This window comes from Cibotium barometz, chromosome 43 (assembly GCF_041138505.1).
Source record: "Cibotium barometz isolate CiBa-2024 chromosome 43, ASM4113850v1, whole genome shotgun sequence".
Taxonomy (NCBI): Eukaryota; Viridiplantae; Streptophyta; class Polypodiopsida; order Cyatheales; family Cibotiaceae; genus Cibotium; species Cibotium barometz.
The window spans coordinates 6,694,434-6,944,497 of NC_141088.1; the positions used below are offsets into that span (position 1 = coordinate 6,694,434).

Genomic DNA, 250,064 nt, shown 5'->3' on the forward strand with positions numbered 1-250,064 from the left:
ACTACTTAGGGTTGACCTAGAAAATAATTTCAAAATCAAAAGCTTTTTAGTTCAAATGAAATTTCTTGATCCTTTGAAGCCATGTATTCTCCTTGATGGTATCTTAAACGAGTCCAAACTGAATTTGGGTTTTGTGATTCTGTAAAACCCAAATTTGATCGCTCTTCCCAATGGTCTAATCAATTAACTCTTTGGCTCTATTGGAAGCTTGTAGTGAGTACTTCCCAATGTTGTATTTCCCTTGGTTGACCACTAAATCTTTTGTGATTGAATTCAGGGTTTAGTTGGCACAGCCATCAATGAACCTTGACAAAAATTCGGCACCATCTCCTTTATATTTGGTGTAAAATCTCAACTATTCAATCAATAACCAAACTTTATCCCATGGCAAGCGTTAAGGCCAAGTCTTCATATCCAAGTACCTAATCCCTCTCCATACCACTTTCCCAAAGCAATCAATGGCATACAAAGTTTAAAACATGCTCTCCCTTGGTCTCTCCTCTGATGCCAAGGATACCCTCACATATATTTGTAGATTCTATGAATTGGAAATGTGAGGTGCAAGGTGAGGTGATATGTGAAAGGATTTAAATAGATGGAATGAAGCCACTTACAAGTCAAGCATGACTCATGCTTTTACAACATATGGAATATACTCATGGCTCATCCATCATATTTAGAGCATGATCCCATGTAATGTGTAGCTTCTCCAATCCAATCACACTAACAATAACACAACACCAATCACACTAACAATAACACAACACCAAAAATATGCCCAAACCATGGCATACATGAGCATGACCAAATCAAAAGTCTTCAAATAAGCTTAAGTATATGCATATGGCCTTGATAAAATTTATGGAACCCTAATCAATGGCTATGGGAGCTAACCCTACTTGCCTTGATAAAGTTATTCTAATCCTATGGAGGATGAAGCCTAATTATAAACATAATGATGAGCTATTTAACTAATCAAGCTTGACTCCAAGTTCAGTTAGGTTCAGGTAGGTTACAATATGGAAACTTGTACTCATAGAAAGACTCGAGAGTAGCTTATGCTCATTGCTTGAAAATGACCCCTTTTATATGAGGGATGTACACCTCTTACAAATGTGCTCACATGGGATAATGTCCAAGTGTGATGTCACTGCATGCTCCAAATCCTAGTCCTTTACTCATGCCTTATCCTTACCCTGTGTGCTGAATGGCACCACAAATCTAAACCCCCCCTTGGTGCCATGATGTATAGGCTACTGCAAGGTGGTGGTTGGATGTAAGTTACAAAAGATCCATCACTCCCCCTTAGTGCAACAATATGTCATCACCCCCTTGGGTGAAAAAGTTGCTACTCTCAGGTGGTCAGGTGCTATAAAAAACAAAAGACTAGTGATGAGTAGATGACATTTTACAATCATGCACTAAGGTGGTGAGGCTTGTCGATGTAGCTTTGGTTTTAGAAGAGATACTCGTAAGGGATCTTCTCTTTTCTTGATGAAGACTCCATGTACTTGGCTTTCTGATTCTTTAGTTTGCATTCCTCTTCTTTGTGCTCGAGTTTGTTGCAATGTCCATATTTTGGCTTGTGTTTGAGTCTATACTCGCTTTTGAAGTGTCCTTTTCTTCCCATAGTAGTGGTAGCATTATTTTGTGCCCTTGTTGTTGTAGCGTGCTTGTTCCCTTGTGATACCTTGTGTTCCATTCTTTAACCGCTTCTCTTCTTCAAATAGAGATGAAATACAACCCTCAAATGTTGGTTCAGGTAAATTCTTTAGAGTGGTCACTAGTGCACCATATTCCTTATGCATAGTTTTTAGAAGTATGGCAAGTGCATCCTTTTCACCTATCTTTAAATTAATGCCATCTAACTGGTTCATGATGCTTTTTATTTTGCTTATGAATTGTGCTAGTGACTCATGAATTGTGCTAGAAGTATGGCAAGTGCATCCTTTTCACCTATCTTTAAATTAATGCCATCTAACTTGGTCATGATGCTTTTTATTTTGCTTATGAATTGTGCTAGTGACTCATGAATTGTGCTAGAAGTATGGCAAGTGCATCCTTTTCACCTATCTTTAAATTAATGCCATTTAACTGGGTCATGATGCTTTTTATTTTGCTTATGAATTGTGCTAGTGACTCATAAAAATTTCATCTCTAAGACAATTCTATTTTCAAATGTATTTCCTGATTCTTGGCCTTAGAATCAAATATTAAATCGCACTCATCCCATGCTTTTTTTGCCCTGGTTTTGGAATTAATGTGATGAATAAGGTTGGTGTCCAAGTGAAATCCAATTAATGACAGTGCTTATTTATCTTTTTCATTCCAATCCTCAATAGTTAGATTAGTGGGGTGCATTCTCCTTAATTAATTTTCATAGCTTCTTGTGCATGAGAAGATACTTCATTTATGTGGCTAGGTGTGAAATCCTTCCCCATAGGACTTCTCAACATTTGTGATAATGCGTGATGCCATGACAAAGGTCTTACTAGAGTTTGACTCTCTCATCAGTATCTAATTGCTTTTATAAATTGGCAATGCAATGAAGTTTTAAGTGCAAACACACATAATGATATGATTTGAATGTATGTGAGTGTTTATAAGTGTCAAATGTCACCTCCACTCATAAGTTATAGCATCAATGTTTACTTTGAACTATTAATTACACTAATTAAGCCTTAATCCTTGATTAATAGTCGCTAAATTTGGAGGATCAAATTGAGCATGTATAAGATAAATTTTATGGGGACTTTAGCATAGCTATGTTACCTTTGGTTGAGTGAAAGTCTACAAGCTCAACAATCCCTCCAATGGTAGCTCAAATCGGTGCAAATAGGCGATTTTCAATAATTTATCTTTTGCTGACTGTGATCAATCCAATGGATGAACCGGGCCAACATTTAGTTTGTAGGAACCTTGTACCAATGCTAAGCTAGCCCTAATACCTAATTCAAACGAGGGACGATGAATGAAGCAAATAAGCCAAGTCATCTAGGTGTGGGGGAGGTCCTCCTAAAGTTTGAGAGCCAATGGGAGCATGTGCAATCAGAATTGAGCCTGACAAGTTTAAGCCACAAAGGGGATGAGAGGATAAAATTAGGATTAGTGATTTAATGACATAATTAGTGTAGATGATGCTAGAGAGATACTAATGAAAAGCTCAAGGAGAGAGGGAAGGCTCTGATACCATGATGAAATTTATGAAACCCTAATTAATAACAATGGGAGCCAACCCTAATCACACTAATTAAGTTAATCTAATCCTATGGAGGATGAAGCCTAATTATAAATATAATGATGAGTTAATTTAACTAATCAAGCTTGACTCAAGTTCAGTTAGGTTTGAGAGCAGCTTATGTTCATTGCTTGACATCCCCACATACATAACCAAAGGCTTGCGAGAGAGAGAGAGAGAGAGAGAGAGAGAGAGAGAGAGAGAGACTGAAGAAATCACTCTTATATTTTTGCATGAATGGCGAGAACGAGAATAGTACATGAAGATTTGGCTTTTATACTTCATATTCCTTTTTTTACTAGGACACCCAAGAGTAAGTGACTTGAGGCCATTTTCTATTGCTAATTTTAGCTCTTTTACATAGTATGGCCTTATTTGTTGATGGTTTCCTCATCATATAAACCTAATGCCTAGGATGTATAGACATCCTTCAAATTCTTACTACAATACAAATATTCTTTAAGAATACGACTATGATGTAATGAAGATGTCTTTAACAAAATCATACCAAACACTATGAATATGTGATTGTTGATTGTAGATTTGTGTCAGCATAGTGCTTCATTTTAACAAAAGTGGTTGACATACCCTCCTTCCTAAATTTAATTACATCCTTATGGTTGGTAGGATGGTACATGTGGGAAGTTGATGATGATGTAGTTAAAAAGATGTTGCAACAAGAGAAGTTATGGCACAGGTTACCATTGTCCCATACAAAGAGATGGAGTGGAGATATTAGTGGTAAAAGAGATTATCATTTTCCCATAGAAAGATATGGAGTGGAGATATTAGTGGTAAAATAAAAAGTTAGTGTGAAAAGAGGTTAGCAATTACTAATGAGAGATTCCTCACAAGTTACTCTACTTGAAGGAAGGCAACGATTGAGAAAATCATGATGCTTTATGCCTCCTAAACACTCGTTTTATTGGAGAATATCTTCCTCTTCCCAAAATTGCTTTTTTCTCTTTGTGCTTTGCTATGCTTTATTATTATTCTGTTAAGCTTTTTAAAGGGCTTTTAAGTATCACATATTCTAATTTTTGTTATCCATCACTAGTGTTCAAGATTCATTTTTTAATTTTAAAAATCTGGGTTAACAAGAAATGTGATTGAATGTGAGGTCAGAAATGTTAAAAAGAAAAAAATTAGTAAAGGAGTGATTGTAGTTGTGAGGTAGTCGTTGTGAGGTAGTCGTTGGTCGGTTGGGGGAGGATTTTGAAGTAGAGGGTTTTGGTAGGCAATGAATTTGAATTTTCCTTGAAGAGGTTTGGTCTAGCTCATTTTTTAACATTTTCTACAACTCATCAATATTTTCTTTTTTCTTTCTTTTTCTTGAGTTCCTCCAACACTTTCATCTTTGTTTAACTCTTTAGCTATTTTCTTCAACATTTTTCTTTACAAGGACAAGTGCTTACCTAACCATGATGTAGAATTGACACGTTGGTGGGTTATGTAATGGTGATGAATCACCTTAAATTGTGTAGAAAATCCACAACCTCATCAACTAATGGAAGATCCTATATGTCAAAGCTTACAATAACGATGTTGTTAAATCTTTTTTTGGCTCTAGGCAAAATCCTAGAAGGGGACTTGGGGTTGAGGTTGCCAATGAAACCATAACGTTGCCCTCATGTGAGATGGATTCTTGTGGTGCTATATCTTTATCACATATAGATTCTTATTATGTAAGAGAAGAAGTTGAGGGTTTGTTTGAAGAAGTGAACTCCACTTTAAGGAGTCATGGGTAAATCTATCTTTTGTTTGCCCTTATCATTCACCTTGCAAGCAGGTGTGTATTTTTTGATTGGTGGAAAAATATTTTCTTTCACCATCACACCATTTGACTTATATAAGAAGATTCCTTGGAGTGTTCATGTGATTGTGATGGTGATGGTGTTGGGGCCATATTTTTAGGGACCTAGATGATGGAGTTTCCATCATAGAAGAATTGAGCTTATAAAAGGTTTTTAGGCAACATATTAATGTTGAGCGATGGGGGTTAATTGTTGACAAAGGCAAAGGTAAAAGTTTTGAGTAAAACTTATGTATATTTAAAAAAGGGACAAGTCATGTAAATCACATAGATAGACCAATAGTTATGACAAGGAAGGATAAGGATTAGAATAAATGCAATCAATTTTAAAGATAATGTTGTAAGCCTATACATGTGATGTACTTGCAAGGGATATGTGTGTATCTTTTTATGTTTTATCAATCAATGGAAGTTATACCCTCTTGAAAATTATATTATGTTTATGTTTATGTTTAAGAACTTTTCTACTTACTTTATCTTCATCCTCCATAGGTCTTGAGAATTATTTTTTGTTCATGAATGGGCCAATCCAACACCATAAACAATGACCAACTATGAATGTGAACTAGTCATGTGGCCACCCCACAAGGCTCTAAGACTTTATATAGAGACACTAACCTTTGTAAAATAGAACCATGCACATAGCTAGGAATCTCTATGAAATAGGATAATTAGGTAATATATTAAATTCCATGAAGAAGGAGCTATCCTAACTCAATATTATCCTGGGCTAAATAGAGTTTCTTGCACATAGCTAGAAAGCTCTATGAAATGGGACAATTAGGCACTATATTAAATCACATGAAGAAGTAGCTATCCTAACTCAATATTATCCTAAGCTAAATGGAAAAAACTTCTCTAGAAAAATTACTTCCAAAAAAATATTTCTAAGGATTTTAGAAAACGAGCTAATAATTTATTATGAAGCTTACTAGGATAAAAAATTACACTCAAGACTTTTCACGTTTAGAATAGCATCTAAAAAAAGCTACACAAAGCACCCCATTAACTAGTCTTTTGTTTAGAATAGCATCTAAAAAAGCTACACAGAGCACTCCATTCCAAAAGTTTTTTATTTAGAAACAATAGTACCCATAGAATTTATCATTTGATATAGTCTTTAAAAGAGCAATTTTAGGAGGAATCTTTAAAAAACATATAGAAAAATTTTTAAAATTAGAGAAAATTAGATTGAGTGATCTATGGAAATCTAATTCTATTTAGATGTCATACATTTTGGTAAGACATAAATGATATATTTTGAATATGTAAAGTAGGTTATGTATTAATTATTTTCAGTTCAAAATTGGGGTCACAGCTAAGAAATTCAACACTTAAATGTTTTTTTCGTACAAGATAGCTAACAAGGTTTATAAAGAAACATTTTGATTATTATTGTTATATGAAATTATTTTGCCCAAGTATATTATAGACTTCACTTAAAATATTAAAATGGATTACCTATATAAAAATGTTGGAAAACTTGTCTAAAAAGTGTTGATATTTACAATGGTTGATTAAACTCACCTTAGACCCCAATTGGATGGTTGTCTCAGCCAAATGACAATTTAAGACCCATAATCCATTAGCTACATCACACAAATTATTTCATGTGCACCTTACTACAACAAGCCTTTGCACTTTTTTGTGAAATCGAATCTTTAGGGAAAAAATACATGGAAACCTTGAAATTGCAAAAAATATCTCCACATCCACCCTATTTTTATAAAGGAGTGCAACATAAGTGTGTAAATCCCCTATGATCAAAATAACTTTTTAATTAAAAGTGCCCATATAATGATAAAGCATAGTTGTTGAGGCAAAGGCAATGACTATATTTTATGATGGGAAGGAAAAGCTCATGACAAATGATGATGAAAGTAACCACGTTAAGGAAAAATCTACTCGTGATGATAAGAATTTTCATGGTGAATCATGTAACTTTAAGAGTGAAAAAAGATAAATAAGAAAAAAAAGGGCGAAGACATGGCACATTTCTCTCCTTAAGTTTATAAACAAAGGGAAATTTGCACTTTCCCCCAATTCAAAAATCACTTTCAGTATTGAAAGTATAGGGAATGGATTTTTTTTTTCACAATGTCGCATGGCATAGAACGTTGTTGTTGTTGGTGTTTGGTGGGGGATGGCGGCTCCTCTCTATACATGAGTGCCAAGCTACTTTCAAGGAGAGGAGAGTTAGAAGACAACGGCATAACAACCAACATTGTCCACCTTTTCAAGCGCTTGTATACCAACATTGTCCACCCTTTGAAGCACTTGTTCACCCTTATAACCACTATTCATCCTTTTAACCATGCGGCTTTGGCCCTTTTAGTAGTTGTCTACACTTATAACCACCCTTCATTGAAAAGGGTCGCCATAAGTTTGCCCTTTTGACAACCCCTTTTTCAAAAGGTTGACATAATTTTGTGGTTCTTTAAGCTTACCCTTTTGAGCCTTGTCTGCTCTTTTTGCCACCCATCTACCATTTTTACCACCCCTTGTCTAAAAGGGTGAACACATAACCCTTGTCTGTCCTCTCTGAAACAAGTGAAAGGGCGACCCCCAAATGCGTCCACCCTTTCTATCTTACCCCCTTACCATTTTTCCATGAACATCGATCCATCACACACATACATAGACATAGATTCTCTCTCTCTCTCTCTCTCTCTCTCTCTCTCTCTCTCTCTCTCTCTCTCTCTCTCTCTCTCTCTCTCTCTCTCTCTCTCTCTCTCTCTCTCTCTCTCTCTCTCTCTCTCTCTCTAACACACACACCTACAATGAAAATTTTACACATAAGATTTTACAAACGGATCTAATTTGTTCATTCAGTGTGCCATAGCCAACCAATTTACATTGGTCCATAACTGCTTAGAATGCTATGCACCTTATTCTAGGACCTCATATTTACTTTAAAACATCCTTTGTCTCACACCTTTGAAGTTTTGTAATAAACCTTAGTAATACCTTACTAATCCTACCAGCTGAACCATTGCATGTGAGGTAATGTTACAAATACAAGTGGTCGCTAGTAGAAACATGCCCAAGCTAATGTGCAAACTATATTTTATTATGCTTTCTATTGAATGGACATGTGATCCTTAGGCTTGAAAATTATGCAGAGATAGTCCAAGGGCTAGAATATCCATTAAAGAGAATTTAGATTATGTTATAACCTTGGGGGTAATTATCCTAGGTAAAACTATATTTAAACTATAGTCTAGAAAAAAGATTTTTAATTTTCTTTTTAGACTAAGGTTGGTTGCACATTAAATTGAGTAGCTACAATATGCTAGAATATTAAAATTGAGCTAAATAAGGGCATAGTTTGATTTTTTATCTTGGGACACCTAGTACTAAGAAGATTATTCTTAGTAGGGATGTTGTTTTTACAAAGGATTTTGTCTATCCATTGATGGAATTTAATAAACATGCCTATGTAAATTCCAAACATGTTTAATGGTTTATTTCCCATGCCAGTTTCTAATGATTCTCAATAGATTTTACATATGTTAATCCTTGTTAGTTATAAGGGGGAAATGCTCAAGGAATTGATGCACCAACTATAGATTGGCTGGAAGATCTAGTAAATGCTAAAGACTAATAATCTATGAATCTAGCAATTATGCCATGATAGTAAATTATTTGCTTCTTTAAAGAGTAGAACCAAATCTGGTGCTCAAACCAATTCTTCAATAGATATTGCTCGGTTTGTATTTCTTACTTCTCTACATGTAGATGAACCCGAGTCTTTTGAAGATGCTCAAGAAGATCCAAATTGCATGAAAGCCATGCCATGTAGGAGGAAATTTATTCCATTCAAAAAAATGGTACTTGGGATTTAGTGAATCTACCACTTGGCAAGAAAAGTATTGATACTAAGTGGGTTTTCAAAGTCAAGAGAAAGATCCAAATTGGGTGAAAGCCATGCCATGTAGGAGGAAATTTATTCTATTCAAAAAAATGGTACTTGGGATTTAGTGAATCTACCACTTGACAAGAAAGGTATTGATACTAAGTGGGTTTTCAATTAATAGATTCAAAGCTAGACTTGTTTGCAAAAGGTTATGCGTAGTAGAAAGCGATTAATTACGATGAAACTTTTACTCCCACTTCTCATATGACTACTATCCTATTTGTTATTGCTTTAGTAGTCCATCATGGTTGGAAAGTTCACCAATTGGACATAAAAACAACGTTCTTAAATGGTGATTTGCAAAAAGAAGAAGTTTATGTAAGTAAAATAGCTAGATGTGAGTAAAACAGCTGGATTTGCCCAACCGGGCCAAGAACATAAGTATGTAAGCTTGATAAAGCTTTATATGGTTTGAAACAGGCTCCCAAAGCTTAGTACCAAAAAATCCATTCCTATTATGGCTCACCCTAACCCCCCTTGAAACACATCCCAACAAGAGATTATCTAGTGAACTGCAACTGTCGTGAGGATCTTTCCAATGGCCGAGCTCGTAACCCTTGAGGTCTCCAAGCTCTACAACTCCTTGAGAAGCAATTCCACCATGTCTCCCATGAGCATTGTCACACCATCACGTTGCACTACGTGTACTCGTCCCTCCTCTCACCTCACATCACTCACTCACACTCTCTAGCATACATTAGAGAGAGAGATTAGCAAGAGCATGACTCTATTGCAAAATGGGAGAGTTCTCTGTATTATGAGAGATATTCACTTATATACATGGCCATAAGTGTTTACACTCACTTAAACTATGGCTGACCAGGCACTTTAGGCTCATAAGAGGCCTAATGCTATTACAGTGACTACTCTCATAATATATCTATGAAGAACATCACTTGGGACTTCATCCTAACTTACTACGACACGTTCTTGAAGCAAAAATTGCCACAAGTATCACATAGGACCATTACAGGCGCCCGTCCACGTTGTAGATTTGGACACCATTGCTTTATATCTTAAATGTATGACCTTTTAGTGTATCTACCTTGACTCCTTGATATAAGATAATGATAGTAGTTCTTGTTAACCCTAGGAATGGGTCAGCATTTCCCCCTTCTAGATACCAATCATGTCCTTGTGTGATCGTGTTGAAGATGTGTGTGGAGAGAATTAGCAAGCTTTGTCGATGGCCTTTGATGTTGAGTGATGGTCAATGGTCTTTGTTTCTTTGGAAGGAATAAGAAAGGCTAGCTAGTAAATGAAAAGGTTAGTGGTTTATTGGGAATTCCTAAAGGGTGGGTGGGGCTTTTTGCCAGTGATTACATTTTTATATTTTTGTGAATTTATTGGGAATTCCTAATGGGGTGGGGGGTGAAGTTTTTTGCTAGTGATTGCATTTCTATATTTTTGTGAGCTGTTTTTTTGGGTATTTTTTCCTCACGTTGTTTTTAGCAATCATAAGTAGAGTTACAAGGAATTTATGTTACTTGGGAAACTAAGAGATGTTAATAATGGGGGAGAAGAGAAAGAGGATCCAGAGAAACGTTTACAAAATCATTAGAACAAGATTGTGATTCTCAATTCCTCATTTGATTCATTGAGGCGACATTCATCATTTAAATAAATTGGCCTTCAATAAAGTCCCTTTTTGTGGGCAGGATTCTTGCCAAATGTTGTTGAGTAGGACCTAATCCTGCATGCTTCTTCCCATGTGCTTTTTATGATTTTATGTATATTTAAGTGCTCTTATGAAGCAAATATACATTAAGTACAAGAATTAAGACACATAGACTCTTATTGAGCTGCTGTTGTTGAAGTAGCCACTTGTTTAGTGAGGCATGAAAGAATTATGTCGACTTGCGAGGCTAATAAAGATATCTTCACACTAAGAATTAGAGATCTATGTGTTGTGAAGATTCTAGCTTTGTTTGGAGAGGTTTGGAATTTAAAGGAAAATTCCAAGCGATGGGTTGTACCATTGACCAGGCTTTTACCCACCATGGGTCCAGAGACGTAACTAGAAGGTTGTCGATGGTGAGGCGTTGGTGCAAATGTCCTCCAGTGCATGAGTATAGATATATACTCATTGAACAGTTGCTGGCTACATTAACTTAGCCAAAAGAATAGTAAGCCATAAGCTTAACAAAAATGTATTGGCTATTGAAGATCGTTGTTGGGAGTTGCTTGTGATATTCTACCATTTTTAGGTATTCCATATGTGTGACTCCCTTATGTTTGTGTCTCTTTTCTTTTCTTTTTTTTTCTTTTTTTCCTTTTTTTTAAACTACCACCTTGAGAAGTAACAAGTTCTTGTGTCTACCTCCTATTTTAGAGAATAGGTTTTTATATAGCTTTGGCACTTATGCTTATGCTTCTCATCTAGAGGGGTGAAAAGAGCATTGTGCGTTTGTCTTTGATGAACTCATAAGTCTCCGTTTTGCAGATGTGGGAATTGAATCTTGAATTTTTGGCTCGTGTTGTTGAGGCTTCTGGTTGGTTTCCAATGGGTTTGAATGCCATGTAAGCTCTTGTGTATTTATTGATTGGCTTGGTTGGTGTTGCTTGGGTTTCCATTCTTATCGAACTTTAGGTAAAACTGCTGGGATTGAAGGTGTTGGTGGTGAAGCGTTCCTTTCTTTGTTAGATCTTGGCAACCATATGATGGGATTACCATCATAGTATCCTTATTGTTGAATCACATGCACACGCACCCATCGTTGTGATGAACATTATAAATTGGTGTGGCTGATGCTTTTGGTGCTGACGTTTCTTTCTTTGTGCAGGCTTAGGGGAATTTTTGATGGGTTTGGGAATCCAAGCTTTAGTATTTCCTTGGTAGTACCCTTATGCTTGCAGTAATCTTTTTGGTACCCACACTTGTTGAGATGTTGGAGTTTTTTGTTAAGGAACTTGCATAGGCTTTTGTGGACAGTGTTGTGGAGTACTTTTATTTTTCCTTGGCCTATGAGTGCTGCATTGAGGAAGAGGCTTTAATGATTGAGGCACCCAAATTGGATTAGTGCCTTCATAGTAGCCTTGGGCTACAAGTAGCTGCTTCTACACCCACATTTTGATACCATTAAGATACCTTGATTTTGTCTGTCTTGGTAGAGTTTTCTTTTTGGTTACAGTGGAAGGTTTGGGGCCCTCCGTCACACATTGGTTGGCACACTGAGATTGCGGGTTTGAGATGCATAGCCGTTTTACGATGACGCTAGAGTCTCTTGTGGAGTGGCTATCAATGATAAGTTTTTTTAGCATGCGGCCATCTCCGTTGGTGAGGTTGGTCAATGAAGAGGCATTAGCTTTGGAGATTTTCCCTTAAGTTCCTTGTTAGAGATAGATGCTTGCGCTTGGAAAACTTCTTCAGGAATAGATGTGGATTGCGAGGTTGTGGTATTGGACTTTGTTGGTGAGGATGGAGTTGAGGGGGTAGATGCTTTATCAAAGTTAGTCATTGATGCAGATGGTAGGTCATTATGTAGAGGGGCTTCCAAGGAAGAGGCTTGTAACCTTTTGCGTTCAGCATCATAGAAATCCATTAGAGTTAGATCCTCTTCTCCTAGAAGTATGGTATTGTCAACTTTGTGTCATTGACCATCATGATGACCCTATCGCGCTAGCAAAGCACAGTGGTTCTTGGGCAGTAATAGTCCAATTATGCCCCAAGATCAAATTTGCTTCCAACACATAATCAACCAAAACTTGTAAGGGGGTTATTTTCAATATATATTGTATGTTCAAAGTACCCCAAACATGGCATGTTCAAGTCTTGTGTGAATGGAATTCTATCAGGACGAGCCGTGAGTGTTGGTTGACCTAACAAATCCCATAACTCGAGGGTCATGAGATTGTGCTCTTGTTATGGATAAAGCTGTGCTTGAAGTGTGGTGAGTTTAGTGGAAAGTTCTAATCCAACCATAATTCTTGGGATATTCTCAGTAAGATAATCTCCTCTCTAAGGACTCATCCTCCTATAATAGCCATTTAACAATGCATACAAGAGTGTTCAAGGTAGCTATTTGCATGGATTCATCAATTGAATACGAGTCACTTACCCAAGTTCCACCAAGGATGGCATCATACTCAAGGGAATCTGGGATTACATGGAATCTAAATTCCACATTTCCACTAATTGTTTGAGTAGCATAGCTAAAGAAACCTGAAACTTCAAAGTTTTGTCCATTGGCACCTCTTGCAGATGATTGTCTTTAGGGATGATTTTAGGTTGTCCCAATGACACCCAAGTGTCTATTTTCATGATGTTATAACCAACTCCAGAGTTAATCAATGTGTGTTTGCACTTAACATCATTTCCCGTAAAGGAAATCTAACCATACCATGATAGAATCTTCAAGTGGAACCATGGATGTTTCAGTCTTTGTTTCAGCTTCAAATCTCATTTCGGTTTCATATTCCCATTCACTTTCATCCTCTGTTTGGCTTTCAACTTCTTCCGTAGTACCCAATGTGTACAATGGCACACTCAATCCTTTGACAACTTTAAGTGAGATCTGTTTGGAAACTTATGAATCCTTACAGTCTTGTTTTATGTAGCTCTTTATGTCTTGGTATAACTCATATTTAGTCTTTAATGGTGCAAGTGATGACGCTACACTGGCTTCACCACCATGAGAGAAGAGCACTCCTTCAAATGAGGATATGAGAGACTGCTTTAATTTTGTTATGGATTCATCGAATTCCTCGCGTGCTTTTTTAACCACATAATTTGTGCAATCTACCTCTAATGGCTCTCTTCTTAGCTTAATGAGTTCATTTGTGTAGGGAGTGTGTCTTCCTCTTGAAAGGAGAAGCGATACTCCTCTGGTTTTTGTATTTGGGTAGCTTTTTTAGGTTTGACATTATGAGGTTCAATCACAACCGATGATCCTGTATGACACTCAACAATGCTAAGCATGCTCTCCGCATATGTCATGTGATTATGATTTTCAATTTAGGGTGGTTGGGCGGGTTCTAGTTTCTTGATTGTTCTATGAGGTGTACTGAGTGTGACGGATCAAAACTTGTTTCATCCTCACTAAGTGACGCACTAGAACTTGTTTCATCTTTGTCCATCACTTAAAGAGGCATTAAGGATGATTGGTTTCGAGGGGACTCATCCTCTTCTCTTGGAGATTCTGGTTCAAGCCTTTTAAGCAAGGCTGCATAGAATTCCAAGAATGACAATTCCAAGTTCATTTTTTCTTTAGCCATTGCTTCACATGGTTCAGATGAGGAACATCTCATGTCATGATCATCCTCCATTATGTTGTCATCTAAACATATTGCTTCTTTACAACATTGAACGAATGTTTCCGGATTGGATACAATGATCAAGTTGTGTAAGTTGTTATTCTTAATGCCCGTCTCATAAAACATCTCTTCAATTGAGCATCATTTAGTTTCTCCCATGGCTTACATCGTGAGTCCAAGATTTTTATCCGAAGGATAAAATCCCTAATGGTTTTGTTTTGTTTCCGCTCAATTGAATAGAGTTATTTTGTTGCACTCCACCGATCACCTTGTCTTGAAAAGCCGTGGATAAAGGTTGTTCTCAAGGTCCTAAAATTTGTTTTAATTGCTGGCATCAATGTGATGAACCATCGACTAGTCTTTTCCACTAAGCATAGGTTCAACGCATGTACCTTGGTGAGACAGTTTGGATTTCCAAGGGCTTTACATCGTTGTTCAAATGAATTGAATAGGATCAGTCCTTCCATCGTATTTGCCCATGATTTTGGAAATCTATGCGGCCGTGTTTTTGTATGAGTCACTGAGACCGTGTGTGGGTGCTAATGTGGGTAGGGGCTCACTTAGTCCTTGGGCAACCCCCCTTTATAGATTAGTCAATACGTCCAAGATGTGGGTATCTAGGGGTTGCAAAGGGTTGGTACCTAGCATGTCTAAAGACTTAGAACTTGTGATAGTGCTAGGCAAGGGGCCAAATCCTAGAGGGATTGATGTGACAGGGGGTGTAAAACCTGATGCCACGCTTGTTGTAGACAGGGCAAATGCATTGTATTGGGAGATGCATTTGGGGCATGGACCTCAATGGCTCAAAGATATCAACCATTAGGTGGTTTAGTCTAGGTGTGAGCCCACATAATCCCTTTATCGTTGCCATGTATTGACTTTGTCAATTGCTCCTTTAATGAGCAAGCATAATTTATTTATTTATTTTGCTTTTTTAGGTTTTCTTACAGCCCATTTATAGCCTCGGGAAGCCTAGCGTACCCTTCGCTAGGTCAAACGGGTGTTCGTTTACCCTAATTAGCTTAGTAGAATCATTAATTTTTGTATGGATTATGCATTTTTTGTTTGATTTGTATGCATTAGAGTGGTAGCAAGCATTAGGATTAGCTTAATCCTTTAAAAAATTTCTCAAAATCATAAAAAACCCTTGAAATCAACTAATCTTCCTTAATTGACTGGTTTTTTGTCATTAAGGGAAATTAATCCACTTCAAAAGGCAAAAAGATTAGAAAATGTGTTTTTTGGGATCGAAATTGATCATGTAAGAGGTCGAAATTAGTATTTTTGAGTGTTTTGAGAGCATCTAAATGCATTAAAACACCTGATTACATCAATTTCTTCATCAATTGGAGGAATTTCTCTCTCTTTTACGCATAAAGAGAAGAGACTAAAAATAAGAGTTTAATTAATCCCAATTATAGATTAATTTACACATTAATTAATCTTAATTATAGATTAATTTACACATAGCTTAGTAATTTCATGCTCTATCTAATGATGTGCTCAATGGTGTGAATTAATTAGTGATCAGTGGTTAATTAAAGCCCTTTATAAGTAAAAAAAGAGGAATGATTAATCTTTGATTAATTCTTAAGCACTTTTTTACATAACTCATTAAGGCTAATAAGCATTGAATGAAAAGATATCAATGAGTTATCAAATTGTCCATTTTGGAAGTCATTTATGAAAGGGTGTAGGAGGGTGTCATAAAAGGGTTGACTTTTTTTAATTCCCACTTGCCTTTTTGGAAAAATGCCCATATCTCCACAATTTAAAATTCAAAAAACTTTTTTCAAACAAGGAAATTTGAATTTCCCTCTAGACTCCAAATATATATATATATATATACATATATACATATATACATATATATATATATATATTGGACGTTTCATGCCTTAAGGTCTCACGCCCAAACCAAAAAAAAAAATGAACGTTTCACGTGTTAAGGTTTCATGCCAAAAAATAATAATTATATATAAAATTCGTGAAGTCCACTTCACATTGTGAAAGGGTGTCCGTCGGCCTTAGAAAAAAGTGTCTGGAAAACAGCCATGTTTAGAGGCTCATATCTCCTAAAGTGTGAATCCGATGAATCTGCTCTAGTGCTTATCGAAAAGCCAGCATCAAGCTCTTGGACATTCATATGAGCGTCCGAGGGTAAAATTCACCATTTTGGCTTCCACCAACAACCAGTAGCCTCAAAATTCAATCCAAAAATCGAGGTAAAAAATGGCCCTTAAAGCACTAAAATTTGCCCAAAACAACTCGAAAACGATCGCGAACTATATTTGGACTACTTTTTGAGTGTCTAAACGACAAAAAAACCAAAAACAAAAAAACAGAGAGACAAAGTTGTAGTACTCCAAACATACTACAACTCTCTTATACAAAGTTTTTTCAAACTCCTTTTGGAACACATTAAAAAATGGGCTGCGAAACAGAAAAAGTCTTTCCAGAAAAAAATTCATCTTGAGATAGAAGTTTTGAGACCTCCTCTTCCATCTGGGATGCTGCTAGCATGCATTTTTTTCGGAAAAATATTTATAAGAGGTCGTTCAAGTGCGTGTAGCGCAATCTATATTTAACTCAAAAGAGAGCCAAAAATCACTAAAAATTTCATTATATTGTATTGTTTGATGGCAATGGATGAAAACTAAACCTAACACACACTATGTGTACACTTAACAAACATTAAAAATTGAATTTAAACTAACAAAACAACACATTTAAGCTAAAAAATCATTCTTTCAAAAAACAAAAAAGAGAGCTATTTCTCCCCAAATCACACAAATCACCGTCAAACCACATCTTTTTCATGGGAAACCATTAATCAAGACAATGGGAAATGGGTAATGCGTAGATTAGAGATAAACAATGGAAAAAGCCAAGGGATGACTCCACGGCAGCGGCATCAAAAATGTTATAGCTCAACTCCTAACCCCCCTTGAAACATATCCTACAAGAGATTACCTAGTGAAACGCAACTGTAGTGAGGATCTTTCCAATGTCCAAGCTCATAACCCTTGAGGTCTCCAAGCTCTACAAACTCCTTGAGAAGCGATTCCACCACATCTCCCACGAGCGTTGTCACACCGCCGCGTTGCACTACGTATACTCGTCCCTCCTCTCACCTCACTCGCACACTCACTAGCATACATTAGAGAGAGAGATTAGCAAGAGTAAGACTCTATTACACAATGGGATATTTCTCTGTATTATGAGAGATATTCACTTATATACATGGCCATAAGTGTTCACAGCCTTAATTTATGCTTTAATCCTAGCCTTAATTTATGGGTGGACACTCTATTTTGAGCATAAGAGAGTGTCGTGCAAGGAAAAGCATACTTTTTGTATGTGCAATATATGCAAAATATTTATTGAACTTCCTATAGTAGCTACACAAACCAAGAAAAGATCAAAGTTCGTGAATATCACGAGGTTTGGGCTAGTTAGCAATGCTTTCGATCTTTTTAGGGTCTACTCGAATACCATCAAAACGATGTAATATATCCTAAATATTCAATTTCCTCTTGAAAGAAATTGCTATCAAAATCTGATTCTCTCGAAGAAGTGAGACCACTTTTTTCCAAATGTTGTTCATGCTCTTGACGATTCTTACTGAAAACTAAGATATCATCAAAAAACACTACAACAAAATTTTGATGTCTCAAGAATATTCTATTTATCATTCTGTTGAAAGTAATTAGGGTATTGGTCAAACTAAATGACATAAAAGCAGTTTTGAAAATGTCTCCTTCATCCATACGAATCTGATGGTATAATCGGACTTGAGGTCAATTTTGCTAAAAACTTGTGCTTCCTTAAGCTTGTCTAGCAAGTCATCCACTTGTGGTATCGGATATTGGTTCTTCACAGTAATCTTGTTTAACGCACGATAATTGATACACATTTGATATGTCCCATTCTTTTTTAAAAAAATCAAGGAGAACTGGAGCACCAAATGGAGAATTGCTGGGTCTAATCAGTCCTTTGTTTAACAATTCTTCTACTCGTTTCTGAATCTCTTTCTTCTACTCAAGCATGTTAACTCAATACAGAGCTTTAGACGGCAGAGAGCTTCCAGGGATTATCTCAATTTTATGATCTGTTGGATAAGGTTTAGGTAAACCAGGAGGTAGGTCTTCTATAAAGTAGTTAGAGAACTTAGAAATAAAAGGATCACGAGACGTGTTTGGTTTAGAGTTAGCCTAAGCACTAAGCTCGTTTTTGACAAGAATAAAAAATATCTTCTTCTTTCTTATAGCTCTTTTAGCTTGAGTATGAGTTAGCCTAAGCACTAAGCTCGTTTTTGACAAGAATAAAAAATATCTTCTTCTTCTTCTTTCTTATAGCTCTTTTAGCTTGAGTATGAGTTAAAAGAGGACCTAAATCACCCTTAGTCTGACACTCAAGTTAAATTTCTTTATCATCTTTCATTAACCATATTGTATGGGTGTCATAATTAATCTAAGGGTTATGTTCATGTCTCCATGGCATTCCTAAAATGACATCAACACCTTGCAAAGGAGCAACTAAAAATGTTATCTTTTTTTTTTCAATAAGTCCATTTCCAACTCTAGATTCTTAACCTCTTTAGTGCAATTGTACTTGGTTACTTGAAATGTAGCTTTCACTTTATAGTTAGAGTACAATGCATCTAGGTTAAGTGCTTTTAATCCCTTTTCGGGGAAACGAAATCATGAGAACTACCATCGTCATGCAAAATAGAAATTTATTTTCTTTTTATTTTTCCTTGAATTCTTAACAAAGCATGAATATGAATCTTACCTTTATCCAAATAATCAAGACCGGAATTACCCTCTTGCTTGAATGAATCATCATCGTCATCTTCAACCATGTTAACACGAGCCATATGTATGCGGCTCTTTTTTTGCCCCTCCTTGTGATATTTGTAACACCTGACAATAGGATTCTTCAACTGGCCATTTGAGGGTTTGTTTTATTAGTATATTTTCTAACATCTCCTTCTACATCTTTACCCTTATGTATCCTAGATTTATCAAAATTGCTCGAAGGAAAAGATGGTTTAAATGACTTTGCATAAGACTTTTCCTACATTCTAGATCCCTAGAAATAGAAGTTTTTGCGTTCAAAATCGAGAGCAAGATCCATAGCAGAATTGAGATTACGAGGATGAAACATATTAACGTCTACCCTAATAGTAAGCTTGTAAATTTTATTCTTTGCTCTCTTTCTTTGACCTTCTTGATCACCTAAACTTGCAAATAAAAAATCCCATAATTTATCAATGTATGCTTGGACATTTTCTTGCTTGACTTGGCACGTAAAGTATCCCATCGTTGACGAGCTTTAGCATTGTATTACGAAGGAAGAAAATGTTTTTTAAACAGTTTATGGAATTCCTTTCGTGTAGTAGGTTGATGCTTGCTCTACTTAAGCACATTTCACCATAAAGCAGCACTTTCAATCAAGTGGTTCCAACAAACACATTTAATCTTGTCTTTTTTGATAACTTTTTACCTGAAAATAATCATCCAGCTAACTGAGCCATGCAATAAGAACTCAAGCGTCTTTCTTCCCACCATAGTTCTGGAAAGTGAATGCCTTTCAGCTAATCCGTGAGTCTTTTTTGCTGAGAACTCGCATGCAAAGTAGCCTTAATAGTGCACCTAACATGATCACTTTCCTCCTTGTTAGAGTTGGAAGAGTCACGCTTCATATATCGTTCTAGCTCACTCTGGTATTTACAATTTGCTCTTGAAGTGCGGCGATTTTCTCTTGCATAGTGGCTTGTGCGGGTAAATTGGCTATTGCAAATAAATAAATAAAGAAAATGTAAATTTATAATGCGGATAAATAACAACCTACCGTTGTCAGGGCACGTGTGTGTGTGTGTGTGTGTGTGTGTGAGAGAGAGAGAGAGAGAGAGAGAGAGAGAGAGAGAGAGAGAGAGAGAGAGAGAGAGAGAGAGAGAAATTCGCCCACACCCGAATTCGTAAATCACCCTCGCCGATTTGTGGAAGGAGAAGCAAATAAAATTTTAAATCTTCTTCTTTGAAAGCTTGAAAATCAAGCTTAATTAATCTTTAATCAAAAGATTAATAGCATGCAAAGAAAAAGAGACTTTCTCTTCTTTTTCCCAAAATTGATTTGAGAGCCCACTATAGCCATCCATTATACAATTCTGACACCTCCACTAGTTTAACAATTTGATAATTTAGCCCATGTCTCCTTCAATTATTTATTCCATCCATACGGTTGGATCATGGAGATGTTAAGAGTTGGGAAAAACCAATTTTCATGAAGAAGGGTAGTTTTTGGTTTATGCAGTGTGGTTTACCACCTTCTCTTAAGAGCCTTGTGGTCGTTCTTCCTAGATCCATAGCTCTGATACCACTGTCATGGATCCACTTCTAGGAAAATAGAGAAAATAGCGACTTGCAAGAAATATATTATTCAACCCAAATAACACATCAAAAACCACAAGTTCAACATATTCAATAATTGAATAAATAACTTGCAAAAATACTTAGCGCATGAAAGCAACACAACAATGGGTATAATGTTCCCCCCTCATGTGTGTGGCCTCTCCCCACACATGAGTATTTACATAATTTTCATTCCAAGAATAGGCCATAGCCTCCAAAAATATTTACATTTCAACCATAATGCACTCACTGCCAATGCAATAATACACCTAATTGTAGTCATAATCTATGTCCTTCGCCTAAGCATAACCCTTTGCAAGCCTTGCCTTGTAGAGATCACACTCTACCATCAACTTTATGCTTAAGCTTCTAAACACGCTTCGTACCAATGGCCTTTTTACCATAAGGCAAATCATCTAAATACCAAGTGTCTTTTTGAGGATTGAATCGTACTCATCTTGCATGGTCTACATCCAATGATCGTTTTCCTATGCTTCTTCAAAGGAAACAAGTTTTTCTTCATTGCATATATTGGCAAAAATGAGACAAAAGAATAAGATGTATGATGAGAACTTGCACGTGTCCTGCTAGGTAATGGAGTAGCTATACTTACACGTATCTTGCAATGTCTACCACACGACATACTCTTGGACACATGTATCCATCATCACTGCATCATCTACAATTGCCTCATCAATAGGCATCAGATCTATGGGTTGAAATTCAACCTGATTTTCAACCATTATGGGTTAATTTGTAGCACCTTTTTAATTCGCTACACATATGGCTGCTCGGCATTGTACAAAGGTAAGAGTGTATCAAAGATGTCCTGTGAGTATACATTTTGTTGTTTTTGCATAAAAGCATGGGTTGAACTGAGTTCTCAACAAATTTTTGTGGCTGGATGGTAGTCTATAACCTTTGCTTTCTAAGCTATATATCCCACAAAAATACATTTCACTACCTCATCATCCAACTTATTTTGCTGTTGCTTAAGCCACAAGAGTATAGCAAGACAACCAAAAACACACAAATGAGCCAAAGAGGGATTCTTGCCACTCCAAGCTTCATAAGGAGTAATTGTATGAAGGCCTTAGTCGGACATCTATTTAGCACGTAAGTGGCACACATAACTGCCTCTAATCCAAAAACATAGGGAATCTATTTAGCACATAAGTGTCTCACACAACTACCTGTGTTAGGACCTTTATAAACACTTGGAGAAGGAATTCTAATTCTCAATCACAAAAATTAGAGCATAACATATATTTGCACAACTTAAAGGCATAATCCTTAATAAACAAAGAGTGGTGACCGTTGACACAAGGTTGGGTTATCTTCATGGGAGGTTTGTTCTTCCTCTTAGCCACACCATTCGGTTAAGGTGTATAAGGTACCGTCCATTGATGTTTTATGGCTCTTTCAACTACATATACATGAAACTCCTTTGACATATACTCCCCTCCTTTGATCTATACGAAGGGTGCCAACTTTACATGTAGACACATTTTCAGTCATAGAAACAATGTATCTAAAGTATGTAAAAACCTCTGACTTTCAATGGATATGCCCAGGTGTGCATGGAGTAGTCATCAATAAAAGTCACAAAGTAGAGGTATCTCCCGATCGATGGTGTCATCATGAGACCACATACATAAGTATAGCTGTAATTTCAAGACAACCCTAACTGATCCATCTTTCTGGAATGATGTCTCTTGCATCTTGCCCAAAATACACCCTTCACATACATGTTTGACACGGGCCTCGAGCTTAAAGTATTAGACATGCTGATCTATCTCACTGACATGCGTACATCATGGACATAAGGGTCATAGTTGTAGTGCACAACACTAAATACCTAATTATCCTGTGCATAGTACACTAATTCTTTCTTTTCAGCACTTGGTGCTAATGTATCAACCATAGCCATGCATGACTCTTTCTTCTTCTCCTTCTCTAGCCCTTTTCTCCATTTATTGATTTAATGGCCTAGCTTATTTACCTTTCTTCTTAGTCTTATCACCCCCCTTCTCGGCATTCTTTCCAGAAGACTAGGATAATTCTACCTTCGACTTATAGCTGCCTTGAGAAAAGGCTTTACCTTTACCCTTATGGACTGGCAAAACAAATACGTGATCTCCCACACAAATGCTTACCTAGATTGCTCTTCTTGCAAGAGCACTGCAACCAACTCATCAAAAGTAAGAGCATTGGGGTTACCCTTCATCGTGAGCCAACACACACATCAATATTTAAAGATTGTTAGCCAACACACACATCAATATTTAAAGATTGTGACATAGCTGCATAGGCCAAGAGCACCTTTGATGTTTAGAAATAATAGTATCACAATGCAAACGACTTTTGTATAAATTTATCGTGAGAGATATAAAAAAGGAGAGCTCAAGTAGCCTTGTCCATGATATGCTGCTATATTAAACTTGGGGTCTTTCTATTCCATTGAGAAACCAAGGCTTCCTCTCTCATGATACAAGGCATATAAAGTCTTTAGAGGCAATGTGTTAGAAAAGAGAACATAGTCTTGGAGGTGTATCACACAAAGGTAGCTCATGGATCTTAGGAGGCATTATGTTGGAGAAGAGAACATAGCCTTGGAGTGGATATCTTTTCCCCTTAAGCCTCTGTTTCTATACCTCCATTCCTTCTTCACACCTTTAGTCCATAAAAAATCCTTATTCAAAATAATCTCTCTCTCTCTCTCTCTCTCTCTCTCTCTCTCTCTCTCTCTCTCTCTCATTTTAGGATACCTTATTACCTTAAGCCTTTGTTTCTATACCTCCATCCTTTCTTCACACCTTCAATTCATAAAAAATCCTGATTCAAAATAAGCCCTCTCTCCCCCCTCCCTCCCTCCCTCTCCCTCTCTCTCTCTCTCTCTCTCTCTCTCTCTCTCTCTCTCTTCACACCTTGTTACCATACCTTATACCCTTAAGCCTCTGTTTTTATACATCCCATCCCTTCTTCACATCTTTAGTCCATAAAAATTCCTCATTCAAAATAACCTCTCTCTCTCTCTCTCTCTCTCTCTCTCTCATATTTATCTACTATTAGCTACAATTCATAACTCCCTCCCTCTCTCTCTTTTCTTGTATTCATCTACTATAAAGAAATTTTTGCTATAGCTCATAACTCTCTCTCTCTCTCTCTCTCTCTCTCTCTCTCTCTCTCTCTCTCTCTCTCTCTAAGGCACACATAAACACAAGAAATCACGAAGTTAGCAAGATATTTTCTCCGTTTGTGTTGCTCACTACTTCCAACTCTTTGTGTGCCCCTTCATTCCTACTTGTGTAATGACATGTTGAGAGGCTTGTGTGTGTGAGAGAGAGAGAGAGAGAGAGAGAGAGAGAGAGAGAGAGTCCCAGAGACTCTCTGGGACTCTCTCTCTCTCTCTCTCTCTCTCTCTCTCTATATATATATATATATATATATATACATATATCGTGTGTGTCTCGGTAAAGTATTTATGCATGCCAAGTTGCCTCTTACATGTAAGAGAAAGGGAAGGGTAGGTATGATTGCCCTTTGACGCAGTAGGCTACCAAGAAAGTGTATTGTTTACATGCATTTAAGCTATTAGTACTGATAGATTATAAGAGAATTGATTTATTACTTAAAAATATATTTCAAATATTATTTATCTAATCTAATCTAATATTGCTAGTATTATTTGAATAATAAATAAATAAATATGTAATAACTCTCACTGTATTCATATAGATATTTATATTCAAGAATCTTTAATAGATTTCTAATTTATATATTCTCCTTAATTATTATTTTAAAAAATATATTTGAAATACTATACATCGAATGCTGTTTGTCTTTTATTAATAGATATATTGGATTATCTCATATATTTTAAAGGTTTTTCTTTATTCTATTGTATGATAAAGTGCCCATTTTTAATACATACCTTTAAGAGATCCCATTACTCTTTAAATTTCAGTCTATGATCTCTAAAGCGATGCACTTTACTTTGTCAATCATGCCTATTTTTTAAATCTAAATTACCAGATTGGCTAAAAAAAGTATCTTACTTTTAACTGGCTGTTTGTTTTATACATTTTGATTGCGAACATACATAGCATAGTATTAGTATCCTGAATAATGGAAAAGAATATGCCTGATTTGTCACTCGTTAAATCAGGCAACCCTTTATTCGAACTCTCTCTCTCTCTCTCTCTCTCTCTCTCACTGTCGCGCGCGCCCACCCATAGATTAAAGGCTCGACTACTGGCTGTTGTCGACGAGGCGGAAGATCTCGAGGAACAATTACCACAGCGCCATGGCAAGTACGGTGGGCCTGGTGCCCATTACCCGCGCGTACCTTGCCAAGTTCTACGACAGGTACCCCTACTCGCCGGCCTGCCAAGACGTCGTCTCCCTCTCCACCTCCCTCCACCACTACTACAAGCGCATGGAGGCTCAGCTACTCCAAAACTCAGGTCTTCCCTTTCTCCCTCCTTCCAAGAAGAAAATGATGTAGACGAGATATGGGATCTACAACTGATTTGGTCAATCGATTCTCCCTTTGATGTGATTTCCCTACAAAGGAAACTAACCGGAGCGATCTACCCCACATGCCATGGGTGGTGTAATTGTAATGTAAATTTGAGCTTCAACATGGGATTAGCGAACTTGCTTGCCAGAGAATACCTTTACATTTTCGTTTTGTGAACATGCAGCAGGGGATGAGGTTGAGTTGGTAGCTGGCCTAGAATTTCTTCCCCCTCACAAGATAGATGAGAACCTTTGGAAAAACCGTGAACAAATTGAAGAAGTATTGGACCTTTTGAAAGAGGCGAACTGGCCTGCTGCTGTAAGCTTATATTCACATGAGCTTGCGTTTATCAAATTGTAATTACCATGCTTTCTTTATGCTAATGCTTTTCTTGGTTATCTCAGTTGCACCATCTTGTGGATCCAAGGCTGCAGGATTTCCAAAGTGTGCTCATTGAGGTTGCCGCAGCATTGATGTCCTTATTGAAGGAAATTGAGGAGTACCAATTTAGAAGTTCTGAAAAAGTCTTTAACATGGGTGAGTGAGCCCTTTACAAGATTTTCTTAGCATTGGTATCACAATGCAGTTTTGGAAAATCAAAACTAAAATGACAGACCTTATTCAATTACACTTTTAAAATGATTGATGTGGATGAGAGCTCTGTTAGGGTTAGCAGGGCAGTTGCTATGGGGGCCTAAAAGGATACATGATGATGAGAGTAGTAAAGAGTGAGTGAGAGATGTGACAAACTGAAATGAGAGGGGCTCAGTTATTGCATGACTCAATAGTACTTTGATTGATAATTGTAAAGCTTCAAAGAGTACAATGCTTTATAGGCTTTTAGAGAGCCTTACCTTTTGACACACCACACATTGAGGCAATGACACATGGCAAGTGCCCATGACATCACTCCTTATCACATAACACCGGCTACAAGAGGTGGTTCACATACTCACATACTCACATACTCACATAACACCGGCTACAAGAGGTGGTTCACATACTCACATACTCACATACTCACATAAGTGAGTGTTTACACACACATATAAGGGTTGTTCACACACGGACACAAGCGGATACACAAACAGGGGTATATGTAAATGATGGATACACACACAAAGACTCCGAATACCCAACAATCCCCCCTTCAGAGAGGTGAAAATAGTGTGACCCTTATGCAAGAAAGGATGCTGCCACCTACCCCATCCACACTGCCTAAGAACTAGACTCACCGTGTGCACCTCTCTTGCCGTGGTCAGGGAGTCTCTTACATAAAAGAAAGAAGGCTCAAAAAGCCCAAGCATAGGACTAGTGCTATTGTTGCGGCAAGATGGGGAGACTAGTGCTATTGTTGCGCTAATCTTGCTGATGTCGTCATTGGGTTCTTCTTCAGTTGTATCGTCCTTTGTAACAAGATTGATACGGTACTTGCTTGCTCTTTCTCCATCTTCTTGAAACAGTTGGTTTCTTTATGTCCTAGCCGATTGCAATATTTGCACCTTAGCCTCTTATTATTTACCTTCCAATTTTGAACTCCTAAAAAAACCTTATCTTACTCAAGGTTGCTGTCGGATGACTCTCTTTCTTTAATCCTCCAATCTTTTTCAATCAACAAAAGCTACCATGTCTTCAAATGTTGTTGAAGCTAAATGTAGGACTTCAAGTGACTGCTGGCCTAGTTTCTTACGCCAGTAGGTGATTCCCCAAGGGTAGGAACAAACACGGAATTCAAGTCATAGACACAAAGAACGTAACACATTTATAGAAGTTTGCTTCCTTATTGGATAGCTTCTTTTGCCAACAAAATTGACAAGTTTTTTCTTGAAAAGACACCCTCACACAATGTTCAACACTTGAGACACACACACGATATTATTTTATTCAATTTTGGGAGACAGCTCGGGCAGAGAACTGTATGCCACACGCATAAAAACATAACACAAAGTTTTATTTTTGGAAGTTTTAAATAGCTTCCTGTCGAGCATGTGTTGATGAAGAACACTCTCTTCAAGCGATGCTTCCAAGGCATTGTGACTTGGAGCCCAAGCATGGATGATGATGATGTTGAACCATTGTATGTCCAAGGCGGTGTTGTGGAAACATTTGATGAAGCATAAAAGTGTGTGAAATCCAAACATGCTTTCTGTCAAATCCCCACGGATCCCCTCGTGATCGATCTCGGTTCGAAACTCGAATCCTGCAAACAAACGAACAAACAAACAACAAGGGGGTGCAGGCTTGACTCACCTCCCAACCATGACAGCCGTGGGTGAGCCCACAGTCTTGGCTGTCCCCACCGAGCCACGAGCTGAGCTAACTAGGTTGACGTACCGACCAATCTCCTCCTCGCGACGTCCCATACCGCCACGAAGCTGCCCTCGTCGCGGGCCTCGAGATTGCTGCCGGCCTCGACTGCATAAAGCAGGTGCATGTCTGCACTAGATCTGGGCTCCAAGACCATAGAGCTCTCACAAACTCGCGAGACTCTCTATAATCCAATAACTAACGTTGGCCACCCTTTTATAGGCTCTTGGCCGGTCATCGGGCGTTCACACTTGGGTGCTCGCCCGTCCATACTTGGATGCGCGCCCGTTAGTATATCCCTAACTCAGCTCGTCAATCAGCCTGCCTAGTTCCAAGCTTCCCCAAGCCTCGAAACTAGTCTTGCATGCGTATAGCACACGATAGATACCCACTGTGCACATGACATACTCCCCTTCCTCTAAGAGCTCACTCCTGAGCTCACTAAAAAGCCAATGTCTCCCATGTAGCGTCCTCCTCAACACGATCCTTCCACTTGATCTTTGTATTCCGTAAGCGTATGACGCAATCTTCGTTCACGAAAGCCAAGAATCTTTTCAGGTTCGTGCGGAACAAATGTCATGTCTTGGACATCTATAATTTCTTGAGGAGTAACTAACTGATCTGCTCCACCCAGTACTTCCTTAAGTCTACTGACATGAAATACAGGATGAACTTTCACATGAGAAGGCAAATCCAATTCATATGCAACTGAACCAATCCGTCGTGTAACACGAAATGGTCCACAGTATCTAGGGGATAATTTCGGAGATCTACCTGTCCGTAAAGTCTCGGAATCTTTCGGAACTCGCAAATACACCATCGTTCCTTCAGAGAACTCTCTAGGTGAACGATGTCTATTAGAATAAAACCTGTCTCGGTCTTGAGCACTTCTAATAGATTCCTTTGCAACTTGTAACATTTCTTGCATATCTTGCAAAAAATTATGTGCTGCATCATGCTGAAGTCCTGAGAATCCTACTGTAACAGGTGATCTTAGTTGAAAACCATACATAAGCATGAAAGGACTAAAACCTGTATTCGTATGCTTAGTACTGTTATATGCAAATTCTAACATAGCAAGATAATCCTCCCATGAACTCTGTCTTTTGGATACATATGCTCGAAGCATATCCTCCAAAATCTGATTCACTCTTTCAGTCTGGCCATCAGATTGAGGATGATCTGAGGAACTCAAATTCAAAGTTGTTTCCAACCTTTCAAAAACAAGTTTTCAAAAATCACTCGTAAACTTAGAGTCCCTATCACTGACTATGTCCTGCGGTAACCCGTACAGTCTAAACAATTGCTTGATAAACTGCCGAGCTAATTGCGTAGCTGTAATAGTCTTCCGGGTCGGTAAAAATCTAGCCATCTTTGTCAAGTGATCTACCACAACCCAAATAGAATCGTGGCCTTAATGTGTTCTTGGCAATCCGGTAATAAAATCCATGGAAATACTTTCCCATTTATTACCTGGGATTTGCAAAGGATGCAACAACCCAGCCTCTCTAAAGCGTTCAGCTTTATTTGCCTGACAAATCTGACACTTGAGAACATAATCTTCTACATACCCTTTCATCTTCGGCCAATAAAAAGTGTGTTTCACTAATGATAGTGCCCTGTGTACCCCAGGGTGTCCAGCAGAAGGGGCGTCCTGACACTCCCTCAGAATCTTGGACCTAATGTCCGGGATCTGTGGTACACAAATTTTGTCATTACGGAATAGCAAACCATTCCGAATCATCCACTGGCCTCCTGCAGCCTGAATGGTAGACTGCTCAGTCACCGAGTCTTGGTCAATCAATGAGCTCCCGTCCTGGATCTTCTGCCAAAATGGACCAAAATAACTATCAGTCTTGCAAAGCCCTCTCAATGACTGAAATAAGTCAGTAGAAATCTCGGTGAACGACAAAGTATTCACCTCTCTAATCCGACTAAGCGCATCTGCAATATTATTCATGGACCCTTTCCGATAACGGATCTCAAAATCAAAATCTTGCATTAACTCTGCCCAACGAGCTTTCCTTCCTCTCAAATCATCCGCATCACACACATACTTGATTGACTGATGATCAGTCAATACCACAAACTTGGAGCCATATAAATAATGTCTCCAAACCTTGAGAGTATGAATCACAGCATAAAGCTCCTTCTCAAGGGTTGGCCAACGAGATTGAGTGTCGTCTAGCTTTTTACTTTCAAAAGCAACCGGTCTACCATCTTGAAATAAAGCAGCCCCGATAGCATAGTCACTGGCATCAGTTTCAAGAACATAAGGCCCAGGCAATGCTAAAATAGGTGCTTCCTTGACGTTATCTTTCAAAAGTCTGAAGGCCATATCCAAATCGTTATTCGAAGTGATAGGCTGATTTGACTTTCGTCCACGACCTTTCAATAAGTCAGTCATCGGTAGTGTGAGCTGAGAGTACTCCCGTACAGATTTTCGAAGAAAAACAACAAAACCGAGAAAAGAACGAAGTTGTTTCACTGTTCGTGGTATAGGCCAGTCCAAAACCTTTTGAACTCGGTCATAGTCAATGCTCAATCACTCTCTAGTGATCTTGTGTCCCAAGTAAATGATGTCGGTCATAAAGAACTCACATTTACTCAATTTAGCATATAGTCGATTCTGTCTTAAAATAGATAAGACAATGAGGTGTCTGACATGATCCTCAAGAGTACGACTATAAATCAAAATATCATCCAGGAACACCACCACAAATTTTTCCAAATGTTCACGAAAAAGATCGTTCATCATTTGTTGGAAAGTGGCTGGAGCATTGGTTAACCCAAAAGGTAATACGAGAAACTCGTAATGGCCATACCTAGTCCGAAAGGCGGTTCTTTCGACATGCCTTTCATGAATACGTATCTGGTGATAGCCAGTACGTAAATCTATCTTCGTGAAATATTTCGCTCCTGCTAACCGGTCAATCAGGTCATCGGATCTAGGGAGAGGATAACGGTTCTTAATTGTCAGCTTGTTCAATCTTTTGTAATCGATACACAGTCTCCAAGTATTGTCCTTCTTTCTCCTAAGCAACACAGGTGCACCCCAAGGTGATTTACTTGGACGGATCTGGCCCATCCTCAAATAATCTTCGAGTTGTTTAGCCAACTCATCTTCCTCGGCTTGGCTCATCCTATAAGGTGGAATACTGACAGGATGAGCACCAGGGATCAAGTCAATACGATGATCTACTGCCCGTTCAGGTGGTAAACCCGATGGCAGTTCCTTAGGAAATACATCTTGAAACGAATCAAGTATCTTCTGTAATTCTTTGCTTTCAAACACACTTAATTCATTCACATCCAAGGAAGGGATGAGAAAAGAAGAAAGTGGAATCAATACACAATGGAAAGCGGTGTACAAAGAAGAATCCATTATATTTCCAAAATCAATTGTATTTACAAGAGGTCCCTGAGAGGGATGAATACAATCACCTAAAATACTATACTTGGTGTCCCTATGCTGGTTATGCGAACTGCCAGGGTCTAACAGAATGTGAATCTTATGGCCATTCACTTCTCCATAAACTCGGAGAAGATCGTGCAAGCCAAAGACTTTAGAATTGAACAGACAATCAGAACAAGTACTAGGGCGAGAAAGTACAGTAATTGACGTACCTGTCAAAGACAACTGGTTAGCTGCCTTTGGCTTGGGTCCTGCGTTTGACTTGGTACCCTTTTGCTTTGGGCACTCGTTACGCATGTGTCCTTTTTCTTCGCAGATAAAACAACGTCCTTCCTTCTTGAGCTTCAAAGTCCGAAGGAGTCGTTTCTTCTTCGCTGGTGTCGAACTTGAATTCTTCGAAGGTTGGTCCGAAGACTTGCCTTCAGTTGTGTTAGCCATAGGTGCGGAGAACTTTCTTTTATGCTTGTTCCCTTGCTCGGTAACGGGTTTCGACTTGGAAGAGACCATCGTATCATCATAGATACGAGTTGAATGGATGGCCTCGTCCAAAGTTTTACATTTGTTATTTTTAACCTGTAATCGGTACGAGTCTGGTAAACCAGCTACGAAAAACCCCAAAAGAGTAGTGGGATCCATCTTTGTAGCTTTTATCTGCAAGTCACGAAACTTCTGGAGGTAGACCTCATAAGTGAGGTGCTGCGAGGTCATGGTCAAAGCTGAAAACCGGGCAACAACATCGTAGTCATCCTCTTTCTTGAGGAATTCTTTCTTGAAAATATCTTCAAATTGTGCCCAAGTCGTTGGCTTAGGGTTCAGTTCCTTCCACCAAAGCAAAGCTTTGCCGGACAGGAAACCTGCTGCTAACTAGATCTTCTTTCCATCATCATATGGATGCAACTGAAAGTGAACTTGCCACTTGTGTAGCCACGTGTCCACGATCTCCTTGGTGCGCTGCTTTTGCTCGCGCCCGAATGGTTCCGGAGTAATATTGGGGCCTAAAGCTGAAGCCAAGGTATCCATTCCCGAGAAAGTAGAGAGGGTAGTGGTCAATAGAGCGATGGAGTTCTGCAAAGCCTGCATCTGGGCTGCGATTTGTGCATGACGTTCCGTCGAAGAAGCTTCGAGAGCTACTTTGAACTCTTGGAAATCTGATTTTGACACAAAATCGTCAAAAAGATCGGCATCGGTACCTTCCGTAGCCGGCAAGCCTTCGCGTTCCACGAGAGGCTCCAACTCTGATTCTTGGGTCGACATCGTGAAGAGGGTACGTAGAGAGAAAATTCGATCTTTGCACAATGAAAGTGCGAGCGAACTTGAGAGCTTGAGAGCTTGAAAACTTGAGAACTTGAGAGATGTGTGGCAAGAAGCCCACTTGAGGGGTTTATAAAGGTTTCCCAAAAGCCAAAAAAAACTCGAAAAGCTAGGCTTAGCTTTTGCTTTAGCTTTTGTGTTTTTTTTTGGAATATATATATATATATATATATATATATATATATATATGGATATATATATTCTCTTTTCTTAAAAAAAATAAAACACCTTGGAAACCTTAGGTTCTTTTAAAACTTTGAAAATTTTAAACTCTAAAAAAACCAAAAGCTAATAAAAACGTAAGCTTTCTTAGTTTTTTTTTTCTTTTCCCCTGGATTCACCCGTCGGGCTGCCATCGTTGACTGTTGACGTCAATACCTCGGCTGCTTTCTTGCCGTCGCCTGCACGCCTGTTGTCGGATGCTGAAATCGGCGTCTTCTGCGCCTACGACAGCCTATGCAAGCATGGCTATATGGCCACGTGGGCCTGGGCGCTGCCTGGGTTGGCTGTGCAGGCCTGGCCTGGGCACCAGCCCGCCTGGGCTAGCCTAAGCGCTGGCCTGCTTGACGTGAGCGCGGGCCTGCCTGGCGTGAGCGCTGGCCTACCCGACTACGCAGGCCTACACGGCCTTAGGCGCCTTCGCATGCTTGGTCAGCTGCAAGTCTAGCTGCTTGCAACACGTCAACCAAAAGCTTATACAACACCTCCCATACTTTGCTCTCTCTCACTCGTTCGTTTAACGAAAAGCATCATGCTTTTTTTTTCTTTTTTTTTTCTGTTTTCTCTCACTGCAGGTTATGCGACTGCACAACATCTTTCCTCTTCTTTGCAAAAGCATTCAACCCTATTACACTACCATCTCCCATCAACATGGGGTTCTTTGATGAAGAAAAAACACATACCAAATCTGAAAACTGCAGTATGCACAGAAAAAACAGCAAGCTTTTTTAACACATACCGTTCTTTGACCTCTTCTTCTCTACCCACCGACTTGCTCGTTCACGAGGTATGCTCTGATACCACTGTCAAATCCCCACGGATCCCCTCGTGATCGATCTCGGTTCGAAACTTGAATCGTGCAAACAAACGAACAAACAAACAACAAGGGGGTGCAGGCTTGACTCACCTCCCAACCATGACAGCCGTGGGCGAGCCCACAGTCTTGGCTGTCCCCACCGAGCCACGAGCTGAGCTAACTAGGTTGACGTTCCGACCAATCTCCTCCTCGCGACGTCCCATACCGCCACGAAGCTGCCCTCGCGGGCCTCGAGATTGCTGCCGGCCTCGGCTGCATAAAGCAGGTGCACGTTTGCACTAGATCCGGGCTCCAAGACCATAGAGCTCTCACAAACTCGCGAGACTCTCTATAATCCAATAACTAACCTTGGCCACCCTTTTATAGGCTCTTGGCCGGTCATCGGGCGTCCACACTTGGGTGCCCGCCCGTCCATACTTGGGTGCCCGTCTGTTAGTATATCCCTAACTCAGCTCGTCAATCAGCCTGCCTAGTTCCAAGCTTCCCCAAGCCTCGAAACTAGTCTTGCATGCGTATGGCACACGATAGATACCCACTGTGCACATGACATACGAGCCCACAGTCTTGGCTGTCCCCACCGAGCCACGAGCTGAGCTAACTAGGTTGACGTACCGACCAATCTCCTCCTCGCGACGTCCCATACCGCCACGAAGCTGCCCTCGCGGGCCTCGAGATTGCTGCCGGCCTCGGTTGCATAAAGCAGGTGCACGTCTGCGCTAGATCCGGGCTCCAAGACCATAGAGCTCTCACAAACTCGCGAGACTCTCTATAATCCAATAACTAACCTTGGCCACCCTTTTATAGGCTCTTGGCCGGTCATCGGGCGTCCACACTTGGGTGCCCGCCCGTCCATACTTGGGTGCCCGCCCGTTAGTATATCCCTAACTCAGCTCGTCAATCAGCCTGCCTAGTTCCAAGCTTTCCCAAGCCTCGAAACTAGTCTTGCATGTGTGTAGCACACGATAGATACCCACTGTGCACATGACACTTTCCCCATGTAAACAACCTCTGTTAGAGTCTTCACTGTTACGACCCTGTGTTTTTTCCTCTGGACAACAAGCAGGTGGGCACGAGCACGGGATGGACAGTGTGAACAGGCATCAGTTGGATATGAAAAGGAAACTCATATGTGTGGCCAGCCCAAGTGTGAAAGGGGACAAAAGGGAGTTTTTAAGTTCATAAGGTTTTTAAAACCTTTGATGACTTAAAAATATTATTTTTGAAGTATGCGTTTTTGCTATGTTGCTTTTGGCGTTTTTGAGAAAGCGAATCGCCTCTTTATAAAGCAAAGGGTGGCGGAGCTGAAGGAGCGTTGGTCGATGTGTGGAGTCGTCAGGCAAGTCGCCGGGAGAGTCAACGTGTGGCACAAGCGGGTGCATCACCTTGCGTAGGGCTGCGAGCAACCAGTTGACTGTACATGAGGAGGTCCAGGCGGCTGTGCAGCCAAGGGTGACTAGGCGGCGACTGTAGCCAGTCGGACAGCCAGGCGGGTGCAGGCGAGCTGCATGTGTGGAAGCAACCAGCGCAGGTCTCTCTCTCTCTTTTTTGGAAAGGGGCGGCCACAGAACGTTTGACTCTTGGAAGGAGGCGAGCTGAAGGAGGCGCCGAGGGGCTAACAGCCGAGAGGTTTCTCTGAAGAGGGCTTATCTTGCTCAGTTAGAGAGGGATTTGTACCAGTTGTTTATGAGTCAGGACTCAGGCGAGGCATGGAGACTATTCCATGAGCATTCACCATCACCAGCCATTACCTCCACATGGATTTGGGGTGAGTATGCAGCATCCCTGTACACAGCACCAGGACAGCCGCCCCTGCCAGACCCATCGGAGCCATGCCCAGAGACGTGTGCTTTCTTTACTGCTGAGATGGTAAGGAAAGCTATTGATAGGATGAGGACTGGGAGAGCATATGATCATGATGGTTTGGTAGCAGAGCACTTTATTCATGCCAGAGATATGCTTGCAGAGCTTATTGCTATGATGTTTAACCGAGCCATGTGTGAGGGTTTTCCTGAGACTTGGAATATGTCCACGATTGTGCCTATCTTCAAGTCAGGGGATCCCATGCTTCCTGGGAATTATCGTACCATCATGATTGGTCACACATTGGCTAGATTATATACATCTATTCTTGAGCAGGAGTTGAGTAGATGGGCAGAGAGAGAGGGCATACGTGCATCAGGGCAGGCAGGGTTCAGGAGAGGTTTCTCCACTCTTGACTATATCTTGACACTCAGAGCTATTATTGAGGAGGGCAGATTATATGGCAGGAGGATTTATTGTTGCTTTGTGGATTTCCGCAAAGCTTTTGACATAGTACCGAGAGCCAGACTGATGCGCAGACTACAGGAGATGGGAGTGCCCACAGAGCTGATTTGGGGAATCATGGCTTTATACAGGACAGTTGTGGGGCAAGTACGTACTACCCAAGGTATATCTGAGATGGTTCACTCCACTATTGGGGTGAAACAGGGCTGCCCCCTTTCCCCCACCTTATTTGGGATGTATGTGGATGAGGTTTCGGACTATGTAGAGCGGGAGGGTGACAGAGGAGCACACATGGATTCCGCTGTTATTGTATGCTGATGATATTGTGCTGATCTCAGATTCTCCAGAGGGGATGCAGCGTCATTTGGATGCATTGCACATGTTTGCAGAGGACAGTGGATTGTCTGTTAACCTCGGTAAAACCAAGGTGATGGTGTTTAACACCACAGCACAGTGGGTTAGGAGGTCAATGCCTACCTTTACATATGGTCAGGAGACAATGGAGTATACAGATGCATATACTTACCTTGGTGTGGTTTTTAGTGGCCCACTATTTTCCTTGAGGAGAGCAGATTGACCAGAGCTTATGCAGCATTGGAGTATACAGATGCATATACTTACCTTGGTGTGGTTTTTAGTGGCCCACTATTTTCCTTGAGGAGAGCAGCGGAGACCAGATTGACCAGAGCTTATGCAGCATTGGGGAGACTAGAGAGGATGTGTTCTCGCAGGTTCAGTTTCAGGAACCTCGAACAAAGCTCTGGCTCTTTGACACTTTGGTCACTTCAGCCATGCTATATGGAGTGGAGATATGGGGACCCTCAGTGGATCACCACAGCCGAGCTGGTAGCACTGATGGATGGAGACGTATGGAGAGGTCCTTGGTTTCTATGATTTCCCGGATGATTAGGGCCAAGGCCTCCGTACCACATGATATTATCCGTGCAGAGATGGCTGCCCCCCCATTGGTAGTAGAGGCACTCACTCGATCAGTCTCCTTTATACATAGCACTTGGGCTCTCCCTAGAGACAGATATGCTCGCTTAGCCCTGGAGTCTTCACGACAGTTGGCATCATAGGGAGACGGATCATGTTGGTATGCACAGATGACAGCTTGGTTCCAATTGCATGGCTTTAGTATGGACAGGCTACCTCCATTTCAGTACTCCCTGGATGCACCCTCCCTCTCTCTCACACGGGCAGAGATTACCAAAGACTTGACTCAGCTGGACACTAGGAGGACATGGATACAGCCGACACACGAGCTTGGTATGAAGATGGCTTTCTATAGAGATCATCTTCTCTAGCTCACGGAGGATGGGTTTGTGATTAGACCCAGCTACATGGATACTTATCTTTCTCATGGGGTACGGTGTGCTATTGGTCAGATGCGCACATCCTCACACCAGCTAGAGATTGAGACTGGCAGATTCAGAGGAGTACCAGCTGAGGCCAGGATTTGTCAGCTGTGCCAGATGGGGCCAGAGACAGAGTTACATTACATATGTCACTGTCCAGTATATTATGAGATACGAGGCCGTTTTCACTGCCTGTTCAGAGAGGGCTTTGGACCACTTTCTAGAGTCATGAGATACCAAGATCAGAGATGCCTCGGATTGTACTTGCTGGAGCTGCGTAGACATAGAGAGGGTCTCCTGAGAGGGAGGGAATCAGAGAGGGAGAGACACCTACAGAGGCAGATTACAGACTTCTTTCGACCAGAGATTGAGCAGTCAGGTCAGCAGGCATTGTAGCTAGCCCCAGAGTACAGCCGCACCAGAGGTACACTGATTGATCGGGCTATAGAGCTGGGGCGGTCCAGGCGCCCCAAGATGAGAGGCCCATCTCGACACCGGCGGAGACTACAACAGAGGATCAGGACCATACTAGCACGGCATGGGAGACGTCCAGTCAGAGTACTCACCATGGAGGACATCTTTGGATAGTGATGTGTATGATGCTTACCTTTGTTGCTGGAGTTTTCCTCCCAGATGTTATCCATTAGGAGCTCTTGGTACCGTACTTTTCCTCATAGTTGTTTCAGTTTCAGTTAGTTGTTTAGTTGTTTTTAGCTTTCCTTACACAGACATTGTATCAGATCCACCAATTGTTGTAACCTTTTTGGTCTCATAGGTCATTTTGGCCTTTTGAAGATGTTAATATATCATTTCATTTCATTTCATTTTCTCTCTCTCTCTCTCTCTCTCTCTCTCTCTCTCTCGGCGAGTAAGAGGGACTATAGGTGACACCAAATTGAGAGTGAAGTATCTTCTCTTCGCGAGTAGAGGAGTATGATGGAAGCAGGGGTGGAGACTAGAGATCAGTTTCTCTCTCTCTCTCTCTCTCTCTCTCTCTCTCTCTCTCTCTCTCAGTGGATTATAGGCCTTGGTGCGTGGATTTTGTTCTCTCTCTCATCGTGGACTGTAGGCCTTGTTTACGAGATTGGGAAACAGAGGATCAAGTTAAGATGCACAGCATGATGTTCTTGGAAGAGATGTGTGTTGCTCTTCATCTTGGACTTATGTGTATTCAAGGATTGCTTGACACGTCCTCTATCTTTCTCTGTCTCTAGGTTTTGGCAATCGTGATTTGATGGTATAACTGTCATGGAAAACAGGACATTGGTTTTTCAAGAGGAAACAGGACTTTTGTATTGAGGAAACAGGCCTATGGTTTATGGATATAGGTCTTTGGTTTCATGTGGAATGCATGTCTTTGGATTCATGTGAAGAGGTTATAGTTTTCTCGAGGTTACATGCAAGTTGTGGCTACAGGGAAGGATATATGGTATGGTACATCCCTACTGCTGTTTGGGAAAGGGTTTGAGGGATCCATGGTAGCGATGGAGAAGACCTTTTCAAGCAGGGAGGTGTTGTACAGGTGTGCCTTCTCTATGGAATGCTTTGCTGTAATAACGAGAGTTCTCTTTTGAAAGTCTTGGGTGAAACTATAAGGGATCCTATTGGTGGAGGATTCTACAAGTGGTACTTTGTACTCAAATTTAATCACGTAAAGAAATACCACAAGGGGCGCCACTGCGTTTTGGGGCCAACCGGTGTCCTTGTATTATTTGCAGGAGGACTCTAGTACCCCTTGTTTGTTTTCTTTTCCAGGTCCCCATGGGTGATGAAGTGTTTTTTGTGTGAGTGTTTGTTTCACCGCCCATCAAGTTTATGAAGGCCGGTTTCATGGTTCCATTGCCGGGATATCGTTGACTTTCTCAAGGAGGCGAGCCCGTGGTTGTCACATCAAAAGCTTCAACATGTGGAAACTGGAAAGGAAGTACAGGAGACACTGCAGGATTGTGTGTATTTGCTTGTATGAGGAGAAGAGCAAAAGCTAAAGATGAAGCTAAGGAGAAAAGACACCAAGGACAGGAAGTAGTCAGCCAGGAACAAGAAAGCAGTTGAAGTGTTATGGTGCAAGAGATGGGTTGAAGGCTATGGCTTTTGACACCTTGTCATTGGTGGTATCTTCACAGAGGCTTCATGGGTTCGGAAGGCAGCTTCTTTCTATGTTTAGTAGTGGTGATCTACTATGCTTCATTGGGGACTTGTGCTTACCGCTTGCGTGGAGTGCAAGCAGATTTTTGGGTGCCTGTGGATGTATTAGATGAGGCTTAGATGGAAGTTGATGTAACACGCGGAAGCTCTGGGTAGTCTTCTTTCAGCCCTAAACACTCTTGGAAACCTTCTGATGCCAAAAACGCACCATCTGATGCAAAAACGCAGGTAGAGAGAGAGTAGAGAGAGAGAGAGTAAGACGTGCTGGAATTTCAGTATATACTATGGTACAAAAAGGTACATTTCTTTGCAGCCCTTGGCTGCCTCCTTGAAAAAGGTGATAACACACCAAAACTGCCCTAGACTAGGACTCCTAATGACTCATACCCCTAGTGTTTAAATATTCATTAAAATCTTGGATGCTTGCAGCCGCCTTTTCCAGGTACAGCCGACTCCATTTGTTCAGCCGACAGTCCCCTTATCTTGCAGCCGACATCCTTCTGGTCTTCAGTTCGCTCTCCACGCCTGTCTCCAGTCTACACTGCCCAAGGTGCTCTGTGCTCTGTGCTCCATCTTCCTGGTTCTTCTACTGGGTTCATACTCTTTATCTAGTTGCCTCTTCTGGATCTAGCCTTGAGAAGGTCCATGGCATTGCTGATGCACATGACAGTTGAGGAACTTGATGAGGTTCTTATTCCAGAGCAGATACTGGCACATAAGGAAAGAAAGGTACAAGGTAAAGTTTCCTGTCTCTATCTTGTGAAGTTTAAAGAACTATTCACCGATGGATGCGAAGTGGATGGAGGAGGGTGACTTAGCAGATTCACCTCAGGTATTGGAGCTTTATCTTGATGCCTTTGAGTTGGAGCCGACTCTTGCGACGGCTAATTCAGGTTCAGCAGAGCATGGGTCTGGAGCATTGCCTGATGCTCAAGAGGGGGGTAGCACCTTCGCTCCCTTGTTATAGACAGGCTTACTTGTCATCTAGGAGTCGCTTGGTGACATCTTTGTATTCACTCGAAGGTACTGAGGCTGACAGTACATCTGCTTATGGGACTTCTATGATATTGTGTACTAGTCACATGAGATGGTAAAGTTGGGTTTGGTTCATAGTCGGCCGCACCATGAACTATAAGTGCAACTATGGATGGTTTTTGCCTTTGGAACTAAGGTATGACTGAGGAAGATTGGGACATTGATCTTTGTCATATGGTTCTGGCTGTTCTTGACCATAGGATCGGTCAATTGGATATTGAGATGATGCTATTTGTGGAGTTGGTCTCCTTTGGAATGGCATAGTTTGGTTGAGCTCAAAGGCTGCGGCAACCTTAGCTAACACTTCGAGACTCTATGGAGAGCATAAATCTTGCGAGCAGTCCTAGAGTTGGTTTGGTTCATATACGGATTGAACTCTATCTGTGCATGCATTTATACACTTTTTGAGGTATTATTGTATTCTGGTACCCATTGAGAATACATGGGTAATACTTTGGATGTGTCAGGATGAGATGCATGTATATTGGTATGATACATCAGTACTTTATTATGTTCATGGATGCATCACTGAGTGTGGCTCCTATGTGATGGCCATAAGTAGAGTGGGTAAAGCATCAAGAGGGACATATGTGGGAAGTACTTAGTGGATGTATAGTTTAGATGCATTGAGTGCTTTCATATGCTCATCTTGTACCTCCAGTCGTGGATCCTGCAGGGATATCCATGGGTGTAAGGCTTGCGATCAACCCTGAGACTGTTATTTTGGAGTAGGTAGAGCATCTTCAGGAGCATATTGTTTGCGAATGCATATATGTGTCATGCATATGTTTGTCATATGTAGAATGATGCATGGTTTTGTTTTTGGCTAACTGTAACATGCGGAAGCTTCGGGGGCGATCGGTAACTTAAATTGCGACGGAATTAACGCACAAAACTGAATGAAGATAGCGAGAGAGGGAGAGGAGAGGACACAGTATTGGGTCCTAAATACCCTCTGTAGGGCCCCCACCACGAATGGTGTATTTGCTTTATTAGAATGATGTAAATCTGAAAAGAAAATATAGAAATCTTGACCTTTCTTGGCTGAGAAATCTCTACCCTTTGTTGGGTTTTATGCTGTGTATGCACCCAGAGGAGTGCTAGTGATCATCAGTAGGTTACTGGGGCACTTTTTACTTCAGTTAGTGAAGGTTTTTTCCCCCAGTTTAGTTCAGTTTCACTTATATGCAGTTTATAAGTGTTTTGGTCCACCCGGCACATTTATGGCCGGACATGTGAACACTTATCCTTTAGGGGTCACTATCATGTGGCTTGTACTTCACTTTTTCTATCATTGAGATATACAGCAGTCGTGTTCACTCCCTCTCCTTGGTTTTGCACGCCTGTTTGCTTTCTGTAAACCCTAACCCTAACCCTGTTTAGTCTTCATTTGGTATCAGAGCTTTGAAGCTCTACACTACCTGCCCGTACACATTCTGCGCCGCCTTCAGCAGAGCATTGAAGCTCTGTATAGCTGCTGCCCGTACAGTAAACGCAGCCTTCAAGTACTGTACCTGCCCGTACAGTAAGCGCTGCCTTCAGTACCCCGTACTGTACCTGCATATAGTTGACAGCAGCTGGCGTGTACCTGCTCGCCCAGCACCGTACAGGCGACCTGCAGTATTTGGCATTCTGTACTTGTCCGTACCAGTTCGCCGCCTTCAGCCCCACTGTGCGCCGCCTTCAGCAACACTTCTGCGCCACCTGCCCGTGTCGAGTCGCCTCCAGTTGGCCTTCAGCCCGTACACCTGTGCGCCGTCAGATATACTCTGCGTATGCTGCCGGTACCTGGTTGCCCTCAGTCGGGTACTGCATTTGTCAGTCGTCGCCTACAACTATTGTGAGCGCCACCTTCAGCGCCGACTGTACCTTCACAGTACTGTGGTCGCCTCAGTATCCGTACTGTACCTGCTTGCTTACAGAGGACTGGTTTCGTATAGTACCTGCACAGTACAACAGTCTACGAGTACAACAATCAACTCACATCTCAGCTGGTAAGCATTACAGGTTTTGAGTTTTTGGGCATTTTTATTTTCTCTGTGAAAATATACAGGCACAACAGGCAGATTTTCTAGCAAAGAAAATATACAGGTTTTTTGCACAGTTTGGGTGCAGCAAATTTGGGCATTTTTGGGGCATTTTGGCATTGTGTACGCCATTTGCTGCTCTACTCAGTCATTGGTGCATTGAGCTGCACATTCAGAGGATTGAGAGTGCAGGCAGATTTGGGTGAACTGTATTCAGTGGAGTACAGTTGTTATCAGGGTTTTTTGCTATTGGGTTTTTTGGTAAACAGGTACAACATTGTGCGTAAAGCATAATGGCAAATCAACAGCAAAGTGATGTATTCACATATTTGTCTAAGGAAGACAAATTGGATGGCACGAACTACTCCTTGTGGAGTTTTATGCTGAAAAATGTGCTTGTGGCAAAAGGTCTTTGGGATTTTGTTAGTGGTGATGAACCACGTCCAGGTCCATTGGCTCCAGAGACTCCTCCCCAAGGGGGTGCTCGTGGACGAGGACAACAGGTACAGGCTCCAGGACAACCAATGCCTGTTCAGAGAACAAATGCTCAAAAGACATGGGATGCCAGGGATGCACAAGCTTTGTCACTCATTGCATTGTCAGTTCAGAGGTCTATTATACCTCATATCTGTTCATCAGCTGGCTCTTCTCAGAATGCATGGGTGACTTTGGAGCAGATGTATGCTGCTCGTAATGAGGCTAGGATCTCATTTTTTAAAAGAGAGCTGGAAAATCAGAAAATGAACGAAGGAGATGATATGTCTAGCCACTTAAACAAGCTGCAGGATTTGAGAGAGCAACTCATCAATGTGGATGAGATTATTCCTGAGACACAGCTTGTGTCCACCATCTTGCACTCTTTGCCAAGATCTTACTTGGCTTTCCATACCTCTTTGAACCTCAGCATGAGGAATGCTGTTGAACCCCTCAAGTATCAGGAACTTGTTGCTCTCTTACTACAAGAGGAGCAAATGAGGAAGAATATGAATATGAACACAAATGCTGAACAAGCATTTACTACAGGTCAAAAGGGGAAAGGAAAAACTCAGCCAAAGAGTGCAAATCAAAACTCAGGTGATGGTGGTTCTTCACAGGATACCAAGAAAGGTGATGGACAGCCCAAGAAGAAGGGCAAATGTCATTACTGTAAGAAGCCAGGTCACTACATCACGGAATGTAGGAAGAGGATTGCCAAAGAGAAGGCAAAGGAAGCTGGGATGTCAGTTAATGATACTCCTAAAGCTCCTCCAGAGACTGCTTCTTTTGTTGAGGACAGGGATTACTGTTTTTTTACATGCAGCTATGATGCCTCTTGGTCTTCACAGGCACTCAGTTTGACAGAACATGCATGTACTTGGTATTTTGATAGTGGTGCCTCAAAACATATCACATCTCGCAGGGATTTGTTTAGTCATGTTGGCCCTGCCCCTGTTGGCAAAACTGTTCAGTGTGCCAACAATGCTTCATATCCAGTTTGTGGCATTGGGGAGATTCAGCTTACAACCATTGATGGCTCCATTCTCCGCCTTACAGATGCCTTATATGTACCAGGGATAAAGAAGAATTTGTTGTCCATTTCTTCTTTGGCACATTGTGGAATGCAAGTCCACTTTGATGATGATAAATGCATGGTCAGAGACAAAGCAAATGCCTTGACCTTGATGCTTACTGGTACATTATGTCATGGACTTTATGAGTTGGATGCATTTCAGCCAGTGGATCAGTCTGCTTATCATGCATTCACTCTTACTCCAGCTATGGTTGATGCGGAGTTATGGCATGCTCGTATGGGGCATGTAAATTTTGGTAGTCTTATGCTTATGCAGCGACATAATATGTTTACAGATCTACCTCTCATGGAGAAGCCTCCAGATCACATTTGTGAAGGATGTATTTTGGGAAAAATGCACAGGTTTTCCTTTCCACGTGATCAGGCTCTAAGAGCAACTGCAAAGTTGCAACTTATACATAGTGATCTTTGTGGTCCCATGCAGACGAAGTCATTAGGTGGTTGCTTTTATTTTGCAACATTTATTGATGACTTCTCTCGTATATGCTGGGTCTATGCTTTGACACAGAAATCACAGGTATATGATGCATTTTTGGCCTTTGTAGCACTTGCTGAGACAGAGTCAGGATGCAAGGTGAAGACTCTCCGTTCTGACCGAGGGGGGGAATATATGTCACATGTGCTGAATTCCTTTCTTGGGAGTAGAGGTATAAAACATCAATATACTACTCCTTACACTCCACAGCAGAATGGGGTTGCAGAAAGGAAAAATCGGTCACTCATGGAGATGGCCAGATGTATGCTAAAGGCAAAAAGACTACCACATATCTTTTGGGTGGAAGCAGTAATGTGTGCTTGTCATATTTTGAATCGATGTCCCACAAAGGCATTGGTTTCTATTACTCCTTTTGAGGCTTGGCATGGCCGCAAGCCTTCTGTATCGCATTTTCGTATCTTTGGGTGTCTTGCATATGCACACATACCCAAAGAGTTGAGGAGGAAGCTTGATGATAAAGCCACAAAATGCATTTTTGTTGGGTATAGCCGTGAGAGCAAGGGCTACAGGTTATATGACCCACTATCCAGGAAGATATTCATCAGTCGGGATGTAATTTTTGATGAAAAATCAGAAATATCCATGGCTGGTTATGAGGCAAATCAGGCTGTAAATGATGTGTTTGAAGGTCTACTACCCATGGAGTTTCATTCCACAGTTGGTGATCCAACTCATGAGGGTACTGGACAGCCAACAAATGATGTAAATGGTGCAGAAATTCAGCAGCCAAATGAGCCAGAAGCTGAACCAAATTTGGGACAGCAGGCACCACAGGTCAGACATATACCTAGATGGTATTTGAGGACATTACAGGACAGCCATTTAGAGGGTCCTCTTGCTGGTCGTACTCGTAGGGAGACAAGGACCAATGAGCATGCACACATCATGGATTTGAATCTGGTTATGGCAGCCAGTTTACAGGATGATGATGAGCCTGATTCGTATGTGGATGCACGAGATAATGTGCATTGGAACAAAGCCATGCAGGATGAGATTGATTCTATTAAAAAGAATCAAACATGGGATTTGGTTGATCTGCCCAAAGGCAAGAAAGCCATTGGTACTAAATGGGTCTACAAGTTGAAAAGACATGCAGATGGATCCATTGACAGGTACAAAGCCCGTCTAGTTGCAAAGGGCTATGCACAGAAGAAGGGCATTGATTATGAGGAGGCATTTGCTCCTACATCCCGTATGTCGACACTTAGGTGTGTCATTGCATTGGCTGCACATCGTGGTTGGGTTGTTCATCAGTTGGACATAAAGACTGCATTCCTACATGGGGTCCTCGAGGAGGAAGTTTATGTATTTCAGCCCATGGGATTTGCAGAACATGGTCATGAGGGGAAAGTATGCAGGCTGAAAAAGGCCTTGTATGGTTTGAAACAAGCTCCACGAGCTTGGTATGCAAAAATAGATGCTTTTCTCCTCACTCAGGGATTTGTGAACAGTCCATCAGAGGCCACTTTGTATGTGAAGAAAGAAGAGAAATATCTGCTGGTCATCAGTCTATATGTGGATGATCTCTTGCTCATGGGATCAAATGATGACAAAATTGCAGCTTTTAAGGAGATACTGCAACAGACATTTGACATGTCTGACTTGGGCCTTGTACATTACTATTTGGGCATACAGTTTGTGCAGGATAACAGAGGCATTGGGTTGTTGCAATCACGTTATGTTGCTAAACTTCTGGAGAAGTTTAAATTTCAGGATTGCAAGCCTATTAGTACTCCTATGGAGCCTGGGATGAAACTGTCACTACAAGATGACAGTGTTTCCTTTGATGCCACTACATATGCTCAGGCTGTTGGGTGTCTCATTTACTTGTGTAATACAAGGCCAGATATTCAGTATGCAGTCTCTCAGTTGAGCAGATTCATGCACAGCCCACGGTTGTCACATTGGCAAGCTGTGAAGCGTGTATTCCGTTATTTGCAGGGTACCTCGTCTCTTGGGTTACTTTATCCTGAGGGGGGTGACATGCAGTTACATGCTTACAGTGATTCAGATTGGGCTGGTGATTTTGATACCAGACATTCCACTAGTGGGAATTGTTTCTTCCTTGGCGCTTCATGCATTTCTTGGCTAAGCAAGAAACAGACCACAGTGGCCACTTCGTCTTGTGAGGCAGAGTACAGAGCAGCCTACACTACTACTGTTGAGTGTGTTTGGCTGCGTCGTCTTATGACTGATATGGATATTTCAGTGGAGGAGCCTACACCTATCTATACTGATAGTCAGAGTGCCATTGCTGTGGCCAGGAATCCTGTGTTTCATGCTCGCACGAAACACATTGAGATTCACTATCATTTTGTTCGGGAGAGACTCCAGGCAGGAGATATCAGTCTGATCTACTGTCCTACAGATCAGAATGTGGCAGACATCTTCACCAAGGCATTACCACGTCCGAAATTTGAAGCATTCCGCAATGCTTTGAATTTGTTTCCTTTTGGTGGATGATGTACAGTGATCACATATCACTCCAGGGGGGTTTGTTGGGTTTTATGCTGTGTATGCACCCAGAGGAGTGCTAGTGATCATCAGTAGGTTACTGGGGCACTTTTTACTTCAGTTAGTGGAGGTTTTTTCCCCCAGTTTAGTTCAGTTTCACTTATATGCAGTTTATAAGTGTTTTGGTCCACCCGGCACATTTATGGCCGGACATGTGAACACTTATCCTTTAGGGGTCACTATCATGTGGCTTGTACTTCACTTTTTCTATCATTGAGATATACAGCAGTCGTGTTCACTCCCTCTCCTTGGTTTTGCACGCCTGTTTGCTTTCTGTAAACCCTAACCCTAACCCTGTTTAGTCTTCACCCTTGACCTGCAGTCCTCCACCCCTTTGCTTTCGCAACTTCTTGGCTGTCCTAGCCCTGTTTTGCTTCAGCACTTGGTGAATTGTGAGATAACACAAATGATCTATGGCTCACCTAATTATACTTCTTCCCAACAGCAATCGGCCAGTATATAACCAGGCGGCCAGCTTCAGTCCTTGTCCACGACTATTAAATCAGCATTAAATGCTGAAAAAAACACATAAAAGTCTCTGCCTTTTTCCCTTGTAGGCTGGGCATCATGCGCCTGAATTCCAAGAGGCTGGACACTGAATATATGCTGTTTTGGGGACTGGGCAGCCTGTATGGGCTGCCCCAACGTTGCCCTACAGCCCTCATAACACTAGATGTGTTGTTGGCTGCCCCTGGCATGCCCCTAGGGCTGTCCTACAGCCTCTCCATGGCTGGTGGGTTCAGCCAGGGCCTTCGTGGCCCTTATGGGGGTGGTTTCACACTATCCCCATGCCCACACAGACCCGGGGTAGCCCTATGGGCTGGCCCCTTTTCCTAAAAGCAAACCCTAACTACCTACTCAATGATCTGGCATCCAGTACCATACCAGATACACAGAATCACTGACATTATTCTAGAGGGAGACTCACAACGTGGACTGGCACTGTTTCATGTGCAGGACAGTGCACACCTGACCTTGGACTCCTGTGCAGGACAATGCACACCTGACCTCGGACGATTGGGATGGATCTCTGGCTGACTCCTCCCGGACTGGGCTCACATGGGACCAGTTTACCATCCCAGGTCTTGCACCTTCTGTACAGATATGTCTACGTGGCATCCAAGTGCGGGATGCACGTGACATCCCCTTCTGCTTAACTCGACGGAAGCTGCATAGCCTCCAAATAATCCATCAATAACGCCGGATAGGCTTCGAAAAACTCTTTGTCGAGCCATACCGCTTCGTGGGTCCCTCGGTCCTGAAACTTCGTGAGGAACTGTCTTTGTCTTCGGTCAGAGCCATGCTTGAAACGGTGCAGAAGGATCTGTTCTGGAACCATTACTTCTGCTTCATCAATAATATTTGGTTCCGCTTCGTCTTTGACTTCTGAAGGGATTGGACCTGCATATGGCTTTAACCAACTGACGTGAAATACATCGTGCATAGTCCAACTCGGAGGTAGCTTATATCTTTGTCTGGTCGTCCGTCTGTGGGTGAAATGCATTGGAAAAATTCAATTTTGTACCGAAGTTATTAAACAATGCCCTCCAAAAATGATTGGTAAACTTGGCATCTCGGTCTGACACTATGGTCCTAGGAATCCCGCCAATCGGGTACCAATGTCAAATGAACAACTGGGCAATATCCTCGGCGGTCACATTGGCCCTACAAGGAATAAGCATAACAAATTTGCTAAATCTATCAATAATAGTTAAGCAATGCGTATTACGCTTACTTGGACTGGGAGGCATATTTGTGACAAAGTCCATTGAAATATCTTGGAAAGGACCCTCAAGAATTTACAAGGGCTGTAACAACCCTATCTTCTTTCCTCGAGGAGCTTTCACCTTTTGACAAATATCACAGCGTTGTACATATGTAAACACATCTCCCTTGATCTTTGGCCAATAATATTGCCGTTCCAATTTCTCCAGAGTCGAATTCATGCCCCCTATGACCACCAGTAATGGCGTCATGTGCATCATGGAGAAGAACTGCCTTGAACGACTTCATGACACAGTCGGCCTTTGTAAAAAAGCCAACCATCGCGTATTAGAAAGTGGCACGGTCCTGTGGCATCCAATGCCTACCGAATTCCTCGGAATCCGCGTACGTGTGCTTCATGTCATCTAGTCCTGTACCAACAAGATCGAGTCTAGTGGTTTGAATTGAAGTCACTTGTCCCTTCCTGCTCAAAGCATCGGCCACAAGATTGGCCTTTCCTGGAAGGTACTCAATCATATCACCGAATTGCTGGAATATCTGGCTCCAGCGGTGTTGTCGATCACTCCACTGTGCACTTGGCATTGTCTGAATGCAGCGTAATGCATGATGCACAGTGGAGTGATCGACAACACCGCTGGAGTCAGATATTCCAGCAGTTTGGTGGCATGATTGAGTACCTTCCAGGAAAGGCCAATCCAGTGGCCGATGCTTTGAGCAGGAAGGGACAAGTATCTGCGATTCAGACCACTAGACTAGACCTTGTTGGTACTGGACTAGAAAACATGAAGCACACGTACGCGGATTCCGAGGAATTCGGTACACAGTGGGAACAGGCATTGGATGCCACAGGACCATGCCATTTTCTGATACGCGATGGTTGGCTTTACTACAAAGGCCGACTGTGTGTCATGAAATCATTCCGGGCAGCTCTTCTCCATGATGCCCATGACGCCATTACAGGTGGTCATAGGGGCATGAATTCAACTCTGGAGAAATTAGAACGGCAATTCTATTGGCCAAAGATGAGGCGTGATGTGTTTACATATGTACAACGCTGTGACATTTGTCAAAAGGTGAAAGCTCCTCGTGGAAAGAAGATAGGGTTGTTACAGCCTTTGCCAATTCCTGAGGGTCCTTTCCAAGACATTTCGATGGACTTTGTCACAAATCTGCCTCCCAGTCCGAGTAAGCGTAATACACAGTGTTTGACTATTGTTGACAGGTTCAGCAAATTTGTGATGCTTATTCCTTGCAGGGCCAATGTGACCGCCGAGGATGTTGCCCAGTTATTCATTCGGCATTGGTACCCGATTGGTGGGATTCCTAGGACCATAGTGTCAGACCGAGATGCCAAGTTTACTAGTCATTTTTGGAGGGCATTGTTTGATAATTTTGGTACTAAGTTGAATTTTTCGAGTGCATTCCACCCACAGACAGATGGCCAGACAGAGATATACAACCAGTTGGCCTTTGATGTGCTGAAGTGTTATGTCCACGATCAGCAAGGTAAGTGGGAATCGTTTTTGCCTTTAGTTCAAGCTGTTCTGAATGACTCTTTTTCTTCAGCTATTGGCAGGACTCCATATGAGGCAGCGTTTGGAAGGCCTTTCCAGTCGTTGTTAACCAGGACTTCGTCTTCAGTACCGGAGGCGAACAGAGTGACGGAGTCTTACCAGGAGATCCTAGAGTCCGTTAAAGACAGATTGGCAAAAGCGCAAGAGGCCTACACTCGACAGGCCAATAAAGACCGAAGGGACATGAAGTTTTCGGAAGGAGATTGGGTATATCTTCGGATTATGAAGCAAAGATTGAAGCAGGTGGGCAAGCGATGCCCAAAGTTGTCTTTCAGGAGCTTCGGACCATTCCCCATCCGGAAAAAGATTAATGAGGTGTCTATGCAGTTAAAGCTACCTCCGAGTTGGACTATGCACGATGTATTTCACGTCAGTTGGTTAAAGCCATATGCAGGTCCACCCCCTTCAGAGGACCGAGGAACTCATGAAGCGGTATGGCTCGACAAAGATTTTTTCGAAGACTATCCGGCATTATTGACGGATTATTTGGAGGCTATGCAGCTTCCGTCAAGTTAAGCAGAAGGGGATGTCACGTGCATCCCGCACTTGGATGCCACGTAGACATTTCTGTACAGAAGGTGCAGGACCTGAGATGGTGAACTGGTCCCATGTGAGCCCAGTCCGGGACGAGTCAGCCAGGGACCCATCTCAGTCGTCCAAGGTCAGGTGTGCATTGTCCTGCACATGAAGCAGTGCCAGTCCGCGCTGTGAGTCTCCCTCTGGAATGATGTCAGATGTGCTGTGTATCTGGTTTGCAACTGGATGCCAGGCCTCTGTAGGCATGTAGTTTGCATGTAGAGATGGGGCCAGCAAGGTTTTGCATTGGCATACTTGGTATAGGCATGGGGGAGGTATAGAACCACCCCCAAGGGCCCAAGATATTGCCCACCAGCCAAGGCAAGGGCTGGAGGGGCAGTCGGCCAGCTCCAGAGCCTCTGGACAGGCAGCCGACAGAGGGTAAAACCCTAGAACAGCAGGCGGCCAGGTGTGGGGGGCAGTCCCACACCTCTGCGCAGCATGTCCAGCAGCCAGGGTGCTGCCCAGAGTCATGCGCAGGCTGGACAGGGCCTAAACAAGTGTGAAAACACTTTATTAAAGTGTGAACACAAGTTAATGATGAAACTCAGTCGTGGGTGCTTCCTGAAACCAGCCGACTGCATGAAGGGAGGGGTATAAATACCCCAGCCCATAATCCCATTATTCATCTCATAATTCACCAAGAGCCTCAAGCATTCAAGGGCCAGGACAGCCAAGGGTTTGCTAAAGCTAAGGGGTGAAGGACTGAAGGTCAAGGGCAGGTTTTCCAGCCAAGAAAAGGTCAAGTACTCTTGTATTTGTTTCAGATTTACATCATTCAAATAAAGCAAATACACCATCCGTGGTGGGGGCCCTACAGAGGGTATTTGGGACCCAATACTGTGTCCTCTCCATCTCCCCCTTCTCTCTCTATTTTTCTGCACATTGTCTTTCAGTTGTGCATTAATTCCGTCGCGAAAAGATTGCTGTTTTCTGAGTTTTGAAGCACCGATTCCTTCTCCGAAGCTTCCGCATATTACAGTGGTATCAGAGCCTACTTCAAGGACAAAGATTCAGCAAAGAAAACCAGAAAATTTTTCGCTCGTGTGGTTGGTTTTTAGACGTCGGTGGACTACCCCTGTCGGAGTGACTCCTGTCCCTCGAAGGACGGTTGGTTTTTAGCCTCCGGAAGCCTCCGGAAGTCTCCCACACAGATAGTGGATGGTCAGATTGCGTTCCGGAAAGGAATTGCATTTTCCCGCTATGGCGAACTTTGGCGACGAGAGAGAACCAGAACCATGGGACCAGAGTGCACCAGGCAGCCCAGCGAGGGCACCCGGCTTGAGTGTACAAGACATGTTCCAGCAGATGATGCGAGCAATCGCAGACCAGACAACCAAGTTGGATGAGCAGAAGGCGCGGATTTTGGCTCTGGAGGAGCGTTCTCGCTCGCCAGCGTCGCGTTTTCCATCTCCTCCTCCCTCTCCTTCCGTATCCCAGATACCAGATCCTCGTCACAGGGACCCTCTCGCAGGGTCACAGCCACAGCCAAGCTCCTTGCTTGAGATGCAGATGCGTGCATTGGAGATTCGACAACGAGAAGACGACGCCATGCGACGAGTGGAACACGAGCGTTACCTTCGAGCTTTGGACGCCAGATTGACACCGGCGGCGCCCTCGAATCATTTTCCCGAGAAAATGAATTTCAGTAAGTATAATGGTAAACTCGATCCCACTACTCTGTATTCATGGTTACATCAATTTGAAGCTTACTTTGCCGCAGTTAGGAAATCAGATACTGACAAAGTGATCTTAGCCAGTTGGTACTTGGAAGGTGAGGCCATTCCTTGGTGGACTCAGTGGGCTCATGCCCACACCAGATTAGGTATGGCAGCTTATGGGTGGGACGAGTTCGTCCGTGACCTTAAGCAGCGGTTTTTACCGCCCCACTACCTTGAGCGACTCGAAGACGAGTTCAGGGGAGCGCGTCAAAACGCGCAACCAGTCCTTCAGTTTGCCAATAGAATTTCGACCTTGTGTCTACAATTAGGCTTATCTGATTCGGACAAGAAAGGGCAGTTTTTGTATGGCCTGGACACGCAAATCCAATGGGAGGTGCGTATGTTTAGGCCAGCCACCTTTGAGGACGCACTCTCGCTTGCGCAGAGTGCAGAAATGAAACACAATGGTGGCAAGCCCAAGACTTCCCAGCCGGCTTCTCCCAAGGCTAACACCTCGGGGGGCAAAAGCCAGAACCAGACGGGGTCTTCCCCAGGACAGAACCAGGGAGCCTCTGGCTCCAAGAACTCGACCAATGCGTCCAAGCTTACTCCAGACCAGAAAGCGGAGGCAGGCAAGACAGGTGGCAAGTTGAGTGCTGAGGAGCTTGCTCAGTACAGGAAGGAGGGTAGATGTTACTTTTGTCACACAAAAGGACATACTTCTCGGGATTGTCCGAAGAAGCCTCCAAAGGCCGCCGCCGCCTCCACAGCTTCCGTGGTGAGCACAGCTCCCACACAGACCCCAGCGGCTACCCCTAGTTCTTCAAACCCCGGTGCTTCAGTAGGAGCAATTATTAGCCGGGAGCTCGAAGATAAGCAGAAGGGCGCCCATGACCAGGAGTATGAGCGCAACGAATTGCTCAAGTCCTTTGGCTACATAGGTGGCCAGAGAGTCGTTGTCTTGTTTGACAGCGGCAGTACGGAGGATGTGGTCACGGAACAGGCTGCTAGGCGTGCCCGTTTCGAGCTGACTCCGGTGGACAAACAGGTTGAGGGATTTAGCACAGGTATGACAACGAGCGTCAAGTATGAAGCTCTAGGTGCTAAGTTAGTAATTCAGGGCATAGAGTTTGTGCGTGACTTTATGGTTGCCCCTCTTGTAGGAGCAGACATAATTTTAGGTATCCAGTGGTTTCACAAGTTCCTTCCTGATGTCAAATGGGACAAGCACACGTTCCAAATCGATCGGAATGTGTCAAACACTCCCGTGACTATTAAGTGTGAGCCAGGTATACCAAACTTTCCGCTCATAAGCCACTTGCAGGCTAAGCGAGCAGTCAGGAAAGGCGCACAGTGTGCGATGATTTACATCCAGACAGCCCAGACGGGGGCCAGTGCTTCCGAAAAGTACTCGGTTCTCCATGAAAAGTTCCAGAAGATTTTTCTTCGGGACAGTCTCCCTCCCCAGCTTCCCCCGTCCAGACCGGAGGATCACAAGATAGACCTCCTCCCAGGCTCGGAACCCCCGAGCAAGTTTCCGTATCGCCTTTCTAAGGCAATGGAATCGGAGTTGGACCGCCAACTCCAAGAATTGTTGCAAGCTGGCTTCATCCGCCCCAGCGTGTCGCCGTTTGCAGCACCGATCTTATTTGTCAAGAAGAAAGATGGGTCTTCTCGGTTGTGTGTCGATTATCGGGCACTCAACAAGCTGACTATCAAGAGCAGATTCTCGATGCCTCGAATTGATTATATTCTCGAGAGGCTGAATGGAGCTAAGGTGTTCTCGAAATTGGATTTAAAGAGTGGGTACCACCAGGTTCGGATTGTTGAGGGGGACATCCCCAAGACAGCCAGGTTCTGTGGGGCCTGGTATAGACCCTCTCCATATGTGTGCCATGTCTGCTGGTCTGCAATAGGTGTCGGGGTCCGGGGCTCTCTGAGGACATTATGGGGACCACTTACTAGAGTTGGGAGCCAGGCATGGTCTCGTTATTTATAACGGGATGTTACAGTGGCCGGGATCAGGAGGGCTGACATGCTTTCCACATGGGGGTCATACACGGACCGGAGGCACGGTGGTAGACTACATTATGGGGTCTGTGGAGGCATCACAGCTTGTCACCTCATTCTCCATTCCACCTCGTCCTATTGGGGCAGATCATACATACTTGGCATTTTCACTAGCCGGATCACCAGTATCACCAGTCCCCCACATACCGACGCCACACACTACCATCTACTTCACACATGACATGGCAGACATATACACTGGCAGAGTAGAGGATGGACTCCTACTCATGGATCCCCTGGCACCTATGGATACCATTACAGCCCAACTGGCATCACTCCTACACACGGCTGCATTACAGAGCTTCCCACATCGTGTACACTCAGGAGAGCCTGCGAGACCTGGGACTATGCCCCAGAACAGATGGTATGATGACGAGTGCAGAGCCCTATACTCACAGCTCCGCATACAGAGAGCATTGGGAGCCATCACAGAGTAGGAGTCGAGGAGAGAGATGAGGAGACTTACTCGCCGCAAAAGGCGGGCCTTCGCAGAGATACAGGAGCTAGAGATCTTTCATTTCTTCATGAGTAGAGATAGCCCTGTCTCATGGGAGGAGACAGTATTGGGTCCCAAATACCCTCTGTAGGGCCCCCACCACAAATGGTGTATTTGCTTTATTAGAATGATGTAAATCTGAAAAGAAAATATAGAAATCTTGACCTTTCTTGGCTGAGAAATCTCTACCCTTGACCTGCAGTCTTCCACCCCTTTGCTTTAGCAACTTCTTGGCTGTCCTAGCCTTGTTTTGCTTTAGCACTTGGTGAATTGTGAGATAACACAAATGATCTATGGCTCACCTATTTATACTTCTTGCCAACAGCAGTCGGCCAGTATATAACCAGGCGGCCAGCTTCAGTCCTTGTCCACGACTATTAAATCAGCATTAAATGCTGAAAAAAACACATAAAAGTCTGCGCCTTTTTCCCTTGTAGGCTGGGCATCATGCACCTGAATTCCAAGAGGCTGGACACTGAATATATGCTGTTTTGGGGACTGGGCAGCCCATACGGGCTGCCCCAACTTTGCCCTACAGCCCTCATAACACTAGATGTGTTGTTGGCTGCCCTTGGCATGCCCCCAGGGCTGTCCTACAGCCTCTCCATGGATGGTGGGTTCAGCCAGGGCCTTCCTGGCCCTCATGGGGGTGGTTTCACACTATCCCCATGCCCACACAAAGACCTGGCCAGGGTAGCCACCCTATGGGCTGGCCCGTTTTTCTAAAAGCAAACCCTAATTACCTACTCAATGATCTGGCATCCAGTACCATACCAGATACACAGAATCACTGACATTATTCTAGAGGGAGACTCACAGCGCAGACTGGCATTGTTTCATGTGCAGGACAGTGTACACCTGACCTTGGACTCCTGTGCAGGACAATGCACACCTGACCTCGGACGACTGGGATGGATCTCTGGCTGACTCGTCCTGGACTGGGCTTACATGGGACCAGTTCACCATCCTAGGTCTTGCACCTTCTGTACAGATATGTCTACGTGGCTTCCAAGTGCGGGATGCACGTGACACTAACACAGGTTATGTTTTTCCACTTGGTTTTAGACTTTTGTTTTGTAGGTTCTGAAGGAACAAGCAAGAGTTGTATGTCACTTTGATGTGACAGTGTGGCCTTATTGTCGAGGATGATTGTTTCATCACCCTGATACACTTGAGGGGCATTGCTTTGGTCATATGAGGACTCATTCTTCATTGGATGCTTACTGTGTTATTGAGTGCAATCGAGGACGCTTGCTATTTTTCAAGAGGGAGGTATGTTACGAGTCACCGTACGGTACGAATCGTATGTACGGCCTGATCCGTACGACGTACGGAACTAAGCATGGTTACGACCTTGTGTTTTTCCCTCTAGATAACAAGCAGGTGGGCATGGGCATGGGCACGGGCACGGGCACGGGCATGGGCACGGGATGGACAGTGTGAACAGGCATCAGTTGGATATGAAAAGGAAACTCATGTGTGGTCAGCCCAAGTGTGGAAGGGGACAAAAGAGAGTTTTTAAGTTTATAAGGTTTTTAAAACCTTTGATGACTTAAAAATATTATTTTTGAAGTATGCGTTTTTGCTATGTTGCTTTTGGCGTTTTTTTTGGCGTTTTTGAGAGAATCCTCTCTTTATAAAGCAAAGGGTGGCGGAGCTGAAGGAGCGCTGGCCGCCGTGTGGAGTCGTCGGGCAAGTGGCCGGGAGAGTCGTGTGGCACAAGCGGGCGCATCACCTTGCGTAGGGTTGCGAGCAGCTAGGCGACTGTACGTGAGGAGGTCTAGGCGGAGGAAACAAGCCTATGGTTTATGGATATAGGTCTTTGGTTTATCGGATACAAGTCTTTGGTTTCATGTGGAAAGCATGTCTTTGGATTCATGTGAACAGGTTATAGTTTTCTGGAGGTTACATGCAAGCTGTGTTGTACAGGTGTGCTTTCTCTATGGAATGCTTTGCTGTAATAACGAGAGTTCTCTTTTGGAAGTCTTGGTGGGTGAAACTATAAGGGATCCTATTGGTGGAGGATTCTACAAGTGGTACTTTTTTGTACTCAAATTTAATCAAGTAAAGAAATACCGCAAGGGGCGCTGTTGCGTTTTGGGTCCAACCGATGTCCTTGTATTATTTGCAGGAGCACTCTTGCTTCCCTTGTTTGTTTTCTTTTCCAGGTCCCCATGGGTGATGAAGTGTTTTGTGTGCGAGTGTTTGTTTCACCAGTTTCTGAAGGCCGGTTTCACTTCACACTAGCCCCTTTTTTTAAAAGAAAAATTGCCTAGGGTTAAGAACCTTAGGGTTTTGCAGCCACAAAAAAAGAGAGATTTTATCTTTTCTTATTGCTTGGTTGTGGGTGGCCCTTCTCTCTGGTTTTTTTGCTACTTGGCGCAAGAAAGGAGCATGAGCTACCGAATATGCCAATATGAAGATGCATGCCTTCTCTCTTACTCCCTCTTGCTCCAACTACTAGTGACTCAAGGGACCGCTGCTCGCTGAGTTGAAGTTAACTCCAAAGAAGAAAGTGTGACAACCTGTTGATGAAGCCACGAAGTCTCTGTGCTGATCCCGTGTGAGGTGGTCGCCATGGCTGGAGGAGGTGCAAGGTTGCACTGTTGCTAAAGCTATTGGAAGCGAGCAGTAGTACGCTCGAGGGTTGGGTAGCAGTAAGTTGGAGGGCGGTGATTGCTTAGGCAGTCGTGTACACAGGTGGTGACGGTGGCTAGCAGAGGTTTGCGTAGGAGCAACATATCAATAAGCGTAGCAGTAGTGGCAACAGAATGTCAGGCAGCAGTAATAGAATGCTAGGCGGCAAGAAGAAGGCCGCTTGGGTTGGAAGTGAGCCCTATGAAGATTGCGGGTTGGAGAGTCTCGATGTGGCAGCTGCGGAAGTGGCGAAGATGAGCTCGTTTGGTGAGCCGTCCAAAATGATGAAGGAACCATCAAGGAAAATTGGGGGGCTCGTTGAGATTCTTCTTGGCTACCACTCCTTGCTGCAAGCTTCCCTTTCAGCTTCCGTTGTGGCGATGCACAAAAATCAACTCTAATACCAAATGTCGAAAACATAGTGCTAGGGTTGCAGCTATGGAGGGTCGAAGATGACAGCCATTGCTATTGTGACCCCTCCATGAGGTGGTTCACACACAAAACACACACAAACACACACAAACATTTAAGTGAGTGTTTACTCCTTTTTAGAGGAGTTACACATTTACCACATATTTATCTAGGCTTAGAAGCCTTTCACATACACATGACTTTGCCACAACCTTGCAATTGCGCATATTCCAACACCCCCTCAATTGTGAGTTGGGGCACACATACATAGACATAGCAAGACCTTGATTCCAACAATAACCCGGCTATTGTTAGCCCTTGCTTTATTTATTAGCTTTCTTGCTTTATTTATAAGCTTTTAGCAACTATCAGCCCTAGGCTATTAATTATAAGCTCTTAGCGAATCTAGACCTCATCTTGCTAGCATCCTTAGCCCACGTGTGAATCCTCTACGTCCCTACGCCCCCAGCTATGCCTTAAAACACTAAATCTTGGGTTGACCCTAACCATAATCTTGGGTTAGCACACGTCCCTAGCCCGAATCCTAGGCTTGTCGGGACGTATAACAACTAAGTGCCATGTGATACACTAGCTAAAACATAATTAGTACCTTTTTTAAGATTATTTGTTGTACGCCGTGACCCCATTGTGAGCCCTAGTCAAGTCAGGCACGAGCTACGTAGGTCTTTCCAAGCCTTAGATGTCAGAGTTCGTCACTTAACTTACTTGGAGAACAGTTAGTTCATGTAGGTTACCCTAGCATAGCAAGCACATAGAAGCATATAGAAACTTTGATTAGCAATGGGATTCAAGGCTCTATGGCCAGCCCTATGAGCCTTGCATGTGGGCCACCAAAAGGGGCATACCAGTGTCCTATACCCAATCCGAAGCCCTACAAAGGCTTAGACAACCAGTTGGCAGCATGCAGGACAGCCCCTAATTACATGCGTGAAACGGTGATTAGAAAATAACATTTTCAGCAGTCATGGGCATAATAAAATAGGCGACAGCAATAAGAATAACCGACCAGCAGCATATGAGCATATATAAGCAGCCCCTCATACCCTCATTGTAACATGTGGAAGCTTAAAGACAGGATTATATTTCGGATAATGAATATTCAGCATTTTGGTTCTTGACGATTTGCACAATGGAGAGAGAGAAATGAAACGAAATGTTATATTAACGTCTTCAAAAGGCCAAAGTGACCTATGAGACCAAAGTTACAACCATGTGACATCTGATACACTGTCTGGAACAGAAAAGAAAGAACTAAGTATCTAGCCCCACAATACATCAGTAGGGGGGGCATTCGGAAGCAGCAACTAGAGAGAGAGAGAGAGAGAGAGAGAGAGAGAGAGAGAGGGAGAGAGAGTAAAGGTAAAGTACACCCGATTGGGTCCCAAATACCCTTTGTAGGGCCCCCACAAAGGATGGTGTATTTGCTTTATTGAATGATGAGAAAGAGACTCAAATCTGTAGATCTTCACTGGGCTGTAAACCTTTCAACCTGCAGATGATATGGTTCTTGACCTTCAATCTTCACCTTTGGCTGTCCTGGCCCTTGGACTTCTTCGGCACTTTGTGAATTATGAGATGTCTTGACTCTTGACTAAGCCATGCTTTTATAGTATTCTTATATGCTGGTTAGTGGATGCTAAAGGCTGTCGGCCTGTTGATTTATCCTTCCATGACCTCTTTTCCTGCCCATTAAATAGGCGCCTTTTGTCTAACTGCTGGCCGCCTTTGCTCTGCTGTCCAGGCTGTCTAGGCTGCCCATGAGGCTGGCCGACTGGCTTGTCAAGGCCATAAGGCCTGGTTGACTGGCCCTAGCCGTGCTAGGCCTGGCCGACAGCATGCCCAGCCATATGGTGGCTGTTGGGCTTGGCCATGGGCCTCCTTGGCCCCTAGGGTGGCCCACAAGGTTGCCCCTTCTACCTACATGCAACTTATTCCTTAGGTGCCTGGTATGTGGCTATAAGCCGAACACCCGGAACACCTCTCACATTCCAAAGGGTGTGTGGGACTTGCACACCTGACCAAGATCATGTATGGGACTTGTACACCAGACCTTGGACGCTTAGAGTGGAACCTTGGCTAACTCACCCGAGACTTGGGCTCACAAGGGACCAGATTTCACTCTAGGTCTTGCACTTGCTTGTACAGATTTGTCCACATGGCATCCAAGTGCAGGATGCACATGACATCTCCTTTTGCTTAACTTGACGGAAGCCGCAAAGCCTCCAAATAGTGGTATCAGAATTAGTGCTAGAAAATCTTTATAGAAGGTCTTGTCAAACCACACCGCTTTGTGTGTCCCTCGGTCTTCGTGAGGAACTATCTTTCTTTTTGGTTGGAGCTGTGTTGAACCGATGTAGAAGGATCTGTTCTGGAACTATAGCTTCTGTTTCGTCCACTATGTCTGGTCGTGGACATGGGAGAGAGGAGGTCCAATATAAGGCTTCAACCAACTAGCATGGAACACATCATGCATGGCCCAACTGGGAGGTAGCTTCAGCTTCGTGGAAACCTCATTGATCTTCTTTAAAATGGGGAAGGGTCCGAAGCTCCGAAACGACAACTTTGGGCATCGCTTGCCCATTTGTTTCAACCTTTGCTTCATTATACTGAGATATGCCCAATCTCCTTCCGAGAAGATCAGATCTCTTCTGTTCTTGTTGGCGTGTCGAGTGTAGGACTCTTGCGCTTTAGCCAATCTATCTTTCATAGACTCCAAGATCTCTTGGTAAGACTTTGCGAATCATTTAGCTTTAGGCACTGAGGATGACGTCTTGGTCAACAAAGACTGGAACGGTCTTCCAAATGCTGCCTCGTATGGAGTCCTGCCACTAGTTGAAGAAAAAGAGTCATTCAACACAACTTGAACTAAAGGCAAATACTGTTCCCACTGACCTTGCTGGTTGTGAACATAACACTTCTGATGGCTAATGTCAATAGTTTAGCCACACAAAAGTGAGGAGAAGAGGGAGAGATGATAATTAACAAGATGATCACCACAAGATTAAGGGATTTGTGGGAGTACAAGATGTAGTGGAAAGCATGAATTCATTATACAAGTAGGTCCTTTTTATAGGAGAGACCTCATTACATATTCTAAGCATATGCTAGATGTGATAGCACCACATATGCTAAATAAGATTTCACCACATATTCTAAGTATGATGCCACCACATATGCCAAACATATTCTAAGTATGATGCGACCACATATGCCTTTTAAGAGGCTGCTCCTACACAAGAGACTTATACAAACTAGCGGTTCACACACATTGGAACCGCTTTATTTAAGGCTTACATTCAGTGCTAGTTTACACAACCACCTAGCACTTGTTTATTCCCACATTAATCACTATTAGTATTTAACATTCCCTCCCATAGTGATAATGTGGCTAGAAGGCCCAGTCATCTTGGATTAGGTTTACTTTATCTTTTGGCTGCGGCGGAGGCAGGAGCTGGCGTAGGCGCTACTAAGATTGGTGGTAGGCATAGGTGGCAAGAGCCATGCAGAGGTTGTAACATGCGGAAGCTTTGGAGAACAATCGATAACTTCAATACTTAGAATTCAGTACTCTTTTCGCGACAGAAATTAACACACAAACTGAAAGGAGATGTGCAGAAAATAGAGAGAGAGAGAGAGGGAGAGATGGAAAGGACACAGTATTGGGTCCCAATTACTCTTTGTAGGGCCCCAACCACGGATGGTGTATTTGCTTTATTAGAATGATGTGAATCTGAAAAAGAAAATACAGAATTCTTGACCTTTCTTGGCTGGGAAATCCCCGCCCTTGACCTTCAGTTCTCCACCCCTTTGCTTAGCAACTCCCTTGGCTTGTCTAGCCCTTGATTTGCTTGAGCTCTTGGTGAATAATGAGATGAATGAATGGGAATATGGGCTCTCCCTTTTATACTAGCCCAACTACAGCAGTCGGCCAGCATAAAAGTCCCACGACTTGTGAAAATACAGCAATAAATGCTGAAAATAATCACCTAAAATGCTGCGTTTTTCCCTACAGGCTGAGAAGGTGATGCGCCTGCTTCCACAGTACTGGGCACAGCCTTTGCCCACAATCCAAGAGCTGGGGCAGCCTGTATGGGCTGCCCCATACTTGCCTTACAGCCATGTAAAAGCTGTAAACTCCCGGAATTTGCCTTATTCTTGCCCTAGCCCCTCCATGGCTGGTGGTTTCAGCCTGGGCCTTCCTGGCCCTCATGGGGGTGGTTCTACACCATTCCCATGCCCACACTAAGATCCGGGGTAGCCCTATAGGCTAGCCCCTTGTCCTAAACGCTAACTACTCAGTGATCTCGCATGCGGTACCATACCAGATACACAGAATCACTGATAGCATTCTAGAGGGAGACTCACAGCACGGACCGGCACTGTTTCATGTGCAGGAGAGTGCACACGTGACCTTAGACTCCTGTGCAGGACAATGCACACCTGGCCTCGGACATGTGAGATGGATCCCTGGTTGACTCGTCCCGGACTGGGCTCACATGGGACCAGTTCACCATCCCAGGTCCTGCACCTTCTGTACAGAAATGTCTACGTTGCATCCAAGTGCGGGATGCACGTGACATCCCCTTCTGCTTAACTTGACGGAGGCTGCATAGCCTCCAAATAATCCGTCAATAACTGCGGATAGTCTTCGAAAAATTCTTTGTCGAGCCATACCGCTTCATGAGTTCCTCGGTCCTGAAACTTTGTGAGGAACTGTCGTAGTCTTCGGCCTCAGCCATGCTTGAAACGGTGCAGAAGGACTTGTTCTGGAACCATAACTTTTGCTTCATCCACAATGTCTGGTTCCGCTTCGTCTTTGACCTCTGAAGGGGTTGGACCTGCATATGGCTTTAACCAACTGACATGAAATACATCGTGCATAGTCCAACTCGGAGGTAGCTTTAATTGCAGAGACACCTCATTAATCTTTTTCCTGATGGGAAAAGGTCCGAAGCTCCTGAAAGACAACTTTGGGCATCGCTTGCCCACGTGTTTCAATCTTTGCTTCATAATCCGAAGATAAACCCAATCTCCTTTCGAAAACTTCATATTCCTTCGGTCTTTATTGGCCTGTCGAGTGTAGGCCTCTTGCGCTTTAGCCAATCTGTTTTTTACTGACTCTAAGATCTCCTGGTAAGACTCTGTCACTCTGTTCGCCTCCGGTATTGAAGACGAGGTCCTGGCCAGCAATGACTGGAAAGGTCTTCCAAATGTTGCCTCATATGGAGTCCTGCCAATAGCTGAAGAAAAAGAGTCATTCAAAACAGCTTGAACTAAAGGCAAATGCACTGGAAAAATTCAACTTAGTACCAAAATTATCAAACAGTGCCCTCCAAAAATGACTGGTAAACTTGGCATCTCGGTCTGACACTATGGTGCTAGGAATCCCGCCAATCGGGTACCAATGCCGAATGAACAACTGGGCAACATCCTCAGCGCGGTCACCTTGGCCCTGCAAGGAATAAGCATAACAAATTTGCTAAATCTATCAACAATAGTTAAGCACTGCGTGTTACGCTTACTCGGAATGGGAGGTAGATTCATGACAAAGTTCATGGAAATGTCTTGGAAAGGACCCTCAGGAATTGGCAAGGGCTGTAACAACCCTATCTTCTTTCCACGAGGAGCTTTCACCTTTTGACAAATGTACATCACGCCTCATCTTTGGCCAATACTATTGCCGTTCCAATTTCTCCAGAGTCGAATTCATGCCCCTATGACCACCTGTAATGGTGTCATGGGCATCATGGAGAAGAGCTTTCCTGAACGACTTCATGACACACAGTCAGCCTTTGTAGAAAAGCCAACCATCGCGTATCAGAAAGTGGCATGGTCCTGTGGCATCCAATGCCTGTTCGCATTGTGAAGCGAATTCCTCGGAATCCGCGTAGGTGTGCTTCATGTCCTTTAGTCCTATACCAACAAGATCAATTCTAGTGGTCTGAATCGTAGACACTTGTCCCTTCTTGCTCAAAGCGTAGGCCACTGGATTGGCCTTTCCTGGAAGGTACTCAATCATACCACCGAACTGTTGGAATATCTGACTCGAGCGGTGTTGTCGATCACTCCACTGTGCACTTGGCATTATCTGAATCCAGCGTAATGCCTGATGGTCAGCGCGAACCTCGAAGTCACGGCCATACAGGAAATGTTTCCAATGTTTCAAGGCCTGTATCACTACTAGGAGTTCACGATCATAAATTGAGTAGTTCTTCTCGGCGGGCAGTAACTTACGAGACATGTAAGCTACTGGATGACCTATCTGTTGCAATACACCTCCAATAGCGATGTTACTCACATGGGTGATCACTTGAAATGGGTCGTTCCATGAGGCAAGAGCTAAACAAGGCGCTTGTGATAAAGCTACCTTGAGGTTCTGGAATGCCTCCAACGCTCGTGGAGTCATTCGAAATATTGCCTTCTTGTTTTCACTCCCTTTAGCAGATCTGTGAGATTTGCCGAGAGGTTAGAAAACTTGTTGATGCGGGTGGAATATGCCTGGCATATACCCACAAATGATCTGATGTCATAGGCTGTCTGAGGTACTTCCGAGTTGACAATCTTGGCCACTTTAGCCGGATCAAGTCGAATGCCTTCAGCACTAATTATATATCCCAAGTAACGCATTTGGAACAGATAAAATTCTGACTTCTTTTCATTGACATAGAGCTCGTTGCTTTCCAGCAACTTAAGGACTTTCTCCACATCAATGTCATGTTACTCAACCGTAGCTGAATATACTAGTATGTCGTCCAAAAATATGAACACACACTTTCCAATCAAATCCCGGAAAACACGCATCATCATGCGGTTAAATGTAGCTGGGGCGTTCGTCAAGCCAAATGGCATGACCACACTCACTCTTTAAATCCAGTTTTGAGAACACCTTTGCTCCATTCAGCCTCTCGAGAATATAATCAATTCGAGGCATCGGGAATTTGCTCTTGATAGTCAGCTTGTTGAGTGCACGATAATCGACACACAAACGGGAAGACCCATCTTTCTTCTTGACAAATAAAATCGATGCTGCAAATGGCGACACGCTGGGGCGGATGAAGCCAGATTGCAACAATTCTTGGAGTTGGCGGTCCAACTCCGATTCCATTGCCTTGGAAAGGCAATACGAAAACTTGCTCGGGGGTTCCGAGCCTGGGAGGAGGTCAATCTTGTGGTCCTTCGGTTTGGACGGGGAAAGCTGGGGAGGGAGGCCGTCCCGAATAAACATCTTTTGGAACTTTTCATGGAGAACCGAGTACTTCTCGAAAGCACTGGTCACCGTCTGGGCTGTCCGGGCTGTCTGGATGTAAATCATCGCACACTGTGCACCTTTCCTGACTGCTCGCTTAGCCTGTAAGTGGCTTATGAGCGGAAAGTTCGGAATTCCTGGCTCACACTTAATGGTCACTGGGGCGTTTGACACATTTCGATTGATCTGGAACGTGTGCTTGTCCCACTTGACATTAGGAAGAAACTTGTGAAACCACTGAATACCCAAAATTATGTCTGCTCCTACAAGAGGGGCAACCATAAAATCACGCACAAACTCTATGCCTTGAATCACTAACTTAGCACCCAGAGCTTCATACTTGACGCTCGTTGTCATGCCTGTGCTAAAACCCTCGACCTGTTTGTCCACCGAAGTCAGCTCGAAACGGGCACGCCTAGCGGCCTGTTCCGTGACCACATCCTCTGTGTTGTCGCCGTCAAACAGAACGACTACTCTCTGGCCACCTATGTAGCCAAAGGACTTGAGCAATTCGTTGCGCTCATACTCCTGGTCATGGGCGCCCTTCTGCTTATCTTCGAGCTCCCGACTATGCCTCCATCCCATTGATGAGGGCAATAATTGCATTTACAGGTGAATTGCCCTTTCCCAAGGGCCTTTACTTGGGTCACATATTGCCACTCCGGACGCTTGGATCGACCCATCTGTAAAAAGGGTGATTTAGACAGAACTTCGTTAGATGTTGAAGAGGCCGACATTGGGCACAAAATTCACATTTGAACAAACTTGACTCTTGAACTTTGAAGTATGAACTTTGGAGAGGGCTTAGGTGGAAGGCACACAGTGCATAGTGCACACTTGTAACTTTGTAAGTTGTAGCTTTGTATTATGTAAGTTCAAAGTTGTGATTCTGTGAACTTGTAAGTTGTCACTGCACATGCATGATGCCAGCAGCCACACACAGTGCAATGGTGCACACTGCACATGCCAATGGCCTAGCAGCCTGCAGGCAGCAGCACTGCTTGCAGCTCAAGTCTCACTAGAGGGGGAAGGGGGAGCGAAGGAAGAAAAAAGGTGGGTGTACTATGTAGGTAGAAAAGAGGGAGGCGTAGGCTGTAGATACTAGAAGGAGGCTGCATCCGGATTCCGTGCACGGTGCAGGTAGAAAAAGCATAAAGATAGTAAAGGCTAAAGGAGAGCTGGAGAGTCGAGACTCATACGGTGCCGGGTGTACCTGGGTGACGGGTCGTGAAGGCGAGCCTTCACTTGTGACACGTCTTGGAAGTTGGGTACATGCGACAGCAGTCGGGTACAGGCGACAGGAGCTCAACAGTTGACTGTTGGGTACAGGCGACAGTAGCCGCACCGGGGGGAAACGTCAAATCGGTGTCGGTGGACCAAAAACCCTAAAAGGCCCAAAATTTAGGATGCGTATGAAAAAAACCATGAGGCAGACAGAACTACAGTTCCTTTTTTCTAGTACACAGCCAGGATTGGACACGCATCTCTGCTCCGCCAGCAAGAGAGGGCTCCCTCGAGGGCATGACTGTGGAGTGATCAGGGGATTGGGGCCAGTTTTTTGGCCAGATTCTGGCGGACTCTGTTGGACTTGTGGAGGCTGCAACGGATTACATATTTTATGTGGATGGTGGCACACAGAAGCTTATTGGTAGGTTAGTGGCTGGTGCAGATGGGCGGATCAGGAGTCTGCATTAGATGCTCTTCAGGAGGGGGGCCGAGGAGTCTCCCCGGCATTGTATATGGGCCTGCCCAGCTTCTATACTAATTTGGAGAGGAGCATGCAGGATCTTGCCCCGCACTTGGGTTTTGTGACTTGGGGGGCTTTCTGTTGGCTTCTTTTGGGGAGGGAGCAGCACTTATTGTATGAGGCTCATCCAGAGGACACGGTATTTCAGATCCATAGGGGGACTTGTCAGATCGGCGGCCTTGAGAGCTTACCATTTGCTATGGGGCAGGATCCTACGAGTTCTCGGGAGGAGATTTTCGGTATCATTGAGAGTCTGGTAGGCTGGCACATTTGGAAGGCCAATTGTTCTTAGGTGTTTGGGATGGCAAGCCTCGATGGGCTTACTCCCCTCTTGCTTGGCTGTTGTCTCCCATCCGGACTTCTACGCCTTGATAGGCCTTGTACATAGCGTTTTCTGCTTTTTGTCACGCTGAGTAAGCGTTGTATTGGTTTTGTGCACATCTTGCGCTGTTGTATGGTCTTTTGGAAGAATTGATTTTTCCTTGCAAAAAAAAGGAACCCCGAACTTTCCTCTCATAAGCCACTTGCAAGCTAAACGAGAAATACGGAAAGGCGCACAATGTGCAATGATTTATATCCAGGCTGCCCAGATGGTGGCCAGTGGTTTCGAGAAGTACCAGGCTCTTCATGACAAGTTCCAGAAGATCTACAATCTCCCTCCCTAGCTCCCTTGTCTAGACCGGAGGACCACAAGATAGACCTCCCAGGCTCGGATCCCCAAAGCAAGTTTCCACACCGCTTGTCCAAGGCTATGGAATTAGAGTTGGACTGCCAACTCCACGAGCTGTTGTTGCAATTTGGCTTCATATGCGTTAGTGTGTCGCCATTTGTAGCCCCGATCTTGCTTGTCAGGAAAAAGGATGGTTCTTCGTGATTGTGTGTTGATTATCATGCACTTAATAAGCTGACTATCAAGAGCAAGTTCCCAACTAAAATGAAGTACAAGTACAAGATATAAAGTGTAGTCCTTTCACACTAGATGTCCAAGGGGAAACACACCCAATGGGGAAAAATGCCCTTGGTAAGCCCATGTTCATACATAACAGTCCTAATTTGTAAGATCTGTAAGACGCCTTCAAATCCCCCCCTATAGTGATGTTTTGAACGTGTACAAGATAGCAGATCACTCCCTGTAGAAGAATAAGCCTAAAGCTTTGTGGAAAGCTTCAAACTTCTCTCGAGGCAATGCCTTGGTAAATAGATCTGCAACATTGTCCTGTGTAGGCCAGTAGAGTGGGTTGCTTTTAACTTAACCATGATATGTATGAACTGCCCATAAAAATACAATTCCCACTAGTAGATTGCCGAGTGTCATACTCACCAGCCCAGTCTGAATCATTGTATGCATGGAGCTGCAAACTGCCCCCGGGGATCCCTGGGATAGAGCAATCCAAGATCCAAGGTGCCCTGAAGATAGCAAAAAATGCGTTTCACAGCTTGCCAATGCTTTGTCCCTGGGTTGTGCATGAATTTGCTTGACTGGGACACACCAAATTGAATATCTGGGCATGTATTGCACAAGTATACGAGGCAGCCCACTGCCTGGCTATACAGTGATGGGAGAAGGAACCTGAATTAGGGTTTAGAGTTCATTCATGGGAGACATACACAGAGAAGCAAGGGAGAGAGAGAGAGAGTTGTGGGGATAAGTCAACTCATGAAAAGCATGAGTGTGTGACTCCCCTATCACACATGTATATAGCACTAGTACACATAGTGCACTTAGTACATTAAAAGTACTAAGTGTACTATGTACTATAACTTATGGGCTTGTACACACTATAAGGGTGGGCATAACGCCTTTACCCCAACAACCTCCCACTTAAAGGCAAAGTGCCCTTAAGTAAAGGAAAAGAAAAAATCAGCATGTACATGATAATATACAAGGCCATATCAAGGCTGAAAATGGCCTCATCCAATGCCCATCAAGTGTCTGCAATGAGCAAACCGCTCCGGAGGCAAACTCTTCGTCAACAGATCAGCCGGGTTGTCATCCGTGTGAATCTTAACAAGCTGAATTTGCTTGTTCTCTATCACCTCTCTGATGAAGTGATACTTCACATCCACATGCTTCGTCTTTGCATGAAAGACAGGGTTCTTTGCCAACTGGATGGCACTCTGACTGTCACAATGCAACAATGGAATATCCCCTGTATATCCCAAATCAACCACTAACCGAGATAGCCATAATGCCTCCTTGCAAGCCTCTGTGGCTGCAATATACTCGGCCTCTGTAGTAGATAAGGCAGTGCACTTCTGCATCCTGGATATCCATGACACAGCACCTCCTGTGAATGTAAACACATAACCGGTAGTAGACTTCCGGTTATCTGGATGACCGGCATAATCCGAATCCGTGTAACCATGCACTAATGCATCCTGTTTGCCAAAGCAAATGCACAAATCCTGTGTGCCCTTCAGGTATCTCATGACACCTTTCACTGCTTCCCAATGCTTCTTGCCAGGGTTGGCCATGTATCTAGAAACCACTCCCACTGCAAATGCAATGTCCGGCCTAGTAGCAACCATGGCATACATGAGACTGCCACAAGCTGAAGCATACGGAATCTTGGCCATATCAGCCCTGTCTCTATCCGACTGTGGGCTGTCCATAGCACTGAGTTTCACATATGGAGGCAAAGGAGTACTAGCTTTCTTCCCCCCGTCCATATTGAACCTCTGCAAGACTTTGCCAATGTATTCCTTCTGAGACAAATACAACACATGCTGATTTCTGTCCCGAAGTATCCGCATACCCAAGATGTGATTAGCATCACCCAAATCCTTCATATCAAAGGTTTCGTGCAGCCTCTTCTTCAAGGCATCCATCTCTTTACGAGATTTCCCGGCAATCAACATATCATCAACATACAAAATGAGAATCAAGAGACTGCCATCCAAAGCTTTCTTGGTGTACAAGCAGTGATCTATGTCACTTCTCCTGAATTTCTGAGATTTCATGAATGTATCAAATTTATGATACCATTCCCTTGGTGCCTGTTTGAGCCCATAAAGACTCTTTTTCAGCTTGCATACAAGCTTCTCCTTTCCACTCACTGCATAACCCTCTGGCTGCTGCATATATATCTCCTCATGGAGATCACCGTGAAGAAAAGCAGTCTTCACATCCATCTGAATCAAGTCCAGATCATCATGCGCAACCAAAGCCAACACAGCTCTAAGTGTGGTCATTTTGACCACTGGAGAGAAGATCTCATCAAAGTCCACACCATATTCCTGCTTGAAGCCCTTAGCCACTAATCTGGCTTTGTATCTTGGCTTTGCATTTGGTGCAACTTTGAGCCTGTAAACCCACTTGCATGGCAAAACCTTCTTGCCTGCAGGCAAAGGCACCAACTTCCAAGTTCCATTTTTATGCAGAGAATCCATCTCTGACTTCATGGCACGCTCCCATAGAGCCTTGTCTGCCCTCTGTAAAGCCTCTTTGTAACATGAGGGCTCCCCACAGTCAGTAAGCATCAAATAGTCAACCCCTGGAACAAACCTGTCAGGGACTCTGGAGGGTCTAGTGGACCTCCGTACCCAATGACCATCATTTGCAGGTTGCTGTCCAGCCTGCATATCACCCATTGGTGGCTCCTGTTCCATGCCATAAGGCTGAAAAATCATGCCCGGTATATCCTCCAACTGTGGTATATCCATAGGGATATCTTCTGCCATGTCTGGCTGTCCATTTGGACCATTTTCAGCACCATTTAAGGGCTGGTTTTCCTGCTGTAATGGCTGATTTACAGCCCTTTGCTGTTGTCCATGATGTCCATCATCATCAAAGATGACTCTGCCAGGCTCCTGTTGCTTTGCAGGCTCCTTATACATGCATGTTTCATCAAAAATGACATCATTGCTGCGTATGATCTTTCTATTCATGGGATCCCAAAGTCTATACCCCATTTCACCTCTGTCACCATATCCTAGGAATATGCATTTGTGAGACTTAGGATCAAGTTTGGTGCGCATTTCCCTGCGTATGTGCACGTACGCAACGCAACCAAACACTCTCAAGTGCTTGTATGACGGAGGCTTCCCTGTCCATACTTCTTCTGGCACTTTCCCACCAAGCCTCGTGTTAGGTGACCTGTTTATAAGGTGAACGGCTGTCATAACAGCTTCAGCCCAAAAACCATGAGGTAATGCAGCATGTGACAACATAGAACGGACCTTCTCCTGAATGGTCCTGTTCATCCTCTCTGCTGTCCCGTTTTGTGGAGGATCATAAGGAGTAGAGAGCTCCCTCTTGATGCCTTTAGCATCACAAAAGTCCTGAAACTGTTTGGACATGTACTCTCCACCATTGTCGGAACGCAAAGCCTTCAGTGTTTTGCCAGTTTGATTCTCAACAAGAGCAACAAACTTCTCAAACACTGAGAATGTATCACTCTTCAAACGAAGAGGATAGACCCACACCTTACGTGTGGCATCATCAATAAAAGACACAAAATATTTTGCCCCTCCCAAAGAAAGCTGAGGCATCTCACATACATCTGTATGCACAAGCTCTAACTGAGCATCTTTCTGTCCAAGAGCTTTCTTGTGGGGGCACTGTAGTTGCCTACCATATATACAATGCTCACAAAACTGAAAACTTGAAAACTTTAGAGAAGGCAAGTAACCCAAACGAGACAATTGCTCCATTCCCTTGACACTCATGTGTCCCAACCGGCTATGCCACATAGAAATTTCCGGCAGCTCGGTTGCATTTACATTAGCATGGTGACAAACACCTGCATGCATGAAATAAAGAGTGTCCACCTTAGAGCCTCTGGCAACAACCAGTGAGCCCTTACTAATCTTCCACTTTCCACTACCAAATGTGGTAACATAATCAGCATCATCAAGCTGTCCAGTAGAAAGCAGATTCTTCTTGATCTCAGGAACATGCCTGACATCATGGAGCATAAGCTGTGAGCCATCTGAAAATACAAGCCTCACATCACCTCTGCCAAGAATTTTGCATGCATGGTTATCACCCAAATAAACCACTCCTTCATTGCCAGCAGTGTACCTGACAAACAAGTCTCTGCAACCTGTGACATGAAAGGAGGCACCTGAATCAATGATCCATGAGTGCATACCATGACCACCTGTAAGAAGTGAATGGGCATCAAGTGAAGACGTAAAGAGGACCTCATCCTCACTGCCACCTGCATGTGACACATTGATTTCTTCAATCTTGACTCCACTTTTGCCCTTCGGCTTTACATCTTTGGCTTCATCCTTGTCTTTGTCTTTGCCTTTTCCCTTTTCTTTCTGATCATTTTTCCATTTGTAGCATTGTTTTTTGATGTGTCCCTTCTTGCCACAATAATGGCATTCCAAATCCTTTTTGGAGCGAGACTTGCTCCTTCCCCTTTCTTGGCTTTTCCCCCTTTGCTGGGATCTCCCACGTGCATTCATTGCATTGGACTTTCCAACAGAGTTGTTCTTCCTGTTCATCTCTTCTTGAAGAAGAGCACCCTCAACATCTGCATATGACAGCATAGCATGCGAATTGCTAGTGGCTGTCCTGAATGTGTCCCAACTCTCTGGCAAAGTGCATAACAAAAAAGTGGCTTTGAACTCATCGTCCATTGCCAACTTTTGATTAATGACCTGGCTGACAATACCATTAAACTCATTTAGATGGGCTGTCATAGAAGCCCCTTCCTTCATCTGAAGGCCTATGAGTTTCTTCAACCAATACACTTTGCTTGAGGCACTTTGTTGGGCATACAAGTCCTGCAATCTCTGCCACATTCCCCAAGCTGTCTTCTCTTCACGAATGCTGAAAAGTAATGAGTCTGACACAGACAACATGATAGTAGATCTTGCCAGCTCATCCATATCTTCCCACTCTTCAGCAGTAAGAGAAGCGGGCATTACACCCCTTTCTTTGATAGGCTTGTGCTGCTTTTTCTGGAGCAACACATTGTAGCACTGGGTTTGCCAAATATCATAGTTCTGCGAGCCTTCAAGCTTCTTGATGTGAAGCAATGAAGAGCTCTCGCCTGTGGTTGCCATAGCAAAATGCAACCTTTAATGCCTGACTCCCTGCAAATGTGCAAACACTGCACCCAAGATGTGCAAACACTGCACCCAAAGCACACAAAGTGCTCACAAATGTTCTCCCAAGCTTTATCTCCCACTGCGGAAGCAAGAATGCAACTTTTCTCCCACTTTTTGTGATGAAAACACCAAAATCTGGTTGCTGCAGATTTTGGACAGCACCTTAAATGTGCTCTTTTGCCTCTCCAAAGTACTGTACAGCAGTACCAAGTGCTCACCAATGATGTACCAAACCTGTACCGGCAATTTCAGCAGCTGAATTTGAACCTTTTGATCACTCAAAACAGTGTACAGCCATGCCAAAACATGCACAAAGCTGTGCCAAATCTGTACCAGCAGGTACAATAGCAATAAATGCTCTCCTGGCTGTCCAAATGAGTAAAAATCAGACTTTTACAGTCTCGAACACTGCATAAAACAGTCCCGAACAGAAATTGGGCAAAAGCCCCTTGACTGCAAGCTGATTTTTGAGGATTCAAGGCATAAATGTCTTGCCTGCTGCTTTGCCGAAAAGCCCTTTGATTTAAGATCAATTTCTGATCATACATGGTACATTGACGCACATGAAGGCATCCAGAGTGTTCACAATGCTTCCCCCTGGCCACATATACATCAAATACATGAAAGCCCCTTGATTCACAGGCACATTGAGTGCTTCACAGGCATCAACACATTATCCACAGCATCAAATGGTATTGCCTGCATGCAAATCGATCCAATCGGCACAAAAGCCCCTTGATTTGCACTGCAGTTTGTTGCAATTTTGCTTAAATGTGCGATTTCTCACATCATACAGCATGTATGAATGCTTAATTGCACAATTACATCAAAAGCCCCAAATTTCAACATCCAATTTCCTGCAAATTAATCCTGATTGTGACCAATGTCACCCGATTTTGCGAATTTTGCTCAAAATTGAGCAATTGGGTACCTGTATCCTGCTCAATTAATTGAATTGATAAAAAATTCCCAAAATTGAAGCAAAATACCTCTGATTTTTTTGATTTTCGGGCTGAATTTGAAAAAGGGCAATTGATGCTGTTGCAGTTGCAAGATTTGTTGATTGTTGATGCTTCCTGTGTGTGTTGATTTCTGATCCTTGCAGGTGAAAAGGGGGGGCACTGTTCTGTTGCTGCTGCACCACGAGTCTCTTCCAAAAAAAAAGAAGTCGGGCTGCCTCTTTCCTGCTGTACTGGCTGTGCTGACACGTGTTTGTATGACAGAAGGCGCTTGGCTGGTTACGCACGACCTGGGCAGATACGGGATGCTCTGGCTGATTGCGTACGTGCTGATTTGCTGTCCCGTAGGGCTCCTGTGCAGCCCGTGTGGCTGCTGCTGCTGCTGCTGCTGGGCAGCCCCTGCGCTGCCTAGTTGGGCAGCGTGGCTGCCTACTGGCAGCGTGGCAGCCCACGTGGCTGCCTAATGGCAGCGTGGCAGTCCACGTGGCTGCCTTATGGGCTGCAGGCGACGTGAACAGGGCAAGGCGACCAGCATAAACGACCAGTTATTGGTGACCAGCAAAACGACCAGCAGCTGTGCATACACAGGCGACCAGCAAAACGACCAGCTCTATGGAGGGCTCACAGAAATCAGCAATTGAATGACGGAGCAGCTCACAAATCAGATTAGGGCAAGCAAAACAGGTGCAGTAGAATATGAGCATGGTGCAGCCATCATGAAGGTGCAAGAGGGAGGGAACCTATGCTCTGATACCAGTTGATGGGAGAAGGAACCTGAATTAGGGTTTAGAGTTCATTCATGGGAGACATACACAGAGAAGCAAGGGAGAGAGAGAGAGAGTTGTGGGGATAAGTCAACTCATGAAAAGCATGAGTGTGTGACTCCCCTATCACACATGTATATAGCACTAGTACACATAGTGCACTTAGTACATTAAAAGTACTAAGTGTACTATGTACTATAACTTATGGGCTTGTACACACTATAAGGGTGGGCATAACGCCTTTACCCCAACATACAGGCTCATGTCATAAGGCTCTCTTGCATCATACATGCTCAATTTGAGCCGGGGTTCTACAGGTGTAGAAATAGGCTTACAGTCCTCGAAGCCAAACTTACGCAGGAGATTCTGTATGTATTTGGATTGAAGGATAAAAATGCCTTCATCCATCTCCACAAATTGTATGCCCAAGTAATAGTGCAATAAACCCAAATTTGACATTTTAAATGAGGTCTTTAATGTAGCTTTGAAAGCTGAAATTGCATCCTCATTACTTCAAGTCAAAAGCATGTCATCCACGTAGAGTATGAGCATAATCAAAATAACATGATTCTCTTTGACATAGGGTGCTCTCAGTGGGACTATTGTTGAATCCTTGGTTGGTCAAGTATGCATGAATTTTCTCATACCAAGCTCTTGGAGCTTGTTTGAGACCATAAAGTGCTTTGCAGAGCTTGACTTACATAAACTTCTTCTTGCAAGTCCCCATTAAGAAAAGCTGTTTTTATATCCAATTGATGCACTTTCCATCCATGATGGGTAGCCAATGCAACAACATATCTAATAATCGTAAGCCGAGAAGGAGGTGCAAAAGTCTCATCATAGTCTATGCCTTTTTGTTGGGCATAACCTTTGGCCACAAGACGGGCCTTGTACCTGTCAATAGTACCATCAAATTTTCGTTTGACTGTGTACACCCATTTTGTGCCAATGGGTTTCTTGCCTGGAGGCAAGTCAACCAAAGCCCAAGCATTGTTCTTATGGATAGCATCCATCTCTGATTGCATGGCTTCCATCTAATGCTCATTCTCTTGAGCCTCTTTAAATGAATATGGCTCATTCATCACAAATAGTACTCATGCATAATACATTTGCCTGTTCTTGAGCACTTCTAGAGCCAGCCCGTGTCCTCCTAGGTAGAGGAACTGAAATTTCGCTCTCTTGCAAAGTACGAACCAGCCAACGAGGCATTGTTTCTTGCATGGCTGTCCGCTCTTCCTGAACAGCTTCTTGTACAACATGAGGAGTAATAGGCTGATTTGGGGGCTGGTTTTCAATACCCATAGGCTGTCCGATGTGACTTTCTTGAAACATGTATAGCACGCTGCACACATAATTGACTCCATCCAGAATTTGTGAGGCAGATTTTTGCCCTTAACTATACATCTTGCCATCTCCATCAATGACCCGTTCTTCCTTTTTGCTACACCATTTTGTGTAAGGCAACGTACATTGATGCTTTATGTCTCTTTCTGCCAAATATGCCTTAAATGCATTTGACATGTATTTAACACCCCCCCCCCCCCCCTCTCTGCCCCCCCCATGGATTTGAACGGAGGGTTGTACTTTGCAACCTATCTCATTTTCAGCTTTAGCAACAAAATGCTGAAAACACATGAAGACTTTAGACTTTGCTCTCAAAGGGTAAATCCAAGTAAATCTCAAATAGTCATCAATGAATGTTACAAAGTATAGATGCTTCCTAAATGATGGTGGACCACACACATCACTGTGTATGAGCTGTGATTTCCGGACAGCCCTTACAGATCCATCCTTGGGGAAGGCATTTCTATGCATCTTGCCCCTTCACATACATGTTTAAGTGGCAGCTCAACATGTGGCATACTTTGCATCATTTTATGCCTCTGGTGAACATCAAACTCGCAAAATTTACACGCCCAAACCTGGCATGCCATAACTCTGCCTCTTGCATGTAAGTGGTTGCCAAGCATGCATCCTATCCATTCTTCTCATATGTGTCCAAATGATACAAGCCTTGGTACAATGTGCCAGAAGTGACTATAGCATAGTCTTCCTCTCTATTTTTCACTGTGCATCTGCCATCGTCAAAGTTCACAGCATAGCCGCTTTGAGCAAAAGAGGAGACTGACAACAAATTCTTCTTGATTCCAGGCACATACAACACATCTGAAATGCATAGGTCTGAACCATGTGCAACTGTGAGCATAATCTCACCAATGTCTTGTACTTGACATGAAGAATTGTTTGCACATGTGACCTTCTTCCCTTTTTGGGCAGCCATGAATGACATGAACAAATCCTTATTTGATATAATGTGTCTAGAAGCCCCACTGTCAAAGTACCAAATGACTTGTTTCTCATTCACATTGAGAGACAAGTGCTCTTGTGATGCATCATAACTACATACCAAGAATGCCCAATCATCCTGCACAAAGTGAGCTGAATCCTTAGCCTTTGTTGGCAGTCATATTGGAAGAGCCCACTGACAAACCTGATTCCTTTTTCTTCTCTTTAGCGTGTCTCTTCTTGCACTCACTAATGTAGTGCCCTGGTTTCTTGCAGTAGTGACACTTGCCCTTCTTCTTGGGCTGATCTGCATCACTTTTGCCTTTGTTTGATGGCTATTCTTCTGGTTGTCCCTCAATGACAAGGTGAGAGAAGGGTGGAAGTTGAGGTACGACTCTGGCAATGAATTCAATGTCTTGGATACAAGTTCTTTTTTCGGTACGACTTCATCTATATTGAGCAATTGCTCTCTAAGATCCTGGATCTTAGTTAGATGATGAGCCATACTGTGATGTTCCTTAATGTCCAAGTTTTCAAGCTCTTCCTTCAAAAAGGCAACTCTGGCCTCATTCTTGGCCTAATACATGGTCTCCAAGACTTCCCATGCATGCTGTGACGTTTTACATGACCAAATGTGTGGGATAATTGATTTCTTCATTGATAAAGAGATCACTGCCATGGCCTGGGCATCACGTGTATCCCACCTTTTTTGCACCGGAGTGGCAACTATAAGCTGTGTAGTCTGCTGAGCACCTCGCCCTAGAGTGGCAGGTTCAATGTCTGTAGGACGAGGTTCATCCCCGCTCACATAATCCCCCAAGCTTTTAGCCACAAGCAGATTTTTGACCATAAAGCTCCAAAGTGAATAGTTGGTGCCATCCACAACTTATCCTCCTGAGTGAGTACACCAAATACATCAGTTGCATTTTGTGCCACAATTAGTGAATGCACAAATTGACAACCTACAAAATACTTCTCCTGAAAGAGCAAACACTTATGTAGGCAAATCCCAAAAGCACCAATGTGCTGTGCCATGCAACTAAGTTGATCCTGTGTAAATGAATTACCCCTGCAAATTGACTTTATACAACAAATATGTGCCAAAAACTTGTAAAGGGGCAGCAATGGTGCTCCTAAACAGAAAAGCCCCAAATTTCTATATGCAATTGGACTGTAATGTGCGCTAAGTGCACAGAAACCCAAAAATCCCCAAATTTTTGTGTATCATGCAGCTTCAATTTTGCAATTAAGCAGAAATTGTCAAAAAGTCCCAAATTTTACAAATTACCTATGCACATCAGGTATAAATGCTGTATATTCAGGTACAACAGGCACAATAGGTGCAGCAATAGGTACAACAGGTGCAGCAGTAGGTATTGTACGGACTGGTCCAAATCAGTTCAGAGTTGTACAGACAGATGCGGCAAAGCGAGGCGAACACATTTGTAGTCAGATCTGATTTTAGGGTTGGTTGTACAACTAAAAAATTAAGGTTTTATGAAAAAGCCTGCAAAATAAGAGAAAAAACCCTAAAACGGGCTGAAAATCCTGAATTGCCGAAACTCTAAAATGAGCAAATTCAGAAGCTTTGATACCAAATGCTGACCCTCTTGGATGCTAGGGTTAGGGTGTGGATAGCAATGAAGCACACACACACTCACCGGAAGTAACATGACTAGGATGAGGAGTGGGAGAAGTACTTGCACGTATATTAAGTGATGAGAAAATGAAGTACAAGTACAAGATATAAAGTGTAGTGTCCTTTCACGCTATATGTTCAGGGGGAAAAACCCAATGGGAAAAAGTGCTCGGTAAGCCCATGTTCACACATAGCACTACTAATCTGTAAGATGCTTTCAAAATCAACCAATCATATGGTCTCTTGGGGATATACATAAAGCATCTCCACCAAGCCTTGATTCATCACTCTGTTGCCTAACGGACTGAGGATAATCGGTAAAATTCACCTAACCATGCAACCTAAAATGCTGCCCAACAATTGTTGTGCCATCTCGGTTGTCTCCTACAGTCCCACCTAAAGAGTATCATGCCCTCTACTGGTTTGTGGCAATCCAACAATTCATGGGTATAATCTCCTATTTATCCTCGAAATCTTTGGAGGAATAACACTCCTCCATCCCTAAGATTAGGTCTACTATATCCTTGGCTATCTTGTTGGAGTAAAGTGCGCTAAAGGATCCTCTCCTATTCTCAGCTTCATCTGATACCTTGGCCTATCAATTTGGAACATCCTGTTCCAATAGAGGTACTGACAAATAATCACCCTAATAAAGGGTATGATCCCTGAGTCGTGGTCTAATCAAATGGAGCTTCCTGCCTGGACCTACTGACCTACACAATGTCGGTCTCACATAGCCCTGTCACGGAATCACAAAAGTCAGTCTTCTTCTCGGCAAAACTCAACTAGTTTGCCTTCCCAATTCTACTTAAGGCCTTTAACTTTTCATAATCCCTACTTCCGTACATCCCACCCCCACTTGCACCTAGGTTATTGCTTCACCTTGGACAATACAGCCTCATCGGGGGAATTCTACATGTTGCAGATCTTGGTGTCCCATACCATCACGATATACACCATATAAAACTTCCTTTAGACAGCAAGACTGAGTCGGGGTGAGCAATCCTTTCCCAATCCTTGTCTTGATGCGAGTATACCTCCCCTCATGTCATGGTCTCTGTACAGGTAGGGTGTGAAAGGAGCAGTTAGGCTAGAAGAGAAGGCAAATCCTATAACCATGTGAAAGTCTTTGACCTAGTGAGAAAGTTCACCAGTTGATCTCCCTTTGGATCTGCTCTATCTATGCTTTAAAGAAATCATCTCATGTCTTCTAACCATAGCAGGAGCATTTTAAGAGCCCAAAGGGTATTACAAAATTGGTACACTATTCCACAAGTACCAAGGTCAACCTTCTAAATTGGTACACTATTACAAGTACTCTACAACCTATTTCTAAAAATAATTTGTATGGGAAGCGATATATATAGCTAGTTGCCTTTGTCAATCTTGTGCTCCAAGAAGCACCCTTGTCCCTCTGAAGATTTACTGCTACCCACCCTGAGATATTCCGATACATCTAAGCTAGATGAATCCTTCCAATTAGTGTTAGCTAAAATGAAACAACACACTTTATAATTATCTTATTACAAAGTTTAACAATCCACTAAATCATGGATGGAACAACAAAATCACTTGTTGTGACCACTATCTAGGCAAAAGACAACCTATATAATAGTGACTGAGATACATGCCAAATACACATAATCATTCATGTGCATCCTCACTCGTAGCTTCCTTTATCTCGGTCAAATGGGCTTCCTTCGACTTTGACTTGCCCTTAGCTTGTGGGCATTTCATCCTCATGTGCCCTTGCTGACCGCACGTGAAGCACCGACCCTCTTTAATGTACTGGAGTGTCTGCTCCGCTTTCTTTGCCTTCTTTGAATTGGGGTTTCCCAAAGTCGGGGGTTGACTTTGGGTTTCTGCTAGAGGTCAGCTGTAAATCTTAGCTTTGAATCTGTTTTTTGCTCTATTTAGTCCAAACAATAGTTTTTTTTTCTATATGATGTTGTGAATTTGATGCTAGCAAGCTTACAACGGGATTACTCTTATTGCAGTTATGACATACATGCCTCAAGATTTTCGTGGATCCCTTATCAAACAACAGCGAGAACGTTCTGAAAAAAAGCGGCTGTCAGAACTCGATTCTTTGTTGAACAGTGGAGGAAGCATTCATGACAAGTATGTTCTTCTATGGAAGCAACAAATGGACAGGTAGGTGCATGGGCTAAAACCATATTTTGGTTTAAAAAGAATTATGAGCATTTTCTGATTCTACTTGAGAGCAATGTTGTAGGAGGAGACAACTTGCACAACTTGGCTCTGCTACCGGGGTGTATAAAACTATTGTCAAGTACTTAGTAGGAGTCCCACAGGTATACTTTGGAAAAAGAAAAAACTGGAAGAGACACCTTTGCTGCATTTTGACCGACCATTTGATGTTTTGCAGGTTTTACTTGATTTTGTTAGGCAGATTAATGATCACCATGGGTAAAGTCTTGTTGTCCTTCACAAAAATACTTCAGTTTATGAAGCTGAGAATTTGCATCATGAACATGGGAATTTTGACTTTTTATTGGACAGGCCGATGGAGGAGCAACGCGAACGCTATGGACCCCCCCTACATCAGTTGACAAGTCTTTCTGTTTCGATCAGAATATTTCTAGTGCTTTGGTGGAAAATGTTTGACGATCATTTATCGTAAGTCATAATTAGCTTTTTATACACTGACTTTGAATTGTAATGACAAACTCGCTTTGTTTTGCATGTGTAAAAGAATACGAGCTCCTGATTGAACATGATATAACAAAAAAAACTTTGCTGCTACCCCAAGGCATATAGCAGCTTCATCTTGGATGCAAAGAGTGGATGGTCTTATGCTTACACAGATCAACTATGCCTGTCCATGTTTTAGGAAAATTTTAGTGGCTTCTTTGACATGTGGTTTTAACCTCAATTCAAACCTTGATCCCCCTTGTGGTGAAAATCTTTTGCGATTTGGAATAACCAGCTCAAAAGTGGGCCATGGTATTGTTTTATACACACAGTGTACCTGTGCAAGAGGATTCTTAGTGCTCCTTGTCAGTGGTGCTGTCCACACACAACTTCTTATTTAGGATATATGTCCTCACCTGATGAGTATTGGGGGTTTAGGAGAACAAACCATTTGTCAAAATGGCTCCAAAGACTGCTTGTCTGCTGCCACTGTTCCAGGCTGGTTTCCATGAATTCTTCGTGGAAAAGGCAGTGGAATCTCTCCCGTATTTGGTAGTAATCTTGATAGCTAAACATATAAGGAGCCACATCCTCTACTGCTCTTGTGGTGCATACTCTGCATATCCTCTCCTCGTGTGGGATATTGGCTGTGCGGGAGGATACCCTCAGCTGGCCAATTGCAATACGCATAGCATGTGACTTGTGTATTTGTATGTATTTGGGGATCTCCATGAATCCATCCTCTGAGAGTCTCAAGAAGTGATCTCTATGGAACTCACATGTAAGTGACGGTTTGAAAGAGGGCATTTATAACCAACGGGGCCTCCCTTATAATGTCATGTGGTACAGCTGGTTTACTCTTGATCATGTATGACGACATCATCACATGTAGACTTTCTACACTCCTCCACTCATCCTTCCCTAGGCTTGGCCCCCGAGAAGGCTGCACCATACATAGCTGCCAGCTGTGCTAAAGTGTAAAAGAGCCAACACATAGTACAAGGCTCTTGGAAATGTGCATGGAAACACTCTCTCCAGACAAGCTAGAGAGGCATGCCCCCTTGCTAGTCGGTGGTTTGTGGCAGCTGTGGTCATGCACAAGTGGGGACTTGTGAAAATGATTCAACCTATATGTACTTTTGCACAATCTCCACTGGGGCCTCTGTCTAGAACAATAAGCGTGAGGTGAACTGAAAAGGAAAAGAAAAAACACCAATGTGTTTATATGTACATCCAGATAGGAGCTGATTATTTTATGATCCCCCCTCAGCGAGTACCAATCTCAGGGTAGAAAGAGGGCCAGGTCTTTGTGATAGCAGCATGTCATGTCGGTGGAGAACCTCCCGGATCTGTCTCTATGTGCGGTGAGGGGTTTGGATGCTCTGGGTTGGGGCTGTCTCGCTCGTAGAATGGATCGGACTCTCTTGCTAATAACTCCTCTAGGGTGCGAAGCCAAAGGGTGGGTATGGGTGGTGGGCTGTGAAGTCGGACGAGATGCACTGCTATGGCTGGTGGACTCTGATGTGGATGCGTGTATCACAATGAAACATGTGTTGGCTTATGTCTCTCTGGGAGGTGTCAGTTGGGGCTGGGCCTTTCTGTCAACATGCTGCCTCAACACTACATCCCTGTGTCATCCCAGCTCCATCAAGTACATGGCCATGCATCTCTTATCCTCATACTGTATCACCCGTGCAAGTGGCCTGAATCCCTCTCGGAAAAGGCAGTGGAATCTCCCCCATGTCTCGTAGTAAGTTGGACAACTAAATATATAATGGATCTCATCCTCTACCACACCTCCTAAGGGATATTCTCGGCTCAACCAATCTCTACTCTGAGGTGGGGGGAGGATACCCTGAGCTAGCCAATGGCAATACGCATAGCATGTGACATGTGTATTCGTATGTATCCCTGGATCTCCATGAAGAGAGTCTCAATTGGGGAGTCTCAATCGGAGAGTCTCAAGAAGTGATCTCTATAGAACTCATACTTAATACCTGTTGGGGTAAAGGCATTATGCCCACCCTTGTAGTGTGTACAAGCCCATAAGGTTTTATAGTACATAGTACACTTAGTACTTTTAATGTACTAAGTGCACTATGTGTACTTGAGCAAATATACATGTGACACACTCACACTTGATGAGTTGACTTATCCCCACATATGTCTCTCTCTCTCTCTCTCTCCCTTCTTCTCTGTGTATGTCTCCCACATGAAACCTAACCCTAACTGTGTTTCAGCTGAGCTTTCTCAGCTCCTTCAACTGGTATCAGAGCCTGTGTGCCACAATTGGAGCAGCTGACAAGTGGGTGGGCTACCAAGGGCAGCGCTGTTCATAGGCGCTACAGGTGCTCACGGGCTTCCCTCTTGGCTGCCAATTGCAGCGCTACACGAGGTGGTCACGCTGACCAGAAGTGAAGAAGCAGGAGCGACTGCAGCGACTCGCGCTGAGTGGGTTCCGCTTTGTGCGGATGCTGGTCGCCTGTGCGCAAAACATTGAGCCGTAGTCGCCTACGAGCGAGCCGTCGAACAGCTGGGCTAGCACAACCCGCCACCACTAGTAGGCGAAGGAGGCGGCAACAAACACGGCCTGGTCACAAGGCGTAGCAACGCACACCACGCCTGCCCAAGCGCAGGGTGCCAGCAAACACGTAAAAGAACCCCTTCAACTGGCGCCGGCGTGACTTCGACGACTCCGTGTGCGACCTCATCGCAGAGGACTGCATCTACGAAGACCTTGTCGTGCGCAAAGGGTGAAGCGCTTGAAAGTGCGCAGCATTGAAGAGCCACGCACGCAACCCCCTTCGAAGGTCCTGCACTTGCGCAACCTGCCGTGGGAGTGCAGCGAGGAAAAGCTCATCGAGATCTGCAAGCCCTTCGGTAAAGTGGTCAACCCCAAGTGCAACGTTGGCACCAACCGCAACCAGCCCGACGTCACGTGCACGAATACAACTGCCCTCTCAATACCTGCACAGAAACAGCATCATCAGTACACGAAGCAACAAATTTGACGCCCCCTCCCTTTTCTGCAACAGAAATCAGAAAATTGCCTGAGGTATTTGCTTCAATTTTGGAATTTGCATGTCCAATCATCAATTGAGCAGGTACAATCATCAATTGAGCAGGTACAGGTCCAAATTGCTCAGATTTTGAGCAAAATTGGCAACAATTCGGTGACATTGGTCACATTCCGCGTCAATTTGCAGGAAATTGGATGTCAAAATTTGGGGCTTTTGATGTAATTGTGCCATTGGGCATTCATACATGCTGTATGATGTGAGCAATCTCACATTTGGGCCAAAATTGCAAGAAATTGGAGTGCAAATCAAAGGGCTTTTGTGCCGATTGGGTTGATTTGCATGCAGGCACTGGCATTTGATGCTTTGGGCAATGTGTTGATGCCTGTCAAGCACTATGTGCCTGTAAATCAAGGGGCTTCTATGTATTAGATGTATATGTGGCCAGGGGGAAGCATTGTGAAGACTCTGGATGCCTTCATGTGCGTCAATGTACCATGTATGATCAGAAATTGATCTTAAATCAAGGGGCTTTTCAAGATTTTATGCTTGTTGAGCTTGGCAAAGCAGCAGGGAAGACTTTTATGCCTTGAACCCTCAGAAATCCCCTTGCAGTCAAGGGGCTTTTGCTCAATTTCAGTCCGGGACTGTTGTATGCAGTGGTGAGGACTGTCAAGGTCTGATTTTAACTCATTTGGACAGCCAGGAGAGCATTTATTGCTTCTGTACTTGCTGATACAGATTTGGTACAACTTTGTACAAGTTTTGGCATGGCTGTACATTGATTTGAGTGAGGAAAAGGTTCATTCTCAGCTTCTGTACTTGCCGGTACAGATTTGGTACATCATTGGTGAGCACTTAGTATTGTTGTACAGTACTTTGGAAGGGGAACAGAGCACATTTAAGGTGCTGTCCTAAATCTGCAGCAACCAGATTTTGGTGATTTTATCACATACAGTGGGAGTAGAGTTGCATTTGTGCTTCCGCAGTGGGAGATAAACTTTGGGAGAACAACTGTGAGCACTTTGTGTGCTTTGGTGCAGTGTTTGCACATCTTGCAGGGAGTCAGGCATTGACAAAGGTTGCATATTGCTATGGCAACCAGAGGTGAGAGCTCTTCATTGCTTCACATCAAGAAGCTTGAAGGCTCACATAATTATGACATTTGGCAAACCCAGTGCTATAATGTGTTGCTCCAGAAGAAGCAGCACAAGCCCATCAAAGAAAGGGGTGTAATGCCCGCTTCTCTTACTGCTGAAGAATGGGAAGATATGGATGAGCTGGCAAGATCTACTATCATGTTGTCTGTGTCAGACTCTTTACTTTTCAGCATTCGTGAAGAGAAGACAGCTTGGGGAATGTGGCAAAGATTGCAGGACTTGTATGCACAGCAAAGTGCCTCAAGCAAAGTGTATTGGTTGAAGAAACTCATAGGTCTTCAAATGAAGGAAGGGGCGTCTATGACAGCCCATCTAAATGAGTTTAATGGTATTGTTAGCCAGGTCATCAATCAAAAGTTGGCAATGGACGATGAGTTCAAAGCCACCTTTCTCTTATGCACTTTGCGAGAGAGTTGGGACACATTTAGGACAGCTACTAGCAATTCATATGCTATGCTGTCATATGCAGATGTGGAGGGTGCTCTCCTTCAAGAGGAGATGAACAGGAAGAACAACTCTGTTGGAAAGTCCAATGCAATGAATGCACGTGGGAGATCCCAGCAAAGGGGTAAAAGCCAAGAACGGGGAAGGAGCAAGTCCCGCTCCAAAAAGGACTTGGAATGTCATTATTGTGGCAAGAAGGGACATATCAAAAAGCAATGCTACAAATGGAAGAATGATCAAAAGGAAAAGGGAAAAGGCAAAGACAAAGACAAAGATGAAGCCAAAGATGCAAAGCCAAAGGGCAAAAGTGGAGTCAAGATTGAAGAAGTCAATGTGTCACATGCAGGTGACAGTGAGGATGAGGTCCTATTCACGTCTTCACTTGATGCCCATTCACTTCTTGCAGAGATGGTCATGGTATGCACTCATGGATCATTGATTCAGGTGCCTCCTTTCATGTCACAGGTTGCAGAGACTTGTTTGTCAGGTATACTGCTGGCAATGAAGGAGTAGTTTATTTGGGTGACAACCATGCATGCAACATTCTTGGCAGAGGTGATGTGAGGCTTGTCTTTTCAGATGGCTCACAGCTTATGCTCCATGATGTCAGGCATGTGCCTGAGATGCCTGAGATCAAGAAGAACCTGCTTTCTACTGGACAGCTTGATGATGCTGATTATGTTACCACATTTGGTCGTGGAAAGTGGAAGATTAGTAAGGGCTCACTGGTTGTTGCCAGAGGCTCTAAGGTGGACACTCTTTACTTCATGCATGCTGGTGTTTGTCACCATGTTAATGTAAATGCAACCGAGCTGCCGGAAATCTCTATGTGGCATAGCCGGTTGGGACACATGAGTGTCAAAGGAATGGAGCAATTGTCTCGTTTTTTGGTTACTTGCCTTCTCTAAAGTTCTCAAGTTTTCAGTTTTGTGAGCATTGTATATATGGCAGGCAACTCTAGTGCCCCCACAAGAAAGCTCTTGGACAGAAAGATGCTCAGTTAGAGCTTGTGCATACAGATGTATGTGAGATGCCTCAGCTTTCTTTGGGAGGGGAAAAATATTTTGTGTCTTTTATTGATGATGCCACATGCAAGGTGTGGGTTTATCCTCTTCGTTTGAAGAGTGATACATTCTCAGTGTTTCAGAAGTTTGTTGCTCATGTTGAGAATCAAACTGGCAAAACACTGAAGGCTTTGCGTTCCGACAATGGTGGAGAGTATATGTCCAAACAGTTTCAGGACTTTTGTGATGCTAAAGGCATCAAGAGGGAGCTCTCTACTCCTTATGATCCTCCACAAAACGGGACAGCAGAGAGGATGAACAGGACCATTCAGGAGAAGGTCCGTTCTATGTTGTCACATGTTGCGTTACCTCATGGTTTTTGGGCTGAAGCTGTTATGAGAGCCGTTCATCTTATAAACAGGTCACCTAACACGAGGCTTGGTGGGAAAGTGCCAGAGGAAGTATGGACAGGGAAGCCGCCGTCATACAAGCACTTGAGAGTGTTTGGTTGCGTTGCGTACGTGCACATACGCAGGGAAATACGCACCAAACTTGATCCTAAGTCTCACAAATGCATATTGCTAGGATATGGTGACAGAGGTGAAATGGGGTATAGACTTTGGGATCCAGTGAATAGAAAGATTATACGCAGCAATGATGTCATTTTTGATGAAACATGCATGTATAAGGAGCCTGCAAGGCAACAGGAGCCTGGCAGAGTCATCTTTGATGATGATGGACATCATGGACAACAACAACCAAGGGCTGTAAATCAGCCATTACAGCAGCAAAACCAGTCCTTAAATGGTGCTGAAAATGGTCCAAATGGATAGCCAGAGATGGCAGAAGATATCCCTATGGATATCCCGCAGTTAGAGGAGATACCGGGCATGATCTTTCAACCTTATGGCATGGAACAGGAGCCACCAATAGGTGATATGCAGGCTGGATAGCAACCTGCAGAGATAATGGTCATTGGGTACGGAGGTCCACAAGACTCTCTAGAGCCCCTGACAGGTTTGTTCCAGGGGTTGACTACTTGATGCTCACTGACTGTGGGGAGCCCTCATGTTATAAGGAGGCTTTACAGAGGGCAGACAAGGCTCTTTCGGAGCGTGCTATGAAGTCAGAGATTCTCTGCACAAAAATGGAACATGGAAGTTGGTGCATTTGCCTACAGGCAAGAAGGTTTTGCCATGCAAGTGGGTTTACAGGCTCAAAGTTGCACCTGATGCAAAGCCAAGATACAAAGCCAGGTTAGTGGCTAAGGGCTTCAAGCAGGAATATGGTGTGGACTTTGATGAGATCTTCTCTCCAGTGGTAAAAATGACCACACTTAGAGCTGTATTAGCTTTGGTTGCTCATGATGATCTGGATTTGATTCAGATGATGATCTGGATTTGATTCAGATGGATGTGAAGTCTGCTTTTCTTCACGGTGATCTCCATGAGGAGATATATATGCAACAGCCAGAGGGTTATGCAGTGAATGGAAAGGAGAAGCTTGTATGCAAGCTGAAAAAGAGTCTTTATGGGCTCAAACAGGCACCAAGGGAATGGTATCATAAATTTGATACATTCATGAAATCCCAGGATTTCAGGAGAAGTGAATCACTGCTTATACACTAAGAAAGCTTCGGATGGCAGTCTATTGATCCTTATCTTGTATGTTGATGATATGTTGATTGCCGGGAAATCTCGTAAAGAGATGGATGCCTTGAAGAAGAGGTTGCATCAGACCTTTGATATGAAGGATTTGGGTGATGCAAATCACATTTTGGGTATGCGGATACTTCGGGACAGAAATCAGCATGTGTTGTATTTGTCTCAGAAGGAATACATTGGCAAAGTTCTGCAGAGGTTCAATATGGACGGGGGGAAGAAGACTAGTACTCCTTTGCCTCCATATGTGAAACTCAGTGCTATGGACAGCCCACAGTCGGATAGTGACAGGGCTGATATGGCCAAGATTCCGTATGCTTCAGCTTGTGGCAGTCTCATGTATGCCATGGTTGCTACTAGGCCGGACATTGCATTTGCAGTGGGAGTGGTTTCTAGATACATGGCCAAACCTGGCAAGAAGCATTTGGAAGCAGTGAAAGGTGTCATGAGATACCTGAAGGGCACACAGGATATGTGCATTTGCTTTGGCAAACAGGATGCATTAGTGCATGGTTACACGGATTCGGATTATGCCGGTCATCCAGATAACCGGAAGTCTACTACCGGTTATGTGTTTACATTCACAGGAGGTGCTGTGTCATGGATATCCAGGATGCAGAAGTGCACTGCCTTATCTACTACAGAGGCCGAGTATATTGCAGCCACAGAGGCTTGCAAGGAGGCATTATGGCTATCTCGGTTAGTGGTTGATTTGGGTTATACAGGGGATATTCCATTGTTGCATTGTGACAGTCAGAGTGCTATCCAGTTGGCAAAGAACCCTGTCTTTCATGCAAAGACGAAGCATGTGGATGTGAAGTATCACTTCATCAGAGAGGTGATAGAGAACAAGCAAATTCAGCTTGTCAAAATTCACGGATGACAACCCGGCTGATCTGTTGACAAAGAGTTTGCCTCCAGAGCGGTTTGTTCATTGCAGACACTTGATGGGCATTGGATGAGGCCAGTTTCAGCCTTGATATGGCCTTGTATATTATCATGTACATGCTGATGTTTTTTCTTTTCCTTCATTTAAGGGCACTTTGCCTTTAAGTGGGAGGTTGTTGGGGTAAAGGCATTATGCCCACCCTTGTAGTGTGTACAAGCCCATAAGGTTTTATAGTACATAGTACACTTAGTACTTTTAATGTACTAAGTGCACTATGTGTACTTGAGCAAATATACATGTGTGATAGGGGAGTCACACACTCACACTTGATGAGTTGACTTATCCCCACATATGTCTCTCTCTCTCTCTCTCCCTTCTTCTCTGTGTATGTCTCCCACATGAAACCTAACCCTAACTGTGTTTCAGCTGAGCTTTCTCAGCTCCTTCAATACCAATCATTGATGCGACACCCATGAATCCATCCTTGGAGAGTCTCAAGAAGTGATCTCTATAGAACTTGTTGGGAAATCGGACTTAAGTGTGGGAACAGCTTCTTAGCCTAGGAATCTTCCTCTGAGGTAAGCAGTGATGTCACACCTCATTTAATAAGGTCAAGAAAGAGGTTGTACTTTCAGCCCATAAAGGGGGCACCAATTTACTCACAAATCCATCCATCAATCAATCAAGCAATCAAGCAGTGTACTTTGTGCCCAAGCTACTGCGTCTTATCTTGTACTCTCTCTTCCTTCTCTCTCTAGCCATGGCTCTCTTGCGCACACCCCCACCATAGCTCTTGATCCAACATTGATATCAGAGCCATTACTTGTCATCACTGTCTGGATCTCGCGCGCTGGTTTTGCTGTCTGTGCCTACCCGTTGCTGTCTGGATCTTGCACGCCGTGCAAGTTTGGTTCCACTGTCGCCGCCACTGCTGCCCGCCTGGCTAACCCCATGATAGGGTACCGGCCGGGTTGAGTTGAGTGCCACCGTTCAGCCGGCTAGGCAGACTGGGGGAGCAAGGACCCCGGCTGAGCCTCCCATTTGACCAGGTGGTGCTGGGCACCAATCTGCCTTACCTGCTTACTCCCGATTTTGGGCTACTCTGGTGATTTTTTTGCCCCGTGCCTCCCTTGCCTTGGATTTTCGCCCTCACATTGCTTTCAAGTCGTCTTACTGCTCGACGCCGGTTTCCGGTTTGCTGGATGCTGTCTTACAGTTGTCCGCGACCCACTGCTCGATTGCTTGGAGCCGTTTGACTGATCTCTCCAAGTACAGAGCTGTCGCGTCAGCACCTCCTCTGCATCGACCTACCACCTACAATCCTAATTTTTCAAATTAGGGGTTTCTCAAAATCAGGTTGATTAAAGCTTTCGTATTGAGTAAAAATTGGGGGGTTTTTGGAAAATTGTACCATTAACCGCGAATTAAAGATCTTGCAAATACCTGGGGTTTTCAAAATTGATGCGAAAATTGGTTAACTAAGGGTAGTTGCATACTCTCACGTTTGGGGCTTTCTAAGAAATTGAGGCATTTGAAGCCTCCACCGACACGTTGAGAGTCCCTCGGATGCTCTGCAGTGGCCCTTGGGCCTAAAATGACGAGCCAAGTGTCCACTGCTTGGCGTCGCCGCCGGAAGAGAATCTACACCAGCAAACATCATGCATAGGTCCTTGCATTTTTATGTTTTAGCTGTGTGTTTGAGTCAATAAGGTGCTTTGCCCGGGTCGTCCCCCAAAATGTGTATTTTTCCCTTTATTTTGTATGTTCCAAACTCTGAGATTTCATAATTTCTAGCTAGGAGTAAGGGAGGGTGACAAAGATTAGTTGCTATACTTTGCCTAGGTTTACTCGGGATTTTCTTACCGCAACATTGGAGATGTTGAGTGGTGAATCAGCCGAGGGGGGGGACTGGAAAGCAGAGTAGGTAATGAAACTTTTTTTTTGCGTTAAGGGTCTCACCACTCCTTCACTCGGAAGGGGGTTTTGTTGGGAAATCGGAGTTGTGTGTGGGAATAGCCTCTTAGCCTAGGAATCTTCCCTTGAAGTAAGCAGTGATGTCACACCTCATTTAATAAGATCAAAGAAGAGGTTGTACTGTTAGCCCATAAAAGGGGCACTAATGTACTCACAAATCCATCAATCAATCAATCAAGCAATCAAGCAGTGTACTTTGTGCCCAATCTACTGTGTCTTATCTTGTACTCTCTCTCTGTTCCTTCTCTCTCTAGCCATGGCTCTCTTGCGCACACACCCGCCATAGCTGTTGATCTAGCAGAACTCATACTTAATACCAATCTTTGACCGGCGACACCCATGTCTGATGTATGGGCCGAGTTTTGTTTTTGTTGAGGTATTCTATAGAGGAAAGTTATTTTTTTGTCTTTATGCAAGCTTCCTGTATCCAATCATCATGTTTCTTTTAGGGGGAATTTATGCTGTGTAAAGGGTTGACAATGAGATTATGAATTGCTGTGTAACCCTTTTTGTGCTTCAATTTGCTTGCGATGAGTTCATGTTCTCACAGATGCTTGGGAAAGTTATTTTTTTGTCTTTATGCAAGCTTCCTGTACAAGTTGCATGTGTACAGATTATTACTGAGAGTAAGCTGACATTTGGTGGCAGGTGTGCAAATGAATTTATCTCACTTCTTGAGAGGGCCGTCAAGTCCTACGTGACCGAGTTCAAGCACTTCTTAAATTTTCTAGGGTTGGACTTTAAGAATTTGTTATTTCTTTAATTGTGCTTGGCACAGATAAGATAATCGGAACATCAAACAACTTATTTCCAATGATCTTATTATATTGGAAGTTTCTCATGCATGTGCTTTTTGGATTTGGATGTGGCTTTAATTAGTTGTAACAAAATGGTGTTTACCAGGGATGTATTTGAAAATTCACCTTTTCTCATATCAGCAGAGGAAGCGGGGACTGCTGAAGGAATGTGAGTGCTCTATCTCAGCAGGAAACAATCCTCTGTTTATTCTTGTGCTAGCTTTTAGTGAAGGTGTTAAATATCACATAGTAATAGCTGAGTCAATCTCACCATGCATTGGTTTTCCAAATATGAACTTTGCCGGGCAGATTTTCTTTGCTATTGAATCTAGCAATCTGAAAAGAAGTCATGCGCACCATCCAAGAGGTTGGGGTGTAATGGGCTAGGTTGCAGAGAATACAATCGGCTTAAAGTTTAAACTGATGTAAGAAATGAAATTGAAATAATATTTAAGCCATTCGTAAATGTGTGCCTATTATGTTGATGAAATATGCATATTTTTTCATGATTAATTTAGAGGTTCCTTATTTTGCCTTTTCACCCCCATTTTTCTTGTAACCTGTTCCGTTTTAGCTTTGCCATCTTTCTGTCTCCCTCTCACATGTTGAAACATTCAGGTTTTCTCCACATAATCTCGCACATGCACATGCGCCCGCGCGCGCACACACACAAAACAAATAAAAGTAAAGAAACCTCGGGGTTTCTCTACAAGGTTTTCGTCTAGAAATGCTCAAAAATTAAGGTTTTGAGGCCTTTGAGTGTGAGCATATGCACAAAAGGATATAAAAACAAATATTCCTTGTTGCTTTTCTACAAGATGTCTCCTTTAGAAAGCTCAAAGCCTAGGGTTTTTAAACCTCTTGAGAGTTTCTTGTTGTTTCTCAACAAAACTTTTTTGGTAACAGCACGGTTTGGATCCACAATACGTGCCACATGAGACAAATCCATTTTCTGGGCTTTGGTTGGTACAGAGATTGCTGGGATCTTGGCGATTAGTGCTTGCTGGAGCTCCTGCGTAGCTTGACACCAGCAGCAGCAGCGCGCCCCCCCCCCCCCCCCCCCCCAAAACACCCTGCGCCACCCATCTTACCAAAAAAAGAAAAAATCAGAAAACCGCGGCCCCTGTGCAGGTTCCCTCGCCTGGTTAATCATCACTAATGAGAGCTTAAACAAGGGTGATGAGAGAGCAATAGACCTACTTAACTTGAAGGAAACCTAAAAACTGGTGGATGTGCAAATGTGCTCCACTTGTATCGGAGCTGGTAGCAGCTTGCTATCGGCTCTTGTAAAAGGGTGAAAGTAAAAGCCACTGCTGATGCTGCTGTAGGCCTCTGCTGCAGGGTCCGTGCTTGTGTGCTTATGGTGCCTTTGACTTGTGGCAGCGCTCCTTGTCCCTTGATTTTGGTCTTCTGCTGCCATTGAGATGTAGTGCACATGCATGACAGCTTTGGTGTGTACTAGGGCAGGCTGTTAGAACCTTGATGTGTTTGGTCACAAGAAGATAGCACCACATGGTAACCCCAAATGTATGTGTTGTAGTATGCAGAAACCCCCTTGATTGTAGGCTCAACAATTCAACCTGGAGATGATCTGAGTTCTGAGTATTACCAGGGTGCAGAGGTTGCGTCCTGAGAACTTGGAGATGTCTTAGCGCATGCCAATATATAGAAAGGATGGGCACAAGCGCTTAGCAGTCCTGGTGTTGTGTGCGGAAAGGACCTGCAAATAGTGGCTATTTTGGAGAAAATGAAGATTTTTGAGGGCACAATCTGCATGCGAGTTGCCATGTTTGAAGGGTCCTTTACTGAGGTCTTGATTTGTTTTTCTCCGATGCAGCTTTTGTGTGTATTAGGGCAGGCTTTCAGAACCCAGATGTGTTTGGTCACAAGAAGATATCACCAGATTTGAAAGGAGTTAGGCCTATAGATTGTATGAGACTCGAGAGTGCCTATTGGAGTTCAAGATTTTTCCTGATAGCTCAAAATGCGTGTTGTAGTATGCAGAAACCCACTTGATTGTAAGCCCATCAATTCAACCTGGTTATGATCTGAGTTCTGATTATTTCCAGGGTACAAAGGTTGTGTCCAGATATCTTAGGGCATGCCAAATATATAGAAAGGTTGGATACGAGCACTCAGCAGTGCTAGTGTTGTGCGTGGAAAGGACCTGCAAATAGTGGCTGTTTTGGAGAAAATGAAGATAGTGGAGCGCACAATCTGCATGCCATGTCTGAAGGGTACTTTGATGAAGTCTTGATTTTGTTATTCTTAGATGTTTTGATGCCAAGCATGTATATGCTTGAAGTGGTTTTGTCATCAATACTTTGTGATTGAGGGGCAGATGAACATTGACAGGTCTTCGGTAGAAATGAATGCGTTTTTTAAATTTATCTATGCTTGTTTTTGCAGTGAACAAGTTGATGACTTCAAAGAAACCATCATCGCAACTGGGAAAACTCATGAAGTAAGCACACACCTCCTCTCTCTCTCTCTCACACACACACACACACACACACACACACACACATTCTCATAGCTGGTTATAGCTGATTGAAATGTAAGAGGATACAACGTGTGGTGAATACAAGAGAAGACTCACAAGAAGGGATCTTTCACAGCACAAAACTTTAAAACCCAAATTGCACAAAAAGTTGATGACTTCAAAGAAACCATCATCACAACTGGGAAAACTCATGAAGTAAGCACACACCTCCTCCTCTCTCTCTCTCTTCACACACACACACACACACACACACACACACACACACATTCTAATAGCTGGTTATAGCTGATTGAAATGTAAGAGGATACAACGTGTGGTGAATACAAGAGAACCAAGAAGGGATCTTTCACAGCACAAAACTTTAAAACCCAAATTGCACAAAAATAGAGATAGGGAAGAGTAGTGTAATATTGAAGTGATAGAATTGTCACCAGTTGGCCGCCCAAGTGGCTCTCCTGTAAAGCCCCCATAGGACCACCTCATACACAAGCTAAACACACAAGGTTAGTACATATAGAAGGGTGCAAGCAAATTGTCCTCCAAACCATAGATTCCATTAGGAATCACCCCCGAGCTAGGGGCTACGGTCCACTCCCCGCATGCCAAGCTAGTCAGTCCTAGCGTCCCATACCACTAGAGCTTGTCCTTGGGGACCTTCCGCAAGACCATGTGTGAACCGCCATGTCCATGGCAGGAGACCGGTTCAGGCACAGACCATCAGCCAACTGTATGACCGAATGAATCACAATAACCCATAAGCCACTTGTATAATGACCATTGCTCCTATAAATATTAATCCAGCAGTTAATAGCCATAACAATGGATTATCAATAATAATAAACTGTAGCCACCCGTAACCTGCCTATGGCCTTCCCCTAATCCCAAGGCTCCCCAACTCTGACCAGATTAGGCCCTAATCTTGAGGATTAGTGTTAGGTACATAACATCTTCCCTATTTTGTGCCGAGGTACGGGAGGCCAAGGACTGAGGCCAGGATTGTCTCCCCTACGGGAGGCCAGGCCTTGTGTCGCTTGTAGTGTGGCCAAGACTGAAACCCACTGTCAGGGATCCGAGTTTTAGGCTTCCCACTGAGCCAGTTATGTGCTTAGGAAGACTTGCTATGTATAGGTTACAAGAACATGAGATATAGCCATTGCATAATGCATGTGCACACATCTCTGCTTGCTTGAAACTAATTTTGTGTGACTTGTTTTCATTTTGACATGGTTTGTGGCATGTGAACAGGTGGTAAGTATCTTGTTTAATCCTTTAATTATTGGGCAAAGGTTTTATAACCTTTGGCAATCTTCATGAAAGTCTGGATCGTCCATTGGGTTGTGCCCAGGGTCCAAGGGCCATGTGTGGGCAGTCCAAACTTTGGGCACCCCATTTGGTCATTTAAAGCCTTTTGCCCACTTTAATGTGTGGGCACTTAATGGAGGTGCCCACCATTAAACTTGGTAGGCTATGCCACATGGCATAAGAAGACTGCACCCCAACAAACCTACCACCCTCTCCCACGACTCCCTCCACGTATCTAGGTGCATCTTTCCCCTTGGGTTGACTCACCCTATGAAAATCGACCACCTCTGAAGTTTACAAAGGAGAGAACAGCTGCCGATGATTGTGTACTTGCTGTACCTTGTAGCCGTACACAATACCTACTGTACTTGTAGCCATACCCATACCTGACATAGTCACAACGCAATGGGAACGGGAACAGCCCATTCCATCCGGAATGGGAACAGCATATAGGGATTAGGGAATGGGAATGGGAATGCCACGTCAACACACACACACACACACACACACACACACACACACACAATAAAAGCTAATGATTTTTCATTTAAAACATGACAAATACGATACACTATACGTAGCCATTGATCATGAGACTTGAGTACTCAAGAACAAATAGAAATAGATCCAGATTCCACAATCAACTTCTGAAACTTCAAACAATACAAAGAGAGGCGCAATGCGTAGGAGCTACAAAGATAGATGCAATGCGCATGAGCAAATCCCAAATGTCAAATGACAAAAAACTAAAAGATGGACCGCTGGCTGAGGACAGTACACAGAAGTTTAAACCATCCCATTTTCAATCTTGTCAGAGAACTGCTGAACTGAGTGCTTGCGTTGCTGCCGTCTTCTGCTGAACCCGCCTCCTAATTTGTCTTCGCTGCCCCTTGTTCTTCCGCCTCTGCCCATTGTGCTTCCACTGCCCCCCTTCTGTTTCCGCCCTTGCCTCTGCTCCCACTGCCTCCCTTTGTGCTCCCGTTGCCCCCCCTCTTCTCCCGCTTCAGCTCCCTCTGCTCCTGCTCCGCCCCCTTTTTTTTTGCTTCCACCCCTGCTTCTGCTCCCGCTGCTCCTTCTTCTTCTCCCGCTTCTGCTGCTTCTGCTCCCGTTGCCCCCCCTCTCTTCCCCCATTTTTTCCTTTGCTGTCTTTGTCCCTCCTGCTCCCGCTGCCCCCCTTCTTCTCCCGCCCTTGTTGCCCCCTGCCTGCATTCGCCCTGCTGCTCCCGCTTGCTTCCGCCCCCGCCGCTTCCTCTTCCTTGCTCTCAGCCGCCTCTTCCCCACCGCGGCCTCTTTCATTCAGCAGCAATCTTTTATTTGGATTCAAGTCGGCCGCCCATTGTCGATTGGCTCTATGGCTTTGGCCACAACCAATCTTTCGTCCACTCCACTGGCCGGGAGAATCATTAATTTTTCGCAAGATGAGCTTGCCTCTCTTTAGCACGATATTGACATTGACATCGAGACCACCCTTGTTGCAAGAGTTTATGGCTCCCATCCCTCTCGTTTGCAGGCCCATGAATGGCTTCTAGTAGCTCTCCCTTCATAGCTGATTGTGCACTTCCAGGACACTCGTTTGCTTGGTTGAGGCTTCTTTCAGGTGGACTTTCATTCTCCAGAAGTTACTTCTCAGGTTTTGGCCGGCAGCCCCTTCCCTCTTGGCCCCAAGAAGATTTTCTTTTTTCAGTACCAGGTGGGTTTTGATCCAGTGGCGGAGGATCAACGCCTTACCCCGTTCTCACTGTGGTTCCCTGCTCTTCTTGGGTCCTATTGGAAGCTTTTAGCTTCCATAGGGGCATCCTTTGGCCAGGTTCTAGAGATACTAGCCCTTCTAGGCTCTCCTGCCTCAGCATCCGCGGCTGTTACTGCCTCTTTTGATGGTATACCCCGGGTTCTTGTGCTTGTTCCTGATCCATTGATTTCTGACGACCATATTATGCTTCAGAGACCCTACGGCTCTCATTTCTGCCAGAGAATGGAGATTGTAGGTAAACCTGACCAGTGTCGGATTTGTCATGGACAGGGCCACTGCTAGAGATTGTCCCAGATCGAGGGGCCATGCTAGGAGGCGACGTGGTTCCACCCATCAGATGCCTTCTACAGTTGCCCAGACTCCAGTTGATCCTATGTCACAACAGATGTCTTCTACAGTTGCCCAGACTCCAGTTGATCCTATGTCACAACAGATGTCTTCTACAGTTGCCCAGACTCCAGTTGATCCTATGTCACAACAGATGTCACCATTTGGCTGCCCAATTGGTCCACTCGTGCTTTCTTATTATGTATGTACATTGGACTGGTGTCCATGGCAGTTGTTTATGCCAGGGATTGATGCCACTCATGTGATACTGTGGACTTGGCTTTCCGTTGGGACTTGTGTCTCTGTGTACATGCTCGGAAACGCCTTGTGGATTGGTGTTCCATTGGGTCTGGTACTTCGTGTACTTGCCTAGAGCATGTCTATTTTGGTATAGTCTCATAAACGGGGATTGTCCATACCAATGCTGCATTGCATAGCATCTTTATGTGCTTGCTTGCAATTGGAATTGCATGCTGTTTTCATGCTTGCTTGACCAATGTGTAGTTCTGGGTAAGGGGACGCCCGCCCACCAACCGTGCGTGTGAAATTGTCTGCTGACATGGTTGTGGCATGTGACAGGTGGTAAGTATTGGTCATAAACCTAGCCTTAGGAGTTTGCACTAATTTATAAGTGAGTGTGTACACACTTCATTAAGTTTTGGGTGACCAAAACTCACTTATAAATTATGACCAGCCCGGTGTTTACACACACTGATGTCCCGAGGTGGGCAAAACCCAATGTCCACTGCCTAGACCTTATCCCCTTTATACAAAGGGAGTAACCAGCCATGTGTCCACTCTAGCTTGCTCCACAAAGCACCTGCTTGCCACCTACACTGGACAACTCACCACCTCACTCCTCTCTCTAGAGATAGGCGCCTCCTTCATGAGGACATTTGGGCTGTATTTTCTGCACTTTCTCCTTCCCAACTTCATATCCAAGCTTGCTAAGGTGTTTCTCAAGCTTCCAAGAGTGTTTCCGGGTACTAATCACTCTCCTACACACTCCCAATGACTGAAATTCAGCAAAACAGCTCTCTTTATTGCTGTAATTTTTGGTCTTTTTGCTGAAAACCCTAATTTCAACCCTCCTTTCTCAAGTTGAACCATAGGGGAAGCTTTCCCAGGGTTCCCTTCATCCTCTTGAAGACTTTTGTCGCCAAGAAATGTGACAAATCGAAGATCTCATCACTCCAAGGACTTCCATTGTGAAGACTTCCGCTGTCATCGACTCTACTTGCAATAGGTAAGCTTTTATGCTTAAATATGGAAGCAAGTAGCAGGAGGGAGAAACCGGATTACAAGATCACATATCCTGTGTACTTTCTCTTGTCCTACGTGCTCTCTTGCAGATTGTTGCTACCATGTGTTGGTGGAACAATAGAGAGCATGGAATATGGGCACTTGAGAGGGTAGTGTGAGTTGCAATACTGTATTCGTATGCATTGGTATGGAAATCTGGTCAGAAATGCCCATGACACTATGTACTTGATTCTCCCAAGATCAATATACTTTATTTGAGAGAGGGGTCGGCCGTTCTGGCTCATTGTTCGTCTCTTGTTAATTCAGCAAATTACTTCTTATATTGAGCATGTGTCCATCAAATCTCAGTGTATTTAAGTGTATTGATTAGCATTGTGTTCAACCAAGTTACAGTAGACCACACAACACATTGGGTTGTGGTCAGGGATGGCAGGCACCCTCGGACCCTTGTGCGGTGATAGAGGAGAGCGGTTTTAGATTTCTCGCTCAGTACGACAGGGTTGCCCTTTAGCCCCATTATTATATATCATAGTTGTAGAGGCCATGAGCATCTTCCTCCGCTCCGCTGTTGGTATTTCTGGATTGAGGTTGCCTCTTCGTAGTCAAGAGGAGCTTGTTGACTCTGAGTTAGCTGATGACACAGCCAAGTTCTTGGAGGCCTCACACATATGCTTATGTTCCTTCCGGGTAGCATTGGAAGAGTTTTGTTTGGCAGCAGGGACACATTAATTGGCACAAATGTGTTGGTTTTTGGATTAGTGACTCACCGAGAGTTGCTTGGGGTGCAGAGCTTGGTTTTACTTGGATCAGTAGAGGATGCACTACTAGATATTTGGGATGCCAGGTTGGGGTTGATATTACTCCTGCATAGTAGTGTGCTCTGGTACTTATGAGCATCCGGAAGAAGCTTCTTCATTGGAGCTCCAAGAGATTAGATTTAGCTTCTGGAGCTTTGGTGGCTAATTAGGTATTGCTTGCCTCGGCTTGGTTTATTGCCTCTTGTTTGTGCTTCTCTTGTGCGTGCATTGGTCAGCTGCGGGGATTGATCCGTAATTTTCTTTGGTCGGGTTTGGATGGCACCCCAGACACTTGTGCCAGGGTAGCTTTGGCTCAGAGTTATTCAGCCCAGACGAGAGGGGGGACTGAATATTATTGATCCGGAAGTTCAGTGTAGAGCATTGCTCTGCAAACTTGTGGTCAGAGGTTTCCTACCAGGCACTAAGCCTTGGAAGGATTTTTTCTTGTCTCAGATTTTCGGATGCATACCCCCGTGTTGGGAGAGATTGGCTGCCTAGCACATGGTTTTTGTTCACAAAGGTTGATATTAGGGCACCATCTTTCCCGCTTATTGCAGCCATTGTCAAAGCATGAAGAAGCATGAGACCATTTTTGTGACAGAGGCTTTCTAGTTATTTGGATGAGGCTGACCGACAACCTATTATGTGGAATGAGTTCATCAGGGATGAGGCCGGTCGGCCACTTGGTGCATCTTGTTACATGCAGTGGTTAGGATGGGAGAGATGTGCATCATAGTTTTTGTTTGGAAGACCTTTAAGAGTCTTCCGGAGGATCGGAGAGCTGCATCCATTCAGCATCTTAGGGGCTCTCGCATACGTATTGATCAGATTGATGTAGCTATTCCGCATGAGTGGCTCTCTGGGACCTTTCATGGAGACTATCATCCAAGTTGGCTGGGAGTCTTTTTGAGGATAGTCATACCTCTGTAGGTCATTGCTCTCCTTGGCCAGGAGGATTCCGATTGCATCATCTACTCTATCATGCTTGGAGGGAGATTGAGGAGATGTAGCATGGAGGGAATCATCCGAGATACTAGGCTTAGTCCAGTGAGGATTGTTGGTCGTTCGGGGAAGCATTGATTCATTGACCCTTCTCCTCATATAGTGACTCATGGCTCTTGGTGTTTGTGGTTATATGGTGGTAGTCCTATCAGATATCTTCATTGGGATCCAGGAGAGTGGGAGTGGATTGATGCTTTCGATCCATTGAAAAGCCTTGCCTTTTTCAGTTTCACGGTCTAGAATGCTAGGCTTCTCCTCACTCGACAGATGCATAGGATCCCTACTCTCAGGCCTCATTGGGAGAGTTATGATCTCTTTCCAATGATACAACATAGATATTGGCATAGGCTTTGGCATTCATACAGAAGGAGCCAGATCTCTCATTTCTTTTGGTTATTTTTACATGATGGTCTCCCCACCAATCAATGGAGATCGGTTTTCGGTGTAGCACCTACCTGCCCTAGATGTGCGGCAGATTCTCAACATGGTTTATGGGGATTTAGCATTGCACAACAGATTTGGGTTTCTATAGCCCAGGTTATGGGCAAATTGAGTGCCCGTGCCACTTGTTCATGTATCTGTCACAGCATGAGTATTTGTTTGTGTGCTTGTGCCTTCCAGGACTTGCATCACTGTCTCTATGAGAGAGTGAGCCAGGCTCTAGTACGAGAGCGCTTGTTTATGCGTGGTCTCAGAACGAAAGTTTTGCGTTTAGTCCATTGCAAGTGTATGAGGTTGGTCGGGGTGCGGCCCGTTCGTTGCCCAAGTGGTGGTGGTGGTGTATTGTGCAATCTTTATCTTTGCAGTGTCACCTTGAAGAGTGTTGTGTACTTTCAGCTATTTGCTGCATTGTTGTTGGTCCATATTAAGTGTTGACGAGCTTATTGTTCACGAGAAGGTGCCCGAGAACGTTCACACCTAACCGATGGTATTACAACGGTATTAGAGCACGACAATCGGTGGAATGATTGGTTGAACACAATGCTAATCATTACACTTAGATGTAATGGACAACAAGCACCATACAAAATGTAATTTGCTGAATTGACAAGAGACGCACAATGAGCCGAAACAACTGGCCCCTCCCTCAAATAATGTATATTGTTCTTGGGAGAATCAAGTACATAGCATCATAGGCGTTTCTTACTAGATTTCCAACGATATGGTTGTTGATGAAGATCTCCAAGGAGAGCTGCCTTCTCACACTACCCTCTCAAGTGCCCACGTTCCCTGCCATCTAATCTCTATTGTTCCTCCCAAAAATGATTGAATACGGAGTCCTGCCCTTCCCTCTTGCTACTTGCTGCCATAATTTGTCACGTGAGCTTACCATCTGCAAGTAGAGTCGAGGACACCGGAAGTCTTCGCGATGGAAACATCTGGAAGAGGCCAAAATCTTCAATTTGTCACAATCCTTTGTGACAAAAGTCTTCAAGCAGGTGTAGGGAATTCTGGGAAAGCTTCCCCTATGGTTATGGGAATTTTGGGAAAGGATGGCTGAAATTAGGGTTTTCAGTCAGAAGACCAAAAATCATAGCAAATAAATGGACTGTTTTTTTGAATTTGAGCCATTGGGAGTGTGTAGGAGAAAGAATGTCACTTGGAAACAATCCTAGATGCTTGAGAAGCACTCTAGCAAGCTTGGATATGGAGTTGGGAGAGTAAAAGTGCATGAAATACAGCCATAGAGTCCTCTTGAAATTTTCCAAGAAAAAACTACTTTGCAGTGGTTGATTTTTGGGTGTCATAATTTCCACCCAGTCTGCGGACATGGGAAACACCAAACTGAATTTGTGGTCTTGTGTTGCACAATTATATGAGACAATCAATTGCTTGGGTGTACATACTCATATCATAAGGATCTCCTGCATTAAACGTGCTCAATTTAAGGGTTGGTTCTATTGAGGTAGATATAAGCTTAGAATCGTGAAAGACAAACTTATGTAGGAGCTTCTGGATCTACTTGGATTGAAGCATCATAATATCTGTCTACACAAACTGTATGCCCAAATAGTAGTGCAAGACACCAGATCTAACATGTAAAATGAGGTCTTTAATTCAGCTTTGAAAGCTGAAATTGTATACTCACTATTCCCAGTTAGCAGCATGTCATAGTATGAGCACAAGTAAAACCCCATGATCCTCTTTAAAATAGAGGTCACTCTCAGTTGGACTGTTTTAGAAACCTTGGTTGGCTAAATAAGAGTGTTATCTTCTCATACCAACTCTGCTGCTAGCACATCAGCACTCTTCCCGGTCCCCAGAAGCATCATGTGAGGCGATGAAGTACATCTCACCACGGGAATATGCGACAAGGCCATGGATGGACCTCTTTCGCGTATCACTCCATCCATTGGCTATCAGGGACACTCCATTCCTTGCCCATTGTCGCTTCGTGTTTTCTGTTGCTTGCTCCACAAGCCTCTTCTCCTTCTTTATCAATGTGGTGCGCAAGGACTCTGATGATGGGGGCGTATAGTTTGGACCATTCTCCCCTATCTTCTTCACCATGACCTTGAAGTAGTCCGATATATCCACAAAAAATGAATAATTTAATAGCCGATCAACTTCAGAGTTAAAAGTTCAAAGTTCAAGTAACTTGTAAGAGGAACATTGTAAAATGATAGATCTTAAGCTAGACATCTTAATTCTTGATTACCTGGCAGCATGGAAAACAATGTGGTCATGAAAGAAGAAGCGGGCTATGGCCGTATCCACCTCTTCCTTCTTCTTGGGGTCCCAACTACCCTCAAGAGTACTTTGCCGGCGTGAGAGTGTGGATGCGGTCGGCATGGAGAAGGATGGTGTTGCGGCCCGTTCTTGTGGGGCGGGTGATGGTGTCGATGAAGTGGATGCACATGGGGATGCCGAACCTTGGGATGGCCTCACTAGTGTTGCGGGATCCACGGCCACATGTGGCACTCTCCTCCTTGAAAGCAAGGCCTCATGTGCGGCAACACATTCAAGAAGCCTCCTTCTCGTCTCCGGTGTGACTTGATCACAAAATTGGACCTCATGACCGGGCTCATGCAAGAGGTGAGCTCTCACTTTATCCGCCCCACCGGTTTGCCTGTATGGACATAGCTTGCAGGACCATGGGCGAGAGCCTCCTCCACTTCCGGGATGATCGGAGTTGACCTCTTCCCACCAAGACCAACCTTCGGTCCTCCTTCCTCTAATTGTATTGGCGCCGCCGGAACGAGGTGCGGGGGATGGTCGCGATGAAGATGCTATGGAGGCAAGTGCCAAGGAGGCTTGAGCAATGGAGGTGAGTGTAGGAGAGAGATGTAGGAGAGGCTAAAGCAAGAGGAGGTGAGACCGTGAGTGTAGGAGAGAGATGTAGGAGAGGCTTGAGCCTTGAGCAATGGAGGTAAGAGTAGGAGAGAGATGTAGGAGAGGCTAAAGTAAGAGGAGGTGGGACCGTGAGTGTAGGAGAGAGATGTAGGAGAGGCTTGTCACTTGAGCCTTGAGCAATGGAGGTGAGACTCGAGAGTAGGAGAGAGATGTAGGAGAGGCTTGCCAATGGAGAGGTTAGAGCAAGAGGTGAGTGTAGGAGAGCAACAAGACTACAAGTGAACTTGAAATTACAACTTACCCAAGGTCCCAATGCCACTTGAGCCTTGAAAGTTGAGGGTTGAGGAGAGCTAGAGCCTTGTCGGGTTGTCCAATGCCCACTTGAGTCTTGAGCCTTGAAAGTTGAGGAGTGTTAAGCCAAATTGCCAATGAGCTTTCCACTTGAGCCTTGAAAGTTGAGGAGTGTTGAGGCTTGAGCTTGAGCCAGGAGCCTTGCAAGTTGCTTGAGCCTTGCTTGAGCCTTGCCAATGGGGGCTCTTCTTATAGCCATGGGTCAAGTGGGGAGGACTGCCCAACGGCTAGGCGCAACGGCACCCTGCGCAACGGTCCGCTGACTGTCCCGTCCATCTCCGTCCCACATGAACCGCCGTCCCGCCGTCCCGGAATCGCCGTTCCCCTGTTGCAGCATGGGCTCACACGTCCCCTGGGCATCCCCTGTCCAATTCCGTTCCTGCGCGTTATGATGGCGTTTCCCCGTCTTAGGGGTCCGTCCCTGTCACCAATTGGCCGACCATTTGGTCCATCTCCAGTTTTTGCGTCTCGTTCACTTGAGGCCAGGCCGGTGTCTCATGTGAACAGGCCAGTATTTTGCTGACATGGACAGGAGCCAGACTGGTGCCACCTGTGTATGACCTGGACTGTGTTCGACCCATGGGATTGTCACGCCATGGAAGAGCCAGTATTCGTGCCGTGTTTTGGCTATGGGACTGTCACATCATAGGGAGACTCGTGCCTGGAACTGCGTCTTACCTATGGGACTGTCACTCCATAGGAAGACTAGGTTTTTATGTTTTACGTCGTGCCAGTTTTGTGCCGACAGATATTTTGTACTTGTTCCATGAACGGGAGATATGTCCATGTTACTATTTGCACATGCACACATGATTTGCATGTTTGAAACTGTTTTCGCATGACATGTATTTTTGTGTTTGCCTGCTTGACGTGTTACTTATTGAGCGGGGACGCCTGCCAGTGAGTCGTGAAGTCTGCTCTGTATTCTGACGAATTTTGGTGCATGTGAACAGGTGGTAAGTATGTCGCACATGTTGTTTTTAATATTTTATTCCTAACCTTTTGTTTTATAAGGTTAAGTGTTAACATTCATTTAAAAGTGGGCACCCGCTTTGGGCACCCACTTAGGGGCCAAGGTGGGGAGCCCCACTTACGTGAGTGTGGGGGTGGGCATAGTCACCTACCCACACTAGTCACCCACATGCAAGCGTGGAAATCACTAGTGTAACTCCACCTTTAATTTTATAAAAAAAACCTTCTCCTTCAAGCGTAATAATCACCGCTTCCACCTTCTTACGTAAGAAAACCAGGCGACTATCATCTCTGCGCATGCTTTTTGTCACGACCCTGCGTTTTTTTTCTCTGGATAAGATGCAGGTGTGCATGGGGACATGGTGGACAGTGTGAATGGCATCAGGTTGGAGTGAAAGATGGAAGCCCATGTATGGATAACCCCAAGTGTGAAAGGGGGTAAAGAGACATTAATTTAAAAGGTTTTATAACCTTTGGTGGCCAAAAAATTAATGTTTTAAAGGTTTCAAAACCTTAGGAGGCCACTAAGCAATATTTAGAGGTTACACCACTTTTGGAGGCCCACGACTCTTTACTCTCTCTCTCTTGCTTTTTGGGAGGAGCCGTGCATATGGGCTGCGTGGAGGAGAAGTGGATGGCTGATGATGGCTGCGCACAGGAGAACTCATGCGTATCTGTACGGCTGCTGCAGGTACAGTGTACGGATGCTGAAGGTACTGGCGGCGGCTGCTGTGCAGGTTGGCTGGCGGCTGGTACAAGTGGTAGCTGCAGGCCTGTACGGACAGTAGGAAGGTACTGCTGGCGGGCTGCGCTACAGAGATTATAGGCGCATCTGAGTGTCTCCTTATGCATGCTTTTTGGAGAGTGAAGGCTGGCTGCTGTGCTGCGCTACAGGACAGAGTCACAGGCCTCCTTTCTCTCTCTCTCTCTTGGCAAACAGCTGGCTGCAGGCAGCGCTGGACAGAGCAGAGCATGTGTTTCTCCACGCACAAGGGGCTGGACTGCAGGCGCAGAGGGCTGAAGCTCATGCTCTTTTGCACAAGAGACGCTTACAGGTTGGTTTCTCTAGACACACAGGCAGCCAGGTGTGTGCTTTTGGAGGACGCCATGTTTTTACAGAAAGGAGGGGTTGGTTTTTCATGAACATAGACATCATGTCGATGGCGTTCATCTGATGGAACTTTCAGCTTCTCTGTGCTTTGGATTCAGGACTGTGTTGAGGACAGTTTATGGGCTGTTTTTGTTTGGTTGCAAATTCAGCTATGTGCTTGAGTTTTTGACTGCAAGTACAGGTCTTGTGGTTATGTTTCTTGGCATGGGAGTGATGCAAGCTCGCATGGCTGCGTGCTTATGGAGCAGATTGTTTTCTTCCTGCTAGAAAGGAACAGTGGGACCTACAGTTATGGGCATCTCTATGTTGCCAGATGTTTCATGAGGGAACAGGTAACTAGATGTATGGAAACAGGACATAAGTTTCAAAGGGAAACAGGCCTAAGGGTTTCATGTGGAAACAGGTCGTAGGTTTCTCGACGAGGAAACATGTTTTTGGGTTTCTCTAGGAGATAGGTCACATGCAGGCAGAAGGTACAGGAATGGACACGTTTGGTACAGCCTTGCTACTGATAGGACAGGGGACAGGGAATCCATGACAGAGATGGATAGTGCCCTTGGAAGGTAGAGAGGGTTTGTACAGGTGTGTCTACTGTATGGTATGCTGTGCTGTGATGCGAGTTCTCTTTTGAGAGACAGTTTGGGAGTCTGTGTTGTGATGCAGAAGCACTGGATGTGTCAGGGTGTGATGCTGTTCATAGTGTGAGAGGCTATGGATGGTTGTGGCAGCCTTGATCATGGGAGAAAGCTTCTGTATGCAGACTCAATGTGAGAAGAGTCTTTCGATGTGAACAATGGCTGGACTTATTTGTGGATGCCGTGTGGACAAGAAGCCAGATGCAGGTTCTTTGCAGGCTTCAGGAGTTCTACTGGGACGGCTGAATTACCAGCCTTATATTGTAATCAAAGCTCTTAAAATCAATTAAAGAAATACCGCAAGGGGCGCCACTGCGATTTGGGGCCAATCGGTGTCCGTGTACTGTTTGCAGGAGCACTCTAGCTCCCCCTGTTTGTTTCCTTTTCTAGGTCCTCAATGGTGTTGAAGTGTTTTATGTGCGAGTGTTTGTTTTCACCGCCCTTTGCTTTCTGAAGGCCGGTTTACACTTTTCCACTGGCGACTGTTTACACTGCTGCTGGCTGCGCCTGCTCTTCTACAGGCAGTTGTATCTCCAGCCAGCGCTGGCTGCAGGTGCCATCTATCCTCCGGCTGCACTTCAGCACCTTCTGCAGGCGGCTGTCACCTCCAGAAGACTGCAGTCTGCAATGCTGCGCTGCCTCCTCATACAGGCGGCTGTGTGCACTTCTACAGCCAGTCGTCTCCTTTCTACACAGGCTGCGTTATATCCCCAGCAGGCTGCCGCCAGATGGTGCTGTTCATGTAGGCGCCTGTGTGCTCACGTGTTGCGCCTATCTTCAGTAAGGCTTCCCACCATCTATAAGTAAACGGCTGCCCACTATCTACAGGTGGCTGCCTCGTCAAATCAGCCGGTTCCTCCACGCTGCAGCTAGACATCTCCTCCCTTGCAAGTGGGTTCTCCTTCTTTCACAGCAGGTGGCTGTGGTCTTTGTGGTGGTACTTGTCTTGGTGGCTACGCTAAGTTCATCACGAGGCGACCGTGCCATCCCAACAAGGTGGCTATTTCTTCAACAAGGTGTTAAAACTCCTAAGGCTGCCTCTCTAGTTTCTACTTTGAAAGAGGTTGCACATCTTCTCCACTGGCGACTACAAGAGGATTTCACATCTCCTGGGTGGCTACATCTTCTACACAAATACCACGGGTATTGGTTCTCTATCAGCCATCCACAAGTAAGTGAATTTCAGATTTAAGTAAAGTATTTTGTGTTTAAATCTGATAAGGGATTCCCGACTCCCTATACGGCTAACACCCGTTCGGTGCCGGGTAGTCCAAGCTCTATTGGCGAACCTCGGTCCAAAGGTGCTGAGATCGGGAGAGCCAGGCGTTAGTACAAGAGCGCCTGTTTGTGCGTGGTCTCGGAACACCAGTGAGGCGCTCTCCGCGGAGTCCAGTGAAAGCACAGGACCGTAGAGACTGGACCACACTAGTGGTCATTCTGCTTCGAGCATCTACATCGAATTTCGACTTCGAGCCTATTTGTTTGGAACTGTTTTCATATTTACATGGACATCATCTGGTTCTTGGAACCCATGGAGCATTGTATTTGTTAAATACTCCCAATAAATATATCATATATTGAGAGGGGGGGGGGTCGGCCCATTGTGCTGGTGTCCATCTTTCCATTTCATTTCATTTTCAAATTCAAGTTGTATTAAGTTGTCCATTTCAAATTGTGGTTTTAAAGTTGTGCTATTAAGCGTGTGGGTGTCCAATGGAGTCTTTCCACTTGACGGGATCGGTTTCATTGGTATCAGAGCACGGTTGTTTCCCTCTTCCTAGTGGGGAAACGAACCTGTGTATTGGACATCCCGCTTTTAGCAAACTTAAAACACAATGGACCGCCAAGGCAACCCTTTGGAAGTACCAAATTCGAGGGGTGCATCTAGTGCCTCTCGTGGGTCTGATGCCTTGCGAGGAAGACACAAGCCCCTTGAAAGGGTTAATGATAGTGAATCAAAGGGTGAACTGTCTCCAGGAAAGACAGTTATGCTTGAACAAGAGCCTGATGCTATGAGGGCTGAAATGGAACATATGAGAAAACTTTTGCAAGCTCAAGAGCAAGAGTTAAAGTTTTTGCATGAAGATCCCCATCTGAAAGTGCTATTGAAACCAGGAAGGCTGATGCAATGGTAGATGTAACTTTTGAATCAATGGCACGAGAAGTGGGCAAGAAACCAAGGGAGTTGGCACTTGCCTACCTCCTCCGCAAAGGTTATATTAAAGAGGGGGATGACGGAGAGCTGAAATTCAGAAATCCACCTCGTTTGAAGCATGGAGATCCCGCATCTCAAAGGCTGAAATCTTTTATGCAAAAGGAAGAGGTGACCGTCACCTCTCGACATGCATCTTCTCCACAAGACACAAAGCCTGACAAATATATGTATGCCAGTGCTCATGGAGGGCATGAAAGTCACATGCATTCAAGACATGTATCTCTTGGTAAGGGTGACAGGTCTGCTGTCAGAAAAATTTTGCCTTCTGAGTTGTTTCATGGAGAGACACTGCCTTATGCAGGTAAGTCACATGGATCTGAGTTTCGAATTCGTGGAGCACATGCCACCGTGCCCCATGAAACTTCTATGACGGCCCATGAAGCCCATGCAGATAGGGCTGCCCCGTTGGACAAGGGGAAAAGAAAAAGAGAAGACCATGAGCCTCATGCCAGGAAGCTCAAGGAATTCAAAGCAGGTGACAAATCTGTTAAATTTGATGTTTTTCATGGTGAACATGATGCTTCTAAGGTGTTAGCATTTGTGGCACAATTCGACATTGCTTTTAGCGATGAGGACTTCACAGAAAAGTCAAAGGTACGCCATGCTAGCATGTTTTTGAAAGGGATTGCTGCTCATTGGTGGATTACTGAAAAGATCACCAAGGATCCCATTTCCACTTGGAAGGAATTTAAAGACAGATTCTATGCTCAGTTTTTGCCACCAAATGCGGAGCAAACTCTCACTCAAAAGTGGGACAGGCTGGAACAAAGAGACAATGAAAGCGTGCAACAGTATGTTAACAAGTTCTGGAAAGTGTTGCTGGAAGTGACTCCCTTTATGCAATTGACTGAGGATGAAAGAAAGAGGAAGTTTCGTTCTGGACTACAACCAGCATATCGATCGGGCATTGAATTGCACCCGAAACATACTTTGCAACAACTCACAGCTTCTGCTCTTGCTACGGAGCAATTGGTGCTCAAGATTAGACAGGATTAAGGAGGTTCAAAGGGGAAGGACAAGGCTGTCCCAAATCAGCAAAAGGGTGGACAGCCACCTAAAAAGAACTTCCGGGACACCTACAAGGGTTGTAAAGCTGAAAATAACACATCTAAAGATCAGGGCCCAAGGAAGAACAAATTCGGCTTAACCCCGGAGCAAAGAGAGCAATATGCCAAGGATGGAAAATGCTTTTCTTGTGGTAGCAAAGACTACATGTTTCGACAATGCCCAGATCGCAAACCAAAGCACGAGGACAAGCACACCAAGGCTAATGTACATGCAGTTCCTGATGTGCAAGGAAATACAGGTCATGATGCAAAAGAGCGAATGCTTTGCAAGGCTTGGGGGCAAATCAAGGATTAGCCCGCACTATTCATGTTTGATGACTGTGCAACTGATAACTTCATCTCTATGCAAATGGCAGCTGCATTGGGTAGTGAGGTTGAGAACATGGGACCTCAGATTGAAGCCGAAGCTGCATTTATTGGTAAAGAGGTGCAGGTTACCCCATTGATAGGGAAGTTGCGCATCCATATCGAGGGCTACCTTGATAATGAGCATTTCCTAGTTGCTTCACTGAATGGATGTGATGTATTGTTGGGCAAGCCATGGCACCATAGGCTTGAGCCCCGCAAAGACTACAAGTCTAATATGATTTCTTTTATGCATAAAGGCCGCATGCATTTTATTGATGCTGGCAAAGAAGGGGATACTATCCCACTTGTATCACACATCCAAATTAATAAAGCAATGAAAAAGAGTCTTTCAGCGTACTTGGTTTTTGTTCGTGATAGCCTTGTGCCAAATCATCAAAATGTGGATGCTATGTCTAATGATAGGCTGAATTTTCTTAATGCATTCAACGACTGTTTTGCTGATGCCAGGTGAATTACCTCCCCAAAGGCCCGAAGATCATCGCATAGATCTTGTGCTAGGTAGTTCTCCACCTAACAAACCCGCATACCGAGTGAGTGCTGCACAACAAGAAGAAATCATGAAGCAGGTAAATGAGCTTTTAGAGAAAGGTTTGGTTCAGCCCAGTTCCTCACCTTACTGCTCTCCTGTGCTTCTTGTTCAAAAGAAGGACGGATCATTCCGTATGTGTGTGGACTATAGAGCATTAAACAAGCTTACCATCAAGAACAGATTCCCAATTCCGCGAATTGATGATATCTTGGATAAGCTTGATGGCTCAGGTTGCTTTAGCAGACTTGATTTGAAGAGTGGTTATCACCAGATACGCGTGGTGCCACAAGATGTCCATAAGACTGCATTCAGGACAGCCTTCGGATTATATGAATTTTTGGTAATGCCTTTTGGTCTTACCAATGCTCCTGCTACCTTTAACCGTATGATGGATAGGATATTCCGATCCCATCGCAAGTTCACAGGAGTATTCTTTGATGATATCTTGGTTTTCTCCAAGAATGAGCAGGAACACAGAACTCATTTGGTCACAGTGTTCGAAGAGTTGCGGAAGCATAAACTTTTCGTAAATGCCAAGAAAAGTGAGTTTTTCCTTTCAGAAATTCATTATCTGGGTCATATTGTATCCAAAGATGGAGTTACAATGGATCTTGCAAAGATAGAGACCATTCGGAATTGGCCCGAATTGCAAAACGTGCATCAAGTACGTAGTTTTCTTGGATTATGTTCGTATTACAGGCGTTTCATAAGGCATTTCGCCATGATTGCCACTCCTCTACATGATCTCACGAAGAAGAAAACTGCTTTCAAATGGACTTCAAAGGAGCAGGATGCTTTCTTGCAGCTCAAGCATGCTATTATATGTGGTCCAGTATTGATTGTTCCTGACTTGCACAAGTCATTCGTGGTTGAATGTGATGCTTGTGGTGATTGTATTGGAGCTGTCCTAAATCAAGAAGGCCATGCAGTTGCATACGAGAGCCGTTGTTTGCATGATGCCGAGCTTCATATGGATATCTATGAGAAAGAGCTCTTGGCTGTAATTCACGCCTTAAAGATATGGAAACATTATTATCTTGGGGCTGAATTTGTAGTCAAGACAGATCATGAAAGCTTGAGATACTTTCTATCTCAAACAAAGCTTTCAGAGAAGCAGATGAGAATGGCAAATTTTCTTTCCATGTTTCATTTTCAGATTGTGCATACTCCAGGAAAGAAAAATGTGGTGGCCGATGCACTATCCAAGAGGCCTTATGTTGCTGCAGTCTCAGTGGCCTCTCATGGCGACCTATCTGCTATGCGTGATTTGTATCATTTGGATGCTGATTTTTGCCATATATGGACTGATTTGATGGCTGGTCATTCACATGCCTCTTATGTTATCAACGAGGGTTATCTTATGAAAGATTTGCCTATGTGTAGTGAAGGATTTGCGTCCAAAGGTTATGGACGAATGTCACGCTCCACCTTATGCTGGTCATAGAGGTATTATGCCCACTACACGCATGATTCAGAGATATTTCTTTTGGCCGAGCATGCGTAAAGACATTGAGGCTTATGTGCGTGCATGTATTACTTGCCAAAAGGTGAAATTTGATAGGCAAAAAAATCCAGGTTTGCTTTAGTCATTGCCTATTCCCTCGCAACCTTGGGAAAGCATTACTATGGATTTTATTATGGATTTGCCTAGATCCCAGCATGGGAATGATGCTATTTGGACTATTGTGGACAGGTTTAGCAAGCAAGCTCACTTCTTGCCTGTCAAGAAAACCATCAAAGCTGATCATATGGTAAAGCTTTTTCTTGCTAATATTTTCAAGCATCATGGTATGCCTAAATCCATTGTTGGGGATAGAGATCCCAGGACTACAAGCCTCTTTTGGAGGGCTCTATTTGATAATATGGGTACTAAGCTTGAGTTTTCATCAGCTTATCATCCCCAAACGGATGGCCAAAGTGAAGCTGCAAATTCAGCCGTGTTGGATTTATTGAGTGTTATGTGGCAGATCAAAAGAGTGCATGGGAGAAGTATCTTCCACTTGTTGAGTTTGCCTACAACAATACGATCCATGCTTCCACGGGAAAGGCTCCGTTTGAAATTATCTATGGCAGAGTGGTATTGCCACCCATCCTTCGTACCAAGGATGAGATTTTTGTAGCTGATGAATATGTTTGTGACTTGGATGTTGCCTTTGGTCAGGTACGGACAGCCATTGCAAGATCTCAGGATAAGCATAAAATGGTTGCTGACAAGCACAGAAGGGACATGGAAGTCAAAGAAGGTGATTGGGTTTTGCTGAAATTTGAGAAGGCTAGGCTTCGGAACGGCTAGAACACGACCAGCTAACATGGACAACCAGCAAACAGCTCTGATACCAATGTTGGCTATGGTGGGGGAGCTCTACAAGAGAACACGCACGCGCACGAGTGCACGCGCGCGTAGTCGAGCTTTGAGAGAAAAACGTGAGAGAGAGAAAGACATGCTGAAAAATGTACTTTATAATGATATGGAATAAAAGTACAAAGTACTCTAAGTACTCTAAGGCTCAAGGACCAACACACAAGGGTGTGTTCCCACAAGGAAAAAACCTCTATCCAACCAGAGTAATAAGTGGTCAGGACGAGAAGGATCATATCCTAAGCTTCCTCCTCGCTATTATGGACCCTTCAAGGTGATTCACAAGATCAATGAAGTACAGGCTTGCTTCACCTAGTCATTGGAAGATTCACAATGCTTTTCATGTGAGTCTATTTCGGAAATATGTGGGGCCAGATCCTGATGAGCTTGTCATCACAGAAGATCCGCCAGAGATTGAAGAGCTTGAGGAGATCCTCCAGCCAGAACAGATTGTTTTTCACAAGGAGAGAAAGCTACCTGCAAGAAAGCTTTCCAGGAGATACCTTGTGAAGTTTAAGAATTATTTGCCTATTGATGCCAAATGGGTAAATGAGGATTATTTTGCAGATTATCCGCAATTTTTGTAGGCATATCTTGAGGCTTTTTAGTTGAGGACAACTCTTTAGAAGCCCGGGGGGATGTCACCAATTGGCCGACCATTTGGTCCATCTCCAGTTTTTGCGTCTCGTTCACTTGAGGCCAGGCCGGTGTCTCATGTGATGAGGCCAGTATTTTGCTGACATGGACGGGAGCCAGACTGGTGCCACCCGTGTGTTAGCAGGATGGTGCCGTATGGACGGGAGCTAGACTGGTGCCACCCGTGTATGACTTGGACTGTGTTCGACCCATGGGATTGTCACGCCATGGAAGAGCGAGTATTTGTGCCGTGTTTTGCCTATGGGACTGTCACACCATAGGGAGACTCGTGCCTGGAACTGCGTCTTACCGATGGGACTGTCACTCCATAGGAAGACCAGGTTTTTATGTTTTACGTCGTGCCAGTTTTGTGCCGACAGATATTTTGTACTTGTTCCATGAACGGGAGATATGTCCATGTTACTATTTGCACATGCACACATGATTTGCATGTTTGAAACTGTTTTCGCACACATGATATGTCCATGTTACTATTTGCACATGCACACATGATTTGCATGTTTGAAACTGTTTTCGCATGACATGTATTTTTGTGTTTGCCTGCTTGACGTGTTACTTATTGAGCGGGGACGCCTGCCAGTGAGTCGTGAAGTCTGCTCTGTATTCTGACGAATTTTGGTGCATGTGAACAGGTGGTAAGTATGTCGCACATGTTGTTTTTAATATTTTATTCCTAACCTTTTGTTTTATAAGGTTAAGTGTTCACATTCATTTAAAAGTGGGCACCCCCTTTGGGCACCCACTTAGGGGCCAAGGTGGGGAGCCCCACTTAAGTGAGTGTGGGGGTGGGCATAGTCACCTACCCACACTAGTCACCCACATGCAAGCGTGGAAATCACTAGTGTAACTCCACCTTTAATTTTATAAAAAAACCTTCTCCTTCAAGCGTAATAATCACCGCTTCCACCTTCTTACGTAAGAAAACCAGGCGACTATCATCTCTGCGCATGCTTTTCCACTGGCGACTGTTTACGCTGTTGCTGGCTGCGCCTGCTCTTCTACAGGCGGCTGTACCTCCAGCCAGCGCTGACTGCAGGTGCCATCTATCCTCCGGCTGCACTTCAGCACCTTCTGCAGGCGGCTGTCACCTCCAGAAGACTGCAGTCTGCAATGCTGCGCTGCCTCCTCATACAGGCGGCTGTGTGCACTTCTACAGCCAGTCGTCTCCTTTCTACACAGGCTGCGTTATATCCCCAGCAGGCTGCCGCCATATGGTGCTGTTCATGTAGGCGCCTGTGTGCTCACGTGCTGCGCCTGTCTTCAGTAAGGCTTCCCACCATCTATAAGTAAACGGCTGCCCACTATCTACAGGTGGCTGCCTCTTCAAATCAGCCGGTTCCTCCACGCTGCAGCTAGACATCTCCTCCCTTGCAAGTGGGTTCTCCTTCTTTCACAGCAGGTGGCTGTGGTCTTTGTGGTGGTACTTGTCTTGGTGGCTACGCTAAGTTCATCACGAGGCGACCGTGCCATCCCAACAAGGTGGCTATTTCTTCAACAAGGTGTTAAAACTCCTAAGGCTGCCTCTCTAGTTCCTACTTTGAAAGAGGTTGCACATCTTCTCCACTGGCGACTACAAGAGGATTTCACATCTCCTGGGTGGCTACATCTTCTACACAAATACCACGGGTATTGGTTCTCTATCAGCCATCCACAAGTAAGTGAATTTCAGATTTAAGTAAAGTATTTTGTGTTTAAATCTGATAAGGGATTCTCGACTCCCTATACGGCTAACACCCGTTCGGTGCCGGGTAGTCCAAGCTCTATTGGCGAACCTCGGTCCAAAGGTGCTGAGATCGGGAGAGCCAGGCGTTAGTATGAGAGCGCCTGTTTGTGCGTGGTCTCGGAACACCAGTGAGGCGCTCTCCGCGGAGTCTAGTGAAAGCATAGGACCGTTGAGACTGGACCACACTAGTGGTCATTCTGCTTTGAGCATCTACATCGAATTTTGACTTCGAGCCTATTTGTTTGGAACTGTTTTCATATTTACATGGACATCATCTGGTTCTTGGAACCCATGGAGCATTGTATTTGTTAAATACTCCCAATAAATATATCATATATTGAGGGGGCGGCGGCCCGTTCCGGCCCCAGTACTGGTGTCCATCTTTCCATTTCATTTCATTTTCAAATTCAAGTTGTATTAAGTTGTCCATTTCAAATTGTGGTTTTAAAGTTGTGCAATTAAGCGTGTGGGTGTCCAACGGAGTCTTCCCACTTGATGGGATCGGTTTCAGTCCCCCACGTTCCCTGTGACTATGGGGTTGGTCTCTTATGCCTTCGAGTGCCACAAGCTTATCATTTTGAGCAAATTGTATGGAATGGTTCCGGAAATTGATGAGGGGATCATATTGATACAAACATTCTTGACCAAGAATCATATCATAATGTGCCAAAGTCATGACTTGGAAGTCCAATTTGTCACGATAGTGCTGAATTCGAAAAGGAGAGGTGTTTGGCAACGGTGTTACATAAGGATGTGGAACCATCGGCAAGCTCTACTTCATTAATAACAGCACTTTGAGAAGTCCGAATCTTCAATCTCTGGGTTAAGGTGGTTCCCACAAAATTATGAGAACACCCACGATCTATGAGCACATGGATGGGGTGATTGGAAATAGAACCTTGAGGAACCAAAACCTGAGTAGACAGCTGGGGGTAACGATGAAGAGGTAGATTGAGTTGTGGCGGTAGAGGTGATCACCAAAGCATGTACAATAGCATGGTGATTAACCGCACGCTTTCCTTTGTCAGCAATTGGGGGTTTCTCCTCGGAAGTGGAGGGTTCAGCATTAGATTTCTGCTGATGGGTTGGTCTTTTGGGGCACTCAAACCAACGAGGAGGTCCATTGCAAATTGTGCACAATCTTGTCTTTTGTTGATCCCGTGTACAGAACGGACAGTGGAAGGACGAGGATTGCGAGATTGGTCACGTCCTTGGTCTCGTCCATGATCGGAATTGCGTGGTTGGAAGGATTTGACGTCTGAAAAGAGGACGATCCTTCTAGTCGGTGAGGTTGTTGAGAATTATTTCATTGGGGATTAGGCCGGGAGGTAGAAGTGCAAGAAGATTCTCTTCGACTATCTCGGTTCATACGAGACCCATTGGCTTTCTGAAAGGCATTAGCTCGATCGGAAGAGGCCGAATTTCGAGAATTAATGTCTGCAACGCGCTCGGCGTAATGTATGGCATCGGCAAGATCGACATGATTATATTTCTGAACATTGGCACACAGTGTGGGGTTAAGACCTTCAACGAAGGCATGGAGTTCGTCCACTGGGGACAAGGAGTTAAATTCCAGTATGAAGTTGGTGAATTGGGAGATATAAGAGGCCAAGGAACCATTTTGGTCCAAATGGCATAAGCGAGTACGGGCTTGGAAATCCGCATTGGCAGGTATGAACTCCTTATGGTGGACCCGCTTGAATTTTTCCCACGTCGTAACCAATGTTTCGGTGTGCTGTCGTTGTTGCCACCACAATAAAGCAGTGTCTTTAAGGAGGGATACCACAAAAGTCACCTTTTTGGAACCAGAAAGGGTCATGGTTTCAAAGTATAACCGCAGTTTGTAGAGCCATTGGTCTAAGATACGCTTATTGCGATGAGCGCCATAAGATTCAGGGGATTTAATTTCCAATTTCTTTGTTTTACTGGCTTGTAAAAGACGATACAGAGTTTTAAGGTCGTCGCCTTCTACCTCGGAAGGAATGACGTCTTCGTCTCCTGGTACTGTTTTGCTGAAGCATCTGCTGTTGGTACTGAACTCGTGTGCGAGTGGCGGTCCGTGTGGAGCTGCTGGATCTGTGAAGCCAAGGATGCCATGGACTCTTGGAGTTGCTGTTGGAACTGCTGCTGAAGTTGCTGCAAAGCTTGCTGCCATTTTGGAGTAGCCGGCGTGTCAATAGGTTCCGCCATGAGAGAAGATGCTGATGTAGAGGCTGCAGAGTGACGAGGTTCTGGGGGTTTTTGTTGCTGATGACGCCATTGGGCTCTAGTAAGAACCATCGGCTGGAGGGTGCGGTATCTGTAAATGTAGTGAGGAGAGGCTACGTGCTAGTGAAGCAGCTATGGACCATTTAGTATAATGAGGGTGATCCTCTAGGATTGGACTCACACGAGAGTCTACTACTGGAGAAGAAGATATAGGGGTAGGGGCAACTGTTGGTGTCAAAGGTGTATAATCTGGTGTAGAAGGGCGCACCGTGAACGAAGATGGATAAATGTTCTCAGAATAGGTGCAATATTCATGAAAGATGATGCTGCACTCGGGAAGGATAGCACCTAGATAAGGATGACGCCTGAGTATAAAGCAATAATGATCCAGATCCTGTGCGAAAGTACGAACACGGATCACCCACACATCGAACTCTCGGAGGTAAGAAGTCGGTGTGGCTATCTGAACACGGTAATGAGCGGGCTGTAGAGAGGGGGACACACTCACTGGAACAGGGGCGGAGACCGGTGGAGAAACACGGGTAGGAGAGGGCACTATGGACTGTGAGGGTGTATCTTGTAAATAACTGAATTCATAGGTTTTCTTTGCCATAAGCCATCGGAGAAGAGGGTAATGTGAGTCCATGTGATGTGGGAGATGCTCTTAAACCCGTAAAAAGTGATATTGATGAGTTGAGAGCACGCAAAAGAATGAAGTGACAGGTTTCCGATATTCTAATGCGCCACAATATGTGCCAAGGAGAGGGTGGCCGTCAATCATACGATAATCTTCAACGGAAGTGGCTGGTCCAAGCAAAGGGAGTGGATAGCAAGAAGCACATGACGAAGGGGCTGAGGCGGGCTGAAGCCGTCAAGAAAGGAGGCGGCTGTAGGCTGGCGCACACTGAAAACCGGCACAAACAGGTGGCACTAGGTCGTTATGGCTCCCATATAGTTGTTTTTTTAAAAAAATTATCGTGTATGCGTGGCAATTTAAAACCTTAGACCCGTAACGTTTGGTTATGGTTGTGTTGTGTTTGTTTTTAAAAAAATAAATAAAAAAAGACATCAAGTCGTCGTTTGCTTCGCAACACGGGCAGCCGGCTGGGGGAAACCCACGAAGGGATGTGGCTATTCGATGGAGGGGTGACTTTCCATGAAAGGGTAGACTAAAGAGGTAAGCTTCCGTATTGATGGGTTGCATGCTATCTTGCCTCTGTTCAAGAGTTTTTTACTTATGGTTGGCCCAGCATTAATTAGCAAAAATTGGGAGTTTGGGGCTGAATTTGATGGGGCATTCTCTCCTGCTCTTCCATTCAATACCTGCTACACCCAATTTTAGAATTTGGGCAGACTGCTTTTAGGGTTAGGGTTAGGGTTAGGATTAATTTTAGGGTTAGGATTAGGGTTTGGGCATGTCACAGGGTGGAAAAAAGTTTGCTCTTCTGATACCACTATAAAGCTTTTATAGCTTAATTAACATGATTAAAGACTTGATTAATGAACATACGACAAATGCTGCAGGAAAAGACTGAATAATTGCATTGAGACAGGGGCCTTTCTTAAATAGAGGCCGAAAAGGTACAATTGAAGAGGCACATCCCTGTGAAGGGGTGTGGCTCTTGAATCAATAGTTATGTCCTTAGGACTTAGGGGTGTGTCTTTAATGAAATGGCATGTCCTTTGATAGTGACCCATGTGCAAGGTGTGACCCTTCACAGGTGTCTTTACAGTTAATGAGAGATTAAGGAGTTATTAGGGAGAGATTAAGAGAGTTAGTCAAAATCGTGATAACTACTTCCTTGTTGAGATGATTGCTTTGTGCGGCAATCCCTCTCAAAATGACCATCTTTTCTTTGGTTTGTAGTTTGGTTGGAAGACCTGAATCTTCCTCTTTCTCTAATGCTATAATTTTGTGTCACATGCACTTTGCACTGTAGTGCATGGTGACAAGATGGCTCATCATCAGCAGTGCAACATTGTTTGTCGTACGCCGTGACCCCATTGTAATCCTCAGTCTAGGATAAGACAGGCACGAGCTACGTAGGTCATTCCTTAGCCTTAGACAGTCGTCAGTCCAAGTCCCTGAACCCACTTGAAGAGATGCATTCATGCATGTAGAGTTAGGAGAAGCCTTAGAGTTTGCATTAGGACATGTGTGCATTTATGCATAGCATTCATCCCATATGCATGTAGGCCATCTAGACCATTCAGAAGCATCATAATATTATTCAACATTATTCCAGTATTTTTCTCATATTTTATAGCATTTAATTGGCATTTTTACCTTATTTATCCACTTATCCAAGACATGATGCAGTCGGCCAGCTCTGTAGCCAGCCGACCAGCATCAAGAGAGCATATAAATAGTTGAGCTTTACATCATTCATTCATTCATATCAGATTTAGCCAAGAAGACCTCAACGCTTGGAGCCTTCAGCCCAAGGAGAATAAGCGATTGGAGCATATCAGCCATCATTGTTTCATCCATCAGCATATAGAAGCATCAACGCTTGAGCATTCAGCCTTCATTCAGCAAAACACAACATCTACAGCATTCAGCCCTACAGATCACCTTGCGTTTTCAGCATACATACAATTTTTAGCATCCTTAATTGCATCGTTTTGCTACAGCCACTTGGTGAAGGTAAAACTCAGCATTCATATTCATTTTCAGCATTCATACATAGCCTAGAACAGTCCCAATGAGCCCCTACCTCAGCCTTAGATTTGCAGCCTTCCCTCATTCCATTGGGAAGAGTGCATAGGCTCGAGATTGGTCATCATTGGTGCTTCTACAGCCATGTACAATTCAGCCCGAATCTTGGTCCTCAGAGATCTTGCGTTTGGCTTATTGTCAGTCCACCGTCAGTCTCTTCAAAGTAATAAAGCAAATACTATTCCGGTAACAGGATAGGGGGCCCTTCAGTGGGTAATTCGGGACCCCATACGGTATAGAGTTTCTCTCTCTCTCTCTCTCTCTCTCTCTCTCTCTCTCTCTCAATCTCTTAAAGTTTGAAGCCATAAAAGTGGATTGCTAAACTCGCGAAACTGAGGATACAGAAGGCGATGTGAGGATATGTGTGACCGGATCCTTAATTACGAATACTTCCATTGCATGTTACATTTTGATTAAATCTTTTTGTAGTGACTGATCAAATAAAGAATTATCACCTCGACTTTGAATTGGATGATGAGAAGCAAAACTAAATTTCCTCTTCCATGGCCACGTCCTCTTCCACTTTGAGAGCTGGTGCCCACATTGTATGCCTCTTCACTCCTCCTAAAATGTTTTGGATTCTTGCCTTTACAGGACATCTCCTCTTGAAGCAAGATTCGTGAAAGCTCTTCAAAGGAAGGAGTGTTCTCTCGAACCATTAAAGCTGTCCACAAGCTTTAATAGCTTGGAGGAAGCGCCTTAAACACTACGCTCACCATATCCACATCATTCACTTGGTCACCAATCCCACGCAGCTCATCACACACCTCTTTGAGGCTTGTCAAGAAAGATGCCACTGTCTTGTGCTCTTTCATCTCCAAATTGTGAAGCTTTTGTGTCAAGTAAACCGACCTTGTTGTATTTGTTGCTTCGTACATGCTATGGAGGGTATTCCATGCCTCTGTTGGGGAATCGACACCACTTACGTGTGGAATGATGTGGCCTTGGACTGACATACTAATCATGGACAATGCCTTTTGGGCTCTGTGATCATAATCAAGTGATTTTTGTTGAAGCTCAACCTCTTTGGCCGCAAGCTCCTCCTTTGCTTTGGGAGTCAACTCCTTATCAACAAGGGAATGACCCCTCTCTATCTTCACTCGTCTTCCTTCTATACGTCTTCCGAATGGGGGTAAGAGGTCTTTTCTATGAACCAATGGTGAGTTCCCATAGGTCTTAAGACCAGCAAATTTTTCATCTCAAACTTTTTTTTTTTCAGAAAGAGACTGGTATTAAGTATGGAAAAAAAACATACAACAATCACAGCTATAAGCCGGAAAAGAATAGAATGATCCCAATATGTAAGGTGATTTCAACCATTGAGGAGCATCATGATGCCATGTAAGACTTGTGGTACTAGAGAAAAAGAAGATGCCATGGTCCCACTCCCGCATAAATGTCACGCGCTTCGCCTGCGCAGAACGAGAGGACCCCTGAATGCGAGCCCAAGTAGCCATAAGAGTATGGATGATATCACCCTATATAGTACTAATGCAGAGAGACCCAAAAATCTGGACACCCTTAATAGCCTTTGTGCATCTAGCTCTCTAGATCTGCTATCTTGTAATACTGGCAACAATCTCCCAACTGGTGGCAATCCTCTGTCTCGGGGGTGTATAGTCAGAGTGAGGAACATCTTGCAATAAACCATGCTGGGCAATACCTCTACGAATGAAAATAGCAGAATTTGTACCATTGCCCTCATAAAATAGCTGCGAACCGGACTGGGAGAGCCAAGCAACTGCCCCCAAGTCACATGCATGGCTCGGTCACTCAATTTGGTCATAAGTTGCCCCAAATCTGTTGTGCACTGCTGCATCCCCATAAACAATGTTGTTCAGTCTCAGAATCTGCCGCACACCTAGGACAGGAAGGTGCTATAGTGAAAACCGATCTCCACTGATTGGTGGACCACCATGTAAGAATAACCAAAAGAAATGAGAGATGTGGCTCCTTCTATATGAGTGCCAAAGTCTATGCCAATATCTGTGCTGTATCATTGGAGAAATATCATAGCTCTCCCAATGAGGACTGAGAGTAGGGATCCTATGCATCTGTCGAGTGAGGAGAAGCCTGGCAGTGAAATTGAAAAAAAGGAAGGCTTTTCATAGGATCGAAGGCATCAATCCACTCCCACTCTCCTGGATCCCACTGAAGATATCTGATAGGACTGCCACCATATAACCACTAACATTAAGAGCCATGAGTCACTATCTCAGAAGAAGGATCAATGAACCAATGCTTCCCTGAACGACCAACAATCCTTATTGGACTAAGCCTAGTATCTAGGATGATCTCTTTCATACATCTCCTCAATCTCTCTCCAGGCATGATAGAGTAAATGATGCAATTTGTACCCTCCTTTCCAAGGAGAGCAATGACCTGCAGAGGTATGCCTATCCTTGAAAAAACTCCCAGCCAACTCAGATGATAGTCTCTGTGAAAGGTCCCAGAAAGCCACTCATGCGGAATAGCTGCATCAATCTGATCAATACAAATGCGAGAGCCCCTAAGATGCTGAATGAATGCAGCTCTCCGATCCTTCCGAAGACTCTTAAAGGTCTTCCAAGCAAGAACTGTGTATGCACATCTCTCCCATCTTGACCACTGCATATAATGAGATGCACCAAGTGGCCGAGCAACCTCATCCCTAATGAGCTCGTTCCACATAATAGGTTGTCTGTCAGCCTCATCCAAAGACCAAGGAAGCCTTTGTCACAAAAAAGATCTCATGCTTTTCCATGCTCTGACAATGGTTGCAATAAGAGGGGAAGATGGTGCCTTGATTTCAGCCTTTGTGAACAAAAATCGTGTGCTGGGCATCTAGTCTCTCTCGACCTTGGGTGTACATCCAGATATCTGAGACAAGAAAAAATCCTTCCAAGGCTCAGTGCCTGGTAGGAAACCTCTGACTGCAAGTTTGCAGAGCAACGCCTTGCACTGAACATCCGAATCGATGATATTCTAGCCCCCCTCTCGTTTGGGCTGAATAACTGTGAGCCAAGCTACCTTGGCACGAGTGTCTGAGGTGCCATCCAAACCCGACTAGAGAAAATTGCGGATCAATCTACACAATTGGCCAATGCACGCATGAGAGAAGCACCAACAGAAGCAATAAACCAAGTTGAGGCAAGCAATACCTGATTAGCCACCACAGCTCTGGAAGCTTATTCTAATCTCCTAGAGCTCCAATGGAGGAGCTTCTTCCGGATACTCATAAGTACCGAAGCAAAGTGCTATGTAGGAGAAATATCAATCGCAACTTGGCATCCCAAGTATCTAGTAATGCATCCTCTGCTGATCTAATTAAAACCAAGCTCTGCACCCCAAGCAACTCTCGGTGAATCACTAACCCAAAAACCAACAAATTTGTGCCAATTAATGAGTGCCCCTGCTGCCAAACAGAACTCCTCTAGTGCTACCCGGAAGGAACATAAGCATATATGTGAAGCCTCCAAGAACATGGCTGTGTCATCAGCTAACTCAGAGTCAACCAATTCCTCTTGACTACGAAGAGGCAACCTCTCTCCAAAAATACCAGCACTGGAGCGGAGAAAGATGCTCATGGCCTCTGCAACTAGCATATATAATAATGGGGCCAAAGGGCAACCCTGCCGTATTGAGCGAGAAAGCCAAAGGGCAACCCTGCCGTACTGAGTGAGAAATGTGAAACTGTTGTCCTCTATCACCGCAAGGGAGCACTCTATTGTGGGCATCACGATACATGAAACTCCCATGATCCATCTCTAAGAGAATCCCATATGGCTAAGAGTACCCTCAAGGAAGTCCCAATCCACTCTATCATAGGCCTTCTCAGAATCCAAGAGGAGAATGGCTAAGGGCTGATTGCTTTCTTTAGCCCATTCGACGACCTCCCAAAATGAGAAAATGTTATCAAAGATGCTCCTGCCGTGTAAGAATCCATTCTGAGTATCATGAATGACATCCTGCAAAATTGGTTGCAATCTGATGTTCATTGCCTTAGCAAGAATCTTATATGCAGTCCCAAGTAAGGCGATAGGTCTCCATTGGCCAATCTATGTCTTATCCCCACTCTTAGGAATAAGATAAATAAGTCCCTAAGTGAGAGAAGAAGGCATAGAACCTATGTCCCACATCTCTTGCAGAGCCGATGTGATCTCAGTCCCAATCTCATCCCAAAAAGTAATGAAAAAAACAGGGGAGAGGCCATCCTCCCCTGGACACTTACCATGAGGTAAGGCATGAAGAGCATGACTGGACTCTTGCATAGAAAAATGGGCAATCGAAAGCGGCACACATCTCCTCAGTGATCAATTGTGGTAATGCATTCCAAACCTTCCTCTGTGCCCTGTGTCTCAAATCAGAGTGCGGCTCAACACTAAGAAGCTGGCGATAGAAATCAGTGGCAATTTTTCTAACCGTAAGAGGATCTGAGTGAAGAGTGCCATGTGAATCCTGCAATTGCATGACACTATCTTTGGCATGAGATGGGCCGTGAGTAGCAAAGAAATGTTTGTTACATCTGCTACCCATGTGTGTCCAAAAGGATTCTTGGGCATGTAAGCAGTACTCCGCGCGCTTCTCAAGAGAGTGATGAAGTTCTGTCCTAACAATACATAAAGAATCTGCAACCCATTGAGCATGAGGATGTTTCTCATGCTCTTTCTGCAAGGCAGCCAATCTACGTCTAATAGCCCTTTCTAAATCCAAGGCCTCTTGCCTCTTAGACAGGGCACATGTGTGATAAAAGTCACTAATATCACAGAAAGCAGAGGCCAAGCTTTGAGAGGCTTGTGAGAAATCATGAGATCTCCAAGTATCAAGCATACGACACGATAGCTCTGCATCTGAAAACATATGATCAAGGATGCGTACAAGGGGTGCTGATCCATGGCAATTCGGATCTCTAATACATAAAACCACTAGGCAATGATCCGATGTAGAGGTGCCTGTAGCAATAAAAGTACGCCGACCTCTTCATCCACATAAAATTTGTCTAACCGTGCATAAATACATCCTGCATCTCTTCTCCTGTTAGACCATGAATAAAGAAGAGTGGATGGTCTCCTCAAAATGTCATCCTCATGCCTACAATCTCACCCATGAATGGAGAGTATAAAGCTCTCCCAAGACGCTCTTTCAAGAGGATGCACCAAGCCCTCATGTCCACCTCTTTTATCCGTTGGCATCTCAACCATGTTATATTCCCCACCAATAATCCAATGGTCGGAAAGAGGCATCAGTGTAGTGAGAGATTTCCAAAAGGCAATCCTCTCACCTCTATGGTTAGGAGCATAGAGGTTAAGAATACCAATGCGTGTAGTACCCTGCATAAGAAGGATCGACTGCGCTCTTGCAGGCAAAATGACACCATGTCCAATGATGCAAGGCAAGATCAAAGCTGAAACAAAGATACAGACACCACCCTTGGTACCAACAGCTGGTGACCAAAAGGTGTCCCGAGAGAAGCTTGCCTGATCTCCCACACAAGCTAGCATCAATTTATGCTCTTGCAAGAGCAATACATCTAGAGGTCCACCTGTGACTGCACAATGAAGCTGGGTTTTTACAATTTTTTTTGCTGACGCGGAAGAAAACCCCCAAGACCTTGAATGTTCCAAGAGACAATCGTCATAAGGACTTAGAGTAGGAACGACTGGATCTCGTGGTCAACGAAGGACCCCCTTTAGAGGCGGAAGTACGCCTCGCATAGGTAAGAGAGGGAAAATTTGACGATGTAAACCTTACCTCTCTATCCTACTCTGGGGAAAAGCCAGGGCTAGTCCTCAAAACTGGAGACGCATCTATTGATGCGAGCTTGCTCTTGCGGGGTTCTCTTTTCCTTGTTTCCCATCTCCCAAGCTCTGGCATTGTGCTCGGTCAAGCATGTAACTAGGGGAGAGGACTCTTGTCGTCACCCTAGCTATTCGGACTTCCCACACCGGAGGGCGAGAGTGAAAATCACATGTGGTTTTCATGCTCATAAATTGTCCAAAAACATGCTTTCTGTTTTGTTCTATAAATTGCAGGTCCACATTTCATGTAAAAATGGCTGTCGGTCACTTTATAAGTTTGGCTGCCCGGGACTTTTTAACTGCCTGAACCTTTTTTTTTCTTTCAAATGCCTATCCTGGGTGGCTGCGAGTGGGTCGCTTTTCCTCCTCAGAGAAGCTTGAGGTCATTAGACCTTAGGCAAAAACTTTAACAAATCTTGACTGCCTTTTGAATAAAAAAGACTGCACCTGGCCTGCCATGTACCGTGCAGCTGTCGCCATGTTCACTCTTCTCAATCAGCAACCGCCATCGCCATGTTCGCTCTTCATGTTCTCTCTTCACTTCATCCTGATCAGCTTGAACATCACCATCTATGTAACCGACAAGCCTTCATACGTACGCTGCAACCGACAAGCCTTCATGCATGCGCTGCCGTCTCTGCAACCGACAAGCCTTCATGCCTTTGCTCAGTAGCCGACTCCATCAGCTTGTCTTCTCCAATCTTCTCTACAAGTGCTTCTCTATGAAGCCTCCATCAAGCCTATACGTGAAGGCCATTTTCTCTACATTGGGATCTTCCCCCCCGCGCCCACCCCCCCGCGCCTTTTTTTTCCCTCTACACTTGAACTTCATGATTCTCCTTCTCACACAGGCCCAAAGCGATCTTTGCTCTGATACCAATTTAATAAAGAAATTAAATCTGATGCTTCAATCAAGATCACCATTAAAGCTTGAATATAGGAAACCGATTGAATGAACATGGAAAGCAGTGTTGATTTCATTAGACATCTGAATACAACGTTTGCATGAATGAATAGAGGTTAATTGTACATACCTCTTCATGGCTGAAAATAAACCTTAATGTCTTCACACTTACTAATGTCCTATAAAGTGACTTATGAAAGTGCATATATTAAAACTTGCATAAAAGCCTATCTAATGTAAATGTTCGACACATCCTATATCATTGCGAAGCTCTTGACGAGCACTATCCAATGAAGCACACACTGATCTGCAAATCTGAAAATAGGTGATCATTATTTCCTTCAGTATGGAGCCGAAGGACTATAAGTTCAAGAAAATTACCTTTTTGCATAGAGGTAGGGAAGTGGTCATAGATGCTGGTGCTCCAGGAAGCACCATACCTATGGTCAGTCATGTAGAAATTCGCAAAGTAATGAAAAAGTCTACTTGTTCTTACTTGGTTTCAGAGATCATTTGACGCAAGAAAGGTTAAAGTTCTTACATGGTTTTAGCGATTGCTTTCGTGATGCTTTGTCTGGCCAGAGAGACACGAAGATCATGCATTGATCTAATTCCGGGTAGTTCTCCTCACATTCTTTGATGACATCATTGTCTTCTCAAAGAATGAGGAAGAGCATAGATAACATTTAATGACAGTTTTTGAAGAGCTTAGACAGCATAAGGTCTATATAAATGGTAAGAAAAGTGAACTCTTCTTTATTATCTTGGTCATATCGTACCCAAGGATGGGGTATGCATGGATCCAAGCAAAATATAGGCTATCCATGGTTGGCCAGAGTTGAAGTCTGTTTATCAAGTCAGAAGTTTTCTTGGGTTATGTGCATATTACAAGAGGTTTATTAGACACTTATTTGAGATTGCCTCACCTTTGCATGATCTTACTAAGAAGAAAGTTACCTTTAAGTGGAATGATGTAGAAAAGGAAGCTTTCCTTAAGCTGAAAGTTTATATCGTATCAGGACCGGTATTGATTATTTCGGATTTACATAAACCCTTTTTGGTTGAGTGTGATGCATGTGGAGATAACATTGGAGCTGTTTTGAATCAGGAAGGTCACGCCATAGCTTTTGAAAGCAGGCGTCTTCAACATGTAGAGCTTCACTTGCAGGTTTATTGGCAGTGATTCATGCCCTTATTGTGTGGAAGCATTATCTTCTTGGGACTGAATTTGTTGTCAAAACGGATCACCAGAGTTTACGGTACTTCTTGACACAAACTAAATTATCAGAGACGCATATGAGATGGGCAAATTTACTCTCTGTGTTTCATTTTCAGATTTTGCATACACCTTGTAAAAAGAATGTATTGTCAGATACTCTTTCTAGAAGGCCATAGGTGCATGCTATCACTGTTGCCTAGCATCATGATCTTTCCGACATGCAAAATTCGTAGGATACGGATGATGATTTTTAGCTTGTATGGGCTGATTTACAGCAGGGCATTTCAGCCTCGAACTATTGCATATGGGTGGATATTTGATGATGCAAAATTGCTTATGTGTGCATAAGGATTTACGGGTTAAGGTGATGGATGAATGCCATACACCGTTGTATGCAGGACATAGGGGAATTCTTGCCACTACGCAGGCTTTGGAGAGGTACTTTTTCTGGTCAAACATGCACAAAGACATAGATGTTTATGTGCACGTGGATGTATGGTTTGCCAGAAAGTGAAGTTTGATAGGCATAAGGCACCCAGTTTGCTTCAACCGTTGCCTATTCGGGATGATCCATGGGAATCCATAGCCATGGATTTTATCATGGATTTACCTAAAATGTAGCAGGGGAATGATGCCAAAGCACGCTCATTTCATTCCTGTGCGAAAGAATATTAACCTGAGCACATGGCGAGAATATTCTTGGCCCAGATTTTCAAGCATGCCCAAGACTATTGTGGGAGCCAAGAACCACAAGTTTGTTTTGGCGGATTTTATTTGATAATATGGGCACGAAGTTGAATTTTTCATCAGCTTATCATCCTCAAACAGATTAGGCATAGTGAAATTGCAAATTCAACTGTACTTGATTTGCTCAAATGCTATCCGGTTGAGCGGAAATCAAATTGGGAGAAGTACTTGCCTCTTGTGGAGTTTCGTTATAACAATATGGTGCACACCTCCATTGGAAAAGCACCTTTTGAGATTGTTTATGGCAGGGTGGTGCTTCCACCTATCCTTGGCACGAAGGATGAAATCTTTGCTGTGGATGAGTATGTTCAAGATCTAGATACAGCTTTCTCACAGGTATAGACAGCCATACAAAGAACTCAGGAGAAAGAAAGTTGCAGATAAGCATTGCAGACATGTGGATTTCAAAGAGGGTGATTGGGTGCTTCTCAAGTTTGAGAAGGCACGCCTTCGAAAGCAACCCGGTAAGGAATGCAAGTGCCCAATGTTTTCTCCCAGGTACTATGGGCTATTCCAACTGATGGAACGGATTAACGAGGTGGCTTTCAGGCTTGCTTTGCATAAGCACTGGAACATACATAATGTTTTTTGTGTTAGCCTCCTCAAGAAATATGTGGGTCTTGAGCCGCTTGAGCTGGTTATTGAGGACCAACCTGAAATTGATGAGCTTGAAGAACTGCTTCAACTGGAACAGACTGTGTTTCATAAGGAACGGAGAGCTGTTGGTGGCAGGCTTATCCGCATATTCCTTGTGACGTTTAAAAACTACCCTGATTTGGATGGGAAATGGGTAGATGAAGACTACTTTGAGGATTATCCGGATCTTCTCCAGGTTTATTTGGCCACTTTTCAGTTCCAGACAACAGATTAGAAGTCAGGGAGAACGCCATATTTCTGACTATACACATGTGGAGGAACACCATGGAAGGTTCGGTATAGACCCTGGTGTGTGTTCCAGGCATGGTTTGTTACACGTGGAAGGACTCCATGGAAGGATTGAGATCCTGGTGTGAGCTCTTGGCATGGTTTGTTACATGTGGAAGGACTCCATGGAAGGATTGAGATCTTGGTGTGAGCTCTTGGCATGGTTTGTGACATGTGGAAGGGCTCCATGGAAGGATTGATATCTTGGTGTGAGTTCCTGGCATGGCTTAGTACATGTGGAAGGGCTTCATGGAAGCGTAGATACCTTGGTGAGAGTTCCTGGCATGCTGTTGAAGTCTCATGGAAGGGTGGACACCCTGGTGAGCATTCTTTGTACCTGTATGGGCAGTGCCCAAGATAGAGTTTGTACAAGATGAATAAGTTGGGAGATGGAATCCAGAATATCGTGCATGAAGCATTTGTGTGTGTTTTGACATGCATGAATGACTTGTCTTAGCTGCCTGGACAATGTGTGGTATTTTTGCTTGTTATTATCCACAGACTCCGGGGACGCCTGGAAACTCTGTGGATGCGTGTGCACACTTGTTTGGGATTGAGGCAGTGGTCTTATGTGTTTTGCAGGTGGTAAGTGATCCCACCTCAATTTACAGCTTATATTTTATTATACTAAGGTTTATGAGTGCAAGTGTTCACATGCACTTAAATTTGGGTGGACAAATTATAAAGTGTTCACATACACTTAAGTTTGGGCAGACAGTTTAAAGAGTGTTCACATTAGTTGGATGGACCAATTTTTAATGAAACTTGGCCATCACTCAAGGTGGGCAGCCCTTCATGCAAGAATCACTCCACAAGTTGCTAATCTTGGAGAGGGAGAAGCCAAAAAGCAGCTAGGCACCTACTTCCAGCTATTTTTGGAGTTTCATGCATAGAAGCTTGCGGCCATCGTTTTTTTTGTTTGTAGTATGATATGTGGGTCGCTATCAGAGCGTTATCTTATAACATGAAAAAAAAACGTTTTTTTAAAAACTACCAGGAAAAAAACGGGTATGAAATGTGTGAAACATTTACGAAACATTTCTATTTGGCTAGAGATATGAAACACGTTTCTTAGCTACCTTGCCTAGGAAGAGGCCTGGAAAAGAGGGGATGTGTCCTAAGCTCTAGCAGGTACTATGGTCCCATTCAATGTCATTGAGCAGATCACTAAAGTGGCTTTTCAGTTGGCTTTGCTGAATCGTTGGAAAAGTCACAATGCAGTCCATGTAGGCCTCTTCTGCAAGTATGTGGGACTTGAGCCTATAGAGCCTAATATGGAAGATCCACTAGACATGGATGAGCTAGAAGAGGTGTTACAACTTGAGCAAATTGTGTTTCACAAAGAGTGTAAGCTTGCATGTGGCAAACTTTAGAGACGCTATCTTCTACAGCAGCACCTGAGAAAGCCCTTTTTGTTGAACTATCTGATCTATCTCTTGCAAAGATAGTTACTGACTAGGCTTTCTAGCCCATTTCATCTCTTTTTGTGTTTGAGTTGGTCTCTCTGCCTGGAATGTTTCCCAAAAATCTGAAAAAATAATCTTGTGTGTGTTATGTTTGCCCGGCTAAATGTTTGTATCTTTCTCCGCTCCTGTAATGGTATTTCGGGATTGAGGTTGCCTCTTCGTAGTCAAGAGGATTTGGTTGACTCTGAGTTAGCTGATGACACAACCATGTTCTTGGAGGCTTCACATATATGCTTATGTTCCTTCCGCGTAGCACTAGAGGAGTTCTGTTTGGCAGTAGGGGCACTCATTAATTGGCACAAATTTGTTGGTTTTTGGGTTAGTGATTCACCAAGAGTTTCTTGGGGTGTAGAGCTTGGTTTTACTTGGGATGCACTGCTAGATATTTGGGATGCCAAGTTGGGATTGATATGTCTCCTACACAGCAGTTTGCTCTGGTACTTATGAGTATCCAGAAGAAGCTCCTCCATTGGAGCTCCAGGAGATTAGATTTAGTTTCCAGAGCTTTGGTGGCTAATCATGTATTGCTTGCCTTAACTTGGTTTATTGCCTCTTGTTGGTGCTTCTCTCGTGCGTGCATTGGCCAATTGCGGAGATTGATCTGCAATTTTCTCAGGTCGGGTTTGGATGGCACCTCATACACTCGCTCACAGTTATTCAACCCAAACGAGAGGGGGGCTTGAATATTATCGACCTGGATGTTCAGTGCAGGGCGTTGCATTGCAAACTTGTGGTCACAGGTTTCCTATGAGGCACTGAGCCTTGGAAGGATTTTTTCTTGTCTCAGATTTTCGGATGTACACCCAGGCGGATGTACACCCAGGGTTGGGAGAGACTGGATGCCCAACACACGTTTTTTGTTCACAGAGGCTGATATCAAGGCACTAACTTCCTCTCTTATTGCAGCCATTGTCAGAGCATGGAGAAGCATGAGATCTTTTTTGCGACAAAGGCTTCCTAGGTCTTTGGATGAGGCTGACCAACAACCTTTTATGTGGAACGAGCTCATTAGGGATGAGCTCGTTCCTAATGAGCTCATTAGGAACGAGCTCATTAGGGATGAGGTTGCTCGGCCACTTGGTGCATCTTGTTATATGCAGTGGTCAGGATGGGAGAGATGTGCATACACAGTTCTTACTTGGAAGACCTTTAAGAGTCTTCTGGAGGATCGGAGAGCTTCATCCATTCAACATCTTAGGGAGTCTCGCATTCGTATTGATCAGATTGATGCAGCTATTCCGCATGAGTGGCTTTTTGACCTTTCACAGAGACTTATCATTTAAGTTGGCAGGGAGTTTTTTCAAGGATAGGCATACCTCTGCAGGTCATTGCTCTCCTGGGCCAGGAGGGTACATATTGCATCATTTACTCTATCATGCCTGGAGGGAGATTGAGGAGATGTAGTATGGAGGAGATCATCCCAGATACTAGGCTTAGTCCAGTGAGGATTGTTGGTCGTTCGGGGAAGCATTGGTTCATTGACCCTTCTTCTGAGATAGTGACTCATGGCTCTTGGTGTTTGTGGTTATATGGTGGCAATCTTATCAGATATCTTCAGTGCCATCCAGAAGAGTGAGAGTGGATTGATGCCTTCGGTCCTATGAAAAGCCTTCCTTTTTTCAGTTTGAGTGTCTGGAATGCCAGGCTTCTCATCACTCGATAGATGCATAGGATCCCTACTCTCAGGCCTTATTGGGAGACCTATGATATTTTTGCAGTGATCTAGCGCAGATATTGGCAGAGACTTTGACTCTCATATAGAAGGAGCCAGATCTCTCATTTCTTTTGGTTATTCTTAAATGGTGGTCTCCCCACCAATCAATGGAGATCGGTTTTCGGTGTAGCACTTTCGTGTCCTAGGTGTGCGGCAGATTCTGAGACTCTACAACATTGTTTATGGGGATGCATGACTGCACAACAGATTTGGGGTTCTGAAGCCCAACTTATGGGCAAATTGAGTGACCGAGCCATGCATGTGACTTTGGGGGCAGTTGCTTGGCTCTCCCAGTCCGGTCCGCAGCTATTTTATGAGGGCAATGGTACAGATTCTACTATTTTCATTCATAGAGGTATTGCCCAGCATGGTTTATTGCAGGTGTTCCTCACTATGATTATACAAGTCCCAGAGAGAGGATTGACACCAGTTGGGAGAATGTTGCCAGTATTATAGCATGGCAGATCTGGAGAGCTAGATGCACGGAGGCTATTGAGGGTGTCCAGATTTTTGGGTCTCAGTGCGTTACTCTTATGGCTACTTGGGCTCACATTCAGGGGCCCCCTCGTTCTGCGCAGGCGAAGCGCGTGATATTTATGCGGGAGTGAGACCATGGCATCTTCTTTTCTTCTAGTACCACAGGTCTTACATGGCATCATGATGCTCCTCAGTGGTTGAATTCTTTTTTTTTTTTTTTTTTTTTTTCCCGGGAAAAAGATCCTTCTATTAGTTAATGAGAAAACGCCATAAGGCTACAAAGCTCACCTCGCAAGGAGGGATAAAACACAGTGAACTCCTGAGCTCCACCCCCGTGGCTGGCCGCTCTCTGGGGGGGGCTACCTAGTAGTACATGTGGGAGGTGAGAAAAGCCAGACTGGAGGCCTGTAGTGCCAAGTGACATCCTCGCCCCTCGCGGTGAGGAAAGGGCCAGGGTGCCAAGTGCGGAGGAAAGCCTTGCGGCGCCCTCTCATGCGATCCGAGTCGCCCTGGAGTTTCCCCCAGTGTCCTCTCAATGTGTGAATGATGTCCACCCAGAGGGCCTGTATGACCTCCGCCGGTGGAGTCGCCTGGCGGTCAATGGCCTCCCTGCATCGGGCTCTCCATATGTGCCAAGCCGTCATGCTGCTGATCATCTCCCATCTGTGCCCGACCCCCTCCTGAGGGGCTGCCGATGAGAAGTCTGGCGTCGGAACCACCGCCATCGCCCTGTCAGAGACCTGGATGGTCGCGCTGCCAGGGACGTCCTCATATCCAAGGGCCGGGCCGCTGTCCGTGGCCCAAGCCACCGCACCCCACGTCACCAGCATCTCACCTGGTGAGCCTGCAAAAACCATCCTGAGAGCGCGCTGCCAGACCTGCTGAGCATGTGGGCAATCCCATAAGCAGTGCCGCTGCGACTCCTGTGCATGGCCGCACCGAGGGCAGGACGCTGGGTGTCTGCCAAAAGCTAGCCATGCCCCCACAGCCAGTCCTCTATGCGCAGTGAGCCAGAGAAAAAGCGTCACCTTCCGGGGCCGGAAGCTGGCCCAAAGGCGCTGCCAGAAGTCCCTAAGAAAGGCAGGGGAGAGCCCCTGTCGCCGCCAATGCTCAGCCGCCGCCGGGGTGCTCGCTATCCTGTGCCTCTGAATCCGCCGCCCCAGCCTCGCTGTGTACTGAAAAAAGGGGATGCCTGGGCTGGTAGGGGCCAAGTAGGGATCTCGCCAAAACCACTCACCTGGATCCCACTGAAGGCGAATAAGAGGCCTGCTGTCCCAAGCCCATAATCTCCAAGAACAGTCCTCTCCTATCGAGGCCGGTGAGGGGTCTACATGCCACTGTCTCTGATGAAAGCCGACCACCCGCACCCTCTGAAGAATACAACCCTGGAGCCCATCCAAATCTAGTCGTGTCCTCTGAAGCTGGCCACCCTCTCCCACCTCGAAAGTGAGTGGGGCGACTCTCTCCGCTGTGCCGCAGACCGCTAGAAGGATCTCATGCCGAGTAAAGACACCCATCCACTGTGGAGGTGGAGGGTCCTGTACTGGGGTCCGCCACTCCCGGGGGATGGCCGCCTCAATGTCCTGTCTCATCAACTCTCTGCCCCTCATCCCACTGAGTCTCCTCTCCTGGGCCTCTAGAGGCAGCTGCTGAAAACATATCCAGTCGTCCAGGGACTGGGCTGGGCCGGAGCTCAAAGGGCCCCACGACACGTGAGACCGCGATCCAACCATATGGCCACTGGGAAGTCGAATCAAGGGGTTCCAGATCAATGGCTGCCTCAGGTGCTCCTCATCGGTGCCCGGAGGAGTCTGGAAGAGTGACGGCCTCAGATGCGACCAGGCCCTCAGAAGGCTAGCTGCAAAACGCTCCTCGAAGCCAAGGCCCACTCCTCTGGATCGCTGCTCTGTAAAGATCCACCTAATGCTGGGGGTCCAGGGGCCGCTAAGAGAGGGGGTGCGGCTGAGCATCCTGGAAACAAGAAACTCCTTCCACGGCTCAGCGCCTGGCAGGAGGCCACGAACTACCAACTTGCCAAGCAATGCTCGGCTTTGGCAAATAGGATCAACAATGCCCAAGCCGCCTCTCTCCCTCGGCTGAGTGATCACCGCCCATGCCACCTTGGCCCTGGCGGGCCGCCCGTCGCCACCGGACCAAAGAAAGTTCCTGATGAGCCGCTGCACCTGGCCAATGCATGCCCGACCTCAGTGGTTGAATTCACCTTACATATTGGGGTGATTCTATTCTTTTCCGGCTTATAGCTGTGTTTGTTATATGTTTCATCATACTTAGTCTCTTTCTGAAAAAAAAAAAAAGGCTTTGTGATTTCCTTGATTACCTTGTTTTGAGTCGAGGGGGTTAGTCTAGAAGAGCTGAGGAATCTGATGTGGTCAAGCTCCATTTGTAGGCTGGATTGTGATATGTTGTATCACGTGAGGTATGGCCACTGTGATCTTTTGCATCACGTGATGCCAGTGAGCCCAAATCGCCATAAGTATGCAGGCGAGTTTATAAGACACCACCTTCACTCCGAAGGTGGGTTTGTTGGGTATTTCGGAGTCTCTTGTGTCTTGTATGTGCACCATGTATACTTGTTAGTTTGCGTGTAACCATTTATATGTGTTTGTATAGGTGTGAACATCCCATCTATGTGTAAGTGTGCCTATGTGTGTGTCTTATTTGGATAAGATAAGTGTGTGCCATGGGCCCATGTGTCATGTACCCGTGAGTCAAAAGATAAGGTTTGCAACCTATAAAAGCATGTACTTGGTGTACTTCAAATGATGTCACGCAATCCAATACTCATTGAGTCGTGCAAACACTTGAGCATTGTGGGGCTAGATACTTAGTTCTTTCTTTTCTTTTCCAGACATTGAGCAGATGTCACATGGTTGTAACTTTGGTCTCATAGGTCACTTTGGCCTTTTGAAGACGTTAATATAACATTTCATTTCATTTCATTTCATTTCTCTCTCTCTCTCTCTCTCTCTCTCTCTCTCTCTCTCTCTCTGTGCACACTCGAACGATGGAGCTCTACCCTCCATAGTATAGTAGCAGCAAGCCTTCAAGTATGTGTTAAGATTGTGCTCAACCCCGACCGGGGAAACTACACTCGTACCACTTTTGGTGGTCTTTTGACAGCGACACATGAAAGCCTAGAGAGAGGCTTACCACGGGTAGCAGGGTACCAGTGGGAATCACTGTATAGACAAGGGATGCGACAGGGCACTTCCAGAGGCTCAGGTGGGATCGCTATACTATTCAGACGAGCACTACACCAGCGTATCAGGGTGGTGTCGAGAGACCCAGAGGCACGCTACATGTGGATTAGCCTACAGCTCTCAGAGGTGAGAACAATTTACTTGGCAATATGCTACTTCCTCCCGAAGGGGTCGAGACAACACAGGTCACATGGAGGACCAGATTGGAGGAGGAGAGGAGAGAGGGGCCCTGCCTAGCGAGTCTCCATATGCCACTCTTTCCGCAGATATCCTACACTATTCGACCATGGGGGAGGTTCTCCTGATGGGGGACTTCAATGCACGCGCACAGAATCGACAGTGTGAATCATTCGACTTCACAGATCCCCTCATCCTACAGGCACTAGACGATGTAGATGTAGGGACCACGAGGATGTCAGAGGACAGTGGGCCAGACAGTACAGGTTATGGGCAACACCTTCTTGACCTGGAAGCTAGACACCATCTCGTTATTTATAATGGGATGTCACAATGGCTAGAATCAGGAAGACTCATATGTTTCCCATCATCAAGAGGCAGCAGCACTGTGGACTACATATTGGGCTCGCAGGAGAGCACAGACCTGATAGACTCTTTCACTATCCCTACATGCCCCATTGGTGCGGACCATACTTATTTGGCTTTTTCTCTTAGGAGCTTTCTTGATCTGCCACCCCTGACCACTCAGGCATCTCGTACCATCTTCGACTTTACCCGGGAGCTTGCAGATGTTTATGATTCAAAAGTACATGATGGCCTCTTTGGTATGGACCCTACAGCACCCATCGATGTACTGACGGCCCAGCTTTCACACATACTGCACACAGCAGCTAGCCACAGCTTTCCACACCATCTCCAGATAGGGAAGCCACCTAGATCCGGGGACATGCCCCAGAATAGATGGTATGATAATGAGTGCAGAGAGCTTCATCGACATCTCCGAGCCCAAATAGCGAAAGGGGAAATAACACAGCAGCAGGCCAGTAGACAGATGCGGTCTCTTACACGCCGTAAGTGACGCACATATGAGGAGGCTCAATACTGGGACATCTACCACATGCTCATGAGCAAAGATGCAGCCACTGCTTGGCGACGACTCAGAGAGCCACGCCCCCCCCCACCCCGATTACTGATCCTCAACGCTGGCAGAGTTATGCAGAAGGGCTTTATGATGTTCTGCACCAGCCACTCATCCCTCGCCCCACCGAGACTCCACCGACCTCATCGGTTTTCTTTACTACTGTTATGGTATCTCGAGCTATGCATAGATGCCAACATGGGAGAGCTGAGGATCACACCGGCTTACAGGGTGAGCATTTCATTTATGCAGCTGACACACACTCTCCTTTTATTGCTTACCTCTTTAACGGGGCTCTGGTAGAAGGTTTCCCGACTGAGTGGACGATGCACACTATTGTACCGATCCACAAAGCTGGGGACATGTTGGACCCCGGTAGATACAGGACTATCATGATTGGTCATACCTTGGCCAAACTCTATGGGGCTATCCTGGAGGCAGAATTGAGCACATACGCTGAGAAGGTGGGGCTTCGTGCCCCTGGTCAGGCAGGTTTTCGGCGAGCCTTCTCTACTATTGATCACATTTTCACCCTGAGATGCCTGATTGACCAAACTCGGGCACGGAGACAGAGACTCTATTGCTGTTTTGTGGACTTCTGCAAAGCCTTCGACACAGTCCCGAGAGAGCGCCTCTTCCACTGCTTACAGACACTGGGCATACCCCCTGACATGATGTGGGGGATTTACAGATTATATGAGCAAGTGTTTGGACGAGTTAGATGCCCAGGGGGACTATCAGATATGATTGCCAGCACCATTGGTGTGAAGTAGGGCTGCCCTCTCTCCCCGACACTCTTTGGCTTATACATCGACGAGGTAGCAGACTACATCATACACGGAGGGGGCTCTGGGATTGACATCTCAGGTACGACTGTACACATTCTATTATATGATGATGATATCATTCTTGTGTCGGATATACTCGGACAGGGCTACAAAGGCATCTACAAGCCCTGGATACTTTCTATGCGGAGCGAGGACTCGCAGTGAACCTTGGGAAAACCAAGGTTATGGTCTTTCATACATGAGCAGTCAGATGCTAGACTATCCTTACACTAGCCCGGGGACAGGTAGAGGTGGTGGGCTCATATGTATACCTTGGAGTCACATTTACCAGCTCATTAGGGAGATTCTCTATGGCACAGGCAGCCAGAGACAGAGTGACACGAGGGTACGCAACACTAGCAATTTTGGAACGCGAGTGTCACCAGGCACACTTCCAGGAGCCCTGTACTAAGGGGTGGCTATTTGATACACTAGTTACTCCAGCATTGATGTATGCAGCAACAGTATGGGCACCAGGTTTGGCTACATCCTCATGGACACAGATAGAGCGCCCTCAGATTTTGATGCTGTCACGGATGATCCGCAGCAAACCTTCAGTACCACATGATATCCTTCGATTGAGTTTGCTGTACCACCTATGTTAGTAGAGGCCATGTTCCAGACTATATCTTTTATACACAGGATGCGGGAGCTCCCACTAAATCGGGTATCTCAGGCTGCTTTTAAGGCATCCAGACAGCTTGCTGAGGAGGGACATACCTGGTCATGGTACTCCCAGGTGGTACAGTGGATATCATCACACAGGATTGATATTGAGACAGATTACCACCCTTACAGTATGACCTAGCTGCACCACACAGACGCCTCTCTCAGACAGAGAGAACAGAGTCATGAGACATGACATTTGGCAGGGCCACATACAGGAGACTTGGCTATCTCCCAGTCAGCCACTCCCGACGAAGATGCTCTACACAGAGACCACTTCTTGAGCACCTCCACAACTTCATCCAGCGACCACGATACTTGGAGGTCCACTTATCACATGGAGCGAGAGTAGCCATTGGGCGACTAAGGGTCTCATCACACCAACTAGAGATCGAGACTGGGAGAGCAGCACGCATCCCTCGAGCAGAGTGCATTTGCAGATTATGCCAGACGGGGGTAGAGACAGAGGAGCATTTTGTTTGCCAGTGTGGTGCTTTGCAGGAGATCAGGGCATGCTAACTTGAGGTTTTTAGAGGGACCACATCACTTAGATAGATCTGGGAGAGATCAGACCAGAGACAGCTAGGCAGACTACTACTAGCACTACAGAGGCACAGGGAGATCTTACTTCAGACACCCGGACATCATAGCGGAGGAAGACAGTCCCAGTTGAATGACTTCTTCCAGAGATTGGCACCAGTAGCCCAGCCACACACATTGGGAGTGTTATCTCAGCGAGGCGACGTCCCAGACTAGCCGGCTAACAGACACCACGGCTACACCACAGAGAGATCGCGGCCATCCGATCTCGACACCAGCAGGAGGTCCAGGAGCAACTGGCACATTTTCGCTCTGATCTAGGATGCATGTTCCAGTTGCTACGTTGCTGATTGGTGGATTGTTAGGGACTGTTTGGGAAGAGAAGTAGCAAGAGGAAGGTGGGCTAAGTTGTTGGACAGCCACTTGCAGGTTTAAAGTTTTTTTTCCCACCCACCCACCCTTTTCAGTTACATCCCCGCGATGGCAGATTTGTTAGAGCTGGCTGAGAAGCATGTGAAGATCCCAACTCTCCCCACGTTCCCAGTGGACTGTCAAATTGGACGGGAACAATTACGGCATCTGGAAGGTTATGATGGAGTCTGTGCTGGAGTCATATGACCTTGCTGATTTCATCGTTATCGGGGCTCCACGGCCAGAAGCAGAGGAAGGGGAGTTACTGTCAACGAAGAAGGACCGCGAGGCACAGACACAGATGTGGGATCGTGTCAACGCCAGGGTCCGGTCATTTATCTTCCTCCACTGCACACCGCAAGTAATCAATCACGTTAAGCATATGACGCTGGCTAGAGGCATATGGCAGCACTTGGCTTCTCTTTATAACAGGGTATCGCCCATGAAGAGGATTTCCTTGGAAATGCAGATGCGGGTTATGAACCCTGCAAAGTCATCGACGATGCGGGAGCACATTAACAAGCTGCAGGCCCTTCAGCAGGAAGTCCTCTAGGCTGGGAAGGAGATATCATCAGAAGATATGGCCATTACTTGCTGTCCCATTTCCATGGCAGATGGTCGCCGACTATGCTGTTGCTTTGTGGACTTCCCGCAAAGCTTTTGATTTAGTGCTTTGGACCATCTCCTATAGTGCTTGCATCGTCCCGGGGTCCCGTTTGACATGATTTGGGCTATCATTGCCTTATATGAGTGAGTTATGGGTAGTGTGAGATGCTTGGAAAAGAACTCTCTGAGGAGGTCTCTAGCAGCATCGGAGTGAAACAAGGATGCCAACCATCTGTGACCCTCTTTGGACTTTACATAGATGAGATATCAAACTTCATTGACAGCGTCAGAGGTGGAGGAGCTTCTCTAAGAGGTATTCTTGTTTTCATCCTTTTATATGCTGATGATATTGTACGCATTGCAGATTTTGAGGAGGGGCTATAGAAGCACATGAATGCTTTGAAGATTTTTGCACACAGAGGGGGTTCTCCGTCAACCTTGGGAAACCAAGGTTATGGTATCCCACCCCTCCTATCTAGTTGGAGGGTGTATAGAGATCACTTACATGGGTAGTAGGGTTGAGGTGGTGCACTCATGTCATCGCAGAGCTACCTTCACTAGTCCATGCGTCTCCATGAGACATACAGCATAGGATAGACTCACTAGAGGACATGCAGCTCTAGCCCTATTGGAGAGAGAGTGTTCAATGCGCATTTTCAGGAGCCGAGCACGAAGGGTTGGCTTTTTGACACCCTAGTCAACCTGGCACTTGTGTATGCAACTCCCTTTTGGGCACTAGAAGGGCTCAGGCACGCGTGGTAGAGCATCCTCTCGTACTTGGCAAATTGGCAGCGCATAGAGCGTCCTCAGATTAGATATTATCACTGATGACATGCAGCAAACCTTTTGTCCCCCACCATGTTTTCCAGGCAGACTTTGCTGTGGCTCCTATGTTGATGGAGGCCGTGTTTCGTGTTACTTATATACGGAGGGTGAGGGAGATCGGACTCCCCCGACTTGCGCTACTGTCGTCACTGCAGATAGCAACCAGAGGAGAGCATTCATCCTGGTATGGCACAATAATGGCTTGGACTAGATGGACCAGATGGACCAGCTCCCTCCATTTCAGTATGACCCAGATTTTCCATACACTAGGCTTGGACTAGATGGACCAGATGGACCAACTCCCTCCATTTCAGTATGACCCAGATTTTCCATACACTAGGCTTACACATGAGGACATGATCAGGGTGATCCGATACGATTTACTGGGGCTATACACACGTAACACATGGATCACACCAGTAGGCCCATTGCCTGCCAAGATGAAGTACTATAGAGATCATTTCTTGCGATTCACAGCAGATGATTTCATACAGAGACCAGGTTATCTCGATGTCTTCATGTCCCATGCTATGAGGATAGCCATTGGCCAGATTAGTGTATCATCCCAAAGACCGAGGATAGAGACGGGCAGAGCTGAGCGGATACCCAAACAGGATAGAACATGTAGACTTTGTCAGACGGGAGTTGAGTCGGAGGAGCTCTATGTTTGCCAATGTCCAATCTACTATGAGATCCAAGGGAGATTTCATTGTCTATTCACAGAGGGGTTTGGACCCTTATCCTAGATCATGGAGTGCCTAGATGAGAGGTGCCTTGGACTCTTGCTACTTGAGCTCAGCCAACAGAAAGAGTCACTACTTACAGATCCTCACCCTGAACACTCCTCTCAACTTACCATCACCAGTTTTTTCCAGAATAGAGGGGTGAAGAGGAGGCACCTGTGTCTACCACAGTGGATACAGGAGCCTATATAGATGCCCTTGTTCCGCTGGATGAGCCTGAGGTTCAAGAGATCTTGGCCCGCCATCGAGTGGCCTCATCCTCACAGTAGATTATCGACATCTATAGTCTTCTTGTATCACCCATGATGGACATCCTACATTTTCCCTTTCCTGGCATATAGGGTTGCTGGATTGTTTTCATTCAGCACTTCGATATCCCATCACTTATTGTACCTTATACCTGGCATAGTAGGATCTAGAGTTTTAATCTTTTATAATCTCAGAGTCTGAGATCTTGGCTTCTAATTTTTAGTTTTAGTTTAATGTTGCTTTTTCTCTCTACATGGACACTATGTACACATCATTTGGTCTCATAGACCCTTTGGCTCTTTTGAAGACCCTGTGGGACCATACACCTGGAGCTGGCAGTTTGGAATTGCAATGGGACACTATGGTCAGACATTGGGGGACTTAGGAAAGTTCTTAGAGAGAGGGACATTATCTTCCTCGCAGAGACCCACTAGAGCCGGGAAAGAGGGCTACCACACGTTTCAGGCTATGAGTGGGCATCCGCCTACCAAGAGGAGACACACACATGTGGTGGGGTATGTGGGTCTGGCGGAGGCGGAACTATTCAGTACACATTTACAACCCATGATCACCATAGTCCGCAGGGACACACAGGCACACTTTATGTGGGTTAGGTTACAGGTTAGACTGGAGAGATGTATACACATTGCAATATGTTACTTCCCACCTAAGAAGTCCTCATATGCTATTCTAGATGAGGGAGAGCAGTTTTATCCCCCCATGCAGACATCATTGAGTTCTCACGCTTGGGTGAAGTTCTCCTTTTAGGGGACTTCAACGCCAAGACTCGGAGTGAGCAGACATCTGTATATGACGATGAGGAGCCGACCATGTAGGAGATAGACTCGGAGGACATTGGCATTCAGCAAGCATCACAGGACAAAGGGGACATTACAACATCAGGGAGAGAGTTCCTCGTGCTGGGGACCACACATGGCTTAGCCATCTAAAACGGGATGTCCCGTTGGCCTTCTTCCGGAGCTCACATGCTTCCCACATGGCGGAGGCTTGAGTGCAGTGGATTACCTGATGGGATCTCCGGCTTTAGCCACATCCATACATACCTTCACCATTCCCACCTGCCCCTTTGGAGCCGACCATGCCTCTCTCTCCTTCAGCATCAGCTTTTCCGGACCATCCTCACCACCCCCACTACCCATCTCGCACTACACCCAGATTCACTTCCACCATGATGGGGACTCCACTTACTTTGACCATCTCTATCGACATCTAACATATGTAGATCCCTATCTCCCACTAGGCGACCTCACCTCTTGGCTCACCACAATCGGCTCACCACAATCTTACACACCTCTACCATAGCCGCATTTCCATCCACTAGCCGATCTACTGCCAAACCTCCCACTGGCACCACACCCCAGAACGATTGGTATGACGAGGAATGCCGCACAACATGTGAGCGTCTCCTATGTGAGGTTGCAACTAGCCAAATCCGAGACGAGATGCTCAAAGGATTAACCAATACACCACCAGACGCAAGAAACGAGCACATGTTAAGGGCCAATAGGACTTATACCAATCTCTCAAAGGTGTGAATGGTACTGAGGCGTGGAAGAAAATCCGAGAGAAACGGCCACCCACACCCATCACATCTCCATCCATATGGCACACATGCACGATCCCTGTACAAAGTACCAGATTAGCTCCCTATCCCACCACCATCACATCCACGTTCTATCACATCCACCTTCATCACACCCGACATGGTAGCCTGAGCCATTCTTAAACTAAAAGACAGTAGATCACAAGACCACGAGGGCGTCTAAGCAGAGCACATCTCCCATGTGGGGGAGACTCTGGCACTTCTCCCGGCCGATATGTTCAACTGGGCTGTTTTGGAAGGCTTTCCACCCACTTGGACAGCCTATATCATCACACCCATCCATAAAGCCGGAGATCCCATGGACTATAGGACTATTATGATTGGCCACACACTGGCCAAACTTTATCGGTCAGTACTTGAGATTGAGTTCAACACACTAGCAGAGAGACATGGGCACATAGTGTCGGGGTAGGCAGGCTTCTGCAAGTCATTCTCTACTTTAGACCACGTCTTCACCCTCCGAGCCATCATAGAGGAGGCCAGAGCACGACACCGACATGTTTATTGTTGCTTTGTGGATTTCTGCAAAGCATTTCATAGGGTGCCTCGAGCCAGACTAGTGCATAGACTCGAGGATTTGGGGGTACCATCAGACATGACTTTGGGGGGTCATGTCATTATATGAATTGGTCATAGGGCGAGTGAGATGCCCAGAAGGATTATCAGAGGAGATCACTGTCTCCCACTCTCTTTGGCCTCTACATCGAGACGAGATTTCAGCCTTTATTGATAGAGGAGGGGGAGGAGGTGTATCACTAGCAGGCATCCTTGTTTCCATACTACTTTATGTTGATGACATTGTGCTTATTGCAAATTCTCTAGAGGCTATCCAGAGGCATCTTGACACATTAGAGGACTTTTGTGCACAGCAAGATCTCACAGTAAACCTTGGGGAAAACCAAGATTATATGGTCTTCAACACATCCCCTCTTTTCGCATTTCCACTGAGTCTCACCTACATGTGCATGCTAGTGGAGATTGCACACTCATATGTGTCATAGTCACAGGGGACGGAGGGGACGGAGGCTTGGAACGCCGGGACGGCGAAACGGGACGGCGTAGGGACGGGGACGGCAGGGGACGGACGGACGTCCCCATGGAGGCGTCCCTCACAAGGGACGGTAAAGGGGACGGCATTAGGAACAGGGACGGCTGTGGGGGACGGCCCTGTGGGGGGACGACAGGGAGCCATTCTATGGTTTCTTTTGCCCGTTTCTAGCCGTTTGCGGGGCCGTTTCTAGCCGTTTGGCTTGGCCGTTTGGGGAGGCCTTGAGCCTTCGAGGCTTGGGCCTTGAGGCTTGGGCCTTTGGGCCTTGGGCCTTGGGCCTTGCCTCTCTCTTGCCTTGAGGTTTGGCCTTTAGGCTTGAGCCTTTAGGCTTGAGCCTTGGGGCCTTGGACCTTGGCCCTTGCCTCTCTCTCTCTCACTTGCCCTTGCCTCTCTCTTGCCTATCTAATATCTATATAAGAACAAGGCTACAAGGCTACAAGCATGGAGTTTAGGCTTTAGCGTAAACGGCCCTTCGGGCCCCCGGACCCCCTGCAGAGAGGGGCTCACGCTCCCCTCCGCACCTTCCCCTAAGTAGGCTGGTGTGAAACTGCGCGCTGCAACGGACCCAAAATTTACAGCCCATATGCAGTAGGTGTATAATAACTCACCGCATATGCATGTAGCCTGGTTGGCAGTGTGCCAACCTTCTCCAGAATCGTCTCATGCTATCTGGTCACAATCGGCCACCATCCGGTGTTAATATGACTCAAAAGCTTACCATTTTATGTAAATTTGTGCTCATTTTGATGTACTTCCAAAGTAGAATAAGTGTAGAGTAGAAAAACTTTTAAAAAAAGTATTTTTTGAGTGTCGTTCCCTCCCCCGTCCCCGTTCCCTACTTATGGCCGTCCCCCGTCTCGTCCCCGTCCCCGTCCCCCGTTACCGTCCCTCGTTCCTTGTGACTATGATATGTGTACTTGGGAGTCACTTTTATAGGACCGGTCTTCTCGATGAGCCATGCTACAGAGGCTAGACTGATGCGAGAGTATGCTTCTCTTGCTCATGGAGAGACAGTGCTTCCAAGTCCACTTTGCAGGAGCCAAGGACCATGATGTGGCTATTTGACACCTTGGTCACTCCGGCACCTGAACTTACAACGGCCAAATGGTCGAGGATAGAGAGGCCCCAGGTCATGATGCTCTCTCGTATGATATGGAGAAAACCATCGGTTCCACGTGATATTTTCCTGGCAGAGTTTGCTGCAGCACCCGTGACCCATGGTAGTAGAGGCTTTCTTCCAAACAGTCACATCTTCCAAACAGTCACATACATTCACAGGTTTAGACTAGGCCACTTCACTACAACGAGGCCGATGCCCTAGACTCCCTGGACCTCGCCAACAAAGACATCAGCCCCAGCTTGAGGAGATCTTGGTGAGACATAGAGCCACCTTCCCATGCCTGGCGGATCTGCAGAGCTTTCTAAAGGCTAACCCCATGATCGATATCCTTGATGGCCCCCTCCCCCTACCGGGGGGTTAGCTCCATAGGTTGTATGATGATGATAGTCCCACTTCGTATCATATGGCTCGGATTTGACATTCGCAGCTCATAGCTGTAGTCTTTGTTTTCTTTTGTACCATGATGAGATTACATGGACGCTACTGTATCACTTTTTGTCTCATAGACTAGAATATGGAGCTTGGTCCGAGGTAACTCCTCTCGGGCGAGGTGGGTCATCTGGAGCAGCCCGAGGTGGATCCATAGGATCCACTGTATGGGACCATGGGTGTCGAGAGAGAGAGAAAGAAAGAAAGAAAGTTGTATTAACGTCTTCAAAAGGCCAAAATGATCTATGAGACCAAACGGTTATATCATATCCATGAGGTACATCATCCTGGGTACAAAATAGTAATAAAGAAAGATAACAAAAATCTAGAACTATAAAATCTGATCTAGGTACATGAGCAGAGTGCTCCCTAATACATCCCTCATGGGCCGTTGTGACATGGTGCTTAAGGTGGTAAAACTGAGCTAGCACGAGAAGGTCCCGCGATGATGGGAGATGATGGCCCAGATCCTCCTGTGGTGGCGTGGCTGTGGGCGAGGGCCACGGGGTCTGAGGCATCGAGCTCTGTATAACTCAGTGGCTCTGTTGAGTGTCACACCTCTCCGTCGAGCTCCTGCACTAGCCTATGGTCATAGTTGTTACGAGGCGCGCCCCTAACAACTTGAGGCGTACGACTGCCTGATCGAGGCGTCCACCAAAAAAAAGAAAGTTTTTTTTTTGTTTTTTTGTTTTTTGCTAGTTTGAGTCTTTAGAGTGGGGCTTTAAGGGCCCAAGGAAGCCCCTCTCACACACTCTCTCTCTCCCTCATTCTCTCCCTCCCTCCCTTAAGCCTTTCTCAAGACCCAAGGTTCAAAGTTCAAAGTTCAAACTTCAAACACACTAGGATGATGATGTTTTTTATACCCACTTTTGGAGCTCTCTCTATACTCTACCGGTTCATTTCGGTTCATTTCATTTTACTTTGTACCCTTGAATCTTGATGATGTATCCAGATGATGAGAATGGACTATTTTGGTCTCAAAGGTCATTTTGGCCTTTTGCAGACGTTTAATACATGTACCTTTCTTTCTTTAACACACACTCTCTCTCCCTCTCTCACACCCCCTCTCTCTCCCTCCCTCAAGGCTCATACATACACACTCTAGTCTCTTTCTCTCTCTCTCTCTCTCTCTCTCTCTCTCAGGCCCTCAAGGCACCAACATTTTTTGCCTGTGCCCGCCAGTTCGCCCAGTTCGCCATTTTACCTCTGCCCGCCAGTTCGCCCAGTTCGCCAGTTCGCCTCTTCCATTTCGCCTGTGCCCGCCAGTTCGCCATTTTGCCTGTGCCCGCCAGTTCGCCATTTTGCCTGTGCCCGCCAGTTCGCCCAGTTCGCCATTTTGCCTGTGCCCGCCAGTTCGCCCAGTTCGCCATTTTACCTCTGCCCGCCAGTTCGCCCAGTTCGCCAGTTCGCCTCTTCCATTTCGCCTGTGCCCGCCAGTTCGCCATTTTGCCTGTGCCCGCCAGTTCGCCCAGTTCGCCATTTTACCTCTGCCCGCCAATTCGCCCAGTTCGCTAGTTCGCCTCTTCCATTTCGCCTGTGCCTCCCTTACAGTTCGCCATTTCGCCTGTGCCTCCCTTACAGTTCGCCATTTCACCTGTGTCTCCCTTACAGTTCGCCATTTTGCCTGTGCCTCCCTTACCCCACCCACCCTGGCTCAGGCCCCCAAGGCAGCAACATAACTCTCTCTCTCTCTCTCTCCTCCCTGCCTGTGGGAAGGACTGCAGAGTGATTTGGAGGAATGGCCCCGAGTCTCCAAGAGAAACTCGAGGCCCTCGAGATGGCAATGAAGGCATTAATCAAGGAGAACAAGAAGACATCCGATTCCAACCTCAATGAGGTGGAAAACAAACTACACAAGCACATCATAGCTCTCGAAGCACGGGTCACGAACCTCGAACAAGAGAACACGGCACTCAAGGAAGAGGTGAGTGCATTGAAAGTGGAAATGGTAGCCATCAAGAATGCTGAGAAGGAAGAAGGGGAGATCAATGACAACACTCTCACAGCCATCAAAGAAGAGATCTCCAAGGAGATCACAAAGGACATGGAGGGAAAGCTCGAAGCCAAGCAGTCAGGATGGGTCGAGGTGGTAAAGAAGAACATCCGCAAAGAAGTGAGGGAGGAAACTCAAAGGGAAGAAAACCAAATCATTCACACCACCATTGAGGAGGAGAAGATGAGGCATGCCCGCGGCCTCAACATTCGAGTCACAGGTATAGCCGAGACACCCGACTCCACTCCCGAGAAAGATGGACAGCTTCTATGCATGAAGCTCGGCTAAAAGGAAGAGCACCCTCTCCCCTTCACCAAAGCATGGAGAGCCGGGAAAGACTCAACACGCAAGCGAGCCCTCATCCTACAGTTTGCAGGAGAGACGGAGAGGGTCACCTTCATGAGGAAGAGGGTCATACTACGGGGTTTAGAGGGAGCTCCTATTTTCTTGGATGATGATCTCACGAGGATGCAGCTTGAGCATAGGAGAACTTGCATGCCACGAGTCTTACACGCGAGGAGAGAAGGCAAGAAGGCCTTCTATCGCGATGGTCGGGTCATCATTGATGGCCGGCCCATGGATTAGCGGTTTGGGGCCTATGGGACACAGACCAGGCCACTGACAGAGATACACATAGCAGTATGGAACTGTAATGGTTCACTATGGGTGCAGCCTGGACGACTGGAGCATGTTATGGTGGGGAGAGACATCATACTTCTGACAGAGACACATCAGAGCCCAGAGAGAGGGCTACCTCGAGTAGAGGGATTCCAGTGGGAGTCAGCATACAGGAGGACCACACGCCAGGGTACCTCGAGAGGGTCGGGGGGAGTAGCAGTCCTATTCAGACGGGAGCTACAGGGGAGACTGAGAGTGGTAGCACAGGATCCAGAGGCCAGATACATGTGGATCAGCTTACAGCTCTCACAGGACAGGGTTATATACATAGCTCTATGTTACTTTTCTCCATCAGGATCCTCCTATGTCATTACAGAGGACATGCCACAGGAGGAGGAGATAGGAGCCTCGCCATACACTTGTCTGTCAGAGCAGATTATGCATTATTCTACACTAGGGGAAGTATTTCTTACGGGCGACTTCAATGCCCACACACAGAGCAGACAGTGTGAGGTGTATGACTATGATGACATGGAGATCCTCCACCCTGTGGATCCAGAGGAGATAGGGGCTAGTCGGGCATCAGAGGACACTGGACCAGACAGAGGACATTATGGGGACCACTTACTAGAGTTGGGAGCCAGGCATCGTCTCGTTATTTATAACGGGATGCTACAGTGGCCGGGATCAGGAGGGCTGACATGCTTCCCACATGGGGGTCATACACGGACCGGAGGCACGGTGGTAGACTACATCATGGGGTCTTTGGAGGCATCACAGCTTGTCACCTCATTCTCCATTCCACCTCGTCCTATTGGGGCAGATCATACATACTTGGCATTTTCACTAGCCGGATCACCAGTATCACCAGCCCCCCACATACCGACGCCATACACTACCATCTACTTCACACATGACATGGCAGACATATACACTGGCAGAGTAGAGGATGGGCTCCTACTCATGGATCCCCTGGCATCTATGGATACCATTACAACCCAGCTCGCATCACTCCTACACACGGCTGCATTACAGAGCTTCCCACATCGTGTCCATTCAGGAGAGCCTGCGAGACCTGGGACTATGCCCCAGAACAGATGGTATGATGACGAGTGCAGAGCCCTATACTCACGACTCCGCATACAGAGAGCATTGGGAGCCATCACAGAGCAGGAGGCAAGGAGAGAGATGAGGAGACTTACTCGCCGCAAAAGGCGGGCCTTCGCAGAGATACAGGAGCTAGAGATCTTTCTTTTTTTTTCCAAGAAAAGATCCTTCCATTAGTTATATAAAAACGCCCGTAGGGCTACAAAAGATCTCTCCTGCTCCTAAGAGAAAGAAGAGCAGCAAATACATCATGGCAGCCCGGGAGACTCTCCCTAGGTGCTGCAAAATACAAGCATCAGTATAAAGAACTGAGCGGCTAAATCATACAATAGGGGGGGGGGGAAAGCCAAACAGGTGGCCTGTAGTGCCAACGGGGGGATCCCGTGTGTAAGGTGTAGAACGGGCCACAGCGCCAAGTGGTGTGGAAGGCCTGGCGCCGTAAGATCGCCTCATCCGCGGATGCGGTCGTACTGTCCTCGCAGGGTGTGGATCAACTCCTGCCAGATCCCCCGAACAGTCTCTGCTGGTGGCTCCAATCTCCCCTCGAAGGCCGTAAAGCACCGGGCCCTCCAGGTGAACCAGATGGTGAGGCTGCTGAGGAGCTCCCATCGTAAATCCCTCTCCTGTGTCCAGCTGGCGGACGAGAAATCCGGTGCCGGAACCAGGCGGGGCTGGCCCCTAATAAATCTGATGGCCTGACTGCCCTGCTCCATCTCATAGCCCATAGCAGGCCCTGACGAAGTCGACCAAGCAGCGGCACCCCACGTAAACATACCCTCTGGAGAGAGGGGGGCCAGAATACGCAGCATCCGCAGCCAAATCTGCTGTGCCTGAGGGCAGTCCCAAAGGCAATGTCTCTGTGTCTCCATAGGGTGGCCGCATCGGGCGTAGGCCGCCGGAAGACCGCTGTAAACAAGCCAAGTGCCAACTGCTGAGCCCCTGTGGGCAACCAGCCACTGAAAGGCCGAGATCCTGCGGGCCTGCCGACTAGCCCAGAGCCGAGCCCAGAAATCCTCCAGGAACTCCTGTGAGAGTCCCTGCAATCGCCAATGCCCGGCTGCCGCTGGAGAAACCGTCCTCCTCGCCGTCAAAATATGCCGTCCCAGCCGAACAGTATACTGGAAAAAGGTGATCTCTGTGGCCTCAAGGGATGCATAAGGATCATGCCACTCGTACTCCCCGGGGTCCCACTGTAGCCGGGCCAAGGGGCGCGCTGCATATGCCCATATGCGCCAGTCCGGGAGCACATCAACAGGGTCGGGGTCAATATGCCACTTCCGAGAAGCGGCAGCCACGACCCGAATCCTCTGAAAAGTGCACTCTGCAACCAAAGGCGACTCCACCTCCACTCTCTGGAGTCTGCCCTCATCCTGGATCTCATAGTAGAGGCATCTGCCATCCTCAGTGCTAGCTCTGACAGCAATCAGGATCTCTAACTGTGTAAAGGCTCCCATCCACCGTGGGGCCACTGGCTCGAGAGGTGTGAACCACTCCGCTGTGAGTGCCTCCTGAATATCATCCCTCATAATCAACCCCCCTCTGAAGTGACTCAGCCTCTCCACCTGGATCTCCTCAGGAAGACTGCAGAAAGCCTGCCAGTCTCCAAAACTACGAGCTGGGCCTGCCGCTAAAGGTCCCCAGGCTAGACGAGGCCGAGAACCCAGCATATGACCCTGCTCTGTACGAACCGCTGGGCTCCAGATGAGCGGCTGCCTGGCCCGCTCCTCAACACAAGAAGGAGGCCGCTGAGAGAGTCCCGGTCTCAACAGCTCCCAAGCTCTCAGGATACTCAAAGCAAATCTGTCCTCCCATCCTCTACTGAGGCCTGTCCTCCTCATCTCTATGAAGATCCAGCGAATCTCTGGTGCCCAAGTACCCCCTGCAGGGGGCGCCCGAGCCTGCAGTCGCTGCAAGAGGAGCTCTTTCCAAGGCTCAGCGCCTGGAAGCAACCCTCGAACAATAAGCTTCCCCAATAAGGCTCTGCTCTGATCAACTGGATCTATAATGCCCAAACCGCCCTGAGCCAGCGGAAGTGTAATAACTGCCCATGCCACCTTTGCCCGGGCTGGCTGACCGTCCCGCCCAGACCACAGAAAGTTCCTGATCAGCCTCTGTACCTGGCTGATGCAAGAGCTCGAGAAAATCCAGCAAGACGTAATGTACCACATGGTCGCTAACAGCACCTGATTTGCCACCACCACCCTCCCAGCCAAGGATAGTCGAGCTGTACTCCAATACAATAGCTTCTTCCGAATGCTCAGAAGAAGCGGGGCGATCTGCTGCTCAGGTGACAAATCGAGGCCAATCTGGCATCCCAAATATCGCACTGCTGTGCCTGGAGGAATCCATCTAAAACCGGGGTCCGGGCTCCATGCCGGAGTGGGAGCACTACTGATCCAAAAGGCCACTGTCTTGCGCCAATTGATCAATGCTCCCGAAGCTGCACTAAAAACCTGGAGCGACTACTCAGCCCGAGTAAGATTGGCCTCTTGGCCATGCAAAAATAAACCCGTGTCGTCTGCAAACTCAGCATCAAGCAAATCCTCCCCTCGGACTGGGAGCTGAAGGCCTCTCAAACCAACCTCCTCTGCCGTCAAATACATACTCATAGCCTCCGCAAAGAAGAGAAAAAGGAAAGGGGCGAGAGGACACCCCTGACGGACTGATCTGGTCAGCTCAAAACTCGGCCCCCGTCCTCCTGCAATCAGCACCTGCTGCGAGCTGTGGAATACAGAGCTGCCACCCCTCTGATCCATCCTGGCTCAAAGCCCAGGCGAAGCATAGTGCCCTCTAAGAATCCCCAATCAACTCTATCGTATGCCTTCTCAAAATCGAGAAGCATAACGACCAAGTCCTCGCCAAGAAATCTAGCTCGGGCCGTCGCCTCCCAGAAAGTAAAGATGTTGTCAAGGATACTGCGTTCCTTGACAAATCCTGTCTGAGTAGCATGAATCAACTCCCCCAGGAAGGGCTGGATCCTCAAACTCAAGGCCTTTGCTAAGACCTTGTAGACAGTATTGAGGATCGTAATGGGCCTCCAATGCCGAATGTCATCTGATACTCCCTCCCCCTTGGGGATAAGATAGATCAAGCCCTCTGTAAAGCTCTGCGGCATCACCCCAGTGTCCAAAACATGCTGAAAGCCCCTGCGGAGGCCTGGCCCCAAAAGATCCCAATAGCGCATAAAAAAGGCCGGCGTCAATCCGTCCTCTCCTGGGCAACTATGTCGCGGCAGGACCCTCAAGGCCTCGGCAAGCTCAATCTCTGACAGAGGCGCACCTAGAACTGTACGCATATGGTCTGTGACCCGCCTCTGCACATGGGCCCACACAGTCTGTCTGCATACATCTCGATCCTCAGAGGCTGGCTCCGCTGAAAGCAGGTCACTGGAGCTAGAGATCTTTCGATTCTTCATGAGTAGAGATAGCCCTGTCTCATGGCGGCACTTCAGAGAGCCTCGGACCCCGACACCTATTGCAGACCCACAGACATGGCACACATATGCAGAGGGTCTATACCATGTCCCACAGCAGCCACCTATACCTCAGCCACAGGAGCCTCGACCTACCACAGCTAGCTTCTTTACCCACTCGATGGTACAGGAAGCTATCCGCCGCCTACAGCATGGACGGGCCGCCGACCATATGGGCCTGCAAGGTGAGCATCTTATATATGCAGTAGATTCTTTAGCTCCTTTTCTTGCACACCTGTTTAACAGGGCACTAGCAGAGGGTTTGCCTGCGGAGTGGACGATGCATACCATTGTGCCGATTCACAAAACAGGGGATATGCTCGATCCGAGCAACTACAGGACGGTTATGGTTGGCCACGTGCTGGCCAAACTCTATGGTGCAGTGCTGGAGCATGAGCTTAGCTTATATGCAGAGCGAGCAGGTTTACGCTCATCAGGGCAGGCAGGCTTCAGGAGAGCTTTCTCTACCACTGACCATGTATTCACTTTGAGATGTATGATTGATCAGGCCAGAGTGAGGAAGAGAAAGCTCTATTGCTGCTTTGTGGATTTCCGCAAGGCATTTGACACAGTACCACGAGAGAGGCTCTTTCAGCGCTTGCAGTCTCTTGGCATACCAGCAGATATGACATGGGGCATCTGTCCAGGAGGTATGTCCGAGACTATTGCTAGCACCATTGGTGTGAAGCAAGGATGCCCACTTTCCCCCACGCTATTTGGGTTATACATTGATGAGGTGGCTGACTTCATTACACGGGGAGGCGGAGATGGAGTTGATTTAGCAGGTACCTCAGTACATATTATGCTCTATGCTGATGATATTGTATTAGTGTCTGAGTCCCCAGGTGGTCTACAGCAGCATCTACATGCCCTCCATGATTTCTGCACACAGAGGGGTCTTACTGTGAACCTTGGGAAAACCAAGGTTATGGTCTTTCATACATCGAGACAGGGCAGGAGTCAGCTGACATTCACTCTCGCAGGATGCCAGGTGGAGGTGGTTACATCATACGTGTACCTAGGGGTTACCTTCTCTGCAGCAGCCACACGCTTTACCATGGGTTCAGCAGCCAGAGCTAGATTGACACGGGGATATGCAGCATTGGCTATGCTAGAGAGACAGTGCCACCAGGCGCATTTTCAGGAGCCCCGGACGAAGGGGTGGCTATTTGACACATTAGTCACACCGGCATTGATGTATGGAGCAGCAGTATGGGCGCCAGGCCTTGCTACCCATTGGTGGACACAGATAGAGAGACCACAGGCCCTCATGATGGCACGCATGATACGCAGCAAACCGTCAATACCTCATGACATTATCCGAGCAGAGTTTGCTGCGCCTCCTATGATGGTAGAGGCCATATTTCAGACTATATGCCTGCTAGACAGATTCAGAGAGATGCCACAGGACAGATTATCGTACAGAGCTTTTCAGGCATCTAGACAGTTGGCTGAGGCAGGAGACAGAGGATCATGGTATGCACAGGTCACACATTGGTTCTCACAGCATGGCCTAGACATGGATCATCTACCACCATTCCAGTATGATAGGGATGCACCACATATCCGTCTCTCTCATAGTGAGAGGAACAGAGTATTGAGACAGGATCTATGGCAGCTCTATACACGAGAGACATGGATATCGCCTACACAGCCTCTTCCACCGAAGATGCTATACTACAGAGATCACTTCATGAGTATCACTGATGATGGATGCCAAACCAAGTGCCTACTTGAGCATACCAACACTCTGTATCTCCCTCAAGTGTCGACTGTCTCGAGGACTCCAGGGCTAGTTGGGGGATCTATCAGGTGGAAGCTCCCATAGCCTGTGCCAGTATGTCACTGTCTGGAATAGACCCTCTGTCACTATCGGTGCAACCCCTATCACTGCCCGCACAATCTCATGTGGCACTGTCGCCACTAGGGGCCTCTCCATCGGCTTCCACCCATCATATATCTCCTCTGTATCTGTCTTGGTCGGCTCTCTTCTCTATCTCCTCTTGTGGTGTAAGCTAGGACCCCAGATGGGGGCACCATACAATAGTGCAGGTGTAACTAGAGTATCAAATAGCCAAAGCTTCGTCCTCAGCTTGTGAAACTGTATCTGTGAGCATTGCCTCTCTAGCGAGCCAAGGGCTGCGTATCCCCTCATCAATCTAGTTTCGGCTGCCTTCCGCATCGAGAAGTGAGGTCCAACAAAAGTGATCCCAAGGTATACATACAAGGTAACATTCTCCACAGGCTCTCCACTGTATGTAAATTGGATTGGAGATCTACTTATCCATTGTGAGGAGGTGTTAAAGATCATGACCTTGGTCTTTCCAAGGTTCACAGTGAGGTCCCGGGCCTCGCAAAAGGCCCGTAATGCATCCAAATGCCTCTGCAATCCCTCTGGTGAATCAAAAATAAGAACAATATCATCTGCATACAAGAGAATCGGTATCAGGACTCCTGCGAAATGTGCTCCTAGTCCTCCCTGTCTGTCTATGTAATCGGAGATCTCGTCAATGTATAGACCAAATAGAGTAGAAGACAAGGGGCAGCCCTTCTTCACCCCGATAGTGCTGTGTATGATCTTTGAGTGACCTCTTGGAGCCCGTAGTCTGCCTGTGACTGACTCATAGAGTGTAATGATCCCCCAAAGCATCTCTGCTGGCACTCCCATATCTTGCAGTCTCCTCATTAGTCTGGCCTGTGGGACGATATCAAAAGCTTTGCGGAAATCCTCAAAGTAGCAGTATATCCGATGCTCGTGAGCTTTTCCCTCCTCAATGATCCCCCATAGTGTAAAGATATGATCTAGTGTGGAGTGCCCTCTCCTGAAGCTTGTCTGCCCTGGTGCTCTCAGTCTCTGCTCCTTGGGCCATCTACTAAGCTCATGCTCCAAAATCGAACCATAAATCTTAGCCAAGGTGTGAGCAATCATGATAGTCCTGTAGTTGTTGGGGTCCATGGGGTCATAGTTGTCTGCGGGACGCGTACCGCAGCACAGGTACGTAAAGTACGAGACGGTGCGAAACTACCGGAGCGAAACGTATCCGAAACGTGTTACAAGCCGGTGGACGTTTCGGTCCAGCGAAATGGTACCGTCGTACCGTACCGGACGTATGCGAAACGGGACTGGAAAAAATGCCATTTTTGCCCGTTTTTTATCGTTTTCTTGCGCCGGTTTTTTTCGTGTGTGTCTTTCACCTGTTTGTTGTAGCCGTTTGGCCCTTGGAAGTTGGGCATGTCACGTGTGCCATGAGGCGTTCACCTCCATGCTTGAGCCCTGGCCTTGTATAAGAGCTCTCAAGGTCTCTCCCTCTTTCATCAAGGTCTCCCCCTCTCTCATCATTTAGGCTCAAGCTCTCAAGCTCTCTCTCTCTCTCTCTCTCTCTCTCTCAAGGCTCAAGCTCTGTCTCTCTCTCTCAAGGCGTTCACCTCCATGCTTGAGCCCTGGCCTTGTATAAGAGCTCTCAAGGTCTCTCCCTCTTTCATCAAGGTCTCCCCCTCTCTCATCATTCAGGCTCAAGCTCTCAAGCTCTCTCTCTCTCTCTCTCTCTCAAGGCTCAAGCTCTGTCTCTCTCTCTCAAGGCTTAAGCCTTAAAGGCTCAAGCCTTAAGCCTCAAGCTCTCTCCCTCCCTCTCTCTCTCTCAAGGCTCAAGCCTCAACTTTCAAGGCTCAAGCTCAAGAGTCAAGGGCCAAGGCTCAAGCTCTCTAGCCTCTATCTCTCTCTCTCAAGCTCTCTTTCCCTCTCTGAAGCTCCCTGTCTCTTTTTAGACTTTGGCAATGAGGTCCGGAGGAAAGGACAAGCATGAGGCATTTGCCTTATATACCACCAGCGGTGAGAAACCTTCCGGTAATTCGGGGTCATGGAAATGGACGTGTAACTTTTGCAGGAAGGGTTACACAAGTAGCGTCACAAGGCTCCTTGCACATGTGTCCAAGCTTGGTGGGGAAGTGGCGCAGTGCAAGGAGATTCCCCAAGAAATTGTGGATGGCAACCAAGGCAAAGGTGGACGTGGGGGAGCTTCCATGTCCGGTACCTCCGCACGTGTGACTCCATCGCCCGTCCCATCCGGCTCTAGCTCCGCCTCCGGCAGTCCAACTTTCAATCAAAGAGGCCAAGGGAGGAGAGCTCTCCGGTAATGAGGCAAACCGCCATCAATGCAAACATTAACAACCTCACCTATGTCAAGGCGAAGATTAAAGCCGCGAATGAGGAGATTATACGCACGGTGATAGACTGCAATCTCTCCTTCAATGTGCTCAAGGTTCCACAATGGCACAAAATGGTGAAGGCCATTGCGGAGGTGGGGCCATCCCATGGTGAATGGCATGGTATCACCTACCATGAGATGTGCACCACTGCGCTTGATGAGACGAGGGGCAAAGGATCAACGGCAAACTCACACCCATGCGGGAAGCATGCTTAGTTCCGTACGTCGTACGGATTTGGCCGTACGTACGAATTGTACTGTACAGTATCGTACGTATCCGTACGATCAGGTACGAATTTTGCCTGTTTCTGCCCGTTGGAAGTAGCCGTTTTCTGCTCGTTTTTTTTGCCGTTTTCTTTTTGGTTGTTTTCCTTTCATCTCTCCTGAGTCCTTCTATAAAAGCCTCAAGGACCAAGCCTCTCCTCCATCTACTCCAAGCCTCTCCTACACCACCCTCCATCTACTCCAAGCCTCAAGGACCAAGCCTCTACTCCAAGCCTCTCCTCCACCCTCCCCCACCCTCCTCCAAGCTCCTTCCATCCCACTTGAGCCTCTACTCCAAGTTCTCTTTCTCCAAGCTCTTCCCATACTTCATCTTCTCTACGCTCTCTCCTCTACTCCATGCTTTAGCCCTTCTCTTATCCATCATGCCTCGGGAGAAGCATGAGGCTTTTGATTTGCATTGCCTCAATGTGGAGAAGGACACCAAGAAGTCCAACTCCCATCATTGGACATGCCGATATTGCGGCAAGTCATATACCAGTGGAACAACAAGGCTTCTCCAACACCTTTCAAAGATTGGGGGACAAGTTGCCCCATGCAAGGAGATTCCGAAAAGCATTGCCGATGACATTTCGTGGAAGATGAGCGGCGGCTCAAATTCAAGTAGAGGAGCATCATCAACACACGCACCGGCACCACCACCAGCACCACCATCGGCACATGATGAAGCGGCCACCGGCTCTTTCATTGGTGTATCCTCCACTGCCACTTCCATGGATGCACGGTTCGGTTGCATTCCTTAAGGAGCGGCAGCGCCTTGCGGAGATAGAGATTGCTCGCACCATATAGAATGCAATCTTGCCTTCAATGTACTCCAAAAGGAGCAATGGAAGAAGATGGTGACGGTGATTGCGAATGTGGGCCCATGTGAGGGGTGGACGGGGGTCTCTTACACGGCTATGCGCACGAGGAAGATTGATGAAGAGTGGACGAAGTATGGATGTTCTATTCTCACAGATGGATGGAGTGATCAAAGGAAGCGTGGCATTATCAACATCCTTGTGTCTTGCCCGCTTGGCACATACTTCTTGCGTGCGGTTGACACCGGGAGAAGGGGGAGAAAGACTACCGGGAGTTTCATCTACCGCCATATTAGGCAAGCGATCATAGAGGTCAGCATTATTTTACTTAAGTGTGGCTGATTTTGTCATTTGTGCAAAGCCCTCAACTCATATGATTTATCTACCATGTAGGTTGGGGCTCAAAACTTTGATCAGAATAGATGGAAGAGGTCTCTCTGGTGAAGTGGTATCTTAGATGGTGATGGGGCAAAGCAGGTGGTTGGATGGTGTATCGGCATGTGAGGGAGAAGGCCAAGTATGCACGGTCGGCTGCAACACCGATGGGGCGAGGAGAGATGGTAAACTCCGGAATGAGTGGGATCAGAGAGAGGGATCCCATTAGATAGTCCACTGTACCGGCTCCATGTCCGAAGGGGTACGAGGTGAAGGAGTTGGATCTAGGCCATCTAACGAGGCCATTATAAATGGCTAGCCTATGAGCCTTGCCGAGGGCTAAGAGATACTCTCCATAGTCTGTGCGGGCTGCTTTATCCTGTGATGGCCGCCCTAGATCCGTACCCACCGTGTCGATCTCCTGGTACATGGGATCATTTATCTCAAAGAAGGGTACGTGTGAACCTGCGGTGCGGGCATTGAAGTCTCCAACTAGGAGGATGTTCCCTAGACTGGAAAACTTCATAATGTCATCATAAAGGGGCAGGTACGGGGACTCTCCATGGGTGGCCTATTTAGAATTGGAGGGTGCAAAGTAGCACATTGCAAGGTAGATGTCTCAGGACCTCTCTGTCTGGATCCTCACCCACAAAAACCGTGCGGCCTCATCCTGTCCGACCACCTCCTTGTATAGTAAAGCCACCCCTCCTGACCCTCGGGTACCCCCTACTGTCATGGGTGTGGGCGGTGAACAGACTCCCATCTGTATCCTCTCACCTCTGGAAGCTGACTCCCCTGGTACTGATGTGTCTCTGTGTATGACCAAGTCTCTCCCTCTAAATGTCTCCTCGAACATACCTGCATCTGTCCTCAAGGCGCCATTGCAGTTCCAAACCGCAATCTCTAGCTTGGTCTCATAGGTCTCGCACCGTCATCGGGCACGTTGCTCGGTGATGATCACCCTCCCATCTCTGTACACTGCCCATTTCCCTGCCTTCTGTGCATCCAGGATGCATGGCATGCACTCCCTCCTGTGTGCCACATGTGCTAGTGTGAGATCGTCTTCGAGGTAAGTCTTTTCTCCTTTTATGCCCACCTTTTGGTAAGAGAGAGAGAGAGAGAGAGAGAGAGAGAGAGAGAGAGAGAGAGAGAGAGAGAGAGAGAGAGAGAGAGAGAGATGAGATGAGATGAGATGAAATGAAATGAAATGTTATATTAACGTCTTTAAAAGGCCATAATGACTTATGAGACCAAAGAGAGAGAGAGAGAGAGAGAGAGAGAGAGAGAGAGAGTTATATTAAACGTCTTCAAAAGACCTAGTGCTCGGTCCCACGAACGTCGGCCACGATCGCCTCATCAGATGTAGATCCAGGACATGCTCCATCGCCATCGAGCTACTTTTCCATGTGATGTAGCTGAGGGAGAGCTCTCTGCCATACTCATTAGCCCCATGCTTGATATTTTGGAGAGTGGTTTCCCATCTATTGGGGGACTGATCCTCCTCTCATGTTTCATGTTCTTGGTAGTCCATGATGAGATTTCCATGGATAATTTTGTATCACTCCAGTGAGATAGTTTTCTTTTGTTTGTGTTTTAGTTTCCATTCCATGATGAGATATGCTATGGACATTATTGTATCTATTTGGTCTCATAGGTCCATTGGGTCTATATGTTTAATGTAGCTTTCTTTCTCTTTTCGTTTATATCTTTCTTTCTCTCTTTCTTTTCATCTGACATGAAAGAAATTACGTCAAGCCTCATAAAAATATTCAAAATACCGTCTCAAGAAAGTTGTGAAGGAAAGTCTATTGAGAACCATTCTCTTATTTGTTTACCAATCATGCTTTTGTGCAGGTAATTGTGACAGTGGATTGTGCAGGATCTCTAGTTGCTTGGGATTTTCGATTGACTTCTGGAAAGGTATGACTTTCTTAAACATTACCATCTATAAAAAGTTCTTTTGACTCACACTATTGAAAGGTCTCTATTGGTTTTTATGCAATCACCATCTTTGTGCATGTGTAGACACATACGTACATGCGACATTGTTTGTAGCAAGAAAGAAAGAATAAATATATTAACGTCTACTAAGGACCCAAAGGATCTATGAGACCAAAAGGTAATACATGTGATCGGCGAGAAGATTGAATGTCCAAAAACATGAAAGTAAAAGGGAAAAAAACCCATCTATCAAATAGAGGAACTGCGTACTATGTGACCCATGTAAGTACAATGGAATAGGAAGATACCATCATGTGTTATCCTCCCCATAGATAGAATGCATAATATGAATTTCCACCCTCTATGTTGGTGCGGCTATGGAGCTTGAGTATGATCCAAATCTGGAGCTGAGAGGAAGAGGGCTTGAATCTCTAGGGGCAGGGATTCTCGGGTGTTTGGAAGGACTGCTCTCTCTCTCTCTCTCTCTCTCTCTCTCTCTCTCTCCCGTTGTGCCCGAGATAAGGGCAGCTCGAGAGAAAGGGAAAGTGGCCTTCTATAGAGATGGTAGAGTGGTGATTATGGAGAGGCGCTCTTCATGACGGCGCAAGACCTATGGGACTACACTCAAAGTTGCTACTTGGAATTGTAATGGATCTCTACGCCTTGATGTGGGGGCTTTTGAGGATAGTTTCACTGGGAGGGACATCATCTTCTACTGTGAGACGCATCAGGCTCCTAGACAGTCCATGCCACATGTTAGTGGATACCGATGGGAGACAGCTTGTAGTCAGGAGACTCGTTCACAGCATAGAGGACGGGGCTTAGGAGGAGTGGCAGTATTGTTTAGAGAGGAGCTACAGCCACTGATACATATAGTCCGCAGAGTTGAGCAGGCTAGGTACATGTGGGTTAGACTGAGGGCAGAGACGGGCAAATATCTCTACATTGCTATATGCTATTTTGCTCCTAGTACATCAGTGTATGCATCACCTAGCGCGCAGTCTCCCTTTTCTATTTTGGATGATGACATTTGGGAGTTCTCCAGGGATGGTGACATCATTCTCCTGGGGGACTTCAATGCCAGGACCGCCCATAACCAGACAGTATTTTATGATACCTCAGAGGAGATGTTGAGGGAGCTTGATGTTAGGGATATGGGCCTATCTAGACTCTCACAGGATGAGGAACTTACAGTGTATGGGCGGTATTTGATAGACATGGGGAGTGCACATGGATTGGCCATCCTGAATGGCCTACAGAGATTCCTGACATCGGGCGGTTTCACTAGCTTTCCACATAGGCATGGTGCTAGTACAGTGGACTATGTTATGGCTCAGCCCAGTCTCATTCCCTCTTTTCAAGATTTTATGGTAGGCACTAGGCCGGTTGGAATAGCAGTGGATCATGCTATCTTGTCCTTCACTCTCACATTTCAGTTCAGCACAGCTCCATTGGGACAGGTCTCCACACACACTCGTTATACCTTTATGAGGGAGACTGACACCGTGTACACGGATGAGATATGCAGACGCTTATGTGCCGAGGAGCCGGGACGGCCATTAGATGAGCTCACTCAGATATTGATAGAGACGCTTCATGCTGCAGCATCAGAGGTATATCCCCATAGTCAGCCTACACGGAGACGATCTGGCAACATGCCCCAGAACAGTTGGTATGATGAGGAGTGCAGAGAGATGAGGATCAGATTACAGAGAGAGGTGCTCATGGGTGTTACCACTCACCCACAGACAGTCACGGATTACCTTCCGGCACCTAGTGCGACGGAAGAAGAGGGCTTATCTTGCTCAGTTAGAGAGGGATTTGTATTAGTTATTTATGAGTCAGGACTCAGGCGAGGCATGGAGACTATTCCATGCGCATTCACCATCACCAGCCATTACCTCCACAGAGATTTGGGGTGAGTATGCAGCATCCCTGTACAGAGCAGGCAGGACAGCCGCCCCTGCCAGACCCATCGGAGCCATGCCCAGAGACATGTGCTTTCTTTACTGTTGAGATGGTAAGGAAAGCTATTGACAGGATGAGGACTGGGAGAGCATATGATCATGATGGTTTGGTAGCAGAACACTTTATTCATGCCAAAGATATGCTTGCAAAGCTTATTGCTATGATGTTTAACCGAGCCATGTGTGAGGGTTTTCCTGAGACTTGAAATATGTCCACGATTGTGCCTATCTTCAAGTCAGGGGATCCCATGCTTCCTGGGAATTATCGTACCATCATGATTGGTCACACATTGGCTAGATTATATGCATCTATTCTTGAGCAGGAGTTGAGTAGATGGGCGGAGAGAGAGGGCATACGTGCATCGGGGCAGGCAGGGTTCAGGAGAGGTTTCTCCACTCTTGACCATATCTTGACACTCAGAGCTATTATTGAGGAGGGCATATTATATGGCAGGAGGATTTACTGTTGCTTTGTGGATTTCCGCAAAGCTTTTGACACAGTACCGAGAGCCAGATTGATGCGCAGACTACAGGAGATGGGAGTGCCCACAGAGCTGATTTGGGGAATCATGGCTTTATACAGGTAGAGCGGGAGGGTGACAGAGGAGCACAGCTAGCAGGGACATGGATTCCGCTGTTATTGTATGCTGATGATATTGTGCTGATCTCAGATTCTCCAGAGGGGATGCAACGTCATTTGGATGCATTGCACACGTTTGCACAGGACAGTGGATTGTCTGTTAACCTTGGTAAAACCAAGGTGATGGTGTTTAACACCACAGCACAGTGGGTTAGGAGGTCAGTATCCACCTTTACATATGGTCAATAGACAGTGAAGTATACAGATGCATATACTTACCTTGGTGTGGTTTTTAGTGGCCCACTATTTTCCTTGAGGAGAGCAGTGGAGACCAGATTGACCAGAGCTTATGCAGCATTGGGGAGACAAGAGAGGATGTGTTCGCAGGTTCAGTTTCAGGAACCTCGAACAAAGCTCTGGCTCTTTGACACTTTGGTCACTTCAGCCATGCTGAATGGAGTGGAGATATGGGGACCCTTAGTGGATCACCACAGCCGAGCTGGTAGCACTGATGGATGGAGACGTATGGAGAGGCCCTTGGTTTCTATGATTTCTCGGATGATTAGGGCCAAGGCCTCCGTACCACATGATATTATCCGTGCAGAGATGGCTGCCCCCCCATTGGTAGTAGAGGCACTCACTCGATCAGTCTCCTTTGTACATAGCACTTGGGCTCTCCCTAGAGACAGATATGCTTGCTTAGCCTTGGAGTCTTCACGACAGTTGGCATCACAGGGAGACGGATCATGTTGGAATGCACAGATTACAGCTTGGTTCTAGCTGCATGGCTTTAGTATGGATAGGCTACCTCCATTTCAGTACTCCCTGGATGCACCCTCCCTCTCTCTCACACGGGCAGAGATTACCAGACTTATCAGGCAGGACTTGATTCAGCTGGACACTAGGAGGACATGGATACAGCCGACACACGAGCTCGGTACGAAGATGGCTTTCTATAGAGATCATCTTCTCCAGCTCACGCAGGATGGGTTTGTGATTAGACCCAGGTACATGGATACTCATCTTTCTCATGGGGTACGGTGTGCTATTGGTCAGATGCGCACATCCTCACACCAGCTAGAGATTGAGACTGGCAGATTCAGAGGAGTACCAGCTGAGGCCAGGATTTTGTCAGCTATACCAGATGGAGCCAGAGACAGAGTTACATTACATATGTCACTGTCTAGTATATTATGAGATACGAGGCCGTTTTCACTGCCTGTTTAGAGAGGGTTTCGGACCACTTTCTAGAGTCATGAGATACCAGGATCAGAGATGCCTCGGATTATACTTGCTGGTGCTTCGTAGACATAGAGAGGGTCTCTTGAGAGGGAGGGGATGAGAGAGGGAGAGACACCTACAGAGGCAGATTACAGACTTCTTTCGACCAGAGATTGAGCAGTCAGGCTAGCAAGTATTGCAGCTAGCCCCAGAGTATAGCCGCACCAGAGGGAGACTGATTGATCGGGCTATAGAGCTGGGGCGGTCCAGGCGTCCCAAGATGAGAGGCCCATCTCGACACCGGCGGAGACTACAACAGAGGATCAGGACCATACTAGCACGGCGTGGGAGACGTCCAGTCAGAGTACTCACCATGGAGGACATTGAGGATATCTGCCATTGATCGATGAGAGACATCTTTGGATAGTGATGTGTATGATGCTTACCTTTGTTGCTAGAGTTTTCCTCCCAGATGTTATCCATTAGGAGCTGCTAGTACCGTACTTTTCCTCATAGTTGTTTTAGTTTCAGTTAGTTGTTTAGTTGTTTTTAGCTTTTCTTACACAGACATTGTATCAGATCCACCAATTGTTGTAACCTTTTTGGTCTCATAGGTCATTTTGGCCTTCTGAAGACGTTAATATATCATTTCATTTTATTTCATTTCTCTCTCTCTCTCTCTCTCTCTCTCTCTCTCTCTCTCTCTCTCTCTCTCATGGATGGGCTCCTACTCATGGTTCCCCTGGCACCTATGGATACCATTACAGCCCAGCTGGCATCACTCCTACACACGGTTGCATTACAGAGCTTCCCACATCGTGTCCACTCTCAGGAGAGCCTGCGAGATCTGGGACTATGCCCCAGAACAGATGGTATGATGACGAGTGCAGAGCCCTATACTCACGGCTTTGCATACAGAGAGCCTTGGGAGCCATCACAGAGCAAGAGTCGAGGAGAGAGATGAGGAGACTTACTTCGCCGCAAAAGGCGGGCCTTCGCAGAGATACAGGAGCTAGAGATCTTTCATTTCTTCATGAGTAGAGATAGCCCTGTCTCATGGCGGCAGTTCAGAGAGCCCCGGACACCGACACCTATTGCAGACCCACAGACATGGCACACATATGCAGAGGGCCTATACCACGCCCCACAGCAGCCACCTATACCTTAGCCACAGGAGCCTCGACCTACCACAACTAGCTTCTTTACCCACTCGATGGTACAGGAAGCTATCCGCCGCCTACAGCATGGACGGGCCCCCGACCATATGGGCTTGTAGGGTGAGCTTCTCATATATGCAGTAGATTCTTTGGCTCCTTTTCTTGCACACCTGTTTAACAGGGCACTAGCAGAGGGCTTGCCTGCGGAGTGGACGATGCACACCATTGTGCCGATTCACAAAACAGGGGATATGCTCGATCCGAGCAACTACAGGACGGTTATGGGTTGCCACGTGCTGGCCAAACTCTATGGTGCAGTGCTCGAGCAAGAGCTTAGCTTATATGCTGAGCGAGCAAGTTTACGCTCATCAGGGCAGGCAGGCTTCAGAAGAGCTTTCTCTACCACTGACCATGTATTCAAGTTGAGATGTATGATTGATCAGGCCAGAGTGAGGAAGAGAAAGCTCTATTGGTGCTTTGTGGATTTCCGCAAGGCATTTGACACAGTACCACGAGAGAGGCTCTTTCAGCGCCTGCAGTCTATTGGCATACCGGGCAAATATGACATGGGGCATCTATGCATTATATGAGCAGGTTTTTGGGCGAGTCAGATGTCCAGGAGGTATGTCCGAGACTATTGCTAGCACCATTGGTGTGAAGCAAGGATGCCCACTTTCCCCCACGCTATTTGGGTTATACATTGATGAGGTGGCTGACTTCATTACACGGGGAGGTGGAGATGGAGTTGATTTAGCAGGTACCTCAGTACATATTATGCTTTATGCTGATGATATTTTATTAGTGTCTGAGTCTCCAGGTGGTCTACAAGAGCATCTACATGCACTCGATGATTTCTGCACAGAGGGGTCTTACTGTGAACCTTGGGAAAACCAAGGTTATGGTCTTTCATACATCGAGACAGGGCAGGAGTCAGCTGACATTCACTCTCGCAGGACGCCAGGTGGAGGTGGTGACATCATACGTGTACCTAGGGGTTACCTTCTCTGCAGCAGCCACCCGCTTCACCATGGGTTCAGCAGCCAGAGCTAGATTGACACGGGGATATGCAGCATTGGCTATGCTAGAGAGACAGTGCCACCAGGCGCATTTTCAGGAGCCCCGGACGAAGGGGTGGCTATTTGACACATTAGTCACACCGGCTTTGATGTATGGAGCAGCGGTAAGGCCTTGCTACCCATTGGTGGACACAGATAGAGAGACCACAGGTCCTCATGATGGCACACATGATACGCAGCAAACCGTCAGTACCTCATGACATTATCCGAGCAGAGTTTGCTGCGCCTCCTATGATGGTAGAGGGCATATTTTAGACTATATGCCTGCTAGACAGATTCAGAGAGATGCCACAGGACAGATTGTCATACAGAGCTTTTGAGGCATTGAGACAGCTGGCTGAGGCAGGAGACAGAGGATCATGGTATGCACAGGTCACACATTGGTTCTCGCAGCATGGCCTAGACATGGATCATCTACCACCATTCCAGTATGACAGGGATGCACCACATATCCGTCTCTCTCATAGTGAGAGGAACGAAGTACTGAGACAGGACCTATGGCAGCTCTATACATGAGAGACATGGATATCGCCTACACAGCCTCTTCCACAGAAGATGCTATACTACAGAGATCACTTCATGAGTATCACTGATGATGGATTTATAGAGAGGCCTAGATACATGGAGGGCTTTTTACCACACGGCTCCCGAGTGGCTATTGGTTAGCTTAGAGTTTCATCACACCGATTGGAGATTGAGACTGGCAGAGCAGGACGGGTCCCCCGAGAGGAGAGGGTATGCAAATTGTGGAGAGAGGAGGTGGAGAGTGAGGAGCATTATGTATGCAGATGCAGAGCATATACATCCATTAGAGAGAGATATCCCATTTTATTCAGAGAGCCATATTTCCGACGCTAGATCTTTGAGGCAGCAGACCAGCGCATACTGGGGAGATTCATTCTAGACATACAGCGCCACAGAGAGACATCATTACAGGCTCAGACAGCTCCAGAGGGGGGACGACAGACACAGATTACTACATTTTTTCAGAGATCCATCCCGCTCCCAGTCCCTATACGGCAGGGAATTACTCTCTAGAGAGCAGACACTCAGAGCCCGCAAGAGACAGAGAACACCTGGCTTTCGGACACCACGCCTATACCAGAGAGAGATGACAGAGATCAGAGCTCGGGAGGGTGCGGAGTGACTGGCTCGCTTCAGAGCACACCCAGGCATGTTCTTCAGGGAGCTGTGGACACCCCCTTCATTGATGTATACGATTTTATACCCCCAGTATGGTACAGGATGGAGCTAGCTAGGTTGCATATCATGATTGTATACTCCATGCATTTAGCTTGGCATTCTCCTAGTAGTAGAGGTCCATCCCCTCCCCCACTCATTGTACTTATTGCACACCCAGATTCAGCTTTTAGTTCAGTACTTTTTCATTTTGTTGGGATGATAGAGGATACCCCATATAGGTACACCGATTTGTCTCATAGGCTGAGTTCGGTCTTTTGGAAGACGTTAATAAAATCTTTCTTTCTTTCTTTCTTTCTCTCTCTCTCTCTCTCTCTCTCTCTCTCTCTAGTTACACATTTGAGATACATGGATTACCCCAGGGGAGCCCCTAACACCCAAGATGTAGTACTACAGTGACCATTTTCTGAGGCTTACAGAGGATGGATTCATATAGAGGTTAGGGTACCTAGATGTTGTCATGTCACATGCCATGAGGATAGCACTTGGTCAGGTCATGGTCTCATCCCATAGGCTAGAGATTGAGGTTGGCAGAGCAACAGGGATCCGTAGAGAGAGCAGACTCTGTATATTGTGCCATGGAGGAGTAGAGTCTGAGGAGCATTATATTTGTCAGTGCCTAGTGTATTATGAGATCAGGGGGAGATTCCACTGCCTATTCAGAGAGGAGTTTGGGCCATTATCTTGGGTTATGAAGTATCCAAAGCAATGTTGCCTCGGTCTCTTCCGGTTGGAGATCCGACGACACAGAGTTACTATAGAGATCCTTGGCCCGAGTATAGATCTCTGTAACTATTGGGTCCTCCAAGCTCTTTTCATGTGATGGAACTCATGTCCGGACACTTGGATAGGTTGATGGACACATGGGAACAGGGATCCTTAGGTTGGCACAGGAAAAAGCACTAGACTTGGTCAAAAAGCAAGAAAAAGCAAAAAGTCAAACTATGTTGACCAAAAGCTGAGGGCACCATTGGAAAGAGGACATCAAACCAGATCAAAGAGCTAAAAGCCACTTTTTCAAAAAGCAGCTCTAGGGCCAAAAAGCCTTGAAGTTGTAAAAGCATAAATGAAGACTATTATTAATATTTAATAAAACAAAAGCAAAGAGGCAAAGCAAAAGCAAGGCAAGGCAAAAGCATGGACCCCCCATCAAGTATATAAGAAGCTTGTACCCTTATGGTGGAGCATAGAAACTTTTGGAGCTTAACTTCGTGGAGAGCAAGAGTAGCCTTGAGCAACGTCATCATCCTCCCTCTCTACCTCCTAAGCACCGCCCACATCCCCCATCTCTGCCTAGACACTATTGCAAAGCCACCGGCGCTGGTGTCGTCGCCCGTTCCACCAGCGTCGCCGCTACTTCCGTCGGTGCTCCGCCACCCAGAGCCAGCCTCCGCCGCCTAGAGGGAGATTCTGCCGGTGTCATTGCCAAGCTAGAGCCGTATTCCGTTGCTTGTATCTGCTCTACCTCTTGCTGCTGCCTTTGCACGTCTCAGTGACTAGCGCCGCGTGCACCTCCATCTGCCGCCCTATGCGCCTGTGCCTCTACTTGCCGCTCCTGTGCGCCCTGACAAACGTGGCTGCGCCACCCCATTGTCTTTTGTAGCTGCCTTTGCGTCTGCCTCCAGACGCCGCCATAACTAGCCAGCAGCGCTAGTATAAGCGCCGCCTGCCACCTCTAGTGCCGAAGCCGCCGCCTGCAAGAAAAGCCGCCACTTGCGCTGCCATCAAGAGAACTGCCTCCAGTAGCACCGACTGTCCCACCTCAGAGCACTACCGCTCTCAAAGCTCCGGTGATGTTCCGAACTTCCGCCACCTCCTTGGTGTGTGTCACTTGGGATTACCTTCATCCGAATTGGGAGTAGAGAACCTTGTGGATATTTGGAAGCATCATATTTGATTCAGACATTGGATTTTGGTACTAGCCCAGTGTAAGACTCTTGTGGGTCATCCTCGTGGTGAGCTCGGCATCAGATATCTTCTGCCTTGACATCGACTTCAGGCCGACCTCGACATCGGCACTCTTGTTTGATATTGTATTCATTGATCCTGGCTTGGAATTGTTCTTGAAATAAAATCTAGGGCCTATTCCCCGCTCAAGGTGGTGTAGTGTGTGAAACCCCTATACCCATCTTTCTCTACCACTTCTCTCTCTCTATCTATATCTCATGTACACGTGGTTGAATTTGTCACTGCACACTCCATTGGGCTTACAATGGTATCATAGCAAGGATCTAGAGCATCAAGGAGGGATCGAAGGCCGCCTATCTGTCTCTCATGAGACCATGACATCAACATAATACCGAGATTTTCAAAATTTTTGACAGTATCTTCAGGATGAAGAGTTTCTAGCTTGGAGAGTCAAGAAGGAACAAGACTATAGAAGAGCTCAAATGTTCGAAGACTATCAAAGACTAGGCCATTGAAGTTGAAGGTGTGGAAGCCGCCAAAGCATACTTATGAGCTACCATTGGAGAAGAACCCAAAGTCACCCGATCCATCACTCATAGAGGACGGAGAGAAGTTACCCCTAGATCTGCTCTATCTGATGCAGTTTCCTCAGGCCTAGCAAAAGAGAAGAAGACAAAGGAGCCTTCACTGGCAAAGTGGACTTCAAGCCGGGAGAGAAAAGTGTAAAATTTGATACCTTTTATAGAAAGCGGGACACCCAAAAAGCCCTATCCTTCATCAAACAGTTGGACGCTGCCTTTGGAGGAGATGACTTCTCTGTAAAGTCCAAATTCCGCGTGGTCCGCATGCATTTGAAGGATGCCGCCTTGAATTGGTGGCTAAAAGTGGTACAAGATGGGACCAAGCCTACTTTATGGACCGATTTCAAAACCATGTTCAACAAAAAGTTTCTTCTTGCAAACTTCGAGGCAGATGTGCAGAAGGAATGGAATGAGGTAAAGCAAAAGGCCGGAGAAAGCGTGGCAACATATCTTAATAAATTTTCAGCCGTCTCATCGAAGTTTACCTCATATATTCTCATCCCATCATTGATGGAAATGCGTAAGTTTGTCAATGGATTGCAACCAAAGCTTATGCAAGTAGTTTATATGGCGGGACCTAAAACCTTGGAAGAAGCCCAAGACAAAGCCTTGTAAGCCGAAGCTCTACACATGCCTTCGATGGTGGGCAAATCAAACAATGCGAATCGAGACTCGTCCCAAAAGAAGAGGTTCAAAGGAGGATCTCAAGCAAGGAACGAGCCACAAGAAAAGAAGAACAAGAATGAGGATAAACCCCCATTGTACCAAAAGAAACTACTCATTATCACTTCCTACATCTTCCTTATGCTCAATGGCACCACATTTCTCAACACTCCCCCTTGGTGCCATTTTCTTAGGCTACTTCAAGGTGGTCATATGCAAATTTTACAATATATTTTCACCCCCCCTCATTTCTAACTTGGCTAGGTATTTCAGAGGCTCCTTGGCTTGGTTACTCTCTAGATTAGAGGTTATTTTAGAGATGGTCAGTGATTTTCACTCCCCCAGGGTGGTGTTGTTTTGGCTACTCTCTGGTTGGTGGTCGAGTGTTTTACAATTGCATCACTTTCCCTAGGTGCTCTTTGGCTACTCTTAGGTGGTCAAGTATGCTCAAAACATATCAATTTGCCTACTACCACAAGCGACTCGAGGAGTATGTCAAAGAAGGTAAATGTTTCCAATGTGGAAAGAAAGGACACACGGCTGCAAAATTTCTTGATAGACCAAACCAAGAAGCCAAACCACCCCAAAGTAATGCATTGCCAAAAGAACTCCAGCATCAAGATGATACACCACCAGAGAAGAGGCAACTTTTCAAAGCTTGGGGCAAAGTGGCAAACCAACCCGTGCTTATCCACTTTGATAGTGGTGCTACCCACCACTACATCCATCCTCGAGTGGTTGAAGCCATGAACCTCCCTTCGGATAGGTTCGGAACTCCTATTACTGCAAGTGCTGCTTTTGAAGGAATGTCAGCCGAGGTGACTCCTATTTTTGGGTAAGCTTCACTTACAGATTGGAGACTATGTGGATCATGAGAACTTTGTTGTTGGCAAAGTTGGACATTGTGATGTAATTTTGGGTATGCCCTAGCATAAGAAGATAGACTCGGCCATTGACTGGGCTAGAAACAAGATTAGGTTTCCTTTTAAGGGAAAAAATGTAACTTTTGATGTAGGAGTTGAGGGGAATTCCATTCCACTCGTGTACAAGTTCCTAATGCAATGAAGCAATCTATTTTCTCGTACTTGATATATGTAAGAGATCCTAAGGAATTTGAAAGTGATGAGTCACTTTCAACTCTTGTTCATGAAAGGAAAGATTTCCTAAAGAAGTATGAAGATTTCTTTGCAGACATTCTTCTAGGAGAGCTACCTCCAAAGAGACCGAAAGATCATCATATTGACATCATGCCACGAAGCTCACCTCCTAATAGACCTCCTTATCGAGTAAGTCAGGCTCAACAAGAGGAGATTATGAAGCAAGTAAGAAGAAATTAAATAAAAGATAAGTAGAGACAGTTAGTGGTCGTGGTCGCTCGCTGAAGCTCACGCTCCCCCCTGCTCGCGCTGCTCCCTGCGCACCCTCCCCCCCTTCTCGCCCATTCGTCTGCTCCCCCTCCCGCCTGTCCTCACGCAAGCTTCCCCGCCCCCCCCCCCCCCCCCCCCCCCCCCGGCTTCTTGCGTGCCCCAGCGCACCCGCCCCTTGCTCCTCTCCTTCGCGCCCCCCCTCCCTTCATCAGCGCCCCGCTCCCCCTCCGCCAGCCGTCGCCCTCTCTCCCCTCCCACCCCCCCACTTTTTTTCACGCCGCTTCCGCCCCCCCCCCCCCCCCCCGGGTTTTTTTTTGCCCTCGCCGCCTTACCCCCCCTTCCCTTCTTTCTGTTTTTTCGTCCCCTGGGGTTTTTTGCCTTCCGCCTTCCCCCTCTGCCCTTTGTGTGCAGCTCGGTTCTTGCATGACTCTCCGCATTCGCTCCGCCTTCTACATAGCTTCAGACTTTGGTGGAGGCTCCTCCCGCCCCACCTTAGAGGGACTCTCCCGCAGCCCCCTCGCCCGCCCCTGAGAATATCCCCATTAGGCTTTCTCTTTCGCCAGAAGAGGAAGCGAACCTCGCCGAGGTGGGGCACATTCCACCATCTGCTGTATAGTCGGCACTCGCCCCAGCAGAGGGCAGATCCGGGATCTTCTCCAGGTCTGCCTTCTTGCGAATGTGGGCAAGATCTTGGACATTCAGCTACTGGGCCGTGGACACTACCAGATCGAGTTCGAGACAGCCCAGAGCGTGGCCAAGGTCCTAGCCATGAGTCCCCTTGACATCAGGGGCGCTCGGGCATTCTTCAGACCTTGGCAGCATGGCTTTGACCCAACAGCGGCCGAGCAGGGAGAGCGCCTTTTCCATGTTACAGTTTGCTTCCTTGGGCTCCGCCGTGCTTCCGCTCCTTTCTAGGCTAGGTGCATTGGTGGGTTCGGTGCTTGAGGCTGGCCCCACAGCATTCTGTGGTGGCCAGAGCAACTGGACTACCTTCGGTCAAAGTTTTGGTTCCTGACATCTCCTCCCTTCCGAAGGTCATTCAGCTACCTAGGATAAGGGGGGGATGGATCGATCAGAGAGTGGAGTTTTTCGGGGCTCCCGAAACAATGCTTTATCTGCAGCAGGTCGGCCACCTGGCCAAGGCCTGCCCTCGCAGGAGAACCCGACCCTCACCGCAGCAGCAGGCCCCCAAGGCCCGCCCACAGATGCGGCTCGGCAAGCAGCCTCCGGGACACCTACTCAGCCCATAGAGACCTCGGAGTGGCAGCCTGGACAGGGGCGCCGTCCAGGGAGACAGCCCCAGCAGCACGCCCAGAGACCGATGAAGCAGCAGCTACAGTCTCAGCATCACTGGGTTCCCGTGAGGAACAGCTTTGCTCCCCTAGAGGAGGAGACCCCAGCGCCGACTCAGGACCAGGAGATGCCAGCACCCCCTCCTTTGCCCCCACCCCCACCCCCACCCCCCCCTCCCCCGTCCCCCCCTCCCGCCCTGCTTCCACCTTCGCCTCCTCCCGTCCCTGCTCCGGTTTTGGCAGCGGCTCCTCCTCCACCCCCTTCTCCCCCCCCTCCTCCACCCCCGCTCGCCTCAGCTCCCCGGGAGGCCCTGGCAGTTCACTGGCGCTCACCTGCAGTCCGGCGGACATTGAGCACTGACCTTGCTCGAGCACCGCAGAGGAGACTTACCATGCCGATGCGGGCTTCACGGATATCCTCTATCCGGAGTCGACCGAGTCACCTTGGTACTAGACAGCGCTCGGAGGCTTTTGATTATTCCTTCACACGGCTTTTTGGAGCGGAGGCCCCCCATGAGCCAGCTCCCATTAGGGTTCATGTAGTGATACCTCCGGCCCGAGGGGAGGAGGCACTTGATTCAACGGTAGCCTTCTCATTCCTTCTCTGTGGCCCTAGCGACCGGGAGTGGACGATGGATCTTGCTCTTAGCACTTTGAAGACTCAGGCAGTTGAGTTTTCTCACCATGTGAGTGATCTGGAGGTGACAGATGTGATAGGCCGACTATGGGAGTTGGCTCATTTTTTCCTTGATCCCGGGATTGTGGACCCTCCGGGATTTGACATTTGGTAGTTCGCATAGTGGCAAACTTAGCACGCGATCCGCGATATGTATGTATACACGAGGTTGCTCTGTCTGAGCGGGAGGCCTGTCGCCATGGGACACGGCCACTGGCGCCTGATCCGAGATTCTTGCAGCACACCGGGTGGGCAGATTCGTAGCCGCTCGGATGGGGACTATTCTCCATCCAAGCCGCTTGCGAAGGCCCGCTGTACGGCTGAGACAGCATCCACCTCAGTAGGTCATCCATGAGGATCATCTCATGGAATGTACAGGGCCTTGGCGGCGCACACTATATACGTTACCGTGGTTGCTTGAGGCAGGAGCTTCAGAGATGTCTGGTTGGGGGCCGTATTGATATTTTGATGATGCAGGAGCACCATTTGGGTGAGAGCAGGATCCGGAGATACGGTTCAGTGATGCCTGGTAGATGGGACAGCTTTTGGTCTGCAGGGTTTGGCCCCTTGGGTGGGCAGGGAGGAGTATGTATGGTTATTGCGGATGTATGGCGGCAGGCCATTGTGGATCGCGGGATCATTGTGCATGGTAGAGCACAGTATGTCATTCTGAGGATGCATGATGAGCTCTTTGGCATGCTCAATGTCTATGCGCCCAACCATGCTAGTGCTAGAGCAGAGTTCTGGACCCAAGTTACGGATGCATTGCCAGAGGCCGCACATTGGTGTGTCAGGGGAGACTTCAACATGCTTGAGGACCCGGCCGATAGGGTGGGAGGCAGTCACGTCACAGTGCACGGCACGGAGCTGCAGCTTGGGAGCGATTTTGCATGACACTAAGGATCACTGATGCAAGGCAGCATGAGGCTTTCTCCCGCTCTCAGGATAGTTTTAGTTTCTCTCGGTCGGATCGCCGGCAAGGAGGGACTAATCTATCACGGATTGATCGCTTCTATGTGGGCGACAGGTTAGGGGAGCGAGGGGGCTCCGTTGGCATTCTCGCTGGCACCTCTTTTTCATACCATGCACCAGTTATTTTGACACTTGAGGAGAGGACACGGGAGACCAGCTTGCAGTTGAGGATCCCAGAGAGGTTACTTACAGATCCTAGTCTCGTTGAGGACATTGAGAGGATATGGCATGATAGTCAGAGCTCTGACTAGGATGCAGCAGGCCAGTGTGCCCAGGGACTCATCGGGCTCAGCTCTTTTTTGCACGCTGCAGCCTTGACACGGTTGGGAGAGACACGCGAGCGGGAGCGGCGGTTGAGACGTAGCCTTGCTTCGCTTCAATGCCTTCAGAAGCAGCAGCCTACATGTGAGTGGGTGGCGTCCCAGCTGATCCAGGCATGCCAGGAGGTTAGAGAGGCAGAGGAGCAGAGACATGAGTTTTACTATTGTCACCAGGCCTCTCAGTGGACGCACCTTGGTGATAGAGTGACTGGGGAGTTTTTTGAGATAACTGGACCTCGCCATGCTCGAGCGGGAGTCCGCCAGCTCTAGAGGCCGGACGGATCGGTAGCCACTGAGCCCGGGGAGATCAGAGCCATTGCCACTGAGTTCTATAGAGACCTGCTTTCAGCGGAGCCAGCCACTGAGGCTCGGGATGCTTGTAGAGAGACTGTGTGGAGGAGGGTCATAGATCGTATGCGTACAGTTCTGGGTGAGCCTCTTTCAGAGGTTGAGCTTGTTGAGGCCTTGAGAGTCCTTCCGCGCCACAGTTGCCCTGGGGAGGACGGATTGACGCCTGCCTTTTTTATGCGATATTGGGACCTTTTGGGGCCAGGCCTCCGCAGGGGCTTTCAGTATGTTTTGGACACTGGGGTGATGCCACAGAGCTTTTCAGAGGGCTTGATCTTTCTTATCCCCAAGAGGGAGGGAGTATCAGATGATATTCGGCATTGGCGACCTATTACGATCCTCAATACTGTCTACAAGGTCTTAGCAAAGACCTTGAGTTTGAGGATCCAGCCCTTCCTGGGGAGTTGATTCATGCTAGCCAGACAGGATTCGTCAAGGAGCGTAGTATCCTTGACAACATTTTCACCTTCTCGGAGGCGACGGCCCGAGCTAGATTTCTCAGGGAGGACCTGGTCGTGATGCTTCTTGATTTTGAGAAGGCATACGATCGAGTCGATTGGAGTTTCTTAGAGGGCACGATGCTTCGCGTGGGCTTTGAGCCAGTTTGGATTCGAGGAGTGGCGGCTCTATATTCCACAACTCGTAGCCAGGTGCTGATGACAGGAGGACGGTGGCCAAGTTTTGAGTTGACCAGATGAGTCCGTCAGGGGTGTCCTCTCGCCCCGTTTCTTTTTCTCTTCTTTGCTGAGGCTATGAGCATGTATCTGACGGCAGAGGAGGTTGGTTTGAGAGGACTCCAGCTCCCAGTCCAGGGGGAGGACCTACTCGATGCTGAGTTTGCTGATGACACGGGTTTATTTTTGCATGGCCAGGAGGCCAATCTTCTTTGGGCAGAGGAGTCGCTCCAGGTTTTTAGTGCAGCTTCGGGAGCACTGATCAATTGGCGCAAGACAGTGGCCTTTTGGATTAGTAGCGCTCCCACTTTGGCATGGAGCCAAGACCTGGGTTTTCGATGGATTCCTCGTGGCATAGAAGTGCGGTATTTGGGATGCCAGATTGGACTAGATTTGTCACCTGAGCAGCAGATTGCCCCGCTTCTTCTGAGCATTCGGAGGAAGCTTTTGTATTGGTTGGCTATCCTTGGCTGGGAGGGTGGTGGTGGCGAATCAGGTGCTTTTAGCGACCATGTGGTACATCACGTCTTGCTGGATCTTCTCGAGCTCTTGTATCAGCCAGGTACAAAGGCTGATCAGGAACTTTCTTTGGTCTGGGCGGGACGGTCAGTCAGCGCGGGCTAAGGTCGCTTGGGCAGATATTACACTTCCGCTGGCCCAAGGGGGCTTGGGCATTATAGATCCAGTTGATCAGAGTAGAGCCTTATTGGGGAAGCTTATTGTTCGGGAGCTGCTTCCAGGCGCTGAGCCTTGGAAAGAGCTTCTTTTGCAGCGGCGGCAGGCTCGGGCTCCTCCAGCAGGGGGCACTTGGGCACCGGAGATACGATGGATCTTCATAGAGATGAGGAGGACAGGCCTCAGTAGAGGATGGGAGGACAGATTTGCCTTGAGCATCCTACGAGCTTGGGAGTTGCTGAGACCGGGACTTTCTCAGAGACCTCCTCCTTGTGATGAGGAGCGGGCCAGACAGCCGCTCATTTGGAGTCCAGCGGTTCGCACAGAGCAGGGTTATATGCTGGGTTCTCAGCCTCGTCTAGCCTAGGGACCATTGGCGGCAGGCCCAACACGTAGTCTTGGAGACTGGCAGGCCTTCTGCAGTCTCCCAGAGGAGATCTAGGTGGAGAGGCTGAGTCACTTCAGAGGGGGGCTGATTATGAGGGATGACATTCAGGAGGCACTCACAGAGGAGTGGTTCACGCCTCTGGAGCCAGTGGCCCCACGGTGGATGGGAGCCTTTACACAGTTGGAGATCCTGGTTGCTGTCAGAGCTTGCACTGAGGATGGTAGATGCCTCTACTATGAGATCCAGGATGAGGGCAGACTTCAGAGAGTGGAGGTGGAGTCGCCTCTGGTTGCAGAGTGCATTTTTCAGAGGATACGAGTAGTGGCCGCCGCTTTTCGGAAGTGGCATATTGACCCAAACCCTGTAGATGTGGACTCTGATTGGCGCATATGGGCTTATGGAGCGCGCCCCTTGACCCGACTCCAGTGGGACCCTGGCGAGTACGAGTGGCATGATCCTTATGCATCCCCCGAGGCCACAGAGATCACCTTTTTCCAGTATACTGTTTGGTTGGGGCGACATATTTTGACGGCGAGGAGATTGGTCTCTCCAGTTGCATTGGAGCATTGGCGGCTACAGGGACTTTCACAGGAGTTCCTGGAGGATTTTTGGACCAGGCTCTGGGCTAGTCGACAGGCACGCAGGATCTCGACTTTCCAGTGGTGGCTGGTCGTCCACAGGGGCTCTGCAGTTGGCACCTGGCTTGTCTAGAGCGGTCTTCCGGTGGCCTGCGGCCGATGATGCCACCCTATGGAGACACAGACACATTGCCTATGGGACTGTCCTCAGGCGCAGCAGATTTGGCTACGGATGCTGCGCATTCTGGCCCCCCTCTCTCCAGAGGGTATGTATACGAGGGGTGCCGCTGCTTGGTCGACTTCGTCAGGGCCTGCTATGGGCTATGAGATGGAGCAGGACAGCCATGCCATCAGATTCATTAGGGGCCAGCCTCACCTGGTTCCTTCACCGGATTTCTCGTCCGCCAGCTGGACACAGGAGAGGGATCTACGATGGGAGCTCCTCAGCAGCCTCACCATATGGTTCACCTGGAGAGCCCGGTGCTTCAGGGCCTTTGAGGGGAGACTGGAGCCACCAGCAGAGACTGTTCGGGGGATTTGGCAGGAGTTGATCCGCACTCTGCGAGGACAGTATGACCGCATCCGGGGCGGATGAGGTGATCTTGCGGCGCCAGGCCTTCCACACCACTTGGCGCAGCGGCCCCTTCTATACCCTACACGCGGGCTCCCCCCGCTGGCACTACAGGCCATCTGTTTGGCTTTTCTCCCCTCCTATTGTATGATATAGCCCCTCAGTCTTTGCACTGATATTTGTATTTTTCTGCACCTAGGGAGAGTCTCCCTAGCTGCCTTGCTTGGATCTCTACTTTGTTTTCTTATGAGCAGGAGAGGCTCTTTTGTAGCCGTACGGGTGTTTCTACATAACTAATGAAAGGATCTTTTCTCGGGTAAAAAAAAGAAGAAGATTATGAAGCAAGTAACTGAGCTTTTGGAAAAGGGTTTTTGATTCGACCTAGCTCATCACCTTTTTGTCCCCACTCTTATTGGTTCAAAAAAAGGATGGATCTTGGCGTATGTGTATTGATTACAATGCTCTTAACAAGATCATTGTAAAGAACAGGTTTCCTATTTCTAGGATTGATGATATCCTAGATGGATTGGATGGAGCTACTATCTTTAGTAGGATCGATTTGAAGAGTGGTTACCATCAAGTCAGGATTGTTCGAGAGGATATTCACAAGACCGCATTGAGAACAACTTTTGGACTGTATGAGTATTCGGTGATGCTTTTTGGTCTTACCAATGCCTCAGCTACTTTCAATTAAATGATGGAAATAATATTTCGAGCACATAGAATGTTTGGAGCTACTTTCTTTCATGACATTATTGTGCATTCAAAGAATGAAGAAGAGCATCGAAAGCACTTGGATATGGTATTTCAAGAATTGCGGAGGCATAAGTTGTATGTGTATAGCAAGAAGAGTGAGTTCTATTTGTCATAGATTTACTACTTGGGCCATATAGTGTCCAAGGAAGGGGTCAGGATGGACCCAGATAAGGTCAAGGCTATTATGGAATGGCCAGAGTTGACTAGTGTGCATGCAATTCGAAGTTTCCTTGGCTTATGGTTTTACTACAAGAGGTTCATCAAGTGGTTTGCCGTGGTAGCAAGTCCACTGCATGATTTGACAAAGAATGCTGTGGGATTTTGGTAGGCCAAAGCTGAAAAAGAATCCTTTGAAGCACAGGACTAGTATTGATTATTCCAGATTTATAAAAACCATTTATGGTAGAGTGTGATGCCTCGGGAGATTGCATTGGAGCAGTCTTAAACCAAGAGGGCCTTGCCGTGGCGTATGAGAGTCGAAAACTTGAAGGAGCCGAAAAGACCGCACCCACATACGAGAAAGAATTGATGGCTATCATTCATGCCTATGTTGAGTTTGTTATCAAGACGGATCATGTCTCAACCTAAGATATCAGAAAAGCATATAAGATGGGCTAGTTATTTGGCCCAATTTCATTTGAGATTATGCATATCCATGGTAAAGACAACAAAGTAGCAGATGCTCTATCTCGAAGACCCATGACCCATGCAGTTTCTATGGGATATCATTTGGACTTCACCATGATGAAAGATCTTTAGGCTACATATGAAGATTTCAAGGACATCTAGGACAGGTTACAGAATGGAGACTTGGTGACCTCTCATGTCATCAAGGAAGGGTTTCTTATGATGCAAACCCGTTTATGTGTTACCAAGGATTTGAGACCAAAGGTAATGGAAGAATGCCATGCTCCATCTTATATGGGACATAGAGGTATCATGACAACAACTCAGGCTTTGGAGAGCTATTTCTATTGGCCTAGTATGAGAAGAGACATCGACCAATATGTTCAAGAATATTTGGTTTGTCAAAAGGTCAAGTTTGATCGACAAAAACATACAGGATTATTGCAACCTTTGCTGATTCCCAACATTCCATGGCAAAGTATTGCTATGGACTTCATCTTTGGGTTGCCAAAGTCAGGATTTGGGAATGATGGAATATGGACTATCATTGACAGGTTCAGTAAGCAAGCCCACGTCATTCCAGTGAAGAAGACCATCCGCACATATCATATGGCAAGATTGTTTATTCAGTAGATTTTCAAGCATCATGGATTACCCAAATCCATTGTAGGGGATAGAGATCCTCGGATTACCAGCTCCTATTGGAGAGCACTTTTTGACAACATGGGGACAAAGCTGAATTTCTCTTCGACTAATCATCCTCAAACGGATGGACAAAGTGAGATTGCAAACCTCACTATTTTGGATATGCCAAAGTGTTATGATCTCGAAGCAAAGGATCAATGGGAGAAGTACTTGCCATTGGTTGAGTTTGCCTACAACAACACTATTCACTCTTCAATAGGCAAAGCTCCTTTTGAGATTATTTATGGCAAACCATTGTTGTTGCCTATTTTAAAGACCAAAGAAGAGATCTTCCATGCGGACGAGTTTGTTCGAGATTTGGATACGGCCTTTGCATAGGTTCGAAAGGCTATTTAGATATCTCAAGCCAAGCAAAAGAAAGCTGCAGATAAGCATAGAAGGAAGGTCAATTTTGAAGAAGGGGATTGGGTTTTATTGCGATTTTTCTTTTCTTTTCAGAAAGAGACTTCTATTAAGTATGAAAAAGACATACAACAATCACACCTATAAGCCGGAAAAGAATAGAATCACCCCAATATGTAAGGTGATTTCAACCACTGATTGAGAAGCATCATCATGCCATGAAAGACTTGTGGTACTAGAGGAAAAGAAGATGCCATGGTCCCACTCCCGCATATATATCACGCGCTTTGCCTGCACAGAATGAGACGGTCCCTGATTGAATACGAGCCCAAGTAGCCATAAGAGTATAGATGATATCACCCCATATAGTACTAATGCACTGAGATCCAAAAATCTGGACAACCTCAATAGCCTCAGTGCATCTAGCTCTCCAGATCTGCCATGGTGTAATACAGGCAACATTCTCCCAATTGGTGTCAATCCTCTGTCTGGGGGGTGTTTAATCAGAGTGAGGAACATCCTGCAATAAACCATGCTAGGCAATACCTCTATGAATGAAAGTAGTAGAATCTGTACCACTACTCTCATGAAAAAGTTGCGGACCGGACTGGGAGAGCCAAGCAACTGCCCCCCAAGTCCATAGTAGTTAGGAAACGTGTTTCCTACAGGGAAAGAAACTTGGAAACGTTTCCGAAATGTTTCCTTGTAAGAAAATTTTTTAAAGCAAATTTTTTGACTTTTTTTTTTTTTTGGCCCCAAATCTAACGTCGAAGTCTGTGCAACTCTTTTGATAAAGTTTTTTATGTAGTGTCATGTATGTTTTTTTTTTTGTGGCATGGAATGATGGATAATTGGATCATGGATCATGGATAGTGGACCATGGTCTATGAATCATGATCATTTGACATTGATGATGGATGATTATATGGTTTTTGTTATTTGTGATTCAAACACTGTAGGCTTCAAATTGATGTTTCCGTGTATTCTATGCATTTAGTGTTATTTTTACATATTTTATAGAGTATATATTTGAAATTTTGTACATGCAAACACCTATAGGTAGGAAACTTGTAGGAAACTTTGGGCTGATTTTATTTTAGGAAAACCGTTTCAAACAACCCCCTAACTACTATGCATGGGCCAAGTCACATGCATGGCTCGGCCACTTAATTTGCCCATAAGTTGGACTGCAGAACCCCAAATCTGTGGTGCAATGCTGCATCCCCATAAACAATGTTGTACAGTCTCAGAATCTGTCACACACCTAGGGTAGGAAGGTACTACACCGAAAACCGATCTCCACTGATTGGTAGGGAGACCACCATGTAAGAATAACCAAAAGCAATGAGAGATCTGGCTCCTTTTGTATGAGTGCCAAAGTCTATGCCAATATCTGCGCTGTATCTCTCTGGAGAAATATCATAGCTCTCCCAATGAGGCTTGAGCGTAGGGATCGTATGCATGTGTCGAGTGAGGAGAAGCCTGGCATTCTGAACAGTGAAACTGATTACAAGAAGGCTTTTCAAAGGATCGAAGGCATCAATCCACTCCCACTCTTCTGGATCCCACTAAAGATATCTGATAGGACTGCCACCATATAACCACAGACACCAAGAGGCATGAGTCACTATATGAGGAGAAGGGTGTAAGAGGGGGGGGGGGGGGGGGTGCGGTTCCCCGCTCACTGTGGTTTACTGTTTAAAACCCCTATACCCATCTTTCTCTCCCCCTTTACTGTGGTTTACTCTCTCTGCGCCAGCCCCCCGCCTGACCTGTGTCGCCTGCCCGCTGTCTGCCTACGCCCCTACTTCGCTCTCTCTGGCCTGTTCGCCTTTGCCTTTCCCCGCCAACGCCAGCCCCCCGCCCTCCCGCCTACTGTTTCGTTCGCATCTCTGCGCCAGCCCCGTGCCCCCCTTTCCCCCGCCTAACCTGTGTCGCCTGCCCGCTGTCTGCCTACGCCCCCCTTCGCTCTCTCGCCTGTTCGCCTTCACCTTTCCCCGCCAGCGCCAGCGCCAGTCCCCCGCCCTCCCATCCCCCTTTCCCCGCCCACCCTTGCTCAGGCCCCCAAGGCAGCAACATAACTCTCTTTCTCTCTCTCTCCCCCGCCTGCTGCCTATCTTTCTCTCTCTTTGCAACAGCCCCCTCTGACCTCTCTCTCTGTGGGAAGCGCTGCAGACAAGCACAGAGCTCTTCCTATGGCCAAGCGTTAATTAATTTTTAACCCGAAACCAGCCTTTTTCAGCCCAAAACAAGATGGAGAGGATTGACATTGACGACCTGATCAAGGCAGCCATCCAACAACACAAGAAAGAGACGGACAATGCAATTAATATGGTAAACCGGAGCCTTCTTGACAAAGTCAAGAAGCTTGAACGCGGATAGCAGCTCTCATTTTACGCTTTCCCACCTTGGAGGCCAAGAAGGATTTCTTGGCCAAGCGCTCCGCCCTTAAGAAAACGGGCATCTTTTTAGGAGATGACCTCACCTTGGCACAGCTAGCACATATGAGGGAGTGCATGCCGGAGATTAGGGCAGCCAGAGAAAAAGGAAAGCTAGCATTTTACAGAGGAGGCAGAGTGGTGATACTAGAGAGACGCACCACTTGACGGTGCGAGACCTATGGGACCAATCTGAGACTTGCAGTATGGCAGCACATTACCCAGAGTGGCGGAATACAGATGGGAGACGACTTGTAGACAGGAGGCCCGTTCGAAGCATGGTGGTCGCGGATCTGGAGGAGTTGCAGTTCTTTATAGAGAGGAGCTTCAGCCACTCATCCATGTTATGCGCCGTGATGAGAGCGCGAGGTACATGTGGGTCAGAGTGAGGGCAGATGAGGGTAGACCCCTATACATTGCAATATGTTACTTTCCACCCAGCACATCTCATTATGCAGCGCCCAAGGGGCAATCTCCATATATGATTCTAGATGAGGACATATGGGAGTTCTCCAGGGAGGGAGATGTTATAGTACTTGGGGACTTTAATGCTGGAACGGCTCAGTACCAGACCTCCTTCTTTGACACTTCGGAGGAGATGTTGAGAGAGAGAGATGTGGAGGAGATGTGTTTGACCCGGAGATCACAGGAATTATGTACTTGATTCTCTAAAGATTAATATACATTATTTGAGGAGGGGCCAGCCGTTCCAGCTCATTGTGCATCTCTTGTCAATTCAGCAAATTACATCTTGTATTGTGCTTGTTGTCCATTAAATCTTGGTGTATTTAAGTGTATTGGTTAGCATTGTGTTCAACCAAACATTCCACACCGACACACCGATTGGTGGAATTATAGACAACCTCTCCGGCATGGCCCGCATAGTCAGTATCTGAATGAACTTGCTGACTTCTAAACCTTATAAGTCACACCAACAAATAAAATCCCATGTTGCTCATGTTATGTAGGCAACACTTTAGGCCAAAATATGTCAATGAATGCTTTAGCTTTTCTTATGTGGAAAATCCCCGTTCTCACCTTGGCTCTGCTTAGTGTGTGAAACACTGGTCAAGACTGGTGAAGGGACCTAATGGTGACGTGCTGTCATAGCCTCCTCCAGCTCATCTGCTATGAAGGGAGTTAATATGGACTTGAGAGCGGGAGGAACCACCTCTCTCGTTTGTTGCCAAATCCGCTCACACACATCCAACACCTATGAAGATATGGGGGCACCCGTGAGAAGAGAGGAGAAGATATGGGGGCACCCGTGAGAAGAGAGGAGAAGAAATATGTGGCAATGGCTCACACATTTTGGGAGGGGGGGGGGGGGGGGTGCTCTGTATTAATGGATTCATCCTAGCCTCGCAACCTGTGGATACCATCTCTCCTCCCTGTGTGGGTGTGGAATCTCAAAGAAATGCCCAGTGACCTTGTCTCCCACCTGCGTCCAAAAGGAGACTTTGGCGTGGTATCTCTACTCCATCCTCCTCTCCTCTCCTCCTCTCCTCTATAGATCTGAGTTGTGTACAGGTGGCAACCAACTGACCCTCAATCCACGGGCTATTTGGCGCACTCTATTCCAGCTGTTGTTAAGAAAGCTACACCTCAGTGAATGCTCCTCTCCTGCTCTTGGAAGCCAGCCAATCCTCTATGCGCTGCCTTAGAGGAGCGGCTTCGGGAGTCATTGGTCTGGAACCCCTTGATCCCTTTACCCAGTGGCCACATGTTGGGGGCCCGACCTTGTGTATCATGGGGTGCGTTCATCATAGGACTTGCTAGGTCCTTTGGAGATTGGATTGCACACTGGCAGTTACCTCGGAGGTGCAGGAGAGAGGCTTGATAGGAATCCGGGGTATAGGCAAGCTTAGCATTGACATCGACTCTTCTATTCCGGAGTGGTTGACTCCTATCCTAGACCTGACTCCCCCACTGTGGCTAGGTATGTTTACCAAGCATGATATTCTTGTGGCACTCCATGGAGCAGATGAGTGGCAGTGGTTTGAACTTTGCTCACTTTTTCTATTGGTTCCCATGGCAGATTTGAGAGATCCGAGCCACCCTTGGAGGATTTCAATGGCTGCACCTTCCAGAGGGTGAGGGTGATTGAATTTGAGGCATGGGAGTGGCACTACACCCCACCGGCCAAGGTGGCCAGGGAGAGATTATGGCGGCTATGGATATGGGAGAGCCGACCTCTCACGCGCCTCCAGTGGGACCCGGACGAGTGGACTTGGCATGATCCCGCTGATTGGGAGGAGACTCTGGATGCCTCCTTCTTTGCGTATACAGCGTGGCTAGGCTGTAGGATTCAGATGCCAGAGATTGATGGCACCCCGGCAGTAGCAATACATATGAAGTCACAAGGCCTCTCACAGCGCTTCCTCTCAGATTTTTGGAAGAGGCTCTGGGACAGTTTTCGGCCTCACAAGATCACCCTCTTTCTCTGGCTGATGGCACATAGGAGCTTGGCAGTGGGCACGTGGTTGGCCATTGGAGGTCAACTAGTAGCTTTCATGAGGTGCGGCCGCCCTCAAGAGTCTTAGCGAATTGTCTTTGGGATTGCCTGAAGGCTCAATAGGTTTGGTAGCGGATTCTCTGCATCTTCACGATGGATAGGGCCTCTACCCGGATCATTACTTGGGACACCGTCGCTTGGGCCACAAAGGCTGAGGTTGTCAGGGATTATGAGGAGGATGGTGGGAGGCTTGCCCTTTAGGTTTTTTACCCCTGCATTTCGGCAGTACCAGTCATAGCCCCATCTAGAGACCATTGGAGACCGGGTTATGTCAGAGGGAGATTTGCAGTAGCATTGCAGCCTGGCACATATGGCGAGCTAGATGCAGCGAAGCCATCAAGGGTACCCACACTCCGCCTGTGGAGTCCATCAGTCGACATCATTCATACCCCCCGCGGTTAGTGGGGGAAGTTGCAGGGTGGCTCTGACCACATGCGGAAGCGGCGGGAAGCTTTCTTGAGGCTCTGACGGCCTAGCCCTTTTCTCACGGATAGAGGAGGTGATCCCACTTGGCATTACAGGCCACGTGTGTGGTTATTCCCTCCCCCTTCTCCTATATGAGATAGCCTTCTCCTCGTAGAGTGGCCAGCCGGAGGGGAAGTGCATCTTTCTCCACCCTTTTGATTATTTGATCCCCGCCGTGTACATGAGGTGAGGTTGCCCTTCGTGGTTTTATTTAGCCCATCCGGGCTGCTTTTCATTAACTAATAGAAGAATCTATTTCTCAGGGAAAAAAAATTAAACTGCTAATCTCTCCAAGGCATGCATTCAACGGCATGCGGCTAATCTCGAGTGAAAGATCTAGCCTCTCCCAAATCTCCTGGAGTCCTGCATCCAAGGCGCTTGCGGTTGATCCTGAGTGAAAATCTAGTCTCTCCCAAATCTCATCGATCCTGTTGCATATCTCAGAGTCCTGGATGAGGCTATTAGGGATCCGGGTGCTCAAATGTTTCTTGCCTCTAGAGGTCCTCTAGGGAAAGGATACTTCCTCCCCCCCCCCTTCCTACCTCTCTGGAGCATTCTTGCCGCCCTTCGGCCGTGCCTGACCCAAAACGAAGGTAGCCGGCTAGTTCAGTCTACCGTTTGATACATCATATCACGGAGACGAGAGAGATGACCATCGCTGCCTCTCCAGTGCGGGCTCTCCCTCCAAAGTCGGGAGGTGGCCCCCCCAAGGTGTTGGGCCGGCCAGTTGACTACTTCTGATGATGATGCCTTACCATCGAAGGAGTTGGTATGTTCGAGGAGACCATAGTTGTTTCTCGTACCGGTACGAATGGGTTTGTACCGTACGGTTCGTACGGTACGATACCATACGATATCGGTACGATTTTATTTTATTTTTTCCCCGCCCCCCCCCCCCCCCCCCCAATTTTTTTTTCCTTGAAAAAAAAAATTCCAAATGCTTTAAAAATATATATAAACCCTCCTTAACGAAGATCCCAAATGCTCACAATACTTTGCAACTTCCGTGTCCACTCAGTATTCCATATGGGGTTGTTGAGAGACCTAAAAAATCTGGCGAGGTAGACTGGTAGTGTACACTTGATTGGTAGGATGAGAGAATCTTGCTACATCACTTGGAGATCCCTAGTATAGGTAGGCTAGACAGTTAGATTCTCAAGTCATGTACGAGGGAGAAGATTTGGACATGGCCATTTTGATCTAGAGAGGAGTCCCTAAACCTATCACCCTAGATGCACTGCTCGTATTTGTGCAAGGACGGTCCCTTAGTCATAAACGCTACACTGGGAGACCTTTGGTATTGCATCACCCATCCAAGATCTTTTTTGGAGACAATCGGGAGATCCTACCGGGAGAGATCCATATCCATGTTCTGGTTCCTCAAGCACTGTAGACTCCCAACCTTCCCTCACATTCAAGCTTGAAGCTCCATAGGTTTAAGTGTAAAAAATAAAAAACGTATTTTATCGTACAGTATCCAAAAATTTCATATCGTACCAAAAATTCCCGTACGGTATCGTATCGTACGGTATCGTATTTTCATACCGTGACAATCATGGAGGAGACGTTGGTCCCATCCGTATATGGGTCATGTTAAATCACTCTAGGCCATCCACCCCAGAGAGTGGCGCGATGATCTTCTCCCCCTCCTGAGTGCAGCGCCAGGGACCGGATTAGGGCATGGAGTTGGTGTCTGTCGCTAATCACGGGTAGGCAATAGAGCTCTCACACCATCTGTATGCTCTACATATCACTAATGTGCTTACCCACCTCTAGCCCTTGGCTCGGATGGAATTGGGTGGCTCGGGCCAGAGAGTTAGGAAGGGGAAATGGTGTCCTCCAGCCTGGAGGTGCTTCTTTTTGTGTTTCTTCATGTTTTAGTGGCAGTACCCCTTCCCCCCTCCTACAGAGATCTGCATTGTGACAGGTGGAGCCCATAGTATGCATATTCTTGGGATCGGACAGAGTGGCTCCACATGGAGGGTAGGATTCGTGCCCACTTGGCACAGCTTCGCCCTAGGACCAATAGTGACTACTCTCCATCGAAATCCACTCCCAAGACTCTTCAAGTGGAGTGTAGTTCCGACATTCCTGCCTCCCACACATCTTAGTTATGCGGATTGTCTCATGGAACATTCAAGGTTTGGGGGATCCACAGTGCTTCCAGAGGCATTTTGTCCTTAGAGAGGAGCTTGACAGAGTAGGAGTTGGTGGACCCATCGAAATTCTCTTCATTCACGAGCACCATCTTTCAAAGGGGAGTACCCGCCGCCGCTGGAAGATCTTGCAGGATAGGAGTCACACCTTCTGGTTGCATTGTTTAGGGACATAGGGTGGAGTATGCATTTTCGCTAGTGCGCAGCTATTGTCAGCAGTGGTTGACTCGGACACCATTGTCACTGGACGAGCTCAGTGGGTGACCATCAGGATTGGAGGGGACTCTGTGGGCTTTTTGAACTTTTATGGATAATGCACTGAATACCGCAACAGGCAAAGCCACTTTTTGGAGTACTATTCGTCTGTTCCCTCCGCAAGCGAATTTCTACTGTATGGGTGGGGATTTCAACCTGCTGGAGTTGGCAGAGGATAGAGTCAAAGGTTATGAGGAGTTGATTTTGCCTCTTAGGGGAAGGACTCTTGGCATTTATAAGAGTTTGGATGCAGCCCCGGGAGTTTGTGGTTCTAGAGATCCGACAGGAGGAGTATTGGCCCTAACCCATCTAGATGTATTTTTGCAAGCACTACTTTTTCCGATCATGCCCCGGCCGGGTGGGGGTGGGATGGGAAAGGGTTGAGAAGGGGGCCTAAGGGTGGAACCGACAATCCTGCCTCCCACACATCTTAGTTGGGGAACCGACAGTCCTGCCTCCCACACTTCTTAGTTATTCGGATTGTCTCATGGAACATTCAAGGTTTGGGGGGTCCACAGTGCTTCCAGAGGCATTTTCTCCTTAGAGAGGAGCTTGACAGAGCATCAGTTGGTGGACCCATCGAAATTCTCTTCATTCACGAGCACCATCTTTCAAAGGGGTGTACCTGCCACACTGGAAGATCCTGCAGGATAGGAGTCGCACCTTCTGGTTGCATTGTTTGGGGACACAGGGTGGAGTATGCATTTTCACAAGTGTGTAGCTATTGTCAGCAATGGTTGACTCAGACACCATTGTCACTGGACGAGCTTAGTGGGTGACCATCAGGATTGGAGGGGACTTTGTGGGCTTCCTGAACGTATATGCATAATGCACCGAATACCGTAGCAGGCAGAGCCACCTTTGGGAGTACTATTTGTCAGTCCCCTCCACAAGCGAATTTCTAGTGTATGGGTGGGGATTTTAACTTGCTAGAGTTGGCGGAGGATAGAGTCGGAGGTTGCGAGGAGTTGATTTTGGCTCTTAGGGGGCAAGACTCTTGGCATTTACAAGAGTTTGGATGCAACCCCGGGAGTCTGTGGTTCTAGAGATCCGAGAGGAGTACCGGCCCTAACCTATCTAGATGTATTTTGGCAAGCACTTCTTTTTTCAATCATGCCCTGGCCGGGCGGGGGGAGGGGGGGGTGGGGAGGTGCAAGGGCTGTGAGCTCAGGCCCACAGTGAAGGCTCTGTGCCTGGAGAGGGGTCTTGACGAGGCAACAGTCTCCAAATAGGTGGTGCTGGAGGCGTGTTCCTCGACGGTACTTGGGAGGGGGGGTCACTGTCAGGGGGCTGGTGAGATAAATGCTTGTAACGGTTCTCTGACACAACCATGTCCTCCTATGTCCTTCTATCCTAGCGGCGCCGCTCCACTCTAGAAGTCTGTGGGTGGTTCCGCTTCAGGTCAGTGGTCTACCACTCTCTTGCACCAGGATCAATTGAGGCCGGGTCCTGGTGCCTGAGGGCCTGTATCCCTCCCACCACCCCCCGAGGAGGATCTAGACTTGAACCACATGGGGGGGGGGGGGGGGGGGCGCGGGGGGGGGGCTATTGGAAGCTCGCTGCTTCTGGGCTAACGGCGAGGAAAAGCTCTAGCAAGGTGTCCCATATGATGCTCTGTATGACCCGAGGACTCTTATCTTCGGCCATTTGGCTGCTGTGAGATCGGGTGCCCAAAAGGGTGCTCCATACATCAATGCAGGGAGTGAGCAAGGTGTCAAATAGCCACATCTTGGTCCTTGGCTCCTTGAAATGGACCTGGAAGTATTGTCTCTCCATGAGAGAGAGAGAGAGAACCATACCCTCGCATTAGTCCAATCTCTACAGCATGGCTCATCGAGAGGACTGGTCCAGTAGAATTGACTCCCAAGTACATATATATGAGAGTGCAATCGCCTCTAGGCTGCCCATGTAGGTGAAACTCAGTCGAGATGTGAAAAGAGGGGATGTGTTGAAGACCATAATCTTGGTTTTCCCAAGGTTTACTGTGAGATCTTGCTATGCACAAAAGTCCTCGAATGTGTCAAGATGCCTCTAGAGAATCTGCAGTAAGCACAATGTCATCAGCATAAAGTAGTATGGAAACAAGGATGCTTGCTAGTGTTACGCCTCCTCCCGCTCTTCTATCAATGAAGGCCGAAATCTCGTTTGATGTAGAGGCCAAAGAGAGTGGGAGACAATGGGATCCTTGTTGTTGTCCAAGTGGGTGGGAAGGCTTCTGAAAGATCCCGATTGAACATATGGGCCAGGATGGATACTAGATTCTCCCCCACATGGGAGATGTGCTCTGCCAAGAGGCCCTCATGGTCTTGTGATCTGCCGTTTTTGAGTCTCCGGATGTCTCGGGCCACCATGGTGTGTGGAAAAGGTGGATGTGATGGTGGTGGGATGGGGGGCTGATCCGGTACCTCATACAGGGATCGTGCATATGTGTGCCATATGGATGGAGATGTGATGGGTGTGGGTGGGTGCTTCTCCCAATTTTTTTGTGTTCCAACGCTCGTTACAGCTCACACCTTTGAGAGATTGGTTCAAGTCCTTGTATTGGTCCTTAAGATGTGCTCGTTTCTTACGTCGGGTTGTGTATTGGTTAATCCTTTGAGCATCTCGCTGTCGGATTTGGCGGGTTGCAACCTCGCGTAGGAGACGCTCATGTGTTGTGCGGCAATCCTTGTCATACCAATCGTTGTGGGGCATGGTGGCGGTAGGGGGTCTGGTGGTGGATCGGCCAGTGGATGGAAATGTGTCTAAGGCGAAGTTGTGTAAGATTGTGGTGAGCTGAGAGGTGAGGTCAGCTAGTGGGAGATTGGGGTATACATATGTTAGATGTTGGTAGAGATGGTCAGAGTAAGTCGAGTCCCCATCATGGTGGAAGTGAATATGGGTGTAGTAGGAGATGGGTGGTGGTGGTGGTGAGGATGGTTGGGAAAAGCTGAGGCTGAAGGAGAGATAGGCATGGTCTGCTCCCAGGGGCTGGGCGGGAATGGTGAAGGCATGTATTGATGCGGCTAAAGCCGGAGATCCCATCAGGTAAACCACTATACTCGAGCCTCCGCCATGTGGCCAACAGGACATCCTGTTGAAGATGGCTAAGCCATATGTGATCCCCAGCCAGTGGAACTCTCTCCCTGATGCTATAATGTCCCCTCTGTCTTGTGATGCCCGACCGCTGATGCCAATCTCCTCCGAGTTTATCTCCTACATGGTCGGCTTGTCCTGGTCATAGAAAAATGCCTGCTCGCTCTGAGTTCTAGCATTGAAGTCTCCGAAAAGGAGACCACCACCCAAGTGTGAGAACTCAATGATGTTGGCATGGTCCTAGGATCTCCACTATGACCTGTAACGTCACCCACATAAAGCATGACTCTGTGTCCTTGCTTCACCCCCATAGTACTATGTATCTCCTCTGACAGACCACCTGGGCATATGGCTCGTCCCGTCACCCTCTCATATAAAGCAATGACCCCCGAGATCATATCAGAAGGCACCCCAAGAGTCTACAATCTTTGTAGGAGCCGGTCCCATGGCAGTGTGTCGAATGCTTTGCGGAAATCCACAAAGCAACAATAGAGTCTCTACTCCCATGACTTGGCCTGCTCAATCAGGCTTCTAAAGGTGAAGATATGATCTAGTGTGCAGAAGTTACTGCGGAACCTAGCCTGTCCTGGAGCACGAAGACCCTCCCTCTCGGCTAGAGAGCTGAGCTCTATCGTAAGTACCGAACCATATATTTTGGCCATAATATGGCCAAAATATCGTAAGTACTGAACCATATATTTTGGCCATGATATCGTAAGTACTGAACCATATATTTTGGCCATAATATGGCCAACCATGAGAGTCCTGTAGTTCCTGGGGTCCATCGGGTCACCTAATTTGTGAATGGGGGTAATGATATTCATGCTCCATGTGTGTGGGAATCCCTCTACAAGTGCCCTGTTCAAGTGATGTGCAAGGAAAGGAGCTATGGTGGTAGAGGCATAAGAGAAGTGATCACCTCTATCCCTGTATGATCCGTAGATCTGCCATGATGTAGCCTCTTAAGGGTTTCTCTACCATACTCGAAGTGAAAAAAGTAGAGGTGGTGGGTCGAGGATCGGGTGAAAAGGGTAACGGGGGCTGATCTAGTACATGCCAGGTGGTCGGATCAATGATGGGTGTGGGCAGTCGTGGCTCATGAAACTGCCTCCAAGCCTCATGCTCAAGAATAGTTGGTACAACTCCTAGTATTGTTCGATTTCATGTTTACTCCTCTTCCGACGAGTCAGAGCTCGGTTTAATCTTCTAGCTTCACGCTCAGAGATCTCCTCTAGTTCTTTGTGTCGTTTGAGGCGAGCTCGAGTCTCACGACACTCGTTGTCGTACCAACCATTCTGGGGCATCATCCCTACTTTAGCTTTAGAGGGGTATGGGTGGTATGAGGGAAACTGGCAATGGGTGGTATGAGGGCAATGGCAGAGGAGTCGAGAGTATCTCCAGAGGTGCCGCGGGATCCATGTCAAGTAGACCATGGTAAAGGATATCCTGATATATGTGATCACAGAGGCCTCCGCAAGGAGATACAAGGAAAGAACAACACAATTGAAGAACTGACAGCAGCCTAAGTGAACCACCAGGAAGAGGTGATTCAGATGTTGAAAGAGACCCAACTACAACAAACAGGAATGCCAGAAGCTTCCCCAATGATAGGGGAACTCCGGGCAGAAATGGAAGCCCTAAAGTCTACGGTCAAGGACCCCACAGTGGAGGAAGGGGAACTGAATATGAAGTGGTATCTCGGACGGTGATGGGGCAAAGCAGGTGGTTGGATGGTGTATCGGCATGTGAGGGAGAAGGCCAGGTATGCATGGTCAGCTGCAACATCGATGGGGCAAGGTGAGATGGTAAACTCCAGAATGAGTGGGATCAGAGAGAGGGATCAGAGAGAGGGATCCCATTAGATAGTCCACTGTATTGGCTCCATGTCCGAAGGGGTAGGAGGTGAAGGAGTTGGATCTAGGCCATCTAGCCAAGCCATTATAAATGGCTAGCCTATGAGCCCCGCCGAGGGCTAAGAGATACTCTCCATAGTCTGTGCAGGCTACTGTATCCTGTGATGTCCGCTTTAGATTTGTACCCACTGTGTCGATCTCCTGGTACATGGGATTATTTGTCTCAAAGAAGGGTACTTGGAGCAGTTGAAAGCTGCGAGTGTGAGTGAAGTGGACAGTGGTGTGATGGGTGGAGGTGGGTGGAGGTGGGTGCTGAGGCGGGGTGGCTATCATGGTGAAAGATAATTATGTGTGATCAGCTCCGATGGGTATGAGGGGTACTGAGAAATCATGTATGAGCTGAGCTGTCTCCCGGGAGCCTAGGATGTGATCCACTGTGCCTTCCACCTCCATGTGGAAAGCATGTAAATTTTCCTGACTGTGGCCATCTCTCCATCCCGTTATAGATGAGGAGACAGTGGCATGATCCTAGCTCTAGAAGCTCCTGTCCATAGTATGTGATTGGCTTAGTATCTGCAGATACCCTCCGTGATCCAGAGTCCTCGTCCTCTAGAGTAGGTAGCTGTATGGGATCTCCCCTAAAATCATATGCAGTGCACTGTTTGCTCCTCGTCCTAGCATTGAAGTCTCCCACTAGTAATCTTTGGTACTGTGTAATCTCATCTCAGAGCGCACTGTATGGTGATGTAGCTCCTCCGGTCTCCTCCCTCTCCTCCACCCCCTCTATCTCCTCTGGATTCGTCACATAATGTGAGGTGTCTGGTGGACTCTGGTCACCGGTGAAAAGTAGCACAAAGCAATGTACATAGTCCTGGCCTCTTGTCAGCTGAAATCTCACCGACATAAAACAGGCCTTTGGGTCTCTGCTGATAATGCTGATCCTCGACTGAAGCTCTGTTTTGAATACAATGGCCACTCCTCCCGATCCTCTAGCGCTACCTGCGCTCCGTGTGCTCCCTCTGAAAGCTGATTCCCACTGGAATCCTGCTACATGTGGCAGACCAATCTGAGGGCTTTGGTGTGTCTCTGGAAAGAAAATAATGTCCCTGTTCCTGATCACATCATCCATCTAGCCTGGGTCCGATCATAGTGCTCCATTGCAGTTCCAAACTGCAAGCTGTATCTGTGTCTCACAGGTTGTGTATCCCTATGCGATCACCTTGCCATCAATGATGACATGGCCATCTCTGTAGACTGCTTTCTTCCCTTCCACTCAGGCTGCCCGTACTTTTGGCATGAGCTGTTTCCGGTGCTCCACTTGGGCCTGTGTGAGGTCCTAATCTAGTAGATGGGGGCTGCCCTCCAAACCTCGGAGAATGACCCTCTTCTTGAAGAAATCAATCCTCTTCACTTCGTTCTCAAACTGGAGGATAAGCGCCCGTGGGCGTGAAAGGTCCTTCCTAGCCCGCCATGCTTTGAGGAAGGGAGTCAGCTCTTCATCCTTATATCCCAATTTGTGGCATAGTTGTTTCCCGTCGTCTTGTGGTGTGGTACCCTCTTTCTCCACTATGCCGGTCAATCTCACAGTAAGTCTTCTTGCCTGTCCCATCTTCTCTTCTTGGATGGTTTCATTTACAATCTCCACCCCGTTAAGTCCCTTGGACTTGCTTGTGACCATGTTCCATTCCTTCTCAGCCTCCTGTTTGATGCCCTTCTTGACCACGTCCTTCCATTCCATGGAGAAAGTGCGCTTGGTCGCTTCAATCTTGGCTTCCATATCCCGGGCTAACTCCTCTAGACAAGGCAATTCTCCTTCCTTAGAGAGAGAGAGAGAGAGAGAGAGAGAGAGAGAGATCCCTTCCCTGCCTGCCATGCTTTGAGGAAGGGAGTCAGGTCTTCTTCCTTATATCCCAATTTGTGGCATAGTTGTTTCCCGTCGTCTTGTGGTGTGGTACCCTCCGGTCAATCTCACAGTAAGTCTTCTTGCCTGTCCCATCTTCTCTTCTTGGATGGTTTCATTTACAATCTCCACCCCGTTAAGTCCCTTGGACTTGCTTGTGACCATGTTCCATTCCTTCTCGGCCTCTTGTTTGATGCTCTTCTTGACCACGTCCTTCCATTCCATGGAGAAAATGTGCTTGGTCGCTTCAATCTTGGCTTCCATATCCTGGGCTAACTCCTCCAGACAAGGCAATTCTCCTTCCTTAGAGAGAGAGAGAGAGAGAGAGAGAGAGAGAGTTTAACGTCCTCAAAAGGCGAAAATGACCTATGAGACCAAAAGGTTACATCATATCCATGAGGTACATCATCCCGGGTACAAAATAATAATAAAGAAAGATAATAAAAATCTAGGACTATAAAATCTGATCTAGGTACATGAGTAAAGAGCTCTCATATTACCCTAATACATCCCTCATGGGGCCGTTGTGACATGGTGCTCAAGGTGGTAAAAGTGAGCTAGCGAGAGAAGGTCCTGCGATGATGGGAGATGATGGTCCATATCCTCCTGTGGTGGCGTGGCCGTGGGCAAGGGCCATGGGGTCTAGGGTGTCGAGCTCTGCATAACTTAGTGGCTCTGTCGAGTGTCACACCTCTCGAGTGAGCTCTTGCACTAGCCTGTGGTCCGGGTATGGTGGGTGGATCGGGCCTCGAAGTGCTGGTATGGAAGAAGTCGGTGAGAGCTCTCTGTGTTGGTCCTTGAGCAAGTACAACTGATTTGGATCTCACTAAGGACTCCCTATGTCTGCAGAGCTCTAGAAAAAAAGTCGCGGGCATCTCTCATCCGGGAAGTCCATGATCCTAGGAAGTGGTCCGAACCCAGCTCGAAAGAGGCAGTGGAACCTCCCCCGAATCTCATAGTATACAGGGCATCGGCATATGTAATGATCCTCTGTCTCGGGCTCTGTGTGACAGAGCTGGCATATCCTGTCTTCTGGTGCGGCCGCCCTGGGCCCATATTTGGCGAGGTGCGGATCTAGCTGATCGCACATTTCACCCCAAAAGATAGGTGTGTGTCCATGTACCATGGGCGGATGATGAAACCATCTCTGTCAGGCATGGGAGGTGATCTCTGTAGAAGGCCATCTTCGTCCCCAGTGGATGACTAGGGGAACTCCATGTCCTCTGAGTATCCAGTCTGACAATGTCCTTCCTAATAACCCTTTTCCTCTTTGTGCGGTTGAGAGCAAATGACGGGGCCTCTATACTGTACTGGAACGAGGGGAGTGCCTCCATGCATGCCAAACCAGATGCCTACCTGTGCATAGCACTCTATATCTCCCTCGAGTGTCCGTTGTCTCGAGGACTCCAGGGCTAGCCGCAGGCAACTATCTAGTGGAAGCTCCCATAGCCTGTGCTAGTATGTCACTGTCTGGAATAGAGCCTCTATCATCAGCTTCCACCCATCATATACCTCCTCTGTATCTGTCTCGGTTGGCTCTCTCCTCTATCTCCTCCTGTGGTATAAGCTGTCTCGGTTGGCTCTCTCCTCTATCTCCTCCTGTGGTATAAGCTGGGACCCCAGATGGGGGCACCATACAGTAGTGCAGGTGTAACTAGAGTGTCAAATAGCCAAAGCTTCGTCCTCGGCTCCTGAATTTATCTATGAGCATTGCCTCTCTAGCAAGCCAAGAGCTGCATATCCCCTCATCAATCTAGCTTCGGCCGCATTCTACATCGAGAACTGAGGTCTAGCAAAAGTGATCCCAATGTATACATACGAGGTAACGTACTCCACAGGCTCTCCACTGTATGTAAACTGTACTGTAGATCTACCTATCCGCTCTGAGAGAGAGAGAGAGAGAAAGAAAGAAAGAAAGAAAGCTGTATTAACGTCTACTAGAGGCCGAACTTGACCTATGAGACAAAATCAATGTACAACTATCAATGTCTTCTGGATGTCTAGAAAAAAAAGGACAAAATGAACATGAAATAAAGTATGAAAGTACTGAGCTAGTGGGGGGGTGTGATGGATGGAGCACTACTGCTAGAGGCTCAGTATGCAACCTATATGCGTAGGGTATACAAGAATGCAATGGAGATCTGTCTAGCTCCACCCAGTACCATAATGGGGGTGTAATACGTGATACATAGGCGATGGGGAGGCAAAAATACCTAAGAGCATGATCTCCGGGTGTGAGTGTAAGTGAGCTAGCCGCTCCTGGATATGGTGCTGATGTCGATTCCGTATCTCTGTGATCTCCCTCTGATGTAGTCTGGGAGTCTGGTAGCCTAGTGCTCTCAGTCTTCGTCTGGCTTAGGGGTCCGCAGCGCGTTGAAGCGTAACTCCCTCGTGTCAGGGTAGGCACTGGGATAGATCTCTGGAAGAAATCCATGAGCTGGAGCTATCGCCCACCTCTCCCTGTGGTATGAGTCCGTATCAGTGTCTCTCTGTGGTGGCGCTGTCTCTCTAACAAGAACTGGCCAAATCTGCGCTGGTCTGCGGACTCCATGATCTAGCGGAGTGAGGGATGTCCACTGAAGATGGTGGTGTATCTCTCTCTAATCCTCTCTGCTCTGGGGATCCGTGCTGCCTTACCTGCGTTAATCTCACGCTGGTGTGATGACACTCTGAGCTGGCCAATCGCCACTCGGGCACTCTGAGGCATGTACACATCCATGTATCCAAGTCTCTGTGAATCCATCTGCTGAGATACGCATAAACTGATCTCTGTAGTATAGCATCTTCGGCGGTAGAGGCTAACAGGGTGTAATCCAAGTCTCTTGAGTGTATCGATGGGGCGAGGAGAGATGGTAAACTCCGGAATGAGTGGGATCAAAGAGAGGGATCCCATTAGATAGTCCACTGTACTAGCTCCATGTCCGAAGAGGTAGGAGGTGAAGGAGTTGGATCTAGGCCAGTCACCTATGGAGAGTCCCCGTACCTGCCCCTTTATGGTGACATTATGAAGTTTTCGAGTCTAGGGGACATCCTCCTGGCTGGAGACTTCAATGCCCGCACCGCAGGTGCACAGGTACCCTTCTTTGAGACAGATGATCCCATGTACCAGGAGATTGATACGGTGGGTACGGATCTAGAGCGGAGATTGATACCGCACAGACTATGGAGAGTATATCTTAGCCCTCGGCGGGGCTCATAGGCTAGCCATTTATAATGAACTGGCTAGAATATTTAGAATTGGAGGGTGCAAAGTAGCACACTCAACGTAGATGTCTCGGGCCTTCTCTGTCTGGATCCTCACCCACAAAAACCGTGCGGCCTCATCCTGTCCGACCACCTGTATCACATGTTGAAGCTCCTCCCTGTATAATAACGCCACCCCTCCCGACCCCGGAGTACCCCCCCTATTGTGCGTGGGTGTGGGCGGTGAACAGACTCCCATCTGTATCCTCTCACCTTTGGAAGCTGACTCCCTTGGCATTGATGAGTCTCTGTGTATAAGACCAAGTCTCTCCCTCTAAATGTCTCCTCGAAAAGACCTGCATCTGTCCTCAAGGCACCGTTGCAGTTCCAAACCGCAATCTCTAGCGGTCTCATAGGTCTCGCACCGTCATTGGGCACGTTGCTCGATGATGATCACCCTCCCATCTCTGTACACTACCCATTTCCCTGCCTTCCGTGCATCCAAAGATGCGTGGCATGCACTCCCTCCTGTGTGCCACCTGTGCTAGTGTGAGAGCGTCTTCGAGGTAAGTCTTTTCTCCTTTTAGTGCCCGCCTTTTGGTAAGGAATGCTTCCCTCGCCTCCAACCCCGCAAACTTGAGGATGAGTGCGCGTTCCTTGGTGGTGTCTTTGCCTGCCCTCCATGCCTCGACGAAGTGGGTACCAGCGATTTCCAGCTTTCTGTGGCGTCCTCTTTCGGCGAGGCTCCTTCCTTCCATCCCACCACTCTCACATTCAATGCCCTAATCTTCCTTCTTTTCTCCTCTTCGAGTGTGTCATTGATGATGTTTGGGGATGATGGTGGGTTTTGTTGCTTCTTGGCAACCTCAATCCAGCTTCCTGTTTCTTCCACTTGTTTCTGTGTCTTCTTAATCACCTCAGCCCATGTGGTTGCCCGGTTTGCCTTCTTCTCCTCTTGTTCTTGGAGGGTCTTCATTTGCTTTCTAAGTGTATTCAGCTCATCATTGAGGGATAGTTGAATCTTTCCTTGTTCGAATTGAGTACCTGCCCTCAAGGTCTCGTTTTCCACTCTTAAGGGTGGCGACTTGGGCCTCCAGCTCCGTGAGTAGTGAGGTGTGGTTGCTGGTTTTTGCGTCCAACATTTGGACCATTTCCTCCTGCATCTCGCTTAGCTGAGTTGCCATGTATGGCTGCATGTCTGCCTTCCACCTATCCATCTCCTCTTGCATGGAGGCATGCAACTCATGCCTAAGGTCATCACTATCCTTGTTCTCCCCGAGCTTCTTTTGTAGGTGCTCAATGTCCGTATCCTGCATTTTGTATACTTCTTTCATGGTGGTTAGGCATGTTTTGATATGGGGGTCACCGATCTTCTGTGTGCTCGCCCAAATCGAGCTGTATTTCCTCTCCTTCTCACCTCTAGTCCTTGTTGCTGGCGAGCTGTCCATGTTGGACTGAAGGGGTCCCCCTTCTAGTACTGATTTTGCTCCTCAGCTGGTGGCCCCCATAGATGGCCAGCTGCAAGTGGGGAGGCAAGTAGCAGCAGATAGGATTACATATGTTGCTGCCTTGGGGGCCTTAGCAAGGGCGGGTGGCGAAAGTGGACGGACAGAAATGCAAGCAGCGAAGAGAGAGAGAGAGAGAGAGACCCCAAGGGCCTATGAGACCAAAAGTAATACAATGGTACCATGGACATACTGAGCCATGGAAAACTGAAAATGAAAACATCTCACAGTACATGTGATCAATTGATGATCCTGTGTAGAGTGAGATATGTTGTGATCAGCTAATGACGATACCCGCTGCGGCTAGAACCGATCTAATGGTGGAGTGAATGTCGGGCCTCTGTGATGGGGCATGTTATGTCGATGGAGAACGTCACGAACTTGTCTCTATGTGGTGGAGGGACCTGATGCTCTGGGTCAGGGATGTCTGGCTCGCAGAATGGATCGAGCTCTGTCGCTAAGAACTCCTCTGGGGCGTGAAGCTTGAGCGTGGGTACGGGTGGTGGGCTCTGATGTCGTAGTAGAGGAATTGTTGTGGGCAGTGGATTCCGATGTGGATGTGTGTACCACAGAAATCTGTGAAGGCTATCTGTGAGGGGTCCTGTCGGGAGCTGGGGCTGTCTCTCAGCATGCTACCTCAACACTACATCCTTGGGTCGCCTGAGCTCCATCAAGTACATGCACAAGCACCTCTGATCCTCAAAATGTATCACCCGTGTGATTGGTCTGAATCCGTCTCGGAAGAGGCAGTGGAATCTCCCCCGTATCTTGTAGTAAGCCGGGCAACTGAACATATAATGGACCTCATCCTCTACTGCTCCTGTGGTGCATACTGTGCATGTCCTCTCCTCATGTGGGATATCCTCACCTTTGCCAGTCTCTACTCTAAGATAGTGGGAGGAATCTCATAGTAACATGGGACGGGGAACGGGGGACGGCATACAAAATATGCAATTTTAAGTAAGCACTCATTTAAGAAACTTAACAATACTAAAACAAAGTCACTTTACACTTCCAAAGCATCAATATTAAGTCATACTAGCAAAAAAATGGGTGTTACAAAAAAGGAGATCGGGCACCTAGAACCCAGTCGCCAAAGGCTAAAACAAAAGACAAAGGCAAAGGCCTAGGCCCTAACCACGTAAGTGGCATACAAAAAAGAGACTATCACTAGAGTAGTACATATGTCAAAAAGCCTCAAGGGGCATGTCTGGCCTCACGATCATGGGTCCCTGCAATGCCTGCAGGCTCCATAGAGATGTCCTCCACTTGCTCCTCCAACTCCTCATCATCTTGAGACATCTCCCACTCGGTAAATGCATCAGCCTTTGCAGTTGCACTCTTGCAAAGCATTCGCAAGTTTGCACTCACAAAGACTAGATCATTTTGCCTATTCCACCCCAAGACGGTTCCTCTTCTTCGATGCAATGTGATTGTATGAGCTCCAAAGTTGCTCTAGGCAAGAGGAACTCACTGCCTGGCTGAGAATGCGGATGGCTAGATGCTGAAGCTCAGGTCCATCATAACTAAAATCTTCCCACCACAAAGCAGCCCCAACTTTGAAGCGATCATCCTGTGCATCCATGTCTCCATAAGATCCCTGAAAGCTTCTATACCTGGACAACTGGTCACGGATCTTCTGCCTAACATTTGGGTCAGGCCGCACAAGTCGAGTCAAGACAAGTCTCCATAGCTTGCTCACCTCTGCGTCACTTTCTTGCCCTTTACCCTGAAACTCAAGGTCGTCCACATAGGCTGCTGCATGCAAAGGAGAGGAGTAGGAGTTCTACCTACGCACACATAGGGCACGGATCTCCTCGTACCTGTCCTCATCTGGCTCCAAATCCCTCAGCTTCTCTATCATGTTGTCCATAGCCTCATATACCTTGCCAATGCATGGCTTCATACCATCCACAAGCCTCATCAAGTGGACAAAAGGTTGAACCATAGCATCAATGCACTTCACTTTTTCCCAAAAATCAGGGCTCTCTGATTTTTCCTTGCATAGAGCTCCTGTCTCAGTGGAAGCCAATGGTGAAGAAGTGAACTCGTCACTAATGAACAACTATCTCAATGCACCACTACACTCTTTCAATCGGTGGAGCATCAAGAAGTTGTAGGCAACCTCGTATCTGAGTATTTGAGGAGCTAATGGCTAGAGTTTTTGGAGAATTCATGGCGTAGGAACTGATGGTTTGTGACAAATGTCACTATTTGGCTGCCCACTTGAATTATAGGCCGGATCTATGGCAAGTCCCCAATATCCTTCAAGAGATTATTAAAGCAATATGCCATGCAAAATGACACGGTGATGTTGGGGTACATGCTCTCAATGATCGCTCCGGCTGCCCTGTTTGAAGCCTCCCCATCAGCAACAAAGCCCACAACTAGGTCTGGGCCAGTGATCTCTATGCCACTAGCCCACTGTGCTGCTAGCACATCAGTACTCTTCCAAGTTCCGGGTCCCAGAAGCATCATGTGAGGCGATGAAGTACATCTCACCGCAGGAATATGCAACAAGGCCATGGATGGACCTCTTCCGTGTATACTCCTCCATCCATCGGCTATAAGGGACACTCCATTCCTTGCCCATTGTCGCTTCGTGTTTTCCTGTTGCTTGCTCCACAAGCCTCTTCTCCTTCTCTAGCAATGTGGTGTGCAAGGACTCCAATGATGGGGGCATAAAGTTTGGACCATACTCCCCTATCTTCTTCACCATGACCTTGAAGTAGTCCGATCTATCCACAAAAAATGAATAATTTAATAGCCGATCAACTTCAAAGTTCAAAGTTCAAAGTTCAAGTAACTTGTAAGAGGAACATTGTAAAATGATAGATCTTAAGCTAGACATCTTAATTCTTGATTACCTGGCAGCATGGAAAGCAATGTGGTCATGAAAGAAGAAGCGGGCTATGGCCGTATCCACCTCTTCCTTCTTGTTGGGGTCCCAACTACCCTCAAGAGTACTTTGCCGGCGTGAGTGTGTGCATGCGGTGGTCGGCATGGAGAAGGATGGTGTTGCGGCCCGTTCTTGTGGGGCGGGTGATGCGCCCGCGGGTGCTGATGAAGTGGATGCACATGGGGATGCCGAACCTTGGGATGGCCTCACTAGTGTTGCGGGATCCACGGCCACATGTGGCACTCTCCTCCTTGAAAGCAAGGCCTCATGTGCGGCAACACGTTCAAGAAGCCTCCTCCTTGTCTCCGGTGTGACCTGATCACAAAATCGGACCTTATAACCGGGCTCATGCAAGAGGTGAGCTCTCACTTTATCCGCCCCACCCGTTCGCCTATATGGACATAGCTTGCAGGACCATGGGCGAGAGCCTCCTCCACTTCCGGGATGATCGGAGTCGACCTCTTCCCACCAAGACCAACCTTCAGTCCTCCTTCCTCTATTCGTATTGGCGCCGCCGGAACGACGTGCGGGGGATGGTCGCGATGAAGATGCCATGGAGGCAAGTGCCAAGGAGGCTTGAGCAATGGAGGTGAGTGTAGGAGAGAGATGTAGGAGAGGCTAAAGCAAGAGGAGGTGAGACCGTGAGTGTAGGAGAGAGATGTAGGAGAGGCTAAAGCAAGAGGAGGTGAGGCCGTGAGTGTAGGAGAGAGATGTAGGAGAGGCTTGTCACTTGAGCCTTGAGCAATGGAGGTGAGACTCGAGAGTAGGAGAGAGATGTAGGAGAGGCTTGCCAATGGAGAGGTTAGAGCAAGAGGTGAGTGTAGGAGAGCAACAAGACTACAAGTGAACTTGAAATTACAACTTACCCAAGGTCCCAATGCCACTTGAGCCTTGAAAGTTGAGGGTTTAGGAGAGCTAGAGCCTTGCCAGGTTGCCCAATGCCCACTTGAGTCTTGAGCCTTGAAAGTTGAGGAGTGTTGAGCCAAATTGCCAATGAGCTTTCCACTTGAGCCTTGAAAGTTGAGGAGCGTTGAGGCTTGAGCTTGAGCCAGGAGCCTTGCAAGTTGCTTGAGCCTTGCTTGAGCCTTGCCAATGGGGCCTCTTCTTATAGCCATGGGCCAAGTGGGGAGGGCTGCTCAACGGCTAGGCGCCCAATGGCTACAAGGCGCAACGGAACACTGCGCAACGGTCCGCTGACCGTCCCGTCCAGCTCCGTCCCACACTAACCGCCGTCCCGTTGTCCCGGAATCGCCGTCCCCTGTCTGCTTCCGTTCCCACGCGTTATGGGACGGTGTTCCCCCGTCCCAGGGGTCCGTCCCCCACGTCCCCTGTGACTATGGGGAGGATACCCTAAGCTGGCCGATCATGATACGCATAGCATGTGACGTGTGTATCTGTATGTATCCCGGGATCTCAAAGAATCCATCCTCCAAGAGTCTCAAGAGGTGATCTCCTAGGATTGAGAGAGACCGCGCGAGAGAAAGAAAGAAAGATATATTAAGCGTCTTCTAAAGACCCAATGGGCCTATGGGACCAAAGTGATACAATAATGTCCATGGCATATCTCATCATGGAATGGAAAATAAAACAGAATGAAAACATAAATATAGCTATCTCACTGGGGTGATACAAAACTGTCCATGGAAACTCGTCATGGAATACTGAGAACATAAAAACATGGGAGCAACCTGAGCTCCGAGTAGATGGTATACCACTCTCCACAATGTCAAGCATGGGGTGACAAGTATGGCCGAGAGGTCTCCCTCAGCTATGTCATGTGGAAAGGTAGCTCGATGGCGGTGGAGCATGTCCTGGATCTGGATCCGATGAGGTGATCGTGGCCGACGGGGGGGGGGGTCGAGGGCGTTGGGCACGCTGGAGTGCAGAGGCTCGGTCTGAGGTAACTCCTCTCGGGCGAGGTAGGTTCGGAGTAGCTCGTGAAGGGTCCACAAGATCCACTGTGTCGGTATCCTCCACCTCCTGGGTCCGGAAGAAATTGGTGATGGTTGGCTGTCGAGGGAGGGGGTGAGGTGGTTGGGGCCTGTGTCTCAAGAAGGTGTCCCTGTGTCTGCGGAGCTCAAGCAGGAAGAGGCCCAGGCAACACTGGTCTTGGAAGTCAATGATCATGGAGAGGACCGAATCCCTCACGACATAGACAGTGAAACCGCCCGCGGATCTCATAGTATACTGGGCAGCGGTATATGTAATGCTTCTCCGTCTCAACTTCTGTGTGGCATAGTCAGCAGATCCTCTCCTCTCTGGGTGTCCGTACGAGCTTCCCGGCTCTGAAGATGCGCTCAGCTCTACGTGTCTCCACTCTGAGGCGGTGGGAAGAAACCCGTATCTGGCCAATCGCAATCTGCATGGCATGGGACATGTGAACACTCAAGTAGCCCGGCTGCTGGATGAATCCATCCTCAGTGAGTGTGAGGAAGTGGTCTTTGTAAAAGTGCATCTTTGTGGGGAGCTCCAGGGGTGTGATCCATGTGCAATGTGTGTAGAGGCTAAGAAGATCTGATCGGATAACCCGGTTGGTATCCTCGTGAGACAGCCGGAAAAAAGGGAAGTCCAAATTGTACTGAAGGGGGTGTAGGTGGTCCATGCGGAGCCCATATACTGAGAGAATGCCCCTCAAGTGCTAGCTGTCTGGAGGACTCCAAGGCAAGCCTTGGGTACCTGTGGGGATCCATGTGACTGATGCGATGGAGGTATGTGACTGCCTGGAAGAGTGCCTCCACTTACCATTGGGGCTGCAGCAAACTCTGCTTGGATAATCTGGTGTGGGACTGATGGTTTGCTACGGATCATACAGGAGAACATCATGACCTGGGGCCTCTCAACTCGCTGCCAATCCTCATCGGATAAATCTGGCCCCCAGAAAGCTGCTCCATACATCAAGGCTGGTGTGACGAGGGTGTCAAAAAGCGAGCCCTTCGTCTTGGGCTCCTGGAAATGTGCCTGGAAGCACTGCTGCTCAAATAAACTCAAGGTTGCATATCCCCACCACTCTGCCATGTGCTGCGGGAAGCATGGTAAAGCATGGGCCACTGAAAGTGACACCAAGGTAGACATAGGATGAGACAATCTCCACAGGATCCCCTCTATATGTGAAGCTCAATCTGGATCTGACGGAGCGAGAGGTATTGAAGACCATTACCTTGGTTTTACCAAGGTTAACAGAGAGGTCCCGCTGAGTGCAAAAATCATGTAAGGCATCCAACTGTCTCTGAAGCCCTTCGGCTGAGTTTGAGAGGAGGACGATGTCATCTGCATATAGTATGGGGATCAATATGCCTGCCAATGTGGGACCAGCCCCGCCTAATACATCAATGAAGCTCGAGATCTCATCAACGTAGAGGCTGAAAAGAGTGGGTGATAGAGGGCAGCCCTGTTTCACCCCAATAGTGTTGGAAATCTCCTGTGATGTACCTCCTGGGGCTCTCACTCGTCTATAGTGACGCACCCATAGAGGGCGATGATGCTCCAAACCATGTCAGATGGGACTCCGATCTCCTGTAGACGGTGTAAGAGGCGGGCTCGGGGTACAGTATCAAAAGCTTTGCGGAAATCCACAAAGCAGCAGCAGTTAATCCTCGAGTGTCATGCTCTACCCTCCTCGATGATGGCACGGAGGGTGAAGATGTGGTCAAGGGAGGCTCTGCATCTCTGGCTCTCTGCAAATGAACTGAGCTCCGCCTCTAGCACTGATCCATAGAGTTTGGCCAATGTGTGGCCAATCATGATCGTCCTGGTAGTTATTACGATCAAGTGGATCTCCAGCTTTGAGGATGGGGGTGATGGTGTTGGTGGACCAAGAGGGTGGAAATCCTTCACAAAGGGCTCTATTGAACATGTAGGCTAGTAGGGGCGGCATGCGAGATGTACTCGGCAATGAGTCCCTCGTGATCTTGGGCTCGCCCATTGCGTAGTCTACGAATGGCCTTGAGGACCATGCCCTTTGTGAAGAAGGTGGAGGTAGTGGGGCGGGGGTCTGGTGGTGGGGGTAGGGGTGGCTGATGGGGTATATGATAGAGGGAGTGTGTATAGGAGTGCCATGTGTCTGGGCAGGTGAGGTGTGGGAGGGCGATGTTTTCGGGCAGCCCGCCTGTCTAAGAAGGCCTGTCTGCTGGTGGCATCAGGGAATCTAATGTTTAGGGGTCGCTCTCATGTCATATCCTTTCCTATCCTCCATGTATCTGCAAAGGGGGGGGGCGGTCCCATCCACTCCTAGCATTTGGCAAAGTGTCATGGCATCCACCTTTGGGGAAGCCCCCGCCTGTAGCCCCCATACTCGCACATGGAGGGCCCTATCCTTCCTGCGTTTCTCCTCCTCGAGAGTCTCATGTATGATGCTCTGCGGGGGTTTGTGCTTCTTCAACACCTCCACCCAATCTTTCTTGGTCTGCAGTTCTTCCCACAGCTTATCACTCGCAGCTTTCAACTGCTGCAAGTCAGTTCTTAAACCCTCCTGAATATTCAGTTCCCTTCCTCCACTGTATGGTCCTTGACCGTAGCCTTTAGGGCTTCCATTTCTGCCCGGAGTTCCCCTATCATTGGGGCAGCTTCTGGCATTCCTGTTTGTTGCAGCTGGGTCTCTTTCAACATCTGAATCACCTCTTCCTGGTGGTTCACTTGGGCTGTCAGTTCTTCAATCCTGTTGTTCTTTCCCTGAATCTCCTTGTGGAGGCCTTCCAACTGTTTTTCATGTTGGTTCAGAACCCTGTCCAGCACCTTCTTTTGTTCGCCCAGTAATTTCTTGGTGTTGTCCTCCACTGTCTTGATGTATGCCTCCAGCTCCTGTAGGTTCATTGTGCTATTTCCCCCTGGTTGCTGCCTTGGGGGCCTGAGCAAGGACGGGTGGGAAAGCAGAGCACAGAGCAGCTCGCAGATCAAGGAAGGCGGAGGGGAAGCAGCAGGGGTGCAGCGCGGCAAAGTGCCACCAGTGCGCAGCGCGAACAGAGGAGGGGGAAGGGGGGGGGCTGCACAGCTTCACATCATGAGCAAGGCAGACGGAGAGCGCACAGGTGCAAGGCAGTGCAGCGCACAGAGCAGCACGACTGTACGAACAGGCGCAGCACGACACACAGGGCAGCGCGGGCGATCAAGGGAGGCGGAGGGGAAGCAGCAGGGGTGCAGTGCGGCAAAGGGCTACCAGTGCGCAGCACGAACAGAGGAAGGGGGCTTGGGATGGGGGGGCGCTGCGCAGCTTCACGCCATGAGCAAGGCAATCGAGAGAGAGAGACGTCTACAAAAGACACGAAAGGCCTATGAAACCATGAATAGTACAATGATACCATGGGTATACAGTGCCATGGAAAAACTAAAAAAGAACATGAAAACTGAAATATTAAACATGACTCTATAAGCCTCCTGATGGCAGATGTGTCTATGGGTGGGTGGGTGGGTGGGTGGGTGTGTGTGTGTGTGTGTGTGAGAGAGAGAGAGAGAGAGAGAGGAGAGGGGGGGTGGGGGGTGGGTTTGTGTATTCCTTGATTTGACATATTAATTTCAACCATGAGTGCAGGATGTTGGATTTGCAGTTGATTACATCGATGGAGGAGGAACGAAAGTGGTATAATGGCTCAGCTTGTCAATGAGTTGTGGATTCATGGGATTAAGTTTGTGTTTGACTCAAGATATGCTGCATTAATTTTGTTATTATTGATTCAAATCTTATATGACATGTGTTAGCCTGTTTTCCCAAAACTGGCATCCAGAAGGACTTTTGAAGTATGTTAGTAAAGATCTTAGCTATGTTCCAATTGGAACAAGGAGTTTGCACACACAAGGAGCCTCACAAAAAGCCTTGCCACAAGCCGAGATAAATATGAATACATAATTATTGTTATGTTTTCTGTTTAAAGAATTGCTTCTTGAATTCTTCCCATCTCTTCGCTTCTTTGTTTTCCTAAGTGTTTGGCATCCACCTATTGAAAGAAGAATATAGTAAATATAGGAAATACATAGAAACACAACACACTAGGGAGTCATCAAAAAAGGCTCATTCTTAAAAGTGATTTCAAGTTTGCTCATAAAAGATAATGTTTTTCTAGTATCACACTTTTTGACGGATGTATCACCAGGACGACATTCTTGCTACTTTTGTCACTTGTGAATGTCCACCACTTAATTTCAATGCCTCACGGATTCCGTGCAGTGACCCGTAAAGTCATGATGGTGTCGGCAAGGTTCGGGTGATCAAGGTTTCTTGGATGGTGATCGGAATCGCTTTTACTGCAATCTTGGTGATTGATAAACAAAGGAGACTCACTCCACACTCTGTGTTTTAGCAGCAATACGTGGAAGTAATTCAGGAGAAGCAAGTGCTTGAGGATGTAATTCATCCTGCAAATAAAGTTCGCAATCATTATCCTGCCAGCAGGATCTAGAAATTTCTCTTTCTAGCGAGCTTTCTTCTTGGTTTTCTCAAATAACTTCTGCTTTTCTGGTCATGTCAAGCCTTAGTTGATGAGCCAATTGTTTTTAGCTCTTAAAGCTTCCACCTCTTGGAGAAGAACATTCACACGCCAAAGCTCCTCATAAGTCAAAGGAGACTTGCCAATTATGTGATAGCTCAAGTGGTAAAGGTGTTTGTCTAGGAGCAGGAGGTCGTGGGTTCAAAACCCCACGAGGTGCTTCCTCAGCAGCATTGCCTACTACGGGAAGATTAAAAAGAACTTGTCCACTTCAAGCCATACCATTACAATTGCAATTTTTCGATCAGCAGCAGCTGAGTCCTGAGGATGTCCATCTTGCAAATAAAATTTTGCGATCTCTACAAAGTTTTCTTTGTAGCGATCCATGCTCATTGTCCTCGCGAGCTCTACAAATTTTTCTTTGTAGGCGAGCTTCCTTGTTGATTTCTTCACTCTGCTTCTCCTTGGTTTTGGAAATGCCAAGCCTTGGTTGATGAGCTTATTGTTTTCAGGTTGTAAAGATTTCACCTTTTATCGAGGAAGACCTTTTTCACGATGAAGTTTCTCAAAAGTCAAAGGAGACTCACTCTAAGCTATATCACTGCAATCACACTTTTTAATCAAGCAATTACCAGTATCTCAGGGTTCCAGGACCATTTCGTATGAGGGCCCAAAACTCTAACCCTAGGTGTGGCCGCCTCTGAAAATGAAGAGCTCTCAGAAAAGTAAGAAATTCTTGCATGGCATTTTTTAATCACCCATCCATATATATATATATATATATATATATATTATAGTGGCCTCGGAGTGTAGTGTGTGCACTTGACCGGCCATACCTTACTCAAACGTCCCCTGTCCCTTGTGTCCATATGGTGTTCTCAGCTACATATCAGTGAGTCCCTAGGCATAACAATCGTACACTTAAATCGGTGACATGTCGCTGGATTGCACGCTTTCTAGCACTTCAATTATTGGGGTCGTAACATTCTGACCCCCTTTTATGAATCATCGTCCTTAATGACAAACATTGGATCAAGATGCCTACTCATATACTAAGCTTTCTAAGTTGCATCTCCTAAGGACAAATGACACCAAAACAATTAAGAACCGTAAAGGATATGATATGACGAAAATCACACATAGTACATAATTAGCTTGATCTGCTCCAGAATCAATCAATTCCAAGTTCATACCACTACCACCACCACTACCACTATTACCACCACCACCACCACCACCACTTATCACCACCACCACCACCACCACCACCACCACTACTATGACTACTACCCCTGCTACCACCACTACTACTACCACTACTACCACGAGTACCACTACTATTACCACTACTACTGCTGCTACTACCACCATAGTCACAGGGGACGTGGGGGACGGACCCTTGGGACGGGGGAACGCCGACCCATAACGCGCGGGAATGGAACCGGACAGGGGACGGCCAGGGGACGTGTGAGCCCACGCTGCAACAAGGAGACAGCGGTTTGTGTGGGACGGAGCTGGACGGGACGGTCAGCGGACCGTTGCGCTGTGTGCTGTTGCGCCTTGTAGCCGTTGGGCGCCTAGACGTTGAGCAGCCCTCCCCACTTGGCCCATGGCTATAAGAAGAGCCCCCATTGGCAAGGCTCAAGCGACTTGCAAGGCTCCTGGCTCAAGCTCAAGCCTCAACGCTCCTCAACTTTCAAGGCTCAAGTGGAAAGCTCATTGGCAATTTGGCTCAACACTCCTCAACTTTCAAGGCTCAAGACTCAAGTGAGCATTGCGCAACCCGCCAAGGCTCTAGCTCTCCTCAACCCTCAACTTTCAAGGCTCAAGTGGCATTGGGACCTTGGGTAAGTTGTAATTTCAAGTTCACTTGTAGTCTTGTTGCTCTCCTACACTCACCTCTTGCTCTAACCTCTCCATTGGCAAGCCTCTCCTACTCTCGAGTCTCACCTCCATTGCTCAAGGCTCAAGTGACAAGCCTCTCCTACATCTCTCTCCTACACTCACAGTCTCACTTCCTCTTGCTTTAGCCTCTCCTACATCTCTCTCTTACTCTCACCTCCATTGCTCAAGGTTCAAGCCTCTCCTACATTTCTCTCCTACACTCACGGTCTCGCCTCCTCTTGCTGTAGCCTCTCCTACATCTCTCTCCTACACTCACCTCCATTGCTCAAGCCTCCTTGGCACTTGCCTCCATGGCATCTTCATCGCGACCATCCCCCGCACGTCGTTCCGGCGGCGCCAATACGAATAGAGGAAGGAGGACCGAAGGTTGGTCTTGGGGGGAAGAGGTCAACTCCGATCATCCCGGAAGTGGAGGAGGCTCTCGCCCATGGTCCTGCAATCTATGTCCATATAGGCGAACGGGTGGGGCGGATAAAGTGAGAGCTCACCTCTTGCATGAGCCCGGCCATGAGGTCCGATTTTGTGATCAGGTCACACCGGAGACGAGAAGGAGGCTTCTTGAACGTGTTGCCGCACATGAGGCCTTGCTTTCAAGGAGGAGAGTGCCACATGTGGCCGTGGATCAGTGAGGCCATCCCAAGGTTCGGCATCTCCATGTGCATCCACTTCATTGGCACCATGACCCGCCCCACAAGAACGGGCCGCAACACCATCCTTCTCCATGCCGACTTCATCCACACTCTCACGCCGGCAAAGTACTCTTGAGGGTAGTTGGGACCCCAAGAAGAAGGAAGAGGTGGATATGGCCGATACGGCCATAGCCCGCTTCTTCTTTCATGACCACATTGTTTTCCATGCTGCCAGGTAATCAAGAATTAAGATGTCTAGCTTAAGATCTATCATTTTACAATGTTCCTCTTACAAGTTACTTTAACTTTGAACTTTGAACTCTGAAGTTGATCGGCTATTAAATTATTCATTTTTTGTGGATATATCGGACTACTTCAAGGTCATGGTGAAGAAGATAGGGGAGTATGGTCCAAACTATACGCCCCCATCATCGGAGTCCTTGCGCACCACATTGCTAGAGAAGGAGAAGAGGCTTGTGGAGCAAGCAACAGAAAACACGAAGCGACAATGGGCAAGGAATGGAGTGTCCCTGATAGCCGATGGATGGAGTGATACGCGGAAGAGGTCCATCCATGGCCTTGTCGCATATTCCCGCGGTGAGATGTACTTCATCGCCTCACATGATGCTTCTAGGACCGGGAAGAGTGCTGATGTGCTAGCAACACAGTGGACTAGTGGCATAGAGATCATTGGCCCAGACCTAGTTGTGGGCTTTGTTGCTGATGGGGAGGCTTCAAACAGGGCAGCGGGAGCGATCATTGAGAGCATGTACCCCAACATCACCGTGTCATTTTGCATGGCACATTGCTTAAATAATCTCTTGAAGGATATTGGGGACTTGCCATGGATCCGGCCTATCATCCGAGTGGGCAGCCAAATAGTGACATTTGTCACAAACCATCAGTTCCTACACCATGAATTCTCCAAAAAATCTAGCCGTTAGCTCCTCAAATACTCATATACGAGGTTTGCCTACAACTTCTTAATGCTCCTTCGATTGAAAGAGTGTAGTGGTGCATTGCGACACTTGTTCATTAGTGACGAGTTCACTTCTTCACCATTGGAGACAGGAGCTCTATGCAAGGAAAAAGCAGAGAGCCCTGATTTTTGGGAAAAAGTGAAGTGCATTGATGCTATGGTTCAACCTATTGTCCACTTGATGAGGCTTGTGGATGGTATGAAGCCATGCATCGGCAAGGTATATGAGGCTATGGACAGCATGATAGAGAAGCTGAGGGATTTGGAGCCAGATGAGGACAGGTACGAGGAGATCCGTGCCCTATGTGTGCGTAGGTGGAACTCCTACTCCTCTCCTTTCCGTGCAGCAGCCTATGTGGTGGACCTTGAGTTTCAGGGTAAAGGGCAAGAAAGTGACGCAGAGGTGAGCAAGCTATGGAGACTTGTCTTGACTCGACTTGTGCCTGACCCAAATGTTAGGCAAAGATCCGTGACCAATTGTCGAGGTGTAGGAGCTTTCAGGGCTCTTATGGAGACATGGATGCACAGGATGATCGCTTCAAAGTTGGGGCTGCTTTGTGGTGGGAAGATTTTGGTGGGAAGATTTTGGTTCGGATGGACCTGAGCTTTAGCATCTAGCCATCCGCATTCTCAACCAGGCAGTGAGTTTCTCTTGTCTAGAGCAACTTTGGAGCTCATGCAGTCTCATTGCTTCAAAGAAGAGGAACCATCTTGGGGTGGAACGGGCAAATGATCTAGTCTTTGTGAGTGCAAACTTGCGAATGCTTTGCAAGAGTGCAACTGCAAAGGCTAATGCATTTACCGAGTGGGAGATGTCTCAAGATGATGAAGAGTTGGAGGAGCAAGTGGAGGACATCTCTATGGAGCCTGCAGGCATTGCAGTCCCCTTGAGGCTTTTTGGCATATGTACTACTCTAGTGATAGTCTCTTTTTTGTTTGCCACTTACGTGGTTAGGGCCTAGGCCTTTGCCCTTGTCTTTTGCTTTAGCCTTTGGCGACTGGGTCCGATCTCCTTTTTTGTAACACCCATTTTTTTGCTAGTATGACTTAATATTGATGCTTTGGAAGTGTAAAGTGACTTTGTTTTAGTATTGTGAAGTTTCTTAAATGAGTGCTTACTTAAAATTGCATATTTTGTATGCCGTCCCATGCCGTCCTCCGTTCCCCGTCCCGGTTCCCAGGAATCCCTGTCCCCGTCCCCGGTTCCCGTTCCGTGTCCCATGTTACTATGACTACCACCACTACTACTACTACACTACCACCACCACCACCACCAAACACATTCAATTCTAAGCTCACTACTACTGCTACTACTACTACCACGAGTGACCACCACCACCACCATTGCTACTGGTGGTGATGGTGGTGGTGGTGTTGCCGCCGCCATCGCCGCCGCCCAAAAAGCCTTTCTGGCTCATCCCATAACAGGATGCCCCCGGCTGGCCTAGCTGCCTTGCATAGGCAGCTGGGCCATGAGCAAAAGCCTCAGACACACCCACGTGCTCTACCCACTGTCTGAGATCTGGCCGCCTTCTACAAGCTATGCACTGCTTTTCTCCTCCTTGTGCGCATATTAGCCCACATATGCCTTGCCTTTTCTTGTCTATCATCAAAAGGGCAAAATCTGACTGCGCAAAGAGATGCTTTAGAAGGTCGTCGTTGCGGCTTCCTCGCACCTTTCTTACAGATAGTGGTGGCGAGCCCACTTGGCATTACAAACCACCTGTGTGGTTATTCCCCCTCCCTCCATTGTATGAGATAGCCTCCTTCTCCTAGAACGGCCAGCCGGGGGAGAAGTGCAACCTTCCCCTTTTGTTCATCTTGACTCTAAACCTAGCCTTAGAATCTAGCATTAATTTATAAGTGAGTGTGTACACACTTTATGAAGTTTTGGGCGACCAAAACTCACTTATAAATTATGGCCAGCCCTGTGTTCGCACACACTGATGTCCTGAGGTGGACATACGTCACCTAGTTGCTGAGCCATGATGCACACAAGTAGCCATTGAAGGCAATTACAGGAATGCAGTCTGTTCCAAAATGCACAACAAGTGCACCCTACGCCATCCCACAAGATGCAGTTTTTCTTATCGCTGTAGCGAGTTCACTGCATCCAATGCCTACAAATAAAATACACAATGCAAAGTATACTAAATGCGTGAAAATGTTAGTAGATTTGAGCCAAATGTCTCTGAAATTGCAAAAATGGAAGTTGTAGCAGAGAGCCCTAATTTTACTGAGTACTTGCTCTCCAATTTTGATGTAGACCTTCAACCCCCAAGTTTTTGGAAGTGCAGGTACTTATTTATTGAAGAAAACTTCAATTTTGATTTAAAAAAGTTCAATTTTAAGCTCAATTTTGAGAAAATCCCCAAAATTTTGAGTACAGAGAAACTTTAATGTTACAGCTACAGCTGGTACAGTGCACGTGGGCGGGTGCAGCAGGTACGGTACTTGTAGGTACGGATGGCCCTGATAGAAGGTACGGATGGTTGAGAACTGTACTGAGAACGTACAGATGTGCAGATGCAGGTACAGCAGCACAGGGGACCTATACTGTAGCACGTGTGTATAGATGGGATGTACGGTAGGTGTACAAACAGGTACACGGTGTACGGATGGGTGCGTGCTCGCACGTGTATGGGATTAATTCGGGCTTTGATACCAAATGTTGGTACCTCACAGGCTGAAACTAGGGTTTTCTGCAGATTAGGGTTGTATGCAGAGTGAAGAGAAATGGGCCCAGAGAGAGAAGTAGAGCTTGTGTGTTGGAAAACGTGTAAGAGAGTTATCTATTACATTTTTCATCACACGTATATACAAGATAAGTCATATGTTGACTTTTTGTGCCATGTGTGGCCACAACATACTTATTTAATAACACACCATGTGCTAATACTAAGCTACACACAAGAGTGTGTTGCCGTGCACTTATATCCTAACCCCCTAACACGTTTATGTGCATAAATCCTACACTCTTTTCCATGACGATTTGAAGGTGTATATCACCTGAAATCCTACACTCTTTTCCATGACGATTTGAAGGTGTATATCACCTGAAATAAACTCATGGTTTTTCTTGATCCCAAATGCAATCTATATCTATTACCTTCTTTCATACTTGTTGGCATTCAGCATCAAACCGCATCTTGTGCAATGTTGTCAACTTTGTATGTGACTGTCAGAAAACAGCAAAGCATTCTTAAAAGCAGCCCGCATGTAAAGAGAGTTCCCGTGACAGCTTGGTTAGAGGATAATAATCTTCCCTCAACACATATTTGCATACGTAGAAATCCATCTTGAGCCTTGGTTGTCTTTCGTGGTTTTGCTCTATGTTGCGGTACCTCTTGCACTTGGTGACACTACGGCATAAGGGGGACAAAAGAGAAACCATGGACGTTCAATATGCTGCTTTTTGGGAGTAGGTAGTCAATGACATGGCCACCAGTGTGCTTAGTGCATTTGGCTCACTCCATTCTAGGCCAATGAGATGTGCTATATCCTTATAAGCAGCCCCGTACTGTTGCATATTAGCATCAATTTTCTCCCTTAGTGATCTGGCTCTTGTTGGTTGGTGGACTTATTATACATTTCACTGGAAGGTGATACAAAATTCAGTTTCGTTACGGAAGGTGAACGACACTTGGGATATAGAATAATCGTTTGCAACCTTTTGGTAGTCAATCCGTTCGTTGATCGAAGTCTTGAGCGATTGGGGGGTTCAGCTGAAGTTTTGCTTGCCGGCTGATGTTTTCAACAACAATGGGCCGATGAGACCATATGCACCACGGCATGCGAAGCCTACCGGGTAAGCAAATTCATGGCTCAATGGTCAAGATATCGTTGCAATCATTGTTGCATTTCAGTTTGGTTTTGAGATTGATATGATGGTGGCAATTCCTCATTAATCAATTTAATGATTTTGAATGGCCCATTGTACTATGATTTTTAAAAAGAGCACTGCCCTGAACTCATATCCATGTGGTTTGAGATGAGCATGGAGGAGAAATTGTATTTTCAAACTCTCAAAAATAGAATATCCTTGAATGCAGAGAAACCTTTAAAAAAGGATGGTTTGATATATAACATCAATCCACAAGGTGACATTTACTCGTTCAAGTCTCTCTGTCTCTCTACTATCAAACTTAAGAGTGGTCACCATTTTAAAGACCTCTTGCCAGAAGTGACCAGTGGATTTCGTATCCCCAATAACTAAGAATGCTCTTTGGCAAACCATACATGCTAAATAATTCCTCTACAGATAGCCAAGCTGATTGCGAAGCTATAACGTTACTTTTCGTGAAATGACCCACTCCAAACAATGTCATGTGCATCAAAGCTCTGCCACATCAGGCTGGATGAATCAACTGTAAACCACAGGTTGAGAATGTGTGCACACATTCATATTGCCCAAGACCACAAGCTACCTGCCACTCTGATCTCCAGGGATAACGCAGCCCTCTGTTTCTGCTCATGCATTTTCATGGTTACATGTCTTTATACTTTTTGTGAGATCAAGCTCACAACTTTCCAGAGATCTCCAAGAGACTTTGACGATGTTACTTAAGCTCTTTTTCTCTGCTTTGATTTGCCCGCTTGCTTTGGTTTCAATTTATCCATCCAGCCTTGAGGTGCATGTTGATATGTGAGAGGGATGTGCTGTTCTTGGAGTTGCATGGTGAGATATTGCATATTTCTTTCTTGAAATCTGTCAATAAAGTGCTGTCAACAAGGTCACAAACTGGGTTTCCCTCTTCGAAACACACAGGTGATGCCTTTTTTATTCCATGATTGTGCTTGTGTGGTTGCAAGTCTTATTGAATTTTTTGCTTCCATCAAATTGAAGTCATGATACGTTTCAATTGCTGTCTGAAAAATCCCCTCAAACAAACCAGTGAAGCTATAGAGTAATTTGTTCAGTTGCTGACTACTGTCGATGTACCATGGAGTGCAGGCCATGCTTCCATACCAACGCTATGAGTCCAATCAGGTAAGGGTTTGCTTTAACTGGAACTGATAGTTATGTCCTGTTTTGAAAGATTTTGGATCCCGAGTTCTCCAGTTAGTCTGTGCAAACATGAAATCTTAGACATATTTCATAGCAGCTTGATATTTATGGCATATGTATGTACCCGGGAAACCTTTTTTTCACCCATTAGTCTGTGCAAACATGATCTTAGACATTACATAGCAGCTTGAAATTTATGGCGTATGTTTGTACCAGGGGAATTTTTATTCACCTTCTGTGGGCTCTTACAAGCTAATTTGGGATAATACATATTCGACTTTCTATCGCAAGGTGCAAAGGCTGTGTGTACTGGAAATGTAGGACTGAAGCAGTAAGTTAGGTTGTATTGCACGTGAGCATTTTGAAGTGTTCTCATCATTGTTAAATTTTCTGTCAGTCCCTCCGCTACAAAGTCGATGCTATTCCTCCTGTAATTGAAGCAGCACCCTTAGAGATGGCAACAGTAGAGGAGATCTAATGGCTGTCAGTTTAATTCATTTCTCAAGCACACAAGCCATGCTGGGCTTCTTTAAAGCAACAATTTGTTGGTAAGCATCTCTCCTCTACGGTGCAAAAGATGAGCTCCTTTTGATAGATGTTTTTTTAGGCTTGTCCACTACTGAGGACAAACGTTTATTAGGAAGCTGAAGAGCACATATTTTTTGGTATGTTGATGCAGTCTATCTAGGGATGAACGAGCCGAAATTGAAGCTTTGGCATGAAATTATTCTCTTAAAAGTGTATTTTTTACTGATTTGATTTTTGTTGTGATGAACTCCTCTCAAATGGAGTTTTAGATATTCCAGAATCTGTTACTTTCATATCTGTAACCTCTTATCTAAGCAAGTGTATGCTACATGTAGTAAAGGAGAGCTGGAAATGGAAGGTTTCCAAACCTGTTCATACATGACTGCTATTTTATTGGGAGATTGATTTCGTAGATTGATGATGTGAAGCTGCATTGATAAATTTGTCGTTTACAGAGTCCAAAGTTTACCGACATGTAATATCAAAGTTTGTTCTCTTTACCTAGAGTGTGCTCATTTTGTCATGACAGAATGAGCTCTTGAAGATTGAATTCCAAGTGATTGGGGGAGAAATAGAATTGTAATCGCTTTCAGAAACCTGTAGTACTCACTTTCAGAAACCTGTAGTACATAAAATCTCAAAGCATGTAGCCCTCATTTAGCATTTAGTTTTGTGTGATAACATTGAGCTTGTTTGACAGTATAGGGTTGTACTTACTAAAGGATGCTGAAACTCATCTCAAAAGGCTGTAAAGGTCAATATCGCAATCTTTTATACTAAGGTCAGGCTGTACCGTTGATCTTTGGGTCCTTGACAAAATGTTGAATTTGCAAAATTGAGTTGGACAGAACAGCCTTATGGTATAAAGCCTCGTTTCTACTTTATTTATTATCTTACACTAGTAGTAGAGGCCTCTGCCATGTGCAGGTGTGTAGAGGTCGTCTGTGCCTCTCGTTCGGCTGAAGTCCGTGAAGCTGTCCGACGCCGCCTGTCTGACCTCACCCTAAGACTCTTCTTTTGCATTTGATGCCATCACCCTTAGACTATTCCACCTCATCTCTTCTCCTCTACCAAAGTTTGGACACCTTCGCCATGTCATCCTCTTTGATAGCGCACAGTTCTTTGAATTTTATCATGCTGGTTGTCCTTCCACCTTAAGAATTTTGTGCTAGGTAGATTACTACCTTCCTTGAGAGAGAGTATATATTCATACTGAAGGCAAAAGTTAAATGTTATGTAGGTGGCCAAAAGCCAGTCCTTCAAGCTATCGCTATGTGAATTCTAGCAAGAAAAGACCTCCATCAGTGAAGAGATGGATACTCCCCAACAAACCAAGACAATGTTGAAGAAGCTTTAACAATAGCTACCCACCCTAAATAAACAAAGTAGACAATTGCATAGAGGACATTAAAAATCATGTTTATTAATATTAACATCGATGGTCAGAATTCAAAACAATTTGATTTTTAGAAAGATTTGCTGGAAAATCTTGATGGTGGATGTACGTCGCTTATATTTTTTCTCATTCCAACATTTATCTATTTTCTTTCATATTGAAAGCCCTAACAAACTGAATTGAACTCTCTAAAAGACTAGTTGTGGATTACGGATCCCACCATTAGGTGTACTTAAAGATAGGGCATCATCACCTTGCAAACTATTTTGGACAGCTGCTTAGAAGTGAATGTCTGGCCCACCTTGCAAACTATTTTGGACAGCTGCTTAGAAGTGAATGTCTTGGCCAGACATCTAAGCTAGGTATAACCACTTCTCCAGTTAAAGATAGGATTCAACACTAACATGCTAAGATAGGATTTATCTAATAGCTAAAGCTTATCCTTTAGTGAAATGCTTGGATTAATCAATAACAACTTTTGCTAGTACAAAACCCCTCAAGAGAACCCTTATTTGTACATTGTATTGGGTAGATGTCCCTACCTGATGGGTTTACTTTTAGCCCTCAATATTGGCATAAGTTTTAGAAAATCAAAGACAATACGTATTCTCAAAAAACAAAGCTACCTCCTCTATCTCGTACTTCACAAAGCCTTGCTAGAGTAAAGAGACATGGAATTTTATATGGATTTGTGCTAGATGTAACTATGAACTTTTCCACCTCTTCATTACTTGCATTCGTAACAAATAAATTTGGTTGCTTGTTCATGTAAGAGGCCTCCCAAGCCTATCTAACCAAGATCTCTTAAGTACATGCCAAACAAGATTTAGAGAAAACCAAATAAAAGGGATGCAAGATGTAGAGAAAACCAAATAAATCACAGAGCGACTTATCTCTATTCCTAATGATCATGGGGATAAATTAGATGACCATAGTGATGCATCTGAGAATCTTGATGGACATTTGACTAGTTATGATCATTCGGTTAGTCATATATTCCCAGTTACACATGGGGATGACACTTCACATGTTGATGAGCACATCATACACCATGAGGAGCATAGACTCGAGGTTCTAGTATTAGATGTGTTGGGCTACTCCTCTAGAGTTATCACATGTGGAGAGATTTTGGATACGACCACTACTCCCAGTTTTCATAGTATTCATGGTAGCATTCGTGTGGATCGAGTTGTTGTGATTAAGCACTCAAGGATAGTGCATAAGAGTAGTGATGAGTTCGTGGAGGTGAGACATTGTAGGAGTATGCATATCGATCATATTTTTAGCATATCTTGTGACATCGACCTCGAGAGATTTACATTGTATCTAGATATTTTCTTAGATCCAGTGTTGTTGGAGATTGATTTATCATGGGATTTAGGTCATATAGGGATACCATTGATGGAGATTGTCTATACCTTTGGGGATGACCTTAGTGGCCTTGGAGATTCCATTGATAGTGAGTTGGTTGATACCACTTATCTTTGGATGCATTTTCGCCACTTGAGGAGCATAGTTTTTGGATATGTGGCTCAACATTCAAATGCACCTATGACATATCTCATTCTTAGCCTACACGATGGTTCTTTTGTGCCAGAACCATTTGGAATTCTATCTAGGAGTTTCGAGCTTCTTTGGTGGATACCTTTCGTGCCAGATTCACATTGTGGTCACATGAGGATGGGCTTTTGAGTTTCCCTTTCGACCTTGGAGCTACTATTTAGAGAGTCGAGCTTTTCTTTTGATCCAGGAGCTACCATTACTACGACTTCAAAGTTGAGCTTTCCTTTTGACCCAGGAGCTCCTATCATTTCAACTTCGACAGTTTGGGTATATACCATGCATATCCTTTTGATCCTAGAGGATACCCGACTAGCTTCATCATCTATAGTGGTTGCTTATCCTTTCCACTTGCACCCGATTGTCGTGGGACCATTGCCTTGGATTTTGCATGCCTCGAATTTTCTTTCGATCCAGGTGGCTACACAGATAGCCTCGTCATCGATGGGAGTCCATCCTTTTCATTTGACCCTGGGAGTCATATGATTCATGTATGGGTCTTCCACTCAGGTGGCTACATAGATAGCCTCATCACTCATCATCGACGCGAGTCCATCCTTTCCATTTGACTCTAGGAGTCATATGATTCATGTATGGGTCTTCCACTACATCAACATTCAGCCATGGATGTGATTTTTGGCTTTTCTACATAGCCACTTGTATATGTCTTTTCTTTGTGCACGACCACCCTTTAATTTCAAGGAAGAAATCATTATAGGAGGGGATGGTTTGTAATGAAGCAATAGCTTTAGATTAGGTTTAGGACCTTGCTCATGGGCTCAAGTTTAAAAGGGGGCTCATGGACTACTATAGTACCTTTTTGACCTTTTGACACCCTTTAATATCTTTTGACATTAGTCATCATGACTCTTGGAGCCTCATGGCTTTCAACCTTGGCTTATGGAAGATTGCAAAAACAATCCTAAATATCTATTGGTCTCTTAAATAGCCCTCTCAAGGAATCGCAAAGGTCAGTGTGAATCTCGATGAAACTCAAAAGATTCACCTTCCCTATCTAACTCAATGCATCTGCAAACGTTACTTTTTTGATACTGAATCTCCATATCAAAATCTTGCATCAACTTTGCCCACCATGCCTTCTTCCCCTCAACCTAGGTTCATGAAAAAGAACTTGATCAACTCATGGTCAATCAAACTTTGAGGAGGTTAGAAAGGGGAACGGTTAAAATACTCCCACACTAAATCCTAAAATCGAACAAATATGTCTAATAATCCAAAGTACCCAAGCAATCTAAAACCTTCTCGATCTGCTTAAGATCTATGCTCTTCCCATCTCTAAAAATCCAATGACCTAGGTATGTGATTTCTTTGCAAAAGAATAATTCGCACTTAGATATTTTTGCATAGAGTCTTGTTCATGCCTTAGAATCCCCAAGACATACTTAAGGTGCTCTACATGCTTCTCTAAAGAAAGACTGTATATCAAAATATCATCTAAGAATAACACAAACAAATTATGCCAAATAATCTCGAAAGAGATCATTCATCATTTGCTAAAAAGTAGCAAGAGCATTCGTGAGCCCAAAAGGTAATACGATAAACTCGTAATGACCATATCTAGTTTGAAAACCTGTCTTAAAGACATCTTCCTCGACTATCTAGATTTGATGATAACCCATACAAAGATCAACCTTCGAAAAATCCTTCGCCCCGTCGAGTCAATCTATCAGATCGTCTGCTGTAGTAGGAAGGAGATATCTATCCTTGATTATAGCTTTGTTCAACTTTCTATAGTGGGCACACATCCTCTAACTTTCATCTTTTTTATGCTTCAAAAGCATTGGAGCTCCCCAAGTGGATTTACTCTATCGAAACTGTCTCATCCTAAGGTATTCTAACAACTATCATGCAATCTCATCCTCTTCCAGTTGGCTCATCTTGTAAGGTGAAATACTCACAAGCTAAGATCTTGGAATCAAATCAATCCTATAGTCAACCAACCGATTGGGTGATAAACCATGAGGTAACTCTACGAGAACATCAGTGAACTCTACTTTGATGTTTTCTAACTCACGTTTCTCCCAAACATCTTACTAGATTTAAAGTCAAAAGCAACATCAAATGAAAAGGATCATGAACACATTGAAACACTTCATATTCAAAATACAAACTCTTTATAATATTATGAAGTTCTATGGAGTTTACAAGAGTAGAGGGTGGGACTTCAAAATCACTCTCAAGACAAACTAGAGCATCTTCCAATAAAAAATACAATGTATGATCCTTCTAGTTCACATGAACGTCATGGTTGTGTGAGACCATTCTTTACCTATAATAATATCTACCCTATCTAGATACATGAACAAAAAATCTAAACTACCTAAATAACTATGGATAGAACAAGGTAATTGGATCACACATCTATCCTAGATCTATCCATGCTCCATTGCCAAGTTCACACAGAGTAGATATAAGCATTGAGCCGAGTCTCCACTCCCAATTTTTGCACCAATTTGGCACCAATTTGGCATTAATAAAATTGTGAGTGCTACTAGGATCAAATAGGACAGTTTTCTCCAACATTGATCCATACATACGTATGAGATCATTAGGTCCAAAAACTGCCATACTAAAGTTAGAATCCATGTAAGAACTATGATGAGCAAATATGGTATGAATGGAAATAATCTTCGGGTTACCTGTAATCTTAGTCAAGTGAGCTCCCTTAGGCTTCTGCTTTTTCTGCGCTTAAGGTTATGCTTGAGGGAAACTCCCTTTCGAATGGCTTGTATGGTCACAAGTAAAGCATTGGCCCTCCTAAAGGTTGTGAAGGCTCTATTTGTTCCTCTATGTATTCTTGGAATTGGGTTGACCCAAATTCAAGGTCTAGTTCCGAGTTGTGGAAGCCTTCAAAAACCCCAAATCATTTACATTTGGAATATGGTTTGGAGTTGGTTGAGCTTTTCTACTTCTAAAGAACATTCTTCTTACCCTCCTTGGGTGGCAATTGTGTCTTTGCAAAACAGATAGCATCCTCAAGTGTTTTACAATTTTTGTTCCTCAACTAAAGCCTATGATATGGGGACAATCCCCGCATAAAAAATCGAAGCCAAGTGACAACATCCATATGTGTCCCCTTTGCCTGCAACTTTCTATGACAATGCAAGAGAGAAGATAGACTTGTAGCCATTTATATGGTAGTGATGTGTGAACATAGGCTAATAATGGGCCTAACACATTTTCCTCTTGAGCGTGACATGATATTCAGGGAAAGAGAGACTAGGGTAGCCACCAATAAAGGGGGCACCTATCTTTTTAAAAGAAAAAATAGTAAAGTGTTTTGTAAAACAAAAGCTAAGGGTAGCCTACTTAATAGAGTACATCCTGCCCATCAAACCATCAAATGAAGATCTTTCCTGACATTCAGCATGGGAAAAAACAATGGGGAGAAGAATTCGCACCTTTCTTCTTGTACTACACGCGAAGCTCAAAGAAGGCTTGGGTAAGTGGTTTTACAAGATGGTCTTAGATTTTGCCTATAATTTCTGTAGTTTTTTCTCTTTTCTAAAAATTCAAAATCAATACATATTAAATTTCCTTTATTTTTGCAATAATAGAGATATACCCCTGCTATTCTTCACTCTTCCATCTTTTGTATCCATGGCAACACCCAGCCCCTCTCCTTTATCGCGATGATTTATCAGTTCATGAGTGACAATGAGAAGACATAGGAGCAAATGTTGGGGAACCTAGCCATGATAGTTAGCTTGGATGCCATACCATAGTGGTGGAAGAGGAGGAGATAAATGTGGTGGAGAAGTCTTCGACAATGAGATGCAAAAACTATGAGCAGAAATCTCTACCCTAAAGAACCAATCCTTTTGACACCTCATCATCTTTTGAGTTTGACACGGTACTACCCTCAAAATCATTATCCTCCTCATCTTCTTCATCCTCCTCACCTTTGATGGACTTGGCTTCTTCCTCTTCCTCATCGTCTTCCCTCGTCACACGATCCACCATTGCACATTTGCACTTTTGAATTTTGAGAAAACAGTATTCTCAAGCTTTTGCCGTGTCTTCTCTAAGATCAATCCTCCTACATCCCTTGGTTCATTTCCTTCCTACTACGAGGTTGTCTATAAAGTTGGGGGGTAAGTAATCATGGGGATAAATCCTCAAATGGTCTTAGCTAACTTAAAGATGTCTTCTCTTTGAATCTCTCATTAACTACTCCATTATGTGTTCTCAACTCTCTTTCCAACTATAGATTACATATCTTCTTCGTTACCCCAATCTTTGCTCTCTGCCTCTGTCATCTTTGTCATATCCTCATGTACTCGTTCTGCTATGCTCAACAAGTTTTTCCATGTATTCTTTCCCTTTTTCTTTGCGAGCATCCTTTCCAATCATTGTGAACCTCCAAGATTATAGCTTTCTTTGTGTTCCTCTCTATTTCTTCCAAAAAATTAACGATAGTGAGGTGTGATATAATATCATGCCACTCTTATTCATTGGTGCTTATCTTGAAGAGTTGGGCATCTAGGAATTGATCTAAAATCTTGGGGATTCCTTAGACCGTCCTCAAAATGGGTTTTTTCAAGCTTGTTGGATGATTTTGAAGTTGAACTCTTGAAGCAGTAACATCCATCACAGTAATCTTCCTTTGATCCACCACCTTGTGACTATGTGTAGTAGAGCCTAATGATCAACATAGAAGTGGAAAAATTCCCTAGTAGCAGCAGGTAATGTCTAAACGTTTATACATTAAAGACCATGCCTAGTGCTTCTCACATAGTATTTCCAATATATTGAAGAGAATTTTTTAGCTTGGCTTGCAAAGTATACTAGAAAATCTATTATACGTTTGTACTACCTAGTATACTTTTGATTAACATTCATGCTGTGCATCCACATGTACACGAAAGATGACATTCCACCAAAGTTGCTTCAGGATCGATATAGCCATCTAGCTCCCTCAACTTTTGAAAAGGCTCTTCTTCTTCTTCATCTCCTCCCTACTATCGAAATTTGGAAGTATCTTTGCAAACTCATGAAGAATGAACCTCATATGGAAGCTGATATAGCCAACAACAAAGGATTTGACTTTTACGTGATGTGTCTTGGTGGTGTCATCAAATTGAGCACTTTAATTTTTAATAGATAAGTGATGATACCTTTAAACACACTGAATACACATTTAAAACAATTTAGGGAAATCCTTTTCTCTCAATACCTCTTGAATATATTTTCTTAGGTACCCAAGGTGCTTACCATCTTCGAGAAAGTTACAAAAGGTTGATCACTCATATGATTATCTATTTACCCTACCCTACCTCCACCGTTGATTATAACATTGGAGGTTGCAGATTGACCATTTTGACTTTGAATGGGCCTCCTTAATCTTTAGATTTTTATGGGTTGATTCACTCTCATGACATTTTACATTGTCTCCCATGTCGATTATAACACTACAGGCAGATGTGGAGGATCTCTACTTCCAAGACTGCCTTATTTATCATCATTAAGGGTGCCCTACAATCCCGTCGAGAAGAGTGCTAATCAATTTTCTACCGTTGATGGCTCTAAGATTCTTTGAAATCATTATTACACTACCGAAGATAATCTAGATAGTATGTCATCTTCAAAAGTTGCTTATATTGTTATTGTTAATTACATCTCCTAGAACGATATTCCCATGCCTTTAAGAATTTCATGAGGCCTTTTGTAGTACGACCCGGTAGCTTACTAGTACTATCATGGGACTTCTCTCACTAATTCCAGTTTCTTCTAGCTCTCTTATCATGGGACTTCTCTCACTTTCACCACTTTATTCTAGCTCCCTTGTCATGGGACTTCTCTCACTTTTAGATTTATTGATCGATGGTTTTATACATTCTTATAACATGAAAATTATCCCTTTCAAAATTTATCCTTCTTTGTAAATTATGTTGGTTTATGAGCTCGAGCAGCAAGCAAGGTATTCATGTATAATTTTTACATGCAGAATGATTTAAGGTATTCATGTATAATTGTTACACACACAACAATGCAAGGTAGGATAATGATAACTCAATAAGCACTATAGGTGGTGGAACAAAAGTTCTTAAAGTTTTCAGAGTAGTGAAGTATCTTACTATGAAGGACCAACAAATGTTTAAGAATTTTGATGACATATTAGATAGTCCAAATTAGAGAAGTGAAATTAAAAGGCTTTGAAGAAGAGAGAAGGATCCTCTTTACTATGAATAACAAGCAAGAATAAGGCCTTAATAAAAGACTTTAATTCACACCTTTTGGGTGCAAGAAAAGGAAGAAATCATTGGATATGATAATGGAAAGCTTTGCAATGCATGGTGGTGCAAGGAGAAGACTAGTGAGAGCCTTAAGGTTATGGAGTTATACACTAAATATACACTTTTTTTTGAAGGTGTGTGTATGTTGGAGTGGAGACAAAGCTAGTAACTCATACACAAGTGTAGCACAAGCAAGCACAAATAAGAAGGAAGCACAACACTCAAAGTAGATTGATGAGAATAAGTGAAGTACAAGTGAAGTGACATGATAAGGTCACTTACACACACTCATAAGGCTGTGTACACACGCTTGAGGAAAAAACTTTCTAGGGAGGGAAAAATTTTCATGGCCCATTAATGCCTACGTCCACACATCACTACCATATAAATGGCTACAAATTTCCCCATAGTGATGATGTGAACATGTATAGGGATCATGTGGCTAATCAATATCCAAATGGCAATAAGTCCAAGGCTTTGTAAAAAGCTTCAAACTTCTCCTTTTGAACATGTCTACTACAAACTTCCCCAGTAGTGATGATATGAATGTGGCTGATCAATATCCAAATGGAAATAAGCCCAAAGCTTTAGAAAAGGCTTCAAACTTCTCTTGTGAGAGAGCCTTCGTGAACATATGTGCCACGTTGTCATGTGCCTTCGTGAACATATGTGCCACGTTGTCATGTGTAGAGACACAAGCCAAGCTAACCTCTCCTACTACAATGAACCTCTCCCCCCTGACATAATGATAATGTACCTCAATTTGCTTTGTGCGAGAATGAAACATTGGGTGCCTTGTAAATGGCTAATGCATGAAACCCTGGGTGCCTCTCACAATGGCTAATGCACTCTAGTTAGTTGGAATTGTGCAACACCCAAGATCTATCAAAAGTCATCTCAACCATACACACTCCACATTAGTTGATGTGTAATAAAAGTTGTCCTATACTAAGCTTCATAGCTCAAAGTGGCCATCATTGACCACTTCTTGCTAAGCCATGATATACACGAATCACCAAGAAAAAAGCAAAAGCCACTAGTGGACACTCGTCGCATGTCATAACATTCAACTTAGGTGACGAAGTCACTACCACTGATGAAGCGTGTAGCTGAATATCACCCCCCTTAGCATAGAACAGTCCAAGGGGTTGAGTTTCCTATAAGTATTGAAATACATACCAATGCTTACTTTTGGGACTGTGTATAAACTTGCTTAACTGGGAGACCCCAAATTGAATGTATGGCCACGTATTGAATAGAAATATAAGGCACCCACTAGCATGTTGGTAAAGTGATGCATCGCATAGTTCACTACAACCTGGAGATTGAGCCTAGCACCTATCTCTAATGGTGTAGTAACATACTTACAGTCAAGGTCCACAAAGAAGTGAGAGTGGAAAGGAAGAGATCAAGAGATCAAGCCATGGTGTGTGGGAGTATAGACATGGATGGAAGAGAGAGAGAGAGAGAGAGAGAGAGAGAGAGAGAGAGAGAGAGAGAGAGAGAGAGAGAGAGAGCACAACACAATGATGAATGAATTATAAGCATAAGACTTCCACCATGCACAATGCTTTTATAGGCACCATGGTCTTATCTTTTGACCCTAAATAAGAGGATGTTCACACCTTATGTGTTCACACCACTAAGGACACTTGACTAGACTCCAAACTAACTCTGAATAACCCAACAAACCCTCCTTCGAATTGATGGTGGAGTTGCATGTATAACCTTCAATGGTCCCGTAGTCCAACACAAGCAAAGAAACAAGACATAGTCCTCACTTCAAACTCAGCGTCTAGTACGCATGGTTGAGAGGCCATTGAGCATGGCTCAAAAGGCTCTCAGAGGCTCAATATGCAAGGCTCTCATACTTAACAAGCATGGTCTTTGCAAGACTTAGAGTCCTATTTGGGGGGACAAAGACAACCTACATCGGCATACCAAATCAAACCCACCCTTGCCTAAAGTAGGGATTAAAATTATTAGATATAGATGATAGGTTTCAAGATACAGTGAATGAGATATACGAGATAACGTTAGATGAGAGAGAAAGTATTGATTACATATTTTGATGTAAATGGAAATCCAAAGCATTAGAGGGGGAGCTAGAGAGATTGAGGAACTTAACAGTCCTCATTAGCATATTGGGAAATGACCAAGATCTTATTACATTCTATGTCAATATAGGTATAGATTCGGATCTATTGAATCTCTTTTTAAACACAACTAGACTTGGTGTTTTAAATAACTTATCTATTGTTTTGGCTCACCGTTTACCGCCACTAGTATTCGACCAAATTTTGATGTACAAAATTGTTAGCCCTTTATTAAAATTCAAGTATAGATTTAGAAAAAGATTCAATAAACGGTTATACGAGGATATATATAATGGGTGTATATCATGTTTATCGCTCGTAGCGATAGAAGGAAAGAAAAAACAGTCTCATCTTTATAACATCGGGATCTCTTGCTTCTGAGATGTCGCCGGGAATTGCGATTCCTTCGATCTCTACTAAATCTAGAGTCTCTAGAACCGGAAGAACAAGATTTAGATCCTATTCCCGAAATCGAACGAATCCACAGGAATAAGGATTCTAATCATTTGGGGATAAGTGAGGTCCAAAAAATTAAACATTTCCTATGGCCCAGCCACCGTTTAGAAGAATTAGCTTGTGTAGGTAGATTCTGTTTCAATATCACTAACGAGAGTTGATTTGCCATGCTCAAGATATGGATGTATCCTATTATTCGAAATTGACGTAAGCGGAGGAATATAAAGCAAAAGCATAGGTTTAAACGTTTGCTTGATTGGGATTACCAAAATCCCGGTAATCCCAATCAAGTATTTGACATATTGATTAAATGATCTCCCATATCGGCAAGCCGCGATACACATACCTACTAATTGATAATGAGCCGATCCTCAAACAGTGAGTCTGGGGCTTATTGCAATACCGTTTTTCAATTCAATTGAATTTTTTTTCCTCTCGCTCAAACTGATATTACTCCAATTGTCCAACTGGTGACTGAATCCTTTATAATCGGTTTGAAAGATAAAAAGCAATCATAATTATTATTGTTACTATGAATAAAAAGCAATCATAATTATTATTGTTACTATGAATAAAAAGATATCTGTCGTTAATAGGTGGGAATAAAGATACAAGATCTGCCGGTTCCCAAGTCTACTATCTGACCCATCAAGTCTACTATCTGACCCATCAAGTCTCAAAACTTACTTCTCATCTGGAATCGCACCTCAAAGACTATTCATCTCAAAGAGGTTTGTGGAAATTACTAGGCAAACGTAAATGTCTCTCAATCTATTTATCCGAGAAGAATCCAACTTTGTACAATAAAGTTATAAAAAATATAAGTATTTGGGGATTAAAGGGGCGTTGATACAAACTCGCACAGGAAGTTGCTACTTCGACACATATTGTACCAAAAAAAATATCTATTTATTGTGACTGAAGCTAGATTTTGTAATATTTATTGGAAAGGAAACAATTTACGAGTATGTCTCTCAAAGAAATAGATCCAGTTACAGTGAGTCTGGGTCCTCATCATCCTTCGATGCATGGTGTTCTTAGGCTTATTGTTACTCTAGATGGAGAAAATGTTGTTGATTACGAACCAATATTAGGCTATTTACATAGAGGGATGGAAAAGATTACCGAAAACCGGACGATTTTACAACACCTTCCCTATGTAACAAGGTGGGATTACTTAGCCACCATGTTTACCGAAGCCGTCAATGCACCAGAGAAATTGGCAAATATTCAAGTACCTGGAAAACTCAATTCAATCCTTTATGAATAACTAATTTATGACGTAGACTTGGTTCCCCCTGATAACCAGAGAGAGATCGAAGAACCCTTAAATTGGGATCTCTATTCGGCGACTCTCGCCATGTTAGGCACACGTAGAAGCAAGCACTCACACATCGGGTAGGCACGTTAGGCCTCCCGCGTTGCGAGTGAGGTTCCATGTTGCCGAGTGCCTCCGGGGGATGCCCTCCGAGTCTTGACGGCGCAGTGATATTGCCAAAACGTGGAAACGGGACTGAAACGGTGGAAACAGCGAACGAGCGAGTCGGTAGGCCATGACGCAGCCGAGCCAGCAGATCATGGATGGAAGGCAAGTCCCGAGCCTAGGCCATGGGAGCCGGGCCGGGCATGAAGGCAAGTGAACACTGAGACCCACAAGGAAAACGCATAAGATGCGCTTCACGGGCCAGTGGAGCCGTGTCATGAAGCATGGTTTGTGGAAGGCCACCCCACGGCTAGATGTCCGAGTCCCGCTGTGATAGATAAAGGAACTTCAGCTTCTACAGCTTCTTTGAAAGGTAAGAAGTTATAACAATAGGGGGGAATCCCTATTTCATCCACATGTTTACATGTGTCAGTCTAGTCATTACATATGGTTCTTGCATCATTATAGTGAATGCTTACAATGAGCCCTATCCTGAATGTTCATCCGTTGTCATGTTATTTGTAGGGAGTGGTAAACGGCCATCAAATGTTGAATATCCACTCCTCATATGTTTTGCTACATAGCACAAGAGCTAAATGAAGAGTATAGACTCAGCTTGGAAGGTAAGCTTCCCAAGCAGTTAAACAATTATGACATTCCTGAGAGTGAATGGTTGAATGTGTTCAATGCCAACCATAGGAAAGGTAGTAAAATCTTCCTCAACATGCTTTATCCATGGTTTGTGGATGAGTATTGACTGCTCTACCACAAAGTTTACCAAGGAACGCCCCCAACCACAATGAATTAACACCAAATTTGCAAAGGGGTTCTCATATGAAAAGTGCTAGGCAGATGATCCCAAAGGCCACAAAATTTGTGGGCCATCTTTGGTGAGACTGTCTTGGAGATAGTGTAGGGCCAGTTTGGTGGCCTTGACAGGAAGTTGGATAACTAGAGGAAAGCCAATGGGCCATTGGCTACTCACTCAGCTGGCAAGCATAGCGTGGCAGAGGAAGAGATTTCAAGTGGCATTTCAGAAGGCATACCAAGATTCAAAGAGGTTTTTGGTCAACATTTGGACCTAGCAGAGGCTGTGCTTGCAAAAGCAAAGAGCAAGCTAGTTCTCAAGGAAGAAGCATCTAGGACAACAAAGGTGTAGTATGAATGCAAGAGAGATTTGTTGTTGTGACTAGAAGGAGCTTCAAAGACTACTACAATGTTTCTCACTAAGCTAGAGAAATTGAAGAAAGACCTTGATGAACTCTAAGACCTTGATGAACTCTAGGCAACCCCAAAACCAAACACGATTGAGGTCAATATGCAAGAAGGACAAATCCAATTCTATTAAAGGGTCCTCAACTTTTGTAGGGTCGACCCTAACAGCCTTGGACCCAAGAAGAAAGATGATCTTGAATCACTAGAGGTAAGTAAAAAACTTTTCCACATAAGCTTCTGCTTAATAGTGCCACCAAGTGCTACAGAGATCTTTACAAAGAACTAAAATATGGTTTAGGGAGTTACAGAGAACCCTAAAAAGCACTTTAAAGTGATTTTTGGGTTATGAAAAGCACTTAAAATAGCTTTTTGGGTGATACAAAGCGCCTAAAAATGCTTTTTGTGTGCTACAAGTCACTTTCAAATCATGTGAAGTGCTTTCTAGATGATGCAAAGCACTTTAAATGCTTTAAATACTTTCAAAGTATTTAAATGCTTTAAATACTTTGAAAGAATTTGAAGTGCTTTCTGGGTGCTCCAAAGTACTTTTAGAGCACTTGAAGTGCTTTGTCCTTAAAAGTGTTGGAAAGCACTTGAAAGTGGTTTTGGAAAATACTTTTTGAAAGTAATTTTGGAAAGCACTTTCTGAAAGTGCTTGACTAAAGTACTTCAAGTGCTTTCAGCAGAAAGCACTTGAAGTCCTTTAGTAGAATACTTGAGAAAGAACTTTAAAGTTATTTGTGAAACCACTTTCAAGTTCTTGAAAATGCTTTTGGAAACTACCTATGTAATTCTCTCCACAAGCACTTTCAAGTGCTTGTACTGCTTTATGAAAACACTTTTCCAAAGTGCTTTCTAAAAGCTTTTTCAAGTGCTTGCAGTGCTTTTTTGGAAAGCCTTTTCTTAAAGTGCTTTTGCATACCACTTTCAAGTGCTTTTCAACATCCAAAAATATTTTTCTAGTGATTTCTAACAATTTTAAGTAGAAAATAACTCGAGTGCTTTGCTAAAAAACACTTTTGTCTGACCATGGTTTCTACTTGATATGGCAATGTAGAAAAATCAAGAAGTTGCTATAGCTGAATTGGCACATATCAACAGTCATTGCCGATTTACAAAGGCATTGGTTAAACAAATAAAACTTGGCGAGTGTTTCACCATTTTCCCGACACACCCCCAATCTAGAGCCATGTCAGTTCACTATTTGGATGGAGGGAGACTATGTTGTCTGCGGTCTACCTCTAGGGGTAGAGGATGTGGTAGGTGTCTATATGCTTGCATGTAGACACAAAAACCACACCCTTTTCTTTGCTAGTGTGTGCAAAGGCATGTCTTCATGTGTGAGGATTGGCTGCAAACAATCAGAGGATCCCAAATATTGCAAGGCAGTGGTGGGTGTTCAATCAGCCATCTATGACAAGTATGGTTCTTTAACTACACTCCTAAGCTTGTATTATATCTTCTTTAGAGAATATCTAATTCTTACCTATGAATGTAGGGCATAAAGCATCTAGTGTGAAGCAGCATTTTGTAAATTCGGAGGATGATGAATTTAAGTCAGGTGTGGATAAGGCTGCAAAAAGCAGTATGCCTATGACAACCTAGCCAATGTCAATTGTAAGCCTGGAGAGGCTGAGAAGGTAGTTGTTGAGAGTACTCCATAAATAGTAAGCAGTCCTGGAGAGGCTGAGAAGGTAGCTGAGAGTACTGCTCTAGCAAGACATAAGAGAAGACATTGGTGGGTGCTGAGAAGGTGGTGACACACCTAGAGGATGCTGCAGACCTGGATGCTCTAGGTTGCATTGAAAATGCATTTTGATGAGACTGACTCCCATGATGGAGAGAAGGTGATGCTTCAATAGCAGATGGCAGCTAGGCTCTCAAAAGAAAGAGGGAGGCCATCAGGAATGAAAGAAATATCGATGCTGGTAAGTTATGTTAGACACATGCAATTATTGATGCAAAGCATTTACGCAATTTGAATCTTATCATGCAGAACTCTAACATTAATTATGAAGTCAAAACCACTACTTTTATGTACACCTTTGCTTTTGAATGAATTTATTTGAAAGTTTTGTGCATCTGTGGTCTATTCTTGTTTGTTATAGCATGTGTATATTCTAATATGCTCCCATTTGTATAGAGCCACGATGCACAAAAATAAAATACAATAGACCAGGTGCCACCTAAGTATGAAACACCTCTAAAATTCAGAGAGGAATTCTAAAGGGAAAACCAGCACTCATAATAAATATGAACCATGTCTTGATGATCATGTCTTGATGATGTCTTTTGAGACTGCTAGGAATATAGATCCTCCGGATGTTTGCATCAATAATGTGAAGATTATTCAAGATGGAAGAAGACAATACTATGTGCGAAAGGATGCAAAGTTGTTCTTGGTCGTCGTGGCAAGTACCTATGCGAATGTGTTTATCTGGAGCACCACAAGCCTTGTCAATGTTGACCAGAGGTTGCAAAAATTCTTCCCTAGAGCTGCTACTGTCTAGATGGATGGGGCAAGAGGCTTGTCCAGTGGCCGATTTCACATTTCATGTTTGGTCCGCGCATGAAAGACCGGACTCCTGGCCAATTGTATGCTGCTCATGTTGCCACAACATGAATGAAAACCTTGCCATAAATAGGCTCACCCAAATCAGCCAAGAGACTCTTTAACCATACTCCACGTGCAGCTATGGTGGTGCACCCCTGTATTCAGCGTCGTCTATACTGGATAAAGCAACATTAGGATGCTTCTCATTGCTCCAACTCACCACTACACTTCCAAATGTAAAGGCATAACCACTAGTGGACCTCCTGTCATATGAGCTACCTGCCCAATCTACGTATGTGTAGCCGTGTACATGCAAGCCTTTACCATGCTCATAAAGAAGACCATAATGTGCACTGGTCTTTACATAGTGCATAATGCGTCTCACTTGCTGCAGCCAAATGAGGTTTTCTGGGGCTTTGCATAAATTGGCTTACTAGCCCCACAGCATAACTTAGATCCGGTCGTGTGATAGTCATGTAAATAAGACTACCAAAACGATCTTTCTATACATATATGGATCATCCAATTCTTCACCAAAATCAGCCCATAGCTTCACATTCTACTCCAAAGGTGTACTCATTGGCTTACACCCTATCATCCCATATCTTGCCAACATATCCAATGCATATTGGCGTTGCACTAACCATGTTCTTGTATGGTCTTTGATCACTTCAATCCCAAGAAAATATCTCAATTCACCCAGGTCTTTCATATCAAACTGCCCACTCAATGCCTTCTTGACATGCATAACATCTGTAGCATGATCTCCTATGACAATCAAGTCATCCACATAGATGACAAGCAAGACAATCCCATGATCTGTTTTCTTCACATAGAGTGAAGAATCTGCTGAAGAAACCTGAAATCCAATGGAGATAAGATATCAGCTTATCTTATCACTCCAAGCACGAGCTGCTTGCTTCAAACCATATAATGATTTCTTTAACCTACATACATGAGTGGGGTACCTTGGGTGTACATATCCTTCTGGCTGTGCCATATAAACTTCCTCTTGTAAATCACCATTTAGAAATGCATTTTTCACATCCATTTGATGCATTTTCCCAACCATTTGCTTGCAGCCATAGCAATGACTGCTCTCACTATTCCCATCTTTCCAACTCACTAAATGTTTCATCATAGTCCAAGCCTTGGGTTTGTGCATAACCCTTAGCTACCAGCCGCGCTTTATGGCACTCAATGGAACCATATGATTTGCATTTCACCTTATAAACCCATTTGCAACACCAATGACATTCTTGCCTTGTGGGTAAGGTAACCAAATCCTAAGTTTCATTATGGACCAATGCGTCCATTATTATGGACCAATGCGTCCATTTCAACATCCATTGCCTTCTCCCATACATGCTTCCCAATAGCTTCTGTATAGCATGTAGGTTCCACATGCTTCACCAAAAAGGTTATATATGCGTAATGCATAGCAAAGTCACGATATGTCAACCTGTCAACAACTGGATACCTGACCCTTTGGGATCTCTGCAATGCATACGAATCACTCTGAACACCTGTCACTCTAGCATGTGGAGGCACATATCTATCCTGCCTTGCACTTGCTGGTGTGCGTAAAACTGGTATGCCAAGTTTCTCATCCAAACTTTCTAAACTTAACAACTCATGACTTGTAATGCCAATTCCTTCAACCTTCTTTTTCCCTTTATCCACAGCACTACTCCCAGTGCTCACACTATCATGTCTCAAGCGTCCTATGTGGTGTTGAGTGTTGTGTGAAGAAAAAGAAGATTTTCAGTCTCTCACCTTGTGTGTTCTCTTTTAGGGTTTCCTCAACAAGCGAGTGAAACAAACTCATCAAAATCTGGTAAACCTGTACTCCGAACAGAGATAGATGTATCAAAAGACTTGTTCTCCTTGCCAAGACCATGCAAGGCAATGTCTACCAAACCATCATCACGCATGGGAGCATTGATAGTTGCCAATGCATCTGCATACTTCTTAATCTCTTGTACATAATCATGAATACTCCTTCCTTTTCGCTTCACATTGTGAATCTGTTGTCTCAACTGAGACTTACGAGCACTAGTATCTGTAACAAACAGCTTTACCAAAGTATCCCATGCATCCTTGGGATTCTCAGCATCATGTATATGTATGAGTATAGCATTCGAGATACATATAGACAAGTAATGCAAAACTTTGTATGCTCTCTCTGACCATTGTTTATGAGTTGTAACTTGTTGTTGTGTAGGTTGTCGGGGTAGATCCCCAGAGCTTTGGCTCCGAACCTGTAATAACAAGGTTCCAAAATCCTTTTCCTTTCAGAAAGCTTTTGATCCTGTACTTCCATGCCTGGAAGTTCTTTCTATCCAACTTCTCACCCACAATCTGTACTGGGTTGTCTGACATATTTGGTCAATGCAAATGCACCTTCTACACACGTCCAATCCTGTAAATGAGCCTTCCTCAGATCAACCACACTCTAATAAGTGTCCCAAATACTCCAAAGTACTTAACCAACTTCTCTGTTGTGATGTAGAAAATCACACTGAGTGCATTCAAATTGAACTAACATATGCAATCCAAAATACCCTGTTTTGACACACTTTTCGAGGCTTCCAAATGCTTCAAATTGCAATATAGTGGTTCAATCAAGTGTGAATAACTTGCATTTACACCCGAACAAGCTCAATATTGCATATTAACACCAACCAAGGTGTATACATACCAAAAATATCAAATCCCCTTCTCTGTTTTTAGAAAAACCAGTAGAAAGTGCTCTAATTTCTTCAAATCTTATCCAAATTTAGGGATCAGGCATTCATTAGCTTAGCAATGATGTCTACTAACTCCATGTAAAAGTAATTAGACCAATTATCAAAATTGAGTGAGTAATTAGTCGATTAACGATCCTCTGATTCACTAATCACAGTTGACAACACTCTTAATCATGTCATAATTGGCTCCCAAATGCATAAGTGCTCCAACAAAACACATATCATCCTTGTCCTCTGTGTGTACCACAATATTGTTAAGAAAATTGTGCAAGGAATCAATCAACCAAGCCTTAGTTTGGACCTCAACCAAGCAAAAAAGGCAAATACCTGCTCTTTTTTAGCCTCCCAGGCTGCACCGCCTGTAATTAGGGAGAATTGAGAAGCTCTGTATGGCTAATGATGGTATATATAGGAGGTGCCAACACCCCTAGGCATGCACCCAAGCCATCAACCTTATGATTTTTACAAAAAACCGGCTCCAATTGCATCAAAAATGAGCATCAAAACCGGCTCCAATTGCATCAAAAATGAGCATCTATTCACTGTTTTTGTGAGGGCTTCAAAAACAGAATTTTTCCAATCACTTCAATGCATCACACTTTCTCCACAATCACTCTAGGGCTTGCACATGAGTTTCCAACACATTCCCATTGCCAGATACATAAACCTTTGCCATATTTGCAACCATTTGCAACATACATTCACCATTATCAAGCTTCAATGGAGAGCTTGCAAAACAAAATTTTCTTTGCTTTGGGCAACTCAAATCTGATATTGTTTGTGATTTTGCTGCAATCCACTCAAGGGTGTTTAGTTTTCCTTACCCGGTAGGCCAAGCTCTCAGATTTGGTGAAAATCGGTGTGCTCCAAGCTTCACAGCTCCAATGGCAAACTCCACAACTCCAATGGCAAATCGCTTCACAGCTCCAATGGCAAACTCCACAACTTTTCTTCACAGCTTCTTCTCCCTCTTCTCTCACTCACTCATAAACCCTAATAGAGAGCACCAAGCTCTGATACCATGATGAAAAATAGGTAGAGGGAGAGGGAACACACACACAGGAGCAAACCCTAATGTATTACTAAAACCCTAGCCATAGAGGGAAGCCATCTCACACAATGCATAAAGCCCTAATAGAAAGCTACAACACACTACTTGTGTTGTGTCCACACACTGCTAACCCTAGCTACTATCCACACAACCAGCTGGACGCGATCATTTATGTCTCACACATACTACTACCTAGCACGCCAGCACATGATGGTGCAGTTGTTGGCACAAGCTGTCATCGAGCTTGAATCTCAACAATGATGGACAAGCTAGTGCACCTACATATCGAGAAGTTGGAATTATGTCTCTAAGGAAAGGCCCAACCGACACATGATTCGGCAAGGCTAAGGTAAACTCTTGACTTGGACAAGCCTAAGCTCTATTCATCCACTATTGGCATCACCCAATATTGTCGATGTTGATTACTAAAAAACATACAGCTTTAAATCCTTGGATGTGTTAGTTTTGTTGTTTTTATTCTGATTCGAAGCTTGTCGCATTAGAAAACTCTAGTTTCATATCTTCGAAGAGAAAAAAACCATGGTTTTTTTGCGATTTACATGACCTTGGAGCCCAAAAGGCTTAGATTTGATTGCATTGAGCCAAGGAATAGCTTAGCAATTGTGATTAGAAGTGGAATCCACTCCAAAACATAAGCATTAAGCTTCATTAGATGTGGATTAGTAGATGTGGATTAGAGTGGGATAGGTGATTTTTGTTCATACATTTTAATATTTTCATGGATTGTTTGATTTGGTAGCTTAGAAGCATGCAAATCCAACAAAAAAATAATTTAAAAACACTTAATTACTTACGTTACCACCATTAACTAAGATTAGGATTCCCCATCAAAAACTTCAAAAAATCTTTAAATACAATTACTTGCATGACCACCATTAACTAAGATTAATCACCCCACATCAAAAACTCTAAAAAAATCTTTTAAAACTCCAAAAACCACGCCAAACCAGCTCTAGAGTTGGGAGACATGAGTCGTGAAAAAATACGTAAGCTTGCACACACGAGACTAGAGATATAAGCCGTGAGCCATGAGTTTGGGCACATGAGCTTGTAGACATGATTCTAGAGGTAGGGATAACTAATATTGTACCAACCCATTATTACTGCCTTAAAGACTTGTTAAGGACATACTCGTGTCCTTTAAGGATTTTCTTATCATAATCTATATCAAGTACAATTTCCAAGGAAAATTCTTATCCTTTATAAGTATTGGGGTATAGTACAATTATTATCCACCAATAACTATACACACGAACCTTGTCATAGGCCTATTACATAAAAGTCAATCGGGCTCCACATCTCCCCCCTCCGAAGTGCAAAACATTTCTACAAACCATGCTAAAATCAAGTGAGGTAGAGATGCCCCAGAGATCAATGCAAAGTTGCATGACAAGATCGGCATTGTCATCCAACTTCAATCTTAAAGGCGTGCAAGCTCTATAATGCTTCAATTCTTTCTGTTTTCCCATCTCCATGTGAGCCAAGTAGCCACTGTTGGATAGGTGTCATCTCTCCAGATGGTGTCATGCTAGTGGCACACTCTTTAGCCTCTAGGAATTTTTGGGATTTATAGCATTCATTTCCATTTTTTCCTATTTACACACATTTTTGGGTGGAGGAAAGGGTGGAGGAACTTTCCTATATATATGAGGCATTGCAGTTCATTTCTAAGTTCATTTCTAATCAAGTTGGCTAGTGGTTCATTGATGAGTTCTTGAGTACATTGTCTCTTCTTTCATCTCTTCTTTCTCACATGGTATCAAAGCAAGGTGGTGGCGCACATAGAGCCTCCTTATCCTTCTTCCTCTCTACCTCTAGTCCTCTTCAACAACCCCACTTTTAATTACATTTTTTCATTCTTTGATTTTCTGCTAAACGAATGCATTTTTGAGGATTGTGCCAATGAGACCTATTGGAATCATCGTGGTCTACAACTTTGCATAAGAAAGTTTTCGCAAATTCCTCACCGTTTTTGAGTTATTCCTCCTCGCAGACTGCCTGCGTGCAGAATTTCTCCTTGCGTTTTTTACAAAAGCCCTTATCATCCTTGCACTCATTCAATGATGCAAGAGGCTTCAAACCAGCCCCTTACCATCCTTTACAAGTGTGTTTTTAAAGCACTTCAATCCGAGTCCTACAACTCTACTTGTTGCGGGGTGAAAACATTGCCAACTAGTTTTTCCTACATGCGGTAGCATTTTTTTGGAGGCTTGTTGTGGAGAGATTTCTTGGCTGCATTTTCATCATCAACTTCAGCCCTCTTCATGGTGTTTTGAGGTACATATTCATCCTCTTTTCTACATCTTTCTACCAGCAGAGCTGAAATTTCCACTTTGCTACACACTTTGTGTTTGCGTTTTTGTGGACAATCAACTCCTCCATACTCCTTCTACCTAAGGCTACATTCTCAGCCTCTTTTGGTGGTTTCTACGGAGTCTATTGGTTCATATATCGGCTGTGTTTTGTGACTGCGTTTTTGCACTATCTTTGTGCATATTTTGGAGATACTTCCTTCGTGGACAGCCCATCTATTGGCTGCATTTTTGGAGGTACGACACTTCTTCCCTTGTGTTTTCCCACCCTCCTCTCCCTATGGGATCTCGGAAGTCCTCTACTCCAAAAGACAAAGGCAAACTTGAAGATACTATGGATCCTACATCTCCTACGACGACGGTTGTGGACCGGCAACTACTAGAACGGAAGTTGGTGCAATTCCTTCTTCGGTAGGTGCTTCTACTTTCTCTTTTCTGTCATATCCATTACCTTCTACGGATCTTTTCTCTCTTTCTTCTTTGTCCTTTATGCCTTCCTATCCACATACTTCTATGCCCTCTATGGTATATCCCCCTACATCATCTATGCCTTTTATGGCAACTTCATCTACTATGATTCCTCCTTCTACTACTTCCACTACTACTCCTCCCCCCACTCAATCAACAATTATGGCACGCTATACAAATGCAATATGGAAGACCTTCAACGGTTAAGATGGCTAAGTTGGAAGAAGATTTGGGTAAGCTATCTATCTCCGAATCCGACAACATAGTGGAGAAGCTTGGAGAATTCAATCGAATCAAGCGGCAACTTGAAGAGTTTGGTACATTGGTAAGCAATCCGGTCCACAAGCTACTTGGTAAATTGCCTTCTTCTTTTGAATCGTTCAAAGATAACATCTTTCTTCGAGTTCCTTTCCCTTCCTTTGAAGAGACTATGGGTCTTCTTCATGAAGCAAAACAAAAAGGACTCGGCTTTTGTAAGCCAAGGCAAGGGCAAAGGCAAAGGCAAGGGGAATGATCAACGCAAAGGCTCTAATTCCAATGCTAAAGATTCTTCAACCAAAGGCGACAAGGACAAATCAAAGGATTCTTCCAAGGAGTGCACTTTCTGTGGTCGTAGTGGCCATACGGAGGATCGTTGTTTTGCTAAGAAGGCGGCATCCAAGAAGGTAAAAGCTGAACTTGAATCCAAATCTAAGGGTTCTTCTACATCAACATCTTCTCACGACAAAAACAAAGACAAGACGAAAGACGGTAACGCCAAGATTGCATATGTTGCTATGTCTTCTACTTCTTCATGTGACACATCACTTGTGGTAATCAAAGATCTTGATACGCATACTACGGATGAGTGGATTGCCGATAGTGGTGCTACCTCTCGCATGACGAATAGTTCTTCCTTATTGGAAAACTATAAGTCTATCTCTTCATCAGTATACATTGGTGATGCTTCATCTCTCCCTCAGATTGGTATTGGTGATGTTTCTTTTGGAGATGCTATCTTACATGATGTTTTGCATGTGCCTAACATGTCTGCCAACTTATTTTCTATCTCTAAGGCTACTTCTAAAGGTCTTGGGGTTTATTTTGATGATGACTGATTGAAATCATTGATAGACAGTCACTTTCTTGTGTGGCACATGGTTATCAAAATGCTGGGCTTTATCATATAATCTCTTTTACAGCACAGTTGCCACCACATGAGTCTCATCTTCATCAATTATTTGCTTCTCCTAAAGCACTTGTTTCTAATGAAGATAGTGATCTATGGCATTTCCACTTTGGCCATGTTCCTCTTGCTACTTTGCAACATCTTTGGCCATGTTCCTCTTGCTACTTTGCAACATCTTGTCTCACGTGACATGGTTACAGGTCTACCAAAGCTTCAGAAACCTCACCATCACATTTGTTCTTCTTGTGCTCAAGGAAAGCAACATCGGGCTTCTTTTCCAGAGGAGGCTACTCATAGGGCCACACGCATACTTGAGATTATTCATGCTGATCTTGCATGCTGATCTTGCATGACCTATAAATCGCTTGGTGGATCCAAGTATTATGTGCTTATGATGATATATGCATTCTTGTGCTTTATGTGGATGATTTGACACTCACTAGCTCTAATTTGGATCTACTCATGGATTCAAACTCAACTCACAACATCATTTGCCCATGACTGATCTTGGACTACTCCACTATTTTCTTGGTTTAGAAGTGTGGCAATTTGCTTCTGGCATCTTTCTTTGTCAAAAGAAGTATACTTTAAGGTTGCTTGAGAAATATGGCATGCATGATTGTGCATCACTCACTTGTCCCATGGATCCTAATTCCAAATTATCCAAAGATGATGATTCTCCTGAGATTGATTCTACAGAGTATCACCAACTTATTGGTTCTCTACTTTATTTGGTTATTTTAACACTCAGCCAGATCTCTCCTATACTATGAGTATTCTCAGCCAATTCTCTTCACAGCCTCGTCAATCTCATTGGTGGCCAGGCAGCTTTGAGGGTTCTTCGATATCTTCATGGAACTCTTGAGTATGGCATTTCTTATGTAGGTGGAGATACACTTATTGGTTACTCAGATTCTGATTGGGCAGGGTGCATTGATACTACTAGGCGTTCCATGTCAGGCTATTGTTTTATGCTTGGTAAAGGACTTGTTTCTTGGAAATGTCAAAAGCAGCGAATTACTTCTTCTTCATCGAACCGAAGCAGAGTACAAGTCATATCTTGATGCCACTTCTGAAGCACTTTGGTGGCTTCAGCAAATTTTGAATCACCTTGGATGTTCATCTACTCTGACACTCATCTACTCAGATTCACAGAGTGCTATTGCTTTAGCCAAAAATCCAGTTATTCGAGGAAGATCCAAACACATTGATGTTCATTTTCATTTTGTTCGTGATTGGATTTTTGAAGGTTACATTCAGCTTGAGTATTGTCCTACCAAAGATAATGTTGCTGATTTGTTTACTAAGCCTCTTCCTCGACCTACCTTGGATTATCTTCTTCAGCGCGTTGGTGTTGGTCCTCCCATCTAGACCTAAAGAGGAGGTGTTGGATAGGTGTCATAACCAGATGGTGTCACGCTAGTGGCACACTCTTTAGCCTCTAGGCATTTTTGGGATTTATAGCATTCATTTCCATTTTTTCCTATTTACACACATTTTTGGGTGGAGGAAAGGGTGGAGGAACTTTCCTATATATATGAGGCATTGTAGTTCATTTCTAATCAAGTTGGCTAGTGGTTCATTGTGATGAGTTCTTGAGTACATTGTCTCTTCTCTCATCTCTTCTTTCTCACAGCCACCAACTTTTTAAAAAGAGGCTTAAGAAGTGCCCTATTTACACACATTTTTGGGTGGAGGAAAGGGTGGAGGAACTTTCCCATGTATATGAGGCATTGTAGTTCATTTCTAATCAAGTTGGCTAGTGGTTCATTGATGAGTTCTTGAGTACATTGTCTCTCATCTCTTCTTTCTCACAGCCACCACCAACTTTTTAAAAAGAGGCTTAAGAATTGCCCTAATCCATTCAACCATGTCCAATAAGCCACCCAGTACATGCCATACTGGGTGTTCAGAATTATTTCATTCTTATAGTTAATCCAACCTCATTCACGCCTGCTTTATTGATCATTACACGTCAACACTTAATTCCCTATCTCAAACCATGATTAAGATTCAAAGAAATCACACAAATAAGTGTCAGTAGAGTGTGTTGGAGTTTTCACTAGAAAGAGCTTCTACATGGGTACACCTTTTTGCCCAATGCCCATGCATGACACCTACAATATACATATGGGCTCTAAATCTAGTAGACACATCAATAGACAACAATATACATGACACCTTTTTGCCCATGCATGACACCTACAATATACATATGGGCTCTAAATCTAGTAGACACATCAATAGACAACAATATCTTGAGCACCTACATTAGGCAACATCGATAGCCATCTAGGTACAATGTCCATGCACGCTCTTGTCTTTATACCTTAAGCCACCACACCCTTAAGTGCACCTATGTGGGATAATCCCCAGTGAGCCCTTGCTCCTCCACAGTCCCTTTTTTGGTGCCAGATATGCAATTTCTTACCTTTTTCGATAGTTGAATATCATCTTTGTACCATTCTTCATGCTTCAAGAGAAAACTCTATATATGTTAATGTGGATAAAACAATGTCATGGTTTGGTTCAAATAGAATATTTGGGTCATATTGTTTCACCGAATGGAGTGACTATGGATCCCAAGAAAGTCACGGTAATTTTAGCATGGCCAGTGTTACAGAATGTCACCTCTTTATAATCTTTTCTAAGACTTTCTAGTTTTTATGGGCGATTCATAGAGGCTTACTTGTCCCACACCTATGATTGTTGCAAGAGAAAACCCCCGAGTGGACTACTATGCAATAAAATAGCTTTGAAGAGTTGAAGCAAGCTGTTTCAACAACTCGAGTTCTCAAGATAGTTGACCCTAAGAAATCTTTTGACTTAGAGATCAATGCTAGTATCATCGCGGTTGTGCTTAACCAAGAAGGTATACTTATAGCCTTTGAGAGTAAGAAGCTCTCCCAAGCCCAATAGAAATGGCCAATACATGAGCAAGAGCTCTATGCCATTTTCCATGCCACTCAAATTCTGGAGGCATTATTCATATGGTGCTCAATTTTTACGGTGTACACTACACTTAAGTATCTTTGTAGTTCATCAAGCCAGGTGAGCTGAGCTTATGGAGGAATTTCATACGGAAATTCAATACAAAAAAGGGGCACAAAATGTGGTTGCAGATGCTCTTTTGAGAATCATGTACGACATGAGTTTCTCGATTTTGGATACTGCATTGCTTCAAGATCCAGTTATTAACAATGTGGTCAAAGACCATTCTAGGAAATGTTGTTACTATTGGTAAGTTGGTCCCATCTAACTCTTCAACACACGACCACAAAACCCTTTACAAAGATCGATCTATGCAATTTTGTTACTATTGGGGTGAGTCGATCCCGTCTAACTCTTCAACACATGACCACAACCTTTTTCAAACTTTTCAGTTGAGAATGGATTTCTCAAATGAAAAGGAAAAGTCTGTGTCCCTAGTGTAAATGAATTCAGGGAAAGAGAACCATAACAGTCCTTCAGTAGGACATCCCGAGATAGAGAACGCTTTGGTGGCCAAATCTCCGAAGAGACATCCACACAAATACATTACTCATTGTTTTAAGTGTCAGGTAAATAAACCTGAAAGAGTTCGACCACCTAGATTATTATTTCTCCCCTTGCAAGTTTGAAAAAGCAATGGCAAAGTATATCCATGGATTTTATAATTGGTCTTCCTAATCAAGGAAGGATGCCATATTAGTGGTGGTAGTTGACCGCTTGTCTAAAATGGCCATAACTAAGATTGTGCATGCTCCACCACAAGTGGCTAAGTTATTTTTGCAGCATATTTTTAGGGTGCATGGACTACTAGAGAGGCAAACAGATTGGGAGAAGTTCTTGCCACTCCTTGAATTTGCCTACAACAATCGACCTCATAAGGTCACAACTTTCTCTCCTTTTAAGATGAATTATGGGTTTACACCAATTAATCCTGGTACAATTGGTATTCCCACCAAATGCCCAAGTGCGGCTGAATTTTTAGAGAGAATACAACACATGCTACCAATTGGCTCAAGGAAAAATCCAAGAGCAGGCGGATAGAGCCAAACAAAACATTATACACATAAGAAGAGTTTTTTTAAGGAGGAAGATGAGGTATTCTTACTCATCCCACCTAAATCTAATTCCTTGAGAATAGGAAAGTGTCGAAATCTCTCACCGAGATCAGTCCTTCAGTAGGACATCCCGGGATAGAGAACGCTTTGGTGGCCAAATCTCCGAAGAGACATCCACAAATACATTACTCATTGTTTTAAGTGTCAGGTAAATAAACCTGAAAGAGTTCGACCGCCTAGATTATT

The 250,064-nt window shown here is 45.5% G+C and overlaps 1 protein-coding gene across 6 annotated transcripts; it reads left to right on the forward strand.

Annotated features, from left to right (window-relative positions):
* Positions 1-24,776: 24,776 nt before the first annotated feature.
* LOC147613476 (retinal-binding protein) lies at positions 24,777-221,551 on the forward strand. Of its 6 annotated transcripts, none has more exons than XM_086781411.1 (17): positions 24,777-25,102; positions 25,346-25,476; positions 25,563-25,695; positions 80,510-80,666; positions 80,749-80,827; positions 80,902-80,942; positions 81,036-81,152; positions 91,965-92,048; positions 92,220-92,282; positions 94,523-94,577; positions 162,606-162,671; positions 211,105-211,152; positions 219,190-219,317; positions 220,464-220,499; positions 220,734-220,808; positions 220,915-221,065; positions 221,197-221,551. In XM_086781411.1, the coding sequence occupies exons 1-15, from the start codon at positions 24,943-24,945 to the stop codon at positions 220,771-220,773; spliced, it is 1,338 nt and encodes a 445-aa protein (XP_086637537.1). In that variant the 5' UTR covers positions 24,777-24,942; the 3' UTR covers positions 220,774-220,808; positions 220,915-221,065; positions 221,197-221,551. The 6 variants fall into 6 exon arrangements, with proteins under 6 accessions (XP_086637537.1, XP_086637538.1, XP_086637539.1 ...); XM_086781410.1 differs by having other exon boundaries at positions 24,823-25,102; positions 25,343-25,476; XM_086781412.1 differs by lacking the exon at positions 219,190-219,317 and having other exon boundaries at positions 25,343-25,476.
* The last annotated feature ends 28,513 nt before the right edge of the window (positions 221,552-250,064 follow it).

Coding starts and splice junctions, on each gene's coding strand:
- LOC147613476 (XM_086781410.1), top strand. CDS start 24,943: ATGGCAAGTACGGTGGGCCTGGTGCCCATTACCCGCGCGTACCTTGCC. Junction 92,283..94,522: donor GCGGGGACTGCTGAAGGAAT/GTGAGTGCTCTA, acceptor TTGTTTTTGCAG/TGAACAAGTTGATGACTTCA. Junction 220,500..220,733: donor AACGCTATGAGTCCAATCAG/GTAAGGGTTTGC, acceptor TGTTTGTACCAG/GGGAATTTTTATTCACCTTC.